Source organism: Uloborus diversus, chromosome 6 (assembly GCF_026930045.1).
Source record: "Uloborus diversus isolate 005 chromosome 6, Udiv.v.3.1, whole genome shotgun sequence".
Lineage (NCBI taxonomy): Eukaryota > Metazoa > Arthropoda > Arachnida > Araneae > Uloboridae > Uloborus > Uloborus diversus.
Genome location: NC_072736.1, coordinates 104,494,017 through 104,782,374, shown reverse-complemented (window position 1 = coordinate 104,782,374; position 288,358 = coordinate 104,494,017). Strand labels below are relative to the sequence as shown.

Below are 288,358 nucleotides of genomic sequence, written 5' to 3'. Positions count from 1 at the left end.
AGCGGTACCCGCACGGCTTTGCTAGCAGTAAAAAAAATAAAAGGTCATTTGATTCGCCTGTATTTACACACAATGGATGATGAATTTTCCGCTAATTTGCAATGTTAATTTGCTCGGTCATTTTATGATTCCTTCCTTCCTTCCTCAGTTGCAAGATAGCTCTGAGTGGGCCCTGGCCTTCTTAACATTTTTTTTGTGTTACGGTTGCACGTTATGATAATTTGATCGGTAAAATGTTCTTAAAATTGAAATAGAAAAAGAATAAAGTCGAATTTTCAAAAAAACGCTTCGAGGTGCACACCCACATGCTACATAGTAATTCTGTGCCAAATTTCGAGAAAATAGGACGAACGGTTTAGGCGCTATGCGCGTCACAGAGAGACATCCGGACAGACATCCCGACAGATATCCAGACAAACCTTGAGCTTTATTATTAGTAAAGAAGACAAATAGTTTAATAATTATTACAATATCAACGTGAAAATTGATAAGAAAATAAGGACTTTCTTGTATTCGCCAATATTAGTGTAAAACTTTTACTGTTTTACCTGCATTATAAAAGAACTTTTCCAGTTTCATTAAATTTAAATTTGTACTTCATGTTTTAAAACCTTTTTTCAGTATTTTACCTGTAAACTGAATAAAAGGGAGGTTAAAATGCAGACATAATCAAAGTCACTGCCCCAAATGGATCGAGGACTTAACTATTAATGCTAGCGTATAATAAAACAATTTTGTTAAACATGCTTACATTTTAAACATTATGAAAATTACACGTTTTAATACAAAGAAAAAGTACCTGTTATTACGAAAACTGTAATAATTTTTTTTGAGGACCGTTTTACGTATTGCACTGACCCTCACAACTACAATGAAGTGTAAAATTCAGACCTGATCTGACGCATCGGCAGCGTATAGACATCTCTTTGCACTTGCATGATATAAGTTCCTGTAATTTTTCAATTGTTATTTCGGGGTGTGCATACCAAAGAGGTTTAAACTCTTCACCAATTTTTTTCCATCCCCACTGACATGGATCCAAGAGCTGAAAATGTTCCTGAAGACATTTTGTTCATAGTTAACACTGCAATATTGCTAACTTTAGGTGATGCAGAAGAACGTTGCTAGATGGTGGAATACATTCAACTGCACTCTCAGAAATGGACTTTCAAATTTGACGAAATTTTCTTCGTTTTTGACGAAACCACTTCCAGGGATATGCTCCGAGCGAACATTTCGTCAAATTGAAGAAACTGCTTTCGTTAGTGGTTTGAGGATGCGAATTTCGTCAAATGTAACGAAATATTTCCTTATTCTAGTTTCGTCAAATTAACAATCATTTTCGTAGTTTTGAGAGCATTAGTTTCGTCAAATTAATTTCGTCATATATGAGGACGTTAATTTCGTAAATTTTTAAGAAAAATTTATTTCCTTTTTTTTTCTTAGAGCACATTAGGTTTTTTTTTTTTTTTTTTTTTTCATTTTTGAGAATACAGTCGAACCTCGTTAATTCGAACACGCTTAAAACAAATGACTGCTGAAATGAACTTTTTTCCAATCCTTGTCTTATTGTGTATTGTTTTTTGGATAAAGCGAACCACGTTTTATAATAATTGATTTTAATGGTCCCTTTAAGCTCGTTATAACGAGGTTCGACTGTATTTTATAAGATTTGTGCGCGTGTGATCAAATTCTAGCTTCAGAATTTTACCACCGCAGTTTCCCACTTTATTGCGTATAGACACTTTCACAGGCCCGTCATTTACGGGGTCAGGGGGTCAATTGACCCCCCCTCCCGTCTTGATTTTTGAACATTCATGTTTTTACACATGGTTGGCCGTTGTTTTAGTTGGTTTTCTGTAAAATTTTTATTGAGTACAGACTCTGTCATATTTGGAAAAAAATTGAAACAACGGGCCTGCAGCTCCCCCCCCCATAAAAAAGACAAGTAATTGTTAAAAAAAGAGGCACATAAAATATGTCAAGCAAATTTTTATTCATGTAAAAATGCAAACAAACAACTTCTTAAAAAAGGTAAAACAAATCATTGCAGATTAAACTCTCCATGGTATTTAATTAACCCCACCCCCCCTAATGGCGGTTTTCCTTCAAAACATCTAATTTTTGTCGGATATTTTCCAAATTTGGCACAGAGGTTCGTTATTGGAGGCTCGGGAATTCACACAAGGTCGTTTATGTCCCTCTATGTGGGGGGCGGGGGGGGACAGACAACCCCGCATTGCGGGTTCTCCGTATTAAAAAAAGTTTTTGTCCGATCTTTTTTAAATTTACCACAGAGGTTATTAGATGCTCAAGAATCAAGCAGGGTAGTTTTCATCACTTTATAAGGGGAGGGGAAGGGGGGGGGGGTCAATGAAAAATCCAATTTTTGTCTAATTTTTCCAAAGTTGGACACATAGGCTCTTTGATGCACGGGGATTCACGCAGGGTAGTTTTCGGCCTTCTATGGGGGGGGGGAGGCAACCCCCTATGGTAGTTTTCCTACAAAAAAAATACAGTTTCTGTTGGATCTTTCCGAATTTGGCAGAGTTTCGTTATTTGATGCTCAGGAATTCTCATAGGGTGGTTTTCTTTCCGCTATGGGGAGCAACCCCCATATGGGGGGGTTCTTATAAAAACCAGTTTTTATCATATCTTTTCCAAATTTGGAACAGATGTCCTCTGATGCTCGGGAATTCACACATGGTAGTTTTGCAATTCTCCATGGTGGGGGAGGGGGGCAACCCCGCATTGGGGGTTCTCCTTATATAAAAAAAGTTTTTGTCCGATCTTTTCTAAATTTGCCATAGAGGTTCTTTGATGCTCAGGAATTCACGGAGGTTAGCTTTCGTCAATGTATGGGTGGGGTGGGGGCAACACCGATAAAGGTTTTCCTTGAAAAAAAATCATTTTTTGTCGGATCTTTCCAAAATTTCGCATAGAGGTTCGTTCATTGATGCTTAGGAATTCTCATAGGGTAGTTTTCGCCCCGCTATGGGGGGACAACCACCAAATGAGGGGTTTTCTTACAAAAAACCAGTTTTATCATGTCTTTTCTAAAAATGTCACAAATGTCCTTTGACGCTCGGGAATTCCCGTTTTCGTCCCGCTAGGGAGTGGGAAACCACGTGTGTGGGGAGGGGGGAGGGTCTTGAAAGAACCCAGCTTTTGTCTGAACTGTTCCAAATTTGGTACATTTATCTTTTGATGTTTGGGAATTCTCATAACGTAGTTTTCGTCTATGTGTGGCAAACCCCATAGGAGTTTTCCTTATAAAAATCCAGTTTTCTTCGGATCTTTTCCAGATTTGGCCCAGATGTCCTTTGATGCTGGAAATCCACATAGGATAGTTTCCCATGGGGTAGTGTATTCATATGGGGTACTACCCCATGTGATTAAAGAACCTATGTGCCAAATTAGAAAAAGATCTGACAAAAGCCTGGATTTTTGTAAGGAAAACTCCCCTAATTGGGGAGGGGGGGTGCCCCTTAAGCGGAAAGAATATTGCAAACTGTTTGAACTACATCGCTACATCGCGATGTAAGGATGGCGATGCATCACGATGTAGAAATTCCTACATCGCCCTGCCCCTACTGGGAATATAAAAGTGCTACTTTCTCAGCAGACATTGGGTTCTGGAAAAATAAATCATGTGCCACTTTTATACACAGTTAGATCGATATATGCTCGGGAGAAAATTGCTGAGAAGTTTCTTCTTCATTGCATCGCATAAAAAAATTCCAGAAAAAAAAAAAAAGATCTTTATCCAACTTTTACCACAAATTTCAAAGAAAAAGTACAATAAAATGGACAGCTTTAAGTTAGTACATATTTGTTCTAAAATTAGATACAGAAAATAAAATTAGATAATCTAAAGAAAAAGCTTACCTTTTTCTTTTTCCAATTAATTATTTGTTTTATTAATTTTGCTTGTATGTACAACGTTTATTTGGCCAAATTTATGTTTAATACAGGACCTTTATTATTGCATGCATTTCATACTTCATACTTTGAAAACAATTCTCTGCCAAAATTGCAAATGGTATTTGAAAATATAAATCTTAAAAAAATGCAGATGTGAAATAAATCTCTTGGTAAAATTAATTTAGTGTAATGTTTGTTAAATAATTATAAAAATATACCTTTGCTTTTTACCCCTAAGTTTTGATTTTTATTTCCAAATATGTGTAACATGAAATCAATGTATAATATACGAGCATTTAGAATATTGTTATAATTATGAAAAGGTCTTCGTCTGTCCTTGTTCTGATTATCTCCGTGATGTTGGATGCATCCTAAAAAAGTTTTAAAAAGAGAATATATACATAATAAGTAAAGGTTTAAGTCCATGGGTGTATGCCCTCATGCACATGGATCTTTGTTCTATTTCGAGGAAAGTTTTACGATTAAATTCAACAGTTTATTTCTGAAATAAAACATGTTTTCACGATTTCTTTCAAAATCCGAGTTTTTTTTTTTCTTAAGTTAAAAAGCCACGATTCGCTTGTGACTTTGAAAAGCATCTGATTTAATTTTCATATTTTTCAAAATATATGATTATTTCGATGCTGACAGCTTTTTTTCAAGCAGATTGCAAGAATGAGTTATATTTTTACAGCGGATGAACAAAATTTTTATTTAGGCAGTAGACTCTCAGTTTCTGAAATTAATTTCTGAATAATATTCTAGAATTATAGAGTTTCTTCAATTTATCGAGAATCAGCATCATTTAGCCATTAAATGAGTTAATTCTTTTGCACATCAAGTCGTGAATTTTCATTTTTTTGAGCTATAAAAAAATCAAAGGTGCGAAAATTGTTGATGTATGATTTTTTTTAAATTTTTTTTTTATTTTAACCGATAGCCAAAATACACCGTTTTTTTCCGTTTTTCGTGTTGTTTTCTTCACGAATGTTTTCTGAAGTACTCCCCCCCCTACCCAAATTAGTTCCAATAAAGTACTTATGAATAAAGTAGTACTGAAACTGGTGATTATGATTTTATTTGCACTTTTTTCAGAGATTTTATTGTGCTATGTTATCAATAAACAACATTTACTTACCAAGCTTTACCTCCTTAAACCACTATCAAATTAGAGTCAAAAACCCAGGGCTCCAACAATCGAAGCCACGCTCCATTTCATAAGTTAACTAGTAATTACATAAAGCTTTCTTCTAGCTGATGGATAGGGATTTAGTAGAAAAAAAACTGATTTTTCTGCTATACTAGGTGTAGAGTACTTACAAAATGGGGCGTAGCTTAAGGGCGTGTGTACTTTGGATTTTTTTAACTCAGCTGGTAATGATTTTAAGAGGGAATGCTTGCCAAGTAAAGTTGTTAATTGATAGTATAGTACCTTGAAATCTTTAAAAAATATTCGAACAAAATCATAAAATCATCAGAATCAATCACTAGTACAAAAAATATTCAAACGTAGCTCTACTTACTAGTTTGGGACGGAGACGAAGGGAGTATGTATCACCTTTTAACTAAGCATAATTGATTTTTAAGATATGCAATTTTCACGCAGTAAATAAAAAAACGCCAAGGGAGAAGAGTTGCCAAAGATAGGGGAAACCCAATAACAAAGTGCACTTCCTTGTTTGTGTCTCGGAGAACTAATTGACTGATATCAATGGATTTTTTTCAAAGGTATATAATGAAAATAGGGACTAGTGTGGTGAGCAAAGCTTGTTACATGTATAAAGCTTATCATATATTTTCATTATCCTTTTAATTTTTCATATATTTTCATTATCCTTTTAATTTTTCATATATTTTCATTATCCTTTCAATTTTTCAATTGAAGTTCGGTTGAACTTTCAGACATTTTACTTTATATCCAGCAAAATCACAACTCCAACTAAAAGATTTGGATTTATTGGAAGTTCATCTATAAAATGCTTCTTAGTCTGATTTAATGTAGACCGGGATTTCTCACTTTTTGTTGACAATATCTTGAGGCGGCAAATATGGCAATAAAATTAATGCTGCATTTATTTTAGCTGTAGAAACTATGTATAATGGAAAAATTCATAATTATGACAAATCATGTAACACAAATTGACATAGAAAAACTTATAAATTTAGTGCATGAAGTGGGAAAATAAACAACAAAAAATGCTTATTATTGTTATTACAATTTTCAAACATGCTATACTATCTTTTCTTTTTTTCTTTTTAAATCGAGGTTAAACATTAAAACTTCACTTCAATAATTTATTTTAATTTGTGGAAAAATTGAAAAAATATTGAAAATATTCTGCTGAAATATCAAGCAAAAAGATAGAGTTCTTTATGGAAATTAATATTTTCTCTATCTTAAAATGATTTTATCAAATTGATATTTACTTTGCTTCATGTTTTATGCAAGTAAAAAAAAAGGCTGCACAAATAATGAACATAAGCACTTATTGCTAGAAACATCTGCCGCTGGGAAAGAGATTATATAAACAACGTGGGGTAAGCTGATAAGCATATTGGGGGATTGGTATATAGTATTTGTTTAAGAAAATAAAAATGCAGAATGAAACAAATTTGAACTATTAAACTAAAAAATACACTTCGTTTAACAGAATAATTTTTGTAAAATTCATGGAGAAGAATGAAAACACATAACCATGTAATATATTCCATGTTGAAATTAAAAGCTTTGGAAACAAATGTCAACGAACCAACATTTTCTTTTACAAAAAAAAAAAAAAAAACAACTCTAGCTAAGCCTAACGTGGAGGTGACTCAAAGTTAACACACACGAATTCTAAACCTAATCGAACCGTTCGTTTTCAATTTTAATGTGTTTTAAATACAACTATAAACACAACACTAAACAAAAATGTAACAATACATAAAAGAATGCACATTGCACATACAAATTTCAATAAATATTAACCTTTTTTATGAATCCTTTAGAATAATTGAGGTAAGATAACTTAACGAGCAAGTACAAGATTGAAACGAAAACTCCCAGAATGCACTGCAATGTGACGAAATCGGGACGAAATAATTTCGTGAAAAATTTGAGATTTCTGGTTTCGTCAAATATCACGTGATTCGGTGACGAAGAGATCGTGGAAAATAAGGAAATAGTGCTCGAGGATTGCCGAATCGTCAAAATTGAGCGTTTCATTTTTGACAGTGTGGTCTGTTTTGCTGGATGAAGAAAATTCTCCTAGCCGCATTTACGGTTTCCACTGAGCTTGATGAATGATACTTCAGGACGACGAAGCGCTGAATAAGTAGGAAATGCTTATTGTCTTCTTCGATGTTTTCGAGTACTTTAGCATAGTACAAAAAAAAACTTTGTCAACATCACTAAACGCCATCCACATTTCCCATGCTGTACCTAGTTTTACCAATGCTGGCAAAACTAGACACTCAGGTAAAGGTATGGAAAAAAGGCAGAAGATCTGGTACACCTTGTGGAACTTTACGGTGCAAAACGTGGATGGAAAGATACCGCAGATATTCTCCACTTCCATACTCCACCCATAGATCTTGCAGTTTCGGAACGCGGAATATAGCAATCACTACATTATCCCTGTCAGCAGTGTTCACGGTGATCTTAGCATGACCATAGTATTCTATTGCATGCTGCATATAAAGGAATAGCATCGCATCGGCTTCTTCGTGGGATACAGGAGACATGATTTCAAAATTGTTCTTGACTGAAGCAATTACAGTGTCTTTATAGGTGCATACACCCTGCTTCCCATCTGGTAGATCCATTTTCAAGAGATTTTCTGCCAAAAGATCGAAAAGCTTCTCTTTATTTTTATCTTTCGCAAGAAATTTAGTAAATGACTTTGGTATCAAAACATTGGATTTAATACTTATTCTTGGTTCAGATCCTCTCGATTGTCTTGTGTCACTTTTCAAATTTCCTTTTGAATACCGGTCAAAAACTAAATCTACTCTATGAACGCTTTTTAGTCTCATTAATATGTACGGCTTCACAATCTGATTGCAGTATTGTTGGACAATTTGAGTAGACTGAGGAAAAAGCATGTGAATCAGTGCAGTCCCATCAATGAACAATTTAGTTCCGGAATAGCCGTCAAAACCAGTCCAGTAGATTGGACAATACAAGCAACTACTTCGGACTTTTTTCTTGGTTTTCTAAATTTGCCAAGGTTGGATATAGAAGGTGGACACGAGCTGTTTTAATGGGAAAAAATTCTTTTACATCCATTTGAGTTGCTTGGCCGGCAACATATAGCTTAGCAAAAAGAGTGCTGCCCTCCTCAAATCAACAATGTTTTTCTTGTCTTTGAAGTGAACAGAAATATTTTCTGCTCATCAAGAGGAGATTGTTTCTTTTAAAAACATCATGTATGGATAATTTTCTTAACACTACCGATCTGCTACAAATGTATTGAATTGGCTTGCGCTGACATCACATAAATGGCACTTTCTTCCGAGAGAATAATTTTGTTGCTGTTTACTGCAGTTAAATCGTCATCTTCGAAAGGATTCCTGTGTTCTTCAATTGTTTAAACTAGGCTGGAAACATGAATTTCATATTGAATACAAAAGCTTCTAGTATCTTTATGTATCTAGTATCTAGCTTTTCAGTAGTGACGTCAGACTTCAGGCTCTGATTTTCTTCAAACTCCCCAATCATGCGCACAACTTCCGGTCCAGCAACGATCCATTGTATTGATGAAGCCGCATATGACTTAAACGGGACAGATTAGTTGATGATTTTGTATTGATGTTGTATTGATGAAGCTGCAATATGACTTAAACGGGATACATTAGTTGATGATTTTTAAATTAATTTGTTGTTTTGCTCATGCGAATGGTCGTCTGCCATCCTGGAAAATTTCCTCTCAGTTTTGGAGCCAGATATATTTCCCTTATGAAACTCCTGAAAAATATCTGGATGCATCTCTGGTAACTGCTTCCAATTGAACAGAAATACTGAAGGTCATTGGGCATAATTTGTATGATCAAGAGCAAACATCTATGGACATATGTTCTCAAGAGTGACAGTAAAACCTGAGAAATTTTCGTGACGAATAGTGCGCACCAGATTTAAAAGTATACATTCTAGCTCTATGGTGATCTTCCAGTACTTAAACTGAGGCGATTCTTCTGATCTTCGCTTTACCCAGTCTGTAAATGTTTCTTCTATATCTTTTCGATTTTGATACGCTTTCTCTAACAGAACTTGGAGAGTGGTTACTGCAAAATCGTGAGCGTATCGATTTCTCTTCTTATGGGGAACTTTCAGTGTTCCTTCTACTCTTCTAGATGTTGTTACATGAGTAGCCATGTACCTACTGCAGATGAAACAGCCATTTCTATGTGGAGACCACCTAACATGACCAACTTTTTATTTTCGCCATACTCATTCGGCATAGCCCACTGAATAGATTTTAGCAGGGCGCGTAGATGGGACCTAGATTACAAACACTTAATTCATTAAATATTTTATTGTTTCAAAAGCCCATTAAAGAAAGGATTGCAAGCTATGTTAGTATTTTGAGGTCACATGGAACAAATAAAGGAGAAAAATTTATTCTAGAGAATATTTCGAGTTTTTAATACTTTTTGCTTATTGAAAATGACGTAAAGGAATGAATGCAAGCTATATGATAATTTTAATGCTAGATGGAACGAACAATCGAAGTTATCGATTTCAAAACGTAATAGAATTATATGACTCACCTTTATTTGGTATTATTTGCTACAGCATTAACCAGTCAAATATTCAGTTATTGAAAATTATATCTGAATAATAAACATATCACTAAGGAATTAATTATTGCTGAGAACAGCAGAACTGGAAAGAAACGAGCTAGGCGGACTGCAATCCAAAGTTACAGCTTGTTGGATAGAAAAAATCGAGTAGTCGTTCTGATTCTTGCAGCAGTCGTTCACACTTGCAAGAGAAGTGAATTATTATGGGACAATACATATGTGTATTTAATCCGGTAAGGAATTTTTAATTAAAAGTTTCACTGCGGGTTAGAACAGTGCGGCGGAACAGTTGGAACAATTCAATGAGAATCCTCCCCCCCCCCTCTCGCTCCATGTAGTTACGTTATTGCAGTGAAATTTTTACAATTATTTACTAAAGGGGGGGGGGACAAATACATATTCTTCTAGTTTATTTTAGAGCTTTTATTTAGTGCACCTATTTTTTGCGGAAGAATGATTTCTAATGGCGTTTTAAGCAGTTAAACAAAACTTTTCTCTTTTTCACGACAGCCATTTTGATGATGGAAATTTTAATAGCTCTAAAACTACTTGTCTTCGAAGGAAAAATCAGTCTCTGTTAAATAGCTCTTTTGGAGCTCTTTCAGATGATATACATTAATACTACAATATAAAGATCTGTAATGTAGTTCTAAGCAGTTAAACGTACGTCGTACTTACCTTTCCAGGCAGCCATTTTGATGACGTTAATTGTAATAACTCTCAAACTATTTGTGATAGGAAAGAAATTCAGTCACTATTAAATAGCTCTTTTAAAGCGCTTTTAAATGATATACTTTAATATCACAATATTAAGATCCATAATAGAGTTCTAAGCAGTTAAACGAACGTACTTTTCTTAAAAAGGCGGCCATTTGGATGACGTCATCACAGGGGGTTCATGACCTCTGATCAAATGCCTAACGGCGGATTTTTGTTCTTAGATATGTACATAAGCATTATGCAAAATTTCAGACTGGTATCCGGAAGTGAAATGTTTTGGGTATTTTTGTCACAAACTCCACGGAGTATTCTGTTATGCATGCAGTACTATTGTTTTTCATGATCTCTATATGTTTTCGGCAGATTAAACAGTTTTCTACTCCGATTACCAGTTGACTGCCATCTATTTCGGCAACAACTATTTTCTCCGAGAAAAACTCAAAAGAAATCAAAAACCTGGTGGGATGTTCTCATACTTGCTTGTCACTGAATTCAGAAAATCAAGAGTTTAAACTTTTCGAGATATCCTTAAGTTACTGTCGATTGCTTTCCCTTTTATGATGTCACTTATGTCCCAACACTTCCGTGATTTTACTACCGTCGTAAGTTGAAATTTTACCTCCATCAAAGTAGTATAACTTTGTCCTGGAGTAGTATAACTCCAGGCCAAAAGTAGTATAACTTTTATATTTGTACATTTCAAAAACAATTGATTCGTTTAGTGAACTAAAATTCAATAGATGAGTTTGTTTGTAAGGAAATTCAATATTTGATATTGCATTTCCTTACATTTGAATTATAACAGCAAATCAAATACCAAACAGTAAACTATATTAACTGTAAGCGAAATGTTAAGTAATTGTTCCTAGAAGTGGATAAATTAAAAAAATTATTAGACATTTGAAAATACAGAAAGACAGTATAAATCATAATCAGTAGAACTAAACCGATGCTTCCCAATTAACGAATTTTCAATTTTAGATGAAACTATATTAACACTATTTCATCAAACATAACTTTAACTATACTTCATTAAAAATACAAAGTAAGACAAAAAAAAAAAAAAAAAAATCGTCACTCACTGGAACCAACAGAAGGCTTGAAAAAATTTCAAAAGAGGTTTTCAAGGTTTCTTTTCTAGCTTAAAAAGCAAAGTGATACGTATTTTTTGCAATTTAACATTTTTGAGAAAACTTAGCAAAGACAGCTTTCGTTAGGTTTAAATTTTACTTTAAACAAAAATTTACTAAGCATTCGCAACTCCAACAAACTATAGGGGGCACTGCAGCCACCGTCTGATGATGGCGGATGGAAAAAGGTAAAACAAACGCATGCCGTAGGGTAGAAAATACTAATAAGCTAGTAATTTTTGTTTGTATGCATGATTTTTTTTTTTTTTTTTTTTGCTTCATTCTTTTTAAATTAATTTTTTAAGTCTTGTGGATATCCTGCCCCACATAGAAAGAAATGCGATTTAAAGAAGCATTTCTGAACGTTACAAATTAATACAAATTACGTAGTTCGTAGTTTTAAGCAGCCATTTCCACGATGTTGAATTCGATATTTATCGATTCTTGCTGGGACTACATTTTTCATAACATTTATTACTAGATAATTTATTTATATGACAATATTATTGTTTATCAAAAGAGGAAGATGATATTTCTTTGGCTAGCACTAATTGTTTTACCTTTGTAGTTGAATTATTTCTCAAATCGCTGAATCGGTTAATTTTATTTTTCTCCGTGTTCTGTGTTTCTAATTTCTGAATTCAACGAGTTAATTCTGTCATACTATGCAAATCATCAATAACATTCTCACGGAAGAATGCTGGTAGTTTTCTTTTTTTTTTATTAATCTTCCATTATTTCTTTTAACTTTTCGAATTCTGTAATCTTTCTACCATTTTATTCCACTCATGATAAAAAATAAAAATGGTTTAACTGACTGCCGAAATCTCGCCAAGGGATCTTTGCTAACACAATACTAAAACTATAATCCTCAACAAATTTTTGGTGAAACTCTTCAGCTGAGAATGTAAGCAATAAAGTAAAGTTTCCGCTCTATTTTGGTGTTGAAAATTCTCTGGTTTTGTTTTTGCTAGTTCAAATTTCTTTCTCCGTTAAACGCGTTTCATTTCGTTCTACGATAATATATACAATAAAAAAAATTTTAATAACTGTCCATTCCAACTAAATGCTGCAGTAAAATTAGGTTAATTAAATTAATAATTTTTAAACTAGGCGGAGATGGCAGCTCAAATTCCTCTGCTAATATTATTAAATCCTTCTTTCGAGCTTATGACAAAAAAAAAAACATGTTCTTACAAATTCACACAAAACATTTTTTTTTGCCTAGTATTACGTTGTCCTGTTTAAAAAAAAAAGCTTTGAACAGACGAGCATATTTGTTTTTAATTTCATGCAAAGTGAAGTTTGTTAATCCAGAGTTTTCTTGTGTTTAAGCTTTCGCCATTTACGACAATCAGCTCACGTTTTTGAGGAAAACAATGAAAATCAACATTATTTTGAGAAACTCGAGAATACCATTACGGGACGAAACAATTTCTGTTGCTGAAATCAATCTAAGACACATCGAATGCGTTAATAAATACTCATAACAAATTGGCTATGTTTACTAACAGACGTACGTGGAACGCAATGTTTCACCTTTTTCTTTAATTTTATAAATCACAGCAAGGTAGCGTATTCGAGCGCTGGAGGTGCGAATAATTTCATAAAAAGTATGAAAATAAAACAGACGACTTTTATTGAACAGTGAAAATATTTAATTTAAATCATTTTTAATAAGGCAGAAAAGCTTGCATCGTTACAAGATAAAGTTTTAAAAGATGTTTGAAAAAAAAAAGAAACAAAGTGGCTGAAATCCGTGCAAAAGAAAAATCGTTAATTTCTTTTGAAAAATGAATTTTCTTTATTTTTAACTTTTCATTTTACTCTTGAGCTCGATAATTTAGAAACGCTTGTCTTGCTTTAAATAAACATCGGATCCGCGTTTTCTAAAATCAGTTCTAATAGCTCTCTTAATCCCTGTAGGAACTTCGTACAAATGTCGTCTAATGCGGAAAATTCCAAGCTTTCGAATGTTAAAACTTAAAACTGTGCGTAAAACATTTCTCAGCCATATTATCAAATTTAGGGGGGAAATGAGATTAAAAGTTGAATAACAAAAGAACAAAGTCGAATTTTCAAAAAAAAAAAAAAAAAAAACGGTTCGAGTTCCCTACTCCTGTGCATTAACGCATGACTGACAGACATACATCCGGTAAAATTTTTTAGAAGTGATTATAATAAAAAGTTAAATGTAAAGATATAATTTCTTCAAAAAACTAAACATCATTCTGAAATGGAAAAAGTTTGTTAATTTTTGTTTTTTTTCATAGTAATGCTGTGTATTCATTGCTTAAAAGCTATTAAGAAAGATATTTTTTCCAAAAGCGAATTAAAAAAAATATTGGATTTTAAATAGAGATAAAAGAATGCTTTCATTGCTGAAGACAAAAGCTTCAAGCGACAAAAATGTTTATCTTTGTTTGATCTGCAGTTTCTACGCGTCAGCGCCTTCTTATGAGAATAAAACCGCGGTTTATTTTAAAGACAAGGGAATTTTCTTGATCCAAGGCGTTCCCATGGAAACATTTCGTGAAACAACACAATTGGTGTGAAGAAGAAATTTAAGTTCAGTATGATGCATTGAGTATATAGGGATGGAAGTATGGTTATCCTGTTTAAAGCAATAATTTATTCGTAAAGTAGAACTGGCAAATTTCTGTGTAAAAAGGAGTATAAAATCAATCCTCGCTTTGTAAAGTTTCTCAGAAACTACTCGTTCAAGAAATGATGCTTCTATTTGAGTACTTGGGTACACCAAGTGAAAATTAGGAAATTTTCCAGTTCCGGAGCACCAATTGGTTCCTGAGTAGTGATCCATTTAATGTGAAAGATATTTTTTTTCTCTATAAAAGCAATAATGGAACGGCGTTCGTACGCCAAATTACCCCTGGAGTACACACACTCATTATTTTGAGTTTGGTTGGCCTCTTCACACAATGCGTTTTTGTTGCGATTTTTATATTAAATCCGCAAGTTTGAGATTACGCGCGTTTTTTAATGCGAAGGATATTGGTCAACTAGGAAGAGGAGGGTCATGGCGCAGACTGAGCGATTGAAATTTTTAGCGCGAGAGAGTGTTTTTAGATGTATTTTTACTTCATTTTATAAAAAGGGAAGTATTGTATTCACAAAACAATTTTCACTCAAAAATCGACCGTAATTTCCATTTTGCTCACCCCCGAATGAATGTTGAGTTTTTTTTTCGACTCGAACACAAGTGGATAAGTGCCTAAGAACAAACAGACATGCGAAATATCCATTTTGACGATTCCCGAGTTAGTTGCAACGAGTTTTCTCGTGACGCCTGTATGTACGTATGTATGTATGTGCATATGTATGTCGCATAACTCATGAACGGTATGTCCTAGAAAGTTGAAATTTGGTACGTAGACTCCTAGTGGGGTCTAGTTGTGCACCTCCCCTTTTGGTTGCATTCGGGTATTTTTAAGGGATTCTTTTGCCCCTCTTTGGTGGGAAATCATTGTTAATTTCGATGTAAACTCAAGTGATGTTACAATTTGGCGGAAACTTGACGATATATCCAGTCGACCCAGTCCGACGATTGACGCCAGTCTTTTGGTCGTCAAGTTTTGTCGCCAACTTGGTGACAAATTTGGCAATTTTTTTTTAAATCTGGTTTTAATTTGGTCACTGTGGGTGATATTTAGAGAGTTAACTATTGAATCACATTAAAATTACCAATAATGGGAAAATGACATTACATTGGAGAAAAAGGAAGCCATGTGAGGTACAAATCAGCTCGTTTTCCTTCTGTGTATCGGAACATTATCTCCTGAGGATCTTCAACGCATTTGGAGAGAGAGAGTCATCGCTCTTAACGGGCTGGGAACTCCTGTCAAAAATAATCTCTGAGAGCATTGAATTCACACCAGCGTCAAAACAACTTCAACGCAATGGTTATTCCTGTAACTTGCTAACGCAAGAAAATCACAAAGCTCTTTTATGCTATACTTTAATTACTCAGTACAGTGGTCGCCGCTTATTTGAATCACTTTTGTTCTAAATAGTTTTCATTTCATAAAGCAGCTGATTCAAAAAAGCGGCTAATTCAATAAAACTAGATTTTATTCTGTTTTTGACAGTTTGATCCATTAAAGCGGTTGATTCAATTAACCACTGATTAAATTAGCTGGCGTTCACTGTATATTTCACTAACGAGCGATTGCTAATCGAATACGGTGAGCTAGAATCATCAATGGTTTGTAGCGATGGTTTTAACTCTGCGCTATAGCTTGACCGAGCAGCTTTAAAATTCAATTCACGTTGCATGTGAACTAATTCCAGACATTCTAGACTTAACACAATATTACAATTGAGACGTGAAACTTTGTAGCGCAAATCCTGCATTTGAGGTAACATTTAGCCAACTAGATTAACTTCGCACAACTTCCTAAAACGGGCATAAAAATGACTATTAAAAAAGCTTAATTAATGTTATTAATTGGGCATAGGCATTTTCAAAATAATCAAAGCATAATAATTAAATATAATTTTATTGATATATATAAATACATAACTACATTATTATGGAAAAATCAGTGCAGGACTTTTCTTTTTGGTTATCATTTTAGCTTTGCAATTTTTATTTTAGAAAATAAGTTTGTGACATGGAAAACAACTAAGAATTCTACAGTTGTTGTGTGGACTCTGCTCTTGAATGCAAGCTTCAAGTTTTGAAAATCAATCGTCCTGTATTGTAATATTCAATGCCAGGCAATATGTTTTAACAAGACTTTGTAACGCTACAAAAGAAAAATAAGGATTTTTTAAATACTTAAAGCTTTCACTTTTCTGCTTTAAAGTCGTAATACTTTTATTAAAATTATCTGCATTACATCCCATCATTGACATTTCACATTTTTGAAACCTTAAAATCAGGTGAATAATTTAATTTAAAACGTTAAGTCCACTTTTCGTTATTTTAAATGTTACGTTGATCGTCTGACTCAGTAGTTACTTTCCGAAAAATATGTTATTGATTCTTTAAAAAAAGTGATTATTTCTGCAAAATAAAAGTTTAAAATTTCTCTACAGACAGTGACTCAAATATATTAATTCCGTTAAAAAAATAAAAATTGCAGTAAGCACATGGATAAACAAATTAAAAAAATTCCTAGGCAATTCCAATAAAATATCGGAGGTACTGCAGTCACTCACTAGTGGCAATTGAAAGAGGTGAAACAAACACTTGCCGTACCGTAGAACCTGCTTTTTAACGTACTGAACGGCAGTAATATTTCTTCGTGTTTGTGGGTTTCTTCTTTTTTATTCCTCTGAAAAAGTTTTAAAAGTTTTGTGCATATACTGTACTATCTGGAAAGAATTGAGAAAATGTAGAACAGAATGCTCTACCTTTTTAATTAGTTTCTTAAATCACCACAAGGCAGCGTACTCATGCCCCAGAATTTGGATTTCATACTTTATGTGCTAAAAGTAAATAGAAAATGAGAGGGTTCAATTATTTCTTGAACCAACAAAATGCCTACATAGTTTGAAAAAAAGCAAAATTGTAAAACGATTTTGCTACCTAAAAGGATTGCACACAATCGCAAAACAATTCAATTGTCGAATCAATAACTAAACCTGCAGCACATAATGTAATATACGATTGATTCACGAGAATGTAGACTCAATTAAAAGTTCTAATTTTTTAAGATTGACTGCTGTAAAAAGATGAGTGGGAGATAAAAGCGCTAATGCTGAAAAATCATTGCCAGTTATTTTTAATCTTTCTTTCAGCTAGTACATTAATGCGTGCAGACGTTCGTGAAATATTTTTATTCAATTATTATTCGCAATTCAAATAAATTATACGACGTGCTGCAATTTCATGCGCTAATTACTGCTGAAAAAAGTAAAAAGTAAAACAAACAAATCCAGTAACTTATAATCTGTTTTTAAGTTTAGTGAATGAGAGTAATTTTTCCTCGTTTTTATTTATTTATTTCATTCTTTAGAAATTACAATAGCATCCCAAACTGTATTAAAACCTGCCTTTCACCTCAAAGAAGGAATGGATTATTTTACCTCTTTGACTAATTCCTTAAAATTGTTTTTTGTTTAAACTGTGTTAGAGTAAGTGGACAATTCTTATGTGTAAATTTTTTTAATGATGTTTTATACTTACTGGACTGGCAATGATCAATGGTCAGAACAATAAGAAAAATAATGTTAAATTTTGTTTTAAATTAAATATCGGTGTAGTCGGGTGAAGTTCTGCGTCAGACTATTTTTAACTGAAAATCTTTATTACTAATCATAAAGCTCAAAGTCTCTCTGTCAGGATGTCTGGATCGCTGTGGCGCGCATAGCGCCTAGACCGTTCGGCTGATTTTCCTGAAACTTGGCACAAAGTTAGTTTGTAGCATGGGGGTGTGCATCTCTAAGAGATTTTTCAAAAATTCGATTTTGTTCTTTATTTTTCAATTTTAAGAACATTTTCCGGAGCAAAATTATCATAAGATGGACGAGTAAATTACGAAATTATCATGACGTGGAATGGGAGAGCGAATGAACGTAGCCAATTGGCGAAAAATTCATCATCCATTATTTGTAAATATACATGCGAACCAAATGACCTTTTAATTTTCTACTACGGGCAAAGCCGTGCGGGTACCGCTAGTATTAAAATAAATAAAAATCGTTAAAGATGGTTTTAGTGCTGGCGTGATCAACACTATATTATATAATAAGACCATACTTCTGATACACACGCTTTTACGTCACCTTCAACTAGCATTTTATTCAGTATTCTGGGAGAGAAATTTTATTTCTCGAAAAATTCAATACGTTGTCAAATATTGTCAAAAGTAATAATGTGCCTTCACGCTCGAATATGATCTCAAGCTGAAAATTCTGCTCCTAAACATGACTGGATTATCTTGTCACATCAGATTTAAAGCCAAATTCTCTTCTAATGCGATAAGCAGTTTCATTTTGCGACTCTTTTATGACAAATATTGCCTTTTTTCAGGAACTGTATTTTGATCCAACGAAAAAAAAAACTGAAATAAGTATAACAAGTCCGTTTTTTGATTATATCAAGAAACATTTTTACAAAAAATAAAAGTTTCTTTTTGACTGACGGAAGTAGATACACGATAAGAATTGCAATTATTAACCAGAAATTCTATGATATTTTAAATTCAATAGATTATATAATACACTACTGACAAGTAATCTTATGCATGAAGTTCTTTTTTTGCGGGGGGGGGGATTACCTGGGCATTGAAGTTGTAATAAACTTTCTCGTCAGTATAATAGTAAGTAAATAGCTCCCCAGTATAAAGATGAAAATCACAATTTCACAGCCACGCTAAGACAGAATTGAAATTAATACTAAACAGCTCAGTTGCAGTATCTATATTGCCATGTGCAGGCAAATGGCAGTATCTGCAGAACTGAGTTTTTCGAGATATTTGAAGAAACGATTTTTGAACTCAATACTAACTATTGGGAAATGTTGGAATTAGACATCTTTTTCGCTCCTTTTTTTCAGCGGAAACCAAATAAGCGAACTTATACAGTCAAGATAACGTACAATATATGACAAAAATGTAAAAAAATGAAAAATTTGCAGTTACTGCCATTTACCTACACTTAGCAGTATAAACTGCAGTTCGCCCTTATTTTGGCCTCATCTCCATGGGGTAGCCGAAACGAGCTGCCTGCAAGTAACCACGTATAAGCCCTGATTATATCTTCTGACTGGTAGTTAAAATTATTTCAGCAAACCAAGAAAGGTCCGCAAACTTGGTACGGTTCCTCATCGAGGAAGTGTTGATAAAAGCTGTTAATTACAACCCCCTTCTGTAGTTGAGAGAGAACTGGAAACAATCCCGAGCAACTCAGTTTTGCTGCATACTGCAGTTTCGCCCCTATTTTAGACTTATCAGTCTGGGATAGACCTAACAAGCTCAAGCAAATTACAGAATTACTTACATTAAGCCCTGAATATATTTTCCCATTAGTAGATACAAATATTTTAGCAAACCAGATAGAGGTCCGCAAACTTGGTACGGCTCTTTATGAAGTTCTGATAAAAAACACAGTACAGAGCTAACATTACAGCCCCATTGCCAGAGCTGAGTCAGAATTGGAAGTAATCTCGAACAAACTCAGTTACAGCATCCAGAGACTGCAGTTTCTTATCAGGCTCTAGATACTGTAACTTAAGTGTTTGGTATTGAGTTTTTTCCAGAGATAATTCTCTATGATTTCTAGATATTTTGTCTGAGTGGAAAAATGTCTTGTTGCCTAATATTTCAAAAAACCTATTTTATGGGAAATCATTTTATAAACACTATTCTTCATGCGCTATATAATTTAGAAGTAAAATTTTAGTTTCCTCCTACTTTTTTTGTGCATTTTCAATGTGAATTGGCACTAATATTATCTAATTCTTTTAATATCATTTTTTTTATTAGTTATAGGCAACAATCATAAAATCACTGCTGATTTTCAGACTTTAGTATTATGATATATACGGTAAGTCTAAATGATCATAGTGAATTCACTTGGATATAATTATTTAGTGGAAAATAATTTATCGATAAGATTAATACAGAATGTTGAAGGAATCTCAAAATTTCTACAGAAAGCACAAGTGCAGTGAAGCGGAAGTCTACGCATGCGTGAGTTGAAACGATGTATCCTGCTCTTCTCCACTAAGATCTCCGAACTTGACACCCTACGTCTTTTTCTATAGGGTTATGTGCCTCCAATATCTAAAACAATTGAAGAACTCAAAACACGCTTTTGCAATGCGCTTGCATCGTTGACGGAACAAATGCTTCAAAACGTATGGCGTCACACGGAGTACCGCCTTATATGTTGTCATGTTGGGTATAAAATTCAAAAATATTTAAAAAGAAGAAAACCAATCGAGATGAAATATTTCCGACTAATTCAAAATATTTCGCTGTTTATTTTAAAATACAACGTAAAATAGAATGCTGAAATAACATCGATATGATGTATAATAAATGAAGAAATTTTCTAGTCTAGCTGAATTTCGGAAAATATGAAACAGAAGAGCAAAGCAAACATTTCATTTTTCATGCATGGTGTTTGAAAAAATAGATACATTTTCTATTCTTTATTCTTTTCCATTCGTTTTGTTCTTATTATTGTCCGTAAAAATATTTGGGACACTGCCTTTCTGACTATGAATGTTTCAAGCCTTTATTTTATCCTTCTAACTTACCTATGGGCGGCAACTCACAGAGCCTTCCCAAAATGTTGTTAAGTTATATAAATGCATTTATAGAAGGCTTAGTAACAATTTCATATTTTATGAGCATCGATACTCTTCTCACTTTCTAACGTACACTGCGATAAATAATATAAGTTATAAACATCGAAATACATTTCTGTATGCAATGTTTATTTCGACAAATATTGACTGAGACTACAAATAAAAACTTACGTTAAAAATTCTGTTTTAAGGCAGTGTTGTTTGAATATTGTCAAAAATAAATTGCCGTGAAACGATAAGTTAAATTATGATAAGTGGGTTTATCTCCAGTTTCGACGACATTTCAAATCCCTGCCCTCTTTAGTGTATCAAAAGGTACGATTGTTACTAAAAAACAGAGAGGATGGGGGGCGTATCATGTCAGTGAAACTGAGGAGACGCCGATAAGTGCTAAAAATTGCTTAAGAAATTTATCATAGAGTATAAACAAGAATCTTTCCTTGTGTTAACAATTTTTTTCTGTGTTTTTTTTTTCCTTTTAAGCCTGTAAAAATTACTTTAAGCCTCCTTTTTACTAGAATCTGTAACACCTGCTTTCTTTCTTTGAATACATATTTGGAAATTTATTTTAATTAAGTCCCAGCAGTTCAATAAAAGAATAAAAATGAATAAAAACGATACCATCTTAAATTTTAGACAAAATAATGTGAGCCATCTTTGAGTTTTGAGGGCTCCTCCACTTAATATATAAATTTTTACAATGTGTACAAACGTGCTAGCTAAACATTTTCTTCATTAATACCATTCTTTTTCACTTGCACTCTCCTCCTTCCAATTCCACTAAAAATATAAAATTAACATTTATTCATCAACTGTCAAATTTAGCACATATTTAATGTTACCTTTTGCGCCATATGCAAGGAATGCAGAAACAAAGCACAATCAGTGTTTTCCATTTATACACGGATAACGCTATAATCACTAATCACATTAACGTCAAAAGTAGTTCAGTAAAATTAAGTTAAATGTACTCAGTAAATGAATAAATCCACAAAATAATTCGAGGTAATCAATTTAAAACTGCTGAAGGATTGATTGCAGAGCTTAACCGTCAGATTTCGATCAACTTTGAAATACAACAGAGACCAAAGCGGTTTTAATGAAACATTATAGAATATTTTGTCATTTCTGCTAATGAATGCATTAATGGTTTTGTTATATAGCTTAAACTTAATGCAACAGTAAAAGCCATTTTTCAAAATATTGTACATAGATTTTTTTTTTTTTTTTGAGAAGGGTTTGTTTTCCTGCATATTTTGGTTTTCTGCTTTCAATATAAGTTGTTAATCTTGCCAAACTTGGTGTGTTTTATGTTAATACTCATTCAATATGACCTTAGCTTTTAAAGCTTTGCTTGTCGGTATGTTTTACCATCTTTTCCTGATTTTAAATATAAAATCTATGGACTTTGTGAAAATTTGGTGAGACAATTCTAAGCCGGCTTCTTTTTTAGCGCCTAATGTTGGCCAGTAATTTTGCCGTCAAATTTTCCGAAAAATAGTCGATGTTTCCTAGTTTGGCGACATTTTCCCCCTTTAGCGTCGACCAATGCAGAGCTGCTTACGTATATCTGTGGTTGTATATAGCTGAGAGGTTTTCAACTGGCGACCCGTGAAGCTTTCTGGAAATAATTTGTAAAACTAAATTTGATGTTCAAATCCAAGAATGATATAGAGTTCAAGAAAATCCATGATTCGTGTCAATTTTGTTTCCCGGGTGTGAAATGTGCAGAGTTAAGCTGCAGGGTTATAATAATCAACCAATGTCGTTTATTTCATTTAATTCTAGCTAACTATTAATGCCTGTGTTTGATTTTATTCCATTTTTTAGTCAAGAACAATGGCAAACCATCTCAAATGCTACGAAGTAATAAACAAAATAAAAAGAGAAAATCATCCCTTATAACAATATCTCTAAAATCTTCAACGGCACAGTCAATGACATGGGTTCCTTTCGGGGGCACTCGTGTTTTTGATACCGAAGGGCTAACACTTACCGATACGTTTTGACGAAATAAAATTTAACTATTTTACCTTTTCCTAAGTGAGCTAAATAAACTATTTTTGTTAAATTGTCTGTCTTATTAAATCTTGCTCAAAACATGTTAATCAAAATCTTCCAGATTACGGGTATAAGCTACGGAAGATTTGTTTCATTCCGTTAGCTCCTTAATTAAGCTTGCCACTTGCATTAGTCAATCAAGTACAATCTAATATTGTATTGATTATTTACTTTTTAAATACTATGTGCGTTGATAAGTTCTAATAGTTGTTACGAAAATGTCTTATGTTTATTCTCTAAATACGAGGGCTGTTCAGAAAGTAGAGAGACCGAATTTATTATGCAAGAACATACATACATGTGAAGGTTTTGAGTCAATCTCCTTCGAGATATGCTCCATTGACAGTAACACACTTGGCCCAACGATGTTTCCAGTCCTCGAAACATTTCTGGCACTCAGACTTTGGGATGGCCTGAAGCTGCTGCGTCGAATTCTGTTTTGTGGTTTTAATGTCCTGAAATCGGTGTCCTTGATCTTAGGAAGGTGAAAGAATTCTAAAGGTGACATGTCCGTTGAATAGGGAGGACGTGCTACTTGGGTTGTTCCGTGTTTTGTTAGAAACTGCTGCACAAGATTGCTGGTTATCGCTGGGGCTCCGGCATGGTGAAGCATTCACCGATAGGAAGCCACAACACAGGTCGTTTTCCGCGAACAGCCTCTATTAAGGTAGGTTTCAGTGCCCGTTTTATCTAGCTTAAAGCATAAATTGATACAGATTCGCTGCTCTGAATTTTCACACATTTTTTGTTTTCGACGAACACACGCAAATACTCCACACGAAAGAAGTCAGCGTGATTGAATGGCGCGCTGTACATACCTACCGATTTTTGTGAGACGAGGTGAAATATGTACGTGCATGATGCGCACCACTAAGAGTTTTCTGGAATAAACAGAATACATTCAGTCTCGACATTTTCTGAACAGCCCTCGTATATTGAAAACCCGCTCATTATTCTAAGGGGCTGTCTACAAATTACCGCTCGCTTTGAGGGGAGTTGTGAAATTTTGACTGGCTTGTGACAAGAGGGAAAGAGGAAGTAACAAGAAATGTGATATCACGCATTTTTTGCAACAATATGTTTATGAAAAATAGCGTGAATTGTGCCGAAAAGGAGGAAAGTAAGGTAAAGTGAGACACTTTGTGACATTGGGGTGAGGGGGTCAAAAAAGTTTTTAAAAAGTGTGATATCATTTATGGACATCTCCTAAAAAAGTAAATATTATTTTATCCTAAAAAGGATGAATTTCTGAACTTTGAAACTGATTTTTTTTCCTTTTTAATAGAATCTTTATAAAAGGTAAGGTAAAATATGTTTAGGAGAAAATCAATTTTGGTTCAATGTGATATATGCACTGACACTGAAATTTCCTCCGCCATTGAAAATTGTTTATTCCCTCTACCCTAAAAGTAGCGCAGTCTTGATGAAAAACCGTCACTGGATAATCACTAAAAAGATATATTGGACCACTGAGAGTTTGACATGAAAAAAGAAGGGTGGGAAGTGAGAAAGAAAACTCCTTTTATTTACGTCCAAAGTGGCAGTTTCATGCTTTTAATCGAATTTCTTACCATCTTAACATTCTCATACTATGCTTTTCTGAGAATTAAAAACTTAAGAACCCAATTTTGAGTAGCATTGAAAAAAGTAAGTTAATTGAACAATTAAATGAAAATCAAGAATGTTTTTTGAAAAATTAACAAAAACGGGGAAAAAATGAATGATAAGAGGACGAAAAAAGTTATTAAAGCAGTAATAATAATTGACTGACGGCAAAATACGAGAAGGGGGTATTTGTTTACGCAATTCGACGTTTGTGCTGTTTTTTCCCTTGAATGTTTTATTTACTCTTTTTTAACATCTTCAACAGAGCACTAGAGTTACACGCAGCATTTATAAGTGATAGTTTTGTTTTAAATTTCTGAACAGTTCAAAACAAACTTAACTTTTGCTCTCTAGCGTAATAAATAGGGACACAAACTCTTATTTAAAACTTTATCATGAAGAACTTTAGACGCTAAATGTATGTCCATAGTCAATTTTTTTTAATGATAAGAAGACGAAAAAATTCAATAAAGTCGTAATAATAATTGAAAGTCGGGTAAATATGAGAAGGGTGCACTTGTTTTTTGGAATTCGAAGTGCTGTGATTTTTTTTTTTTTTTTTTTTTTTGTATTTCATGTATTTACTTATTTTTAACATTTTCAACAGTTAACTAAAGTTATACACATCATTCATAAGTGATGATTATGTTTTAAATTTCTGAACAGAGAATGTCACCTTTCAAGAAAAAATTACCTCTGAAAATCAAAGAATATGGAAATAGAAGCAGTTTTCAAATGCATTTCGTAACTCATTTCGTAATATTTTATCGTAAGTAAAAAATTATTTTTGTTATTATTAAATAATAAAGCTATTTTTATTAATATTTTAAACATTGAGACCTACAAATATACGATGCAGTATTTATTTGTTTAATATTAAACTTATATGTATTTTAAATGCTTTGCAAAGTTTGTCAAGTGCATGCTGGGCATAAAAGGATGGGGCAAAGTGAAAGAGTTCATTTCATTTACTTATTCTATCTCTTATCAAATAACTTACACATTAATTTATTAATAATTTCATTAACATTCCTTCATTTAATAATTCCCTTATTTATTCATTCATTCACTTATTTATTCCCTAATTTATGGACTGATTTATTTTTTCCTTATTTATTCACTTATTTATTCGTTTATTGTTTCATTTTATTTTCATTTATACATTCATTTTTTGATTTACTCATTTATTTAATCAAAAATGACGTTAGTAATCGGATAGAAAATATTTCCTTTATAAAATATTTTATTTTTAACTTTACCCCATGAAAAAAAAAAGTGAAAAGTTTCAATTTTTTTTTTCTCTTCTTTTCTTTTTTTTTTGTTGCACAAATTTAGTGTCAAAATCAAAAAATGCTTCAATGAAAGTTTTATTATAAAATATATTGTTATTTTTTTGCGTACCGTAATTTTCAGAACTGTGTTTGAAATATGTCTGTTGTAACGAATTGCAACGTTCAGGCTAAGGTGATATTTTATCACACAGGAAGCTTGAAATTTTTGGAGCTTAAAGTACTTTCGATTGTTAATATGTTCTAATATTTTTCTGAGTGAGTTGATTAATTTTTGTGTAGCACGCATGTCAAAATTTTGACAAACTAGAACAAATTACTAGAACGAGTTAACAGTTAGCATACCTTAAGTTCCCGAAATTTCAGGCTTCAAGTTTTATAACATTTTTAACAACCACAGCCTAAACATGACAATTCGTTTCATGAAACTGATCTGCAATTTTGGAAGCCTTTTTGGGGGGAGAACATAGAGTCTCAGAATTTAGACCTTGGAAGCAGAAAATTTATATAAATTAGTTTCAAAGGCATCTGTGCACCCTTAAAACATGAAATCCAAAACGGAGATGGTCGAGCAGGAACCACCAAGTCACTAAATATGGAATGACTGAAATAAAAAAAATCATGATATTTTGGATTTCACTGATGTTTTGTCAATTTTAACCCTAAACGATTAGTTTTTTAATCATACCTTCCTTGAACGCTTTCGAAGTGGATTAAATTTGCTACAAAGTGAATCTAGAACTGTAGTTTTGAACATGGTACTTTCCGAGATAACGCCTTTAAAAAAATTTTTCAAACCTCGCATGTTTCATAAAAAAAACGATACATTCGCTACCATGCAGGTCTCATCGTGCTAACTTGGTGATAAAAATTATTTTGGAGGAAGGAATCATAAAAATGGGATGGTCAGCGTCTTCTCCGAGCACGAACATAACAGAGAATGTTTTGAGAGTCTAGGCAGACGAGTTTCTAGACGCTTACCTCCTCCACAAACTCTCCAAGAACTAGATAGAGCTCTTCAGAACCTATTGTAGTCCCTTACGCGACAGCAGTTGGAGATGACTTCATGTTAAATAACGACAATAGCGTGCAATACGGTGATAACTTGGCAAATGAATTTCAGTTGGAGGAAGGAATCATATGAATGGAATGGCCAGCGTATTCTCCAGGCATGAACCCAATAGAATGTTTGAGACATTCTAAGCAGACGAGTTGCTGAACGCCTACCCCCCCCCCCTGAACTCTCCATGAAATGGAGAAAGCGGTCAAGGGAAGAGGGACATAATGCCTCAGCCTCTCATAGTGAGCCCCAAGTAATCCATGCCGCAAAGATGTTCATCTTTGCTGGCCGCCCAGGGAACCATACATTCGATTCAAAACGATTTTCTGTTAAGGAAAAACCTCTTTTTTGTTTTTTTCTCACATGCACCAACTGGTTTGTTTCTCTCCCCTTTCGTGCTTAAAAAATCATTAAAACGCATTATATTTTGGCCAAACAAATGTCATTATTAATATCAAATACATTAAATATATATGTTAAATATATCATACATATTAAGTCCGTCAAAAATGCATCAATCCTCCAAATAATTCTGAAGGTAAAAAATTTACCCATAGTCTCAATACCCTTTAACTGTTTTAGCAGTGTGTGTTGTAAAATACACAACTTTTTTAAGCTATTTGTTTGGGAAACTTGAATATTAATCAGAGTTTAAGAATTTCATCTTTAACAATTACACAAATGAAAAAATGAATGTCAATAGCAAATACCAAAGAGTCTCCTCGTATGTTTAAGCCAAGAAAAAAAAAATAAATAAAAGAACCCATTTTCAGCCCTAACTAAAACTTGGAGGGGAAAAAAGTTTAAAAATGACACCGTATTCAATTTAAAAGGGATAATGGAATAGGAAGAAAGCTTTGAAATGGCTAATAATTTCATTACCCCTTCCGCGTGTTTTTCTATTAGTCTTGACAAAAGGAAATTGTTTCTAATGGCGGACAGCTTTATTTACAGTGTTCGGAACAAAAGAAATGTCATAGCACGACATTTTTTAATGAAAGTGTTTTTTACATAGCCATAAAGGTTTTGCCGTCTTTCTGAAAAATGCCTTTAACTTTGTCACAATAAAGGAAGTTAATGGCAAGATGCTTTATTTCATCGCTGTTTTGTTTGTGTTCATTCAAAGTAAGAAGATAATTGGCTGTTTTTTAAATTTCCTGTTAGAAGATTTAATTTGTTTTAATTAGAAAAAGGATAATACCCCTTTTTTAATCATGCGTAAGATATTGTTTGATTACTGTATCCTAAAAAGGTCTGCACGTCCGGAATGTTTTACTTTTTTAGTTCTTCCGAAGCGAAAAAAAAAAGTAAGCAAAGGAAAAAATTAATAAAAATTATAGCTTTAGTTTAGTATTATCTAGCGTTCCTTATTTACCTTAACTTAAAAGGTATTTCTCGAAAAAGTTTAGCATTTCTTTTAGCACCAATTAACAGTATATATATATCCAGTTTACACTCTTCTTATTGTTAGTAAGTCGTCACTTTGTAGTAAAAGTTTCATTAGTTTTATGGGGGGGGGGGGAGGGGCTAGCCTACCAAACTGACAAGAGGCACCCACCTTGGCACTCGGTGGCAATGCGAATTTTCTAGTGTAGTGTAAGGAAGCGGGGAGGTGTTACCACTGTAAAAATATTACTGAGAGATTTTGTGTATAAATCACATTCCCTCCCCCGTCTTTCAACTGTAACCTTGCGTCCAGTACAAGCAGAAAATAGGTAAGAATTGCGCAGTTAAAACTTTTTAGATCTTTCTTTAGATAAATTTTCGGCAGAAAAGGAAGCATGGTATTTTCAGATTTTTCTAATAATGTACGGCAGTGGTGTAAGCACCCCCTATCCCACATTCAGGGTGCGGGTTCAAAATATTAAAAATACTTATATTATCCAAAATCAATAGCCATTTTTCATATCTTTAAATTTTTATTACAGTAATAAAAAAAGTATTGCAGAGGTTGAAGTAATTGCGGGATTGGGGAGGGGGAGGGAGGGGGAGGTTGAGGGGACATTTGACATAGGTGACAACACCGATAGAGGATTTCAAAAAGAGTAAGGCTTTATTTATTTTTAATTTTGATGATATTAAAATAAAAGTACAAAATACATCATTCACTCATCGCCAGAAAATAAAATTTTAGGATCTTATTTTCGGAACATTTACATGAGCTATCGCTCAAAACTGTCCTTTTACTGGCACCTCCAAAGGTTGTCTAAAAAAGTTGATTGTTTTTGGAACTACAATTTCCACATTTTTACTGAATCCCTTATCTCACCTTCGCCTAACATGACCATACTTCTAAAAATTGCGTTTTTTTTTTTTTTTTTTTTTACTTTCGAAAACAAAAATATGGTGTTTACCTGGTCCGTTTCAAAGATAGCCAAAGCAATTGCATTTTTGAGGTTTTAGCTGCAGAAAAATTTTTAGGGCATGGCTAGAGATCTTTTTCTGTTCCTAACATAACGGATGGATTTAATGGCGTTTTTAAAGCTACAAAACTGCAAAATTAATAGGGGTGCTTTCTTGAATCTATTCTTTCTCTAAATGTAAGCAAAGATAGCCAACAATTCCACTTTCTAGACATACATTTCGAAACATTTTCGGTGGTCCGTCGAAGGAGCTCTTATTCCTTTAACATCGACAAAATTCGTCTAATATTGCTTTTTTTCACAACTATAATTTCAGCCCCTTGACCCCCCTATTTCTGCTCAAAACTGCATTTACAACTTGGATCATATTACTAATGTATGGTGCATTTGAAATTGCTGTATTTGTAACATAACATGTATCAGTAATATTTTTGATTTGTTTCACTTACAAAAGGTTTGTTTGAACATTGATGACTTTACAATTGAGATCAAATGCAAAGATCGGCAAAAATTGCATTTACTCCATCCAAAAAAATGCCCGGCGCTGGCATTGCATCAGCCACAATTTTCAACTTTGTTGACATTTGAAGGGGGGGGGGTGCTAAAACGGGTTTATATATGTTTGAAAAAAATTGAGCCCAAAAGGTAGGAAAGCTTTAAGAAAATCCCACGTACGCTATTACTGAACATTTATAAAAATGCAGAAATAAACTCATTAAAATCCACTATTTGCTTCTCTTCTTCTCAATTTGCTGACGCCAATGGATCACTGGTAAAAATGTTGTCACCAGTTTCTGCTCTAGTGTATTTTTACGTCTACCTTTCATTGCTCTAATCTAACCGAAATGAGCTAATTCAAACTTATTATCAAAGCATTTTTGTAAAGCAAACTTTACACAAAATTAGATGCTGTTTGTTATGTAACAAAATTTGCTCAGAAAAATATGTAGAAAATAACAATATTTTCATGAATGCGAAAACACTCGTGTCAAGATGTCACTTTACTAGTGTAATATTATTTCATTTTGGGAAGTGCTGAAGTCCCCTCCCCTGGATCCACAAGTAACTGCACTATTCAATTATTGGTAAAATTTTTTTTTTTCCGAATAAAAGTTCTGTTACATTTTATCTTAAGCTAAAAAATGTTTGTAATCACTTTGGTATTGAGAAAAAAGCTTAAAAACCGCCATATGTTTATTACTTTACCGTGTTGGTTAATTACTAAAAGGGGTAGCATTTTAAGATTACCGGTAGTTGACCACTTCTTAATCCCAGCTTCCCAGCAAAAATGGTTAGTTATTCAATCAATTTTTACTTCCTTTTACAAACGAGCTGATGTGTGCATCACATGACTTCCTTTTACTCCAATTTAATGTCATTTTCCCATTACTGGCAATTTTAATGTGATTCAACTGTTTACTCTCTAAACATCACCAACAGTTGCCAAATTTAAACAGATCAAAAAAAAAAAAAAAAAAAAAAAAGACAAATTTGTCGCCAAACTGGCGACAAAACTTGGCGACCAAAAGACTGGCGATATATCGTCAAGTGTCCTCCAAATTATAACACCACTTGAGTTTACATCGAAATTAACAATGATTTCCCCCCAAAAAGGGGCAAAAGACCCCTTTAGAAACACCCGAATGCAACCAAAAGATGAGGTGCACAACTAGACTCCACTAGGAGTCTACTTACAAAATTTCAACTTTCTAGGACTTGCCGACATACATACACACATACATACGTACATACAGACCTCACGAGGAAATTCGTTGTAATCAACTCGGGAGTCGTCATTATGGATATTTCGCGAGTCGAAAAAAAAAAACTCAATATTCATTCGGGGGTGAGTAAAATGGAAGTTAAGGTCGACCACACGTGGATGAGCGCCTAAGAGCATATAGACACACGAAATATCCATTTTGACGATTCCTGAGTTAATTACAACGAGTTTTCTCGTGACGTCTGTATGTCGCATAACTCAAGAACGGTATGTCCTAGAAAGTTGAAATTTGGTACGTAGCCTCCTAGTGGAGTCTAGTTGTGTACCTCCCCTTTTGGTTGCATTCGGTTGTTTCTAAACGCAAAGTTTTGTCGCAAGCCGACAAATTTGGCGATTTTTTTTTTATCTGGTTTTAATTTGGCCACTGTCGGTGATATTTAGAGAGCAAACTATTGAATCACATTAAAAATGCCAATAATTGGGAAATGACATAAATTGGAGTAAAAGGAAGTCATGTGATGCACACATCAGCTCGTTTAAATTTAGTTTCAAGAAAAAGCTTGATCAGCATATCTCAGCAAACGAACTTGTAGGTTTTTATTTAACCCCAAGAAATACGATTAAACATTTCATATTACAACAATTCTCACTGGTAATAAAATTGACTTTAAAAAAAAAAAAAATTAGTTGCTTTGTAAGTGTACCGCCCTAATCTTCAATTAAAACTTAAATTGCAACTAAAAATCACAAGAGAGCATTTCACGGTAGGATAGAAGTTAGTAAATAGCAATCAGATAAAGACTATATACTTATTTATTTTTGTTTTGTTCCTTTTTGAGCTCCAGTGGTCAATTAATGGCGGATTGCCCTGTTTCCTTTGTCTTTCTTTACAGCGGTACAAGTTAAAGGTTAAAGAGAAATCGTTTCCTTGAATTTTTGTGTGAACAATAAATGATGATTAGAGCAGCTAATAAAACACAAGTATATTTTCTCTAAAATATTTTTACTGAAATTCAAACTTATATTTAAACAATACCCTCTAGACTATTCAAGGTCAATTAACGAATTGAAACTTAACTCTATAAACAAAACGACGCTCCTGCAGTTTTGCAGACACAAAATCCCCCCTCCCTTCCCGTTTTTCAGTTTCATATTTTCAGCTTTGAATTTCGGCGAAACTGGGTGAAACCAACAAAACAATCTAGATAAATAATGAAGATTTGCTCTATACCGAACCCCCAGTTGCGTAGTGAATTACCTATATTATTTTATTAACAATCATATCATGCAAAAACTCATCGATTGCATGCTTTGTTTGTCAGACACATTTTACCCAACTACTTTAGCGATAAACAGTAGAACAGTGAAATCCTGAGTTCTACTAGAATAAAATGAATTAACATATTTTAAGTTGTATTTATTTATTATCAGCAGTTTCGTCGAATGTTTTGTTTGTTTGACACCTTTTACCCAACTTCTAACAATGAACAGAAGAACAGTGAAATAGAGTTCTGTTAGCATAAAATGAGTTAGTATAATATTGTGTTGTATTTTTAATACCCCAAAGGGTTATCCTTTATTGTTAATTTATTGTCAGCAGTTATTTTTATTTTATTTATTTATTTATTTTTTTTGAGTATTTAGACAAGTAATAAGTTTGAAAGACGCTAAAACATTTGTTTCGAACGAGCATTCTTTGAAACAAAAAATATGAAATTAACCCGCTTGATTTGGTTTGGGCAAAGTCAATTTCCAAGCTCTACATTCCCTCGCCAAGATTTCCATTATAACAACCACAAGTAGGTGCAACAATTGAAACTTTTGCTTTTACTTAAGAAAGACAATAGGCAGCAAGGAAAGTACCAAACTCAAAATTTGCGAAAAACGTACTAGATATTGATTTAATATATGAATTCAATACTCTTTCTTTCCATGGTGGAGTAAAACGATATAAACTATAGTGACACATCATTATAATTTCATTATTTCGAAGAAATATTTTTGAGCTTTAAGTATGCATTATTGAATTAGACAACGACAACCAACCAGTAAATATATATTATAAATTTTTTTGAGCTTATTGTAAAATTTGATACTAAATCGCGTGAAACTACTATTGCATAAAATGTTGGTTTTCTCAAATGCTGTTTTTTCGTGTTGTGTCCCTTTCCATAACGAGGTGCAATATTTTATACTCTTCGATGAGTTTGATTCCCGGCCTCCTGGAAAAGACTAACACATGCACAACAATGCATTAAATGGCAACATTTGAACTTAAAAAGCTCATAAAAAGGATGAGTTCTTACAAATGACACTGAAATTGTTTCAGGGTATTATACTTAAGTCCAGTGTCTCAATGATTTTAAAAAGACATGTCCTGAGACTCCATTCTTCTGTAACGCTAAGTCTTCGATAGAAAAATGTTTCTAACATTTTGGTGATAATAACGAACAAAGTTAAAGAGTTATCCCTCCCCCCACACCCCCAAATTTTGAGCACTTTTGTCACACATATTTTACAGGCAAGGGGTTAAGAATTAACCTTTTAGTCCTATTAAAATGGCTCAATTTTTTTTTATATACATACTATACAATTCATGCATAAACACTTCAAGATATTACGCTCAGCCTCCGCAATGTTTTTAATCATAATAAAGGATTTGAAACTGAACTGTTTGTATTTCGCATATATCTTTAAGCTCTTTTGTTCCAATGAATAAGAGATCTTGCTTTAAAATAAAAATGCATTTACTAGTAGTTATTTCTGTGTCATTTGCTTAATAATCTCCTCAAAATGGTAAGAAACAACGGTTTTAAAAGCTTACCTTATTAGTGACAGTCCAAGTCGGTTGAAAATGTCAATGTCTGGACACAACTGCACACTTCTATGAAAATAACACATATTCAAGCCATTTTCCTTTAAAGTCGGTTGTAAATGTCGAGGTCTCGACACAACTGCACACTGCTATGAAAAGAAAAAAAAACATTTTCAAACCATTTTCATTTAAAGACGGTTTAAAATGTCAAGGTCTGAACACAACTATACACTTCTATGAATGTAACACATTTTCAGAAAGTTATTTTCACATTACTTGAAACTAGTTTTCTATTAGTTTTGCGAGCTTAGAAAAATCTTTTCACAAAAAGTTTTTTTTTTTTTAATCAAGTAGTTTAATTTGTTATGATCATCTTCACAATACACTAACAATCACGTCAAAAAGCTAATACCCTGCTTATTACTTAGTCTAAGCTCATTGCAATTTCATAAAATACTTCCATTGCTTCACCCATACGCATAAACTTTTTTTAATTAAACGTAGAATCATGAACAACTTCGTTTTTGCGATCAAAATAAGAACATTTGACTGCGCAGTGGGAAGGTGTAGGAAATCCGCTACGCATCCGTTTCAAATCCGCAACCTGAGTTTTGTGCTTGTGATCTTTCGTTGTGCTAACTTCCAAAGCTTTTTTGCTAATGTATCTTTTGAAAATCTTTTTGTGGATAAAATAAATGGAGAAAAAATAATATATGAAACTTGGGAAAACTGAGAATTTGTTTTTGTTTTGTGGTTCGAGTTTTCAAGATATAGTTCCCTTTCTTTGTAAATGAACATTTCTGCTAATTAACGGCAAGTAAGATTTACATTATATATTACATAAAATGTACATAATCGTAGTTTAAACATTTTAGCAGCAATTTTAAAAAGCAAGTTATAATTATTATATCAAAATTATGTGATAACATATAAACGAAGTGGACTTGTGTATTAGTCAATATTTTGAAATCGAGCATATTGACATAAAATTTCAAAGAACTTTTTTGCTATAAAAATCTTAAAATAAACATTACCCATTCTAATGTTCACTTTTTAATGCATTTTAAAACATGTCACAAAGTATTTCACAAAACCAAATGCTATTTTACAATGCTCCTAATTTCGTGTGTTATGAATAGTTTATCTGGACATATCAAGGTAAAATGTCATTCCTGTGTGTAAAAAACAGTTTTGTAGATGCAATCTTAGAAAACGTTTTAAGGAATTTCACATGCAGAGGGATTTAGTGGTATTTTAAAATTTCATTAGGTGCTCAAAATGATATTTTTAAAAACGACTGTCGTAAATTAAAACCGAAATCAAATTTAAATGCATGGTTTTAAATATCTCATGTAGCACTTTAGAGACTGTTTACATATTCAGCATTTGAAAAAAACGGAACCCGTTGTGTAAACTTCATATTTTCTTTCGCTTTGTTTATTAAAAAAAAAGAAAGGTAGAAAAAAAAGAAATCTCGAACAAAATTCAAATGAAACAGTTTCCTTTTGCTTGTAGATTCATGATCTAACTAGCATTATTTTAAGCGGAAAATAGTAAATGGTTTATCTTTTATCTTTTTTGAAACGTTTTAAAATTAAAACAATTCGTGTGTTTTGTCTTTCGGTAAAATTATATTTCTAATTCAAAATGTTGACACAAAACACAATTATAGTAAAAAATGTTAACATTTCTCAATTCTCAATAAAAATTGCCTCCGTAATTTATCCCAACAATACTGATAACATTTTGTATGCACCGGTTTTTAATCTATCCTACAAAGCATGTTTGTCATTAAGCAGCGTAATGCACGTTTAGACATATTTTTAAATTTTGAGTTTGACAAAGACCTTTATTTTATTTTTAAAAAACGTAAAAGAGCCTCAAAGTGTTCATATTTAATTTTAAAAAGGTTTTGTTTTTTTCATCAAAGCATTGGTTGCCGCTGATAAGATTTCAAGCTTTTGTCTCGTTAAGTACTAAATAAAAAGTATAAAGTAATGTAAATGAAGTAAATGAAAAGCATTTGCGTGCGATAAAATATTTTTGAAGCTTATGTCTGTATGTCACTGTATTTGAGAAATACTTTACAAGTTTATAATTAAACCTAAACAAGCTAATTTCGTATCTAATTTCAATCAAATCAAAAGCGGCTCAAACTTGCTAGAAGATACACTTGTTGCACGCTGAGATTTGTATGACTTGTTTCACCATTTAGGTATCGTATTGACGTCTTTCAAACATGTGCATTTCTTATTTAAGAAGCATTCATTTTTTCGTTTCTTTTCGAGATAGTTATAGCGAAACTAATAGAATGAATTGAAATGAAATGCCGCGTTCAAATTAATGCAATCAATTGCTGTTAATCGAAAAGTGATTGAAGCAGAGCATTTTGTACAGTTCCTAAATCCTTTGAAACTGTAGGAAAATTAGTCCGATGTGTTTTTATTCAAACGATCTCTTTCAATTGAATCATTTCTTTCATTGAATTCATTCGTTGAATCTGACTCCAGCTTAGTTGTTTTATTAACAACGTATTATAAAGTAAATAAAATCATGTACGCTGTGCATTGGTGTATACCAGCGTTTCATAATTTCCACGATAAATGGAACCCTTTTCAATGTCCCCTTTTTTCGTTGAACCCTTGGATTTTCCTTAATAGTATAGTTTGAATTGTATAGCTTTCAGAATGTTTGAATACAACATTCTTAAGATGGTTCACACGCATTAAAAACGGAAACTACTTTAAAATAGTATTATTTATCGTCATCAAAAAGTAACTTCAAAAATGTACACAAACCTTCATAAAGTATCTTCGAACAACTCGTTTCAAACGAAGTTTTACAGTTCACAATTTTAATGAGATGAATGGTATTTATTTTATCATCGCGGATGCTAATTCGACTTTACAGATAAAATTTGAATTTTGATGTCAGGAATATCATCAAGTTTGTTATTCATTATAGACACATACGTGGAGAGGAGAACCCCGTTATGTATACTATGTGGTTGAAAATGCTAAAAATGCCAACACAACCTTTCGTAAGAGATGGGAATCTTTGTCGTTTGAAATGCATCAGAATTCCAGCAACAGTTTCATTTTTATTTCTTTTATAAGAATGAATTTGGTATCTTTCTAATAAAAGTTTAATTTTCTAGTACTGAAATAGTCAAAGGACAGTATTGCCGTATGCACGTAAAGGGCAGTAACTGCACATTTTTCTTTCCTTTTTTTTTTTTTTTTTTTTTTTTGCATTTTTGTCATCTATGCAACGTTAGCTTTATTGTATAAGCTTGCTTATTTGGTTTCCGCGAAAAAAAATGTCTAAATACAACATTTCCCTATCAGTAGGGAATCCAACACACATTTCTTCAAGTATCTCGAAAACTCATTTCTGTAGTAGATACTACCGTTTACCTGCCCACGGCAAAATAGTCATTGACAATAAATTGGTTTTTAATCCCCAATTCATTTTGATACTTTCCTTGCTATTCAAACGGAAAATACTGTTAAAAGCTCCATTAAAATCTTATTTTTACCGATTTTCAAATGACTAATTTGAACTAAAAGAAAGGATGCAAGTTTCGCGAAGCCCTTGAAAGATCGCCATGGAACCCTGGTGTTAATCGGAGAACAATTTAAGAAACGCTGGTGCATACAGTATGTTTATAAAGTACTGCAGTGATACTGAAAATTCCTTAAAGAAATTTTTTTAGGTTTACACTTTTTTTCCCTTATTTGCTTTTTTTCCTTCACAAGGTTAATAAACTTCTACGTCTCCCACTGTTCATAGTTCTGAGAAGATTTAGCCGCTTTCCAACTTCATACCAGGCAGTAGAGCAGCCAGAATTTACCTTCTAGAAGAAGATGGGAGGGTCATAGCAGTCTTTACAAGGACATAAACTCTAACATCAGAATTCACAATAAGCGTCAAAAAAAAAAAAAAAAAAAATGGGGAGGTTGATCCTAAAAAAACAATTTCGCGGGGAAAATGCAAGTTTTTTTTTCTTTCACAGATGCCACTTTCAGTTTTCAACGTCAGCTCCACCTATAAGTAATATTGTATCAAGTGGGGGGAGGGGAAGCATTGCTGAAATAAGGATAAAAAATTAAAATAATGTATGAATAAATCTTAAGCAGTTTTTTTAATGCATTTTCTTTGTCAGTGCATGTGACTTTATAAACACCCTATATATATTCTAGGTCTCATAACTTCGTTATCTTTCCGCTAGTAATCTCTTCATTATATTAGCATTTAAAATGTCAGAACTGCAATACATTTTAAAAATAGTTTACACCACGTACAAATGCAAGCCTATTTCTTAGAGGGAAATGGAGAGAAATTGCCCCAACCATTGGCTTTGAGAAGTTTTTGTATTTACACGTAGTATTGAAGCATAGAAGCGTATTCATTAGACAACAGGAAAAAATGCAAACATGTTCCCGTATTGCATGGCTTTTATATGTGTGGTACTTAAAAACAAAAGATGATTCAAATAACGACAATTGCGCAATGAGCTGTAGTGTGGAACAGCCACTTTTATTTTAACTCAAACGTCCACCAATTTTTAACTTCAATACATTTTTGCATCTGTAAATGTCGCCCCAGCATTTTCTTTCAGGCTACGCTACTGACAAGGGGTCACAAAAACCCAGTACTGTCTTATTTTTAACTAAATCGAGAATATCTAAAAAATAAAGATAGGTGAATATACGCTACTTGAATTTCAACGGCGCATAGATTTTTTTTTAAGGTAAAACAAATGATTTTTTGTTGTCGTATGTCTTTCATGTGGCCCACACAGCAATTCTCGATAACTGTTTTATTTTAGCATTAGTAGCTAGAAATAGTTAAAAATGTTTTCTTCCTTGGCCTATATTTTTTCTACTTTTTATATACAAACACGTTTAATGTTCGTTTTTAAATGACCTGGCATAATGTATTTTACCATAATCATACACCTAAATAAACATCAAAGCATTTCTTATTAAAAAGCATCGTAAAAATGTTTATTAACATACGAAATATTATTCAGTTTCACGTGACATAATGTCACCCTCATCTGTCGAAATTAAGGGAAGTCAGTAAGTACCCCTATACTGTCAATGTTAATTTGCACAGGTTCAAGTACCTTTTTCTGAAAATTTATTACAGATACAATTATGAATTTTTTTCTGTATCTTAAATTGACTTTCCTCTACACTGAAGTAAAATTTTACAGAAAGAAAACGTAGTTTTTTTACTTCCTTTTACAAAAAAGGAAGTATTGTATTCGCGAAAAAATTTTCATTCAAAAATCGCCCTTAATTTCCATTTTGCTCACCCCCAAATGAATGTTGAGTTTTTTTTTCGATTCGACCACATGCGGAAAAGTGCCTAAGAATGTATAGACACGCGAAATATCCATTTTGACCATCACCGAGGTAATTACAACGACTTTTCTCGTGACGTCTGTATGTATGTGCGTATATGTGTATGTGCGTATGTGCGTATGTATCTCGCATAACTCAAAAATGGTATGTCCTAGAAAGTTGAAATTTGGTACATAGACTCTTAGTGGGGTCTAGTTGTGCACCTCCCCTTTTGGTTGCTTTCGGATGTTCCTAAGGGGGTCTTTTGCACCTTTTTGGGGGGAAATCATTGTTAATTTCGATGTAAACTCAAGTGGCGTTATAATTTGTCGGACACTTGGCGATATATCGCCAGTCTTTTGGTCGCCAAGTTTTGTCGCCAACTTGGCGACAAATTTGGCGGAGTTTTTTTTTTTTTTTTTTGGTTTCAATTTGGCCATTGTTGGTGATATTTAGAGAATAAATATTGAATCACATTAGAATATCGAATAATGGGGAAATGACATTAAATTGGAGTAAAAGGAAGTCATGTGATTCACACATCAGCTCGTTTAAAAGAAAGTTCTGATGTGTAAGTCACTGTATTTTTTTTTTCAAAAAATGCCATTTTGCTACACGAAATCAGCTCTATAAAAATATTTTTGTAATATGAGAAAAATTTTACTTCAGTATATGCAATTAGATGTATGGAAATGTTTTCAAAAATTTCAAATCGTAACACAATTTAGTTTCTAAGAAAAAGGAAAATTTTGTTTCAGAAATACCATTTCGAGATAATGCAATTTAAAGGGGAAAATCATACCTCATCAAAACAGCTTTACATTTTTTAAAGCCTATTTTAACTTACTTCTAATGTGAGCACTATCAAGAAGTTTGTATCATTAAAAAGGTATGGAAATGGAGTTTCAAAATATATCAAAATGAAGAAATTGAATTTTTAAACGGATTTAGGGTACGACTTACCTTAAAAGACTAATTTAGCATTAACATTGCTATAAAATGTTCTTGAGCGCGAATAAGCAGCGTAATACATACTAAAGTTTAAAGCAAGCTAATGGGGTCGAGTGAAATTCAAATAATATTTTATCAATTCTTTTTGCACTGCTACAAAGCGTGCTTGAGCCAGTCGTTTCAGTATTTCCCCTGGTAAGCATATATTTTTTATATTTTATCGTTACCTAAATGTACGTTTGTACAATGCAATGTTTACTGTGTGAAAACTTCAAGGACTATTTTAGTTCCGGTAAAAAGAAAGCCTGATGTTGTTTTTATAGATAAATCTGTGAATTTGTCACTTCTCTGGCGTCACTCTTCTGGCAGCCGGAAAGCCAATAGTGTAGGTCCTTGAAGGCATTTTTTCCCTGGTGCCAATAAACTTCAAAACAGTTCAAACATCATATGGCTTTCATCTTCGCAAATGCAAAAATAACGTCAACTTGTGAAATGTTAACCTAAATCAGACTATTACGTCAAACTGTTCGTCAACTTGTGAATGTTAAACTAAACAAAAAATGTTCTTTGGAAACACAAAAAAGTAATTTACCGCATATTTACCCAGATACATTAATTGCACCGGTTCCAGATACCTGAAGTGCTGGAAGCATCGTCACACCAAATGTACAAAAAACTGGTACCTCTATTTTCAGAAAATGAAATACCTTCGTTAATCCTCACATAAATTAGAGCCGATGATCGAGTAACCCGCGTGTTTCAACAATGAAACTCGCGCCCAGGGATGATAATTTGATAATATGTTTTGGTAATGTTTATTATGCAGGGAAAGGTTTTATTGTGACGAGGCTGAACTCGATCCGGTAACTTAATTGTTTTACTGGTAAGACTGTGTCATTTCAGGGGAATGAGAAACGAAAAAAGCATCAACAATGAACGCTTCCTACCTACCCTAATTTAGGGTTTATACACTAGAGTTAGGGTTTACCATTTCAGCTATCAAAATATCACCAAACAGGAAATGGCTTCGTTCAAACGTAGTGGCAATTTTCACCCGTCATACCATGATGGGCGATTTTCTAATAATCGAAGTAGCAAATTGCCGGAAAAAAATACGATATATAGAAACTTCGATCTATAGAAACACTCTTATTTTATCCTAAAAATCTCCTAAAACATTAAAATTAAAGCTCATCCCTATCACAATTTTCGTGTATGAAACCTAATTTCTAATTTATACGAGCATCGGATTAAATGAAAGTTATTAATTAAAAAAATAATGGAAATTACATTTTTTTCACCTTCATACATCTTCATCCTTTGGCAATTCAACTTGATCCGCAACAATAGGAGATTTTCGTTTTGACGATGTAATCGTGAGAAAAGTAAGAAATCAATCTGCTTAACTTGAATGATTTTTACTGCAGTTAAAAAGACTAGAAGTGATAATCAACAGACAAAAGGGCTAACTTGAAACTTATTTTACAATGTTACTGGATACAACTAAAATATTTGAAATAAACTGGAGGGAGTTTAAGAACTCTAGAACGAAACAACGACCTATCTACACACCCCTCAACCCCAGATTCCTTATGAGTTTTGTAGCAACCTATAGTGAACATAACTTTCTCCCCTAACATTTATTTTTCATGAGACAAACAATCTGAAGTGGAAAAACAAAATCTACGAATGTCTCGAAAAACTTCGATATGTAGAGATTTTTTCGATATATAGAAACAATTTTTCTATGTAATGAACATAGAAATTTGTTAGAATTTCGATACATAGAAAATTTCGATATGTGGAAGTTCGATGTATGGAGGTTCGACTGTATTTTTATAATAATAAAAAGGTTGATCTTGAGGTTAAACACCCAAATAATAGTAGGACTTTTAGACATGTATTCCCGAAATACTTATGATAAACTGCTTTTTCAATTCCATTTTCTTTTGTAACTCGTAAGTACAAACAGTTTGTATTGATATTTTTGTATTCAGTTTTAAATTTGCTATAATGATTTAAATCAATTATGGAGACATATTATATAATAAATGAGAGCAATAAAGATATAACAAGTATTGGATAATTAAACAAAATATGAAACGCACAAATTTGCAAGTTTCAAAAAATTTGAATATTTTACGAGTATTTTAATTGAGGTAGTGAGAAACAAAGGGATGCACAAGTGGCAAAGTTAAAAATTTGGAAATAGCCAGTACAAAATTGTAGGTGAACCCCTCCTCTGTCTTGGAACAAGAGATTGTACTAGTAGCCCTGGCTGCTGTATAGCATGATTTAGAAAAAAAAGTCAATGAAAGCCTACCTAAGACGTAATCTTTATACGCGTTTTACTCAAAACTTGAAAATGTCCACTTACATCCCTTTGCTTCTCACTGCCTCAATTATCTTTCACATTTCAGATCAAAGATATTAATTTATTTATTACGATAAAAAAAAAAGACAGGAAATTTTAGTTTTTGATATTTCTGAGTAAATTTTTGAAAGAGGGAACCCTCTCTCATTATCTTTGTGCATTGATTGCTCCATTTAAACCCGTTTTGTGCGACAAATGCTCTATTTAAACGGGTTTTATAAAACATCACATTTAATCTATTTTAAAGATTTAAGCATTAATTTTTGTAAGTTTATAAATTGCTGATGAAATTTATCTTCTGCGCCAAAATAAATTTCTTCGCGTTTTAAACATTTCTTTTGATGATAGATTATTTTATTTCCTTTCGCCACTTTTACATTCAGCTCTGAAATGTGCGCAAGCACAAAAGCTTGCTATAGAACTTGGTTTGTGGCGAAACGCATAGATTGGAGATCTGCGTAGTAGTTTAACAATGAATATGAAACTAGCGGTAACTCCCAGTTAACCAGAGGTTTTGAGTCGAACCACAAGGTCATTAGGTCAGGGTTACTGGTGAATGAAGGGGTAAGTGACTTCCTGCCAACGTTGGATTCAGGATCTGGTTTTGGAAGGGGTCATTATCAAAATATTACTACCCAAATTGGAAAGGGGGGGGGGGATGTTTGGTCCAAAAAAGAGCGGTTTGGGTTCTTCCCCAGCAGCTGCATTAAACTATTGTCCTTGAAAAAGCAGTTTTATGCTATCTTTGCCTGAGTTTTGTATGTGTTGGGGCGGGAAGGAGTGCATGACAACAGAAACCTGCCCCAGGTTCTGCACATGGTTTTCGCCGAACAGATTGATGGCTATTATAATCCTTCCGATCTCTTTACTTCCTTTTACAAAAAAGGAAGTATTGTATTCGCAAAAAAATTTTCACTCAAAATTCGGCCTTAATTTCCATTTTGCTCACCCCCAAATTAATGTTGAGTTTTTTTTTTTTTTCAACCCGACCACACGTGGATAAGTGCCTAAGAACATATAGACACTCGAAATATCCATTTTGACATTCCTCGAGTTAATTACAACGACTTTTCTCGTGACGTCCGTATGTACATATGTGTGTATGTATGTCGCATAACTCAAGAACGGTATGTTCTAGAAAGTTGAAATTTGGTAAGTGGACTCCTAGTGTGGTTTAGTTGTGCACTTCCCTTTTTGGTTGCATTCAGATGTTCCAAAGGGGATGTTTCACACCTTTTGGGGGGAAATCATTGTTAATTTCGACGCAAACTCAAGTGGTGTTATAATTTGGCGGACACTTGGCGATATATCGGCAGTCTTTTGGTCGCCAAGTTTTGTCACCAACTTGGCAACAAATTTGGCGATTTTTTTTAAATTTTAAATCTGGTTCCAAATTGGCCATTGTTGGCGTTATTTAGAGATTTAACTATTGAATCACATTAATTTTTCCAATAATGTAGAAGGAACATTCAATTGGTGTAAAAGGAAGTCATGTGATGCACACATCAGCTCGTTTTAAAGTATTTTAACGCCTGTAGTGTTATTTAATAAGTGTATGTGTTATATTTAATTTTAACACTTTCTGCACCCGATGCTTTAAAACTTTCTTCTTCTGAGTTCATAAATAATAAAAGCTTTTTCTAATCTGAAAATGCCTGCAACAGCAATAAGCTTACAAGTACTCTCTACTAACAATATAAAATACTAGTTACCAAAGTTAATGTGGGTAAGATTTTTAAAAATAGTAAAATTTTTATATAAAGGAGTTTGTTTTTCGTCTGTCAAAATAAACTACGATTTTCTAATCAAAGTTTGATTTTTTAGAAGCTTAAATTGTTCGACAGAATCCCGATGATAAATTGTTTCTTCTATGGTTGTAATCTTTTAGCGCGAAAATCAATTTCTCCACTCCTCTTACAGTAGAGACTCAAACTGATAGTTTATACTCAGTATTTTAAAAGTTTTATCTTTCTTATAATACAATTATTAATTTAAATGCAAATATTTTCTCCTTATGCTTCCCTCGCGTCCGATGGGAAAGCTTTCGTAATATAAAAACTTGTCTCTGCTTCAATTTTGGTTGACATTTGGTAGTTTTTTTCTTCTTCTTTTTTTTTTTTTTAACTTTAGGATAAAAATATGGAATAATATTCATGACTTGTGGCTATTTACATTAAATTACTTTTTGTAGAAAACGAATGCAAATACTACGAGCTGGATGAAATTTCCTGTGCGATATTTTAATGCTAGCGGTAAAAATGTTTGCTTTGGAAATAAAACTTGAATAAATATTTGCATTATATCTCGGAAAGGATGAAACATTTTTAAAAAATGAACGAATTTTTAAAAATGTATATTTATTTTTAGCTATTTTTTATCCTTTTTTTTCGAAAAAAGATATGAAAAAGAGAAAACATCAGAGTACTAGATTGTTAAAATTTGTGGACGTGTTTTTCCCTGCAAATATGAAAATGTTTGAGATGAAAGAAAGATAAAACGTTCCTTTTTTTTAAATTGTCTGAAAGTTTTTTAAAAAACATAATAGTGGGTATAAAGTTCGTAAAAAGAATCCTTATCAACCTGCTTCGAGGCTAAATACTTAGCGGCCTAGCAAATAAAGTTTTGTTAAATAATGAAATAAAATTAATCAAGAAAATTATGTGTGTATTTTGAATTATTATTGAAACTAAAGTATGTACTGATTTAACTACCTACTTTGTCTGAAATCTAACATTATATTAAAATTTTGTCTCTTTATCCGCTCTCTCAATAGAACTGCACTCGAAATAGAAAGATACTGTACATTGTACAAAATTTATTTCTTCATTTGTTTACTGAGTTAAAAAAGTTTTAGTGGTATATTTAATAAACGCTGGCACGCCCTTTTTTCACATCTGTTCATTGAAATATGTGTCTATCATTCATTTACGAAACATTATCCAACCAAACTAGAATGATACTTTACTTTTCAGACACAGTTTTCATGCTTGTATAACGCCAATATCAAAGTTTGGCAGTTAGCAATAGCAAGCGAGTATTTCTAGAACAACTCATTTTCAACTGATTTCCAACTTACTCTAATCCTATTTTGAAACGTTTACGGAGCTTTTTAACTGTTTCTCTAAGTAAACTTAAAAGATAGGACTAAACTGGAATTTACATATTGTTAAGTTTAGTTACGAACCACGATGTCGTTACGTGAGTTAAATTGAACTTTCACCGTTGTCGTGCACCGTTGAATGACGTCACAGAAGGTTTGCGTTTAGCGATCGTTATACCTGCACTCACACAAGTACTCATGTTTCGAGGTAAAATGTAATTTAGATTAAAAAGTTGTCCCAGCAGGGAAAATCGTTGGTTATTCATTTCTTTCTTGAGTTTTTTAATAGTTTCACAAATATATTTAATAAATTGCACTCTCATTTACTTTTTTTTAAAAAATATGTTCAAAACAATTTGTGTCTATCATTGATCTTTGCAAAACGGTACACTTATTTAATTCAACTAAGAAATACATACTTTTCTAGTCCTTCAATAAATGCAAGAAACATTCGTACTTGGTTTAAGCTCAAATGTCTATGCTGTTTACAGTTATGGAATTTTGTTTGCAGTTGCGGAATATTGTTTATAGAAACCGAAACTTGTTTTCGTCATGTATAATAAAAGAAATAACGAATTAACGTAGAAATACATTCATTTAAAAAGAACAGGAAAACAAACTTCTTTCAAGATTTAATATAGATCTTGTCAGTTTATTACTTTCTCCGATGTTTCTTTTTGCTAGTTTGAAGCATTTGTGTGTGTGTGTGTGTTTTTAATCTTATAAATTATTATTGCGTCTAAGAAAAAATATTACGTCTTTATCGTTTAAAAATCTTGTATAAGTTTAAAAGAAAAGAGTTAGTCTAGTATAGTAGGATAGATTTATACATGACTAGCATAAATTCTGACATATAAAATTTTTAATTTAAAATGATACATACTATTTAATACGTTATAATATTTAATATATAATAAAAATGCTAAGAGCTTTGTTTTTAAATCTATTTCATGTTTCTCATAAACATGACTAACATAAATTCTGACATATTATATCAATTTGAATATAAAATTATACATACTATTTAATACGTTATAAAAACGTTATGAGCTTGGTTTTTAAATCTATTTTATGTTTCTCATAAATTTGTTACAAATTTAAAAAAAAAGTTTTAGTCATTTTAATTGTTTGATTAAATGATTGAAAGATAAATTTAGCAACGAATTACTTTACCATCATAGCACAGCATAAACACAACAATGAGCCAAGTGACAGACTTCTCGGAACCAAAAAAAAAAAAAAACTGAATGGAAAATTATTCATTAATCCTGGTAGATCTGAAAAACTTCAAACTGCCTCTATCTTCTAAATAGAGATTTGCATATATCTTTTATGTCGTCCATATCAACAGTATCGAAAGCATTATTTTCCATTAAACCAGTAATTAAGGTCCGATTCATTTTGCAGACATTTATAAAAACTCATTTAGTTCTGAAGATGCTCTGTAATGCTTAAAGATTTTTACCTTCTGCGTCGAGCCCATGGGCACAGCATTTTCTTTTTCATACCTCATTAAGACCAGTTCTATCTATGTCTCAAAAATTTATGATTTTTATTGGTTTTTACCTAAAATTTTCTTACAAAAATTTACTTGCTCAAAATGTTCCGCAAAGTCAGGCTAATGTAACAGTTCGTTTAGAATTTTCTTTGAGTTAAAAAACTTTATATTTTGGATGAGAAGATGAAAAAAAATATATCCTAATCTAACTGCAATTTTGATGCTTCAACTTGCACATTACAATAAGCCAAAAATAAAATAAATAATAAATAAAACCATCAAGCAACTCCTTTCTTTCACTTCAAATCAAAACCTTATCTACTTTGCCATTGTTAAAAATATCGATCACTTTGAATGACAAAGAGATGACAATCAAGTAAACTATGTACAATCCCCACCTTAGTTCCGCTCCTCCCCGCGCTTCATCAAAGATGGAATCCCCGCTCATCACTAAATCTCTCGCCCTACAAATTCAATTAAGCGAAGGGTTTACTTATAATGCCACAGCCTCCAATCCATTATTCTCACACATGCTTCAAGGAGAGGATTTGCCCCTACGCGAATAAAGCTAATTGACTCTGCAGTGGTACTACATCTTTCTTCCAAGGAAATTTCCCGCAATATTTCACTTTTGGCTAAGGAAATAAAATGTAATATCGTATGTAAATAAAAAGGATTGAAACTATAGTGAATATGCTGTGAAACAAGTGGAATTTGTTTTGCAATTTTGGTTACAAATTGGTGCTTTAGATCGCTGAATTTTTTCAACTGTATATTTCTGTGCCTCAAAACCAATATAACGTAAGTCACATGATCGCTACTTTACAGGACAGAGGGAAACCATTTGGCTGGTGCATACAAAGGAAGAGACTTGCCCCCTTCTATTACTGGTAAATAACACAAAGGATTTCTTTCTTTTTTTTTAGAATTATGTTTATATGGCTCGATGCGGAATTGGATTCTACACAGAATGCATTAGTATACTGTAAATCGCAATTTTTGTGCTCACATTAGTCTGACTCTGGGTTACAGATATTGCAAAATGGATAATCGTTCAGAATCTTATACGCACGATTCATCAACTATTTACCTAATAAAATTAATAGTTAATGAACAGTCTGTATAAGATTATGAACATTACTCCTTTTGCCAAATCTGTACCTCAGAGCGTAAACCCAAAAAAGGCAATTTTTCAGGTTATTACTGCTTTATATTTAGAATCGTATTCCCCATCGAGTCATCATGACGTAATTCTATTAAAAAATACTGTGTGGGTGTATGGTTGTTTACCAACATAAAAGAGCGTGAGCCCTATCTTTTGTATGGAGCAGAAGAAAGTTTTTTCTATCTCCCGTAAAGTAGCCATAATGTGATTTACTTTAGTCTGGCTCTGAGGTATAGAAATGTACAGTTAAAGAAATATGTTTTTGTCAACTCCAATTTAAGGGGTTTAAGGACCCTTAACCTTCCAAATTTTTGAATTTCTGGAAAAAATATATGTTATGCATAATTTAATTCTGAACAATTTGATAACTTATTTATTACCATTCGCAAAAAACTTTTCAAGCTATCGTAAAAATGCGTAAATTTCCCACAGAGATTTATATTGACAGCAGCTGTTTAAGCCTCGTATTCTCTGGTGCCGGTTTCTCGTTTTGCGTGCATGATATTTTAGAAAGTTTGTTATGTACTTCCGTAAAACTTTTCATGCATGTTTGTCTGATTTATCTTTATCATCTAAACCTAAATTTTAACTAAAATGAAATTTAATATTAAAAAAACATATATTTTCACCCAAAATTTTGGAAAATTTTGATATTAACTTATAAAATTTCAAAAAAATATATATATATAATCCATTATGAAATTCACGCTACATTTTGATTTTGAACTGTATTTCGTTTGGTTCAATAAAACGTAAGTACTACTTTAGTAACGTTCCGGTTATAGCTGCAGACATACATTATAACCACTCTACGATATTTTTACAGCCAATCTTTAAAAACATTCAACTGTGCAATTTGTTTTGAATTAAACTAAATAGGTTTTTTTTGTTTAATTAGCCATCAATTTAAATACTTATTTTTTCCGTCTAATGTAAGAAGGGAACAGGACATCGATTCCATAAGGGAATATATTTTTTCTTGTATTAATTTATAGTTTGTAACTGTATGGAAAAATTGACTGTTACAAATGACGCAGTGAGAAGCAAAGGGATGTAAGAATAAAACTAAAAATTTTGAAGATAACCAATACAAATGGTACGTGAACCTCTGCTCAGTTTTAGAGAAAGAGATAGTACTAGCAGTCTTAGTAAGTGCTGCTGTAAAGCAAGATTGAGAAAAAGAAAAGCTTTTCATTGAAAGTCAACCTAGGTCCCGAACTTTAAATGCGTTTTACTCAAAACTAGAAATTGTTCACTTACCCCCCTTTGCTTCTCACTGTCTCAAATGTACATTTTAAGTAATTTAAATCCTCAGCAAATCGAGAGTTCAATCTATTTGCGTGGAAGTGACATTTTTACTCAAATAATTACCCTCATAAAAGGGAATTTCAAACTTCGACTTTAAATTGTAATACAATAAAATGTAACGAACCATTATGTGTCATTATATCGAGCATAAAGCTTCATAGAAAAAACAATGTACTTCAAAAATAATGATTTGCACCGAGTGGCAGGTGTGACCGCACGGTCCAACTCGTGACATGCACACACCACTATTTTTTAAACACAAGCTGAAAAATAATGCTTCATAAAATGATACTTAATGGCCCCCTGTGTATATATTTGCACTTATACTATATTTAAGTGCAATTATGCTAATGAAATGTGTTATCTGTGCGAATAGATTTAGCAAAATATAAGTTGTTGTTGCTTGAAAACTTGGCTGGCTCGGTTCTGAACGAACTTCTTCCTTTTCCACTTGAACTGAAGCATAAACATTAATCTCTCTGTGCAACTATCTGCACTAAAAGTAGTAGTCTTTCCTCTGAATATTTCGTAGCTAACGTACTTTGGGGTGAGACTTATGTAATCCCACGGAAAACAAATGACGTTTCTTTGATCTGGTGCTTAACGTTCAGGTTATTGATGATCATTAAGAAACAAGTTGCCGCAGTAGATTTTCCTCACACACCTAAATCAGATGATGCCAAATGGTACTTGATTTGTTTTATCTTTTTTATTGCGTAAATCAGCAAGTCTTAACAAGTGATCTTACGCAGCTTGTGATACAAAAATAACCGAACTTTTTAGTGAAGGAATTTAATAAGCTGGGTAATATGTTTTAAAGTTAATATTTAATCGAAATAGGATCTATTTAACTCAGTATTACGTTTCGAACGGTCAATCAATTTATCCATTGACGTTTTAGAAACGTTCTATATCACTCGTGGCACGGCTCCTTGATGGGCTGGAAGATCATCGTTAAAAATTCCTTAATCTCAGGTTTCAGTTTCGGAAACAGAGCATAGTTACACGTGATAGACCATACAAATACGGAGGGTGATCGAGGACACAAATAAACTTTCTGCTCCTGCAAACTGGAACGAAAGCAGCTTTTTACGATGACGTTCGAGCCATTCAAGCAACTGTGACACAGGTGCTAAATTACATTCCTAAAACTAAATTTGGAAAATCTCTAAATAAACTGGTTGGCCATTCAAAACGTTGTATTTAGTTTAATAGATCAAAATTTGAAAAAAAATATTTGCTTAAAAACATATAACCACGCTTCTTTTATTATATCACGAAAAAATTCGGTTATTTTTAGATTACAGTGTAGGAACACTCGAATCCTTACTAAGGTATCTTTGATTTCAAAAAAAATTTTTGCTGAATAGTCCCACATGACTTGTACTTATTCTTTGAGGGAGCACGAAGCAGGGGAATTCAGTGCTAAAATTAAAAATTTGAAGAAAACTTGTACAAATGGTAAAGGAAGCTCTCATCTGTATTAGGATGAGAGATATTACTAGCTACCCTAATGCAGGATTGCCAACTGCTCCGCATTTTGTGTAATTGCTCCGCAAAAAATGCGAAACTCCGCTGCTCCGCAAAAAAGTTCTTTGCTCCGAACTTCCCGGCCGAAAGTTTTCAAGTTTAAATTTTGCTATTTTGTCATAACAAACATATAAATATGGGAAATTAAAGACTCTTATACTCAAAGACTGAAGTAACGTTTGAAGCTATTTTACTAATTTAAAAATAAATATTTTTCTACTCGTGCTTAAATAATTTATTAAAGCTAGAAAATAATTTTATAGTTGTTTTAGTTATTTGTATTGATTTTTATACAAAATACCGAACTGCTAATCCAAATTTTAAATTGCTCCTCAAAATTACCACAGATGCTCCTCAAATTGTTTCTCCAAGGTTGGCAACCCTGCAATGAATATTCACTTACTGCTATACAGCATGATTTCGAAAAATATTTCAGTGATAGACTACCTTGAACCTGAACTTTAAACCTGACAGTTCACTGATGATATTAAAATTTGTATCTATCTCAGTTTCTCAAATTTAAGGTTTCATTACAGTTCAGTAAAGTTGAACCTTTAATGACCATTTTATTATGACCACTTTTTTATTAGCCCCCTTTTTTAAAAAAAATATTTATGCATACAATTTTAGGAGAGGCAAAATGAAGAACAAAATTACAAACACATTTCTCCCAACATACTATTTTAAATACGAATAAGTAAAAAAAAACATATAGCGAATCACATTTTCAACAGTACAAAGAGAGGTTTTTCTTTTAAAAAAGTAGTGGTTTGTAAAAATATAAATATTAATTAAATTTAAAAAAGAAATTAAATTGCAAAATTAAAAATTGAAACACAAAAATATATAATTTGTATTCAAAACATTATTGTTAACAGCTATTTCTTTTGGGTAAAAGAAAATACAATGCACTGGATCACCTTTCTGTTTCCATTGCGAATAATCTTTACTAATATTATAAAGAGAGAGGGCAGATTTTTGTGTGTTTATATGTTCGAGGTAATCTCCGGAACCACTGCACCTATTTGAAAAATTCTTTCACTACATGAAAGGAGCTTTCTTACTGAGTAACATAGGCTATAATTCGGAAAAATCCGATAGATAGTTCTTTTTTTATTCCAATTTAGGCCCAAAATTTCACGTAAATTGCCTATTATTGGCTATTAAAGGGGTGAAAAATTACTTGCACATATTAATATTTTATATCGTTGAAAAGGGTAGAATTTTCCGCGTTCTAAGAAATTTGTTTCAATGCTCTAACTTCATTACGACGGGAGCAATTTGCATTTTAATCTCGAACTTTTTTAGGCTTAGCTGAAATTTTGGCAATACTTTCTTCATTAAATCTATCAATAAAAAGTGAAGGAATTGTCCCAGAGTTTTCTTTTTGACACCGTTGTAAAAAGCGACATCTTTTACTCCAGAAATATCTCGACCTTCGATCGAAAAAGTAACCTATCTCCAAAGGAAAAAAAAGCTACAAGCCGTTAAAAATAAAGTTTGAATAAATCTAATCTCCATTAAAATTACTGATGTTTTGTTTCGAATTGCCATGGTTACGTCTTTTAGCTTCGCTTCATTTTAATATCTTAAAGGTCCACAAACTTGGCCCCACGGAATTTAAGCAATGGGGAAATGTTTTCGCCAATTCTGCATATTTTACGATCTACGTTATGATAATTCCCGCAGACAATGTAGAAATTGCGGGAAGAGTTTGAAAACTAAGAGTCTTAGCAATTCTCCCAATTAATAAAAAAAAAAAGACCAAGGGCCAAAGTTCTTTGGCCATGGCTTGCTGATAGTGGCAGAAGCAAACAAAATGGGGTTGTTTACCTCAGTCAAAAGAAGTACTTTTAGTCACTGATTTTTTTTTTAACAGAACGGTTCAAACACTTGATAGTTTATCGATTTTTTTTAACTTTTCAATTTACAAAGTTTGAACAGAACAACGTCTGTCGGGTCCTCTAATTAAAGATAAGGAAACAAACATTAGAAAGAAAAGAATAAAGGCGGATAAGTTTGCCTGAATGAATAACTTCCATTAAAGTTAAAATCATTTGCAACTCTCTCTTTTAGGTAAATATAATGCACGCTGAAACTGAGACATTAGTTTAAGGCAAAATGGAAATTTCAAAAACTAAAAAGAGACAGAAAGAGTTACGCTTTCAATAAATTATGATTTTATTTTTTATCCTTCAACTATCTTCATTTAACCAAAAAAAGAAAGAAGAATTAGCAAAATTAACTATCCAGAATCGATCTCGGCAATGCTTACTAATTTGAACCAAAGTGTCTCGATTGACCTAAGCACTATGCTGCTGTGCACAGGTAAAACGCAGTAACGGCAAAATTTTCATTTTCCATTTTCTGGCATTTTTGTTATCTGTTGTACGTTAGCTTAAAATAAGAGCTTGCTTATTTGGTTTCCGCTGAAAACAAAAGGCGCGAAAAAAGCGTCTAATGGGGTTTTCTTCAGTCAAAAGTAGTACTTTTTGTCATTGAAATTGATAGAATAAGCAAAAAAATAAATAACGTGGACCCAGAAAATACTTTTATCCTCCCAACAGTTATTTTCAAATTAATTTTTTTAAATGTCGATTTTGAAAACTAGGCGTGGTCTTTATGACGTCACGAATGATGCAATTTGGCGCATCTTTCTACCACGGTTCCACGTTATGATAATCAAGAAGCGAATTAAATATTGCGATCTACGCTTGCTATCAACCATATCGTTACCAATACACGTGAGTAAAGATGCGAATTAAATATTTTGCTCTGTGAATGGCAACACTGAATGGCATTTCATCATTTGTGATGTCATCGGACAGATGCATAAACAATGAAAGAGCACCGATTTAAGTATTTTTTTTAAATATTAAACTTAAACAAATTATTTGAAAAATGATCAGATCCTATGTTTTTAAGCATGCGCTTTCAGAAAAAAATACTTTTAAAATTTTGGAAACAACCCCATTCCAACATTTCTCTATTGTTAGTATTGAATCCGACACACATTTCTTCAAATATCCCGGAAACTCATTTCTGCACACACTGCCGTTTATCTGCCCACGGCAGTATGTGGACCCAAATTTGTTTTTATGCGATGGATTGGGACCGCATAAAAAAAAAGTAACGTAGAAAATAACCCAAAAAGTTATTTTTAAACGAAATCAAAATAAACAAGTGATGATAATTTTGCCGACTCCTGAAAAATTTCCCGAATAAGAACATTTTTCGGAGGTCACAGTGACTTCCCATCGGGATGCCTCTGTCGTCACTTGAAGATACTACCTCGCACTCGTTTCATAAATAATTTTCATTTCCGCACACACAAGAAAAAAAATCGCAAAAAAAAAAAAAAAAAAGACCGCACAAAAACAGATTTAGGACTTCTTTTTTGGACCTGTACATGTACATTCAGCATATAAGTATCACTTAGAATAGAAATGCCTGCCTGAATTGAGACATTTTTTCACTTCGATTTAGAGTAAAATAAAAGTTTAAATAAATTAAAATAAAGAAAGAAAAATATGTGATTTTAGTCTCTTCAACCTTGCGCTTTCCAACTGCACCATGACGTAAACGAAGCTTAATTAAAGACTTACGAAAAGGGATTGCCGCTCTTTCAATGGAATGACGTGAAATGAAGGAACGAGAGAATATCAGAGAGAAGTACATAATTACCTTTGCTCGAACACACAATTTCAATATTCAGAAAGGGAGTGGAGAAGGTGAAGGATTCATTAAGCAAATTCAATATGCAGAAATTTAATTGGAGAGCCTCCAAAAGATCAAGTTCAGTAGAAGACGTTGCTGCAACCTATTGTGTTTTATCTTACTCTGCATGATTGTAGTCGGCATCAGAAAAATAAAAACCGGTTTTAATATTTATTATTATATTTATCCAAAAAGGAAACTAAATTTCATAATACTTTAGCTAAAATTTGTAATACGATATCTTCAAATATAGAGTCAAATTTGCTTGTAACGAGCTCGAAGGGACCACGATTTGTGCTAATTATAACCAAGTGCTCGTAAAAAACGGGTTCGTAAAAAACATAAAAATTTAAACACAATTGCTTTGTATAATTTTTATTTATGTACAGTACTTCAGTCTCATTGTCTCTTGCTTTACTGTTTCTCGAGAAATGCACATAGCTCGAAAAGCATCCTCATTTGCAGGAGTGCCCACCTTGGGGAGAGGGAGGGGGATCATAGCCCAGACTACGCCATTGACATTTTTAGGGGGTTTGTTTTGGCGGGTATTTTTCTCTTTTTTTTTGGGGGGGGGGGAGTTCTTGATCTGGAATGCCTTTGCGATATTTAAGGCGGTGCGCCCTTGCTCTTAGGGGAGGGGCACCCCTGTCATTTGCACCCCTGACTTTCAAAGTAGTTTGAAGCTTTTCTGCACATCTAAAGTCAATGTTGAACGTGGTTCAGCTTGACATTCTTCATATTTGTAGTTATCGTTGTCACTTTCAGCATTTTTTTCATCTGCTTTAGTTTGACTTAAAGCTACAATAGCCTCGGAAGTATCTTGAAGTGATAACGTTGGCAGCGACTAATCAACAAATATTTTTCAAATGCTTCTCTATTTTACAAATTAAAGAAAAGTGCAGTCATGACTTGTTCTCAGCATTTTTGACTAATCACTAACTTTCGGTTGACTTCGGAATGTTGAAATAATTTTCTAACAAAGAATACAAAGAAATTTTAGGAATCACAAAATATTGCTCGCTTTAGGCGGGGTTTGCTTCTTAAAAGCGAGTTATGCTCCGGTAGAATTAAGATTTTGCCAAACCAAATCGTTATTATTTCCTCGTTAAATCCGGGTTCTCGCAAAATCACAGCTTGTTATAAGTGAGTTCGACTGCACCAATTGATTTAATATGTATAGAGGTAGAGCAAACACTTGTACATTAGTAGAACACATTCGAATGATAGAAACAATTGCATATTAGATAAAAGCATTTTGCAACCAAATTTTTTTTTTAAATCTGTATTCGTCCCAAAGATGTTTGTTATAGAGTTCGCATTATAATGTAGTCGTTTTTTCCCCTTAATCTTTAGCCATTACTGAATTTCTTCTTACCGTGCGCATTTTTATTAATTGCTTTTTATTTTGGATGGTGGGGGGAGGGAGGGTTTAGGATATATCGATTTTATTCTCATATTGGTCGAACATTACAACTACCTACATCACTGACTGCTTACATCATTTCTTTTGTGATGACTGATTTATCTTAAATCTACTTAAGGTCAAGTGAATTAAGGTTCGCTTAACTGCTTGTTTCAACTTCGTAAACCATTCTTCTTTTTTTATTGCACAGCAGCTGTTTTTTTTTTTTTTTTTTTGGTTCTTAACTCTTTTTTATACTTTTATTTATACTGCTTTACTGCCGCGTGCAGGTACACGGCAGTATCTGCAGAAATGAGTTTTCGAGATATTTGGTGAAATGTGTGGTGGGATTGTGAATACTAACAAAATAGGAAAATGCTTTAATTAGACACTTTTTGCACCTTTTTCTCAGCGGAAACCAAATAAGCGAGCTTGTACAATAAAGATAACGTGCAATAGATGACAAAAATGCAAAAAAAAAAAAAAAAAAAATGAAAAATGAAAAATTTGCAGTTACTGTCCTTTACCTGCACACGGCAGCATATGCTTCGACTTATTTTACTCATTTCTTAGTACAAAATTGCTTTGACAGCTTTTTTTAAATGTGATTTGTTAATGGTTTTTTCATCTGATGTATAGAATGAGTTAAAGAGCTGAAAACATAAACTGATTTTTTTTTTTTCAAAACTATTACTTTAAAAAATATAAAAATATTTTACCGGCCACGAAACGAATTCAAGTATATATTTTTACTTTTGCTTAATTGCGTTTCTTAGTTTTGAAGTTATCACACAAAATACTTTTATAGCTAAGCTTTTTCCCATTGCTGCGAATAAAAGTTCTCAGCAGACTATTTAATAGAAATTCTAGTGGCAGCACCCTCAAGGATACATCAACAAATCGAGAATCGAATCTTCTGGGACAGCAAATCTTCAATCTTGAGAGTGTTGTTCGTTCACGTTTCATTCGTTCTCGTGATACATCGTACATCGAGAATGTGAAGACAGATGCGAAGTTGTTCTTTATGATTCCAGACACGATGTTGAAATTCTTTGCTGTTTTTCCATGTCATTCCTGTGGAATAAAGCATGCATTTTCCCATTCTTTTTGGCACTCAAAGGAAAGATGCTTTCGGAAAGTAAATGTTCCGTGTCTTAACAAGAAAAGAAAGGGGATAGAAATGCCAGACATTTTCTTGGAATCAGAATACAGGATTAGTTTTGTAAGGTTTTATTTGCAGTTTAATATTGCTGTTTTGATCTAAGTTGTTTCGCTTTAATTGAAAACACTTTTGCTCAAAAATGATGATCAATGAGTTAGACCATTTTTCATAAAATAAAAAAATAAACATTTAAATTAAAACTTAATAGTTATGAAAACAACTGTGAACACGGTAAAAAACCTATGTATTGCTTTACAAAGAAAACTAAAGAAGCGCTAAAAATAATTTAGATGCTTATTGCGAACGCATTTTAAGAGGGACTCTGGTAAAGACAATTGACTTTTGAGAAGAAAATCCTGATCCAAGGTATCTCAAAATCCTAAATTTTGCTCTAAATAACGTAAGATACATTGATTCAAATCATTGCAGCAGTGAATCATAATTGGTATTTAATTTAAACTTAGGTACTGTTTCAAGTTTTCGAAATGACATTAAATAATGAATTCAAACGTGAAGCAATCCCACCAGCCCCTTTTTTTGGTCACGAGATTGGTGTCCATTTTCTTATTAATGTATACTTTGACAGCAGTTTCAACTTCATCTCCTTTTTACTAATTAACGTTTGGAAATTGACAGCAAGTATGAAAATGAAAATTTAAATCACGTATGAGGCAGTGAACGCGTTTTATATAAGCTCTTTTTAATTTCAACATTTAACGTTTAGGCTGATATTTTTAATATTATTTCAGTAATGACAATCTTCGAATGATTTTCTATTGTAAAAACAAAATGCAATGAATCGTGCTCCTTTCTTTGGATTAAATATTGGTAATGAGCAAATCCAATGAATCATGTTCAATTCATTCAATATAGCCTCCAGCTGTCTGTTGCCCACTTTAAGTTGCAGACATAGACTAATAATAAGAATAGACCGAGCTATGGCAACCCTTTTACTGCTCATAAACCAAACCATGTGACTGGTGGATATCCTAGCAACAGCGGGATTTAAGATACCGATTAGTACATTTTTGCGTTAACGCAAAACGTTACGCCATTACGTTCAACCCAACGCTGACGTAGCAGTTCCAAATGAAATAAAAGTTACTGAAAACTGTGATCAAAAACTAATTACTAATGTCAAAATAATGCATGACTAAAAGAAAAACAGTTCAATCTCTGCACCTGGAAAAAAATTATAATGAAAACACATTACGTCTTAAAATACATGTCGAGTGCCAGATTATAGATAATGTTGCCATCTAGCAACCATGCTGCCAACGTTTTCGCCAAGCCTCCCACCAGTCACATGATGTATCCATGAACCAATTTTTTCATCAGCAAGTCTGTTAAAGCTCGGTCTACTCTTATTATTAGTCTATGGTTGTAGATGAGAAAGTATTAAATAGACCAATAATTTAATGTGGCAGCAAGTATGAAAATGAAAATTTAAATCACGTATGAGGCAGTGAACGCGTTTTAAGTTCCGGTCTTAGGCTTTCATTGAAATGTTTTTTCTAAATCATGCTGTGTAACAGCACCTACCAGGGCTACTAGTACTATGTCCTGCCTCAAGACAAAGGAAAGGTTCACCTACCATGTGTATTGATTATCTCCAAATTTTGAATTTCGCCACTTACATCCCTTTGCTTCTAACTTCCTTTCTTCATTTCAAATCATCCAAATTCAAATAATAATTCCTATGCTTTTAAAAACGCTTAGATAGTATTTTCTTCTTAATTAAAATCCTTATTCAGATATATCTACATCTAATGAACGCGAATTATGTAACGATTAGATGATAAAATAAGAAATTGGCAAATGTTTTAATATGAAAAAAATATGAAAGTGAAAATTTAAATCATATATGATACGAACTCCCTTTCTACATTTCAAGTAATCTGAATTCAATTAATAGCTTGAATGCTTTTAAAAACTTCAGATAGTATCTTTCTCCTAAATAAAATCCTTGCTCACGTATATCTATACCTAATGTGGGCTCATTATGTAGTGATTAAATGATAAAGTAAGAAACTGACAAATGTTTAATTATGGAAGAAAGTATAAGGAATGAAAATGAAAATCATATAGTATCTGAGCTTCGCTTCCACATTTCAAATAATTCAAATGCAAATAATATCTCCTCTGCTTTTAAAAACATTTATCAGGCATCTGCTTAGTACTGAAAATTTTTAGTCATACTAACTACATCTAATACACACTAATCATTGAGTGCAGAAACCATGTAATATTGTCAGTAGGCCGGCTAAAAAATGCATTAAACTGATTTCCATTACTCAACTACTCCTCTGTACCTGTGCTTTCACGTTAAAAAAAAACTGCTATTAAACGGCACTTGATTTGCGTCTCAGAAATGCAAAATACTTCATTTAACTAATCTTTATTTAAGTGTATTTATTTAACTAATATTCATTTAGTGCATTCATTTAAATTATCTTCATTTAGTGCATTCATTTAACTGATCTTCATTTCGTTTATTCATTTATCTGATCTTCATTTTGTGCAGTCATTTAACTAATCTTCATTTTGCGTATTTATTTAACTAATCTTCAATTAGTGTATTCATCCAACTAACCTTCTTCAGCATCATATTTTCTTCTTTAAAGGCTTTTCAGCCTTTTTTTACATTTAGTGACAACACCATGACAACCATCAACAAAAAAATCTTAATAAATCATGGTTTTGATAAAGTGAACGAAAAACTTTATCTGATTTTACATTCTGCTTCATGTGAATTTATGTATTTTTATGAATGTATTTCGAAATAATAAAAAAAACTATTATAGGGAAAAAAATAAAATTAATTCCTAGTCTAGTAAAAAGGAAGTGTAGTGTCAATAAATTTAAATAAGTAATAATAAACTTTTCGAGACAGTTTTCAGAAAATTCATTGCCCTTTTTTGTAGATTATTGTATGAAATATATACATTTTATAAAACTATCAGTAATGGAGCATAACTTTTGTAAGAGACTGCTTTCTATGGCATATTACGTGTTTTAACAACAGCATTGCTAACAAATTTCAGTTTGTACTGTGTGCAAAGATCGGGTATGCTTAAGAACTGACCGTTGAGGCCATTACGTGAGCATTTTGTTAAATACAGTACGTTCCCGATTATCCGTGGAATAAGGTGGTGCAATAATCGCAGATAAGCAAATTAGCAGATAATCAGAAAATTAAGTAAAACGATGCTAGTGTTTGCAAGTAATACTTAAAACGATCAATAACACTCAAAAACATTTAAGCTGTTGCTAAAAAAACATTGTATGTAAAAACTACGAAAGGATTGCTCAATATTACAAACGGATTAGACACATATGCGTGCCAATCCTGCAAACAGATTAACTGCAACATATGAATTTAGGTTACAACGAACAGGCAAAGGGGAGGGGAGAGGAATTTTCAAAACTGGTCTGGTCACTTGTTTACGCACGCAAGTAGTGCTGATCAAAAAATCAGTTAAGTATGGTAGGCTTAACACCAGTAAGTAGTGAAGATGTAAAGCAGTACGTAGTGTCGATTTAAAAATCAGGTTTCAATAAGTTCTTTTTCGGTGACCTTAAAAAGATTTACCGTCATTTGAAGTTAGAGGGAAGAAAACAATAGGAATATCTAAACATAAATGTTGCTCTTGCTGAGTGAAAATGTTTGCATTTATCAACATTCAGTTAATCATTACAAAAAAAAAAAAATCGAAAGTGTGAAAGGTTGCGGATAATCCGCCCTTTGGATATGCCGTCCATAGATAATCTAAAGTTTACTGTACACATTGATAATCTATAATGATGCTGATCAAGCTTTAACTGTGGAGTAATCTGAATATAAGTACTAGCAGTTCCGAAGGTTGGACGGCGATATGGAGCTGAGTGCAAGTAGCCCAATGTAAGAAATATGGCAGCGGAATGTGAGGAAAAGTAAAATGGTGAAATATTTACCCTACTTTTAGGACTATCTATCTGGAAATATTTTTACAATGTAACCCATGTAGGCTACTCTGCCGTGCTAAGCACAAAAATCGTATCTGCACTTTTTCTCAAAATTGAGTTACGTGATTATTTGCCACATTTTGCCTAAATATAATGTTTTATGGTCATTGGTGAATGGAAAATATATTTTTTTTTTTTAAATCTGAAAAATTGCATCTGAATCAAATACATGCTAGAGCAAAATTTTAAACAGCCTCAGATCCAGATACGACGTTTGCGCTTAGCACGGCCAGTACTCTCGTCTGGGAAAATTTTTCTCTGAAGATCAAAGCATATGATAATGCGCGAAATTTTCAAAAATAGATACTCATACGAGGCAGTGAGAAGCAAAGGGATGTAAGTGCCAAAATTTTTAAAAAATGGAAATAATCAGTGCAAATGGTAGGAGAACCTCTCCTATGTTTTAGGACAAGAGATGGTACTAGCAGTACTGGTAGGTGCTGATATACTGCATGATTTAGAAAAGAAACTCATTGAAAGCCTAACTAGGATCTGAACTTTAAACACATTTTACTCGAAAGTTTTTATAAAGTTTACTTACATCCCTTTGCTTCTCACTGCCTCATATTATAATATTTTGTTGCTAATCAAAATCATTTTTGTTAGTATGAAATGATGAAGTTCTTGTTATTAACGTTGTTAATATCAATTGAGACCTACTAGTATACAGTGCAGTATTTAATTAATATTGAGCTTATTTTTATTTTGAATGTTTTGTCCAGTTGTTCAAGTGTATGCTCGGCAAGTGATGTATTGTTTATTTCATTTACTTATTCAGTTATTTATTAAATCCCTTAGGTATTCAGTCAACAATTAAATGATGTTGCTCCTTCATTATAAAGTATACTTGTTTAATAATTTATTCACCAATTTTGCAAGTGATATATAGTTTATTTCATTTACTTATTCTGTTATTTATTAAATCCCTTATGTATTCATTCAACAATTAAATGAGTTTGCTCCTTCATTATAAAGTATACATATTTAATCATTTATTTACAACTTTTTTCATTTATTCACAATTTCATTCGATAGTTTAGTTGTGCTCACATATTAATGAATCAATTTACTTATTTATTCGATTATTGTTTCCCTATCTATTCATATATTTATTCAAAATACCCGAACGGCTTTGCCCGTGGTATAAAATTAAAAGGTCATTTGGTTCGCTTGTATGTTTACAAATAATGGATGATGAATTTCTCGCCAATTTACCATGTTGATTTGCTCGCCCGTGTTATAATAGTTTGCTCGTCCACGTTGTGGTAATTTGATCCTCCACGTTATGGTAATTTGCTCGGCCTTGTTATGACAACTTGATCTGTAAAATGCTCTTAAAATTGGAATAGAAAAAGAAAAAAATCGAATTTTTGAGAAAAATCACTTTGAGGTGCACACTCGCATTATACAAACTAATTATTTGCCAAATTTCATGAAAATCGTCCGAACGGTCTAGGCGCTATGCGCCTCACAGAGATACTGAAATCTAGACATCCAAAGATCTAGATTTTATTATTAGTAAAGATAAATATTTCAGTTTCTAATTCATTTGACAAAAACTATTTTTCAGAATCAGATAGAAATTTAAATGATTCATTAACCAACGTTTTGAAGCACAAAAATTGCAAATTACTGCAGACATGTGTTTCGGTGTTACAAGGAACACCTTTTCCAATGCAAAGAAGTATGAGCTTTTGGGTATCGGAAAAGTTGTTCCTTGTAACACTGAAACACGTGTCTGCACTAATTTGAAATTTTTGTGCATCCGAATGTTTAATTGTGATTCATTTAATTTCCAAGCACAAAGGTATTCGTTATTCAGATAGAAAGTATTTCAGTAGAAAACTTTTATTTTTCATTATGCCCCATGGGAAAAAAATTAAAAGGTTCCACCTTTTGTTGAGTGTGCAAATAGCTGCCAAAAATATAAAGCAATGTTCCAAATAAAGTTTTATTACAAAGAGATTCTTTAAAAAGTTACAATTTCGATGAATTGATTCACAAAAACATGCATTTTTTTCGATGCTGACTACTGATCGTAGTTGGAAACATAAATTATCGTCAGCTACATTTTAAATTTTTAGTATCTTTCACCTATTGAGTTTTTTTTGAAAACGCGACTTCATTCCAAAATAGCGGTAAAAAGTAAATTCGCGCGTCTGTCAACATAAAATAACGTGTGACATCAATGCTGCGATCCCTCCAAGCATGGCTTGCCATTTTACGGGCTTCGTTCAGAAGTTGAGTTTCATCCACAAAGCCGTTTAACGTTCTGAAAAAAAAATAAATAAATAAAAACATAAGAGGCAGATCAATGGAAAAATAGTAAATAATTGCAGATTATATGATCAAAAACTGTTCAAAAAAAAAAATTAAAAAAAACTTGGACGAATTTAATTAAAATTTTTTTTCACCATAACGAACTGCGATTCGCAACTCCAGAGCTCGAATACGCTACCTTGCGGCGATTAACAATACTAAAGAAAAAGGAAAAACATTCCATTCTACGTGTTTTCTTTGGGGTAAATTACAGGCTTCAGAGAGTTTATGGTGTAATGTAATTTCAAAAGAAGAAAAAAGAAAGCTTCCCACAATCACGATGAAAAATTACTGCCATTCACTAAGCGTCAAAGCAAGTTATAAGTTACGGCATTTGTTTGTTTCACCTTTTTCATCAGCCATTAGACAGTGGCTGCAGCGCCCCCTATAGTTTATTGGAGTTGAGAATAGGATCATAATTATTGGGTTTCTTGTTTCTACAAAGTGACTTGAATTTGGGCTGAGAAATATGCAGCCGTCATATCATGACTGGTGATTTTCTAAAATAGGTAATACCAGGCATATCCATGGAAAAGGAAACTGTAATTAGGATGCAATAATGAAGATAAATATTTTGTGTCCGAGATCAATCAGTACACTTATTATAAAGATTCTTTACAGCCTAATTTGTTATGTATTTTTTGTTTCTTGTCAATCTTAAATGATGGGAAGACGTAATCTGGAAATTTTGTTTTCAGATGAAGTTTGGCTATTTAAATTATTTTATATTCCCCGATTAAACGTAATTAGCGAAACCCCCCTCCCCTCGCCTCCTTTTTTTTACATGCAATGTTTGCTTTAGTTAAGCCTGAAAAATTGGAACAAAATCAAATCACAGATGGTTTGTAACTATGACAACAAAAATTTTCCTCTCTAAATAAATATTTAAAACAATCCTTGTGATGAATAAAAATATGGAAACGTGAACCCTTGTTTTGGTTATCTGAAAAATCAGAGCAACATCAACTTCGGTCAAGTGAGGATAATAAGAAACTCGTGATTGCTCAAAAACAACCTCAACTAGTATATGTTAAAATTGGGCTTTTGTTAAAATAAATATTTTAACATATTCAGGTAGGTATTCATTCAATAATACAATTTTTCTTGGTAGCTGTTAATTACATTTAACGATAGATTGACCAGTTACCAGGAGAAGGCGATTGACTCCACTTTGGTCACGTGGTGTTCGACTTTTTTTTATTTTTTTACTGTTGCCGGAAGGTTTACTGTAAAAATGTTGTGTAACCTTACTCCATAAAATCGGTGACAGCATTTCTGCTTCCATCGTACTGGAGTAACTTAACTGACATAACTGGTGTAAAAGTACACATCGCTTGTGGAAGGTTACACCTTGGTAATGTAACTATAGCGTAACGTCTCGCTCATTTTTGCGTAAGGTTACACCAGAATATTCTGTATGCTTACCGACAAATTGCATGAAATCTTAAACATTAACAAAATTAAGCTTTCATCTGATTTTCTTGAACGGGTACTCTTTTTTAAAGGTAAGTACTGTCCAACCACGGATTGTATGGAAAGGCAAACATCCGGTTTACAGGCGGAAATAGACATATCTATTAGTATTTAGGGGTTTCAGTGTTTGCAGATGTATGTTAGCCTCTAAATTAAACAGATTCTCATTCAAATGAGCGGAACACGTTTTTTTACTTCCCCCCTCACTCAGGTAGACTCGTCTTAATTGGACCTTTGCCAATTCCATACAATGCGTGGTTGGACAGTAGACTTATACTTCAAGTTAACTATTCGACGGTTAAAATTATCCAGATATAATAAATGATCAAGTAATAACTTGTTTCGATACGTTTCAAATTGAAAGTATTAAGATAATATAGTAGATTATAATACTTGAAATTTCTTTATAACAGCAGTAAAAAAATGCTAAAAAAACCTAGTATTTTGTCTTCTTTCCGGCTTTTGCAATCAATCGTTCGTTTATTTAATTCCATACGTATCAAGTTCATTCTCTTTCACAATCAATATACACCAACTATTTATTTATTTTAATATACAAACAAGACTTATTGCACTAAGAGGGAATTTACATCCAGGACACCTGAGTGGTGTCCGAACCTACAACGCGAGTCTAATAGACAGGTCGCAAAGCAAGAGTTTTTACAGCACGGCCACAAAGATCGGTTTTCGTTTCGCTAATAACAGTTGACCTGCTCGGCGCCGATGCCGATCTTTACTCATGCGATCTTTGATCATTTAATTTTACTGACTGCTGATAGGTCTTTGCACAAACCAACTTTGTGCAAGGTTCCTCCAATAATTTGAGTTTCTTAAAAATGACTAAGAGCTGCCAATACTTCCGCATAGCGGAAGAATAGCAGACACTTGAAGTGATATAGGAGACACTAAGACTTTTACGCTCATTTAAATGTTCGCCAAAATCAAGGTTGCAAGTTTACAAGCAAGGTAATGTGTTTACCGGTTGACTAAAATGAACTTTGCGTTTGGAAAGGCGGAGCCAAGTGTTTTCGTTGTGAGCGCACAATAATTGGAACTAAATGGAAATTTCACAATTGTAATTGTCGAAAACTTCAAAAAACTAAGTCTAGAGTAAGCTACAAAAAAAAAAAAAAAAGAAGAAGAAGCAACTGCGATGAATCCTTGGCCTTTGTAATATTCTAAATATACCACATGTTAATGATTGTCAGGGTAGTTTAAAAAAATAGTTTTTTTAAATTCCGAAATCGTGTTACTTCTCAAAAGTTGTAGTTTGGTATCCTCAATTGGGGAAAAATGAAAAAAAGTCTAAGTTGACATCTTCAGTTCACACATGAGGCTGAAAGTTTGAAAAAATATGCTAAAAATTGAATTTATATATATATATATATATATATATATATATATATATATATATATATATATATATATATATATATATTAGGGTGGTCCTTATTTTTGAAGTTGTAGATATTTTATACGACGCCCCCTCAATTTGTTCCAGTATACAAATAAATGATCCATGCAAAATTTTAAGTCAATCCATGAATATTAACACGTGCCCCTAGGGCCCCCTTTTTTGAGTTTTGAAGAAAAATTGCGGATTTTCTCAATTTTTATGTAAAAATATTCCTCGGTTTCATATTTAAAGTAATTTTGAATATCAATAGATGTTGCTACTTCCAGACCAACCATTCTCTCACTTTCATTCTGTAAAATTTTACATATTACATAGGGTACAAGTACACCAATGGCCTTGGGACAGGCATACCGCTATTCGCGCTCGTTTCAATCCAAGCGGCAGGGGAGCGTTTCTTTCCACCAAGATGGACACAAGGGATTCTAAAGGTCATTTATGAATGATTTTTGACCACAACAAATTGCCTCCTCCAGGCTTTGGGTGTGTTGATTTAGAAAATTTTCTGTGTATGTAATAGGTGTGGCAAATAGGGTCACTAGGTTTCCATGCTATAAATATAAGTAATGACAATTATATTTTAATTCGCTGTTCTTTAGTTATATACTTAAATGTTTATACATTCTTATAATTTAAATTTTGAAAAATCCTCGATTACCCTACCTAAAAAATAAACTCTATTTTCCATATCTAAATCTATACTTTAAACTGTCTTCCATTTCAGTACATAGTCCTTTATTATCATCAAATTACTCTTGCATTTCACAAGATTTAGAAACCGAAATGGGTATCTATCCTAACCGGTTCAAACCTTTTTTTTCTATATCTGGTCTACCACAACGCAAAAAAGCTTGACAACTATTGAGATCTGCTCGCATTTCATCAATGTTAGACAAATGCCATATTAGGAACAAAGACGCTGCTCATTTATTAACAGCCTATGTAGATGCAGTAAATTTAAATCCAAATAACCTTATGATCAATCGTACATCCCTTAAGAGAGCAAGAAAAAATCTTCGAGAGGTAAAATCAGATTTCATGAATTTAAATTTAGGTTTTTTATTTATTCCCTGGGATACAAAGCTACATCCAGATGTAACTGGAAAAAAACGCCCGATAGGCTTACCATGATAGCTTCAGGTTCCAACGTTGAACAGCTACTCAGAATTTCTGAGATATTTCTTCAGTTGTATATGATATCTTAGATGATTGCTCTTTATTGCTAACTGTTCAAGCTGTTGTGTTTTATACAGCGGCTTACAATACCGGCCGTATAAATTGTGCATGTATTTTTTTAGAGCAAAAGCTGAACGGTGATAGATTGCATTTGTATTACTATTATCATGCACTTGAAATCGTACTGCAGAGTGTCTTTAAAGAAGTTCATGCCTTTCTTAGTTCTAGACGCGATATTCCATTATTTAAGCGCTTCAAAATTCAAAAATTACGCATACCACTTAAATTCTAAAAGAAGAATTTGATGACATATTATTGTTCATAGAAAGCGGAATTAAGAAATATTACAGAGAATTCTCATAACATGTAATAGTATTTCTTGGTTGAAGTCCTCGCTCCTACAGGGATATGTTTTCGGCAACCTGGAGCTTATCTGTGAGCCAGATGGGTTGCTAAAGGAATTTATTGTTTGAATATTTATATATTTAGGAAACAATTTGAATTGACCTTACATGAAGAGATGGCCCGTAAATGCTGTTTTACAGTTAAATGTTGTATGAAGATATAGTTTTTCGCAGTAACCCTTTCTAGGCCTTTTAAACTAATATAAAGTCTAGTGTCTAAAAAACCTGCAGCGTACAAAATGATAACAAACATGCAGCAGAAGCAGTGATTGAAAAATTCATAAATCACTTATGGTACTTAGGCGATGAACTAGTTGCTTTGTCCGTATTGAATGAAGGAATTAACACTTCGAAGATAGGAAAAGACAACTTCAAAAAAATGCTTGCTGAATAGGAAGACGTGTCTGATGACTATAAAAAATTTCAAATAACAGTAGATGATTTGGAATACTTTCTTAGTAAAGATCTTCTTCTTTATAGAATCAATTACAAGTGAATAAAACTGTTTGATAAGTTACAAACACCAAAAGATGTTTTCTATTTGATTCTGATTCATTGCAAAATGAAGGAAGCTATTGAAAGGGAAGAGACATCGTTAAAATGCTGAAAGTTGTGAATGATACAACTGAAAGAGGAGCACAATTAATCGAAGAATTTCACAATCAATTTACCGAGTATGAGTCACAAAAACAATTTAGTATTTTACAGACACTCCAAGACTATCATAAAAAAATGCACGCGATTGAGATACATTAAAAAAAGCGTACGATTAAGGTAAAGTTTCTAAAGCAATATTTCATTCTTATTCAATGTAAAATCTTTAGACGATATAAAGTAATTAAAAAAAATAATTTTAGTGCTACCTCGCTGTAAAAATAATTTGCAAACATAGGAGAAACGATTTACGGGGTCTGAAGTAAAAACTCGAAGATTTGTGGGAAAATTATCAAATGTGTTAAAGTTCAACGTCCTAGGGGCACGTGTTATCATTGACCGATCGAGTTCAAATTTTGCACCGATTACTTTTTATTATAGTGTCACAAAACTAGGGGGCGTCACTTGTTGAATTCCGAAAAAAAAAATTTTCCATATAAATAAGAACCACCCTAATATATATATATATATATATATATATATATATATATATATATATATATATATATATATATATATATATATATATATATATATATATATATATATATATATATATATATTACATTTTTTTATAAGGTTACAGCCATAAAATGGCAGAATATAGCCTAGTTTGAACCTAAAAAAATATTTTCAAGCTTTTACGTAAGATCTTTCGTTTGCGCATACGATTTAAATTGGGCTAAAATCTCCTGAAATTTGAAGCTCAGTTTATGGCGTATGCGCGAACTAAAGATCTTGTAAAAAGCTATAAAATAAATTTTAGGTTCAAACTACGCTATATACTCACAATTTATGGCTGTTGCATTATGAAAAAATGTAAAAAAAAAACTACTTTTATTATTTTCTGAAAATTTCAATCTTAAACACATTTTTTCAAACTTTCAGCCTTAAGCCCGATCCGAAGATGTCAACTTAGAATTTTTTTTTTTTTTTAATTTGTCCCCAACTGATGATACCAAACTACAACTTTTGAGAAGCAACGCGATTCCGAAATAAAGTAATCGATTTTCTCGAACCACCCTAATGATTAGTTCAGTGATTTGCAGTTCTGATTTTTATTCCTTACTTTACTACGTATCGGCCTCCTGGATCTCTGGTGATGGTCATACTCGGATCCAACGGGAGTGGAGGAGTGCCACTCCCGTTTTCTGGGATCAGGAATGCCACGGTAAACACCGCCTGGCAGCTAGGTCCGTGGCAGGGATCAATTCTAGTACGCATAGTCGTCGACATGTTCATTTTCAGTCCTGTAACAGATTTTGAAATAAAATTGTATTATGCTTGATTTCTCTTAAATTTCATACTATCTCATTCATGCACAAATGAAGCAGTGAGAAGCAAACAGAGGCGGCGAGTGAGACTGAAAAGGACGGAGGGGGGGGGGTATACAAAGTAACAAACATGCAAAGTAACACAATTATATTCTGAAAAACTTGACATTTCCGCTTTTTTTTTAAAAATAATTTCTAGTTTTGGTTCTTGAATTAGAAAATAAAAGAAATTAATGAACCAAAAAACTGGGATAGAGGGGTAGGGCCCAAAAAAAAAAAAAAAAAAACACCACTAAAAATGAAAAAAAGAGAGAGAGAGAGAGAGAAAAGTACAAAATGTTGCTAGAGCTGGTTTAAACAGCTGATTGATGTAAAGCCAGCAACTTAACTCACCTTTTTATCAAGATTTTGATAAATTTTGTTTACAATAACTTTTTTTAATAATTTCTATTTTTGGTTCTTAAATTAGAAATAAAAATAAAATAATGAACTAAAAAAGTAGAAGGGGGAGGGGGCAAAAAAATGATAACTAAAAGGACTAAATGGACGTTTCGGGCGGCCATACGTTCTTCGATACATGTGCACGTGCGATTAATTTAGGCTGATATTTAAATGAAACTTTTTTCGTGAAATCTATTCCCAGACGTTTAAAAGTTGTTGTGGATGTCAAATGATATTCTACTGAAAATTAAGTTAGTAAAAAGTTAGATTATTAATATACAGAATTTTATTTTTAAGTGTACGAAGATTTTTGTGAGATATATTCTCAGGCCTTTTTTGATTTCTTAAAAATCAAGTTTTATTATGTTACTAGCTGCGTTGCCCGTCTTTGCAAGATCCACCTTGAAAATAAAAATTGTGTCAAGTGACGTATATTCAACAATTAAGCTTAAATAAATAATTAAAAAAACATCATGCAAAATTTCCCTTCCAAACAATGACGACGAATTTTAAAATACTTTAAACAAATTAAATCGAAAAAGATGGATTTAAAAAGTGTAACCAATATAAAATAAGTTTAAGGAATTAAAATGCGAAAGAAAATCGATAATAATTAGAATGGAAATGAGATTTTTTTAACCTGATTTAAAAAGGCTTGTAACTTTTTTTCCTTTCGAGATAGAAGCTTAGTTTTTCAATCAAAGGTCATAATGGATCTGGAGTAAAAAATAGCGCTTTATCCAATGCTGTCAAAATTAAAACTGTGGAACAACTCCTTCACTTTTTATTGATAGATTAAATAAAGAAAGTAATGCCTAAATTTTAGCTAAGCATTAAAAAAATCGCTCTAAAAACGCAAATAACTCTCAGCGTGATTATGTTAGAGCATTGAAACAAATTGCGTAGAACACGGAAATTTCTACCCTTTTCAACGATATGTAATACTAATAAGTGCAAGTAATTTTTCACCCCCATATTTGGGAATTTATGTGAAAATTGGATTTAAATTGGAATACAAAAAGAACTATTCGTCAAACTTTTTCGAACCGGTCTGCAAACCTTTCCGGTGCTAAAATAAAGATACTGAGAAAATTTCAGTGAAATCCGTCGGGTAGTTCTCGAATTTTGCGCGCTGAAAAAAACAGACGCTTTTTGGAGACTTTATTTTATACTATGTAGGGTCTGGTGGGGTGAAGTGGTCATAAAATCCTAGGTTTTCAACTTAGCAGGATAATAAATACAATAAATTCTTTAAACACTTCAACTTTTTTTGTTGTTATTTTACATCGCAATATTAAAGAACACGGTACATTGAATTTCAGGAAAAAAAATATCGATTTAAGTAGTTTTATAACACTTTCATTTCCCTTTGTATTCATGACCACTTTACCCCATGGGGTGGGGGAAAGTGGTCATAGCATGGGGAAAAGTGGTCATAGTTAAAAATAGGTGCAAAACCGTTACAAAAACCCTAACTTTTGTATATTTCGGTTATTTTTATAGTTACAAGTATATGTACGAGTAAATGCGGGTATACATGAGTATACTATACGCGTCGCGTAGACATGAGTAAACATGTTCATATATGAATAGATACATGTATACATCAGATACATGCATGCACGTGCCGACTTAAGTATATATGTGTATACACGAGTATATAAGCATGTAAACGTGATTACCTACAGGAGTGTATACATGTCTACACGAGTATATACGAGTCACGTGTATATGCAAGTATATACGTATATAAACGAGCATCATATGCGTGTTTGCACTTTTATCTCGAGTACATATACGTGCATACCTGAGTATATACGTGTATAGTCGACGTGTATACGCATATATAAGTGTACATATATACTTATACGGGTATACACGAGTTAATTCGTGGATATATCCAGCGCGTGTTTGGCACGTGTCTACTCACGTATATATATATATATATATATGGAAGCACGAGTATATACGTATGTTTACGTGTAAACACGGTTATATACCTGTTAGACGTGTATACGTGCATTTACGTGTACACACCAGTACATGTATCCATGTATATCCCACGAGTATATCCGCTAATATACATGTATGCTTACAGAAAGAATCCAAAATCTTGGGCAAAATCTAAGTGGTGTGAAAGGGGAAGATAAGAAGCAAAAAATCCCAAGGAACTTATGGTCGCTGAGGAAACTACATGCACACAAGGTCAGAAATTGATGTTAGAAAAACAGGTCACAAATTTGTTACACAAAGATGATTTTACCCGACATTTTAGTTTTTAAGAAATATTTAGTGCAGTTATTAAACGTTACGGCCTTCAGTAGCTCTAATACAACCATCGCAACAAAGGCGCAGCGACTGATGAAAGTTTTTCAAAAGTCTCGTAATTGCAACAAAGTGATTGCGATGCATGTATAAGAGCTGCCGGCCGCAAATTTTATCAATCACTTTAAAATTTTCTCAAAACCTAAAATGTTGTGTAAAAATAGTCTTTGTGTAATAAATTTGTCACCCGTTTTGCATTTATCAGTTTCTGGCTTTGCGTGCATGTAGCGCGTCAGCGCTGAGTTTGTGTCCATATGTTTCTTACGATTCTTGCTTCTTATCCTTCCGTCTAACACCTTTTAATAATTTGCCCAAGAGTTTAGACTTAACCTGTATACATGTATATCACATTATTGTAAGTAAGTGTCAACTCGAGTACGTTCACGTATATACGTGTCTCCTTAAGTATATAAGTGTTCGTATATACACGAGCATAAGCGGGTACGTACGTGAACAGTCAAATGTATATCTGTATAGATAAAAAATACTTGCATACACCCAAATGCGTGTTTATTGGTGCATTTATGTGAATACGTATATATACTTGCATACACGAATATATGCGTATGCATACGCATGTACTCGTATATTTAACCCTGTGTATTGTAAAAACAATACATATTAAGTAAAATTAATACTTAATTTATATCTGCCTTATACTCAAAGATTAAGTGACTTTAGAAGAACAATATTCATTTAAGCCTAATATTATGACCACTTTACCCCATCTTACTTAAATTGTTCTAAAAAATTATTCAAGATAGATTCAGCTAACTGCTAATGAGTAAGAGTTCTTGAGACATGTTCTTGAGACATGTCCTGCGCAGTCAATCTGTTCATAATTCTAACAAACAAAATTTCCCAAGGAAGTTTAAAATGGTGTTTAGATTTTAAAAATTTTCATATTTACATAAAATATTTTTTTTTACGAAATAAAATTCTACCAGTTGTAAAATTTGTATTCAAAATGTAGTTTCTAAATGCACTACCCCTAAAATAAAATTTTCACATTCATTCGAACATTAATTTCCAATCTATAGCCATTTATTTGAATTATGACCACTTTACCCCATTGACCACTTTCCCCCACCAGACCCTACAGATTAAAAAGTTCCTTGTAGCTTTGTTAAAAACAGATACTTTGATTAATTACATATTCCGAAATATTAGTTTTAACTACGGCCATTTTCATTGAAAATGGTAAATGTAGGAACATTTTTGGGAGTCAATGTGTGTAGGTATGTATGTTCCCTATATAAGTCCCCAGTTTAGTCGACTCGATACAAAATTTGGCAGGGAGGTACTTGAGCACCCGGGAAGGAATGTAGAAGGTGGGGAAGAGGTATTCAAACGCTAAAGAAGTGCCTAACCGTTCGAATTTTTATTTTAGGATCCGACAATGCCATTAATAGGCTCTTTCTGTCCGAAATAACTATCCGATTGCCTTAATTTCAGTCTCATTCTAAAACCCGCAAAAAATACCCCTGAAGTAGATTTACTTTGTTCGGATTTCAAAAACACGAAGGCCGTAAAATTTTGAAGAGAAAAGTTACTAGCATTTTTGAGTAAGGAACATCAATTTTTAATCGAAAATTTATCGTCTGCCATGAGCTCCGTTTTAATTAATGTGAATAAAATCATTGAGGAGTTGCCATTTTTTCTCCAGTGAAAACAAATAAAGTTCCTTTTTTTGCTTTCAGGTTTTTCCTCTAATAAAAAAATTTAAAAATTTCACGTCTTGATAATTTTTTACCATATATATATATATATATATATATATATATATATATATATATATATATATATATATATATATATATATATATATATATATATATATATATATATATATGTGTGTGTGTGTGTGTGTGTGTGTGTGCTGCCAGTAAAAGAAAATCAAGAATTTTAGTTGTTTTAATCTAGGGTTGCGTTTTCTTTAATCGGGACTTCAGACTCGGCCGTTAGCGGTATTAAAAAGTTATTGTGGCTAATCTGTGTTTTGAGGAACTGACGTCGCTACTCAAACTAGAACTTTTAGACAATATTAAACTATTTAAAAAGGATTTCTTTGATACTATTTTTCTAAATCACATGTGGTTTTAAAATAGAACACACATGTTATTTCAAAAAAAAAAAAAATCATTCTGAAAAGGGTGTTTCGAGCTGTTTTACCTTTCTAGGTAGATATTTTTAGAGCTGACGTTATTTAAAGCCCTGGCTATAGGGCGGTAACTTACTGAACATAACCCCTATGTTGTCGGGGATTTTTGGGGACTAATGTCCAACACGTAATGGGTATTTTTAAGGACTGTGGTCATTATTATGAAGGGAAATTGTGCAGCTTTTTTCTGTCATTTAAGCCCATTTTTTTCAACACGCGTCACTTGACATAACTTTTATTTTCGAGGTAGACCGCGCTAAACCGGGAGACTCAGCTAGTTCTTTAATGAATTCGTAACATCTTGGACAATACTCTTAATGTTGTTTTAGGGCACTAGATTTTTATCACAGCCACAGACTTCGAGATTTTTACAGCGCTCTATCACCCCCCTCCACCCCCCCCCCAAAAAGGGAAAATGATGAACCTCTCCAGCAAAGATTAATTTCACAGCAAGTGATCTTCTTACTAAAATTGATTTTGACTTGTTTTTTGCCAAATAAGAACTGTTAATAATCAAATTCAAACCGATTCGACACGTTCTCATTTTTGAGACAGCCTACTCAGAAGTGAGTTGTTTATTTCTGAGACACCCTTGTTTTCAAAACTGACTCGATGTGTTCTCATTTTTGAGACAGCCTACTCAGAAGTCAGTTGTTTACTTCTGAGACACCCTTGTTTTCAAAACTGACTCGACGTGTTCTCATTTTTGAGACAGCCTACTCAGAAGTGAGTTGTTTATTTCTGAGACACCCTTGTTTTCAAAACTGACTCGACGTGTTCTCATTTTTGAGACACTACTTTATTTAAAAGTATTCGATCTGCTCTCATAAATAAACACATGTTGTATTCCAAAAATCAATAATCCAACGTCATAAAGCACAAAAATTGCAGAAAATTGCAGACACGTGTTTCGATGTTACAAGGAACACCTTTTTCAATGCAAAGAGGTTTGAGCTTCTGGATGAAAAGTCATCCGAGAAAAGGTTAGCTTTTCTCGGATGACTTTTCATCCAGAAGCTCACACCTCTTTGCATTGAAAAAGGTGTTCCTTGTAACATCGAAACACGCGTCTGCAATTTTCTGCAATTTTTGTGCTTTATGACGTTGGATTATTGATTTTTTGAATCTTCAGCACAAAGGTATTTATTCGTTACATGTTGTATTGTTCTTAAAAACAATGATATCTCAAAAATGCGAACATTTTGAATCATTTTTCAGACGGGAATTCATTTCAAAAGTAAGAACTCTTACTTTTCAATTCCAAAGCAAATTGTTTCGAAACCATTTTTATTAAGTGATGTGCTTTTGTCTCAATTCTAAGAAACCTGTTCCAACAGTGTAATAATCAAATTTAAAAGTGTTTCGCTTTAATTTTCAATACCTGTATATTATTATCATTTTAAATATTACCTTCGATGTTTTCTCCTTGGAAGTATTTGTAGAGATGTGGGTAGATCTCTTTCTGAGCATTTTCTCGCGTAGCTGAAGAGACAGACATAGTAATCCAGGTGGAAGCATTATAATGCCGTTCCTCGTACTCCTAATAACAAAAGTTTAGAGCAAATTTAGAAACATTCATAATTGATGAATTAAAACAAATATGTTAATCTTTTATAATTGTTTGCTTCACACAATTAAAAAGTTTTAAAAAAATGCTGCTTTATTTATTTTATTTATTTACTTATTTATTTAAAAAAAACTATTGTCCTCAGTAAAAGGTTGCAAATGAGAGAGAAATGTGTTGCATTACACTGCCGTTGGCAGGTAAATGGTAGTATATGCAGAATTGAGTTTTTGACATATTTGATAAAATGTGTGTTGGATTCAACACTAACAATATGGAAATGTTAGAATTAGATGTTTTTTCGCTCCTTTTTTCTGGCGGAAACCAAATAAGCAAGCGTGTACAATAATGCTAACGTACAATTGATGGCAAAAATTTTGAAAATAAATAAATAAATAAAAATGAAAAACTTTCAGATATTGCTCTTTGCCTGCCCGCAGCAGTATAGTAGCATGACACATTATTTCATTTCGGTACATAATTGCCCTGAAAGTGTTTTGTTTTTGGAAAGAATCTAGTAAAAATGTTTCGTAGTTCTGTAAACAAATAAAAATTTAAATTTGATTAGAATTTAATTACGCTTCATATAATCACTTACTTTTTTTTTCATGGCAAGAATTTTTCTCATTTTTGCTTTTCACAAAATGAAAAGTTTTGGGAAATTCTTTAAAGTTTATGTCAATAATTCATTGAAAAATTCAGTAAGATATTTTTTAAGTTTTAAGAAACAAAAAATTTGTATTTAATTTTGAAAGAGTTTCAAAAGAAGTACCTTTTTTTCATGCTATTACTGCTTGAAAACTCAAATTACTTGAACTATTAAAAGAAATATATAGGGACAAAAATAAATGACAAAAATGCAGCGACACTTAAAGGCAAGATAATACTTACAGCTGATAAAATATAAAGTGATAAAAAATACTATTTTCACAAGAAATACTTTTGTTATAGTGAAAAAAAAAACTACAGGAGTCAAAAAAAAAAAAAAAAAAAAACTTAAGTCTTTGCAAAGACTAAATTTTTACTAAAAAATTCATAAAAATATTATAAATCAACTTTTACACTTTCAACTTTAAGACTTTTATGTGTGATGTCGTTTCATTACTGATATTTTCTTGGGATAATTTACTTATAGATAAAACAAAAATTTTGAATGAAAATTCAGATGAATGCTAAATTCAATGGTTTTGATTACAAATTAATTTATTTCATTTGGCTTTGAGCTTTGCTGCCAAAGTATATTTCTAATTTACTGATATGAATGAAGTCAATATTGTTCTTGCTTCAAAACTCAGAGCATTAAACTGTTTAAAAACTTTAATTTGAGTTTCTACCGTTATTAATTTCTAATAATTTTATGCCTATTTGAAATGATTTCAACTTAAAGTGTTAAAGATACTTTGTTGGTTTGCAAAATAATTTGAATGTACAATTTATTAGGTATTCTTCAGCTATTGCCAGGATGCATCAAAGTTTGCTCTGGCTATATTTGAAGATAGAAATGTAACTGAAATATGGGTAAATTAAATGATTTTTAATACTTTAACTTCAAACACGTTTAATCGATATAACTAATTTATAATATTCATATTAATTTGATAATATGCTAACTTTTGAACGAGGTATCTAGAATACAAATATTTAATTCACCGAAGTTACTGTTTCTAAGCAGGGAAATATTTAAATGTTTATTTTTATACCAAATTAACTCGGGGGTCTTCAAAATGGATATTTCGGGTGTCTGTAGGTTCCTAGGTAATATATCCACGTGTGGTGAGTCGAAAAAAAACTCAACATTCATTCGGGGGTGAGAAAAATGGAAATTAAGGCTGATTTTTGAGTGGATTTTTTCGCGAATACAATACTTCATTTTACAAACGAGCTGATGTGTGCATCACATGACTTCGCTTTACTCCAATTAATTTTCATTTCTCCATTATTGGCAATTTTTATGTGATTCAATTGTTTACTCTCTAATTATCACCAACAGTGCCCAAATTAAAATCAAATTTAAAAAAAAATCGCCAAATTTTTCGCTAAGTTGGCGAGAAAACTTGACGACCAAAAGATTGGTGGTATATCGCCAAGTGTCCGACAAATTATAACGCAACTTGAGTTTACATCGAAATTAACAATGACTTTTCCCCAAAAAGGGTCAAAAGAACCCCTCAGGAACATCCGAATGCAACCAAATGAGAAGGTGCACAACTAGACCCCACTAGGAGTCTATGTACCGAATTATGCTTTAACCTTAAAAATGGAATTTAAGGCTTAATTTAAAAATGGAAATTAAGGCTGATTTTTGAGTGGATTTTTTCGCGAATACAATACTTCATTTTACAAACGAGCTGATGTGTGCATCACATGACTTCGCTTTACTCCAATTAATTTTCATTTCTCCATTATTGGCAATTTTTATGTGATTCAATTGTTTACTCTCTAATTATCACCAACAGTGCCCAAATTAAAATCAAATTTTAAAAAAAATCGCCAAATTTTTCGCTAAGTTGGCGAGAAAACTTGACGACCAAAAGATTGGTGGTATATCGCCAAGTGTCCGACAAATTATAACGCAACTTGAGTTTACATCGAAATTAACAATGACTTTTCCCCAAAAAGGGTCAAAAGAACCCCTCAGGAACATCCGAATGCAACCAAATGAGAAGGTGCACAACTAGACCCCACTAGGAGTCTATGTACCGAATTATGCTTTAACCTTCTATTAATTTTTTGTCTTGTTTTTAGCGATACTATTTAAAACGGCCTCCTCAAATACATCAATGTTTTTATGAATGTCAAATGTTAGCTAGCAACGGTTCTGATCTTTTGATGAGAATTTAGAAAGAGCTTCAGAAAACCGGTGTGGTAGACTTCCTCTCTCTGAGTTTTCCTGAAAAGGATTTGTGCAGTGCTGAAAGTGCTGAGAGGTCATAATACCATGTAGCGCTTAATTGAAACAGTTTTAACTCTATTATACCCGTAGCGGTGCTCATCGTTAAATAATACTTGCATATTTAAGAATTTGAAAATAATTTGTGACTGCTCCTCGATCATTAAAAGTAGTAAGATATTTTGTTGAAACCTATCCCGTTTGGAAAAGTTCAAATACGGTTTTCTACATTGATGTGTATGGAGGAAAGAAATGTGTTTAAGTTCTGGGAGGGTTTTAACCCCAAAACGCCTCCCGTTGCTGTGCCACTGTAAAGAAAGCTCGCCATGCATTGTGAAGCATATGCCAAATCTTTCTGTGTTGGAAATGAATCACATACGCCTGTGCATTTCCGGTCCAGTCAGTCTGCTTGTATATAACAGTCAGTATACTGCAAGTAGTCATTCTTTTCTTTTGGTGCTGACACATGTCAAATTGGTATTAATGCTCACGTGAGAAAAATCCGTGGTATCTATCGTGACAATGGATCGCGTCTTAAAATTACGTGGCACTTTTTGTGGTAATTCTTTAAAAACTAATGATGGCGAGCTTGCAAAGAAAAGCACAAACAGTTCGTGAGACTTTAGACATTATGATAGAATTGCAAAGTTAATTTACGTAACAGTAATGTTGTAAATTACATACATGCATATTTTGCTTCCCATTTTATATTCAATGTTATGAAAAATAACGGTTAATACGAAAAAATTCATGAATTTTTAGCATTTCGTATAAACCGAGTTCAACTGTATATAGTTTGCTTTACTTTTGAGCTCCCAATTGAGTTAGTTATTCAGAACTTTTCGGCATTAAATATCAAAACCAGTGTTCTTGAACGTCTCTAGAATTCTTTAAAAATGTTTTTTTTACATAATCATTAATTTTATGTCATATCTTCCCCCTCTAAATTCTGTTCGAAAAACAGTTACTTGGGACATCAGTAAAGAGCTTTTCAGACAAAATTCTTTTATCGCTAGCCAATCCATGCAGTTTTGCAGTCAAAAAGAAGTTGCTTCAATTGCTACGCCTGATAAACCTCAATACTACTGCATTGCACGTGCTTTCGTAAACAGTAGGGTGTCCGAAGATTGAGCAAATATGCGTGAGATTTTATCGCTCCTTAACGGAATCCTTGAGAACTTTAATCATCAAGCTCTCAAAATTCTATTATAATGGTTAGCCTTTTTTTTCGGTTAAAAATAAAAATATGAGAAGTTAATTTTAACAAATTATTTCATTTTTTGTATGCTTTATCACTAGAATTACGGGAGGGGTCACTTTGACCCCAAACAAACGTTTTTTTGCTAACTGCTCCTCTGCATTTTCATAAAATGCGTAATCCTTTCTTGACTTTTCCTAAATAATCGTTCTGTTTAATAATATAAAGCTTTCAAGAACGATTTTTTTTTAAACCCGAACTAAAGGATTATATCTAAATGTGTGAGCAGGTGTCATTTTGAAAATTTTGAGAAAAAAGAAATGCAAAAACAAGTTAGTGATGCTGAAACATACCAGAACCTAAAAAATGCCTTCAGAACATAGCAAGAACTTAAAGCATTTATAATGTTTTCGGACATGAAAGCAAAAATTAGTAGCTAGTTTCTAATATGCAAATGAAACAGCGCTGGGTGTTTAAAAAGTTTTAAAACTTTTTTTAGGTAATTCAGTTTACATCCCTAAAATATCTGCATCCTTTAAATAAACTGCATCTTTTGTAGATATGTTTATTTTGAACTAATTTTTGCATGCATCAACATTATGCTGGGAAATATGCAGATTTCATTTCAAGGGTCGTCAAAATGACCCCTGCCATATTTCTAGGTACACGAACATCGCCATAATTCTAGTCTTATACTGTTTACGGAGTATATTAGGAAATAATAAGTAAAGTGAAATGGAACCAAAGATGTCTTCAATAGACTAGAATAAAATGTGATCCATGAGTCTTAAATCAGTATGAATGTTTTACAAGTTTTCTTATTATTAAGAAGACGAGCAAAAAGATATGCATATATTTTCGAACAAATATTATCTGAAACATAAATATTGTTTATTTGCATAAAGACAAGTTCATAAAGAAATTTAATTCAAGAATTATAAAACGATCAACGTACGCGATTTTTGCTCACAACCTGGTACTTGGGATATTCCATTCTTCTGAAGTGGGAGCTTGCGTCGGCAAACTGCAACAAATAGAAATAAGGTAAATGGAAGGATTTTGGACATGAGTATGAAAGTACACAGCTAATAACGCATTTCTATTGCTGGTATAGTCTGAGAGCAAACAAATATCCCTCCGTTAATCATTCGAGAAAACAAGTCCATTACTTAGAACAGGTAGCAAAGGAAGAGAGGACGCGTGCCGTATCTAGAAATGACTTCTGAAAGAAGAAATACCAAGACCCACCTACTTACTTGGAATATGATCTGTCTAATGAGACATCTACCTTGATCGTACAAAGCTAAAATGTTGCACATCTTTGACTGATTTCTGAAATTACAAGGTGACGTTTCAATCTCTAGAACCAATGCCACATTGCGAAGTCTGTTCTTTAATTTTCATTCGCGTATTCCCTCTTCATGAAGATGTAAACTTTTGAAATAAGGCGGAGTCAAGAGTCAGTTAAAGACAGCTGAACTGTATCACTTAATGTTTGCAAGCAGCAAAAGCCTCCAACTATACGACTCCTATTCCACAACCCTTTCTGCAAGCAGGTGCGAACTGGGTCCCCCAACAGAGCACCAACCTTGACTACCATAAGGTGCAGGAAAAATAAAATCCCGAAAGGTCACTGATTTGAGAGGTCAAAAAAAAAGGGGGGGGGGAGAGAAAAAATAGCGCACAGGTTTAAAGGTGCAAAAAAAAAAAAAAACGATGGTGCATAAGTTTGAGATCGTAAAAAAATATGAAATTCCACGCAGGTGCGTAGATTTGAGGGTGCAAGAATAAGCAGTTGCACAAGTTCTAGAGCGCAAAAAAGAAACCAGAAAAAAAAAACAACGAAGGCGTATAGAATTGAGAGCACACATTCGGGAGGGTGCATCGGCCGACGGTGAGTCCGCCTTGGTCTAACAAACATCAACAAAAATGGCAAATTTAGTCTTTAAACTTGTTGTTTCTTACAAAAATTTAATTGCCTTTTTTCTAATTCATATAAACAAGTACATACAAACCTGTTTTGTGCGATTTTTTTTTGTGCGGTAAATGATAATTATTTGTAAAATGAGCGAAAATTATTTATAAAACGAGTGCGAGGTAGTATCTTCAAGTGACGACAGGGGCATTCTGATGGGAAGTCACTATGACCTCCCAAAAATTTTGTTATTCGAGAATTATCATCACTTGGTTTATTCTGATTTCGTTTAAAGATAACTTTTTGGGTTATTTTCTAAGTGACTTTTTTTATGCGGCTCCTATCCACCGCATTAAAAAAAAATTTTTTGAACTGTGTTGCGAAAACAACTTTTTATAGCTACTGGTGAAGTTTCGAACAATTTTTTTGAATGCGATTTTTTTATACGGTCCCTATCCACCGCATAAAAACAGGTTCGGATTTATCATATATGCAATATACCAGGCTGCCCGGTTATCATATCCAGAGACTAACGTTTCGTTCTTATTTGAACTCATCAGTCTGGATTTGTGAATAACCGAGCTAGGGAGGCAGATGTCATCTCATTGAAGCTGAGAGTGCTAACAAACTGGTAGATAAAGTGAATTTATCTCACCAGCGAGTGTCCGAGTATGGTGCAAAAAAAAAAATGTGTTTTCCAGGTTGATTTTTTCTAAAATGAATCTATCATTTAAAAAATAAAATCCCTATTTTCATTAATAAGGTTTCAGTTCAAAATGAGCTTAACTTTTTTTTCCATATTTTTTCCCATATTAATCATAGTTTTTCTGACAGCAGAGCCGAATTGGCGTTAGTTCTTTAACAAAAAATAAACTAAAAGATACAAACTTATCATTACAGACATTGTAATGACGGTAAATTGACAGTAAAACTTGTTTTACATTCAAACAGTTATGATTGTTGTTCAGTAGTTTAAATTAGTAGAAAATTAAAATTTACAATATTATTTCATTGTTACATTGAACATCTTTAGCTTTTATACATAAAAATATTTGGATTAGTTAAAATTACTAATAATTAAATTAGCCATATGATTCCAATAAATAAAGCACAATTTTTTGCCATTTTACAAAATATTCGCAAAAATATATTTTTCTGAGTACAAACTCGGCGAGTTTTATCCACCTTGCGCAACAATGTGAAAATTCTACCGACAATTCGTCAAAATCAGAAGCAACTGTCAGATTTGTAAAGAAACCTGGCGACAAATACGTTTGGTCACTGATAGAGGATGATGTAATAATTAAAAGTTCTCAAATTTCAAAAGTGCTCCCAGGACCTATCACAGAATCACAGGGAAAAATGACTTTAACAGAGCTAGGCATGTGTAACCCACCACCCCCTCCCTCCATATGTTTATATTAAGGATTTGAGAAATGAAGTTTAACTAGATACTTCCAAACTTTTCTTTTCTTTAATGTTCCCACATATAATTTTACTTCTTATGGTGCACCAATTTCTCTATTGCATATTTATTACTACATAGGTAGTCATGCCTCCCAAATCTTCAAAAAACTATGAAGGTGTAACTTAAACTGTAAAGTAATTGTTTTAATTTATGGGGGGGGGGGGCAATTGCACTCAACACTTTTTTTTTATATCCATGCTTTTGTTTGCATGTGTAATTTGCATACCAGAGACGTTATGTACGTAACACTAATTCGTTACGTTCGGAATAAAAACATAAATTAATAAATAAATAATTTCTATCAGAAATTTTACAAACAATATCCATAAAAACTTGATGGTTTTAGAAGGCTTCAAAGGTGTGGAACAAGCATTTAAAAGTTTTTTTTTTATTGTATAAATATTTCAGAGGAATATTGACAATTGTATAACACTGTAGAATGTTAGCTGTTTTCTGAGTTAAATCCGTAAGAGGCAATTATTTTTTTTTAAACTTATTAAATGTAATCAAGGAATCTACCCGAATTTAATAAAGCCTAAATAAAATAAAATAAAAACATACAGCAGAAAGAAATGCAGGTTTTCATGAAACCAAATTGTAATATATGTGTTTAAAGTGTGTGATTGTTCTGGCCGAAAGAGTGGAACTTCCCCCAAGTTATTTTACATTGCCCCACATTCCCCTACTATCGATTAATCGCCAAACAAGTTCCAAGTTTATAAAAAGAGAAAAATGCTTGAATCATCATTTTATGAAAGTTAACTACAACACTAACAAAAGTTATTAAATGTTTGCAAACAGGCTTTAATGATTTTAATTATTATAAATGATGTTGTTCATAATGTTTATCATCAAAAGCAGTTATCATATGCAAATTTAATAACTTCAAATTCCCATAGTATTATTGTATTTTTACTGGATCCTATTTTATATTAGAATAAAAATGTCAGTGTAAAAAACAATAAAAAATAAAAATATAGGTAGAGTAATACATGGGCATAAAAATACTGTCTATAACGAAATTGTTCTGGGTCGTCAGCTTAAATAATCAAACTGTCTATAGCGATAACCTGTCTGTAACAATATTTTTTTAGGTCCCAACAGTTCCGTTGTAGACAGATTTTACTGTGCATAGTGATGTAAAAAATATTATCCGTTACAAATGAATTGGAGAGAAAAGGAATTTATGTATCATTAAAACTAAAAACAATTATTAATGTAACATACCCTAAAAGATTTTTTTGTTCAAAAAAATGTACGGGTTGAATATTTTACAAGCATCTTTTAATTAATTGAAAAATTTTCTGCTTGATATAAAAACGTAACTTTAGGTGATGTTGAGAAACCTAATTGTGTACTTGCAAAGGAATTCTCTCTTTTGCAGTTGCATATTTTTTTTACTAAAAGCGATTTTATTTTTAGGGTGATGGTAGGACCAACTGAGAAAAACGCATAATTTAACCTCATTCGATAATTTGTTAATCAGTTACTGTGTCATATATAACAATATTAAAGCAACTATCTATTTTTAACCAACTTCAAAAAGGAGGCGGTTATCAGTTCATACCGTATGTATGTTTTTTTTTTGTTTGTCCACTCACAGCGTCTCACCTAGTGAACCGATTTTGATGACTCTTTTTTTAATGGACAGGGGATGGCTCAACTTAGGTCCCATTACTTTGTTTGACCATATTTGTCCTTTAGAAAAAAAGTTATGGGCAAAAAACCATAAATTTCATGCAATTTCCCTATTAAATGATTAAATTTAAAACCCATTGTTATAAAAGTTTGGTGCCATGTGACAGTAACATTAATAGTAATTGTAATGATAATTTTGAATGAAGGCTTCTCTGAAGCAAGCATCAAGTTTCGATAATAATCGGGAATCTGGCGCTGTCGTCTCATTTTTGGCGTAAATATTTTTATTTTGGTAACCTTGCTGATTTATAGTAACAGTATGTGAATTATCGAAATCCTCAATTCTTCAGTGCTATTGCTCCATAGGGGGGGGGGGGGGGGAACCTAACCTGGAAGCGAGGTGATGCAGTGATTAGGATATATGCTTTAGACTTCACAATGCTACCATTAGGTTTGCCTCAACTACAGTAGTATTTTTTTCGTTATCATCTATGCCAATAACAAATGATGGGGGCTAAGTAAGAAAATACAGAATTGCATCATGAGCAACTTAAATGCTGTGAAATGTAAATTAGTTAGAAAAAACGTAATACTTAAATGGTTATAACTTAAATTAACTACACATTAATTCCAAAGAGGAACAAAGATAAGTTTTTAGTGCCAATCGCTTAAAGTGTAACGCGTGTTTATAGTTTTTTTTTTTTTTTTTTTTTTTTTTTTTATGGAGCATTTTTATGAAAAAAATAAGGTGAAGTTTCGTGATGGTAACTTCTTACTATTTCTGAAATACCTACATTTGCACTAAAAGAATGAAATAAAAAAAATTTTGAAAAAAAAATAGAACCGGCTTCAAATTTGCTCTAAAAAGTGAAAAATAATTTTATTCTTTAAACACCATCCATAATGCTTTTAAACATAATTTTTGAAGTTGGTGCAAAAACGATATACAAAACCATTCACAGCCATAACTCAACTACAAGTATAAATTTAACCAGGCCCAGTTTCTTCACTATCATATAAAGTATGCATTTATGACAACATATTTGAATAACGATATAAATGTTTCGTTCGTAACTTTGGATGCTTTTCTGAAAAAAATATGAACGAAGCATGGTTACATTGGATTTTACGTTCTGTTTTTGCGCCAACTTCAAAAATTATGTTTAAAATCATTATCGTGGTGTTTAAAGAATAAAATTATTTTTCACTTTTTAGAGCAAATTTGAAGTCGGTTCTATTTTTTTTTTTTTTCAAAATTTTTTTCATTGCATATTGTATTTTTGAATTTTCGCATAATATTTTGCATATATTTGTGCATCTCATATGCGCAATGTAAAGTGCCATAAGTTTAGAGTATATCCATTTAACTCCTTCTTTTAATTTAATACACCATCCCTTTATACATATTCAACAATGTTAAATTTAACAAATTGTGGGATGACGTAAGTGATAATATCCATTTCACTCTGGGATACTTGGAAATTTGAATATATATATATATATATATATATATATATATATATATATATATATATATATATATATATATATATATATATATATATATATATATATATATATATGGGTCATTCTCCTGCAATAGGGAATTTTCCAATCCTGAATTTTAAATTTTTGAACTTTTCAGGAAGGATGCTATTTAGAATTTTTTAGAAAGACCAAATATGTATCTTGGTAAAACTACAATAGTTCATGAAACATGTACATTTATTTTGCAGATAATGATGCTTTAGTTATTAAAAAGGAAAAATAGTGTTATTACTATCCAATGTTAAAAAACCATGTAAAAATTGCAAAAAATATATTTTTTAGTGGTTTTAAGGTTTATAATTAAGTACTAGCAATAGCCTGACAGAAAATGAAAACAAACGCATCATTTTAAGTCTTTCAATAAATTGAAAATAATTTTGAGATTATTTTAAAAAAAAATACTGAATGCATTACATCATTCATCAAAATTATGCATCTACAATATTAAAAACAATTCAATGTACTGAATTTGAAGGTAAAAATGTATATTATTAAAAAAACAAAGCAAATAATTTTATTCTATCCGCAGTCTGTCATTACCATCCAAATCTTTATGCTTTGTGCTGGATGGTAATGACATTTCACTTTATTTTACCTGGATTGAACTGAACTGTAGCTACCATTCTTAAAATTTTGCACATTTTGATCAAAGGTTCATCTAATGTAAGCAAATAAAAAACAAAAATACATAATAATGTATAAAATAACTGTCGATGGTAATGACAGCAAAAAAAAAATTTTCTACTTAATTTGATACCTACACACATCTAAGCAAAACGCATGAAGATTTCCACCCAGTAAATTTTTGCTTTTATAACAAACTTAAAGTGGCTGCTACTAAAACTGAATATGTTTGGGTAAATAGATCCACCAAGTAGTTATGAAAGAGTGTATGTAAAATCTGTTGGATGGTAATGATGCAAAATATCAGGGACAAATTAAACTGTTTCGCAAAAATTTTAAAATTGCAATCAAACAAAAAAAAAAACTTTGTTTTGAATTTGATTATGTGAGGCAATTATGAAAATTTTTTTTTCAAGATATTTTTTAGTTTTATTTGCAGTATAGTTAGATCACAAAAGACAAACATTGTCGAAAGACAGTGGATGGTAATGATTTTTTAGTTCATCTTTTTAGTCCCAACAAAAATAGGTATTTTTTTTATCACTGTTAAATCCATGTTATTTTGTTTGGTAGAAGGTAACAAATAAATAGTATTAAAAAAATAACTTAAAAAGACTTATGTGGCTGCAGCGAACATGGAACGGAAAATTCTAAATTTCTAGAGAACGACCCGTATATGTTGGACGAAATATCTCTACACAAGGTTAAAATCCCTTTTAACAATGTTAAAACAGTTCTAAATGACTGAAAAGGTAGGAAACCTTTGATACAATGAGCACTGATTTTTTTTGAAGAGCATTTTTAAGGCTTTGACACATTAAAAAGTAAAAAACAAAAATAATTACGTGAATTGCAATCAGCAAACCAAAAATGATGGATGGCACACCAAATAGGAACATTTTCTAGAAGAATGAAAATAAACAATTAGTCATGTACCTTTTACGTGTTGAAAAACATCAAAAGTTTTACTTTTTATTTTGATAGATACATGTAACTGTAAAGTAAGAAATAACAACGTCAAAAAACACAAATGCTGCAGACACGTGTTTCGACGCTGAAAGGAACGTCTTTTTCAATGCAAAAAAAAAATGAGGTTATGGATGAATCATGGAGACATCCAATGAAAGTAACAAAACCGTTCCTTGTAACGCTGAAACATGTGTCTGAAGTTATCTGCAATTTGTGCTTTTTGACGTTGTCATCTTTTATTTTACTTTTGAGTACGAAGGTATTTATTCCTCTTACATACAACTGTATTTACACATCAAGAGTTGAAAATTTCTAATGCAAGTAAAAACGCGCGATTCTACTATAGGTAGTATCAATAACTATTTAATGGATTACAAGCATACACCACAAGCTGAGGACATGTGCTTCCATTTTGGTTATTGGCTCTTCCAGACTGATGAATCTAAAAAAAAGACAAAACTGTTGTCTCTGGTTGTAACAACTGAGCTGTTGGTATGTTTGTATTGCTGCTTTCACCCTGGTATAAGTGCGATAACTTACAGCTGCATTAATTATCAAACAATTGAAAAGTTGTTTCATTATTGAGTTATGAAATTCTATCTTAAAAACCCTTTTAAAATTTTATGAATAGTAATAAATAATGTGAATTGTGAATTACTGTCAGCTCCGTTCAATCGGGTTACGGATAAACGAATACTCGCATATACGAATAAAGTCTTCCGTAACCGAATGTTTCCTCATAGACGTAATGTTAAAGATCCCCGCTTAGCTTGCGTTTGACGAGCTCTACCGGTAGTAACCGGTCGATCGATCACGTGACAGCTAATGACGTCAACCAATGCTAAAGCAATGGAGATGACGTCATTGTCATGTGATCAACCCTCCGGTGAGCTACTGATCGCTTTTTAAAAACAACCGTAGTCGAACAATTTCCCCAATTTTTTAATTAATATTAATCAGCATTCGAGAATATTTTTTTTCTGTGAAAAATTTTGAATAAATTAGAAATAAACTAAAGACAAACCATTGTTGACGCAAAAATATAAAATAATATTTTTCGACAACAACGGAAGAGAAAAACAACATTTGTATTACATCAAATCATTTCCACCATAGACTAATAATAAGAGTAGACTGAGCTTTCCCAGACCTGCTGGTGAAAAAATTGGTTCATGGATACATCATGTGACTGGTGGAAGGCTTGGCGAAAACTGTGGCAGCATGGTTGCTAGATGGCAACATTATCTATACTGCCGTGCTAAGCACATATGTGGTATCTGCACATATTATAAAAATTGAGTTATTGTCACCAGGTGGTCGTTAGTAATTTGATTTACCTAAATCTCAAGTTTTTTGGCGATTTGTAAACGCGAATTATTAAAAAAAGCTTTAAGAAAAAAGTCGTAACTGCAAATTTGCTTAGTTTGCTAAGGCAATTTGAACGTAAGTGACCAATACTAAGCCTTTTATGTGGTATCTGCGCAGTTACCACTTTTTTCCTTAGTAATTTGTAGATACGACTTTTATACCTTAGTAAAGCAGCAAATTTAATAATGTAGCAGTTAATTGTAACACAGAATATCAAAATTAGTTTACCGTTGAATAGTTGATACAGGGTGATAATAAAAACTAATACAAATTTGCATAATTGTTAAAGTAAATATTCAGCTTTTTCTATTTAAATGGTTATTTAAAATGCAAATTCTAAAAATGAAATGCATGTAAAATATTCATTTCTAATTCTTTCATGCAAAAAAAAACGCATTTCGTTCTACGGCCAGTAATATTTTTATTTAAGTATCGTCTGCTGCCAAAATTATCTTCATGCTCGGAAAAAATGAATCTAGAAAATAAAACAATATAAAAAAAAAACACATTCTTTGAATATAAAAAACAGAAAATTGTTATGGATTACAGTTTTAACTGTCCGGAGTTTTGAAAGTGGTATCTTTCAGAAGGTAGATTCTGTTAGAATTGTATTAACAAAATAAAGCAAAACAGCTAAATCCAAAGAAAGCAGATGTTTTCAGTATTATTTAATGACACTTTGAGCACGTTTTTCTAAGCTACTTTTGTCGTATCTGTGCAGATACCCCTAAAAATGCTTAGTAATTGTCACTTACGGTGAAAATAGCTTAGTATATGAAAAGGTTTTGAAAAGAAAATTTGTCGTAACTACATTTATTTATTTTAAATTAAGATTTTTACAAAAATACTCTCTTACGGTTTTTAGATAAGTTATTTACGAAACAACTACCGCAAGTTTAGCATTTAATTAAGTCATAAATCAAAGAAACGAGTTGTAAAACTTTAATCATCAATTTCTCATTTTGAGCTCTACTGCAGATACCACATCTGTGCTTAGCACGGCAGTATAGTTTGGCACTCGACATGTATTTTAAGTAATGTGTTTTCATTATAATTTTTTTCGAGGTGCAGAGCATGAACTGTTTTTCTTTTAGTTATGAATTATTATGACATTAGTAATTAGTTTTTGATCACAGTTTTCAGTAACTCTTATTTCATTTGGAACTGCTATGTCAGCGTTGGCGTGAACGTAATGGAGGAAACGTTTTGCGTTAACGCAAAAATGTACTAATCGGAATCTTAAATTGAAATTGTAGGTAAAAATCTTACCGTTTGCCGATTCTATTTGGGCGCTTGCATCTTTAATTGCTTAGAGAGTTATTGAAATTGACTAAAGAAAATGCACAATACTATCTAAACGAAAAACTCACTATATTAACAAAATATTTACAACTTCGAATAACAAACTTACAAATCGGACTCCATAAATATTCCGCGTTCCATCAATTCTATTCATTTTATTTCTCGCAGGCGTTGATCGTCTGCTACGATCAACGACCGCTGTTGCTAAGATATCCACTAGTCACATGGTTTGGTTCATGAGCAGCAAAGGGTTGCCATAGCTCGGTCTATTCTTATTATTAGTCTGTGATTTCCACTAATCTACCTAATTTCTTCTATTGTTGCCATTACAAAAAAAAAAAAACATAGCGCAGTCGAAAATTACAATCCGTTAAATAAAACAAATAAATATGCACACTTCAGACGATAATAAATTGTTAAATGTGTAAAACACGGCAGACGAGGAGGGGGAAATAGGGCATAGAAAAATATTCGCAAAAGAAATTGAGCAAACAATCTACTATTGTGGAATTTTTCAAAAAAAAAAAGTTTGCTCGAAAAAAGGTGTTAACACAAAGATTTCATAATTCAAATCATTTTAAGTTACGTTTTTATAATTTTCATTTGTACTCATAACATATATACACTAATTCTTAAACTATTTGTTAGCTTATTTCAAAAACTGTTTACCAACTGACACTTATTATTTCTTTTATTTAGAATTGATTAATTATTATTACGTTTTAAAACAAATGTCGTCCATTTAGAAATGTTAAGAAAATTTCCGCGCTTAATCAAATACCTCGTCTATCGAATATTGTTTCTTGGAACAGAAGATATTCAGTTAATCGGTGCTGGCAGCAATATGAATTAGAGTTAAATGAATTAATTCTTTCGTAAGGCCCTTCGAAATCAGCTCTCTACCTTGCTCCTTTTTTTCTAGAGGACAAAATACGTTTATTACTCTCAGTTATATTCCACGCATTAAAGTTTTTTACCTTTCACTCTCTGGTTGCCAGTTTATTTTTTCATAATCCATGAGATGAATTTCGTTAAAATGATTTTAAGTATTTCAAAATCTAATGCGTTGAAATATTGTACTCAAAGTTGCTTTTTTCATCTTTATAATTAGAAGTATAGGTCGTTACAACTAACTTAAATATTTTTCCCAATTCAATTCCATTCATTTTGTTTCAATCAGGGTCTTTTTTTATAAATATGCATTTCACATTTAAAATAAAAGAAAAAGAAATCACAAACAGAAATATATTTCACCCTATCTATTTGAAAATCCGTGATTGAGTAGGTGGGAGTAAAGGTTGTAACAATAGCCTGACTAGCTCCCACCACTCAGAAAAGAACTTAATTTAGGGCCAGTTTACAACATAAGATAATAAGAACAAAAATAAATGCATAATCATACAAAGAACAGACAAACACAACACAAGTAATAATGAACTACGAAAACGAACTTGAGTTTTCGTTTCCACTACTATGTTTTTTTTTTAATAATAAAGTCCTTTCTCATTTAGAAATAGCTATTTTAACTAATGAAAATACAACATTTCTCGCCAAAAGACATACTTTAAATCAGCAAAATTAATACTGATATCAACGAAAATATTTTTCTTCGAAAAAAGTTATCTTATTAATAATTAATTTTAAATAAATATTTCAATTGGTAATATATTTTTAATAAGTAGGGATAAATTATATTCAGCATTAAAATAATTTTATGTACTTTTATGCTAAGCGTAAACACCCAATAAAATACGAAGTAGTATAAATATGGAATAAGCACTTACCTCAAAATAATTCTTTCTCGCCTTATTCTTCTAAGTCAATCTTTCAGTTCAGCACTTAACTCCAACGCCACAAATATCGAAATAATGTCCAAGACGGTTCAAAACGAAGAATGAGAACTTTCAAGATCAGATCGTCTTTATATACCCTGCCGAAAATTAAATAAAAAACTCATGACGTGTTTTCTAAGGTCAATATAACCACTGTTTAAATTGAAATTCCTCTGTTGGGTAAACAACCGACTACAGGTATATTCTAAACAAAGGAGTTAATTTATTTTTCCTGCACCCGATGGGGCGTGTTTCAATTATTGAAATCCGTCTAAATTCGAATCATCGGACTCGAAGATAGTCATTTGTGGTGGCAAGTTTACAAATATTTACGTATTATTTTCCTTATATCTGGAAACTTTAATTTAATGATTTTTTTTTTCTTTTTCATTTGTTATTAAAGTGAAAATAATTTACTATTGTCTAAGGGCCAATGCTTCTTTGATAGAGGTGACCGTGACATTGTGCGTACAATAACCTTTGCGTTATTATATACACTTAAAATAAAATGTAAGAGCTTTTAAAGTTTTTCATTTATGGCGATCGTATTAAGCAAGAATGATCACAAGAAGGCTTTATCGTGCAGTTTGTGTCATTGAAAATTCTCAGGCTTATTTAGGAGGTTTTTTTTTTTTTTGAGAATCCACTTCCACTGCGTGACCGGATAATAAGTCCTTAGACGTATATAAACCAGAGCTGTGGAGTGAGGGGAAAAATCACCGACTCCGGAAATTTTAGAACCTTCTACTCCAACTCCTTTATCCCAAAATCAGTCCGACTCTGACTCCGACAGCACTGGCAGAATTGCGAACTTTGAGGGAAAATGACTGACTCCGACTCTTGAAATTTTAACCTTTTTACTTCCGACTCCAAATCCTTTACAGAACCAGCTGATATGTGCATCACATTACTTCCTTTTACTCCAATTTAATGTCATTTCTCCATTATTGGCAATTTTAATATGATTCAATAGTCTACGCTCTAAATATCACCAACAGTTGCCAAATTAAAACTAGATTTTTTTTTTATAAAAAATCGCCAAATTTGTCGCCAAGTTGGCGAAAAAACTTGGTGACCAAAAGACTGGCGATATATCGTCAAGTGTCCGACAAATTATAGCACCACTTGAGTTTACATCGAAATTAACAATGATTTCCCCCAAAAAAGGGGCAAAATGCATCCAAACGATTTGTGGAAAAGAAGCCAGAGTCCAAGTCGGGAGTCGAAGGCGATACAATTCTAGAAGTCGGATTCTTTCAGTTTCCCTCCGAGTCTGTATTTCGGGCCTTGAAGCTATGAGTCGGACTGATTTTGGAGCAGTCAAAATGAATTCATGAGGGAAAAATTCGAAGTCCAAAGTTGGTTATTTTCCCACCGACTCGACAGACCTGGGAAAAACATTTGCGGTTTGAAGTTATTTCATTTTGATTCGGTCTCATTTATCTCTAACTTGTGTCGATGCTAAGGGTTCGAGATGGATTATTTCTATTTTTTATTAAAAAAACTTATTTTCTTTACGTGTTCTTCATCAGGAGTTTTTTTACAACAAACTTTGTTTGTAGCACATCTGCCTTTAGTGCGAGATTTATATTTGCCTTATTTTTTCCCGCAGGTCTAATTATTCATTTATTTTTTTTTTAACTGTTTCAAATTCAACAATTTGTTTTCAAAGTAAAGAGTAAAAACTGGCGATGAGGTGACCTCATCGAGATCTTTCGAGCAAAAAAAAAAGATTAAATCAATCAAAATAATCTAAGTCATAATCATATTTAAAAATCGAACTCAAAATTATGACTATTGACTCAAAATTTATCAGGAGTGGACAAACAGATAGACAGCGAGATGTACACAAATTTTCTCCGTCTCAAAACCCTACTTTTCAACTTTTAATTTTTTCATAGTTACTTCAAAATATAATTTACATTGTATTATTTTTGACCAGTGAACCGACATGAGCTTTTAAACAATATCGCGGACCGGTGGTATTTCTTTTTTTTTTTTTTCTTTTTTTTCAAAAAAAAAAAAAAAATGCATTTGCGGATAGATAAAAACATATGTGATTTTTTTAAAGGATCATTGAGGGGTTTCTCCTTTTTTTACTTTTTTTACTTTCTTTTCTCTTTTTTAAAAATTTTATTATTGTTTTCTTTGGGGGAAAAAAACTTTCGACTCGAGGACCGTTAAATGCTTGAGAAAAAAAAATTGCAAACTGACGAGGTTTTTTATCCCTTTTTTTAACAAAATGACAATACTAATTAATAAAATAGTAAAAATATAAATAAAACTTTACTTGGTGCTAAAGAAATGTAATAAAAATATTTAAATGTTAAAAAAAATAAGACAAGTATTTATAGTAAAAGTAATACAAAGTCATAAACATAGTTGAAAATTCAAAGAAAAGTACGCAAATTAATCACGAAATTCACACAAAAGATTTCATGGGATATTATTGTTGTTAATAAGTATTATTTATTATTATTATTATTATTATTATTATTGAATGAATGAAAATTGTTTTACGTGGACGATCCAAAATTTGCGAAGCCGACGGACCACAGGTTGAGAACCGCTGTTGAACATACAAAAGCAACAGATGGACTGTTTTGTTATATGCTCTGAACTAGACGGTATCTTTCCCACCTCGTAAAGCTAGTCAAGAAAACTGGATGTATTTCAAAAAAGAAAGGTAAAAACATTTTAAGAAAGTGCTCACTTGGATATTTCAATTGCTGCGCGAAAAAAAGGGGGAGGGGGGAGAGCGGAGTCGGATAATGTTTTTTACAGAATGAGAAATATAATAGTCAAAATAGACCAGAAGAAGATGCTTATTATAGTTATTATTCCTAGTTTGGGCACACGTTGTGGAAAATAATCCGTTTCAACCTGTAATCTTGGTAGAATGCACAAATTCAGAGAGTTTCCTCTAAAGACAAACAAGAATATCGCGCACCTGGAAATTCAATTACGGCGCGAAAAAAAAAAAATATAAAATGGATTACATTTTCTAGCTGAATGAGCAAAACAATAGCATTGAAAGAAAAACAAACTTTGTCGCTGATGGTCAAAAACCTTTAAAATAAACTGTTTACAACTTCTGTTGAAAAAACAATTACTGAGCTAGGTATCGCATTTTAACCTTCAAATCTTAAAGCAATTTGTTTACGTGAAAGGTAAATGACACAAGAAATTCCTTCACCTGAGGCACTGAACAATAACTTGAATGGAGGAAAATCTTCGAAAAATAGGGATTTTATGTCGAAATCTAACCATCATAATTAATAGTTTTTAATTAATATTACAGCTAATTGTTATCGGAGGATTATGTTAAATAGCCAAATATAAAGACGGAAAAATTACAAATCCATCGATACCTGGTTCGATGGTCAGTTTCGGGCGTTCGGGAGAAATAACTCGAACATACGTAGAGACTGGTACATAGGTACACGCCTATAGTTTTTAATTATATAAGTTTATATATGCGTTTGTAGTAACATAACTATTAATCTAGGAATATTGTTCGTTAAGCTAGTTGGTTATATTAACTTTAGAAACTGATTCTTAAAATTGTAAATATGAATCACACAAAAATTTTCAGCTTCGGTAATATCTGTGCCTCAGATCCGGACTAACGCAAGTCCAAAAATTAGGATTTTACGCTCATTTGTTGTAGAATCTTATTCTACATCGAGCCATGTGAAAGCAATTCTAAAAAACAATCTTTGGTGATTATTTATCAGTGTTAAAAGAGAGCGCGTCTTATACTTTGCATGCGCCAAATAAACGTTTTCCCTCTATTCTGTAAAGTAGCGATTATGTGACTTACGTTAGTATTGCTCTGAGGTAATTATTCGTTAAAAACTTTAAGTAGGACTCTTTTTTTTTTCTGTTTAAACTATTAAAACCTTCGCGCTTCTATCTGTGTTTGTAACCCTATCTATTCCGGGCTGAGACTGTCGATCAGGTCAATACCGGTAACCCGTTAGATACAGAACTTCCAAAAGAAGCCATTCCAATCTATTTCACCTTTTAATCCGTTAATAATTCGGTGCCCCTCTCACAGGAAAATTCACTCATTTTCAATGTAATAGCTACAGAAAAAGAAATAAATTTACCCAATTTTGGTGCCCCCAAAATTGTGGTGCTCTGATACACGAACTTGCAGGACTATGGGTTAGTCAGGCCCTGATAGTACTAGTTTGTGAGTCGAAGAGACAAAGATTCGAACTGCTAAACTACCGCGTGCAGGTAAAAGGACATTAACTGCAATTTTATCTTTTTTTTTTTTTTTTTTTTTTGAGCAATCACGATTGCTTATTGTTCTCACTGGACAGTTTTGAATTCCTATGATTTTATTTCCCTCCCGCCTCCCTCTGCTGCACCACCGTTGGCCGGCCGCCTAACGATGCTGCTCCTCTAGCGAAAGCCGTCTCCAGGTTGCGTCACTTACTTACCTACACTTACACATACACCTATGCACACGCACACACACACACCTACACATATACACACACGCATACATACAGGCACCACCACATACATACATACACACGCACAAACACATACACACACCTGCACATATATACACACGCATACATACAGGCACCAACACATACATACACACGCACAAACACATACACACACCTACACATACAGACAACTACCCACACATACACATACCCCCTCACACAGCTACCCCCCCCCCACACATACCCCCCAACCACAAAAAAAATAACCCCCCTCCCCACACACAAACACGCCTACATACACCCACACACTCGTGATTGCGAAAAACATAATTTGAATTCAAGATGTCAAAGTTCAAATTATTATTTATTTATTTATTTATTTATTTATTTATTTATTTATTGTATGTTTACTTCCTTGTGCAAGCTTGCTTATTTGGTTCCTGATGAAAAAAATACTCGAAGAAAAAAGCTTATTTCAACATTTTCCTATTAGTATTGAACACTAGCGCAGCAAGAAATACCTTCTGAGAGGGGGGGATTTTTTAATCAAAAGTGTCTTCTGCAGGGGTTTTTTCGATAAAAAAATACCTTTTGAAGGGTTTTTTTGTTTTTTTTGTTTGCCGACAATGATCGGTGGATGTGGTACATTCAAGGTACCGCGCTGAGTACCCGTTAGTACTTCATGGTCCAGCTTAGAGTTTACCCCTTAATGTGTCAACCTGAGGCACCGTGATGTCTGATATGGCTTTTGAATCGACCTTGTATTGGTACATTCCAGACCGAAAACAAGCAATGTAACAAAATATGTCTTTTCTCTGTCTGTAAATTTTCAGCCAATTTTTGAATTCATTTTATGTTTTCTTTGTTCACGTTAAATTAGTTATATAATCATTTTCTTTTATCCCTTTTTTGCCGATACATATTCATAAATCTTTATTTTTATTTCTTCTGAGAAACTTTCAAGTTAAATAGGTCTAGATAAAGGTTAATGGCACTGTTTATTAAAGTTATAATTAAAAAGAAGTAAATCGAGAAAAACAGCATCATTATTGCGATTCCCTCTTTTCCCTAAATGTTCAGTGAAATTGACAGAAAATAAGTTACAAAATGTAAAATTGAAATTACCCACTACGAAAAACTTTCAATTAATAAAGTATAATCAAAAATGAAATGCATCATGAATTCTAATTAAAGTTCGTGATTTTTTTGATCGTTTTTAATTACCTTTATTACTCACAGAGATTTATTAAAAAAACGCATTTTTTTTCATGCATTTCAGGAAAATTGAGATTCATTAACTCTAATTTTAGAAACGCTTCTTTTAGAAACAAAAAAATAATTAAAAGAATTATAGAAAATTACTTCCCGATTCAGTTTACTTTATCATTCAGATTTTTCAGTTAACATTGGAAATAAATTCTTTATTTCGTGTAATCATTCCTTAAGACTTAAATCACAGCCAGAGTCACTCAGCGCAATGCGATTTTTATTCCCTTCAAAGAAAGGGCAATGAAAAGTTAATTACTCTTTCATCCAATTACCTTGTTTGCATTTCAGTTTATTTAAATTCCCGTGTAGGCTTTTCAGCAGATCCCTTTGACTTGCATTGCTTTAATAGATTCTCTTTCGCAGCAGCTCGAATGTAACAGGAATGAAAGGATTACGAGACGAATGAAGTCTGGCGCATTAGAATGAACGAGTTTGGGTTTTCAATTGAGCTGGCGTGTAGTTTGCGGAACACAGGTTTTCAATTGAACCGAAGCGTAATATTTTTTTCTAAAGGATGTTTGTGACAAATATGTTGGAATTTTGAGCTACAGTAGTACCATGTTAAGAGACAATTTTGATAATCATATTAGCTTTTTAAATTTTTAGTAAAATTAATTCAAATTTTATGTTTAAAATGCGTCGAGTGTGCGCTTAAAAACATGCAGATATGTTATTAACCCTTTCATTTGAAGTTATGACATAATTAACCAACATTTTTTATATTTAGTACACAGTGTACTGTGGTTAAGAGTATCTTATAGACAAAATTTCAAGTTTTTGGGCAAACAATTATGATAGTTATGATACGTTCAATATCCCGGACTCGATATTTCAGATAAAAAAGCATGAAATATCAAAAAAACTTCATTGTACAAGACTTTCCAAACAATAATAAAATATAACATAAGCGTTTGAAATGATTAATAAAATTATATATATATTTTTAAAAATCAGAAACAAAACCTCGTCTTTGCGACGAAAATCCATGGTTGGAAAAATGAGCCACTCTGTCTCCCAATCCCTGTATGCTAGTGTTGTCAATCCCAAAACCAAATATTCTTTCACAAATAATCTTAACCAGAGTGTAAAGAGTCAGCTACAAAAAATATCAAGTAATTTACTAAATTGTTAAATGCGTCACTACTGTTTAAAGCTTCTGTCCGGTATACCGGACGGCAGGTCTGAAGGGGTTAAAGTTACTAGAAAAAACTCAATAGGTAGATCACGTGTATGGGGGGGGAGGAAGCATTTAAGCGTGCAACTGTCTCTTAAAGTAGAATGAATTAGATGATAGTTAACTCCGAATCAAGAGGAGTTTTTTGTTATTTTCTTGACTAATCATGGTGAAACCTAAATTTAATGAACACATTTCAGTTTTTGCAATAAGGAACTCCTGTAGCTTACCTTCAAATATCAAGAAATATCTTACCATAATCGAAACTGTAATTTTATGTTCTTCACTTAAAAAACAGTTTACTAAATTGTTTTTTTATTGAGCTATCACGAAGTGCATATTCTTTTCACTTGACAGTTGAATGACGTCCGCATCTGTCCCCGTCTGTCCGTGCTCTTTGATTGTAATTTTTTTATACTTATAATGCAGGTGTCCATATCCCTTAGAATTGAATGTTACTACTTAGAAATACTTCTAATATGTATATCCTTAAAGGCTTTCTGGGTGTTCCCCCCCCCTCGTTTTTTTTTTTTTTTTAATAGTGACTTTCATAATTGCGCGTATTTGAAGGGCAGTTAAAAATTCTCTCATTAATCTTAGCTTCAATATATCTTCGAAATTTCCCTCTGGGGCATTTTAAAATTGTCTTTGTTCACAGCTTTTACAAAGTTCTTCATTATTCCCAGCAGAATGAGCATGGGTGGAAACAGAAATGCGTGGATCTACTATAGGCTGATTATAGGCATTTCTCTTCCCAGAATTTAAACTTCTAAAAAGTCCATTTCTGTTTTCACGTAGTGAGATTTTCTATCCCACCCTGGGGTCGAAGTTTAAAAAACAGTCCCATGTGGGATGTTTCTTTGTGGCAGGAAAAAGAGCTTTAGTGAGAATCCACTATCTTAGTTGGCTATGTATCTTGAAAACTAGAGCTAATCTCAAATTTTTATGGTGATTTTCGTATTTAGCGAGGCAAAATACTTCGGAAATAAATATTTTTGAGCCGGATGCATTTTTGCTATTGACTAGTGTAATAGGCCATTTACCTATATGGAGCCACCAACCTCTATCAGTATCCTAACTGAAGTTTAAAAATAATAAATACCTTTGTGCAAAAAAGTAACAATAGTAAGCTAATTGAAATTTTAAATGTGTAAACACCTTTGTGCAACAAAGTAACTAGAGTAAACTAATTGAAGCTTAAAATTAATAAATACCTTTTTGCAACAAAGTAACAATAGTAAACAACATATTATCAAGCACAATGTTGCAAGGGATTAGTTACGTTGTTTACTATTTTTAACTAAAGTTTTTAAAACATGAAAAAATCATGTTACAGTATTTAGAATGTTTTACTTTTTTATAGTTATTTTTTATTGTGTTATTGATGAACATAGTGGATCATTCCTGAAGAACAAATTAATTTTGTGTGTAATGTTTAACTATTCAATTTGTACTTTGATTATATTTTCTACTAATTAAAAAATTTTATAAAATAATACCGGTAGCTTACCAAATTGTTCATTACTAATACATTTATGGCTCGTTACTGGTACGAGGGCAAATCAAAAAATCTTTGCACCTATTTTTTATTCGCCAAAAACAAGTACATACATATATTTGCAAATATACGCAGTGTACTACGTACCTAACATTAAAGTTTTCCACGACCTTAAAGTTTTACTCCTCCATGTATTTGATTCAGATGCAGTTATTTTTAGATTGTTTTCTAAAATATTTCAAATTGACAAATGACCATAAAACATTGTATTTAGGAGAAGTACAGGTTCGTGAAAAAGAACCACCTAGTGAATGTAATTCAATTTTGATAAAAAAGGGCGGATGCGACTTTTGTGATTAGCAAGGCAGTAAAATTGCACGTTTGATCATCGAATTTTCTGACAATGATTTCAAAATAAAGTTTGATTGAAAATTCTAATTACTTAAATTATAAAGGAAAATATGTATGGGTCATGGAAAGACGAGGAACCCGAGCCAACTGCCCTGCTGCTGGTCCTGTAAGAATAATACTCTGAATCATATTATTGCGAAGCGATTTTACTTGTAGCGTAACTTTATTGCATTGATTTGGCGAATTAATTAAGTTTCGCAATTAAGTTATTGAAATAACGACTTTAATTTTAACCAATGAGTGGTGAAGCCTGTAGGGTTAAGGAAATTAAGGAATTCATGTGGATGATGTCCAGTGTCCTCTCTATGTTTTGCGTACCAATTGATTTATAATTTTTTTCATTACCGGTTATTCTTTCTAATATGTTTCTTTGATATGATCCAGAAAAGAATTTCTTTCTGAAGCTTTACTGCCGTGTACAGGCAAAGTGCAGTAACTGCAAGTTTTTCCACTTTTCATTTCTTTTTTTTTTTTTTTTTTTTGCATTTTTGTCATATATTGTACGCTATCTTTATTGTACAAGCTCGCTTATTTGGTTTCCGATGAAAAAGGCACGAAAAAGCCGTCTAATTCCAACGTATCCCTATTGTTAGTATTGAATCCAAAACGCGTTTCTTCAAATGTCTTGAAAACTCATTTCTGCAGATACTACCGTTTACCTGCACAGCATAGTCATCCGACTACACTCACTCTGGCAATTCGAATTTTAAAATTTTCGACTTCCGACAGCCATTTTTTTCCCCCAAAATCAATCCGACTTCGTCTTTGACTCCGCAGCCTTGGTAGAAGTACAGATTCGGAGGGAAAACGATCGACTCCGACTCTTGGAATTTCAAAGCTTTCGACTCCCGACCCCCACCAAGACTGAATAAGAGTCATAGTCGGAGACGGATTGATTTCGGGGAAAAAGAATGGATGTCCGACTGGTTTTCCCTAAAACCAGTCCGACTCCTGGAATTTTAAAGTCTTCGACTCCCCCGACTCATTTTCCTTAAAACTAGTCCGTCTCCGATTCTGTTTCCGTGGCTTTGGCAGAGATACAGAGTCGGAGAGAAAAATGAGAGAATCCGACTCTCTTCAACGACTCTCCGACAATTTGAATTTTTACGCTTTCGGCTCTTTTAGTCCAAGATTATTTTAGTTTCAACTCCATGACTCCGACTCCAATGCCTTAGTTTTTATTGTGAAATACTGCTTGTTGAAATAATTTATTTTTATTTTTATTAAAACAAATTATTTATTACTTTATTTTTGAAATAAGTAATTTTAATACTTTATTTTAAGCGAAAGAAAAAGCCGATTTTTCCCCTTTTTATGAACACGATTCATTTAAAAGGATATTTTATTATTTATTTGTTTCGTAAAGTATATTTATTTATATTTTTTTAACTTTTGGCAACGGGTAAAATAAACTTCGATGCTCTTTATTTTTTCCAGGAGAACTACAAACGATTTTTTTGTGATAAAATGTATTTATTTTAATGAGCTTATTATTGTGTTTTTTTTAAACGATTAAAGAAATTATTTATGGGGAAAAATATGTCTGCATTGTTAAAGTTTCTATTTCTTTATTTCTTCGTTTATTTCTTTTTACATATCTGTTTCATCAGATGAGAGAGGCATACTTTGTTTTTAGAAATATGTTTAAAGTGTTAGAAAGGTGTGTTTACATAATTTGTAGCCTCAGCTAGTTAAGAGAATACTAATCAGATGCTAGAAAGTCAGTGAAAGTAGGCTCGTTTAGTTCTGGACGGAACTTCTTGTTATTAAAATACAATTTTAAATGTAAAATTTATGATAGCTTGTGCTCTCGTCCATATACATTTTGTGACTTGTACCTTATCCTATTGAGACTTTTTATCAACGCAAAACGTTTGCTTTTTCTTCTCATGCATTGCCTTTTTTGTTGATAGAAAAATCTTTCATTGCTTCTTATTGAATAAATTAAAAACCGCATTTTCGCTTCTAAAAACAGTCAGAGACATAATACTTGTCCTCAACGTGAGTCAGGTCAAAATTTCACGCTCCAGTGGTTTCCTATTTTTTCGATTCGTAAACTCTTTTTTTTTTTTTAACTCTTTGGAGATATTTTCAGAACAATGACCTCTTGTCGTGTGACAAAGATAAAGTACAAGCAAAACACTACTTGTTTTGAAAAACAGCTATTCAAATGCGTGTTGGATATCAACTCATTAAATGTACATTTAAACTGAATTTATTTACATTCAATATATTGTCTTAAAGGGAAATGTTTGTTTTATTATCCACCATTTTTTGTTGACAGGAATGTTTTCAAGAATTCTAACTGAATATACAATTTAGCTGCATTTTATTTATTCAAAAGATTATGAGTTTTAGAATCATTAGAGCTTGCTCTAACTGTGCTTGATATTGCCGTTGTATATTTCCGTTCCAAAAAAAAATAGTGATGGTGCATTCAAGTGGAAATATCTGCAATGCATAGGAATAGAGTTTTGTCTCTCACTTTTTTCACTCGGCCAGGTCAATGCAGATGAAGTCCCAAAAGTTGAGCTTTATTTCTTTAGAAGATTGGGGGTTTTAGAATTATTAGAATTGAATCAAAAAGAAACTGATTGATATCGACTTTGAAAATTTCAGTGGCGAAAGTTTAGTGACGGCGTATTTAAATGGAAATAATCTGTAACGCAATTTAGATGAACAGTTTTTTCCCCTCGCGTTTTCTACACGGACATGTCAGTGAAGTTGAAGACGAAGTCACAAAAATTGAATTTAATTTCATTAAAAGATTGAGAGTTTTAGAATCATTAGATTTAATTAGAATGGGAACTATGCTTGACATCAACGTTGAAAATTTTCGTGTCGAAACTTTAGTGATGGCGCATTCAAGTGAAAATAATTTGCGGTGCTATTCAGATGAACAGGTTTTTTTTTCCTGTCACGTTTTTTTTCATTGGGCCAATTCAGTGCAGAAAAAAATAAGAATATTAGAATCATTAGAGTAAATTCAAAGCGGAACTATAATTCATATCGACGCTGAAAATGTAAGTGTCAAAAATTTAGTGAAGGCTCATTTAAGTATAAATATCTGTAATTCAATGCAAATCAACAGTCCTGTAACAATTTTTTGTCTGTTACCTTTTTTCATTCGACCAGGTCAATGCAGATGAAGTCGTAAAAGTTGAGTTTTATTTCTTTAGAACATTAAGACTTTCAGAATTATTAGAGTTAATTCAAAAAGAAACTATGCTTGATATCGACGTTGAAAATTTCAGAGGCGAAAACTTAGTGATGGCGTATTTAAAATAAAATAATCAATAATGCAATTTAGATGAACAGGTTTTTTTTTTTTTTTTTTTTTTTTTTTTTTGACGCGTTTTCTACACGACAAGCTCGATGAATTTTGAAGATGAAGTCACAAAAGTTGAATTTAATTGCTTTAGAAGATTGAGAGTTTTAGAATCATTAGGTTTAATTATAATGGGAACTATGCTTGACATCAACGTTGAAAATTTTAGCGTCGAAACTTTAGTAATGGCGTATTTAAGTGGAAACAATTTATGGTGTTATTCAGATGAACAGGTTTTTTGTTTGTCACGTTTTTTTCACTCGGCCAGGTCAATGCAGATGAAGTCGTAAAAGTTGAGTTTTATTTCTTTAGAAGAATGAGAGTTTTTGAATTATTAGAATTATAATTAAAAAAGAAACTATGATTGATATTGACGTTGAAAATATCAGTGGCGAAAATTTAGTGATGGCATATTTAAATGGAAATAATCTGTAATGCAATTTAGATAAAGAGGGTTTTTTTCAGTCGCGTTTTCTACATGGCCAGGTCAATGAATTTGAAGATGAGGTCACAAAAGTTGAATTAAATTTTTTTAGAAGATTAAGAGTTTTAAACTCACTACGGTTAATTAAAATTGGAACTAGACTTGGCATCGACATTGAAAGTTTGTGTCGAAAATTTAGTTCTGGTGAATTTAAGTGGAATTGATCTTTAATGCAATGCTAATGAACAGGTGTTTTTTTTTCTTCTTCTTTTCTGTCACGTTTTTTTCACTGAGCCAGATCAATGCAGATAAAATCGCACAAGTTGATTTTTATTTTACAGCTTAATAAATTTAGAATCATTAGAGGTTAAGTCAAAACTTGCTTAATGTTAAAGTTGAAAAGTTCTATGTTGAAAATCTACGACGGTTTATTTAAATGGAAAATAATCTGTAATGCAATGCTGATGAACAGGTTTTTTTCCGTGATGTTTCTTCACTAGGTCAGGGTAATGCAGATGAAGTTGCATAAGTTGAGTTTTATATTTTTCAGAAGCTTAAGTGTTCTAGAATCATTAGAGTTAAATGAAAACTTGATATCATAGTTGAAAATTTCAGTGTTGAAAATTTAGTGATGGTGTATTTAAGTGGAAATAATCTGCAATGCAATGCAGATGAGCAGTTTTGTTTTCTGTCATGTTTTATACTGGGCCAGGTCAATGCAGATTATCATCTTTTTTTCCCTGTCAGCAACCTAAAAGTGTTTGAATGTGATACTTCCCAGCGTGAGAGAAGGAATAATTTACGCAAAACTAAAATCAACTAACGATTGAAACAGACAAGTCCAACAAATTTTGTAAGTGCTGTTTTCATCAATATCGTCAAAAACGGAGTCTTACAAGCGAAAATCATTAAAATAGTGTGCTTGCTCCATGCAAGAGCAACCCTTTTGGTTCAAAACAGTTTTAAATGAATTGATCTTAATTTGAACTTAAATTTGTAACATTTCAATGCACAGACGCGCACAGATTTTGATAACATAGATTTTGGTTGAAATTTTTTTTAAGACTAAGCCAATGTTAGGCATCAGCAACATTTTTAAAGTTACATCTTTTTATTATTTTTATTTTATTTTATTATTTTTTTTAATGTAAACACTTTTTTTACAAAGAATCAAGTTATTAAACTTTAGTTTAAAGCAGTTGAATTAAAAAACGAATCAAGATTTATTTATTTATTTTATTATAATAATAATTATTATTTTTTATTATTTTTTTTTTGGTTAAAAATTGCAATGGATTTTTTTTTTTTTAAACTTTTAACATAACAGTAAATGGCACTACGCATTGCCAAAGTTAGTCATTAAATTAAACCATTTTGCTTGAACATGACAACAAATAAAAGGTCATTAAATTAAACGAAATTAATCATTAAATTAAAACATTTTGCTTGAACATGACAACAAACAGAAGGAGGAAAAAAGTGCATGGAACATATATTTCTATTCATTGATGCGTGATCCTACTTTTAACTTTTCTCTTTCGTAAAGTATTCTTTTTTGAGACAAAAGAATGAAATTGTTTCCTCTTACTAGTTAATGAATTGTGGAGGAATTTCTTTCGGCGGAAATATCTGCACCGGAAATTGACCCTGCTTAAAATCCCTTGAATTGCTTCGAGAATGGATAGTGAATCACCAACCTATTTTTAACCGTATGCGTACTCAAAACTTATTCTTGCTTTAAAGTAATTAAAAATGAATATTTAATAGAGTAAACAGAAAGATCATCTTTATAGGGCTGAAAAAAAGTTTCAGGAATTAATAATGAATGAGACTATCAAGCAATGTTGATGACATTTGGGTATATTTTGTCGTTCCAAACGGGGGGGGGGGGAGTCGAGAAATCGATTCTTGTTACTCATCAAGTGGACCGGCTTCCGAAGATCAGTGTTTCAAAATTAATCGTCTTTAGTACTTACTTTTTGTTCATAGTTGTTTCAGAATTTTTTTTTTGAGCATACAAAATCTAAAACAATTTCGAAATGAAACGTATCTCACGGAGGAATGTATTTCAAATTTAAATATCCACAAATATCTTGTTTTTACTAAAAAACTAAATAAAATTCGGCATTTTTTAGAAGAAAAACTCTGAATATTGACAGATTGTTTGATACATTTAGGGTATGGAAAGAGAAAATACTGCAAATGTAATTCAAGAAGCAACTCTACAAAATAAATAAAATAAGGATCAGGAAAATAAGTATTATTGGGGAACTTCTACTAAACCCATAAATGAAAAATTCTGAAATAACCGTGGGAAAGTGTAATGTCCTATATGAAAATAAAGGTATTTATAAGCTGTGTGAATATTAAAATGTTTAGTTCCTCTCTCACTGTTGGCTTTCCGTTCCTCCCACTACAGGACTTTTTTTAATTACTTCCAATATGAAGCATGCTACATTTAGGCTCAATTTAACTGTTAGTATCCAAATACTATTTTTTAGATTTATTTAGACATTTATAAACTTTTTACTTCAGGATGAAATAATTGATAAAATCGTTAGAAAACAAAGAACTTCTATTTACGTCTGAGGGGAAAAATACAAGGTTTTATGTTTTGACCACAAATAATACTGTACTTCACGTAGCAATTGTAATCATCCATCAGTTCATAGGTCCAAATCTATTGGAAACATCTAGAAACAAATCCTAATCTTTTATTTAGACATAAATGAAGTTTTCCCATGTCTCCCAACTCTCCCCTACAGTCCTACATACGTAGTTTATTACAATAGGGAAGTTGCAACCTATTAAATGTTCATATTTTGGCTATTGGATATTGTTAATTGACACTCGAAACTAAACAATTCACCATCGCCGAATTTTAAAACACCGTGGTTGATTTTTAATGAATTTTTAAAAATCCACGCGCAAAAGTGCGCTCTTCTGAAACGTCACGAGCCTACGTCACAGGGCGCGAATGGGCAGCCTTCCGCCGAAGATCCCTTGTTTTCGCTAGGGACATTTTGAGCGCGCTGATATTTTTATTTTTTAGAAATTCAATAATCGTTTTGAACACACTATGGTGACCGGATTTGTTAAAGCACAATCTAAATAATCTTCCTCATGTAACATCAATGATGATATTCGAATAATTCCGAGAGGATGAGAGGTTTAATGTTCCAGAAACGCGAGGTGTTAAATGCGAGGTGATAAGCCTTTTACGTTTCGTCTTCGAAGTCGAATGCGTGACCTTCGGCTTCTCCCCTATCGGAAGAGCGCGTGACATCACTTCCTATGCCATTTGACGTCACAAGCGCTTGAACTTTAAAAATTAATTTAAAAAAAACTTATCTTATCGCAAAACTTTTTTCACCTATGATGTTCATACATGTTACTCTATCATATAAAAATAAATTGAAAAATCGAAAACTTTCCTATAGGAGATGAAAAGCTATTACGGCAAATATGACTAGTTTGAACTACCTGGCAATATGCTTCTTGCTTTCTTTGAATCAGGCTGTAAGCGAGTTCTAGACTTGATGAAAAAGATAAACTTCTTGAAGAAAGAAAATTCTTTTAAGGTTGTCCGGGACGCATTTTGAAAAAAAAAAAAAAAAAAAAACAATTTAGAGCTTTTTGTTGGAGTTTTTTGCACTGATTCGCCATCTATTTAATAAGCAAAACCATAACATAATTATTAAAAAAAATCATTTAAGTTTAATTATTTTTTTTAAAATGGGGTTGCTTTAAATCGCTAAAACTCAAAATATTCTTGGCCAGTTTTACAAAAATTTTCAAAAAATTATGCACAAATATCTAAGTTTTAATTTTTATTCAGCGATTTAAAAAATATTAATTCAACAAAAAATAAAAAAATTTGAAGAAAAATTTCGAAAAATTCAGAGAGACTTTTTTTTGTAGTAATGGTTTTTTTCAAATTCGCCGAAAAAATTATTGTAAACTCCTTGAAAAAGATAGGGTCTGGTGGGGTAAAGGGGTCATAAAATCGTAGGTTTTCAACTTAGGTGGATAATAAATACAATAAATTCTATAAAAACTCCAATTTTTTTTGTTGTTGTTTTACATTGCATTATTAAAGAACACGATACATAGAATTTCAGGAAAAAAGTTATTGATTTAAGTAGTTTTATAACACTTTCATTTCCCTATGTATTTATGACCACTTTACCCCATGGGGTGGGGGAAAATGGTCATAGCATGGGGTAAAGTGGTCATAGTTAAAATAGATGCAAAACCGTTACAAATAACAGTAATATTTGTATACTTCGGTTATTTTTACAGTTAAAAGTATATGCACGAGTAGATGCGGGTATACATAAGCATGTATACGTTATTACCTATAGTATACGTGTCTACACGAGTATATACGTGTCACGTGTATATGCAATATATACGCGTATAAACGAACATCGTGCGTGTATGCACTTGTATCTCGAGTATATACATGCATACCTGAGCATATGTGTTTATAGTAGACATATATACGCATATATAGGTATACATACCTACATACATATACGAGTATACACGAGTTATTTCGTAGATACATCCAGTGCGTGTTTGTACATGTCTACTCACGTACATACATGAACGACGAGTATATACGTATGTTTACGTGTAAACACGATTATGTACTAGTATCGACATATATACGTACATTTACGTGTACATCAGTACATATATTTATACACGGGTATATCACCCGTGTACATGTATGCTTACAAAGTGAATCCAAGCTCTGGGGCAAAAATCAAAGGGGTGTGAGAGGGGAGGATACGACGCAAAGAATCATAATGAACTTATAGTCGCTGACGCGCTACATGCACGCTAAGCCAGAAATTGATGTATGCAAAAAATGCCACAAATTTGTTACACAAAGATGATTTTACCTGACTGGCTGGTGGCGTGATGGTTAGGCGCTGGCCTTGTATGTCTGTGGACCCGGGTTCTAACCTGGGGATGCCGATCGGTGGATTTTCGAGATGCAGAAAATCATCAGCGCCCATGTCGTATACGGCATGTAAAAGATCCCTAGGGTATTCGTTTGGCTTAAAATTCCCTAGTCATAATTAAATTCCTAGTGCAATTTCGCATCAAAGAGAGCCCAGGTGCCTCCACCTGGTGGAAACTGAGCGTCAAATAAACTGCTGTGTCAAGCATCAGCGCCTTAATGGTGACACATGAAAGACTGATGTATTGTAGGGGAGTGCAGTAGGTCTGGTTATGGCCAAGACGCCTCTTCAGGAGAGTCTCTTATAAAGGCCCATTGGAAACAATAAAAAAAAAGATGGTTTTAACCAACATTTTAGTTTTTAAGAAATATTTAGAGCAGATGTTAAAGTTACGGCCTGTAGTAGCTCTAATACACGCATTGCAACAAAAGCACAGCGACTGATGAAAGTTTTCAAAAGCCTCATTATTGCAACATAGAGTGCTTTGTGATTGCGACGCATGTATTACAGCAGCCGGCCAGATTTCATCAATCACTTTAACACTTTCTTAAGGCAAAAATGTTGTGTAAAATTGTTTTTGTCTAACAAATTTATGACCTGTTTTGCATACCCCAGTTTTTGGCTTTGCGTGCATGTAGTGCGTCAGCGTTGTGCTTGTGACCATATGTTTCTTATGATTCTTGCTTCTTCTACTCCTCTCTTACAGCTTTTAAGATTTTGCCCAAGAGTTTAAACTCACCCTGTATACATGTATATCATATGCTTGTGTGTAAGTGTCTACTCGAGCTTCGAGTAAGTACGCGTATATACTTGTCTACCTGAGCATATAAGTGTTCGTATATATACGAGTATAAGCGGGTATGTAGTCGAATGTATATCTTTATAGACAAAAAATAGTTGCAGATACCTATATACTACGCGTTCATTGGTGCATTTATGTGAATACGTATATATACGTGCGTACACGAGTATATGCGTATGCATACGTGTATATTTAACCCTGTTTCCTGTAAAAACAATACATATTAAGTGAAATTAATATTTCATTTATGTTTGCCTCATACTTAAAGATTGAGTGACGTTAGAAGGACAATATTCGTTAAGCCTAATATTATGACCACTTTACCCCATCTTACTTAAACTGTTCTAAAAAATTAACCAAAATAGTTTCAGCTAACTGCTAATGAGTAAGAGTTCTTGAGATATGTAGGAAGCTTCCTGTGCAGTCAAGCTGTTCATAATTCTAACAAACAAAATTTCCCAAGAAAGTTAAAAGAGGTGTTTAGATTTTGAATTTTTTCATATTCGCACAAAATAATTTATTTTACCAAAAAAAAATTTGGCCAGTTTTGAAATTTTGTATTAAAAATGTAGTTTCTAACTCCCCTATCCTAAAATAAAATTTTCACATTCATTCGAACATTTATTTCCAAGCTATAGCCATTTATTTGACGTATGACCACTTTACCCCATTGAACACTTTCCCCCACCAGACCCTATGCACCAAATTTCATTACTTCACCTTAATCAATTTTGACTCATAAGAGTTGGAATGCAAAAAATCGGGAAAAATTGCATCATGGAGAAAAACGTGTTTGAAGTTTTAAAGTTAAATATATATTATATTAGTAAAATATCATGCAACGCAAATATTTATATCTGTCGTTTTTATTAAGATAGAAACGAGATTCAAAAGTCCTTTTAAGCAGAAAGAGACAGAGAAATTTTTTAATGAAAAAAAAAATTGACGAGTTTTGTGATCTGGATCCTCTTAAAGAAGTTTAAGACGAGATTTAGTCTAGTTTGTATTCATAAAGGTGTGGCTATTCCTATTTGCTGGGTTAAAAAAAAAAGCGTTAAAGTTATTAATCGGTTAACTTCGGACTAAAAATATGTTATCACTAATGCTATGTCTGAGTAATAGGTTTGTTATGGTTTATTTAAAATGTATACGTTTACATATTAGGCATAAAAAGTCGCAGGTAAAAATCAGAATTTCAAGTGGAGCTTTAAGTCTCGGTGATAAAATAAGAAGTTGAATTAACTGGCTGAAAAAAAATAAAAAAGAAAGAAACAATATGTATTAGTTTAGTACCCCGTTACTCTAAATTTTTATGAAAACATTGCTAACTTATTATTATTATTTATTTTTTTATTTTTAATGCATGTGTAAATTTAGGGCGAAAATACAGAAAAGTTTTCTTTTTTTTTACTTAAAATAACTCATCTGATTAATATTATAAAAGAAAAAGTTAAAACTACGATTTTGACTCATGGTAATGAAAATAATATATTAACCTTCTATTTTTCTAAAGTAGTTCTATCAGTTAGTTAGGGTCTTCATTTAAAGCATACGGTATTTCAAAAGCAATGATCAAACTTTTAATGCATATTTTGTAGAAAATATTAGCTAGCCCTTCAGATCATTTTTATATATCACATGAAAAATAATAAACATCTTTTTTGAGCAATCACGATTGCTTATTGTTCTCATTTGACTGTTTTTGGTGTCATGGCTTTTTTCAACTTGAACCAGGGACACCAGCACCACCGCCCACCGTCCTCTGCTGGGGGCGCGGCGCGGCTGCTCCGGTTGTGAGCTATCCGATCTCTTGGTCGGAGGCCTCCATGTCCTACACACACGCACGTTCACACACATACACACACACACGCCTTCACGCACATACACTCACACACGCCTACGTGCATACACACAGGTCTACGCGCACACACAACTATGCACACGTAGGGGGAGAGGCAGGCTTGGGGGGACAGGAGCCATTTCTAGAAACAATAACTCCAATGAGTAGGATCCTGTTTCAGTTCGTGATTGCGAAAAACATAATTTGGATTCAAAATTTCAGAATTCAAACTAATAATAATTTTTTTTTTAATTTTTTATAAATTTTTTAAAGAGCGAACTCAAAAGTGCTGAACTTGATCATTTTTGTTCTTGCAGCATATGTCTACACGGTAGTTATTTTCATCTGCTATCTTGTAGCGGGCAAGTGATAATCCTTTTTTGCCAAATAGCTCTTGCCTTTGGATTGTTTCTGTTTATGCCATTGCTTCGCGGCCCAGTGCTCTTTGCGGAAGCAGATTAAATACCAGAGTATTCTTGCCTTCAGATTTACTGACTCATGCTACGAAAAGCGTAATTTTGTTATTCAGTCGCCATCTGTACAGGAACTGAAACGACTGAGGAATAATCAGCATCACCCCTGCTTGACGGTAACTGTGTAAAATTCGAGATTTCCCTTTTTTTACCAGCATCTAATCCGATAAAAATCTAATAAAATCTAAATATACATGAATATTTTTGTAATCTTGTGATTCTTTTTATAAAAAAACCTTATATTTTTGCAATAAAGATATCACATATTTTTTCCGTTATGACTTTCAAAATAACCATTATAATAGTAAATCCAAAATTTGAATAATATTACAAAACTTTGTCACAAAATGAAAACGTTTGCCTTAATTCCTTGGCTTAAACTTATTTTATTTTGCTTGCATTGTCGGCAATCTGATCAAACATGGAGGGAAAAAGAAAAATCAATTTTTATAAATGAAAAAAGAAAAAGAACGTTATTAAATTTCTATGATTAAAACTTTCTCAACAATAAAAAAAAACTCATCCTCACAAAACTAATAAATGAAAACTCGAATTAATTTTCTTTTTTCGTTTGAAAATAAAATCACTTCAAAACACCTTAACAATTAAATTTCTCGTTTTTTCTTTTTCTTTTTTTTTTTTTTGAAAAACACTCATTAAGAAACCAATTTTCTTCTCGTCAGGTTCTATAATTAGTTATGGAACACGTTCAGTATGAACATTCTTACGGCATTAAATGAAGAACTTTGTGATCAATAAAATGGTTCAAAAATTCTCTATAAATTACTTGACAAGTAATTGTTTCTTACTACAACATGTGCATTTATTACTAAATTAGAAGGCCAAATCTATTACGGAGAAAGTATCATTCTTGAAAAAAACAAGCTGTAACTTTTCTAAAAAAAAAGTGATGTCATAATGTATCTTTATCATTGAATAATTTAAGCTATGTCCACCTGTATCTGTTTAAATTGTTCTGACAAAATTTTATATTCTTTTTAATAAACGCTGTTAATTTTTTCTCAACAAGAAAAAGTAAAAATAAAAACCAAGTTTAGTGATTTTAATTCAATAGTTTTTATGCGTTCTTTGGAGAAGGAATGAAGTTGAACGGTCCCTTTGCAAAAATAGTGACATTTTCAATCCCTTAAATAATATGGGGGAAAAAAGAAAGAAAGAAAGGAAATAAATGACGCAATATGCCAGCGGTACAGCAGTGTTACGAGAACTCGTTCCTTTGATAACCTACTCGACGACTCTAGAAAATTCGATTACATTCTGACAAGACGAAAAAGAATCCGCGAAAGAAACCTGTTACGCGTGAATTCGCAATACCCGCATTTTTACGAACTTAAGCACTTCTCGATCTATATTGCCACATAAGGCTGTACTTTCGGGACTCTGCTGTAAATCACTTTTAGCTATTTCTAAGCTAATGAAGTACATAATCAAGAAATATAGATCCATTACATAATAGAATTCGTAAAACATTGACCTAAAACTGTTCCCGCGTTTTGTGGCATTGTATTGGGTATAATCCAGGATGAATAGGAGGACGGGAAGAATGAGATTAGAGCTGCATCTATTCCGAAATTAAGTCTGAAAAGTAGTTCTATCTTATCCAGTAGCTGTATCAGCCAGGACCGGATCTGCGTACGCGCAGACCTAGCAGTGTGTGTGCGGGGGGGGGGGGGGGGCAAGTCCTTCAGGAGCCCAAAGGTCCAAGAAATTGAAAAAAAAAAAAAAGCAAGAAACTAGCTCTACGACTTATTAACGTTGCAAATATGCATTAATGGCCTGTGGCGAAGGGCCCTACAGACTTAATTGCAGGGTAGCCCACAATTTATAGATCGGGGCCAGGTATCAGCTTTAAACCCTTGCTGATTAAACTTTTTTTTTTTCAATTTGTATTTTCGCCTAGTTGCAGAACTATCCCACTACTATCGCTGAGCCTTTCTTCCCAACCGTCCAATGTCATGTTACTAACATAAGTAGTTATAACTCTCGTTTTGCTATCAACACGTGTTTTTTTTTTTTTTTATCGCGTACATTTTTTGAGCATATTTAAAAACACACAAATTTAGTCGTCATAGATGCTTCTGTCAACGACACGTTCAACTTAAAAATTTCAGTTTTATCGCAAGAACCGTAGACTACAATAATAAGCTTCATTTTTAGCCTACTTTCCTTTAACAGACATAGATAAAAAAAGCCATGCGAAAAGGCTAAATGCATCGTAAAAATATCTCGGAAAACGAAAAAAGGTCTATAAAATAGTTTTTAAAATATTGATAAATTGAAAAATTAGACTGTAGGGTTTTGAGATGGGAACTTTTTTTTTTTTTGTCTGTTCTCCCCTCATAACAATTTATTAATTATTTTTGAAAGTAAATATTTGAAATACTACTTCTTTTCATTGCTTATGAAATTAATTTGCATCGTTTATCCTAGTTAGTTGTCTTATTCCTGACCTATTTCATGTTTTTATTGTCCCCCGAGCAGTTTCAGAACTTTTCCGTACTCAAAACAGTAGGTTCGTTTATTGGGGGTGGGGGGGGGGGACTTTCTTCATCATGACCCCCCCCCCCTAAATTGTTATTCTGTATCCGCCCCTGCTGATTGTACAGCACAAAAGAATTTTAACGTTGCGGGTATAAACCTCTTTTTTTTTTTCGTTAAAACAACACTGGAATCTTCTTTTTCTTTTATGTTCTTAAACGCCGAAGAATTTTCTTTAAAGAAAAGTCAGTAAAACATCCCTTCATTGCTTAAAATATTTATGCTTATTCGTTTGGCTTTTTAATTTACTTACCTAAAAATAACACTCACTTTTTTTTAAATCTTATCAACTCAACTCTGTTTATCTAGAAAAATAAATGGTAGTGAAACAACGATAAAATGCACGCTTGGTTGAATTAAGCAAATTTAGAAACGGAGTTTATTTCTTTAAATTATCATTAAACTGTCTGAATGATTTATCGCGAGTCTTTTTCTTACTTCATTACTCCCACAAAAAGAGTCAAGAATGTAAGAAAAGAGTAAATAAGAAATTTAAGATCTCATTTTAGAAAATGCCGTCAGCAATGTATTACACGATAAATTTCTAATCATAATATTTTCTGAAGTACCAGAAAAATAAATTGAGTAAATGCGCATATTATCTGCTTAACTTCACGCAAGCTCTATTTTTGTTGGTAGTGTAGAGAAAAGGGAAAACCCGTTTTGAAATGAGATTGTTATGTAAACGGTTTTTATTTGCTGGAGAGAAAAATATTTCTTTTAATGACGCTTCTGCGTTACGTTCAGTTTGGTACTCATATTTTATTTGCTAGAGTGAAAAATATTTTATTTTACTTTTCAGATAACTTACTTAATTATCTCAAAACCATCTCAACGTTTTTTAAAAATTTAATCAAATATATGTATTTCTAAGAAGCGTATGTGTGTGTTTGACTAACTATGTTCTTGTCATTATTAAAAATTTAAATTAAAAGAACATGAGTTAATAATCAGGGATGAGATTCTTGTAACTTTTCTTATTTTTTCATTTCTTTAAGCTTTTAATCATTTGACATTTCTTAACGTGTCTTTTTTTTTTCTGTTTCTCATAAAAAGACGAGTTATGATACTAATGATTTGAGTCAAAATTTTTTTCAATTGGAGTGAAGAATGACTTTGGGTTCCTCTTCTCTTTGTCTATTAAGCGTACCAAGTGCTCAAAACGGAATGAAAATATATTATGCAGTAAAGTTCCAATTCTTCGAACTCTGATGATCCAAATTACTAAATATTCAACTCGCTTTAATTATTTCAGAAAAAAAAAAGAGGCGGAAACGTACTGCGATTTGCAAAATAATGATCTTGCCTTCGCTAGGGTAGGCCTATTTCGAACATTATTGGGATGATGAGTCCCTGTCTCATACGGAAGTCTACTAATTGGCTTCCAATTTCTAATTTTGCTGCATTTTAAGTACGCTAAAAATATGAAAATGTTGTCTTTTATTCAACTAATTAAAAAGTTATTTTTCTTTAAAAATTGTTTTGGTCTCGTTTTAAACATTTATATACAGAATTTAAATAAAATCGACCCAATTATCCAACCAATTACCCACTCCCATTATCCGAATTATCGTTTATCTGATCAGGGTCAGTCCCAATCAATTCAGATAATTGTACTGTACACTACAAGAGCACTAAATCTGTCCTCCAACATAAGGAGTGAAAGTGAGAGCAGGTAACTGCGAATTTTTCATTGTTTTTTTTTTTTTTTTGCATTGTCATCTATTGTACTTTTTTTCTTTATTGTACAAGCTTGCTCACTTGGTTTCCGCTTTAAAAAAAAACGCTTAGTTCAAACAATGCCTGTTGTTAGTATTGAACCCAAAAATTCGATTCTTTAAATATCTTGAAAACTCCTTTCTGTAGATACTGCTATTTACCTGTCCGCGGCAGTATAAGTGAGTTTACATGCCGCTGATGATACCAGTAGCCGGAATTTTCTACTGTATTGTAATTTATATTAGTCTTTTAATTCTACTTTTTTCTCCTAGTACTTTTCTCTATCGGAAATGTAGGATGACAGTAGAGTAAATGATTTAAAATTTCTTTGATGCTAGTTAAACGTAAATTTTTAATTTAAATAAACATGAATCATAATTATTTTTTTTCAAAGTTTTAGAGGTTTTGCGTCGGTATTACTTCATCTGTTTTACATTTCTTGCACCTCTTCACTAATTTTCCACTATTTTGGTGCACTTTAGCCTATTAGACTCTTGCGCCAAAAAACCAATCGAAATTTAAATAAAAAAATACTCTCCTTAAATACAAAATTTGCTCATAAAGTTAAAATTTCATCTAAGTTTTTTTTTCGTATGTTTTTACAAAACCTTTTTTTATTTCAAGCTTTTTTTTTTCTTTTTTAGACCGACTGACACCACTCTCCTGCGAATCATGACTAATGTCGAAAAGCAAGAAACAAGACAATTTTTAGCAAAGTGTACTTTCATTTTCACTAATTTTTAAAAGGAATCTTCTGTGGGAAGTTGGTTACACGCTTATAAAATGATAAATTTCGTAAATAATAAAGATAAATAATTTTTAAAAAATATATTGTTTGATTACGTGCCTTTAAACTATTACGGCTAAGACGTTGCTCCAGCTAGAACAACACTATATAGACAGCCCTCAGGGTGACGTGATAACAAAGTTTGTCCGTACATACCATTTTTTAACTATCTGAAATATTATGCTTTTTTTATTTTTAAAAAGCATTTTGAAATCTACTTTTTGCAACATAAGATAGACCATTTGTTTTAAATGATTTTTCTAAAAAAGATTGAAAAGTCAGACTGAAAAAGAACAGGTTTCGGTTTATGAAGCCGAATCAACATAAAATCTCAGAATGTCGCCAATGAAACTTTTTTATCTCTCTTCATCTTTTCATTTAAGGATAATCGAAATTTGAAACCAAGCACAGGAAGCTGTAGTACATGCATCGAAGAGGAGACACACCTGAATTTTTAAATCACAATCTCGAAGGAAACGAACAATCTTCTTATTGTCCGTAAAATACGGTAAATATACCTGAATAGCATAAATTTTGAATTTTACTGTTTCTTTTCGTGGATAAAATATGGATTTGAAAGACATATTTCTTACTTGAAAAGTTTGAGGTTTGCCTGTTTTGAACAATTAAATTTAAACATCGTAAAAAAATATCATTTTAAGTACATTTTTGTACAAAATTTTATCTAACCTGTCTCTCTGAAATAAAATATTTAACCTTTATCTAAAGTAGACTCACAATTTGCTTTAAAACATAGATTAAAAATTAAAACTTTTTAACCACTAGTAATTTATTTGAGTAAAAAATAAATAATTCTTCTTGCTATTATTTCAATTCGAATTCCTTCAACACCAATATCAGGTGGAAATAAATTTTTGATGAAGTTTCTAGCTTCTAAGAACGGTTAGACGCACTCAGATCATTTTAAATAATTGCCACGAAAAATTAAAAACTAAACATTATAAATCATCAGAGACGAGTTGGCGGAGCCCCACCATTAGAGATCAAAGATAATTTTCATCACCCTTCGCGTTTGTATGTCTTTAAAGCTACTGAACAACTGCTAGAAATAATCAATTAATTTTTGTGTGATAGTTAATACTTCAATTCTGCACTAATTACCCTATTAGTCACTATAACGTATTGTGAATAATGGAGTTCAATTGATTATCTGACAGGTGACAGCTTTATGATTCGTCATTACACGAAATCATTACGTAGAGGGTTGTATTCTACGTTTTAAGAAGTTACTTTCGAAAAATGCAATTTATCAGTTATAAAACACGTTAAATGTGTGATAATATTCTTTAACACTTCCAAAATGAATCTGAGAGATTTTTTTCATCATGTTCTGCCCAAAAATAAGTGCATTTTATTTAAAAAAAATTCAGTAATCATAAGAATTTGGTGTTCATTTAGAGTTGAGTTACATTAACTCAATTCTGCAGTCAAAATTATTTCAAATATTGGTTATTTATTTGTTAACTTTTATGTACAACGCTTTGACTTATATTAACGTAATAATTTTAATCTTAAAACTAGTTTACAGTACTTGTCTTGTTATATTTTTACTGGAAAACTATAGACATCGATTGGAAGCACTGTAAGATTAAAACAAAATAAATGATCATTGTAAATAAGCAGAAATGAGTAAGAGAATTAGAAAAAGAGACTTCTAAAACACCCCAATGGAATTATGGCGAAATAGTTAAATGGATCATTTTCGCCGATTATATAACAATCAACTTTATGTAGATCTAATGAAATATTAACCACTCTCTAACAATGTTTAAAGGTAGATCAATAAAATAATAATAATAATAAAATAAATAAACAAATAAAACAACTTCCATATTAGTTTCATTTGACAAAATTTACAAAACATTTTTAAAAAAATGATAACTTCAAACCGTATTGCGTAAAAACATGCTGACCATTTCTCGCTGAAGCGATTTTAAATAAATAATGTGCTTAAAGAAAGACATATGACAAGACAAAGTATGTAATACAATTTTCTATGTTTTATTACTTTTGATATGCAAGTCATGAATGATCGATAGATATGCTTTATTTCACAGTACATGGAAGAGAAATTGAAACTAAAATGCTTTTAGAGCCTTACATAATTTATTGTTACATTTTATACTGGAAGACAACAGTTTGGGCCATTCTGCAACATTGTATAAGTTGTACAACAGGTCGATGATTGGTTTTCTGAAAGGGGCTTTTTAAAACTAACTTTTGCTAGGAAAATATATTTTTTTGCTTAGTTTCAAGATAACTTTTTATTATTTTAATTGGAACTCTTTTGTTAAAGATTCGCCTTTGGCGCATTTTAAATATTGGCTACTATTTTTCATCTTATTCATTGCCGTTATGTTTTGTCAAAGTTACAAACAAACTACTTGTTCCTGATACTATTTGTAGTTCTGTCTTTCATATTTGAATTTTTAAATATATAAACCATTAAACAAGATTAAATTTTTCACTGGAATGACAAATAAACCACCAAATAATAAAACTTAGCCGTTGAATTGTACAAAAATCCGTACAATGACTAACACAACATCAAAAGCTCCATTAAATTTATTAATCATCCTACTAAATGTATCGAGTCATTAATTAACGTTAAAAGATTCACTTGAATGTAAAATCAGAAAATGATGTCAGTTGTAGCAGTGACATGCGTAGTATTTTTCATTTTTTTCAAGATAGAAAGTTGATAAATCGCCAAGCTAAGAGACGTACATATAACGGAAAAGTAGAAGTTAATTTATAAAAGATGGGCAAATAAATAATCGAGGAATAGATTTTATTATGCACAAAAATTTTAAATGTAGTTTTAAAAACTCATTTACTTTCTTAAAAATGAAAATTACGCTTTCTTAGAATGAGTGTTCAAGGACTCTGCTTTAAGCTAATCTAAAAATAACTGAGTTTTATTGGAGCAAGTGTTTTACAGAAAATTCGTTGAACTAAGTGTTTCAAACTATTTTTAAGTAACAGACATCCTAACTTAAAAACAAGGGTGTCTCAAACTGAAATTTTTGCTAAGGAGAAAATTCGGATTTTCCAAACGATAGAATAAGCGCATTCACTTGCAACTTCGTCTAATAAGGAGAGACATTAGGTATTATTGAAAAAATATATATAAACAAAAAAAAAGAGAAAGATAAAATTATTCTTTGAACTTTGCAATTGTCCCCAAATTTAGCAAATCGCGGGACAAATTCGACTGGAAGAGGAAATTTTTCGGAGGTGGACTCCCGTAACATTCCATCGAGAAAAATAAAGATTTCAATTTTCAAGTTAACTATTTTGCAAGAGAGAAACCTAGAGCAAATTTTGAATCAACGCAAACAAAATCTTACATGGCGAGCTTTTGTTTGTTCGCATATTTCAACAAATATAAAAGTATAATAAAAATACGGTTTTCTTATCACTAAAAAATAAGTTTTTGAAATTTGAATAACGAGTGATACATCTATAATAATGTATCAGTCGTTCAGAGAGGTAAAAACTTTTATAGGTTTTGCACTGTCAATTTGACCGTTTTGCATTGAATAATATTTTTTCCGTTTGTTTTTACCTTTTTTTTTATTTATTTCTTGACTTTGCGCAACTTTTTCATTTCCTAGCGTATCAGATTAACTGAATGTTTACGCCAAGTCTTTACACGTCCACGCATAGCTAGTAGAAAATCACTATAGTTTCAAAACCTTCAGCTAAAATTTACTTTCTTGCAATATAAGTTAAAAAAAAAGAATCTGGATTGCAAATTTCACATGCACAATGTACTTTTTCCCTTTATACGTCATAAATTCTTTGTCGGTATGGGTTCATTATTACTCCGTGGATTTATTTTCAGAATACATTCGGTAGGTCTACATCCGCATTGTGGCAGTACCTTATGCGACAACCATTCCTTAGATATAAAATAGAGAGGCTATGCATCATGTCCTCTAGATGATATGGAATTTCCACAGTATCTAAGGAATTGAGTCAAATTCAAAAATGTTTAAAATAATTTGAAAATACTAACGTTAAAATGATTTGAAATTTTAAAACATCCATATCTGTAAAAGATTTATTTTAGATACTGATTTTTATTTTAGTCATAAATTGGCAACTGTTACATATAACTGTGTGGGCAGTGTTGTAGGGTATGGCCATGTTCGAAGATATCGTTATTTGCAGAATAAGTGTCAGACAAAATGCTTTTCGATTAACTGATAAATCGAGAAACAATACTTAGGATAAACATTCCACTTTCATCGTAGATTTTCTATATGAAAACAAAATGATGGTACGAAATAGATCCATTACACATTTTGAAATGTGTACTGTGCATAAATTACTTAAAATAGATACTCTATACGCAATTATTCAAATGCGATGTGCGTTTTCTGTTAAGCCCATGAAATGCGTCTGTTATATTTTCATTCAAAAACCTAAAATTTTCAAAAATATGAACTTATCTATTAAGTATAGTCGTACGCTACTTATTTGATATGATATTTTACAAATTTCAAGCGATTAAATAACATTTTATCAGAAGACCTGTGTTTTGTTTTACATATTCTATCCATAACCGCAAGACAACGAACAACTCCACTTGAGTTGCCTCCGTATTCATCAGACGATTCGACTTTCGATCAGACAGCCAAATTGTCGGTCAGAGCCCTCTTCAACCAATGAGAAGGCTTCAATCTGTGGTGTGTTTGACCGAGAGGTGAGTAGTCATGTGAGCACGGGTGCTAGTACCATCCTTGTCAATCGACTTTTTGTGAATTCGACTTCTACCGATTGTCAAGGATGAAATGTCTAGACTTATTCATCTGGATCCGCATTCTGTACGCGATACATTTCAACATGCAAAAAGAATTCGTTTCAATAATTCATGAACTCACAGTATCATTGCTTGTACAAATTCTCATCTGCAGTACATATACAGATTGTGAAAGAAGTACAGATAGTTTCTTCTTCACGTGGTACCATTGCTAGTTTTATATTATTCGTATATGATACGATTTCGACGTAAGCAATCAGACTTTAACCTTTCTTCAAGGGATGACAGGTGGGGATCGTTCCAGACCATCTTCCTCCGTCAAGGCACTGCAAAACAGTTCTCCCTTGGATTTTGTAGCCATCTTTGCAACCAAAAACAATAGTTTCAGAAATTTCGTAATAAAATTTCACGTTTGATATAGTTGCACCTTTGGTGGAACCAGGATAAGGACACAGTGGAACTTCTGAAAATACATATAAAACTTATAAGTTTGTTAAAGATCCCAAGTGTTCAACAACATTGGAATCAGAAGCGGTTCTTTTAAATAGAGGGTGAACATACATAACAATCATGCTTTAAAATAATCTACAGTCGGAACAATTTCACAGAAGTTTTTTGTAGAAAATAATGGCATGATGAACGAAGTAATAAAAAATAGTTCAAAATGTCCCCAACTAATGCCGTATTATTAAGCGTTTGCAAGCTACTGGCTTCTCATTAAGATTGCACCACATTTTCCATCACCTTCACGAGATGTAGCTCCTTTACACATCATTATTCGTGTTGAAGACGTCCAGAAAAACCACTTTTCAGATGAATGTTTCACAAACCGCCAATTTTGCCATTTGTGGTTTCCCTGATCCCTGGACCTCAGTCAATGTCCCTCTTTGTTTTTTTTTTGGGGGGGGGGGCATTTGGAGCATCTTGTAAGACAGGTGCTACAACAAGAACTTTGCCAGATCGCAAATACATCATTTTACAGAGTATGTTTTGATCAACTGTAAAAGACGCATTCTTACGATCATTAGATATTACGATCATTGAATGAGAAGGCTCTCATGTTAAACGTGTTTCGTGGTGATAAATTTCTTAAGCGATCATAAATATGCGCTAAATTTGTATTTCATGCGATTCATTAAAAAGCTTCTTCTACTAGTAAAATTGTGAACTACATTCAACTCTCGTTAGCTCGAAGTCCCAAGGGACCGGTTAAAACGCTCACGTTATTGATAGTTCGAGTTATGGGAAGTTTCCACAACAGTCTCAAGAGTTTGGGACCCGATGAAAACTTCGATATAAAGGAATATTAGAATTATAGGTTTCGAGTTATCGATATTCAACTGTATTTTGTTAATTCACTCAAAAACAATATGTACAGCATAATATTTAATTAATTTCTGAGCAATGGTCTAATCTAGTATACACGTAATAAGATCGTTTGATTAGGATCACATGGTAAAAGAGCCAGACGACATTTTTTGCAACAGTTAGCTATTAGAAAACCAATTAACTATTAAAATGTTTTCCTTTGCACGCATTCAACAAAATAACGTTTTTATAACAAAAATTCTTGGTCACTCGCATTACTTACATCCCGAATTTCGCGAATTTTACTGTTGCTGAGTATTGAACTGAATTTATAGCAATTTTTGTTACAAAATTGCCTTCCAAAGTTTTCGTTTTTGCTGACTATTGACCTGTAGTTAGAGCTACGAGCTGCAATTTTCGTTACAAATTTATGCCTCCAAAAATTGACGATCTTGCATACTTTTGACTTGTGTTTATAGTAACTGACTGAAAATTTTGCTACAAATGTATGTCTTTCAATATGGGCTGTGGAGTTGGAGGGAAAAATGACAGATTCCGGCTCCGAATCCAGAAGTTTTAGAACCTTCGACTCCGACTCCTTTATCCCAAAATCTGTACGACTGTGACTCCGACTCCTTACGCACTGTCAGAGTTGCAGACTTTGAGGGAAACTAACAAACTCCGACTCTCGGAACTTTAAACTTTTGACTCCCGACTCCGACTTTTTCACTTTCACTCCGACTTCACAGCCCTGCTTTCAAAAGTACTCTGTACAAAATCAGCAATCAGAAATGTAAAATTTAAACATCTATTGTTCTTCTGCAGGCTTCTGTTTTGAATCATATAGTATCTGGAGGCATGCTTGGAACAGCATTCTGAGCTTTTATCCGCTTTGTAATATTTTCCGGAAAACAAGCACCGTTTCACGAAGGTATGTAAGCGTTGAAACTTAAAATTATCTTTTGAAATAAAATGGTACAAAGTAAATACATGTGTACAATGAAATCCTTTCTTACTCTGACAAATTGGTGCTCTTGCTGACCATTGGCCAGAGGGTAAGCACGTTGCTTGCTCGTATCCTTTTAATTTGCGGCCTGGTTCACAAGAAAACACAACTTTTACATTCATCTTCGTCACTGAAGTGCTGAGTATCAAACCACCTATTTCTGGTATTGGTTGGCAGTGAACAGCTGAAAATAAAGACATTAAAAGTGGCAAATGCTCTGTCTATGTTACAAAAGGATATCACAATAGATAGACACAGAAGTAAAATGATTTCTCAGCCCGAAATCTGTGGCTGATTCAAGTCGAAGTTTTTGGCCCATACAATTTGCTACATTTGAAGACTTTTGTACTAAATATTGAAACCGATGATTTTGAGATTTTATCTTAATATTTTTTAGAATTTTCAGCCTGTTTATGCTGAGAATTAACAACATTTGCGAACCAAGCAATCCCAAATTTCTGCTTTAAATCAATAGCAAATTTGTTTCAAAAACCCACTGTTCGCAGTTTTATTCCATTCCACATTTTGTACTATCTCTTGCTAATGAATCGTGAATTCATTAGAAAGTGATCTGATTTTTTCTCGTATACTTATGGTATGGTTCGTACATATTGGGGCTTGGCTTAAAAGTAAGTGAAGTCTGTGTTTCTGAAATTAGTTTGCTACTGATTTATGAAGAGTGGTGAGTTTATGATGTTAACTGATAGCATAGCAACCTGAAAACTAAAAAACGTTCAGAAAAAATCGAAAAATTGTCAATATCAATAACAGGTAAAAAAATATTCAGTTGTAGCAACCAATTTGGGACGGAAGTAGAAGGGAATTGAATTTCTGATTTTCGTCTCCTGCGTATAAATTAACTGATCATGAAAAACAAAGTTTTTCTTTTGTAAAATTTTTAAATTGGTTTAATGTTAAGTCATAAAACAAAAAAAGCAGTAGAAATTTCGGGAATTATGAATGTCCGTTCTTTCATTGGGTTTTACTTTGCATATAATTGATTTTAAAATTAAAACTGTGCTTGATACAAAGTTTAATTAATTTTGCTTTCTATGCTTCTTAAAAGTAACAAATCACCGTTTTATTTTAGTCGTATTTTTTTAATATAGAAAAGTCATTTAAAAGGAAATATCAAACAGTTTGGTGGTACGAAAAAAGGCAAATAAAGTAAACATTATGGAAACGCTTACAATAAAAAGGCACTGATTAGTGTTATTACATTAAATAGCGATTTTCAGTAGCAACCGTTCACATTACGCTCTTTTCAGCCGACCAATACTTTCTCTGTACTATTCCGCTTTTTGTCTGGTAAGGAGAAGGTAAAAAAATATTTGCTTGGTCCTTCCTTTTTTGGAGAATTTTCTCATCGTGGTTTAACAATCCTCCCAAGTAAGGTACCTTTAATATTTCATCATAGTATTAAATTTGACATGCCGTACCTTGTTGAAATAAATTACCTCTCAATGGTACAGAAACATGAACCAATTAAAATAAGTATTCTATCAACATTTTCCATTTTTAAGCTTACTTTAAGCTTCCTCCCATTTTACAATGCATACTTTTCAAGTTCCCCATTTTTAAAAGTATACCTGCTTACATTTTTTAGAGTCAAAAACAAAGATTCCTTCACAACAAATTCGTTGAAAAATGTGACTGAACAAATCTTTGCGTCCTTGGGAAATTAAGAAGCAAGTTTTGTTTTACAATAGTTGTTGCCTTTTTTCGGCCGAATCTGAGCGTATATTGGCCTTCTTAGTTGCAACCAGATTAAAAATAGGCAGCTTTAAACAAAGGAACACTTAAACTTAAACCCAAAGCCTTAACCGCTCTTTAACCCAAAGTATCCTGCTTTGACTCATTTTACCATAATAACGCACTTCCCGTACCAATAATATTTTAATGCAGCAAAGAAAATCTATGATGAACAATCTTCTTTTGAATTTTGATTTTTTTCACTTAAACAGTATTTTTAAAAAGAAAATGGTATTAATCGTACCTGAAACAACTATTTCAACTGCATGTTGATGTCCCATTGGAGTAACACACGTAAACAAACCAGAATCTTCAGTTTTTGCATGATATATTGATAACCTGTATTCCAATTGCGAATCCCTGCCAGGCTCACTTGTCCAGCCTAAATACATTTAAAAAGTCTTAGGTAAAAAAAGCACGAAACTTATTAATGCACTTCATAACAGCTATTAAAATATTTTTACGCGTTTGCTTTCAATATTAGAATTCCTGAACTATATTTAAAAAATAAATAAATAAAAGTAAAATTGCTATTCGACTTCGTCTGATAATAGAATGAAAAATTATGAAATAAATAAATAACTAAGTAAATAAATGAGTTTTTTTCCTAAATTGGCAACTTGCGAACTCAATCACTTTGAATCAAAAAACAACAAAGTTAATAAAGCACAAGTTTGAAAAAAAGGGAAATACGTGTTTTGGATTTACTGCACATCTTTATGTCAGGTATTAAATATAACAAACCTGAAACACATCCATTCATATTTGTGTTTTGTAATTTAGGTTTTTAGCTGAAACTACGGTCCGAAGTCTCACACACCAACTAATATTTTCCCTGTTAGCTGGCTTTAAAAAAGATGGCAGTCTTTAGATGGAAGTTAATTGCGAGAGCATCTTTGCGTTCTAAGTAGACTTGAACTAAACTCGTACTACTAAAATATTACGAAAATGAAAGCTGTGGAAATGCATTACTTTCCTTTAAAAAAAATCAGTGGTTTTAGAGCAAATTCTTAGTCACTTAGTCATGATCGTAGTATTGATTAGCGTCAAAATACTCGCAGTCCATCGTTATTTATGTTATTATTTTATTAAGTAAGGGGAGTGGATGAAAGTTAAAGATTCTGAGCTGAGTCTCAAATGCTAAAAGGTTGAGAAACGCTGCATCAAACAGTTCTACTTAATAGCTTTGAAATTCGTCATCAAATAAATTAAATTATGCACTTTTTCCACACAAGTTACTTATGTTGTTGGCTGGGTGGCGTAGTGGTTAGGTGTTCGGCCTCTTATGCCGTCGCCCGCGGAATTAAACTCACGATCCAGGGATCGGTCAATGCAAAAAAGTGTCAGCGTCTATGTTGCTTGATTATGCAACATGCTAAACGTCCCTTGTGTGCCTACTTTGCTTTGGCAGTTCTTAAAGAAATTTATTTTTAATGCAATTTCGTATCCTGATCAAATGCCTCCGTCTATTGAGAAATCTGGACATGGTGGCGACAGGAGTTGTGAAAAAAAATTCCCTGACTTCTCCCTAATTTTTCTGACTAAGTTCAGCAAATCTCCCTGATTTACGTTACCAGTTATAAAGGCTATCTTCTGTGGCGGCGTATGATCTGCAGGTCATAAAGTTGACTGAAAGAAGAAAAAAACCTTCATATAGTCCGCGGATAATACGATAGAAAATAAACGAAATTTAATCAATATTCAATTTTAGCAACTTGATAAAAGGTGTGAAAAGTAATAATTTTGAAATTATGATCAAATTTAATTTTAGAAAATCACTTTAAAATAATCTCTGATATTTCTCTAGTTTTTCTCTGATCGATAAAGTTCTCTGACTTTTCACTGACATCCCTGATTTCCAGGTTCTGCAGCCACCCTACTAGCGTTAAAAATCTCAAAAAGACCAAAAAAGTAGTTTTGATGTTGCTTAAAAAGATTTGATAGCAACTTGGGAGATTGCACTAGGGCTGGAAGACATTGTACCACACACAGCCTAATGGAAATAAAAAATAAATAAACAAAGTGTTTTCAAAAAAATTGCGAAATATTTTCAAATTAAATTATTTAAAGAAACAAAATCACTTAGGAAAAACATTCTTGATTCCGCCACGCATCTGTAAGCTTTCCTTTGTTCCATTAGTGGATCCAATTTGCTTTTGCAATCTAATCGTTTCATACGCATATACATTGGCTCTTTAAATACAGAACTTAGGAAATTTAGGAAACAACTGTGTGAAGTTAATATGCAAATTCGTGCCATATTTGTGCCACTTCTACTTTACGAATAAAGTAACTGTGTTTAAAGTTTGTATTCTCGCAGATAAAAGAGGTAAAGATCGAATACACGTCGCATAAATAAAAAGAATAACAAACAAAATGATACTTCATGCAAGAAACTTAGCATATTAAATTTCTACAAATGAAAATGCCAATATAAATTTGCACCCGGAAAACAAATATTTGCATATCTTCTCTTACCTTCGGGATATTTTCTGTTTTTATGGCTCACTTCCCAATGCGGTGTTCCGTATTTTCGGATCCAGAGACACTCCAAATGCAAAACAGTTCCAGGATATACAATGAGCTTGCCGTCGTTGCTCTGGGCAATCTGGCCGATTTGATTCCGAAAAAGAATTGTTGGTGCTTTTTCTACTGTTTGGAAACATCAAAAAGGAAAGAGAAAAAGGACAGGCTGCGTCAGTTCTGAACTTTGGATAGACGAAAGAAAAATATTTGCGTATATGTAATGAATAATTGTCTTATTGCCCAAACGGATTATGCAAAACACTGTATTACAAAAAGTCAACAAGAAAAAAAAAGGTCCAAAGCTGTTTAAAGGGTGGTAGTTTTTTTTCTCCATCCCCCCAACCCCCCTCCGCTAACATAAGATGTCATTTAAAAGTTTTTCACTTGATATATCTTTTTTAGTGTACATAAAATAGTTGTTTTTTTTTTTTTTTTCAAAGTTTTACTGAAGTAACTTATGTTTCTTCTTAGTTTAATAGAGTAATTCATCATGGAGAAGTTTACTTTAATCCAAAGTCATTTCCTTGATAAAGAATTATGTATTCATTAAATCTTCATAAACTTTTTGAAATACATCTAAATTTCTATTGAACATTATCTTCACTATACGTTAGAAATTTTAAAAAAATAACATATTATTTTATGGAAAACCTGCAGATCATGAACTTTATTTTGTTGAACGTTTCAATATAAATTAACCTTGCGTGTTTGTTAAAGTAATCCTCTTAGTATTTTAGACTTAATTCTTCTCATTTATGGGGCTCATTTCTGCTTATACAAAAAACTGCAGTACTACTATAAAACCACCAAAAAACAGGGATTCCATCAACTTTTCTAGTAGCGATACAGCTTCTTTCAAGTAGTACTGACAGCGTCAGTAATGGGAAAAAAAGTATCGTTACTAGAAACGCTTATGGAAGTAGAGTTTTCTAGCGATTTTCTCGCAGTAAGGTAGACCGGGTCGCATTTACGCGGATTTTTTTTTCAATGAATTTTCTAATTTTTATGTTTTAACTTAGAAAATTTTAGACATCACTTTTTTTTCGAATTAGTCAATGGATGCAAAATTGGTATATTCAGTTGTTGCTGTTCAGTTGTTTAAGTTTTTAACCGTTAAAAGAAATATTTTTGAGTCCAAGTCGGTTGCATAAACTTGCTCCGGACGCGGGGCACGTTTACGCGTATTTATTTTGACACCTAACGTGATTCTGTTATTGTTTTGAACATAATGTGTTACCATCGCTAAAATATAGCAAATTTAATACAGACTGAATAGTGTACAGAGTAAAAGCTGAACGGGCATGAAGACAAAGATACAAATTTGTAACGCAATTAAAAATTAAATGGCGGTTTTCAAAATTAAATAGCCTGAACATACTTAAAAGGTTTGAGGCAGTTCGGAGCGAAAAAAGCGTCAGGGCACATATACAAGTAAGACACTGTAAGACCGTGCGTAAAGGTGATGCGACGTCAACGCGTAAACTTGCCCCGTCGCCAAGTTTGAATTTATTTTTAAGGTGAAAACAATTTAATAACATTTCAGTTCATACAAATACATTTTAAAAAAAAAAGATAGAATTCAGCTAATTTGAATATTTTTTTTAAAATTTTTTAAATAAAGTATTAGTTATTTACAATAAACTTCAAAACGTTCAACACAAAATTTGTTGATGTTCGACTGAAGCTCAAAAACTTGTGAGAATATTTGCTTGGGAGCAGCATCAATCTGTTATGACTTTTGGGTCTCCAGTTATAATTCGTTTTGAAAAAAAAAAAAAAAAAACACTGCGTAATCGTGCGCCATGCGTAAACGTACCCCGGTCTACACTACTACAGATTTTTTTTTTTTTTTTTTTACAGTGTAGCTACTCAGCAATGTTATTTTGTAACATCACAGTTTTTAGTCATACGTTTTTTCTTTACTTCATTATATGTACATGTACGTTTAAGTACATATCTATTTACTTCTAGTAAGCTATACAAATCATATTTGTATAAATAAATCTGCTGAAAAAAATTGGCAAAATTGGCTATGTTTCGCTAATACATTTGACTTAAAATGCTCGTTTTCTTTACCAGCAAAATCAGTAGTCATTTTTTTCTTTTACCAATATCATGATATTATTATAAATTTAAAGATTTATTGCATTACGTATACATAAAAACAATAAATATATTTTGACAAAACATTTGAAAATGTCTCTTCTTCCAAAAATCAATTCTAGTTGGGGTAAATCTAACCTCGCAGCATTACGACGCTTGCAGGTTAGGTTTGCCTCAACTTTTGGTAATAACAATTTAGCCTTTTAGACATGTATTGCCCAACCTACGGCCTGCGGCCCACATCCAGCTAACGAAGCTAAACTATGTGGCCCGTAGCTTTGTCCAATGTTACAAATCAAAAGCACGATTCGTGACAATGTCACAAATTTAGAGCCATATATTCAATAATTGGTCTGAAAATCACGTATTTCTTTAATAACCATCAAAGTAATGATAACAACAATCATTGGTTTGTTGTTTTCTTTCCCTTTTCGGGTATTTTCACATTTTCTTTAGAAAAGAATGAAATGTTTAGAACTTTTATTAGTGTTTTGGCTCGTGAGAATGTTTTTAATCTCAGGTGCGGCACTCGGGCAGATCAAGGTTGGGCACCCCTGTTTGAGACAGAGCTCAAAGTCTTCACGTATAAAAATGAACTCTGAAGACAATATGACTCCCTCACCTCATTGGTTAAAATTAAACCTTGTTGATTAATAATAACAACTAAGGTAAACACACTAATAGTGGCCAGTGCTTCAGTAGTGGCCATTTCAAGATTTAAAACGCCACAGTAACCGCAGTGAAGTATATTTTTTAAACTATGAGTTTACAATATTAAGTGCCTCTCTTGAAACTCAATGAGCTAATTTAGCCCAACCCTTTTTCAATCGTCCCAATTTCTAAAAATGCCAGGATTTCAATTTGTTCAATTTTTTATCCATTTTTTTCAAACCTCAAATTTGATCCATTAGTGGCCATTCCAAGGTCTGAAAATTTCAGTAGTGACCATCTGATAGTCTCACATCCGAAGAATTTACATTACTTTAAATTCAAATAACTGATTAATAAAACTGATTCAATGAGATATTTAAATTAAATACCAACAAAAAGTCACATTATTATTGTCCCTTTTTTTCATCAAAGTATACAAGTAAATTTGAATTGGCCACTAATGGTGTTTTTACCTTACAGTGATTGAAAAATGTTTCCTTACGGGCGTAATCGTATTCTTGTGATAATCCCAGGCAAACTGGATCAGAGCCTGTCCATTGTCCAGCCACACAACGCCTTCGAGTGCTGCCTTCAAATAAGAACTTGCCAATGTCAGTGCATCTGTAAATGATCTCCGTCCCCGGGGGAAACTTAGATATGTCCACATTTAACTTTTTGTCCTTTACAAAAGCAACTACGTCTGGATTTGGTCTCCGGAAGATGCAAGATTTATTTCGGTTGTGATCGGACGCTGGAGAATGAATCTTTGTATCTACAAAAAGAAAGTTTTTTTTTTCTAGACATGTAGTCATGAATATTAGTGTTTTGATACTCTCTTACATTAAAAAAATATAAAAAGATATTTTTACTGTATTGCTACTAATAGATTGCTCATTGCGATTTTTATAGCACGAAAATGCTCCTTCATATTTTTAGAGCAGTGAAACTAATTTTAGTGTGTGACATGTTCAAAAACTGAAGACTATAGTAGTGATCGGACGATTCTACAAGAAAAACTAACTTTCTAAGGATGAAATGGTAGATGGAAGAAAAAAAAAACAGGCGTGCAATATTTTGATTTTTAATATTTAGAATCTATGATATTTTGTACTTTTAAAAAATGAACAAGTTCAAAAGCAGTATTTTAAAACTTCCCATTGCGTTTTCTAATATGCTATTTTTTAAACACATTTCTTGAAATTGCGCTTGAAATTTTTTAAAAATATTTTCAAATTTTAAAATGCGCTTCTTGATATTTTAAAAGTATTCCAGGTTACTTAGGCAATAAATGTCTTTCAGTGCGTTTTGCGAAGATATTTTTTATAGAAAGATGATTTTCACTTATATTAATCGATAAAATGAAAAAAGTTTCCCATATCTATACAAATCATACTATAAAAAAAAACATTCATTCAAAAATAAAAGTTACTAAAAATTTCTAATGTCGTTTATAACTGAAGACTGAAAACGAAAATTGTAAATTTCTGTCCAATTGCCATAAACTTTATGACTTTTAAGTGGTTAAGCGTTACATTATTCCAAATATGTTATGATTTTTAAAATCTTTTAAAATAAAGTAATTAGGTAGTATGATTTTTTTTTTTTTTTACATTTCCAATGCTTAGTGGATGACTATTACAAAATACCTGTGTTCAAAGCAAATTATAGTCTAGATTAGTATTCCTCAGTTCGAGGTAAGCAGTTAACGACTATAAAATATATTTACTTACATTCATCATGCTAGATTTTAATCAGGACAAAATTTTGAATTATATCGTGAGATACCACATTGGAACAAAAGAATTGCAATACATTTTCTTAAACCAACTGTTGAACCGGTATTGAAAAAGAGAAAAAAAAAAAAAAAACTAGCAGGTATTGCTGTGAAGTATAATCTGTTGTTTAAAGAAACTTGCTTCCGCTGAAACTGGTTTTCGGGTTTAGCTTACCTGAAGAAAAAGTATAAAAACAATCTTATGTTGAAGATGGTTTTCCGCTGTATTTGCACAAGCTGAAGCCAAACATTGATAAACTAAGTGAAAAAAAAAGTTCGATACCCCAGCGTTCCGAGCAATTACTTTCTTACCTTTTCAGCTTTATAACTGAATAATAAAAACTTTGTAATTGAAATGCCCATCATATCACAAACGTCCAATCATACGTGGGTTAAAAATAATTAGAAAAAAATTGAGAACTCCTGATCTAGCACTATTATGCTGAACATGAGAATAATTTCGCTTACACATTCGGATCGTTCCAAATTAAACATTTACTGTAACTGAAGAATTGTGGCTCAATGAGTATAACCAAAGACCACTTTTTTTTAATCTCAATTGTAAATTTTAGCGGTAAGAAACTGAGAAAACTGAGAGTAAGTTCACTGTAGTTTCGAGGATTTGTTTGAAGTTTTTTATAACATTTTGATTTTTTAACAAAAACAATTTCGAGTTCCTATTTATAATATAATATACATCTTTAAATAATAGGTCAGAAAAGTTGATTTTTTTTTTTAAGCTCTATGATTTGAATACGATGGTCATTGTTACAATAATTACAGATTACAATAGATGTTTTACTAACCACAGTTATGAGGTCTTCCAACCCAAACTCCATCCTGACAAACTATTTTCCAAGTTGTCTTCTTTCCACTGTATGCAGAGAGACACTTAAAAAGAACTTCTGTTTCATTAGGAAAGTAGCGATTTGCCCCACCACTACCACTCGGCAGATTGTCTCTCTTTAAACTGGCAGTAGATTGCATTCCTTTTGAGTTAGGTGGTTCAATGAAAGTACTTCCTCTGTACAGTAAAGTATTATGGAGCCTTTCTGGTAAGGTGCAAAGGTCAGAGGAGGTTGATGTTGACGTCTCAGACAATGTTGAGTCGATTTGAGTCATGACAAGTTGAGCAGTTGACGATCCTGAAAAATAAACGCATTTTGCATAATGCTTTCCGCATTGTTTTAGGAAAGGTAACACTAGCTGGTAATTTTGGGATATAAGTATTTGTCATTAAACATTAAAAGTAAAAGTTTATCCTTTTGAAATTAAAAAAGGAAAAAAAAATTAAATGAAACATTTTGCGCGAGCATTATGTTTTACTTCTCTAACTCTTAAAAAAAGTAATCTATAAAACGTTTGCTTTTTTACGTAAGGATTTTTAACCTAACTAAGCTCTTAAAATCCAACCATATCTATCTATGTCGGTCAAAGGTAGCTTCCTATTGGGTGTCATGTGACCTAATGTTGGTCATGTGACAGTGATGGCGAAAAATCGCCAAAAAATGATGCCAACATGACAACATGTCTTAAATTTCTCACCTTGCCCATAGAATCCATATATTGTTCACGTCTTTCCTGTGTGAGGGGCCGTAGGTTCTCAAGGTGGCAAACCTAGCCGCCGCAGAAGGGTAGTGTAATACGAAAATCAAATATAGATGTACATAATGTGGACTCTGGACTAATCTCCATAAGTTTTCGAAATTCCTCTATATAGGAGAAATTAAATCTCACCAAATTCGCTTTTTCTCGAAGCTACTGCCAGACACTTGGGGATATTCGGCTGCAATTTCCCTTCTAAACATTGCACTGGATCGGAGACTGCTTTAGCGTAATCATTATCACAGCTGTATCGTATGGTTGAACCGTGGGATATGGTTAGTCCAGGTCTGTAACCATCTAAATAAGTTCCATGGGATATAGGTAGAAGCTCACATGGTCCTAAAAATAATAAGTATGAAATTAACAATTGTTTTAAATATAATATTAATTGCACAAATATTAATTGATTAGTTGATACGACAAACAGTTTTCGAAATTCGCATTTCTTTTTAACGCGTCATCCGGTATATATATATATATATATATATATATATATATATATATATATATATATATATATATATATATATATATATATATATATATATATATATATATATATATATATATATATATATATACAGGGGTGGACTGGCCAGGTCGGCTAGTCGGGGATCCCCGACAGGGCCAACTGCTTAGGGGGGAAAACTTAAATAGCTGACCCTTTTTTATCAAACAAATTTTCCTAAGAAAAATTACTTAAGTTCTTGCATTTCAAATTGAAGTCGATATTGTGCATAAAGTATAACGGAACAAAATCTATAGAACTGAGATTGATGATATACATCAGTGGTGCCCAACCTTTTTTGGTTTAACCTTGGGCCACAACTCATATTAAGAGGATATCGCGGGCCAGAACAAATATAAAATTTAATTATTTTTCTAAATACGTAGAATAGGAAAACAAGGAAAATTAAAGATAATTAATTATAAACTAAAATTTGCTTCCAGTATTACTGCATGCCTATTTTATTGGTACGAACTTTGGATTTGTTTTTTAGAGACCAATATATGGACTTTTTGGCTCTTAATTTTGCAACTATCATTCATGTAACCCAATGAAGATGATCAGTAGGTTTGAAATGTTTCAGAATATATTTTGCGTTTCATAACATTGAGCACAACAACGGGTCACATAGATCAGTTTCACGGGTCCCATGTGGGACGCTGGCCGTAGGATGGGCACCATTACTATACATAATATTTCAGTCGTAGACCAGCTATCTTTATACATCCATTCCGTGGTGAAATAAATTTAAGGCTATTAAAAAGGCTAATAGCCAAGAAGACAACAATATAAGCACTTGGGATAAGTTGAAAAACTTTTGAGAGGAATCGAAAATTTGCGCTCTGCAGCCTCGAAAATTATTGACTGCCCATTTAGAATTGGGGCAACAAATATAAGGAGACAATATCCTGGATTGCTGGCCCAGTTAGAAAAAGACATCGGGAACATTCACTATGTTCTCAGCTGATCGTAACAGATTCAACTAAATACTGTAAGTTGGCAAGAGATTTCATTGGTCTATTGTAAATTACGGCTGAAAATACTTTCATCTCAGAATCGCATACGGGAAAGCAAGTTTAGATTACGGTAAACTGAATCTGAAACACGGCAAAAATTTGGCTCAGAAGGAAGAGCTCCTGAATCTCTCATCACTCATCCCCTATATTTTTCTGAAACCTCGATGTCGAGAAATTTCCTAGAAAAGCCCCAGAACCCTCCCCCATTACGTCACCAAACATAGCGTAGAAGTGCATTTTTAGGACTTCAATTTCGAAACATTTCCTAGGGAGAGTACACGCATTTAACTTAAGACAGTGAGTACTTCAACGTACACACACTCGTAACGTTTCACTATACAGAGAAAAACTGCATTTTTAAATCTTCAATGACAAAAAAAGCTCTAAGGACATCCTGACACTTCTATACATCCTCAAACATAGCCTAAATAAGGTTTTAAATCGCAAAAAAGCACCCTGAACCCTTTAATGAGCTAAAAGATTTGAAACCGACTTAAATTTGAGAAAGATTTTACGATTAAAGTTTCGAAAAGCCCGAACCTCGCACCCCTTATGTCTCCTATTGTTTCCAAACGAAGCCTTAAGTCACGTTTTTAGAACTTTAAATTAGAAAGTGTCTCCTGGCTCGACTTTTGGTATCGTCAAGGCTTTTTACTAAAGTCACCAACAACAGTCTACAATTAAGGGCCTTGAGGCAAAAACCAGGGAAGTCCAAATTTTTCATTTTTTTTTTTTAAATTAATTTTTGTGTGTAGAAATCATAGATGTTACGATTGGTGCAGCAACGGGATAGAAATTTAACATGAAACCTCTGCTTTGTATTAAATAATGTGGGAACGATAATAGAGTTTCTATTCTACAATTGTTGTTATTTGTTGGTCATGCCAAAATTGAATGAGTCTGAACTTACCTGGTTCTTGCATCAAGGCCCTCAATTCTGTTTTTCCGATTTAAGTATTTTTCAGACTTAAATATCGAAAAATTTCCAGACAAAGTCTTCGAACCTTCATCATTCCATTACAGTCACTTAATATAGCTTTGAATTATGCTTAATAGAAATTTCCTTGAGATAGCTCCGTAACCCTTTTATCTGCACCTTTTATCTATATATAGCCTAAAATTCATTTCAGTTTCAGAAAAAAATGCCGAGAGGGAACTAGTGTTTCCCCCAAACCGAAAAAGGAGCATTGCGCTTTCAGATAAAAGGGCCCTTTTTGATAAAAGTTTTGTCATACAAAAAAAGGTGCTTTTTTTAAAAACTTTTTGGTATACTAGGTGCAGACAAAGCCCAAGTGTTTTCGATGGCATTTAGTTTTAAAATATTGAAAAGCTTTTTTTATGTTTGATTTTTAAAAAAAATATGCTAAAAACATTCTGTTATATATTCTGATCAGATTCTTGTGGATAAATGATTGAAACGAGGGATTGACGTTTCATCGACAGGCTTGTGTGTATCTTAACCTTTCGAAAAATTTTTTGATTTTGTGAAATTTTGATCAAACTTTTAAGGGGCAAGGAGGGTTGATTAAGTAAAGGGTCAAAGGTTAGTCTAAAAGCGGAAATGCACGGCGCCCTCCTAAAAAATCTTGGAGCAAACGCTAGGGAAACCTGTCTCCTTTCCTTTTAAAGTTTCCCAACATATTATAATATTACGTTTTTAAAATTTCAATGTCGAAAAATTCCGGAAGAGAGTCGCTGGATTCCCTATAGTAACTAAATGTAATTTAAAATTGTGTCGAGTAGACTTCAGCTTTGAAATGCTTCCAAATGAGATCACTGAGCCTCCTTTTCTCTCTAAAGTGACCAAAGATAGTTTTGCGTTTTTTAATGTTCAACGTCGAAACGTTTTCGTTGAGAGCCCCGATGCTTCCCTGTTCCATTATTTTTACCAAGGGTAGCCAAAAATTGTATTTTTAAAACTTCATATTTCGGAGAATTTCTTGAAAGATCCCCGGCCCTGACATTCTATTGTAAACAAAGGTCGACTAAAATAGACTTTAATTTTGAAAAAAAAGAACGTGGGGGAACCCCTTTTGTTCCCGCTCCTCTAAAATTACCGAAAATTGTAAAATTGCAGTTTTTTACATCTATTTTGCAAATATCGCTTGAAAGGGTACCCCCCTTCTTTCGATTCTTTTCTCCTTAAGCCTATATAGATCAACCAATTTCGAAAATTTTCCGGGAGAATTTACCCGATTCCTCCTTTTTCTCAGGTCCTTCCTATGTTGTCAATATAAAAGCCTAAAGATGTCTTTTAACACTTGTAACCATTAGTATCCTTCTTTCAAGGCACATAAAAAATGTGTCAAATTTAGCTTCATTTTACGTTTTACATTTTTCTTTTCTTAGAAATTAAAAACTAGATTTAAAAGCTTAAAGGAGAAAAGGAACTAACGACTAGTGGTAGTTTAATGTCTTTGCTCGACCTCGGAAGAATGAGATCTGGCACTGTTTAATTTAACTTTTTTTCATTCACAGAGGTGGGCCAAAATATTCTTTTGCCGACTGGGCCAAACTCAGCCAGTCCGCCCCTGTATATATATATATATATATATATATATATATATATATATATATATATATATATATATATATATATATATATATATATATATATATATATATATAAAATATACACATTTTTTAAAAAACAAAACAGTATTCAGTGTATAGTAGAAACATATGCTACGCCTTAATTTAAACACAAAATGTGTAAATTTCTAAATATGTTTCAAAAATCACAACAAAGTGGTGAAAAATACATGGCTGCCAAAATATGTTTTTAAGAAAAGATAAAAGAGAAGATGGAGTTGGGATTTAAAAAGGATTATAAAGAAAATTTGCTCAAATAATTAAACGTTTAGACGTAAGAAAGGGAAAAAAGCAAAACTTTATATAAAGATGTATTGTATTTCAAGAAATGAAAATATAAAATATTGCTATCGAAAAATTAAACTCTCAAATGTCTTTGGAACAAAAAAGGTTAAATAGTTTTCATACAACATTTTTAAAATAAAAAAATATGGATGTTACCCAAAAAGGAGGAAGAAAAGTGGTCTCTTAACGTAATTCTTTCCTTAATGGCAGAAAACATTGCTAAATAAATTGCATTTTACTTTGAAAATCTTTAACTTTTAAAAATTGAGGCAGGTGAGTTTCTAATAACCGCCTCTGAACTATAAAATTAAAAATAAGGATCTCAGCGAAAAAAAAAAATAAGGAATTTATCAAGTCTAAAAGGTGAAAAACAAAAAAAGGACTTATTATAAATTCGATACAAGCTATACAAAACCTTATTTCGGCGTTTCCCGCACTACTCTTTTAGTTGAGCTTTTCGTGTAGTTAGGTCATTAATAAAGGGTCCAATTACAAGTCAGACTCTGTTAGTATATTTCTTCAGTGTTATATTAAAAGGATTAAGCTATAATCGGAAAAAATATCGTGATTACGGATTTCTGTTCGGAAATAAAAAATCACTACTTTTGCCCACTTCTGTTTTGCAATAAATTGCTCGACTAAAACGCGATTATATGCGGTATTTATTTTAGTTAAAATTCATTAAAGTTGAACTGTCTTTGCGGCTTTTTCGACTCACACTTAGGGGGTCATTTTGGTGTCAAATAAAAAAATATTAAAAAATAGTCAAATTTTCAGCTCTTTATCTCAAACGCCTTCGAGATTTCAAAAAAAGAACCCTGTTTTTTCAATTTTAATTTTTGTTCCTTAGTAAATTCAAAATTAATAAGTGGGTTTTTTTTCCCTTATTTTCTTTATCTTTACTAATAATAAAGCTGAAAGTTTCTCTGTCTGGATATCTGGATCTCTCTCGGCCTAGGTGAATAGATATCTGTGACACGCATAGCGGTAAACCGTTCGGCCAATTTTCATGAAATTCAGCAAAAAATTAGTTTGTAGCATGGAAATATGCACCTCGAAGCAATTTTTTGTAAATTCGATTTTGTTTCTTTTTCTATGATTTTATTTTTACCACCATTGGTGGATTTTATACCTCTGCACCGAGTGAATCACCATACAATAGACGAGCAAATTATCATTACATGGACGAGCAAATTATCATGACATGGGCGAGCAAATTAACACTGCATATTAGCGAGAAATTCATCATCCATTATTTGTAAATATGCAGATTAACCAAATGATGTTTCCACTACGGTCAAAGCCGTGCGGCTACCGATAGTTAGCAATAAAATACATGAAAAAACATTCTGGTCATGATTGTAAACGAAAAGCTGATTTTTGGCAACAGAAATAAAAATTAAATATTCTTTTTCAGTGTTTTTCTGAAAAGTGTCACTCACCGAATTTTGTCAGAAAATGTCTCTTAAACCATTCTAGATTCAAGTTTTTTCGTTTTTTTTTCACATTTTTTAAAGTGATGGAACACTACAAAAAAAGTTTAATAACTATTTTTTTTTAGTTTTGTGTTTAAACAAATTTGAATAATTTTTAGACCAATACCAAGAAAACCGTAAAAAACTAAGCAGATCCTGCATAAAGTTATTACTGTTGTGACCTCAGAAAAAATCTTTAAACCACCTGAACGCAGTAGCACAAGATGGACTTTCATTATCAAAAGCTGATTGTATCCGTTGAACTCATTCTTTTTGATCTGATCCAAAAAACTTTATGCGGGATCTTAGCTTCTTATGGTTTTCTTTATGCTTTCATATTCAAATTTGTTTAAACACAAAATTATGAAAAAAAAAAAAAACTTTTTAATTTCTTTCGTAATTCGAAAAAAATCCTGAATGTAAAAGAGTATAAAACACATTTTGTTTGACAAAATTTGGTGAGTGACTCTTTTCAAAAAAGCATTGAAAAACTGATTATTATTATTATTTTTTTACTTCGCCAAAATTAAGCTTTTCGTTAAAAAGTTTTGACCATTTTTCATTTTCATGTATTTAATTCCTAAGAATAAGGAAAAAATCGCCTTTCATTAATTTTGAATTTTACTACGGAAAAAAATTAAAATCGGGAAAACAGGTTAAAAAAAAAAAAAACTTCGGAAGTTGTTTGAGATAAAGAGCTGAAAATTTGGCTTTTTTTTCTTATTATTCGACACCAAAATGACCCCCTAAGTGCGAGTCGAAAAAACCGCAAGGGCAGATTCGACAGATAGCTTTTTTTTTTTTTTTTTTGCTTCAAATTATTACTGTCCTAGCTCTGTACCTCATTTCAACCGTTTTTGAAGACTAAAATATGTATCTAGGGTTAACGGTAGCCAAAAGAGACGTGCTGCAGGTTAAAGAGGGACACGAGGTATATAGATATATTTTCCTATCTTGGAACTTTTAAAGCCAATGTTTCCCTCCTGACGTTTTAGGAAACAAATTCTCCATCTGCAATCCACCTTTTCCTTCTATCCCTCTTCTTTTTTTACTTTTTATTTTCAAAACCACAAAGTCTACAGAGGGTCATTCCCAGTTATGGCATAAAGGCATCTGGAGATCACCGTACTCTTGTCTGTAGGCTTAGTTCTTTCTGCTAATCTATTTTTAATTTTACAGGTGTGGTTGAACTTTTTCTTACCTGTTGTGCGAGAAGGGAAAAAGGAGATTTCCAAAATTTTTCTTGTTTGCAGGCGTGCTGTGTGAGGTTTATTTAAAACACGATTGAGCAAAAGTATTCAGAGAAATACGCCTCTTACATGGCTTTATTGACCAATTTCAATGCTTTCCTTAACTTTTAATGAGACAAAAACAAAAAGTTGATTGTTGAACCAAGGTCTTCAAATGTTTTTCTGCCTCCCCCCTTTTCCAGTTTTTGTGTATGGATATTTCTCGTTGTGATGCTGGAAACGTAATAAAAAAAACATTAAATTCTGCATTTCGTTTCAATGGAGTTTTCAAAATATATGAATCTATTGATTGCTTAATCACTCATTTTTACTTCCTTTTACAAAAAAGGAAGTATGGTATTCGCGAAAAAAATTTCACTCAAAAATCGACCTTAATTTCCATTTTGCTCACCCCCGAATGAATGTTGAGTTTTTTTTTTCGACTCGACCACACGTGGATATGTGCCTAGGAACGTACAGACACACGAAATATCCATTTTGACGATCCCCGAGTTAATTACACCGAGTTTTCTAATGGCATCTGTATGTACGTACGTGTGTATGTGCGTATGTATGTCGCATAACTCAAGAACGAAATGTCCTAGAAAGTTGAAATTTGGTATGTAGACTCCTAGTGAGGTTTAGTTGTGCACTTTCCTTTTTGGTTGCAGTCGGATGCTCCAAAGGAGGTCTTTTGCCCCTTTGGGGGGAAGTCATTGTTAATTTCGATGTAAACTCAAGTGGTGTTATAATTTAGAAGGACACTTGGTGATATATCGATAGTCTTTTGGTCGCCAAGTTTTGCCGCCAACTTGGCGACAAATTTGGCGTTTTTTTTGTATTTTTTTTAATCTGGTTTCAATTTGGCCACTGTTGGTGATATTTAGAGAGTAAACTATTGAATCACATTAAAACTGCCAATAATGAGAAAATGACATTAAATTGGAGTAAAAGGAAGTGATGTGATGCACACACACATCAGCTCGTTTTTATTGCAATGCTGAAAACGTTATGAGAGAAATACACGCAGCAGTAAGTGACCGCCCTTACACCGGAACTAAGGCAGAACCACATGCAATATACCGGCAGTATATGCAGCGGCGTACTTAGCATGAGTGACACCGAGGGCGGTTATTTGTGTTGACACCCCGCCTCCGCCCCCTGCAAAGGCAAAAAACAGAAAAAAAGCATTAAGATTCTATGTAAACAAAAAAAAAACGTGAAATTCATACAATTTTCCGAAACAACTACATTTGTGTTACAACGAAATAAAAGTGGGCGAATGTACAAAAAACACACGAAAACTTTGAACGCTTTTTATTAAACGTGCCCTTGGTGAAAATGTGCAGGCCTCCAAGAGGTCTAAAAAGTAAGTGAGTGAATGAAATGTATGGACTCTTAATTATTTCAAACGCGCATATCAAACACTGGGAAATTTAACGGGTTCAGTTTTTTGGTATAAGAGGAAGTCACTACTAAGTCTAAGTATTGACAATATGAACCTAATACTGAGTATAGTATTCACTCTACGGTGTGGGGTGGGGAAGAAGGGGCTCCGGGGTGCCCCCCTCCTCCGGAATATTTTCAAATTTGTAGTTTTAAAAATGTATTTTAGCTTCATTTTTTTTAAAAACTCGCAATTACATTTTGGGGACAACCCCCAGACACCGTGGGCGGGACCCCCGCCCCCTGTAGCAATTCCACTAGTATATGCAACCCAGAAGCTGCAGTTTCGTCCTTGTTACTGACTCATCAGTTGAGGCATGGCACAAAGGCATATGGCAAAAGAATATGAGGTAAGAATTTAGTCCGTTACAAGCATGAAACTGCAGTCTTTGAATGGCATAATTGAATTATAGGTTTATTGCATGTTTACGCATACAGCTTATATTTAATTTTAATGAAGTTTTCAAAGTGTAAAAAAATGAATCTAATGATGAATTATTTTAATTGCTCTTTATTTTAATTTAAACGCGTTGAAACATGGCACCACGGAGATATAATATTGTAATTTGAAACAGTGAAAGAATCAGGATTTGAGTTTTTTAACATATTTTTACTTTTGCCACCTCAACACTGCAAATGCAAGGCTTGTATACACAATACATATGCATCGGCTATTTTTCATTTTATTCATTGCTTCGCACATATGTTTGGTGATTTAAGTTGACTAAAATGAGATAATCTTTAAATAATTGCTTGAACTTATGTTCAATACTTGCTTAACAGACATTAATGCCCTTCCAGTTCAAGGCATTTGCTGTAATTGCAGCGATAGTAAAAATTCAAGTATCCTAATAAAACGAGCTGATGTGCTTCACATGACTTCTTTTTACTCCAATTTAATGTCATTTCCCCATTACTGGCAGTTTTAATGTGATTCAATAGTTTACTCTCTAAATATCACCAACAGTAGCCAAATTGAAACCAATGTCGCCAAATTTGTCACCAAGTTGCCAGAAAAACTTGGCGACCAAAAGACTGGCGATATATCGCCAAGTGTCCGCCAAATTATAACACCACTTGAGTTTACATTGAAAGTAACAATGATTTCCCCCCAAAAAGGGGCAAAATACCCCTTTAGAAACACCCGAATGCAACCAAAAGAGGAGGTGCACAACTAAACTCCACTAGAAGTCAGTTATAGACCTATAGCTCTCACAAGCTGCCTATGTAAACTAAGGGAGCGGATGGTCAACGCGAGACTCATATACATTCTGGAGTCACACCATCTACTATCTTCCCATCAAAGTGGATTCAGGCGCGGCAGATGCACAGTCGACAACCTGCTGCTTCTTGAAACATCAATAAGGGATGCATTTCTTAAACGAAAACATCTTGTGAGCGTATTTTTTGACATTGAAAGGCATATGACCGTACCTGGAGGTATGGGATCCTCAAAACCCTGCACGAGTATGGGTTGCAAGGTAACCTACCAATCTTTCTTTCTAATTTTCTAAGAGATCGAACTTTTCGCGTACGTGTCAAGCTTGTTTTGTCGTATACCTTCATCCAAGAAGAAGGAGTCCCCCATGGAAGTGTGCTAAGCGTAACTCTTTTTATAATCGCAATCAATAGCTTAATTGATCAACTGCCTCCTGCTGTAAAGGGTACCATGTTCGTTAATGATTTTCAAATTTCTTTTTCTTCATCGAGCATGAGTATCATTGAAAGACAACTTCAAATAGCCATCAATTGAGTATCACAATGGGCGGAAGAAAATGACTTCTCTTTCTCTGTTCAAAAAACCTTCTGTATTCATTTTTGTCGTAAAAGAGGTCTCCATCCTGATCCAAATCTTAACCTTAATAATCAACCAACAGCTGTAAGGGATCAGGGAAAATTCCTGGGTCTCATACTTGATAAAAAACTCAAATTTGTACCGCACATACAAGAGCTGAGAAAAAAATGCTTATTGAAACTAAATATCCTGAAAGTCTTAGCAAACACATCTTGGGGTGCTGATACAGAGTCTCTGTTGAGAATTTACAGGGCTCTTATACACTCAAAACTTGATTATGGATGTCAAATTTATGGCTCTGCAGCGAAGAGCAATCTGAAAGCCCTAGATCCAATACATAATCAGGCACTGCGCATTTGCACAGGAGCCTTCCGAACCTCACCTATAAATAGCCTTCATATATGAACAATCTCTAAACAATAGACGTCTCCAACTTTCTTTAAATTTTTACTTTAAAACAAATTCTTTCACTAATCATCCAATACATCTACATATTTTTAATCCATTTAATGTTGTTTCATTTCTTTATGGTCCTTCGATGACCCCAACATTCGGGATTCGAATGCGCCGGGTACTATCAGACTTACAGCTACCAGATTTCAAAACTGTCAACACAATAAAACTAATCGAACCATGGTGCGAAGTAAAACCTTCTATAATTAATGATTTCTCAGAATTCCCCAAACAAACTACTACCGATTCAGTTTATCAACAAATCTTTCATGAGATCAAAAGCAAATATTCTGGTTATAAAGACATTTTTACTGACGGATCAAAAGCAAACGATCACGTCGGCTTTTCCACAATAATTGATGGTCAGGTCACTGCAGAAAAACTAAACCCATCGTATTCAGTATTTACCGCTGAAATAAAAGCTATATTTGCATCTCTTCAATCCATAGCTCAATCCAACCACAAAAAGTGGGTGATATATACTGACTCAAAGAGTTCAGTGGAAGCCATCACTCACTGCAACAATAATAGCCACCCCATAGTCATTCAGTCATATAATTTGTACAAAAATCTTATGCAAAATCATTTTCGTGTTCTCTTTTGTTGGATCCCTGGTCATGTGGGCATTACAGGCAATGAGGCTGCCGATGCAGCTGCCAAAAATGCAAACACCATGCTCGATGATAGTGTTCCTTTTTATGACATTAAAAACGCAATTTCTGAATGCCTTAACACACATTGACAGCAGACATGGAATATTGAAAAACTAAATAAATTACATTTGATACAACCGTCGGCTAAAAGTTTCAAATCAATACAACTTTCCAGGAGAGAACAAGTTTTATTAAGTCGTCTTCGCATCGGTCATACTATGTTCACCCATAAATACCTATTATGCCGTGAACCAGCTCCAACTTGTATAAAATGTAATGTCAACCAGACAGTGTTGCATATTTTATGCAACTGCCCAAACTTTAATCAAATGCGTTTTAAATATTTTAATGATTTTAATCCATCTTTGAAAGACTTGCTGGGGGACCCACCCCATCGCAATTTGTACTTCTTCCTCCAGGAGATTGGATTCTCCTTTTTAATTTAGTGTTCGTCCCACCATTATGCGATTTCGTCCTTTCCTTATTATTCAAGATATTGTTTCATCTATTTTTTCTTACATGTTTTTAACGTTTATATGTTTTTAAGGCTGTCCTTTTTTAATACTAGTACTTGAAGGTTTATGCTTTTCACTACAAAATATACTTACTTTTACTTTTTTGACTTATTCTTAAATGAAAAATAAATAATGTATAACAAAAAACCGTTTGGCGCAGTATAGCCCTCAAGGGCTCCTGCGGAAAAAAAATCAAACCAACCACCCAACCAACCAACTACGTACCAAATCTCAACTTTCTAGGACTTACTGTTTTTGAGATATGCGACATACATACATACGTACATACAGACATTACGAGAAAATTCGTTGTAATTAACTCGGGAATCGTCATAATGGATATTTCGCGTGTCTGTACGTTCTTAGGCACTTATCCACGTGTGGTCGAGTCGAAAAAAAAACTCAATATTCATTCGGGGGTGAGTAAAATGGAAATTAAGGTCGATTTTCGAGTGAAAATTTTGTCGCGATTACAATTAAAAAAAATAAAAAAAGAAGGAAGAAAATAAGAGTCTTAAACTGCGCTTAAAAAAACGTAAATCAAAACGAAAATAAAAAGGAATAAATGAGTCAATAACTATAAGTGAAAGAAGATGAGAGTCCCCGTGATGCTACTTAAAAAATTGTAAATTAATCTGTAGAGAGAAGTTAAAGTTAAAATAGCAAGATACATTTAATTAAGTTATTTAGTTATAAAATATACAAAAGGCTATAGGAAGAAGGCACCAAATTAATACAAATTCGTAATTTCGAAATTGTAATAGCGCTGAAAAGTTGCGAATTGTACAGACAATTAAGGGAACATAAAAAGGAACAAGTACCAAAATCGGTCAACATCTTCCAGTCGTGCATAGGTTCCTAAAGTTGAACAAAATAATAATAAATAAGTTTCAAAAACAATGAGCTTTGTTCTACCTCATTATCGATTCGCGTGGAAAGATACTACGGCTATCATATTTTAATACAAATAATTTACTGAACACGAAAAATGAGTGAAAATAACTTTTTCCCAATTTTCGCAAATTTTGGGGCTTATACGTGAAAGGAGGATGTCAACTGATCTAAACCAAATTAAAACAGATTGTTAAAATGTGGCAGTTAATTCGTAGCAGAATTTTTCGGCCATAAAGTTATTGCTCATTTATTAATAAGCGATTTAATTTTGACAGCAAAATGTATTTTAAGGGTCTTTTTACTGAAATTTATTGCTTAACGGCTTTCTCTGGGAGGGAATCATGCAATAAATCTTGACGTTGAGTTCCATTTTGTCTTGTTTTATATTTTGTTAAATGCTTATTTTGATGTTTAAGCTGTCTGCTCTCCATTTTCATTGATTTTACTGGGTATCTTTACATCTAGAAGCTCTCACCTTTGAATTGAAAAAGGGGTTCCTTGAAACTCCGAAACACATGTATTCTGCAATCTTGTTTATTTGTGATAAACGACGTTGGATATTTCCTGTTAAAGTCTAGCACAGTTTGGTAACACGTTTTGACATTTTTTCCCGTTCTGTTTAATAACGCACATTATGCTTTTAGCTTAAATCAAAATCAAAAAGGAAACTTACCAGGGAGGCATCTGGGCATTTTATTCACAGCCCATTCTCCGTACCAACATCTCAGAGTCTCAGGGCCTAAGGGTTGAAATCCTTCTTCGCAACTAAAGCTCACTACTTCACTGTGATCCACAAAACTCTTTGAAGTTACTTCTTCGTTAAAATGATGGTAAATTCCATGGGAAGTGTACGGAATTCGGCAGGGTGCTGCGGAAATTTTTCTACTTGAGAATACTGAAAGCATTGTCATTCACTAAAATAAAAGTTGAGTGATATGGTAGAAATGAACAAATTGTGATGAACCTTAGCCAAAGGAATTAGCTATCGTGGATCGAAGAAATTAGTTATTGGGAGGATTTTTTTCTTCTTTATTTTTTATTTATTTATTTTTTCCTTTTTTTTCCATCATAATTACTATTTTATCTATAAATTCTTGAAAGAGAAAAAAAAAACGAATTATTCAGACCTATTGATAAAGTATGTTAAATAATCAAAAATTATGCACATTGTAAAGTGCCAATATCAATGTTTCTTCTGGGGTCATCTTCGTGTAAAAAAAGCATCCAATCAAAGTTTCTAAAGGAGACCCATTTTTTTCTCGTGATTAGAAATTAGCTTAAAATTAAGGCTTTTGTATCAATTTTTTAACATATATCACTTGTATTTTCAATTTACTTACTTCATCTAATTCAATCAGTCAAATTCTGTGTTTTAAAAATAAATAAAACCATTTTTTACAGTAAATATAGTGCCAGCATTAACATTTTGAATTTAACACCTTATTCCTGATTCTTAAAATCTGAAATTTAAATTTTGCACTTATTTCTCTGTTTATTTCAAAGATATAGCCTTTTATTTGATGTATCACCACGTGATCTCACCTGACCCAACTATTTTTATTTATTTAATGTTCACTTTTAATTTTTTTATATGTTGAAGAAAAAAAATTATTGAAAACTTAAATGTATTGCTGGATTTTGCTGCTAAAACTTGTTATAATCAACAACTTAGCGACAATATAAGATTTGGCATTTATTTTGTTGCAAGATAGTCGACTGTTTGATATCGACAAAGTCACATACTAACTGCAGCATAAATTTCATTATTTTTTCTCTATTTTTTCAACACACATTTGTTGAAACCAAACATTTTTCATTGGGAACCATTATTTCGAACATAAAATTATTGATTTGTTTTGCAGATTCCAAGTTTATACAAAAGAAAAAAAAATAATAAGATCAAGGATGTCAAAGAACACAATTAAAAAATATTGCAATAATGTAAGGAATATCAGGTCCGAGGTTTTTTTTTTTTCTTTTTTCCTAAAGCTCCCATTGTTATACATCAATGGAGAGAACTTCTTAACACCGAAGCACGACCTTTGCATGTCATGGCAGAAAATAAATTATTTTTGCCAAAACATTTGGACGAAAATTCTTTGAATTGTAATTGAGCAGAATATCCATTAGTACTCAACAATATTGACAAATGTAGTCGGCAATTGTTGTTTTTAACCTCATACAATTACATTCTAGAAGATGGCCTTTTCCTCGAAAGTTTCTATTACGCCTATCTGCTACGCTGTGATGTTTTCAGTATATATTCTTTTCGCAAACAAGTTCCTCTACTTATATACCAAAAGTATCATTTAAATATGATATAGATAGGTAAACTTTCTTAACTGTCTTTTTCACTCATTAAACCATATAGTGATATAAGTAGTTATTTTGTAATGAAATTTTGACCCAAAACAAATATTTGATAAAAAGATATATAACTTTACAATCAATGAACTTGTCTACTGATAACATTAAAAAAAGCAAGAAAGAAGTACCTTTGGTCACCTGTGCAACGATCCTACAGTGGGTAGCCAAGTTATTAATGGAAACTACTCAAATTCTCGTATTTTCAAGTTTACATTCATTTTTTAAGAAATAAGAACCGAACCGCATTTTTTTTTATTTTGCATAGCTGCTGGTATCCTTATTATTGTTTTTAGAAGTGGCAACAATACAAATTTACAAATGTATGAGGTTGTTCCAGTTTTAGTCCTTAGTGAAAAAAGACTGCTGTTGTGGTGTGGTTATATAAAGAATTCTAGAATTATTTCTTCGAAAGTTTTGGTGTCTGCTACAGTTAATACGCAAGTAACGCTTATTAGTAAAGCAATATTGCTACATTTTGCAATTAAATTTCAATATTTGGTTTGTGTTATTGTTTTTTAAGAATGGGCAATGCTTTAGACATTTCCAGAAAGCTATTGCACATTTATCAGGTTTTTCTAAATCAGTTGTTGCACTCATCAAAAGCTTAAAATTGACCAAAACAAGTTACTGAACGCAGATTGAATAGACAAATATAACAGCAAACGCATCAATGCTCCTTGTACTGGTCGTAGAAGCAGGGATATGTACTTTTTTTGGATATTTAACACTCTCTAATAAACATTCTTGATGGAATTCTTCCCCCAGGTGGTGTCGCACGCCGTAACGTACACAGGTAAAATAAATTTTTTTCGACCAAAATGCTAAAATTCAAGTTGTCGGAGAAGCAAGCCTATAAAACATTTAACTAATCAAAATAATAACATATTTTGTTAATAGCACTACTTACAAATAGTGCTTCCACGTTTTCAGTCCCCAACAGTCATTATTTTAGATGTTTTGCCCACTGTAGAAGCTTTTTCTCAGCCTCGGTGTGGCGTGTTTTTTTTTTTTTTTTTTAATTCTTCGACCAATTGCCTCCGCACAGTCCTGGTGGAAACTTTAATGCTCTGTTCACTCATAAGTAAGACGGACTACATTCCTTTTGTGATTTTTGAAGGAAATATCACTATCTGTGGCCGGTACGAGCATTGATGATGTGTTTTCTGCCACATTTTCCGAAGTGATCCATTTTCAGTGGCATATTTTGGGCAATTTTAATTTTTATATATCCAACTTTTGACCTAAAAACACATGTTATATTTGCAATACCACTCTGGGTATGTGTGGAAGGAAGTAGAAATGCTTGTATTTCCCTACACATTCTAGGAGACATGTTTGAAGCCTTGTCCATTCTTGAAAAAACAGTTTTGACAGTATCAAGCAACAATATAAATCAAATGTTGAAATTTAATCGCAAACTGAAGTAAAATTGCTTTTTTAATAAGTGCTACAGCAGAGACCAAAACTTTCGACATGACAACAGCGGTTTTTTTCTCATTAGAGACTAAAACTGGAATAACCTCAAATATTTGTAAAATAAAGCAAACTGGTAGTGTTGCCACTTCTATAAAACAATGATAATTATACCAGCAGCAATTCAGAATTTTTTAAAAAATTGTGGTTCGTAGTTTATTTGTTCAAAAAGTGAGCCTAAACCTCAGAATTTGAGAAGTGTCCCTAATAATTTAACCACCCACTGTATGTTTTGACGAATATCTGCATCGTTGGAGCACTGAATGGAATTTTTCTTATAAAACAAATACTAGTTGTTAAACTTTCAGCCAACACTTGTAGTTGTTGCCTTGTATTCCGACGAGTATTTAACAAATAATAAACATTTCCACGTCACATCAAAAATTCAAAAAAAATATTGATTGCTATTTTAAAATTTGTGGCAAATATTTTTAGTCCCAAATTGAAGTTTGAATTCATGAACGACGTGTGAAATGTAAGTTTTGCTTTTATATTTTTTTCTGTAGCTATCTATGTGTTTTCTTAGGAAAAAAATAGAAAACCGTGACTACAATGTTAATGATATTTAACAAATAGTCCCTCTAAATCTAAATTATTGAAAAATAGGTGATAAAATGAAAATTAGTTTTTTGATGAATTATTTAATAACTGTTTTTAAAAGCTTTTTCATTTAAAGTACATAAGGCGCAAAAAAAAAAAAAAATCATTTGTTACCTAGAATTTTTATTGCTTACTTTTCAAGAATGATCGAACTATGGGTGATTCAACCACTCCACTCGGAAACATTGGGCTAAGCATTTCGTTACATTTATAAATTTATACAAAATAATATTGGGCGAAAAATAAAATGATAAAATGCTAATGTAGCAGAATTATTTTACTTGAGTGATATAATGAAGCAAAAAAAAACGTTTTTCCGATAATCTTTTTAAGTGCTGTTTTTATAATGAAGTTTACCTGTCACGTGCCAGACACATTTTTCGTCATCAATATTAGACTTCTTAGTTTAAGCAAAATACTCCCCGAATCGGTTCTTGCTTTTTTGAAAATATATCATGTGCTTTGCTTTCCTGCTGATTATTTTATCGTGTTAGTTTCAAAAAGGAACAAATAATTGGCCACTCCACAGAACAATGAACATTTTGTCTTTCACGTGACAGGTCTATATTTTATTGTAAAAATAATACAGTGAAATCCTGATTGCAACGAATACTACGAAATATCCGTTTGAACTGAATACATTATTGGACCGGATTAATTAAATTTCTAATGCATTGCTTGATGTCCGTCACAACAACAATCCCGTAACAGCAAACAAAAGTTGCTTTCCTTTGGGGTTTGTTGTAACGAGATTTCACTGTATGCAAATAAACATTCTTTTTTTGCCTAAGAAATCACTCAAACATGTGTGATTACTCAGGCAGGAAAAAATTGCCTATTACATGTTTTGAAATGTAATACAGTGAAACCTGTGTATAACGATACTGTTTATAACGATTACCTGTCGATTACGATATTTTTTTAGGTCCCAACAGTATCGTTGTAGACAGGTTTTACTGTATAGAGCTGTAACACTCAGGACGTACTGTTTGCTTTCGTGGAATGGCCACTTTGTTGACTTGTAAAAGATATTTCAAGAAGCTCTCGTGTGAAAAATAATTTTCAACTTCAAATATAAAGTTCTGTTTTTAGTCAGTGTAACGAGCTACAGGTTGGGATTTCTCGAAAAAACTACAATTTGGGAATAAACCAAGTACACATAATACCAAATTCGGCAATGCTGACAGTGACACGTACGCAATTTACGTACTCGTGACACATTCTGGCTTCTTAGGCCTCCATCTTCCTGCAGCACATCTGGCCGTTTTGTTACCAATGTTTAGGGAATATCCCCATCCGCACGTGACGCGAATGACAGCACCCCTCGATGCCATCAAGTTGGGTCCTCGGCCTTTCTTAACAACAGTGACGTCCATCCAGGGTGTAGACTCAACAGGTTTGCATATACCTGTTGAAAAAGAAATAGTAAATCCCACGTCATTACAGAAGTTTTACTCCAAGTGTACTTAAAACTTTTTTCATAGTAATACACTTGTTTATATTATAAAAGTAGATAACTTTTCAAGACTTACGTAGTATGGTAAAGTTCGCAAAAAATCTTAAGAATATCAGCTCATTCTAGTGTGTAAAAGTCTGTAGTAAAATTGCCAATATGAAACTACGAAATCTTATGTATGCATAAGTATGCAATAAAAAGTCCGGTACGTAGCTTAAATTGTCTGTATGCAAAAGTATGTGGTACAACTGTCTGTATGTAATTACGTTAATTCCAGTGTGAAAAAGTGCTTATATACTGAAAGTGACGACAGCATGATAGTGTGATAGTTCTGCTACGTAAAATACACAATAAGAATAACAGTATGTAAAAGTATGCACTGAAACTGAAAATATGTAAAAGAAATGATGGTTCATATTACATCTTTCCGCCAACGGGTCAGGATATATATTTTTTTAAATCTATATCTTCAAAACAATTCTCAAAGATCATCAGAACCTTAACCGGAATCTTATGAATATATTAGGATTTGATTAGTAACCCTTCCTTTTTGCCGAGATTAAAAAATAAATAAATAATTGGGTAGAAGACGGCAACTGCATCTGTCATTTATTATAAGCTTCAAAAATGGCAGAATTTTTGCAAACACATAAAAATAATATTTGTAACCAAATAATGAAAAGAATAGGTTTTGGTTTGGAGAATAGTTATCTGTCCTTTAAATTCATTTACTTGCGTATAGGGACATCGAAAACTAATAAATAGTGAAGTAATTAAGTTTTAACATAAACGAGCATTGTTGCGTTTATTTATGGCAACAATTTTCTACTTAGCTTTGAAATTATGTGAAACTTAGTATATTTCATTTATTTTGATGCATTTGATGGCAACGCGGAAGTTTTAATTTGATCCTCCCCCGTGTTCGAATGAAATCAGCTGGAATTGCTTTTCACTATTAGTTAGCCCCTGTTAGTGAGTTTTCACGTTTCTTTTTTTTACATGGAACTAATGTCTGCCAACCGAAGTTAGGTAGGTGTGGAAAACGCCCAAGAACTGAACTGAACTGAGTAGTTAAGTTTAAATAAATTAGCCGGACTCGCGCACCTCGTAGCAGTTTTTATTGCAGTATGTAATATTCAAAATTCTTGAGATTTTATTTTCGAGAGAGTTCGTTGCCGATATCTTCATTATGTTGTGTTTATTAATTAACAAGTTTTTATTTGCAACTAACATTGTAGTTTATTGTGCTGTAATTAAATTTTTCTAAGTTAAAAAGTTCAAGTGTTTGTGTCACAATTTCTACACGAAGGAATATCTGAAGACTTCAGTACAAATGATTTCATTGCCCCGCGACTTTTGGAAGCGTTGAAGAAGTTAAATAGATGGTAAGAGTTTTTAAATTTAGAAACTTACTTTGACGCGCAACATGGCATCCCTGCCGGGACTGCAGTGAAGTTATTTGATTTGTATTTAAAAGTTAAGAACTTTGTTGAAATGTCTAAAACAAATGAAGATATTCAACCTAAAATGTCAAAAATTGTAGAAAATTTATGTAAAAAGCGAGCTGTAATGCGAGCTGCTGTAACAAAAGCAGTAAATAAGCTAGAAACAGAATTGGCAAAGAGTGAGGTGGATGCAAACATCGTGGAAGAACTTGTAGAAATATTAACTTTAAAATTTGAAATGCTAAGCGCTGTAGATAGCGAACTAGAAGCTAATTTTGAACCGAACGAACTCGAAAAAGAAATTGAAACTTCGGAAGAATATCGCGAGAAAGTGACTGTTTGGAAGTTTCGAGCTACTAAACGAATTAATGAAATGCGTCAGAATTCGTTGGAAGTCAGTCGCATCAGCGAAAATCAAAATAGAAGCTTTGAAACAAGCAGCAACAGTACTATACGAGTTAAACTTCCGAAATTGACTATCGCGAAGTTTTACGGAGATGTGAGCCAATGGTTAACATTCTGGAACAGTTTTGAATCTGCGATACATAAAAATGAACTTTTGAATAATGTTGACAAATTCAACTACCTAAAGGCATATTTAGGTGGAACTGCCATGAACACAGTTGAAGGATTTCCAATTACAGCTGAAAATTATGATAACGCGATAAGAGCATTGAAGGACCGATATGCTGAAACTGACTTATTAATTAGTGCTCATATGAATAATATCATCAATATGCAACCTCTTAGAGACTCTAATGATGTTCGTGCATTTCGAAGATTTTATGACAACTGTACAACGCAAATACGGTGTTTAGAAGCATTAGGTTTGTCATCGGAAAATTACACTAGTGTATTATGCCCCCTGCTATTAAAAATCCTTCCTGCGGATTTAGTTTTAGAATATAGCAAATTAGAAAGTAATACCCATTCAAATCTGACAAACTTACTTGATTTTCTGTCAAAATCTTTGATGTCGCGAGAAAGAGCAATGCATATTATGTCAGTTAACATAAATCAAATTTCCCCCAACGAGACTTTCGCGCCACATAGGCAAAACACTGTCGAAAACCGTGTTAGAAATGATTCAAGGAAGAATAGGAAACAAATCGCTACCGCGTCTGAACTGATTTCTACCGATGAGATAGAAAATCCCAGAAAAATTAAATGCGTATTTTGCGATTCATTTACCCATTTCAGTTCTGAATGTGAATCTGCCAGTAATTTATCGCTAGAAGAACGGAAAAATATCCTGATGAAAAAGGGAGCGTGTTTCAAGTGTTTAGAAATTAGGAAGCATATTTCTCGGTTTTGTAAAGCAAACGTAAATTGTAAGCATTGTAAGGGAAAACATTCTTCTTTAATGTGTTTTACTAAATATAAGCAGAAACTTAACGTAGATAAGAATGTCCCTCCTGAAAATTCCGTCCTCTCAAACCAATCTTCGTCGAATGAAGTTTATTTGCAAACTTTAATTGTGCGTATTCGAAATCAAGGTTTAGAACATTTACTGCGTGTAATTGTCGATTCAGGGTCACAAAAAAGTTACATTTCGGAATTTGCTGCAAATAAAATGGGGTTAAAGAGTTCGGGAACTGAAATTGTTAAGCATGGGCTTTTTGGAGGGATAGAAACTACAGAACAGCATAATCGTTATTCTGTGCTCTTGAGTAGTCTTGATCGGAAGCATAGTTTTCAAATTGAAGTAATGGATCAGAAGAAAATTTGCGCTTTTATTCCGAAGGCTAAGACAGGTCAGTGTATTAAAATTTTGAAGCGGGCTGGTATATTTTTGAGTGATATATCGTCAATGAGTAAAACATGTTTGTATGAAGAAAATAATAATGAAATACACATGTTGTTAGGAGCGGATATAGCGGATAAATTATACGCGAATGGAATCAGACATTTTTCGAACGGTTTAGTTGCTGTTAAAACTAAGTTGGGATGGACACTCATGGGAAAAGACTCAAATAAAGCTAACGTAGATAATTCACTGTTACTGTTATCTCTTCATGTTAATGACGCTAAAATAAATGATTTGTGGAATTTAGATTCTTTGGGAATTCTTGATCCAAGTGAGAAAATAAATAAAAAAGAAGCCCAAGAATTGGCGTTAAAGCATTTTAGAGATACAATAGGAAGGCAAGAGGATGGGAGATATATTGTTTCTTTACCGTGGGTAAAAGATCCTCATTTGCTAAATGATCATAAAAGTTTGGCAGAAAAACGTTTGAAAAATACGGTAAAAAATCTTAAATATACAAGAAACTTAGGGGACTACGAAAATGTCTTTTGTGAATGGGAAACAGAGGGAATAATAGAAAAAATTCCAATTTCAGAAAATAAAACTGAAACTGCTTCTCATTATCTCCCACACAGAGCAGTAGTTAAGGAAAGTTCGACTACTAGAATTCGTCCAGTTTTTGACGGATCCGCTCATTTACCAGGAGGTTTATCTCTTAATGATTGCATCGAGAAAGGGCCTAATTTGATAGAATTGATCCCTACCATCTTGAACCGTTTCAGGATTGGAAAGTTTGGGGTGGTTGCTGATATTCGTCGAGCTTTTTTACAGATAGCTTTGCAATCAGCCGATAGGGATTTTTTGCGTTTTTTGTGGTGGGCAGAGGGCAATCCAGAAAAGACACTAATTTATCGCCACGCTCGTGTCGTTTTTGGCGTAAGTTGCAGCCCTTTTCTTCTGGCCGGTACACTTGCTTACCATCTCGATCAAGCCCCAGATGAACTTAAAGAAACTGCGCAAAAACTTAGAGATTCTCTTTATGTGGATAATTGTGTGGCTAGCGTAGACAGCGTAGCAGAATTAGAAAATTTCCGTGAACATTCTTGTAGGCTTTTATCATCCGCAAAATTTGATCTTAGAGGTTGGCAGAGTAATGCATTAATTCCTGAAATCGCTAACTTGGAAAAAAGTGAACCGGTGTCGGTTTTAGGACTTTTGTGGAACACCGCTGAAGACACGCTGTCGTGCGATGTCAGAAAAATAACAATAGATGGACCAATCACAAAAAGAACTATTTTGTCCGTTACACATCAAATTTTCGATCCGATTGGTTTTACTTGCCCAATAACTTTGATACCCAAAATAATTTTACAAGAATGTTGGAAAATCAAAGCTTCGTGGGATTCTCGGCTTCCCGATGAATTAGTGAAGCGTTTCGAAAAGTGGAAAAATGAGATTGCAAAATTGTACAGTCTAAAAATATCCCGACGTTTATCCAAATTGCCATTTACTCTTAAAGACATAACTTTACACATTTTTTGTGATGCTTGCAAGACATCTTATGCTACGTGCATATATTTTAGAGTGGAACAGGTTGGATCCCCAGTAACTTGTCATTTGATTGCCGCTAGAGCTAGAGTTGCTCCTTTAAAAAAGATTACGATTCCTCGTCTTGAACTTTTAGCTTGTTCGATTGGAGCTAGATTAGCAAACACCATCATATGCGACTTACGTCTCGAAGCCGTAAAAACTGTCTTTTGGTCAGATTCTATGAATGTGCTATTTTGGATAAAAAAGGAAGGCCCGTGGGCAACATTCGTAGAAAATCGTGTTCAAGAAATCAGAAGACTGACAAAAATTGAACAGTGGAGATTCGTACCAGGAGTAATGAACGTAGCTGACATTCCGTCCCGAGGATGTACCTTAGGAAAGCTATTGCGTACGGAATGGCTGTGCGGACCGGACTGGTTGAAGAGATCTGCCGAATATTGGCCGAAAGACGAATTTCTGCCTGACATGGAAGTAGTGAACGCAGAAAAGAAGAAAGTTATAATCACAGCTACTAACTCCGAAGATAAGGGAAAATACTACTACAGATATTCTTCTTACGTTAAACTACTACGAATCACCGCGTGGATTTACAGATTTGTAGAAAATTGTAAAAAATCCAAAAAAGATAGACGATTTGGTGTTCTTGACAGTAAAGAGCTTCAAAAGGCTGAACATGTAATTTTAAAGCAAATTCAATCAGAAGCTTTTGGAAGAAATCCTGACGCAAGATTAAGATCGATCAATACAATCGTAGGCGACGATGCCTTGATTCGAGTGAAAACGAAGATATTTTTTAGAGATGATGACATGCATTTTCGGCTTCCAGTTGTACTTCCCTCCGAACACCCGGTTGTCCTTAGTCTCATTCGGTGGAAACATAAAGAGTTAGGACATTGTGGCGTACAACTGCTTATGTCAGCGCTTCGAGAAAAGTACTGGATTTTGAAGAGCCGGAAAACCATTAAGAAGGCAATCAAGTCCTGTATTGTGTGTCGAAGATTCAACTCTAAACCGCCCGAAGTTCAGGAAAGTGTTTTACCGGAAAATCGTGTAAAAGATGCATCAGTTTTCGAAATTCTAGGAATAGATCTAGCAGGACCCTTGATCCTCAAAGATAACTCAAAAGTTTGGATTTTGATTTTCACCTGTGCTGTTTTTAGAGCTGTTCATGTTGAGATGTTGACTTCAGTGTCTACAGATAACTTTCTTTTGGGGTTGAGGAGATTCATCGCGAGAAGAGGCAGACCGTCAATTATCTATTCCGATAACGGTAAGAACTTCGTTGGCGCAAAAAATCAATTAAACAAGATTGATTGGAAAAAGATTCAAGATGAAACTACTGCTTCTTCTATTGCTTGGATTTTTATCCCCCCTTCTGCTCCCTGGTGGGGAGGATTTTGGGAAAGGTTAATAGGAGTTTTGAAGAGAATTCTAAGAAAAGTTTTGGGTCGAACATCATTGAATTATGAAGAGATGTTAACAGTCCTCTGCGACTGTGAGAGTATCGTAAATTCGCGACCGTTGACTTACGTAAGTGATGACGTTCAAGATCTTACCCCGATTACCCCTTCTATGTTTTTGCAAGAGATTAGAGAAATCGGTGTTCCAGACTTAGATGCGCTGGATCATCAGAAATTAAATAAACGTCACGCGTATACACAGAAAATACGAAAAGATCTCCGTTCGAGATTTCGAGTGGAATATCTCGGGCAGTTGCGACAACCTGGGACTACTAGAAATAATTCTCCAGTTCTAAAAGTTGGTGATTTAGTTATCGTGTGGACAGATAACTGTAAAAGAATTGACTGGCCACTCGGAAGAGTTCTAGAAGTGTTCACAAGTAAGGATGCATGTGTGCGAGTTGCTAAAGTCAAGACAAAAACGGGTGTCTTCATTCGTCCTGTTAAAAAGTTGTGTTCTCTGGAGTTGGGAGCGGTGTCTTCTTGTGAGCTTCAAAAGTTAAAACCCCCTCCTGTGACTGTTCTTGAGGATTTGTGTTGCACCACCACCACCAGTTCATCACCTAGCCTGACAGCATTGAAGTTGAGTTCCGGAGTCCCGAGCCCTGAACTCAAGGTGGGGAGTGTGGAAAACGCCCAAGAACTGAACTGAACTGAGTAGTTAAGTTTAAATAAATTAGCCGGACTCGCGCACCTCGTAGCAGTTTTTATTGCAGTATGTAATATTCAAAATTCTTGAGATTTTATTTTCGAGAGAGTTCGTTGCCGATATCTTCATTATGTTGTGTTTATTAATTAACAAGTTTTTATTTGCAACTAACATTGTAGTTTATTGTGCTGTAATTAAATTTTTCTAAGTTAAAAAGTTCAAGTGTTTGTGTCACAATTTCTACACGAAGGAATATCTGAAGACTTCAGTACAAATGATTTCATTGCCCCGCGACTTTTGGAAGCGTTGAAGAAGTTAAATAGATGGTAAGAGTTTTTAAATTTAGAAACTTACTTTGACGCGCAACAGTAGGATAGCAATAAAACCGAATTTTGTGCCCAACTGAACAAATATGAAACAAGTTAAAACTAGGAACTCTGTGGGGAGGGATTCCAATTGCCTTTTTTTCTTTTGTACTTGCCCAGTAATATCGCATTTGAAATGTAAAAAAGCATCCCACATCGTTACCATCCACTTTTGCGTGGTGGAGGGATTAAAAGAAAAAAAAATGGAGGGAGGGAGGAAAATACGTGATCACACATACAAGCACCTATCAGTTGCAAAAAGAAAACATCAAACAATCAGTTCTCACCTTTGTTCTTCCTTTTACTCCTTTTCTTCCATTTGTTTCTCGTCATATCCAGTCTTCTCTGTTTTCTGATGGCAACTTCTCTCTTTTCCCGCACAGAACGATCCCATCTCACTTGGGGATGCGAGCCACGAATGCATTTTGGCTTCTCCTGGGGACTCCATCTTCCATCAACGCAAGTGGCCCCCGGGGGTCCTTCCACCAGGGTAAAGTGTCTTTCGCACTCGTACATGATTTGCCGATTGTTGGTGATCTTCTTCACGTAGGGTCTATAATCATACATTCCCATGTGCCCAACAAGAAGAATGCGGCCATTTTCGAGTAATCCTGGATATGGGCAATAAGCTGGGAAAAAAGTTTTATCATTATTAATTTATATTATGAATATTACCATTCATCATTAAGCACGGGTTACTTTGAAATTAATTTTTCATCATTCATATTAACATTATTACGGCGGACTAAATATCATTAATTTGAACATCACTAATAAGAATGATGTTTTTTTTTTGTTCTCGACATTATCATCATCTTTTTTACTCCGTCGGTTTTTATCATTCATAGCAATCGCTAATACTATTACTATTATATAAACTAATGACTACATGTAACACGAAAAAGAAAACCTAACTTCATAAGGAACGTTTAGTAACGGTTAAATGTACAGATTTTTTTTTTTTTTTTTTTGTATTCTAAATGATTGTACTAAAAATAATCTTTAAAAAAAAACCCTGTCTTATGCTTGGGCAGGTAAGTGGAAATATCAACAAAAATGAGCAGTAGAGATTTTTGAAGAAACGTATTTTTTATTTCCCCGAAACACCGTCAAGATATTTGAAATTATTCCCATGCTTCATTTTCAGCGGAAACCGAATAAGCATGTTTGTACAATCAAACTGGAATAAATATGACACAAATGTAGAAAAGAAATAGAAAAGTAGATACTACTATTTACTTGCCTAGCGTTCTGTGAACATTTAACACTTGATTCTAAACATTTCAAAACAATACATTAATATTAACTGTACCATTCAAAATACATCATTACCAATTGCCGCCCAAAACACGTTAAAATAAAGTTCGTAACCAAATAATGGATTTAGCCAAGTAAGTAAACTAAAAAAATTCTGTAAACTGAAAAATGAAAAAAAAAAAAAAAACACACACACACTTATGTGGAAGTAGGCCTTGCCAGAACTGACTATTCATTTTACAATTTTGTGCAAAATTCGTCCTAAAAAAATAACCTTCTTCTATTCTTAACTACAATGCGGAATAATTTTTTTGATAGCCTGTTTGCTTATACAGAAGAATATAATACATTAAACAAGATAATATTATTAATAGTAAAACAGATTTTACTAATAGGTACAACATAACTCTAATCACTACAACACCCACAGTTTCCAAACTTCCCTCTACTGCATACCAAAAAATTCATTTTTGCGTGTGACTCGTTTTTACAGGACTTATTTTAACATTTACTTTTTTTAATTTCTGAATTCGCACTATGACAACTTCGACTAAGTATTTATATCCGTTAATTGAAAACTTCAAAAGAACTGTCAATACGTGGTAATAATAAGCTCACTTACTTTCATTGCAAACAGGCGTATCTGCAGTCCACCTACCGAATTTACATTCAGTAACGTTAGGTCCAATTAGTTTGTAGCCATCTTTGCACCGGAATAAGGCTTTCATTCCATGGTCTGTCTTGGGTGCGATTACCATACCAGATCTTGGTCTCTTGGGCAATGTTTTACATCTGGCTGGGAAATTAAAATACATAAATTAGTAAATAAACTGCTCAAAACAATTAAAGGATATTGTAAGTTTTTGTACGAAAAAAGGTATTAGCAAATATTTTTTTGCATAGAATCGAAGAAGATAGTTACAAATGCAAATTCTTCTTCATTTCAAGCGTAGCAGTATGCAAATTTTGAGTTTGACGTCGAAGACGACGTTTCAGTGGCGGCGAATGAGATTTCGCGCTTAACTTATTGTAAGACAAAGCAGAAAATAGTAATCGACATTCAGTAAACTCGTTGTTTCGATGAATGCGATGCCTCAACGAACTCATTTAACGGAATCAGAAGCTTCTAAAGTGGTTGTCAGGCTAGAGGGAAGCCAAACACAAGCCAAGGCAGCAGAAGCTATTAGAGTTTTGCAAAGTATGATTTCTACGAGATGGAAACGGTTTTTGGAGACTAGAAATGCTGGCCGAAGATCAGGTCGCAGACGGTCAACAACGCTCAACGAAGACCGTTATTTAGCTTTAACGGCTCCGAGGCACCAAAGTATGAATGCCTTAACACTACAACGACACCTTCGCTCGGGTACTGGCACCACAATTTTGACACAAACTGTCCGAAATCGCCTTCACGCTGTAAGTCTGTATGCTCGTCGACCAATGGTCTGTGTCACATTAGCTGCGAGACACCGTCGCGATACAGGGAGTGGGTAACAGAGCATGTGAATTGGAGAAGAAATGAATGGAGCAATATTTTTTTCTCTGACGAGTCAAGTTCTTGTCTTTACCCATTTAATGGCTTATTTTCATCTGGAGGGATCTTGGCATTAGAAACAATCCAGCGTTCGCGCCCGCATGTCATTCCAAATGGAACTCTGACCGGTCGTCAAAGTAGGGCTTAGATCCTCACACCTATTGTAGTGCCTGCAGCAATTGGAGGTGACTTCATGTTAATGGACGAAAATTGCAGACCACATCGTTCTTACTTGATGAATGATTTTCTTTTGGCGGAAGGAATCATACGAATGAAATGGCCAGCGTGTTCTCCAGATATGATCCCATTAGAGCATGTTTGGGACATTCTAGGCAACGAGTTTTCGGACGCCTACCACCTCCCCAAACTCTCCAAGAACCGGAAAGAGCGCTTCAGGAGGAGTGGGGCAGAATACCCAGCCGCTCCTTAATAGCCTCAAGAATTCCATGCCTTAGAGGGGTTTTACATTGCTGGTCGTCCGGGATTACATACCCCCTATTGAAAGCGATTTTCTTTTAAGAAAACCCCAATTTTTTTATCGCTTTTTTTCATATTCACGAAGTGCGTTTTTTTCCCTTTTGTACCCAAAAGTTCAAAAAACGTATTTTTTCCTGCCATACAAATGTAATTTTTGTCTCAAGTAGTTTACTAACCAGGGGTGCCCACAGGGGGGGATTATGGCGCAAGTTGCGCCATCAAAATTTTTGGGGGGGATTTTTTCCAAAAGTTTTAATTTTCTTTAGAACATGAAATTTTTGATTTTTGGAAGGAAAAAATATTTAATCTTATTCAACAAAAAATAGATGCATAAGTAATACTTTTTTCACGTACTTTTACCAAAATTTAATACCCGTGTCTCTTTTCAATAAAGGGAACATCAGAGACGGGATGGAGTTTGTGCCCGTTTCAAAGCTTGATCAGACGATTTGCTTCCTATTTAATTTATTATAAATCTTCTGAAGTAGAACAATTCTGCATGATGAATATGTGTGACAGTGATGAGAGGGAGAGAGAGATCAAAAATGACTAAAATAAAAAGTTTTCTCCTCTCCTTAGTTTATTGTTTGTAATAATTCTGACCACTATGCACTTGTCTTTCATTGATTCATTTGCACCTTGACAATCGTTAAGAACTAGTTTTGAAATTTGCGAATAACATATTTTTAATCCCTCTAATCGACAATTACTAGAGTTTTTTCATAAACTAGCTTAAGTTTGTGTAGACTTTTTCATTTCACTTTACTATCATCTTCTCTACCATTTTTAAACGGATTGGTTCAATTTTTCATTAGATGATTTTTATTAAAACTTTCAGTGATGTTGGTTTTCGCCGATGGAAGCATAGAAGGTATCTGATATGCATAGAAGAATATTTGAGTCGTTAAAATTCTCGAGTTCTGATTTTCCATGTGTGCTGAATAGCTGAATCCATTTTTAAGGATTTACGAAGGATATCTGCCACAGGGTATCTGTGTGCTATCCATCCTTTTTGACTATGTAACTTCAATTTTGGAAAACTTTCAGGAGAACGCCCTTCACTGTAACGCCCGAATAACACCATCTTTATCATCAAGAGTCATCTAAATCTGCGTTTCTAGAACTGCAATTTTGAAAAATTAAGAAAGAGCCCCTGAATCCCCCATCTCTTCTTAACATAATCTAAGAGAATCCTAAAATTGCGTTTTGGAGTATATATTTCGAAAAACTGCCGGTTGAATGGCACTGAAACTCACCTTCCACTAACATTATCAAAATCAGGGCCGACGCCAAAGGGGGGGGGGGTCCCCCCGTTTTTAATAAGGGGAGCCAAAAATTTCCTTTTAGAGATGTAATAAACGAAAAAAAAGGAAAAACTCTTCGTTGTTTTAAAAAATAAAATAGTAAATACAAATGAACAACTGAAATAATAGTGACAAAAAGCATTTTTGTAGTAAAATTTAAATGGAAAAAGTAATGTTAAAATATCATTTAGGAACATATATGATTCTCTTTTAATCAGATTGTCAAAGTAAGGGCTGCGGAAATGTGAGTTTCGAACATTTTTAACGCAAAAAATAGTATTCAGTGCACTATTCACTAGGCCACAGAGTGGGTATGTCTGCTTAAGCGGAAACTATAGACCTGGCTCAAACTCAAGTATTGTGCATGAGTAAAATTAGCATAATAGGAGGGAGAACCGGCGAAAAAACTAACATGGTGCACGGCTTTTCTCTCGGCTGCCCTAGTTATACAAAACCATGCTTCATGGTTCTTCAGTTTAAAAAAAATAGATAAATAAATAGGATGGCTTCATAGGGGCCGCCGAAACATTCCCCATATGTAATTTTTTTGATGAAAAATATTGTTCTGAAAATCGTTGCTTAGTGGAGAAAAATGCCTGGGTCGCAGAAATATATTTGAAACAGAGAGAGAGAGGGAAAAAAAAAACAGTTTAATGCTAAGAGAGATTAAAAATATTGTGATGAATGATCACACCAGGAGTTCTAAATGTTTGAACGTAAAAATCGTGGGTAATTCAAAGCTTAATCAAGAGATGCAGGAGGAACATTTAAAATAAAATGAAGTGGAATTAATAAGACTTAAGGTATCGCACAAAATTACCACATCCGTTCAAAATGTTAAAAGTTCTTTTTCTGGGGCCGCAGACGCTTGTGTTTCAAGAAAACAAAAATATTAGGCTGGAAATTGACAATTTTACGGTGGGAAATCCAAGCAAATAATCGTGTTTGGCAAACTAAAATAGGAAGAAAGTATTACCACACTATGTTTACCAATAATTAAAACTTAAAATGAAGACAGGGAAGTAGCCAAACAGAGGTGGACAACTCTAATTCCTTCTTTTTACGTCCCAAAAGCTGGTCAGGAATTGAGTTTTTAAAACATAGGCCTTGAAAAAATTTCGGGAAAACGCTCTAAAACCCATTGCCTTCTCAATTAATCAATCATCATCATTCACGGCCGAATAAATTTCGTCTTTTGGACTTTAATTTAAAAAAAAAACTCCCTGAGGTCTTTCGAACCTGACCTCCTCCTAATATTACTAAAGATCCTCAAAAGTTTTATTGTCAAGGCTTCAGAAAATTTTTCGAGGGAGACCTCCCAAACTCCCCACTCCTCTAACAGTATTTAAAATCGCCTACGATTGCGTTAATTGAATTTCAATTTTGAAAATTTTTCAGGGGAGGACTTCGAATCTCTCCACCCATTAACATTAGCTTATCAAAAATCTTCTAAACCAGCGTTTTCTACAGATCGGAAATTTTTCGAGAGAATGCTCCCCTCCCCTCTCTCTCTCTCTCTCGCCAACATCTACGAAAAACGTCTTAAATTTCGTTTTCAGTGCTTCAATTTCGAAACATTTCTGTGCGTGAGCCCCTTCAATACTCCCCCCCCCCAGTCCTCCTTCAGTGAAGTAAGTGAAGTAAGTTCGGTAAAGCTTAAATTACGTTTTCGGAGCTTTAGTTTCAAGAAACTGGCGGTGCACTTCATTTTAGCAAAAAAGTCAACAACCACATTTTAAAGCTTTCATTTTCAAAAACTTTTGGAGGGATGGCGTTCGCATCTCTATTCTCCTTAATATCACTATAAATCGTCTAAAACTGCATTTTTTGAACTGCAATTTTCAAATCCCCCCCCCCCCCCCCCCCCACCTTTACCTGTCGCAATCAGAAATAATTCACAATTACGTGCTTGGAGTTTGAAGAAGTTTTAAAATTTATCAGGGGATGACTTCGAGTCTCTTCCTCCTGTAACATCACCATAGATCCTCTAAATCCGAGTTTTTCAACAAAAAATCTTAAAAAATTGCCGGGGGAGAATTCCCGGACCGCCTCTCATAATCAAATATAACGTACGATTGTGTTTTGGGAACCAAAATTTCTGTAAAAATTATTGGATATATTGAACCTCCTCTCTACTTACTTCCTCTCCAACTTAAAATATATTCTAAAGCTGCGTTTTTATATCTTCAATTTCGAAAAAATTCCAGGAGGTAGCACTTCGACACCCCCTATTTCTGATTGAATATTCTCCTTACAATTAAATTTATATTGCTTGTATTAAGGTCCAGTAAAATGACTATCCCTGCTAAACCAGAAGCTAAATCTCTCTCTCTCTCTCTCTGCATATTGGAACATGCGTTTTAAACAATTAAGGGGCAGCCAAATGTGTACCCCCCCCCCTCCCAGTTTTTTGACCTAGCGACGGCCCTGATCAAGATCTATCAAAACTGCGCTTTTACGTAAAGCTACAGGTTCGAAAATTTAAGTGGAGCGCCACTTTCGTCAACATTTTTAAAGATCGTCTTAAATTTCAATTTAGGGCTTCAATTTCGAGAAAATTCCGGGAGAGCTTCCAAAAACTCTTTTTCTTAACGTCACAAAGGTCGGCTACAATTGTAATATTAGAGGATCAATTTCAGAAAACTGCCTGTCCCCTAACCATAGATAGTCTAAAATATGGTTTTAAAGACTTTTATCACGAAACTTTTCCGGGGGCGAGCCCCCGAATCTCTTTTTTCCCTAACATTACCACAGATAGTCAAAAACTGCGTCTTTAGAACTACAATTTTGAAAACTTATCGGAGGAGAGCCCCCGAACCTGCCTTTCTCCCTAACACAACGGTAGACTATTTACAATTGCATTTTTGAAGTTTCAATATTGAAAAATTACCGGAAAGAGGCCATCAAACCTTTTATCCCCCAAACATCACCAGAGATCGTCTAAAACTGGTTTTAAAAATACATTTTCTAAAATATTTCGGGGGAGACCCCCCCCCGTACTCTCTAGCTAACTGACTATTATATTTCTGTTTCAAGGTTCATATTGCATACATCTAGTAATCACTCCATCCCTAAACAGAAAGTTGAATCCATTCTCCCTGTAATTATTCATACCTTTGAAAAAAAAAAGGTGCAGCAAAACTCAGGGGTCTCCAAAACTTGTTTACTCAAGGTCCACGTTGCAAATTTTGGGAAGGCGAGGCGGAACAATCCAACAATATTTAAGTTCAAATGGTATTTGTTAGCGCTCCCCCCCCCCCCCCCGGGAATTCGACTAGAAATTAGATATTTTCAAAATTTATGTTTAACCCGATTCGAAAGCGAGAAAAATTTTGGGGGGGAATTTGCGCCATTGAGCTTGGGGGGGATGGGCACCCCTGTTACTAACGCCTGTCGATAATGTATCAATCATCCAAAAAGTTCTCCAAGCCCTAAATCAACCCAAAACCTCAATGTCCTTTAATTGTTTTGAGCAGTGTAAATAAATGTTTTTGTATACTACTTAGTTCAAGAGGATAGTACTAAGATAGTATTATTGAGGGTTTTTTGTTTTTTTTTCAAATTACTTGCAGTCTGATTTTGTTTGTGAGAGCTTTATAGAAGGGTGTGTTTTTGACAAAAATTATAATTAGTATATTATGTTATTTGTGTTAATTGTAACTAATTGTAACATTTTTCCCCAGTAGTTCATTACTGTAAAGAAAATTTCATCACGCAGAGTTCCATTAATATTTTTTATTTTTGCTCCAGCTCCGATGAGATGTTCTCCCTTCTTTTTTCGCCTTGTACGTAATAAGTACTAAGTTTTTCCGAACATTCTCCATAATATAGAAGTGTTTAATATAACCTATAGAGTTAAATCTTTACCTAACTTAATTAAATAAGAATAATTCATTGCAGGATATCTGTGTAAGTTGCTTAGACATTTTCTATGAAAAAATTTGTGATTTTGGGATCCAACTAAAAAATATTCGGTAAATTTAGGAGTCAATTTTGGAATTTTTGGAAATCCCCTTTAACTGGTGTAATGTATTTTTTACGAACGACTAATTTATTATATTTCCTCAGAAATGTTTAGTTTACGTTATGCGTAGCATTTTTGAATGAGACAATCTAATTTTTGGTGTTTGTATATTTTTATTTATTTTTTATGCATCAATTGTTCTTTTTTTCAAGAATTGCACTCAAATTTAATCCTTGGCATTATTGTGCTGAGATGTTTGCAAAAAATATAGGCAGTTATTTCAAAAAATTAATATATTGTGGAATAACTTAAACATGTTATTATCGTAATTTATCAGAGGTCTACTGAATATTTTCTGCAAATTATTTATTTACTAGAAAATCGCCCGTCAAGGCATGGCGGGTGAAAAATGCTTCTACATTTAAACAAAGTCATTGCCTGTTTGTTGATATTTTGATAGATGAAATTGTATCCCTAACTCCAGTGAATTGACCATAAAACTCCAGTAGATTCACAACTCCAACGAACTATAGGGGGCACTGCAGTCACTGTCTAATGGCCGACTTAAAAACTAAAACAAACGCATGTGGTAACGAAGAAAAACTAAAAGTGTTGTGATTTTTGTTCGTATGTATGATTTTTTTCGCTTTATTCATTTGAAAAGATTTTTCAAAGTCTTTTGATTATTCTGACCCATATAGAAAGAGATTAGAAACCAAAAAGTATTACGAAAGTAAGCAATTAATGCAGAACACACAGTAAGTTGTTCTGAAGCAGCCATTTTCACGATGTTGAATTTGGAATTCATAAATTTTTGGTTCGCTTCAAACGGCATTTTCATTTTGTACCGTTTTTTCTATACATTAGTACATATTAAGTTCAGTTTCGTGACATTTCCAGCATTTGTTGACATTTTTGTCACATAGTGCACATACGTGGCAGACTGTCAAGAGTAACGTTTAACACTAGATAATTTATTTCTATGACTATATGATTGGATATCCAAAGAAATCATGCATTTAATTCATTCGTCATCGAAATGATTTACCTGATATGCGAAATCTTGTCAAGATACATTATTCTTTCACACAATTTTAAAACCATAACCCTATAAACAGATTTTTGGCGAACTTTTATTTTTTATTGTTCAAATTCTTAACGTTCTTTCTGGATTTTTCAATCTGTTCTGCGATAAATATTTTCAAGAAAATTTATTTGCATACTGTCTATTTCAGTAGGATTCTGTAGTAACAAAGGTTATTTAAATCATTTATGGGTCATTTTCCCTAAACAGCGCAATTTGGACAGGGCAAGGAATGGCATTCACTGTGCCAGGGGAATGACACTTAGAGGAAATAATGCGTTTTACTGACGATATTATAATTTATGTGGGAAAAGGAAACACTACTTTTATGAAATTGAAAAAGATCCAATGTCGTGGTGTACAAAAAGTAGTTGTTGTGGTTATTTGTTTCCTTTACATTTTACAGGGGAAGGACGACAGGGGAATGACAAAAATTAAAGTTAACTTATATATTGTCATAACTGCAAACAACAAATATCAATGTCACTTAAAGTAAGGGGGGGGGGGAAACTCTATACAAACAAGAGTCAATCATTCATTGAGCGATTATTACAAAATTAAATGAATTATCAAAGACAGGGTAATGACAGAGTCATTAAAAATACTTATCAAGATTTAACTTGATATCACCCGAATGATACTCGACACCGTATATTTATTCAAAAAGAACTAATTAAGATTATTTCTATGACGAGACCAGAATTCAAAGATTAAATTATGAGTTAATACAACTATTACCAGGTGTGAGAAACATTCATTCCATTCCTCGACAGGGGAATGACAAAAAATCAAAGGACATTTTTTACTATTTTTTTTTTAAATAATGCAAACCTTGAAGAATTTTTTTTTCTATTTTACAACATTGCATAACACTTCTTAAGAGGTTAAACAACATTTTCTGTACAAATATGCATGGCTTCCTGAATCTTTAGAGCTGATTTTGCTTTAAGGTGGAGGTAGGGACACACAGGGGAATGACATTTATCATGTCAAAAAATTATTTAAATGTATAATAATAATAGAGTGTGTGTTTTAACTTATTTTACAAACATAAAAACATGTTGTTAAAGCATTCTAGCGTCAGTTTTATTTCTATACTAGTTAGTTTGTTATTTCTGGTGCAAGGACAAGAATTTAGCAGTTTAGAGAAAATGACCCTTATGTGGAATTAGGTTAAGGAAAAGTGTCCAGTCAATGTTGTTAAGTTCGTTTTTTTTTTCATCGAATTAAAAAACTGATATTTATTCAAATTCACTCAGAACAAAATAAATAAAATGTGTACTCACAGTTTATATATGGTGGTAGTTTTCTTTTCAGTTGATTGACCATTATTTCTTTTTACTTATCGAATTCTGTAATCTTACTACCATTTTATTCCACTCATGATAAAAATTAAAAATGGTTTAACTAAAAACGCGAAATCTCGCCAAGGCTACTTTGCTCGCACAATACTAAAACTATAACCCTAAACAAATTTGGCGAAACCTTTCAGCTGAGAATAAAAGGAATGAAGTAAATTCTTTCTCGGTGAAACATTTTTCATTTTGTTCTACAATAATATATTCAAGAAAATATTTTGCATACCGTCCATTCCAACTAAATGCTGCTGTAAAATATGATTAGTTAAATTAATTTAAGATTAAAAAAAACTCATATTCTTACAAATTCATACAAAACAAAAAAAATTTTTACCTGGTATAACGTTATCCAATTTTGTTAATCCAGAGTTTTCTTGTTTACGCTTCCACCATTTAATACTTTTTTGAAAGAAATAAGGAAAACTAACATTATTTTGAGAAGCTCGAGAATACTACTAAGGGACGAATTAATTTCTGTAGCTGAAAGCAAACTAAGACACATCGATTGCGTTAATAAATACTCAGAACAAACTGCCTGTGTTTACGTCAACAGACACACGTGGAACACAACGTGGCAATGTTTTAGTTTCATTTGCAGTTTTGTAAATCACCGCAAGGTAGCGTATTCGAGCGCTGGAGTTCCGAATAGCGTTAATTGTTGACCAATTTTTCATTTCTTCATTCTTCTTAAATTATCGTCTTACCAGTAAAACAATTAAGTTACCGGGTCCAGTTAAGCCTTGCCAAAATAAAGCATTTCAATGCATTTCAAACATCACCAAAAAATATTATACAATTATCATGCTATGGCGCGAGTTTAATCGTTGACGACGTCAGAGCATCTCTAGATCAGTGAATTCGCTGTTATATATTTGATGATTCACAATTTTTTTAACAAATGACAAAGCTCTCTATACCCCAAGATATAAAAGCGCTGAGCATACAGACTATCTGCAGGTATATTTTCCTAAAATGTGTAATAATCTAGGCACGTCAATAGTTAGAACAAAACGTGCCAATAAACGTATCGATGTTTTCCTCTTTTCTCAGATGGATAACTATAAGGAAGGTGGTTTTTTTTTTCTTATTCATTGGATGTACTGTGAATGAAACGTCAAGAGAAAATTATTTGTCTAGCATAAATTACATCAAAACATTCGTGTTTCGAAATTGTGATAATAGTTAATCCTAGCACGTGAAAGGCGTAACTATTATATTTAAGCATATAAAAACCCGTGGCAAAAGCACTTCAGTAAGAAATTTCAAATCGCGCATTTTTTATGTGTGATTTTAACTTTGTCGTTTTGTATTTTTTATAAGTTTTAATTCAATGAAAATAAAACACGATTTTCCTATAGTCAGTGTTAGATCCAGTGGGGGATGCAAGGGGAAAGGCATGACATGCCCCCCCCCCCTCACCTAAACCGTCTACAACAGTATCGGTGCACGTTATGGCCAAACACTTTATGATAAAAATGAAAACGGTTTCAGTTGTCATTTCGATTTATTAATTACTTTGAGAGTAATATATTTGAAACACTACTTCTTTTCATTGCGTATGAAATTAATCGTAAGATTGTTAATCTATTAGGTGACTTATTCCTGGCAGATGGTTCTTTTTATTGACACCCGAGCAGTTTCAAAAAATTTTTCATATTTAAAAACGTAGGTTCGTTCATAAGGTCATTCTTCAGCAATGACCCCTCTAAAATAGTAGAATGTATCCGCCCCTGTTTAGAATCCAGATTATACACACTGAAAGCCATTAAAATATGCATGAAAATATGCCCTAAAAATCCCTAAAACATGAGCTGAAAATTTTAAAAATATTCGATAGCTATATTTCTTTCAGAGTTGAAAAGTTGTCACTAACAGATGTTATTGGGTAATATTTGAAGTTTCCAATAGTAGTCAAATCTTTTATAAGATTTCAAATCCTCTCGAGTACTTTTACTGTAAAGCATATTTATACGGGAGCATTCGATGCATTCCAAAGATTGGCATTATAAGTTCCAACTTAAAAATCTCAGTCACTCAGCCCCGATTAACATTTTCTAAGCAAAATCTTGAACTTAGTTTCACTCGTTGACATCCATGAAATATCCTTTCATATTACTTGATTTTCTTTTTTCATTGGCTACCTCAAGGTAGCCAATTAAAAAAGTGCTTATTTCTTTTAATGTGACGCAGTGCTTGTTTCCATGAAATGAATTTACATGTTTCTTAATTTTTGCACCATTAGAAAGACAAAAAATTTTATCTTGATTTTACTAAAGATAAAAAAATCTAAAAACTAGTGAATAGTGCTGTAGCTTACAACTTTACCATTTGTAGTTTTTATACAGAAACATATACTAATTATAATTTTTGTCAAATTTTCTCATTCATTGTCTTAATATTTGGAGTTATTTAACATTTTCGCATTTTTTGAAACAATGTTGAAACAAATGTAACTACCACGCATTTAACTCGATAAAATTGCAACCTATAATTGTCATTAAAAATGTTTTTAGTAATTCAGAATTTAAATTATTTTTTCTGCTCTAAAAAAGAACAATAATTTCTAACTTCTATACAAAATAAATCTGAATGGGGTAATTAGAGTTACGGCGATAATTTTCTTAAATCCTTCTTCATTATTATTTTCCAGTATTTTAAATTTTATTTGTTTACTGATATTTTGCTTCAATATTAGTTTTTGTGACTGAACATAAGTATTATTGCAATTTTTCTAAACAGAAAACTAGAAGAAAGATTACGTTTTGGCAGATCCATTTTCCAATAAGTTGTTGACGGAAATACGGTAACTTTTACTTGCACTTAAACTCTTTGGTCCAAATGTTGTAGAAAAAAAAATTTTTTTGTTTAATCCTTAGCTTAATACTAAATAATGTTCTTATGATCTTTTGCTAATATTATGTATTTTACCACCTCAATAAAAGTTATTTTTTCTGTACAGCAGGCCCTTAAACTTTTGATTCTCAACCAGATATAAAAAATACGTATGTAAAACTATGAGCAATTTTCAAAAGAAAAACAGATATTATTTAAGTTTTGCTAGGTGACGACATTTACGTTGATACAATTGAAAATACATCCAGTAAAGTATTATTTTCTAAGATTGCTTTAAATAAATAAAAGAATTATGTGTTTGACCTCGTTAACGAAGCATTTTGGTAGAAAACATTGCTGAAACCGAATAACTTTCAGAACTTAAAAGTTTAAGAAAATATCTGAAACATACTGTTAAATTTCTGGTTTTCAAAAATCAGATCAGTGGATTCTGGAAAAAGTCGTTTGTGAAAGAATAATTTAGGCTTTCTTATCTTCCTCATTTTAAAGCAGCTGTTTGACCGATTGAAATCAGGAATACACGAAATCGGAAGAACAAAGAACTATGGATTGATCATTCATCAGTTCGCTTTCACGCAGGCTATCAGTTGCGATTAAATGATTAGTAGCTTTGGCTTTTTATTGGGTCGATCCAATTAAATATCTTCAGAAATCAAAAACAAAAAATCCTCTGCCGGAATACAAAAGTAAATTATATTGTTTAATTTCCTAAATAAATGATACATTAAATGTACTCAAAGTTGCTGATATTGTTTCAGTAAATAACAACTGAGAATGAAGTGATTGGTAAACTTTGATTTTTAGTCTCAAATGCAGTGTTCTTAGTAACTTCCAGAATATTTCCTAAAACCTACTTAATCTTAACTCTAACTTTGCATAACCTTATCTAACAACTTTTCATAATCTTATGCTCGAGTTTCACTTGTTATTTACCTGATTTTTTTATTTCGATTGCCTCTGCCATAAGAGACCCATTTTTTATGACACCAAACGTCCAACCTTAAAAACAGACGATTTGAAACCATTGTTCTAGAACGATTGAATGAATGCAAAAATAACAGTTCTCTCAAACCGTTGAGCTATTGAACTTACCATACGCCAAATTAGAATCATGTAAATTTTCAAAAGTTTTCGTTATGCATGGCGAAAAATTTTTAAAAAAATACCTGGTATGCAAGTAGGAATATGTGTCCAAGATCCATTGTTACATGTCGCTGGAGTTGTGTTGTATCGAAGCTCATACTGCGCTATGCAGTCGACAGTGATATGCTTTCCATGCCCTACTTTTGCATCTGGAGAATAATTCGTCACCCTTCCATGGTCGATGGCGGGAACCGAACATGGGGCTATAAAGAAAATTCTAAAATGGGTAAAAAGAAAGTTTCCTTTCCACCTTTAAGTTAAAAAAAGTTTAATAAACGAAATGCATACTTTATGAACCATAATGATTACAAGAAAAAATTCACTAATTCAATATTTCCATCAAAGTTAAAAAAAATCGACTTATTTTTAATGAACTATCTGGAAGAATTCTTCATATAAACTTTGTTTAAACAAGGGCGTGCACAGAAATTTTTGGACCCGTTACAATTGACTTTTACGAAGCCCCGCCCATATTGTTTACCCCTATGTCCCTACATACATTTCATCCCCCATTTTAAAAATCTCGTGGCCCCTTCAGGCTCGGGCTTGAGCCAACAGGCGTCCCTTCTCCCCCCACCCCTCGTACACTCCTCTGTCTCCAAATACACACTCAAAGAGCTCAAAAATTTTTTCACTCTCCACTTTGAATAAATGTAAACGTAGCACAAAAAATGTTTTTAGACCTCAAGAATCGTTTATTCAATTTATCTGATGCCACAACGTTATCCAAATCTATGTATTAATCTATCCATCTATTTATACCGATCCATGTATTTATTTATATCCATCTATTTATATTTATATTTAATATCACACTCTTATTTATATCTATATCGTCTGTCTTTTAATCTGCGCTATGTGGTGTACAAATAGAAACCCTCTCCATGAAACATTTCTCTTGGAGCAGCTGTGTGCCGCTATTGTCAACCGTGATCGATGTATAATTATTATCTTTTTTCCTTTTAATGGAACTTAATCGAAACTTCCGTACTTGTAATTCCTGCATCGGTGGTCAAACTACGCGGAGAATTCCCATTGGAGGAAATGGAAAGCCTTCGTGTCATCACTCACCCATGCACTTAGGCACAGAATGGCTCCACGTCCCGTCGTGTTGGCATGTCGTGGAAGCAGATTCCCCGACAAAGGTCATGTTCTCCAGGCAGCTGAAATAAATCACAGAAGAGAAACGTGTGCTGGACCCCTTCACATAGCCATTGTGTAGGATGCCGGGGCTGCCACATTTGATTTCTGAAAACAGAGTCAGGAGACATGGAAGGGTGTTAAATATTTTGTTGGAGTTGTTGATCTCGGAGATAGCATACAAAGCATGTCTGATTAAAGAAATTTTCTTGTGTGAAAGAAACATGAAATAATATTGTATAAAAAACGAAATTATGATTATGGAGTAAGGAAATGTTAAACAATTCGCCGCTAAAAAGACGATTGAACGCACTTTACTTTTAAGCATTTTGCAGAAAACCGATTTAAAGATTTCCTGTTTACTGTATCACTTGGGAACCGCCACCAGTGTGAGGGACTGTAACTTTTTGAATATTTATTGTAGAGATACTTCCATTGTCATATTATAAAATCGACTTTAGACATTTCTGTGGTCATTTTTCGATTTTTTTTTTTTTTTTTTTGAGATTCGCCCATTCGTCTTTTTAGCGACGAATTGTCTCGCTTAACGTAGACCGGGGCGCGTTTACGCGTTGGGTACGTTTAAGCAGCGCCATTTTTTCAAAACGAGTTATAAATGAAGAGCCATCAGTCATACCGGATTGATGCTACTCCCTAGCAAATATTCTCACAAGTTTTTGAGCATCAGTCGAGCTTCGGTTTAGCATGCGGATAGAAAAATAGGTTTTCTACCCAGCCGAGTAAATTTTGTGTTGAACGTTTTGAAGCTTATTGTGAATAAATAATACTTTGTGGAAAACAAATAAATATATTAAAAATAGCAGATTTGTATTTTTTTTTTTTTTTTTTTTAGAATTGTATTTATATGCAAAGAACATTTATTAAATTATCGCATGCTAAAAATAAATCCAAACTTGCCGACGGGGCACGTTTACGCATTTTCATCGGGGCACATTTACGCACGTTTTTACTGTGTCTTACAACTCTGTCTTACTTCTAAATAGGGCCTCTGACGCTTTTTTCACCCTGTACTGTCTGAAACCTTTAGTATTTTCAGATTATTTAGTTTTGAAAATCTCCATTGATTTTTAATTATGTTACAAATTCGTATCTTATAGCTTACAATCATATAGTGCTGTCTTCATGCCTGTTCAGCTTTAACTTTATCCTCTATTCAGCCTGTAATATATTTTCTTTATTTTAAGGATGGTGAGACATTACGTTCGAAACACTAACACAACCACGTTAGTTGTTAAAATAATGAAAATTCTTATCGATAATTCAAGTATTTTTCCCACTAGGCCTTCCACATCTTCACATATGAACTACCCCTACTGAGACCGTTTGAAATAGTAGAACGAAAGCTTAGAAACCAGGAAAGGATTGTGAGCATCCTCTTTTTTCTCCCTAACTGATACTCCTATTAAAGAAGCCCTCAGACAAGAGCAGTTGAAAGCTACAAAGAAAAAAAAAACAAAATGGGCAGAACGAAAATAAAAGAGAAATTACTTTAAAATTTATAAGTTTTTATTGAAGCAGAAATAGAAGACATCAAAGAAAAAAGTCTGAAACCAAAACCTGCGACAGGGAAAAAGTTAGTTCAATCTGTAAAAAGGAAAATAATGAACGATTCTGTTTACGAAGTAGAAAATTGTGCTTGCATTAATTGTTTGAAAGCACACAACCAATCGAAAAAAGGACAAGACAGGGTTCAATGTCTTGGATGTCAAGACGCAGAGTATGCAAAAAGAAATACTTGATTTTTGTTAGAAAATATAACAGTGCTGAAGATAGGCGAATTTTAACTATTAAAAAAAGGTGTACTTTTTTTTAAACTGCTGCCTTTATAAATTGTCTACATAAAGATAATTTTTAAAATATTAATAGTTCAGTTTTATTTGAAGTTGTAGCAATAAAATATGTAGCAATGAAATAAAGTGGGAAAATGTAATTTGCTGGTAAATTTGAAACATGAAAGAACGAATACCCCTTTCATTAAACTTGTGTATAACTCCGTTCAACTATTTTTATAATCAAAAAGAAGAGAAAGAAAACAAAATCATGTAACCAAACAACTTGCCTGACACTTTGGGGCAATAAAAAGCGAAAACTAATTGAAACTATATTAACATGTAAAAAGAAAAGGTAAAGTATTTTTTTTCATCAAAAATACGTTATTCAATATTAAATACATACTTATTTCCAAATCCAACATTTTTGATATACTCAGAATCTTTTTATAAAGTCAATCAAATTCCAAGCAATATCTATACTTTTTATGGATAGCGTAGGCGTGCTCCACAAGGGGAGACATAGTGCAGATTTTGCTATTAAAATTGTAAGCAATGTGTCTGCTGAGGGTGGTTGATGTTAACTTTTTTAAAGAGCTCTTGTTCTGGGGTGTCGTCGTGGTGTTTTAGTGGGGTGCACCATTGCTCTTAGGGAGATGAACACCCCTAGATAACGGCAAAAAGGGATAAAAGGTGTTTTTTTTAAATGGATTTTATGATGTTAATTTATTGTAATCATTCATACTATTTTAATATATTTTCTCTCTCTCCCCCCCCCCCCCTTTAACATTATTCTGTAGAAGTCAACTCTAAATGCATGTGAGCATAAATGCAGTACACAATTAACTATTGCTTTGCAGCGGCGTACACGCAACTAAACCCAATAATTAGGTAAATAGTTTCAAAGTGATTGAAATGCTCTTCATTGATTCTGACACTACCTCGGTTAACTAAATTCCAAAGATCATATGTTGTGAGCTATTCAGAACTCATTAATGGGTACATGAATAACTTCATCCAGTTATTTTGTGCAAACTAGTTGAATGAAATGATTCGCTGCGCTGATCTGTTATGTACAGAGAACATTTGAAACAATATATATTCCTCAATAACTTTTGATAAATTGAGTACTAACCGCATGCAGGTGAGGGTTCAGAACGGAGGGCTATGATGTTCATGACCTCCCTTTAAGTGAAGAAAGATAGGGTAAAGTTGAGTTTAGGGATTCATATTCCGAAACTTTCGCCTCAGGCCCATTATTTGTTGCAAAAAATGACACTTATGACCATTTCTCTTACGGAAGTACCGCCCCCCCCCCCAAAAAAAAAAAAAAACGGAAGCTGGAACCGCCCTTTTACGTATCCGGTACTACTTTGCCGAAGTTTAAAAAAAGGGTTGAAGTGGATGGTTTTCACTTTGTAAAATATATGTGCAAACTTTTGGAAGACATACCATTTTTTGGAAAATATCATTACTGGATGATGGAAAGTTTTATTCGAATTTAACATATTTACGGTTCACTGCTTCCGAGCTCACGCGTATACATTTACCTTAATTGTGTATTTGGGATGTGTCGTTTATGAAGGAACGGGTCTAAAAGATTGATTCTATCAAATAAACGATGCAGTACGATCTTCTAAAAAATGAACGACCTTTCTTTTGAACGATGATAGTGTTTTATATATATATATATATATATATATATATATATATATATATATATATATATATATATATATATATATATATATATATATATATATAGTTATCTCTGTCTCTTTTAATTTCTCAATATAAATTTCAAAAATATTTTTTGACATTTTTATTTTATGCCTCAAAAATCATTTTTTGCTTTATTTTTTTAGTTCAAAATTTTGATCAGACGGTATTCGGCGATTTTTTTTTTAAATAAACTTCTTTTTTAAGATCAAATTGCTATTTTTTACGTCGTGTCAGTTTTATGTATTTTTTATGAAATAAAAGCTAACTATTCAATTTTATACCTTCAGGAATGAAACCTGCGACTTTTTCAATAACAGATCTTACCACTCAGTGGAAAAAAAAACCTACAAAATTAACTATAACTATTTTATCCCTCCAAACTTAAATAAAATATTTCTGGATTGAATTTTTATTAGTTAAAATTTTAATAAACTTTCTAAGTGCTAGGTAGTTTTCTCGCTTTATATTAAACTACCTAATTGTGAGATTTCTAGGCATTAGCTTAATCGCTTTTCTTTAACGGAGAATAACGAAACCTATGAAACATTTTCCATGTACGGTAACTAGGTCTCATAGAGATATCACTCCATTTTTTTTTTTTTTTTTTCAAATGAACGAAGTCGCTCAAATGAATGAGTTGAGATGTACGAGTCAAAAACATGAACGATCCTCCGACGAACGATAATTAAAAAAGGTAGACGTTGTCCATCTCTATTTTACATGTGTCTGAAGAAAGTAAAAAGATGTGCAACGAACAAGTTCACATACAGACATGAAGAATTGCATTATTTATCATCTGTATTACTCTTTTACTAATAATAAAGCTGAAAGTCTGTCCGGATCTCTCTCTGTCAGGATCTCTGTGACGCGCATAACGTCTAGACCGTTCGGCCGATTTTCATGAAATTTGGCACAGAACTAGTTTGTAGCAGGGGGTGTGCACCTCGAAGCGATTTTTCAAAAATTCGATTTTGTTCTTTTAAAGAACATTTTAAGAACAATTTTAAGAACATTTTACCGAGCAAATAATCACAACGTGGATGAAGAAATTACGAAATTATCATAACGTGGAATCGTAACATGGGCAAGCAAATGAATATAGCAAATTGGCGAGAAATTCATCATCCATTATTTGTAAATATACAGGCGAACCAAATGAGCTTTTAATTTTCCACTACGGATAAAGTCGTGCGGGTACCACACTAGTTTATAATATAAACGTTGATTTAACAACTCCTAATTTTAATCTCGCTCTATGCTTATCTTACTCCTTCGAATAAACATTAATTCCTGAAAGTCCTCTCTTCATTTACATAAAATTTACGTTTTTGTGTTTCAAATAAAATATAACAGTAGAACCTCGTTTCTCTGACACTCGTTCATTTAGACCTCCTGATATTCCGGATCAACTTTGTAGCTTCTCTTAATATTCTACGTTCATATAGATAATTTTAAATTATGATTACATGAGCGCAAATATACTAAACATTCGCTTTTTATTTTGGTCTACCAATGATAAAGCGTTTGCGTCACCATGCTTTATTCAAACATCACGAGTGATCGAAACAGAAGATAGGGGAACAATTCCCTGTTAAAAAAATGATGTGGACAAAAATTAATACTTTTAAACGTATTTTCTACAATTTTATGTAATTTTGTTACAAAACATGTACTTTTTATAGTGACGAAAAGGAAGTTTTCACATTTATAGATTTATTTTGCTCACAGCCCTTACTGCCCAGATTTTTGATTTTTCTGGATTTCCTTTGGTCAAAGATATTCCGCATTATCATATGGTTGTACTGTAAATGCTTCTCAGGATTGTGTCATAGAACTGCAACAATAGATCGGCATGAAAATACAATAGAAAGGAAAAATATTTTATCATAATGCTTAGGGTAGATCGGGCACATTTACGAGGATTTTTTTTAATGAATTTTCTAATTTTTATGTTTGAACCTAGAAAATTTTAGACATTGTAGTTTTATAAAGCAGTTAATGAAGTCAAAATTTGTATATTCAGTTATTGCTCAGCTTGTGTTTTAAACCGCATTTTTTTTTTTTTTTTTTTTTTTTGAGTATACAAGTCGGTTGCGTAAACTTGCCCCAAACGCGGGACAAATTTACGCATCGTGTGGGGCACGTTTACGCATAATAAAAATGATACCTAGGAGTAAGTGATATAGATATTTAACCAAATTTAAATGTTGCATTTCTCTGAAAACATTTTGAAAATAAGAAAATCACAAAAAATTAATTAAAGAACATTTTATAGGCTTATTGCTAAGGAAAACATTGTATTTCCCTTTTTTCATTTTATCTCTCCACCTTCAATTCAAACTGAATTGATAATGAATTGTAAATTTCTTTATGTAGCAATTCACCCACAAAACCTTTTAAAATGGGCAAAATGCGAAAACTTCAAAAGATTCAAAGAGACGTTTGAGAATTTTTTGTAGATTTATCAAAAATGCGTGTTTATATAAGCACATACTTCTAATAAATCTTAAGTGAAATTACTCGAAAATAAAAATAAAAGCTAAAATCAAAATATCCAACATAAATAAATAAAAATACATTCTCAAAATATTTAACGAATATAAAGTTATTTCATTTAGTAAATTGCTGGAAGCGTGAAAGTTAAAAGCACTGGTTTTATTAGAGTAGCATCGCAACTACAACCATTGTAATATATATTTTTTGAAACAAATTAATTATCTTAACCCACTTCGTGATGAAAATGCACGATCGCAGAAATAGGATTTCATTGAAAAGTTTTTCTAAATCATGCTGTATAACAGCACCTACCAGGGCCACTGTTACTATCTCTTGCCCAAGTTAGAGGAAAGGTTCACCTATCATTTGTACTGGTTATCTCCAAATTTTTAATTTTGCCACTTGCATCCCTTTGGTTCTCACTGCATCAATTTTCAACCCTCTCTTAACAATAAAATAGCAATGAATTAAAATTTTAAGAGTCAGTGTAATTTTAAAAGTTACAACATTAAAGTTAATTTTAATCTTTCGACTGCGATCAAAGGATCGTCCGTTTACCTTCGCAATAAGGCTCTTCTCCTTCCCATTGCTTGTTCGTCTCGCATATTCTTGTTGTTGGTCCCACCAATCTGTACCCAAAAAGGCACTCATACCGGGCTACAGATTTGTATGTCATAGCCGAATATACCACGCGGCCATTGTTAACATCCTTGGGCTGCAAACACTGTACGGCTGAAAGAAAAAGAAACGAAAAAAATAAAACGTTAAATTTTAAGACAGCATGAAAATAACTTATCGGGAAATACTTCATTTTTGTGAAGCTGTGTGCTTTTACTAAAATACAACTGATTTATTGCTATTTTTAAATTGTTTTGGTAACGAGAAATAAAGTGGTTATACTTTTCGCTTATAATACTACTTGTTATGAAAACTTATATATGAACAGGCTGTAATTATCAGCGAATGTTATCTATAAAGTATTTATTTCGAGTATTTAGCAAGAAATCTACACGTTATTTATCTAGGGATCATAGAAGTAGAACATTTTTGAAACAAAAAGGACGATTTTCCTGCATGTTCTTTAATAGACAGAAAACAATTATTTTCGCTATTTAAACAAAGCAGAGCACGTTTTTAAATGAACAGTTCGAGTTTTCTTCATATGATTTTTTTTTTAAGTGTGATTATGGCGGATTTAGTTTGGAAATTGAAGTTAATGATGGCGTTTCTTATTTTTTAATTTTAATTAAGAGTTTTAGTTTTTTGCTACTATACATGGTGTTTCTGAACTCTTGAGCAAATCTTTAAGGGGTGATAGTACATATCAGGACAAGAAATTTACTGGCAAAAATAAGGGACCCAAGTGTCTCCCGAAGGAAGTAGGCACCATTAAAGTTTAGGGTCCAAAATTTCAAATGATCATAAAAAACGGAAAAATTGGTCGATTCTTTTGCGGCTTTCGCTAAAATTATTCTTTCTGCCAGTATTTTCTTGAAAATAAAGTTTGAAGATGTAGTTTAAAAAATACCGATAGAGGACGCTTTAGACTTTGAAGTAACGAACAACTATATTTACCGCTATTTTTGAACTTCATTAGATTTTTTCTTCTGCTTGGACTTAAACTCAAATTTTCAGCTCAAAATTAGATTGGGAATGATTAAGTCGCGCAAACTGAACAGTGTTCAGAAATTGAAATACACTCTGTCACAAAAAAGAAAAAAGAAATACATGAACCCTGAAAGAAAAGAGCGATCTTCACGAAACTTAAAATTGATGTAACCTATGACAGGATAAGGAAATTATTACAAAATCAGAAGAAAATATTGTTTATTAATAAGTTATAACACAACAAAGGTTTAAAACAGTAAGTTGTATAGCCTCCTCTGGCAGCTATACAAGACAAAACACGGCGTGATATGGAGTGAAATAGGTTACTTATGAGTGACCACTGGGACTAAATCGGGATTCATCGTCGAAGATAACATGCCCCCCCGCCTGTAGCAACCCAGCTAACCTAGTGCAGCGAAAATCCAATCCATAGCAATGGACGCCGGTTCGAGATACCAGCGTCTTTCAGTCTACTCAGGATTGTTTTTCTTGATACCATCACTTTCTTGGAAGGTGTTAAGCGACATGGAATTAAAGTTAGAGAGCTTAGTGGCCGTTCTTATGATATGCAACCTTCGCGGTCATTTCTGTTTCTAGAATTCATTAACCGACCGCAATGGACTGATTTATTTATTTTTACCTTCGCTAAGCTACTACCATATCACTTCTACCGAGGTGGCGGCAGATACGCGCGTGCAACCAACCTGCTTCTCTATTGTACTTTCCTTTAAAAAGTCCAACAATTGTTCGTATACCTCTAAAAAGTCGTCCTAGTCACAATAGTCTCTTTACAACTTGACAGTTTCGTTTGAAGTGCCCTTTAACACAAGCTTTCACACTTTCAATCCTACCTATCTGCGCATCTTGTATGCGCTTAGCGTGCTTACCCTCTCGTCACTGGCGACGAAATTTAAATAACCTCTTACCATACTGCATTCCTGCCGAGTTTGTTGGTTTCAGCTCAATTTATTGTGGAATATATTTTTTTGTGACAAAGTATATTTCAACCTTTGAAGACAGTTCAGTTTTCGCTACTTAACCACTCCCAACAATTCAGATTTTGAGCTCAAAATTTAAGTTAAGGTCCAAGCATTAGAAAACATTTAATGAAATTCAAAAATAGTGGTAAAAATAGTTGTTCGTTACTTCGAAGTCTAAAGCACCCTCTTTCGACATTTTTTAAACTGCATCTTCAAAATTTCTCTTCAGGAAAATACTGATAAGAAGAATAATTTTAGCGAAAATTGCAAACGAACTGACCTATTTTTCCGTTTTTTATGATCCTTTGAAATTTTGGGCTCTAAACTTTAATGGCGCTTATCTCCTTTGAAAGACGTTTGGGACCCTTATTTTTGCCATTATATTGTTTGTCGAGACATGTACTCGCCCCCCTTAAAGTTTTGCTCCAGAATTCAGAAACACCCTGTACTTAATACTATAAAGGCACTCATTCTAGATTTCCGTAATTTTCGCGTAAATCAAAATATCGGTGATTTTACGAGCAGAAAGTTTCGTAAGTTTTGAATGAACATAGTCGAAAGTTGAAGAAATAAGTATTTCGCGAGTCTAAATTTTAGTGATTACCACAGACTCGCGAAAATTAAAGCCTCTCGAAAATAAGTGCTTTTACAGTAGTCAATGAAAAATATTTGAACCATCACTAGGAAAATTTTAGCATCTTGACTTTGTTCATATTAAATGTAACATTTCTTACATATGTAAATTACATCGTCCCTGGTTAACATAATGCTCATCTAAAAATGTGTAGCTAAAAATTTAATTCGTTTGAAAAGATATGGAGTGATCCTACAATAAACTGGAAACGTGCATTCCATCAACCAGATCGTTAGCGAGTTAGTTCTTTAGCATTTGCCAGCTGTAACCTCAAACATAATAAGATTTCATTCCAACATTACAATAAAGATCAGTTTTGTTCTTAAAGAACTTTATTGTCCTCAAAGAATAATATCGTTTTCAAACACAAAACTCTGTCAATTGCACCAACTTCTGTGTTTTAACAAATTTTGTGTGTAAAGGGTCCAAAAAGTGTAACAATGAATAAAAATATGACCAATGATAAAAAATTAACCGAAAATGTATTAAAAGGAACTAGAGAATAAAATTTAAAAAAGCGCTAAATGAGTAGGAGAAGATAAAAATCAAAAAAGAAAAATAAAAGAAAAATTCCCTTTAAATATATGCAGCAAAATGAAAGACTTTTCACAAGCTTCGCAGAAGGTAAAATTTCTCCAAGTCTTTAAATTTTGAGCTTTTGTTAAAATTTTGGGACTTTTTAATCTCTCGAAAACAGAGCCACGATTGCAAAAATTTTAAATTCAAAAGGTGTCTCATGTGATCTTGCGATTGCTACTTATTTCAACTTTATTCAACTGTTTTTATTATTACACTACAGTTCAACTCGCTTATAACGAACCCGGATTTAGCGAGGAAATCAGAAATACTTCGATGGTACAGTGTTAAATCTATAGGAGCAAAATTTGCTTTTTACGAGCAAACCTCGCTTAAAGCGAGCTTTATTGTTTTGATTTGTAAAATTGCCATTGACTTCCAGCTTAGCTTATCCTTTTTTGGTATGGTAAATTTTCTTTTCCATTCTAAAGTCAACCAGGATATTGATAAATCATAAATCCTGAGAAAAAGCGATGGCAGCACTTTTTTGAATTTGTGGTGTAAAGAAAAATATATAAAAATTACATACATATGTGTGTATTCCTCAAAAACAATGACATAAGAGACATTCAGACAGTTCAAAGGAAAGTAACCAACTTATTCGGGACTAAACAGTGATTAAAAAGAAGAAAAAAAGCAACTATGTTGATTTTTTTATGATTTTTTTTAACGAACTCGCTTTTTACGAGCATTTGGTTATAACGAGCAAATATCGCGGTCCCTTTGCGCTTGTTATAAGCAAGTTCGACTGTAAGGGAGAGTGTTGTACCTTGGGACACTGTTAATTTCTAAGAATCTGTTTCTATCAGCCATGGTTTTTTAATCTCTCCTTCACCACTAAATGGTACCATTGTAAAAATCAGCATCAAATGAGCAAAAATGGCCATTTTACGAGTGAAAGAAAATTTCATGACTCAAAAGTTAATATTTCTTCCTTTTTATTTCGTTTGCTGTCTTTGTATTTGTAAATATAATCAACTGAATTTTATTTTGTTATGAAAGAGAAGTACTATAAATAATTTGTTTGTGAGAAAAAAATGAATGTGCATCTAGATTACCATTGTTTTGGTTTTTCTTAAACCACTTGGCGGTTGTACTTTGGGAAAGCCAAACATTTTGTACCTTAGGCCACGTTCCAAGGTACAACATATGCATGGTTCTTAATAATTAAGATATGTTTAGGAAGATGCTTCTAAGTTTATGATGTCTTTTAAACACATTTAATGAAAGATTCATTATTGAATATTCATGATTTAATTCACTACTATGAATTTTTCTGGTGCAAAATTGGTTTAAATATGTGACTGCTTCCTCAATCATGAAGACTTTCCCACAGTACAATAGGATGTTGTACCTTGAGACAGCTTGGACTTTTTTACTTTAAATGGCTGGAAACATTTTATTTTCAAACTGTCTCAATTTTAAAAAGTATATTGCATAAAAGTTTGTTGAGGTATTTTAATGTGACTTTTAGATTTTAAATTTGATTCAAATAATTGACTTAAAAAATTAAAAAGCGAAAAGTGTCCCAAGGTACAACACTTTCCCCTTAATGTGTGGTGTTCTGGAAACATAATAATTAGCTTATAAAACGACTGCTTGAAGTGAACCGAAAACTGATACATACGTCGGCATGAAGGCAAAACTCCGCTCCACTCTCCTTTCGACTGGCAATAACGGTTGGCCCGCCCCACCAATTCGTATCCGGGGTCACAGTGGTATGTGACGCGACTGGTGAAGGTGAAGATGTCCCCCTCGCGGCGGCCGTTCTCTATTTCACCCGGATGGTCGCAGGAACGTGCTGTGGGGAGAGAAGGGCTAATTAGAGGATGGATGGAATGGGGGTGGGAAAACACAAAATAGAATAGATCGCAGATTGAATATCAACTCAAAAGCTTTTTGTGCAAGTTTTAGCAATGGGGCCGTTTCCAAAATTTTAAAAGTATTTTTTTTTTTTTTTCTGAAAGACCATGCTTAAAAACATAGGATATGACCATTTTTTAAAACATTTGATAACGTTTAATATGCTTTAAAAAAATTACTTTAGCCGGTGCGCTTTCATTATTTACGCTTCTGCCAATGACATCACAAATGATGAAATGCCATTCACTGTTGCCATTCGCAGAGGAAAATATTTAATTCGCAACTTTACTCACGTCTACTGGCAACGATATGGTTGATAGCAAGCGTAATATTAAATTCGCTTCTTAATTAACATAACGTGGAAACGCGGTAGAAAGATGCGGCAAAGTGCATCACTTGTGACGTGATAAAGACAACGGCTTGTTTGAAAGATCGAACATTCTGAAAAGTAGATTAAAAAATAACTGTTGGGGAAAAGGAAAGTATTTCCTGTGTCCATGTTATTATCATTATTTATTTATTTATTTATTTATTTTATTATTATTGTTATTATTAGTTTTTTTTTTTTTTTTTTTGCTAATTCTATCAATTTCAGCGACTAAAAGTGGTACTTTTGACGAAAGGAAACAATTCCATTCTCTTGTGAGTAACCAGCGTAGATAAAACTCGATTTGCCAACCGTTGCGTTGATTGCTTAATTTTATATACAGGGTGTCCTAAAAGTCCTCAACGTATTTCAAAAAAAAAAAGCACGAAATTGTCGTATGATAATGCGGATTGAGCCAGTTAACTTCACAGAATTAAGATTTTTTTACGACATTGTGAAAAAAAAAGATAAAAAGAAAAATTAATTATTGTGTACTTAATAAGAGTGTAATTGTTCAGTAATTTACATTGACGGCTGTGTCGTCACAGAATCAAAAAGATATTGTTACTGTGACGATAAAGCTGTCAATGTAAATTACTTATAATTTGATTTTTCTCTTTTTTCATTTCTTCTTTTCTTTTTCTTTCTTTTTTTACAATGTCATAAAAATTTTTTGAAATGACAAAAAATCTATAAAGTATTAGGGCGCAAACTGCAAATTCTTACGACAATTTGTTACATTTCTATATATTTTTTTTTTTTTTTTTAAATGTGTCAAAGACTTTTCGGACTCCCTGTATATATTTTAGAAAGAAGAATTTTTCATGTAGATAACCTTGTATGCTTAATAATTTTTACAAAAGCTCTTTAAAAAGAAAAAACCGTGAAGGTACAATTAATGCTAGAAAGACTGAAAAAATTACCGTATACTTTTAACTTTCAGTTAAAGACTGAAGGGGCCAATGTGGTCCGTACCTAATTTTTGAGTGAATTCCTTTAAAACAAATTTCTGAAACAGTCCTATTGGCCCAATCATCTTCCCTTATGACTAAATAAAAACTCAGTGTATGATACTGTTCCGTAATGTTGTCTCTACAGTCCGAAGTGTAAAGTGTTAGTTATGTTTTGAGGAGCAATCTCTACACAGAGTGAAACTAATACCTTTGTTATAACCGTTGTTATTTCATATTTTACGATGTTATTTCAGCTATCTCTACGGTTTCGCGCATCGGCATTCGGCAATATTTAGCATTTGCACTTTCATCTCACAGTAAAAAAAGGAAAGTAGAAGTGAAAGTATAATGAGTAGTAGTTTTTGTAGTTTCAGTAAGTAGGAGAAAGAAAATTTTTATCTGTCTTTGTTGTAAAAATAGCTGTGTCGCCCGGCTTTGCACGGTCTACCTCGAAAATTAAAGTTGTATCAAGTGACGTGTGTTCAACAATCAAGCTTGAGAAAACAATATCAGTAAAACTTTGCGACAGATTCCAAAAAAATACCATAAAGGAAACATTTTAAATCTCCCGATTACATCAGGAAAAGCCTCAAAACAAAACCCAGAATTTTTATTTCTTCTACTTCGGGAAAAAAATGGCGACACATCTTTCTTCTCAATGATTTTCTTCACGCTACAAATTTCAATAAAAGCATTGTTACGAAAAGTTGAGATGAAGCACTGTATAGTAATTTGAATGGGAAATACCTTCGAAAAATAGGGATTTTATGTCGAAAACAAAGTGTCATAATTAATCGTTTTTGATTAATATCTCCACTTATTATTATCGGAAGTTTATGTTAAATTGCCAAACATAAAGATGGGAAAATTACAAATCTTTCGATATCTGGTTCGATGGTCAGTTTATCGGCGTTCGGGAGAAGTAACCCGGACATAGATGTATATAGATAGGTACATACGCGCAGATTTTAATTATGTAGGATACCTCAGGGGTCACTGTGACCCCTCTCGTCATAAGATCCAATATTTACACTACTATGAGGTTAATGACTAACTGATTAAAATTAACGTTCACATAGGGTCATATCGTTCAGATAATTATTATTCTATTTATTAAATAACAATCTATGAGAGGAGCCACAGAGGGCTCTTCGTCTTTCTAGTGTAAGCCGGAAAGCTCTTTTTAGTTCTAGTTTTAGAAATCTTCTATTTTAAGCAAATCTCCCTCTTTGGATACAACCAGCTTAAATAAAGCCCAATATGCCATAAAAACTGATTTTTTAATATGTTAGTTGTTTATTTTAATATACATATTTGAGGAAGAAGAATTTTTGATGCAAATTCATATAAATTCTGCGCTTAACGATTTTTACACAAAATCTTTTGAAAATAACAAAAGGTACAAATTAGATGGAATGTGTCTTCAAGTTTAAGATTTTGCTAGAAGCTCAATTTTTAGGAAGAAAAAATCCCTTCATATCGCATGTAATTTATGCTTACCATTTTCTTCGGGTTCGTGCCATAAATAAACACACAATTTTATTTTATTATGTTTATATAGAAGTCATATTATACGCATTTTATTTTTCAATCTATAACATTAAAAAAAATGGTTTTTATTTTGTAACTAGAAAGTCGCTCGCCAAGATACGACGGGTGAAAATTGGTTCTGCATTTTAACGAAGCAGTTGCCGGTTTGGTGATATTTTGATAGTTGAATTTTTAATCCTAACTCCAGTGAATTAACCCTAAACTCCAGTAGATAGCGTTCATAGTTGACCACTTTTTCGTTTCGTCATTCCCCTGAAATGACACAGTCCTACCAGTAAAACAGATAAGTTACCGGGTCGAGTTCAGCTTTGTCACAATAAAGCCTTTCCATGCATGTTAAACATTACCAAAACACATTATCAAATTATCATGATGCCGTTGCGCGAGTTTCATTGTTGAAACACGTGCGTTACTCGATCACCGGCTATTATACAGGGTGGTTATAATTTAAGTTACCCTGTTCAGATTCCTCTAGTGACCGTTCTACACATCGGATTTCGATGAAAATTGGAATATAGATTATATAGACCATGGGGAGTAGAATTATGCAATAAAAAAATAGTTCGAAAATCTACCACCAGGGTAGAAAAGGGCACGTGAATCAAATAAGACGGAGACTGTGTCACAAAATCGATTTTATTTACAGAGTTTGTTCAATGTGTATTCCATCTGCGTCAATCACGTGTTCGAAACGTGTTATAGCGTGAGCCACAGTTGCACGAATGGTTTCTCTATCATTAGCATGAACATGGCGCCTTATGCTGTCCTTTAATTCAGGCACCGTCCGTATGCTTCCACCTTAGACCAGATCTTTCAGGAAGCCTCACAAACAGAAGTCACACGGATTTAGGTTCGGCGATCGCTGGGGTCAGGCTGTAGGAAAATGCCTAGAAATTGTCCTGTGATCACCGAAATGCATACGAAGCAGTGCCTTTACTGGACGAGCAATGTAAAGGGCTGCACCATCTTGCATTAAGACAGTTGAGTCGAAACATGATCGTTGTTGCAAAGCAGGAAAGACTTGCTGCTCAAGAAGTGCGCAATATCGGGGACCTGTGACGGAACACCTTTTAGGACCTTGGGGCGTGGTCTCCTCGAAGAAATGGGGACCGAGGATGAAATCACTGGTGAAATCACACCATACGGTAATGTAATCGGGATGCAGTGACTGTTCATACACAACATTGTTGTAGCCGGATGTGTTTCCGCGTGTAGAGCGCCCCCTATCGTCGATTTTTTAACTATTTTTTTTTATTGCATAATCCTGCTCCCCATGTTCTATATAATATATATTCCAAGTTTCATCGAAATCCGATGCGTAGAACGGTCACTAGAGGGGTCTAAACAGGGTAACTTTAATTATAACCACCCTGTATATATAATACATGAGGATTCAAGAAGGAAATAAACGTATTCCTGTTTGTACTCTATAATATGCTGATATTTATGATTTCAGGTAATGTGATACTGATATTATGAAACAAGTACTAAAATCAAACATAATAATAAGAAATGTCATACGTCCAAATTATTAAATTTGAAAACTGATGAAGAGTTAACAATTCTTACTGATGAGTGGGTTGAAAAACAAAAATATTAATCACGTAAACACGCGTCTTCCTTTATGAAATATGCATTCGACAATTTTCTCAACTAATTTACGGAAAATGTCTTCTATGATTACTGAATAATTTATCTACAAAGAAATGGTACGTATAACATAGTTAAGTGATTGCATATTCTTCTATGGATTCGAAAAACGAAGCTAACATTGTAAAGTAAACAATATCATTTCGTAGCTGAATTTTTTATCCGTCCAATGTTGAAACGAAATAATTTTATTCATAGTTAATGCTAGATTGTATTTATTTTCACTACCAATAAGATGTAAAAAATACAGTTTCCAACAAATGGTTTTTGAGCGTTGGTGTTCGGGGAAGATATTTTTGTCTCTGCCTTCATAAAATCGAGATTGTTGATTATACTTTAAAAATCAATTTGCAGTCCTTTGAATCGAATGCAGTCTTTTTCTGCTTATGGGCAGAAAAATAAGTTATATTCAACAGGTAATCACGCTTTACCCATTTTTCTTAAAAATGCAATAGTTGGTGAAAAATATGGTTATTGATTCATACTTGTTTTCAGATGTTTTTGACACTATTTGAATGATTGATTTTAATATTTATGTGCCAAAACTTTTGTGCATTCTACCAAATATACAAAGATTTTATGGTCTGTCGAGACATCTTTCTGTTTAAGAAAATGACTTTATTTATTACTAGTGGTACCCGCACGGCATTGCCCGTAGTAGAAAATTAAAAGGTCTTTTGGTTCGCTTGTATATTTACAAATAGTGGATGATGCATTTCTCTCCAATTAGCTCTGTTAATTTGCTCGCCCATGTTATGGTAGTTTTCTTATCCACGTTATAATAATTTGCTCGGTAAAATGTTCTTAAAATTTGAATAGAAAAAGAACAAAATCGAATTTTCGAAAATCGCTTTGAGGTGTACACAAACACATGCTACACCATGCTACAAACTAATGTTGTGACAAATTTCACTAAAAATCGGCTGAACGATCTAGGCGCCATGCACGTCACAGAGATCCAGACAGAGAGACTTTCAGCTTTATTATTAGTAAAGATTAGCTTAACCACAAGTTACGTCATGTTTTGAAAGGCGCTTATCTTTACAATAATTTGTTTGAAAAATTAAGACTATTACGTCTTTTAAGCGAAAAAAATGTTTAAGAAAGAAATATTTATTTTTTACTAGGGCTCGACCGATGGGATTTTTTGGCCGATGGGCCGATGCCGATTGTTGGCCGATTGTTCAAAGATGGCCGATGGCCGATGGCCGATTGTTTTCCTCCAAATGGCCGATTGCCGATGGCCGATGGCCGATGATGTTGGCCGATGGCAAAAAAAAGTAAAAAAAATGAATTTGAATTCTGATATTTTAAATTCAAACCATGTTTTTCGCAAACACAAGTTGCGACAGTACCCTACTCATTGGAGTTATTGTTTCTAGAAACTGCTCCTGTCCCCACAAACCTGCCCCTTTTCTCGGGCGGTTACGTGTGGATAGTTGTGTGTGACTGTGTAAGCTTGTGTGTGCATAGACCTGTGCATACACGTAGGCGTGTGTGTCTCTCTCTGTGTGTAGGCGCTTGTGCATGTGTAGTCTTGTGTGTGCATACACTTGTGTATGAACATAGGCTTGTGTGTGTGTGTGTATGAGCGTGTGTAGGACATGGACGCCACTGACCAGGAGAAGCGGATTTCGGGAGACATTGCTCAGGAGCGGAAGAGCCGCGCGCGCCTGCAGAGGACAGTGGGCGGGAGTGCTGCAAAGGGAGGTGAGGGGGGGGGGATAAAATCAGCGTAACGTCAAGGACAGTCAAATGAAATCAATGAGCAATCGTGATTGCTCAAATAATCTAACAAATAACTTGATAAGATTGTCAGGGATTTAAAGGATCATTGATTCAATTCACTTTACTTTCTTTCTACGAATAAAGAATTGTAATCACAAAAAAAGAAAAATCGGATTTCGACCTAAATTTCCTTTTTACGATCACCCAATTTAAACTTCACAAGTTTTCTCGGCACATCTGTACATGCATATATACCTAAGAACATATAGATGACCGAAATATCCATTTTGAACTCCTTCTTAGTTAATTATCGCAAATTCTCTTGTGATGTCTTCATGCGCGTAAACTTGCGTCACTCAAAAAAGTTATGAAATAGTAAGTTGAAAACTCATACGTACGTAGTATGATCTAAAAGTTCGATGACAAGTTGTATAAAACTTTACCGTGAATAGTTCACATTACCGAAGTACATCTATCTACAAAATAGTCATTTTGAACGACTATGCACTTCTGCCAACGTTCGTATAGCTTTTAGAAGGACTCCTGGAAGACATTTATCGCAACCTCCTGTAAGGCCTCTTGCGCTGCGCTTTAACTTCATCGTGGGAAAGAAGGCGAATTTCATGTTGAGGATGCACGGTTCGATTGGTCAATACTCTTATATGACAAACAAATAACGTAACGTTTCGTCGGACTTAGCTCCGTGTGACTTTTACCTGTTCCCAGCAAAAAAAAAAACATTTGCATGGACGCCGCTTTCTACTGTCAGGAGAAAATAAAGCTGCATCACAGAAGGTAGCGAAAAATGGCTTCCAGAAGTGTTTCCAAAAGTTATATGAACACTGGCAGAAGTACATAGTCCCTCAAAGTGACCTTTTGAAGGTGGATGTGCTTCGGTAATGTGAGCTATTCTGGGTAAGGTTTTATACAACTTGTCCCCTGAACTTTTGGATCGTAGGGGAAGCTGCTGTACCCACGGATGGTTGTACCTACGGACGTTGGTCGGGAAATTCCGGGTATTGTCGAGAGAGATCCTAATTGACGTGTGTGTCACAGCCCTCTCCAGTACCCCAGGAAGTTTCAACGCCATCAAACGAGCATTTAAGATTTTATCACAATTTTTTTCGGTTTTAGTAGGACCTAAGTAAAAAAAAAACATGAGAAATTTTTTTTTTCGTCCGTCGTGAATTGTATTATTCATTTTTGTTGTAGGTATCATGATTCCCTACATTTTGAACGTTTTGTTTCTGATATTTAATATTGTAAAACTGTGGTCCTGTCGATGTTAAGTAACCTCTACCTATTGTAGGATCTACAGACCGTCAATTCCACCTGTTTTCATTTGAAGTCGACTTTTCTAGATTTTGTTGGTTTAATCTAAACTGAGGTTTTTTTTTTTTTGTAATGGGTTAATTTTGGTTAAAGGTTTAAATTTGCAGGTTAAAGTTTAGAGAGCCATACTGTCATAAATCTAGTTATTTTTTGTTTACACAGATATTAATTATTCATAACATCAGTAACTCTCTTAAGACTAATATTTTTTTAAAGAGTTCACTAATGTTAAAGATTAAGGAAAATTAAAAAAATTGGAAAATCCTTCTATTAATTTTCAAAGTTTAATTTCTGTTGGATATTTTATTTACTGTTATTTTAAATGGATGTTTGAAGTATTTCAATATAAAATGGCTTTTGAAAATGTATTGAGTACAATTGAGTTCCTCAGACCTTTTTATATATTATTTTTTATATGTCCATGGGTACAAAGGCACCTGTCCGCGGGGTGAACGGGGTGTTGTACCCACGGACAAAAAAAGATGGTTTTTAAGAAATCTTTCTTGAAGTTGAAAGCTTTGAGATTTTCACTTGACAAAAATTGCCAAATTAGATGATAAGTTATAGATTCTGCCAAAAAAAAAAAAAAAAACCTGATTGATTATCCGTTCCTAGAGACCAACAAAAATTGAAAAGTAAATTTTGTCCGTGGGTACAGCAGCTTCCCCTACTACGTACAATCTGTATAGAATGTAGTTATGCTTCGCCTTTTTTGACTGCTGTTTGATGGAAGACAAAGAACAAGAGCCAAAAAAGAAAAAAAAAAAGAACAAAAACAAAGAGACTGTTTAGTAACCAATTAATTTGTTTTTTTTTTTTTTTTTAATTGAACATATAACTAGGATTCCAGTAATATTGAAATAACGTATGGATTTAGGAACGCTAAACATAGTTAAAAAACATTAAATTATGTTGTTAAATCATTCAAAAAAAAATTAAGAATAAAACTATGAAAACGTCAACAAATTACGCAATTAAAGTGGAAAGATTGCATGTAGACATTTTTCAGCCATCAAATTAAACAAAAAAGGTAACAGATAAATTACAATATTTAATCATAATAGGAATAGTTTTATACTTATTTACAATTTATGAATAGAAAAGTTTTCATTTTTCATAAAAGCTGTAACATATATATAAAAGCTATATTCTACTTGATTTGATGTTTGCACACGTAATATTGAACAATTTGATTGTTTAATCTTTTTTTGAAGCACTACAAACAAGTTTAAATTACATTTTTCAATTTAACAATAATTTTCTGAAATTAAAAAAAAAGCATAATAGAAAATCCTTATAACTTTTCTATAACATATTATTAAAAATATGATGAAAACGAAAATAACTTATTCATTGATTTTATATAAATACATAAAAATAGTTACTTACAACAGAAAAATATCGATCGCTATTAATGATGCAAAAAAGATGGCGCATTACGAAATATAGGTGAAACAAGTATAAGAAATACGCAAAATGACATTTCTTGACCAAAATAAATAATCGCTAAATATTTAAGAAATGCTTGAAACGACGAGGGTGGGTTAGGGGGGGGGGGTCACCCTCTGATTTTGGAGCAACTCACAACATTAAACTTTGGCCCCAACTTCGGCCTCATTTTTTTTAGTACAGAACCGCTACCACCAACGCCTCGGAAGAGTTTCTGAATCTACTTCAGCACTTCCGAAGAAAAAATTCAAAAGTCCCTTTGATTTCCGAATTATGTCACCATTCAAAACGTCTTTAAAATTAGTTTCTTACATTAATGCTCTAAATTCTTCCTAAACAAAAGATAAAGTTTGAAAAAAAATCTCTAATTTTATGAATGATGTTAGTTTTAAACAACTAAGAAGTACAACTAGAGTTTAATTTCAGAAATTGAGGGAGTGGGAGGAGAGGCACGCAAGTGTTCTAGGAAATACAAAAAATAGTCGTAAAAAATAGAGTTCAAAATAATCATAAACATTGAGCAGTAAAACGCTTTTAAGAATTGCACCCGAGTTTGTTTTGACGTGTAGTGGCGGATTTAAAATATAAGTAATGTTGCAATTAGCGAAAGGCCATTACTCTGATTCATATTACAAATATCGAAAAATTAAACTACCGTTGGTTCAACCGAAATGTAACAAAATGACACAAAAACCGGGTTCGCTATCTCATATTTGTTTCCATGGTCTCCAATTCGGGTATATATCAACAAATGATCGTCAGTCTGAGACGCTATATTAGTTTTGCATTGAAATAAGTAATTAATAGCCACCAAAAAATGAGTAAACTGGCTTGGCTTTTCAGAACACGCACACCCCACATGCGAAAATCTAGCCTTCTACAGCTTACCATTTTTGAGTTATGACTTATGAGAGATACATACGTACATCCAGCCGCAAGAAACAACGCAATAATTAACTTGTTTGGTACCTGAATGCAGTAAAAAACTCTTTCAGGGGTGACTAAAATAGAAATTCATACTGAAATTTAAGTTAACAATTTTATATGTAAACAACTAACTCCCTTTACTTTGTATTAAAAAGTAAAACAACAAAAGTCCTTTTTTTTTTTTTTTTTCAAAAACATCGGCCAATTCCATCGGCTTTTCGATGTTTTTTAAGGCCGATGGGCCGATGTTTCCGGCAAGTTAACATCGGCCGCCGATGCCGATGGCTAAATTGTTGAACCATCGGCGCCGATGCATCGGCCAGGCCGATGCATCGGTCGAGTCCTATTTTTTACTACCTTAATTTTTCTTTATTGTTTCCCCGATCAAGAAAGAAAGAGTGAATTTAATTTGTACGCAGCTCTAAAAACAGCTGCACATTTTACACAGACTTACAATTACCGTATGTTCTATTACGAGGTTCAATAGCGCGAGATTCTTTATAAGCATTTTTGCGCTAATTACCGCATGATTACAAAAAAAAAAAAAAACCTAATAGGTCATTAGACATTTCTTTTTCCGAAATATAAAATGAAGCTTTGATTTTAGAGTTTTTATAAATATATTTACGTACTTCCCCGCATCTGCCGGCATGTTGCTAAATTCAGGGGTTTATAATGTTTTCAATAACCCATGTTTTTTTTTTTTTTTTTTTTTTTTCCAGCATGCCGGAGGAAGTGAGATTGAGAAAATATTTTAAATTTAGTATAATAAATTTATGTTTAACTTTTTAAATTGTGTGCATTCTATAAATATAATTTATTAATATTGATAAACGATATAAGTTTGTTAAAATATTATAAAGATTTATAAGTTTACTACGAAAAAAATCTTAAACAAATTTTTCAGTCTTTAAAAAAAATCTTTAAAAATTAATCCCCTGATTCACTTTCTATATCTTCAGTTGAAATACGTATCACAACACCATAATCAGCAACGATAATGTTATTTACCGCAATTCCCTTTAATCGACTACATAAACTTTCGCCATTTCCTTCAGTTTAGAGATCACACTTTACAAAATATTCCACAGCTAGTTCATTCGTAACTTTTTGCGAGGCAGGTTTTACCTGTTGTGTGATTGCAGAATACGATGCAGATCAACGAACCCCGGATTTGGCAAACTATCTTTCTCCGTTTACTAAACACAATCGGTTTCTCTTATCTATTTTCTCCCTGTCGAGATTTGCTTTGCAACTGTCGAGGAAATTTTTCACTTTCATTCTTCTGCCCGAAAATACGGGGCTTTCTGCATTCTGATAATTCGTTTACCTCACTTTTTACCGGCATGCCGGCTGATGCTGGGTTATACGATAAGAAACAAGTGGAAGTGATTTTCAAAACATTTATTTTAAGAATCCTCATAGTAGCCAAAATCACTGATCGATTAAAACTCTGGCGTCACCAACAATGAAACTCGCGACAAAATAAACGTACTTATGTTCGTCAATCCATTACCTTAATACGACACCATATTTATCGTTATTAATAATAAAGCTGAAAGTCTCTCTGTCCGGATCTCTCTCTGTCTGTCAGTATCTCTGTGACGCGCATAGCGCCTAGACCGTTCGACCGATTTTCATTAAATTTGGCACAGAATTAGTTTGTAGCATGGAAGTGCGCCCCTCGAAGCGTTTTTTCGAAAATTCGATATGGTTGTTTTTCTATTCCAATTTTCAGAACACAATTTGCATAAGATGGGCGAGTAAATTACGAAATTATCATAACGTGGAACCGTAACATGGGCACAAGCCAATTGGCGAGAAAATTCACCATACATTATTTGTAAATATACAGGCGAACCAAAAGACCTTATAATTTTCTATTATGGGCAAAGTCATGCGGGTACCACTAGTAAGTTATAAATGAGAATCGCAGGGGCATTATTTCATAAATAGAGTTTGGAAATTTCCTTTTAAAAAAGTAGTATCCCTGATAACGATTAGATGCGTCCATTTTGCCTCTAAACTGAATATTTGCCTTGCCATCCCATCAGTGGTCAGATTGCATAAATAGATTCCTATTCTGCACTATGCCATAGCAACGTAATGTTGTTTAATTTTTTTTTAAAATCTTTACATTTGTTGACCAATTGTATAAGAGCGAGAGTCCCAACCTACATATGCAGTAAACAAACACTTTTACGCTTTCCTGAAAAGCAGTGAAAATGAAACTTACGTTAGTCTGGCTTTGAAGTCTAGCAAGGTTTATTAGAACACGTAAAATTTGAAGGGTAATCACTCTGATAAAAAGGCAATTCGCCCCCGATCAAACCATGACAGATTATCATCTAGTTGATAATATAATAACTTATGTTTCCCAATTAAAGAAATTAAAATAAGTATTTTTAACAAATATTTGTTTCCAGTTTTGCATCTAAAAGCCAAATAAATAAATAAGATAGTTTTTATATTCTATAAAATAATTCTAGATCGCTTATTTTGATAGAATATTGCGCCAAAAAAGAATTAAATTCAATTCTAATTATTGAATTTGATTTAAATTGTTACCTAGATGAAGCTTATAATGATGAACATGATTTTTTTTTTAAACGTAAAAGTAAAAAGGAGAAATTTTCAATACAGTTCTTCGACTTTTTTGAAGAAATACTTCGTCTCTTCTGGCATGTTTTATAACGGAACACAAAATAGTTATTGTACATATCATAATTGAAGCAATAATAAGGTAGCAATATTAGAATCAAGATGGCTATGCAACACTGATGAACAAAATTATAAACTCATTATTTGGTCAAAATTATGAATAATGATTTTTTAATGCTTCATAAAGCGCATTAATGGGGAGCAAACGGGAGATTTAAGAGTTTTACACGTGAAACGTTTTATTTTTACTACATATTTCACATTTGTCAATAATATTGGTAAAACAATCAACTAAAAGTCACTTTGTTGACATTAATTCCAGTTTTGGTTTTAAAAGATTTTATTCAAACAAACTTTATATTTTGGCCTAGGTTGTATATAGTGATAAAATAAATAAGTTCGAAAGTTTAACTACTTTACTTGTTTTATTTTATTCATTAGTTATATTGAATTTGAGACTGCTTTCTCAATTGTTTATCGTCATTTAAAAAATGAAAAATAAATGGAGTTAGGCTATGAGAGAATGAAACAAAATCTAAAAAATTTAAATTAATATCTTTGTCTAGCACTGCATTATGTATCTTAACTAAAATTGAGTTGTTTTTTATTTATTTTTTTATTTTTCATTTTGCTTCTTCTTGAATTTTTTTACGTAGCAACAATTGTTTCAAACTCACGTTTAAGGAAAATCTATCACATTTCTTTCTTCTATGCTTTTGTATAGTTGCGTTTGAACTTGAATTAGCTTCCAATAAAAATGTAAAATTTCAAAAAATGAAATATTTTTGTAATTTGGATTTCACATTGGAAAATAAAAACTAGACAGAATTTAAGTGCACGAAACCATTTGATCATTCCTATTTCATTCAAGTTTTACATTCCCATATTTAATTTAAAGCAACCTATGGAAGCTTAAAAAAAGGTTTCATAACCAACAACGGAACACAACTTCAAAACATGCAGTTTTATTGTAATGACTTCGAAGTATGTGCATTATAAAGCAAGTTTTTATATTTCACTGTTTTGTACCACACAAATTGATCAATAACATCGCAGTAAAAAATCCAGTTTCGACCAAAATAAGATTTTTAAACATTTCGTTTTGGAATACTTGTTATAGTTCAGGCTTAAACCATAAGAAATACCAATTGACCATTACTTTTGTTATAGAAGTCATATATATTTGGAATGAGACTATTCCATGTTTTATTAAAGATACATTAACACAAAAAATTGGAACAAGATACAAAAAAGCATAACTCAGTTACTGTACTTCTCAAAAAACTCCATAAATAGTTATGTACTCTAGCATTGAGGGAAGTTTTAAAAATCATATTAACATTGCAGCAAACCAAAAAGTTATTTAAAAAAATGATATTCGCAGTAAGAGAGGGCGGATACAGAAGTGCATTTGGGAGGGGGCATTTTGGAAAATATAAAGTTTTGGGTACGAAATTTTTTTGGAGCGGTTTGGGTGTTAATGGAAAGCTTAAAATCGGGGAGGAATAAAGCACTAAGTAGTCTAAAAGTTTTAGCAGTAAATTCCATCCTCTTTTACGCAATCAATTAAAATATGATCACATACAATGATCAAGAGTGGATAATATTGTCAACGGTTTAGATAGGGGAAGGGTCATTACCCCCATGACCCTACCCTGCATTGATTCGCAGTATCTATGCATGCGATCGGTACTACGTTACAACAAAGAAAAAATGCTTTAAAGTTAATAACAAATTTTGAACTTACGAATGCATCGAAGATCCAATCCATACCATTGCGTTGTACCGTTGAAAAATAAACATTTAGCTTTAGAATATCCGTGTGGATCGTACCCTTGATAGCAGTTGTAATGCACAACCTCATCAACGTCGAACTCTAAGGCAGTTTCGGAAGCATTATGACGAGCATGAGGAACTTGAGGTGGTATTCCACACATAGCTGGAAAATATGGGAGAGACACACCGTTGTAGTCGGTCACATAAAATATTCATGTAGAAGACGTTGTATGCTACGCAGAAGTAACCTATTTTCTGATTAAATTTTACCACTCTAAAGCTTGGGGAATAATAAAATGTAACGGTAAAGAGGTTATGCACTTAGTGAAAACAAATATGAGTAAGATACGTTGTTGTAGTCAATCACGTAAAATATTCATGTGAAAGAAAGTGTATGTTACACAGAAGTAACCTATTTTCTGAATTAATTTTATCACTTTAAAGTTTGGAGAATAATGTAATGTAACTGTAAAGAGGTTATGCACTTAGTGAAAACAAATATGAGTAAGATACGTTATTGTAGTCAATCACGTAAAATATTCATGTGAAAGAAAGTGTATGTTTCACAGAAGTAACCTATTTTCTGAATTAATTTTATCACTTTAAAGTTTGGAGAATAATGTAATGTAACTGTAAAGAGGTTATGCACTTAGTGAAAACAAATATGAGTAAGATACGTTATTGTAGTCAATCACGTAAAATATTCATGTGAAAGAAAGTGTATGTTACACAGAAGTAACCTATTTTCTGAATTAATTTTATCACTTTAAAGTTTGGAGAATAATGTAATGTAACTGTAAAGAGGTTATGCACTTAGTGAAAACAAATATGAGTAAGATACGTTATTGTAGTCAATCACGTAAAATATTCATGTGAAAGAAAGTGTATGTTACACAGAAGTAACCTATTTTCTGAATTAATTTTATCACTTTAAAGTTTGGAGAATAATGTAATGTAACTGTAAAGAGGTTATGCACTTAGTGAAAACAAATATGAGTAAGATACGTTATTGTAGTCAATCACGTAAAACATTCATGTGAAAGAAAATGTATATTTCACAGAAATAACCTATTTTCTGAATTAATTTTATCACTTTAAAGTTTGTGAATAATGTAATGTAACTGTAAAGAATGTATGCAATTCATGAATAATCAAATTTAAAGACTTTACATTATTGTAGCCAAAAATACAAAATATTCTTGCGAAGAACAAAATATGCTGAGCAGAAATGGACTTGTGCCTGCTAAAATTTTTATAACTTAAGTCAATACAAAAATATTTTTCCGAGCATTTTTGCAATAAAAATATGCTACTTATTTACCGTACTTACTTACCATCTATTTATCGCTTGTTTGAGTATTACAACCAAGACTCTGTTGTCCATTATTTTCGTTTTTGCTTAATATAAGAACTAACAAGACTTAAAATCCGCAAATTTGCCTATGATTTATTTTTGCAGTCAGTATCAGAACTATCAAGAGTTAAAATCTTTAAATGTATTTATGATTTTCGTAACCTGTCAGTGTAAAAGCTATAAAGACTTAAAATCTATAAATTTGTAAATTATTTCTACTTCCACGCAGCATAACAGCAGTTTAGACTTAAAAACCATAAAATTATCAATGAGTTTCTTTTTTTGTTAGTGTATGACGTACGTGAAGTTCTAAGGTCATAGTCTGATTTTCTTTTGTGGACTCGATGAAACAAAAAATATTCTAACTGAAAAAAAGGCTCTTTAAAACTTGTAGATGAAACACTAGAATTATATGTAATACAGAGGCATAATAAAACTCGAAAACAGAGGGATTAATTTTGGTGACAAAAGTAAAGCCATATTTTAGAAGAACATTGCAAAAAAGCCATTAAAGAATTTTGAACTATTACCAATTATTTCTAATCTTTATTTTTTACCTCAGAGTCAGAATTACTAAAGTCACATAATAACTACTTTGCACGAAAGAGGGAAAACGTGTGTCTTGCGCATGCAAAGGTTGGGACAAGCGCTCTTTTCTCACTGGTAAAAACTAAAATGGATAATTTTTTTCAGAATTACGTTCACATAGATCGAGAAAAGAAGTTTACATACAATGCACTAATAAACGAAAGATCGCAATTTTTGGACTAACGCCAGTCTGGCTCTGAGATACAAATAAATAATCCCCTCAAAGCAACAGTAGGATATCTTACTGTTATTACAGGGATTAGATGTCTTACGGTCTGGGGCGACGATATGTCCTTTTTGTTTTGTAAAAGCTTGGGATACAAGTTTTAAAGTATTTGAGCACGTAAGTAAGATTTTTTAGGTAATAACGTGGAAAACCTTTTTGTCGGCATTCTGGACTATGATCACTCCAAGTGCCATCTCCTTGACAAACTCGTTCCTTTGGACCAGACATCCAGTATGAATCCTCACAGAAATACATTACCCGAGCTCCAAAATGGTCTCCTTGAAGTTTATGGTGGCCATTCTCCATGGTTCCCAGCTCAGCGCAATGTAGATCTGAAACAAAATATTAATAAAAAATATACTCTAAGCTTCTTGCAATGATGAAGAATGGTATAATTTCAATTTGTTTCCGATAAATTAAAGTTCTACATAATATAAGCCAGGTGTTCCGCTATGTTTCTTAAATTTGTAGTTTAACACGAATTTCAGTTTACCATTTCAGATTTTTTTTTATTCGTTTGAAATATCATTAAATTTTAATTTTGAGCTATTCTGGTTTTGCCTAAGTTTGACAAGCAGGTAAGCAATTTGTTTTTACTAACTTGGAGGAAAATTTTGAAAAAGCGCAAAGTGTTTCACTTTGTGATAATTTAACGAAAAATTGCAATAAACTAACAAACATTTCACATATTATGTTAAAGTAGACAAAATTAAAATGTAAAACAAGGTAAATTAATGAATTTAATGTATCTATACATATAATAAAATAAGATGTTTGTGTGTGTGTGTGTGGCGCACATCCCGGGAAAACGGTAAGGCCTAGAAAGATGAAATTTGGTATACAGGTGTAGTTTTTGCTGAAGTTGTGCACCTCGGGCTTCGATTTTCGATATTTTAATTAGAAAAAAAGTTATTTAATCTTTTATGTGATTTTTAGCACTTTTTAGTACTTTTAACCTCACAGACCCCGAACCAATCTCGCCACACGAATATTTTTTGTACTATAGGGTCGGAAATTTAATTTTAAATATGATGAACAAAAAAATTTTAAAAATAGAGCAATTTTTGTATCTTTTATAAATTTTTGAAAAAACCTTTATTTTGCATTTTTTTCTGTGTTTTATATTTTTCTAATATCTTCCTGCGAGAAGTATCAAAGCCTCATTTCTAAAATTTAAGTTGGTAATAGTAAAAACATTTCGCCCTCTTCAGAAGAAAAAATTTCTTAAAAATACGCAATAGTTTTTTTTTACAATTTTTTTAATGCTGAACACATCATGCCTTTCCACGCATCAGTCGAAAAAAGCGTTCTTCAATCGTCTATGGCTCTGACGTCACTACTTGGATTTCGATTCGGTATTTACGACGGAATTTTAATCGCAAACAATGTTAATCTTTTTTTTTTTTTACTATATAGCTTACTTCTAATTTTATGACGTGATGACCACGTGTTTTTCCGGCAGCGCTTGCTTTTTTTCTTTCTTTCTTTTTTTTTTTTTTTTTTTGTTTTATTTAGGGATCGCATTTATTTCTTTTTTCATTCTCCCCCCCCCCCCCAAGCTGGACGTTTTGTTGTACCTATATTACGTTACATTTCATAGTTGTGCGCATTTAAGTCACTAAAAACAGCGATATTTTTTTTTTCTTTGTCACTTACTTTACCTTGTTACTTTTGGCACAGTACGGGGAATTTTGGAGATAACTTTTTTTGTGCTCTACTTAAAATAAAAAAGCGGTTTTTTGAGTGATCTTTTTTATTAGGAAAAGATGAGCTGGGAGGTTAAAATAAATAGAGATGGATAAGAAATATTAGAGATAGATGTAAAGGTAGATAGCCGCCGAAGGCGTCAATCTTGGCGTAAAAATGTGAATGGCACAAAAAAAGATAGAGATGGATTGATTAATACTGCTGCCATATTTATTTAAACAGCCGCCAAAGGCGGCAAACTTGCATTAAAATGGTAAATGACAAGTTAGCCAAACAGCCGCCGTAGGTGGCTGCTTGCATAGAAAGGTGAATGGCGTAATAGAAGGCGAACCAGCTGGTCGCCGCAGGCGGCTAGTTTTCTATAAAAATTTATTAATCTAAGATTAATAAGCCACCGACTTAGTTGCGCAACAAAAAAGGAGTGTTCAAATTCTTATGCTACGTAAGAAAGCTGACACAGCTGCAAATTTAAAAACACTAATAATATATACATACATAAAGTTTTAAAAAATAATTAAGTGAAACATATGTATTAGTTTTATCAGAGTTTCTTAAAAATAGCTATACTACTTATCATATATAGCTCTATTTGAATCGAATGTAGTAGAGATTGCCAATCCTCGCTACATTTAAATGATTGCTATTATCTTTTTTCATCAAACATTTGACACATTTACGTGGACATTAGTGGACTATAACCTGTTATTAAAAAGCAATATCGATTTTAAAAAAATGAAAAGTAAAAGAAAAGTAAATAGTAACACGAAAAGATATAGTTTATTCAATCATCGTATTTTTTGTTTCATCGTTTACTAACATTTAATCATATTTTATTTTGTGAACATGTTTTGGCAACATGTAGAGCTATTATTGTTTTTGAAAAATAAAAGAGCGAGAGAGTGTGTTATATAGAGTAAAGAAATTTACATAGAGAGGCCCCGTCTATGATAAAAAAGATGAAATTGAAGCCGGAATTATGGAATACTGCGGTGAAATTATGGGTGGGGTTATGATAACAACCAAATAAAGTAGCTGACGGATTGGTTTACATTATAATTCATGTAGTAATGCAATTTCAAAAACGTGCCTCATAAACTTGCAACATTATCTAAGTTTAAATTAACAACCAATTGAGACTCGGTAATGGAAAGTTTTGAATCAAAATGTATCTCAAGATATTTAGCAAGAAGCTAAGGATCTTGGGATACAGCGGTGCAGCTTCCGGCTTCATTTTCTTAGTATAGCGGGGCCTCTCTATGCATTTTCTTTCCTCTATGGTGTGTTATGAGTTTTTGTAGGTTTTCTTTTTTTTTTTAAGGTGACATAATGAATTATTATAGTGAGTTTTCCTAATGAGTATTGTTATAATGAAGTTATTAATTAATGTTTTTTTCATTGTGCGAATGTTATTGAGAGTTTCTCGTGAGCATTATAACAAGACTTTAAAGTTTTTGATCAATGTTGGAAGATAAGTACTAACACTGTAATGAGTGTTTAACTATATGCTATGTTAAATGTTTAATCATGTTTATATGTTCACCATCTCTATTTATTGAAATAGCAGAGCAATCACACCAAAAGAATTTCAGCCCGAATCCTAAATATATGAAACAAAAATTTTCATTTCAATAAAATTATTTTTCTTAACCTCAGTTTTAGAATACCTGTCTAATTTTAGGTAAATATTCTACACATAAGCTTTAAAAATAAGATGAATGCAAGAATTTTTTATACTTATGCTCATTATTCAAAGCAGAGAGTGAATATGAATTAGTTAGACCAAAGTTTTTATTTCGAAGTATTGTTCTAAGGAATTCACCAAGTGTAACCTACATCAACAAACTATTCATCTCAAAAATATACATTTTAAAACATGCTTTTACAACATATGATCATAAAAGCAACGACCTAGAATAAGTTAAGTAAATATAACTTTCCAACAAAAGTTAAACTTTAATCACTTGCACATTATTCATTTTTATAGAATTTCTCTTAAACCGCATAAAACTTTCATTTTAATATAAAGAGGTTTAGAGACCGAAAGCTTTGAAAATGTTTATACTGTGCTTCAGGACTTGTTTTTCAACGAATTTAGTCGTTGGAAACGGCATTTAATTGTGCCATAAAAGTAATTAAGAAGAGCTTAGAATGAACCTTACCAAGTTATAGAAAAGGAAACTGTTCTATGTTTCCTCCGAGAACAGTTTCATTGCATGTAAAAACTCATTAAATGCTCTTCTATTCTTAAGGAAATAACGTAAGCAAAGAGTTTTAATATTGTTACAATAAAACAGGAAACGCTAACGGATGAGTTGTAAAGTTTTGAAGAAAGTAGGGTCGTTAAGGTTCATTTTTGATTAAGCTCTAAAAATAGCAGTTCCTAAAAATAGCGAGTCTTAATGTTATTGCTAATGGGAAAGAAAAACACAAGGTCAAGAATGGTTTATTAATTACTTCATTAAATTACTCTTTATCTAAAATTAGTAACTATGACTCTGTTTCAAGTAAAGACTTTCAATATCAATAATTGAAAAAAGTTAAATTACATAACAACACTTACATCAAGGTCAGTATAATGTTCATTTCGAAATTGAGTTATGTATAATAAAAGCTGCCAATCTTCATTCAAAATGTTTTACTTATAAAGCTCTAGCAATTTTCTGCCGAAAACTAAATTCTAAACCTCAGTTTTTAATATAGTTATCGGGGGCTCCGCCTGTGCTCGCTTCGCTCGTCAAGCCCCAATCTTCCCCTATGGTGGCTCAATGCCGAAAGCAGTTGGTGACAATGGATGATTTTAATGATTTTTCCCTTGGATGTCTATACAATTTCTGGATAACATGTAGACTGTTTTTATTAATTTGTATCTCTGGCCATTTCAGGTTTAGGGGGGTTGAGGCAGGTCACAATGGTGTGTTCTGTATCTAACGGTACCAGTATTGACCTATAGAAGTGTGTACGTAGACATTGACAGTCTGGAGGAGATAGGGTTACAGACACACACCCAGGCAAATATGCACTTGTTTTAATTGTGTAGCTTACTCGGTGAATAAATTATAAATTAAGCAATTGCTACATGTGAAAATCTTATTCAGTTTTTTCTTCATTTTATTATTTTACATGCCGATACTTATATTGGTCTTACCTGGTCTTATGCAGGACCAGCCACATAGTCCATCACAGAGGCACCGCTTTCTTGAACTGATACAGTCGTCATCAGAACCACACTTTCGAAGACACTGTCTACCCTTGGAAGCTGCTTCTTCACGATTTCTTGGGCAACCTTCTGGATCAACAGGCACTATGTTTTCTCCATCGTATTCCGGAATAAAAGGCTCTAAAAATATGAAACGAAAAATAAAGGTAATGCATATTTTTTAAAAATAAGCTTTAAGAAAGTCAGTTATACAGGCTAAAGATCTCTAATGCTTTAATAACAGACGCTTTATTCTAAACAAATATGTTTAGGAAATTTTTTATAATTTTTTTTGAGTCATAGGCGTGCACATGTGCACAAATATTTCGACCAATTTTACGGAAGTGCATATGGGGTAGAACAAACACTGAATGAAAACTTAAGCACAATTTAATTTTCAAACATTTGTAGCAGCGTCTAAAAGTGTACCATTTTGCACAGGACAGTAAAAACATATTGGCTTATACATGTACTTTGTTTTTTTAATTTTAAAGTTACTTTTACAGTTTCGAATCATTTTTTTGGTGGGAGTGGGGAGGGGGAGAGGAGAAAAAAGCATCCCAACCCTATGAATGAAGCCGCCTCTCTCCTCCCCCCCCCTCCCCGTCCAGTGGACAAACACAGCATTTTATGGTCATTTCCTTACTGTAAATGTGAAGAGAAAAGTTACTACTGCCATAAATCCCTGAAAGATATTTTAAAACGTCATCTATTAAACAAAATCACGAGATATTCTATCACTGTGGGGTTGTATTATTAACTTGTCGGTCTATTCTATGTGAAATTCCGCATTTCGCCAAATTACATTATCTAGTTGGTTTAAAGTGGTAATTGCAAATAAAGTATTTCTGTAGTAAAATCAGTACAAAAAAAAATGCTTCTACCACAAGATTCTGGTTTGACTAGTAGTGAAGAAGTAGAAGACTTGCAAAAAGCTCATGCAGAGAAGAAAAATTGCACAGCTAAAAAAACATTGAAAAAATTGTATTTCACATAGGCATAAACGAAATTCATTTAGGCGGTATAATTCTCAATCAACTCCGTATTCCTTAGCGATTGTAAAATTGTTAGAAACTATATTTTATTTGTATGAATGCTTTGAAAAATTACATTTTATTCCTCATTACATAGTAATTTACTGTCTATTTTCTAATTACCATTTAAACAACTTCATCATAATAGCTCATAAGCGTTGTGTAGTTTGTTTATCACATAAAAGTTCAATTTGTTAGAGGGTAACCATCCCGTAACAATATTTCTTCAAGCAAACTTTTTTGCTGTTATACATGCTATCCTAAAGTATTAAAATGAACTCAAACAATTATTAAAGCATACTTTTAGTGAATTCAATTAAATTTAAAAAATTATTAGGTAATTTTAATATGTTAAATTAATCATTTTAATTTTTTTATTACTTTTTTTTAAGCTTTAAAAGTTTAAAAAGTGACCAAATCAGTTTCAGATCTCTCTAAGTGACAGAAAAGGATTAAGAGCTTTAGATCATAGTTTAATCGAGCAAATGGCTGGGTGAATATGTGAAGCATAAAATAGTTTCAAAGATCTGAAACTTTTCTGCTATTTTCATTTCAGCATTTTTTCAGAAAAAACAAGACTTTCTTAAATTTATATAAAAGACGTTAGCGAAACACCGGGAAAAAAATTCTATTCAAAGAATATACATATAGTTTCTTTGAGTTGTAATTTTTAAATCGTTATGCAAAAAATATTTAATCTCATTTCTTATTTCTTACCTTAAAAGTATCCTACTAGGAAAATATTTTTGTTAGGAATCCAGTTAAGCTTTTTATGAGTGCATCATGAATAAGTTTAGTCTTCAAACTTATGATCAATTTTTTGCTTTTCTGTTGCTATGAAACATAATTTAAAAACCTTTTGATAGAAATATCCTACATTATAGAAGTTCCTATCTCTCTTTATCTCTTTTCGAGGTATCTTTAATGTTTTTTCCCCTATGAAACGATTCGTAAATTACGTTTTTTCGTATTATGCTAAAGGGTTAATCTTAGTCAACAAAAATCTTCACTACTTTCATTTTTTGGGATCGTCCCTTTTGGCTACATTGCAGCTTTGAAATAGCGATTTAACAATTTGTTATTTGTTTCCGATTTAAGTTACATTTCAGCATGAAAAAAAATTCATGAGAGCAGGCCTAATAGTCAATATTTAAGGGTCGGGAAATTTGAAAGTGATATTTTTCATTGACGATTTTTTTTCAAGGATAGCTTTACTGAAACTAAAATAGCGTTTCATAGACTGTAGCAAATAAATGTTTACAGTTCTAAATCTCAAGCTAATGTATGTCATGAGTTACAGTTGGGATTCTCAACCGCTTGTCTGTGGAAAACTTTCACTAATCCTAGATTTTTGCTTGTACACCTAAAAAGATTTACTCGATTATATATATATATATATATATATATATATATATATATATATATATATATATATATATATATATATATATATATATATATATATATATATATATATATATATATATATATATATATATATATATATATATATATATATATATATATATATATACAGTCGACTCCCGCTACAACGCGATCCGACTTACGCGAAATGGCTATAACGCGATTTTTTCCTCGATAAAGAATTTTATTCCTAACGCGAATTCTTCTCCCGCAACATGAAACTTTTCCGAAGGGAATCGCAGTTATTTCGTGAATGGATCTTCATCCCTTTGGCATCACTGAGAGCGGAAGTTCCCACACCGTACAAGTCTGCACATCGCTTATACAAATAACTACTTCTCTTTTTCCGTTTATTTTTTTCATTCTATATGGGAACGTTGATGAAATATAATGACATCTAAGAGCGCTGTTTCATTTAAAGTTTGTGAAGATAGATGGAAAAAGAGAAAGTTTCAACAACTATAGTGCATTTGTTTTTCTTACTACATAATGTACGTACCGTAGTGGTTTATTTTACGTCTTCCTTTCCCATTGATCATTGATTTTGTGCTTGTGCATCATAGCAGTTTTTTATGTTAAGAAAGCGTTTTTCTTAAATACAATAAATAAAAATTCAATTTTTCATTTTAGAAACAGTAATGTGTATAGTTAAGAAATGGCTTTTAACAGTTTGAGGTGGTGCTTACAAGTGTCTTTAATCGTATGGGTATGTTTATAAAAGTTTTTACACATACCCTTTTCCACAACACGAAATTTCAACTTACGCGAAGGGTCTTGGAATGCATCCCTCGCGTAAGTCGGGACTCGACTGTATATATATAGATTGAGGGTGTTCCGTTTTAACCTGCAAGACCTTTGTTTTCGCAACCGTTAGTCCTAGATGTGTACTTCCAATTGCAAAAATGTTCAAAATCAGATGCAGTTAAAGATATTGAAAGTTCGAAGTAGAAATAAAAATAAGTCAAAAAATACAAAATTTAACTTTTTATACGGGCCCGAAGTTCCCTAGCTTATTTTTAGGGAAATAATTTCCGTTGAAAAATAATTCCAGCACAAAAAGTTCTAAACTAGTACGACCAATATTCACTGAGATATGAAACGCAACGTTTTGTGACTTAGATCACTTTTCACTCACCATCAACAACACCTTTTGGGGGCACATATAGCAGTTAACAAGTGATTAAAATGATATGTGTGAATAGAGTGTGGTTTTTCAAATTGTTCGAGGCTTTGTAGTGTGCTTTTGCGTATCATGGCATATGATTTGCATTTATTTTTCAAAAGCAATGAAAAATTATAAATACTTTGATTGTCTACTTCGACAATTTGCCATTCTTCTGAAAGGGCGATAAGTTTCAATCTCATCTTCTGCATGGACCCTCAAAACTTTGAAATGAAATATTTCCCAGAGTTTTGGACTCCCAATTTTTGTGTCAGTAATAGTTTTCAATGTAAATCATTTATCTAAATATTAGTTAGGGGACCTAGGACCCGTATAAAAAGTCAAATTTTGTATTTTTGACTCACTTTTAAATTTGCTTCAAACTTTCAATATCTGACTCTGCATCTGATTTTGAACATTTTTGCCATTGTAAGTATACATCTAAGACTAACGGTTGCAAAAAAAAAAAAAAAAAAAAAAAAAAATATATATATATATATATATATATATATATATATATATATATATATATATATATATATATATATATATATAATGGTGTAAATTTCTATAAGTTTTTTTTAACGTTAATCTCATACTTCCAAGACATGGACTGCACTGTTTTGTTTTAGAATCACTGGAATGATCTCATATTTGTTTCTAGTTCTATTTCGCGTTTTTTCTTTTTTTTAAGAATAAACTCGACTGGATTTTGTGAATTATATTTTTTTACATCGTATACTTTTCAAAAGACTTATTTACCAATAGATAACAAGTGGTGAAATAATTGCATATTTTTATGTTTAAATACCATTGTAAGCAATTGTTCGTGATAACGTTGCTATTTGGGTATACCCGACGAAAAATCAGAAATTCGGTCCCGAACTTGACAGATATATAATTAATTTCAAAATGTGTAAAACGGAATTTTTTCCTCTAAGAACTCTCACATGTATTTGTGTACTACTTTTGACACTAAAATATGGAGTTGTCACGTGTAGGAGAAATTTCTGATTTTCTGTGGACGAGCCCACTATTTACTTTACTTTTTTTTAAAAGAGAAAAGGTATTTGTTTAATAAATATTGCATGAACAGATTCGAATGACATATTGCTAGACTCAAGAACTCTAAAGCGGATGTCCAAATGAGTGTCCCACACGTGACAGGTTAACTCCATTTAAAAAATACCAATCAAAAAAGAAATTAGAAAAATATTTTTTGCTTAACAAATTATACGAGTCAAATACTTCCCCTTGAGCAACAAACTTCTACTTTTCAGCTCTTATTAAAATGCATGTAAATAAAATAAGAAGGAAACTTTGTGTAAATTTCCCCACACGCGACTATGAAATTACCCATTTTTTTGAGTTACAGTAGAACGATTTAACGATACTCAATTTAATGATTTCCTAAATTTAAGGACCTTATTTTACTGGTCCGAGTTAGACAATATTGAATGTCTATGCTCCTTGATTTAATAACATCCTTGATTCAACGATAACTTTTTTTAGTCCCTTGACGATAGTTACACAGGTTACACTGTAGTAATTTTTTAATGCGAAATAAATTGTTTATGTAAGGATTTAAATGAAAATACCGGATTGCGAATTTTTTATCAGAAATGTTACCGGTCCTTGGACCAAAAACTTTTAAGAACAGCCGATATTCATCAAATTACAAAAAGTAACGAGCTGAAGTGTGCATCACATGATTTCCTTTCACTCCAATTTTAACGTCACTTTTCCCACTATTGGCAATTTTAATGTGATTCAATACTTTACTCTCACCACCAGTGGCCAAATTAAAACCAGATTTCGAAAAAAAAAATGACCAAATTTGTCGCCAACTTGGTGACAAAACTTGGCGCCAAAAGACTGGCGACATATCGCCAAGTTTCCGCGAAATGATAACACCACTTCAGTATACATCGAAATTAACAACGATTTCCCCGCAAAAAAGGGCAAAAGACCCCTTTAAAAACACCTGAATGCAACCAAAAGCGGAGGTGCACAACTAGACCCCATTAGGCGACATACATACGCACGTACGCGCATACACACACACATACTACATACGGTCGTCACGAGAAAAGTCGTTCTAAAAACCTCGGGGAATGTCAAAATGTAAATTTCGGGTGTTTATACGTTCTTAGGCACTTATCCGCGTGCGGTCGGGTTGAAAAAAAAGTCAACATTAATCCGGGGGTGAGCAAAATGGTAGTTAAGGCCGAACTTAGAGTGAAATTTTTTTCGCGAATACAATACTTCCTGTTTTGTAAATGGAAGTAAAAATAAATAAATATCTGTGACTTCTTCAGAAAAAAAAAGTGTAAGTATGCATTTCATTTCTCCGTCGACTTGAATGCAGGACAAAAAACTATTACTCCACTCTCATCTTATCTCTGCACTCGCACATGAAATCCAAAACCAACCCTTTCTCGGCGTGAAAAATGCACAAACTCTTCAATCTTGGGCTCACCTTGTGTCGTTCCATTCGTTTTTTTGATGTATTGTGCATCAAGATGGTGCAGACAGGTACGAAGTTGTTCCCTACGCTACACGACAGAACGCTCAATATCCCTGCTTCGTTCAAATGTCATTCATGAAGAATGAAGGGAGAGCTCTTCGATTCCCATTTTGTTCACGAAGAGTACCAAATAGATTTTTTTTTGAAGAAAAGAAAGATGCTTCTTGTCCTATAAAATTGCGTTGCAGTGAAAAATCGCGTGCAAACCTTGTCGAAGACTTTTTCTGTATATATTTTTTTGTGAAAAAATGTTGTTGAAGAGGGTTTTTTTTTTTTTTTGTTACGCGCGCGAAGACTATTGTATTCTTACACAAACACACGCACACACGCACATATATACACACACACACACACACATACTGCCGTGGGCAGGTAAAGGGCAGTAACACTCAGTATTTAATCTAATGATTAATCTTCATACAAGTATGCAGATAGATAATTTGTACAACAGAAAAAAATAATGAAAAATGACTAGAAACATATTACACAATGATAATGCTTGCACGTGCTTCCAAAATAAAATTACTGCGGTTTGAATTCCTTATATTGTTTTCTTATTTAGTTTTTTTTTTTTTTTTTAAACATTTTTGAACGAATTCCTACGACGGCACAAACAACAGAGTGGAAGTAAATACTTATGTTAAAAGCCGTTATTAAAAAAATATCAATGATAAAAACGATGATTTTAAAGTTAGTAGCGTTTTGAAATATAAAACAGAACAAGTACAGATAGAGCAAAGAAATTTATTGCACAAAAATCTACCAGCCTTGCGCTATTTTTCGACGTTGCTCCCTTGATTTTCTAAGCATTTATTATAGCGTGGTACAGGTTTTTGTACGCCTGTTCGTAAATATTTGCCACTTGTGAAGGCAACAATGTTCTCTGAGCTCATCATTGATGATGTGCCATCAACTGCTAAGAAAGACTTTTGATGCCAAAATAAATGCAGGCGGCTGCGAGAAAGGTCGGGGCCTTAGATCATTGAAACATATGTATGGTGAGTGGCCGTGGTTGTTGAAACAGGAATCTTCACGGGAGAAAACGAAGGGAGGCCACGTGACTCGGTCCTTCCGCGGAAGAGAAATTTCACTCAGCTGTATTAACTGTCGTAGGGATTTGAATAGCCTTCGATTTTAATTTTTCACTTTCTGCCTGAAATGTTTTGGCACATTTTCCTTTCAGGCCGATTGTTTCCAATATTGGTACGGCTTCGTACAAACTTGCAAAATATTTAGTCTCTGTGTTTTCTCCTCTTAGGAGTCACAATTTATTTATTATTAAAAATTCTGTTGAGTTTGTTAAAAAAATTCATAATTTCGTTCCAAATAATTCTTATATAGCTTCTTTTGATGTTAACTCTTTATTTACGAACGTTCCCGTCGAGGGTTCATTGTTATGCCTTCGTAGAAGACTTTCTGAATTTCATTTCACCAATACGAAAATTGAGGATTTAATTTTCCTTACCCGTACTTGTCTTAAGCAATGTTCTTTTGTTTTTAATTGGAAATTTTATATTATGTTAGATGGTCTGGCCATGGGAAACCCACTTAGCCCCATTCTTAGTGATATTTACATGCATTATTTTGAGGTTAAGCTGTTCCAAAAACTGCAGTTTCAATTTTATGTTCGGTATGTTGATGATTGTTTTGTTCTAATGAACTAGAATCAGTTTGAGAGTGATGAGGTTTTATCTATTTTAGACTCCATTGATCCTCACATTCAGTTTTCTTGTGAGAAAGAACGGAATAATTGCATTTCATTTCTTGATGTACTTGTTTCTCGTACTGAAATTGGTTTTGAAACTACTGTTTATCGCAAACCTTTTGCTGTTTCTTTACCTCCTCATAGACTATCGTCTCATCCTCCAAATCAAAAATATTCTGCTTTCAATTCTTTTGTTTATCGCGCAATTAATATTTGTTCTTCGTCGGAACTTCTCAAAGTGGAACTTAATTATCTTAAAGCTGTGGCAATTGATAGAGACTATCCGCCAACTTTGATTGATTCCATTTATAAAAAACTTTCAAATAAATCCCAAACTAATGTTCTTAACCGCACCTTCATCAGAAAGAATTTGGTTGTTTTGCCATTCTTTCCATCTGTAAGCTATCAGGTTGCTAAGATTCTAAAACGTTTCCAACTCCAGCTGGTGTTCTCTCCTATTAATAAACTTTCATTCTCTTCTCTTAAAGATTCTATTCACCCTCTTAACTGTTGTGGAATTTATAGAATTAATTGTAGTTGTAAACTTGCCTATATTGGACAGACTCGGCGTGCTTTAAAAATTCGCTTGAAAGAGCATCAAAATTATGTGAAAAAACAACAATTAAATAAGTCTAGTATTGCTCAACATTGTTGGGATTCGAATCACTCTTTTGATTTTAACTCTTATCAGATTCAAAAAATCAGTAATCCAACGTCATTAAGCACAAAAATTGCAAAAAATTGCAGACACGTGTTTCGGTGTTACAAGGAACACCTTTTTCAATGCAAAGAGGTGTGAGCTTCTGGATGAAAAGTAAAATGGTGTTCCTTGTAACACCGAAACACGTGTCTGCAATTTTTTGCAACTTTTGTGCTTAATGACGTTGGATTACTGATTTTTTGAATCTTCAGCACAAAGGTATTTATTTGTTATCTTATCAGATTATGCAAAAATGCCCCAATTCATCAGATCTTGACTTTTGGGAATCCTTTCATATTTTGAGGAACAGTTCTAACTTAGTTAACGATCTTAGTGCAGTTCCATATTTTTCCAACATTTGGCTCCCATATCTTTAATACTGTCCTTTCCCTATCCCCCCCTTTTTTTCCCATTCATTTTTATCTATCTTCCTTTGTTTATTTTTACCCTTTTGTCTTGTTGACATCCCCCCCCAATTTTCTGTTGTTCATTTTTTTCCTTTTTTCGAATATTTTTGTTTCTGTTTATTTTATTTCATGGTTTTCCATTCAGCTTTCCCTTTCTTGCGGTTCACAGTTACTGACATTTTCTTTTCTTTTTGTTTAAGCTTCGGCTTAATCTTTGTCCAATTAAATTTCTTTCTTTCTGGGTTTCGTACCTAAGAGAAAGCTCTTGGCCTTTGCTTGCATTCCTATTGGTTCCTGATTGGTTTATAACTTTGTCATTGGTGTTTGGCTAATCCCCTCTTTTTATCTTTTAAGCTGCATGCTTGTCTGCTCTTGGCTTTTGTTGGATGTATCTTCATCCATAAGCTCATTATTTTTTGCATTGAAAACGGCGTTCCCTGTAACGCCGAAACACGTGTCTGCTGTCATTGGTACATTTGTGCATCTTCTAACGTTGTTTCTCTTACTTTACTGTTCAGCACAAAGGTATTTATTTTTCTTACGTTGCTACTTATTCATTCACTTTCATTTGATGGGAGAGAAACTAAGTTTTTCATGTAATAATTTGTTTTTTTCGGATTTTTTGAAAAAAAAGTAATTTTAACTAATAGTATGCTTTTAAAGCACTTTAAATTAAATTCATTCTATTTCGAATAGAACTTAGATTTTATGCATTTTGCTAGATTTTGTGCATATGTTTCCCAACTTCTAGGTTAGAGTAATTTATAAATAATTCATTCTATATTCATGATAACCAAACAACAGCGCTTGATAAATGATGTACAAAGAGTCTTATGCGGGGAATGTTACTATTGCTAGAATGTTTTTTCTTGTGAATAAAAGCATTATACGAGATATATACACATGCGTTCATACATACACATATACAGACGTCACGAGAAAACTCGTGATAACTAAATCGGGGATCGTCAAAATGATCATTTCGACTGTCCTTAAATATATTTGCACATGCGGATGCTCGCGGCTACAATACTTCCCTTACTATGTAAACTGTTGTAAAAAAAATAGTTTTGATCTAATGTTCTTTAAAAAAAAAAATAAAGTTTAGACAGTAAATTTACTTGGTTGATAGACATATGTAGATATTTTAACTTACAATTGTATAGATGTAGCTTTGAAAGCACGCATTTCGTTCATTTTTCCTGATTTTTCAGTAAAACATTCTGACTGAATAAGAATGCTTTATGCGTAAGAGAACCAATAAGAAGTATTCAAGAAAAATTGAATATTATATTAAATTTCATGCAACAGCAAAGCAAGTTTGTGTGGCAAGAAAACAAACTTGAATACTGAAGCACAGAAACTAAAAGCTACTGAAGCGTAATTTAGGGCATTTCGATTTCCTTCTCGAATGTTTCAAGGAAAAGAATACTCTCCTTGGAAAAATTTAAGATTTTTCTTTTCGTAGTTTTCGTTCTGTTTCTGTAAAATCAATGAGGCAAAGCCAATACGTAAAATATGAACAAGATTTCCAAAACATATCGATGGGACGAAAGTTGAAAGTTCCGTAACGTTATTTCTTTTGATTCCACTGAGAACCATAAAGATTTTTTTAGCAATAAAAATGGAAAAGAATTGTTAAAAGTTTGTATGTATATATATATATATATATATATATATATGTATGTATGTATGTATGTTCCGCCTACATGCGTGCACGTAGTAAGTGTAAAATAACGAAATAACAACACATTGAAAAATTTGAACAAGATATGCAAGAACTTGAAGATGTAATACAAATGCAAAATCGACAGATTAAACACAACTGCATTTAAACAGAAAATATTAACTGGGTGGCACTGCGTCGACGGATAGCGGGAGTAGTGGTTGTACTTAAAATTTGCAGGTTTCTTAAGAGGTCGGCAGCGCACGAGTTAACATTGAAAGTTTAATTATTTAGAAAGTCTAAAAAAGACAATATTGCTGCCAACTTGTGCACCCCCCCCCCCCCACCCGCTCTGACCTGCAAATAAAAGAAAACAGATTACTCAACCACTTTCAAAAAGACAATTCCATCATTAAATGATATTTAAAAAGGGAAGAAGTTTTAATATTTTTTAACAACGTTAAATAAAATAAAATATCAGATAAGTTTAAAAAAACATTTAGGTTAAGGATAAAATAACTAAGACTAACAAAACGATTTTATGGAAAAATTGAATTTGATCGTTTATTCAACAGACCCTTCATATGTATGAAAGATTGTCATATACTTAAATTACTATTAAAATTAAATACCGCATTTTGAAGCACGTTAAAAATTTGTGTGTATTATTGTAGTCCCAATACTTCTACGGGATTTTTGCATAAGGTGAACTCAGGGGGAGGGGGATTTAGCAAATTTTAAAAGTTGCACTAATTATATTGTTTTCTTTATCTGCGATTAATGAAGAAATTTTGAAGGAAAAAAAAACCTTAAAAGAGAGCAGCCGGATAAAATGTTTTTAAGCTTAATAAAATGAGATTTCATTTGCGGAAATATCAGGAGGTATAGAGAGATTTCCTGTGCCAACCAGAGAAAAAGATTTGGTACACCAAGATCCATTCAGACAAAAAAAAAAAAAAATGAAAAAGGTTAGGAAATGATCTGAAGAAACAAACAAAAATTTGCTATTAAACTTGCAAGAGAGTTCACGAGATTGAAAGGATCAATGTTGAGCATTCTGAAAATAGACCCAGTGTGCAACAATCAAATATAAAAAGAAGGGTTCCTGGCTCTACTATGACAAAAAGGAAGCGGACAATGAAAGAAAAACTTTTTTGGCACGTTGGGAGTAAATTTATCTTTTTATCTATGAAACCATTCATTTACAATAAGGTTTCAACCTCCAAATTTAAATTTTAGCATTTAAAACTGATTTCTAAAAAAATGTATGCTCTCTCATATGATGAAATAGATTCGTAAAATTAACGAAAATTTTTCAATCAAATAAAGTATTGGCTCCCTTTAAACTATAAAGTTAATATATTTCTTCCAAAAAAAATGTTTTATCTCTTTCAGAAAATATGAATTTATAAAATAAAATTTTAAAAAAAGCATCAGAATAAATATATTTTGTCAAAAAAATTAATTATTAAATTAATTAATTAATTTTTTTGACAAAATATATTTATTCTGATGCTTTTTTTTTAAATTTTATTAATTTATTAATTAATTAATTCAGTGGAGAATTCGTTTAATTAATTAATTAACTAAAGCGTTTCTAGCTCTTTATTTCGGGTAAAAATAAAACACCTCGAATGTTATATTTCCCCCGTTGCCAAAAAGGAAAATAAGTAAATAAGTAAATAAATATACCATAGAAAATAAATAAATAAAAGTATTATAACGAGAACTAATACCTTTGTGCTTGAAAAATAAATGAACGAATAACCAACGTTTTGCAATTTTTGTGCTTCAAAGCGTTGTTAATTCATACATTTAAATAAAAGTCTTCTCAAACAATAATTTATCGTTTACGCAGCTCTTTCTTTATGATCAAAAATATACTACCCTGAATTGACTTTTTTTCCCGTTGCCAAAAAAAGAAGTGAATTAAAACTTTAGATTAAAAATAAAAAATAATTTATATCGACAATCCTTATTTCACAATAAAAACCAGAGCAGTGGAGTTGGGGTCGGACTCATTTTGGGATAAAGAAGTCGGAGTCGGGAAGTTGGCGGCTTTGAAACTCCAAGGTTGGCAATCGGTCATTTTCCCTCCGAGTCAACAATTCTGCCATGTTTTCGAATACATAGTTGGAGTCGGAAAGTCGGAATTGAACTAATTTTGGAGTACACAGAAGTCGGAGTCGAAGATTCTAAAATTATAGGAGTCGGAGTCGGGAGTTGATCTTTTTTCCTTCGATTCCACGGCCGTGGTAAATACATGTGTGCTTTGGATTCGTTTGATTTGATTCAGTCATATTTGTCCAAGATATGCGTCAACGTCAAGTCTACGCGCCATAATACTTCAATTTTTATTCGCAACTTTTTTCCTGTTTTCTTGAAGCCCAAAACGAAGAAGATATTAAAAATCTGCTCTTTTTTTTAAATTCTTTATTTATTTATTTTATTTTTTTTAATTTTTTGTTTCCCTAAAATAATTTTTATTGTTGTTGATTTCTTAGATAAAACTCTTTTAAAATCTTCCACAAGCATTAATGTTCATAATTTTTGAATTTTTCAAAAAATACCGTTTAAATACCAAAGTTAAAGAATAATTTTTGAACATTTTCGTGGTCAAGTGTTTTTTCTAACAAAGTTTGTTTTGAAGCAAATTCCGTCTTCAAGTTCAAAATCTGTATTTGTTTTAAATTCTGCCGTAAACGTGAATGTTATTATTATTATTTTTTAACTCTCAACTTTTAACGCTCATTTTTTGAGCGTCAAGAGCTTTTTTCATTAAAGTTTGTTGGAAGAAAATGCGTCATAAATTCAGAATCAACATTTGCCTTAAATCTCCCCGCGAGCTTTGATGTTGCATTTTTTGAACGGTTCAGTTTGGAAGCTCTTTTATGAACATGTTCTTCATCAAAAAGTTTCCATTAAATAATGTTTCAAGCAAATCCATCCTTTAGTTTGAGCTTTGCATTTGTCTTAAATTTACTCATAAATACTTATGTTAAGTATCTTTGAACTTTTCAAAATTTAACCAAAAAATGCTCAAATTGAGAAATGAATGGGAAAGAAGTGTACTCACCGAGTCTTTTCAACAAAAAGAAAGGATTTTCGAATCGGAGTTTTAATGTGTAATTACTCTAACCAATGAAATAAAGGTAATCCCACGCAGAACTAAATTTAGCAGTGCACTTCCAACAATCAAGTAACTGACCGAGATGTGTCGTATTTCAAGTGAAATGATAGCAGATTCACTCGTATGTTATCCACCTAAATTTCGAACAGAAAATGCAACGTCAAGAAAGCAAAGAGAATGACGACAAGCCGGCACCTAACTTGGTTAAGAACAGCAATGATTGCATACAAAGGCTCGATACATAACTGATTTGTTACGTTTTGCTTTCATCAGACGAGGGTACTCATTATTTTCTACGATGAAGTAATGGGGATAATAAGGGGATAGATTGTTTGTATCATAATAAGGACACGTAGTCTTTGGCATTTTCTTACGTTCATATGTTGGGTGAAGTATATAAAAAATATGCACTCACGTAACATAATACAGATACACATAAAATATTAAACAATGCAATCCGTCAACAACGGGCTAGAAAAATAGCATTCGCACTCCATCAAAGCATTTCACCTCTGTCTAAATTTCTATTACCGTTGCTCTTCTGAAAAACACAGTATATAGTTCCGACGATAATTGAATTAAATATTAAAAATTAATATAAAATTTGGAAGACGATTATAAATTTATAAATAATAAATGTATAGCACGGCAGATGATAAGTTTACGAATAGCAGTTACATAACTAGTATATAGGAGGAGGGAAAACTAGGAGATTACTTTTATATTTACAAGGAGATTATTTATACTGTCGGGGGCAGGTAAAAGGCAGTAACTGCAACTTTTTCATTTTTCTTTTTTATTTGAGCAATCATGATTGCTTATATCTTTTATTTGAGCGTCCTTGATGTCCGGTTCCTTTTTCAGAATGGACCAGAGGCCTCTGCAGCACCACCGTCCACCGAAGGACGGAGCTGCTCCTCTGGCCCTAGCCTCCACTAGCAGCAGTGTCTACCGGAATCCCCTCCTCCTAGGCGGTGGCGTCTATGTCCTACATGCACACACGTCTACACACAAACAAATCCTTACACACATACACATACGTAACCGCCCAGGACGAGGGGCAGGCTTGGGACGTTTGTGAGCCGTTTCTAGAAACAATAGCCTTCAAAGAATAGGGTCCTGTCGCAACTCGTGATTGCGAAAAAACATAATTCGATTTCAAAGTGTCAGAATTCAAATTAGATATATATATATACACACACATATATGTATATATTAATATCTTTTTTTATTGCATTTTTGTCATATATTATACGTTAGCTTCATTGTACAAGCTTGATTATTTGCTTTCCGCTGATAAAAACACACGAAAAAAACGTCTAATTCCAACATTTTCCCATCATTAGTATTGAATCCAAACCGCGTTTCTTCAAATATCTCGAAAACTCATTTCTGCAGATACTGCCGTTTACCTGACCACGGCAGACTACACTTTAGTTTGTGTTTAATAGAGAAATTGAAACTTCGCTCTGTACTAAACGAACCTAATTTATTAGTATATTATTCCCGATTTCTATTTGTAAACTTTATCGTGTGCTCGCAGCACCTTACACCTCTTTTTATTCAAACAAGCTTGTCCTACAACAACAAATGACTCAGAATTCCCACAATTACATCCCAAGTAAACCTATAGTTTAATAAGCATGCAAAATTATTTTTAATTGCGAATATTTTTCCCGTTATCCGTATTATTCGCTACATCCCCTGCTTGACAGGCTCCGGATACAACAGCTGCTGGGTTCTCTGTCCATTTAAAGTGACTCTAGTTCTCAGAGTGAGTAAACTTTGTAGTTGCATCAAATATTAGAAAAGTGGAGAAAGTATTGGAAGCTTAAAACAACCATTTTATATGGTAACAGTTGTGAAACTAATACTTTTAGTATAATCCCTGGAAATCCAAAGAAGAACTATTTATCTGTCTGAAAATGTATAAAACTCAAACTGTAATGTAAAATCATATTTTATCAACAAAAGATAAAATATATTTAACATCAAATAACTACATTGCCTCATTTATCTAGTCAGGTTTTAGTAATTTTACAATTCAAAAATAATAATAAAATAACAAAATAAAGGGCAACTTAATGAATTTCTTTTACAGCTGAATGGACCTTCATTTGCTAAGATTCTAAATTTAACGAGCGCATATATTGTCCTTGAATAGAAATATTTGAAAAAACACTGCACAACTGTAACGAAGTCTTTACATATTGGGTCATTCTTGGTGTTGTGAACCAAGAGAAACCGCTAAAGTATTTTAAAATAAAACTAATGTATACAGATTTTGACAAAACTGGCAGTTATGATTTATACCACAAAATGATTTTGTCTAGCGTAAAAAATGGTCTGAATTGATGTATTGGGTTTGAAAGTCAAAATAGGACATCTTTTAAGTTTCAACTCGCAAAGGAGCAGAAAATAACAATCGAAGATCCATTTATGCAGCTGAAAAATTCGCGAGAAAAACGATTCAAAAAGTGATTTTTATTCCACTGAAAAATCTTTTACATTTTTTCCTGAATATTTTCTCCCATAAACTTTCAGTAACGGCATACTTCTAAAATATTTATAACTTGTGTTAGCCTTTGCTCATGCTTTCAGTTTTACTTTAAAGAATTTTTGTAAGGCTGCTTTTTATGGATTTGCTTGATAAATGAAAAATACTTTACTATGCACGCAAGACAAGGCCTATTTTTCAGAAACGATTGCAGTTGTCAAACTCCGCGCTAAATCAACATAAGTAGACATTAGTTATATTTTTTTTTCTTTTTCTTTTTTGTTTTTATAAAGTCAGAAAGATATACCATGGATCACATGATCTTATGTATGCTCTGTCAGTTCCTAATTTTATTCTTTAACACCACTACAACAATGTTCTTATCAATTTTTAAAACCTTAAATAAATATGTCAAGACTTCTTGTTAAGGTGAGATGATTTTATTTTATTTTATTTTTCAGTAATTTGGTTGCTTGCTCAATATGCGACGCTTTGAGATATGATAGAATACGAGGGGGGAAAAGAAAAATTATAATGTAACGTCAACACTTTAAGGAAACTACGCGTATAAGTGAAATAGAAACTAATTCGAACTCTTTTTTTTTTCTACACGAAATAAAGATGTATCAAAGATTATCTATTATAACTTTTACAAAGCTATGTTCGCTCTTTTTTTTAACTCTTAACCCTTAATACTACATTTGCATTTAAATGACTTCAAACAGGTTCCTGAGTTTATCTTGTTGCGTATTATTTTGTTAACTGGTTTTCTTTTTTTTTTTTTATCATTTAGTTTTATGCGTAATATGATACGTTTTGAAATTGTGAACGAAAAAAGTGTTCAAAATTTCACAGAAAATAAAGGGTGTCCCAAAATTAACGCAAGATTTGAATTTGCCACAATTTTTGCTGTAAATTGTTGGCAGCCACGGAAAAAGAACAATTTGACAGCTGGGAGTTTAGGGTTAGTAAAAATGCAGTGTTATGCTATTATACAGCCAGCGAAACAATTCAATCACTGCATGAGGAATTTCCTGTTCGTGTAATCTCTCGTTTCGGTGGTACGAATTGTACCCTAGATCGTGTGATTTTACATCATTAGACTTCTTCCTATGGGGTTATTTGAAGTCAAACGTCTATGTCAGCCATCCCACAACCACCCGCGCATTACCGAATTGCGATATCGAGCGCCAATAACAGTAAACCGCTTGACCCGCCCAAACTTTCATTATTTTTCAAATAATTGTTCGATAATGAAAACGCATTATAGAATCGAAAACGCTCCATTTGTAATAACCCTAGACCCTCAGCTGCCAAATTGTTCTTTTTTCAAGATTGCCCCCAATTTATTGCAAAAATGGCGGCAAATTCAAATCTTGCGTTAATTTTGGGACACCCTTTATAATGCCTGTTTGTCTTCTGAAAAGATGTCGGTTTAAATTGCAAATAAAGAATAGTGGTGGTTACATATTTGAAAAAAAGCAATATTAGTAAAAAGTCATGCTATATTTAATCAGCCAGAAGTGTGAGCCTTAAGTGTTTAAAAACTAATTTTTTGGTTAAACGACATTATAAACAATATTATTAAAGTAAAAAACTTTCGATCTTATTTATATTAGTAAAGTTTAAATTATTATTTGTTGAAAATCTTCAAACTATATTATCACTAAATACAGCTTATTCATAATTGTTAAAATTTCTTCAAACAAAAAAAAAGTATGAGAATAAAAAGACTTAAATTCACTCTTGACATTTATGAAAAGTAGACTCAAAACGGTTGAAATCAATTTTATCTCATTATGTAATTTGTCTCACATGCTTATAAAATTTTACATTGGGTTTAAACATTCTTGAAGAAACAATGTTATTATTAAAATAGTTTGAATTTGATTAAAAAAATGTCTGCTTCTTTTAAAGAATGAGTTTGATATTGTTTTTAGCTTACTTTCGAGTCAAAGATTTAGGAATTTTTTTTTAATTATTTAAAAGATTCACAAAATGACTCCTCATTACCCACACAGTATAACATGAGACTGACAGATCTAAGTAGTAAACACTACGCATATATATTAGCAACATTGTAAAAACAAAAACAATTAATAAGATGTCAGAAGGGAAAACATACAATTTACAAATTTTAGTAACGAACAAAGTTAGGAATATATTTTTTTACGGTTGTTGAAGCAATCACCAACCATGACAAAACAGGAGACATCAGCACAAAGTATGAGAATGCAACATAATAGAAACACAAACGTTCATATACTTACATATCGTCGCCTCAGAGCAACACTAAGGCATCTAATCCCGGAAATAACACAAAGATATCTTACTGCTGCTCTGAGGCGACGATATTAGTAGAAGAAAATATAGGGCACACAAGCTGCAGTTTTTATCCTTTTTATATTTTTTTTTTCAAATTTCAAGTCTTTAGAGAAAACTTAATGATTCGCATTTATTTAAACAGGTTTTCTGAATAAACTAACTTTAATACTAAAAATTACGCAGTGCAGTTTCTTCTACTCCTTACAAAATATTTATTTGAACGAAAATCGTCGAGTATTTGGTAACATTTTGAAAAGACAATCATAAAAAGAACACAACATTTGCTCGTGAGATGTTAAGAAAACATCTTAACAGCCAACAAAAATGTAACAAAATCTATGCACTGCATAAAACTGACGTCAAACCTTTTAAAAGCATTTAGATGATATACTTTTTCTCGTATTTTAAAGCACATCAGCGTCTCTGATTCGATGACGTCCAGGAAATTTAATAATGCACCTAGTTCATCATTGCTTTTAAGACTCCCCTCATTTTCGTCTTCCACGCTGATTGGATTATGCTCCTGTCAGTCTCTGGGTAAGTGGTAAAAGCATTGTCAGTTTCAAGAAAGAGAAAAAATGTTGCGCCTTTTTCCTTAGATTTGGTGGAACGAAAAAGTTAAACCTGGCGTTCAATATGTGAGGTAGAAGATTATCAGATGTTTAGAAACGAAGTTTCGATTAATTTTCGATCCGAAAATTCTTTACATGCTATACTCAATACTTTTTCTTTTCTGTCCATACATTTACTTCTCAAGTTTAGTGTATTCAACTATTTTTAAGCCTAGTTACTGCGTGCATAAGTTAAACTCGGCGTTCAGTATCTGGCGAAGAAAATTCTCAGATGTTTAGGATGAAAGTTGCGTTTGATTTTCGATCAAAAAATTCTTTACATGCTATGCAGAATACTTTTTCTTTCCTCTTCATATATTTACTTCTCAAGTTTAGCGTGTTCCACTATTTTTAAGCCCATTTACAACTTACGTTATATAAACCACTGTGATAATGTACGTTTTACTTCTGATTGTTGATGAAATCGAGATATACAGGGCGAGTCTAAACTCTTGGGAAAAACTTTAAGGAATGGTGTAAGAGGAAATAAAAAGTAAGAGTCATGTGAAGCTTATAGTCGCAAATGCAATACTAATGCGTTACTTGCACACAAAGCCAGAAAGTAATGGAGGCAAAATAGGTCACAAATTTATTACACAAAGACAACTTCCCAGCATTTTAGGTTTTAAGAAATGTTTAGAGAGGTTGTTGAAAGTTACAGTAATAGACACGTTGCGAATAGCAACACAAACGCTGCAATCAATGAAAGTTTCTCAAAATAGCTCGTTATTGCGACAGGGAATTCGTTGTTATTGCGACGCATATGCTAAAACTACGGGCTGACACTTTTCACAAGCGCTTTAAATCTTTCTTAAAAGCTAAAATTTTGTGTAAAATCGTTGTAGTGTAATGACTTTTTGACCTGTTTTGCATTCACCAGTTTCTGGTTTCGTGTGCATGTAACGCGTCGGCATTAGGTTTGCTATCAGATGTTTCTATATCTTACTTATCCTTCCAGTACCACATCTTGAAGTTTTTCTCGAGAGTTTAGACTCACCCTGTATATTTTTTAACTCGGTTCTATCAGTTTTGCTATGCTGACATCTTGAGATATAAAATTTGTTTACTTCAAACATCAAGAAGCTGAATGACTTCTTCAAACACAAACTAAAGTTGAACATTTAAAAAACCCGCAAAAAGTCGCAAATGTAGAATCATGAGGGAAATTTGAAAATCCTTTTGAAGGTCTTATGCTATTAAAAATCAGTTACAAGTATTCTATATGTTAACAAATTGAAACTGCCAACAGATAAACATTTTAATTCAATGCGTTTTCTTTCCTAGTCGATCTACAGTGAATTCGTTTACGATCGCGTGAATAAAGGCGCATGAACAAAGGTCCTCACCAGCCTCGCAGCGTTATTCCGTAGTCGAAATGAGACTTTTTACGAGTTCCTTGGGCAATTGGTTCCACTCGCTCAACAACTATTCTCAGGCAACGATCTGTCAGCAAAAGGGCGTTGAGAGTTGCTATGCCCTAACGAGAGCGTCCCAGACATGCTCTATAGAGTTGAAATCTGTATGTCTGCTCGGCCAATCCATTCGGCGAATAGTCTTCCCTTCCAGAAATTTGCGAATCAGAAGAGCGCCATGTGGTCTCGCGTTATCGTTCATTAAAATGAATTCAGGGTCAACAGCATCCCTTAAGAGGCGAATATAGGGGTCATAGATCTCCTACTTATACCTCACAGCTGCTATAGAGCGTTTTTCAAAGAAATGGAGGTCAGTGTGGTCATCCAACATGTTACCTGCTCAGATCATGAAACCTCCACTGCCATTGTGGATGATTTCGCGGACCATGTTTCTCACCATATGAACATACGACAAGAATCACCAGTTAAGCTGAACCGAGACCCGTCAATGAAGAGAACAGTTGACTATTTTTCCATACTCTAATCTCTATGCCCTATGCATCATGCTGAACCGGCACTCCTGTGCGTAACAGTGAGCGGAAGTCCAAGCAACAGGTCTTTTTGCAAACAATCGCCTGTCATGAGATCTTCTGAAACAGTCGACCTAGAAACTCGGGTTCCTGTGGTCACATACAAGTCGCGAAAGTGCTGAGAAGCTGTAGCATCTCTGTTACGCCTCACTAAAATGGACAAAGGCCGATCTCCGTTACTCGCCGTGCTTAACGTACGACCTTTCCCAGGGTTTTTTTCAATGGATCCTTTATCCGGGAGCTGTTTTCATAAGTTCCGCTAGAGGCTGTTAAATTGAATTCTAACATCTCAGTTTAAGACTCGCCTGCTGCCTTCCCACAATTCGCTAATACATTCCATCATGTAAACGTTGCGTTGGTGGTTACCCATTTTTACTGTTAAAATCGGAAAATACTAATTCAATGTATAAAAACACTCAGAAATGAGAAAAGGTATTTTTTGCTTTGATTCCAGTGGCTTACAAGTTAAAGTAACACATAAAGCAGTGGGAAGCAAAGGGATGTAAGTGCCAAAACTAAAAACTGGATGCACCCAGTACAAATGTTTGGTGCACCTTTCTTCTGTTTTGGGGTAAGAGACAGTAGCTCTGGTAGGTACTGCTATACGTCATGATTTTGGAGAAAAAAATTCAGTGAAAGCCTACCTAAGAACGGAATTTTCGGCGCGTTTTACTCAAAACTTGAAAATGTCCACCACCCCCTCAATGATTTCTAATGATAATCTTCAAACAAGAAGGAATTACTTCAAAACATACTTGACTCACTACAAATGTTTTCAACAACAATGCTTTACATTTTGTCATATAAATTAAGGCAAACAAATTATTACAGAAACCAGCGATTTCAACTTGAGATTTTATTCTATTCAATATAAAATGACATTGCTTTATATGCTCTCCCAGGGACTTTCTGCGGAAAAGAAATTGCGTTTCAAAGAATGTTCTAGAAGCAGAATATGACTTCACTATAAAAATTCTCTGGAAATAATGCACAATAGACACAAATTGAAAGTTATAAAAAATACCTAAAACGATTTGCACCAATCTGCCTCTAATGACATTCACTTCGCTGTGATGTTCTATAAGTGAAAACTTTATTTCAGCGCCACGGAAAATAAATCCAAGGTCGTTAACTTTCGTTACACTGTTTCAAGAACCCAAAAAATGCATTTTATTTTCGTATATGACACAGTAAGAAGCAAAGGGATGTGTCAAAATTAAAAATTTAGATAATACCAATTCAAAAGGAGAACCTTTCCTCTGTTTCGGGGTAATTGGGGATTGTGGGGAAAAGTGGAATAGTTAAGACAAACTACCTTTTTCAAAGGGCACAAATTAGAATTTTTTATTGGAAGCTGCATTGAAACATTATTTTTATTTTTGGAAATAAATTTGTACCTTCAAAAAAAAAAAAAGGAATTTTTTCTTTTTCTTTTTATAGGGCGAAGTGAAATACAAATTATTTTTTATTTGAAATATTTTCTATTTGATTATTAAATGTAATTTTGATAGGATGAAGGAGTAAATAAAACAATGAATGAAAAAATTAATACGTAATGAAACAATAAACGAATAAATAAATTGATTAATTTATTAAAATATGACGAAAAGTAGATAAATTAGTAAAATAGTGAATAAGTAAGGAATAAGTTATTGAATGAATAGTGTCAATCAATGAGTTATTTAACGAAGGAATTCAAAAGAATTAATAATTATTACGTAAGGATTTATAAATAAATTTATTAGTTAACGAAATGAACTATTTCACTATGCCCCATCTTCTTTGCCACGCATGCACTTAAAATTATTGCACTAGACATTTGAAATAAAAGTAAGCTTAATGTCAAATGAATAAATACTGCACCGAATATTAGAAGATCTCAATGAACATTTTAAATGTTAATAATAAGAATTTTATCATTTTATAATTACAAAAATGTTTTTGACTTATTACAAGATTTTAGAATATGTACACTTATTTTTGAAAATTACTTTTAATATCATGTGCTATAATCTCAAGAAGTAATTCTTCCTAACAGGAGTAGACTGCAAGTGCTACGACATAGATACAATATTACTAGACAGGTGGTGCTAAAGAGAAAGTAAATACTTCACCATTTCACTTTGCCCCAAATCCCCTATTAGTTGCCCGGTTAGGAGCTGCTATACAGAAAAATTTATAAAGAATGTTACAGTGATATTCCACCTAAGAAATGAACTTTAAGCACATTTTAATCAAAACTTTGAACGTCCTCTTAGAGGTATTTGCGTTTCTCTGCTTCATATGTAAAAAGGATTAATTAATTTTATCATAATTTTATCATTGAGTTATTTAGTCTTCGTTACGTAAATTTAATTTTCATGTAATAAAAATTAAAAAAAAATTTTAATTTTCATTACATATAAATTTTAGTAACATTTAAAGTAAATATTTCACTTTTCCACTTTGCCCCGGCTATTTCACTTCGTTCCGAATTTCCTACTTGTAGCCCGGTTAGTTTCTGCTATTCAGTGTGATTCAAAAAAAAAGCGTTTCAATGATAACCTACCAAGGATACGGACTTTAAACGCATTTTACTCAAAACTTTGAAACGTCCATTCTTTGCTTCTCACCGCCTGATATGTCAAAAGGTTTAATGATACTTCAGTTGAACATACTTATAGAGTTACTATGTCATCGCTAGGTAGATTTAATTTGCAAAAAATGAAAATATGAAAATTTTAACTTATATATATACAGTCTAGTCACATTAATGTGACCATCTGTCAAAAGCCAGAATAACCACCTTTCGCAGAGCGGACTGCTGCGAGACGTGCAGGAAGAGAGTCACTTAGGTCCCTCAAGGTGTTCTCTGGGATGTTGAGCTATGCTGACTCTAATGTTGTGGCCAGCTGCGCTAGATTACGCGGTTGAGGATCCATGGCGCGACAAATCGATCGAGATGGTCCCACAGATGCTCGATTGGGTTTAAGTCAGGTGAGTTTGCTGGCCAGGGGAGGACGGTAAACTCATCCTGGTGCTCTTCGAACCACGCACGTACACTGGCAGCTGTATGGCACCTCGCATTGTCCTGCTGGAAGATGCCATCATCCTGAGGAAAAACAATGCGCATGTAGGGGTGGACATGGTCCGCAAGGACAGATGCGTACTTGTATTGATCCATCGTGCCTTCCACAATGATCAGTGAACCCAGAGAATGCCGGGAAAACATTCTCTAGACCATAATTATCCCGCCTCCAGCTTGGACCGTTCCGGCAATAGTTGCAGGGTGGTTCCTTTCAGAGGTTTCACGCCTTATACGCCAACGTTCATCTGTCCGATGGAGCATAAAACGCGATTCATCTGAAAACGCTACCTGTCGCCACTCAGTGGACGTCCAGCTGCTGTACTGGCGTTCAAATTCTAGCCTTCGTCGTCGATGAACAGCAGTCAGCATAGGTGCACGAACCAGGCTTCTGCTTCGGAGGCCCAGACGCAGCAATGTTCGCTGAATAGTAGTTTGGGAGACACTTTTGGTAGCCCCTTGGTTCATTTTGGTGATCAGTTGCTCAACGGTAGCCCGTCTATCTGCCCGAATGCATCTCCGCAACCGTCGTTCGCCTCTGTCATCTATGGCCCGTGGTGCACCGCATTTGCCACGTCGCTGATTTTGGAAAGTCGCATTTTGCCATGCACGGTACACTTTTACCACGATGGGACGCGAACAGTTCACAAACTCAGCTGTTTCGGAAATGCTTCCGGCCTTGGCACGAAAGCCAATGATCATGCCCTTTTGGACGTCGGATAAATCGCTTCGTTTCTGTATTACGCCAACGATTGAAATGTTTTCCGAAGCCCTCACACACCCTTTATATACGCTCAACTGCACTGTGCTGCCACCTGCCTTCTGTGATTGGTTTTTTAACTCTGACGTGAAAAGTACGTGATGGTCACATTAATGTGACTGGGCTGTATATATATATATATATATATATATATATATATATATATATATATATATATATATATATATATATATATATATATATATATATAATGTTGCTTGTATAAATAAGTTTCATTACTTTACTACGATCTTAATCTCTCATTCTCCGAGACTTCCGGTCTATTCTCCGAGTGAGTGGACACGCATGATAAACGACATATACCGTCAGAAAAATACTTTAAAGACATAAACTGTCGCATTAGGATATTTACTCTGAAAAGGAAAAATAATATGCAAATATATGACTTTAAAAGAGTAAAGAAAAACGCGGTAACCTCTAGCGTAATAAATCTAAGTTAAGTAAACGCTCTATTTAAATAACATACTTCTTTCGTCAACAGTGTTTAATTGGAGTTTTGGTAATCTATTTTTCTTTTTTTCTTTGTTCATTCTAGATGGCTGCTGAATTTGAAAATTTTTAATATTAACTTGTTGATCATTCCTTAAAATAAGTTTTAACCATAAGGATCTTCCGATATGAATAAATACGTAGGAGCAACGAAGTTACAGTAGTAAACAACGTTAATAAATTCCAAATTAGCAACTGATTGCAGACAAGTGTTTCGGAGTTTCAAGGAATTCCTTTCTCAAAGCAAAAAAAGTGTGAGCTCTTGTGTGTAAAGTCCATCTGAGAAAAGCTATACTCTGAAACATTTCTACGAAAATCCAAAACGTTTTTTGCTATTAACTTTATATTCAAAATATCACACTTCCTTGCAGTAAAAAAGAGGTTCCTTACAACACCGAAACACGTGTCTGCAATTAGTTGATTATTTCTGATTTTTATCAACGTTGTTTACTACTGTTACAAGAATTTTATTCATGTTTTCCCTTGTAAAAATAATTACTTTTTCTATTGTTGTTTTGTACGACATTTAAACTTAAAAAAACTAGTGAGTGATGAGAAAATCATCTATTTTGTACAAGGATATGTTTTGACTCAATTCTTGGCTAATTTTTAACGTACTAACGCTTGCACAATGTCACTTTTTACACGTATGCATTAACTTCAAAAACGTATACTTAAATTTACTGATAACTGAGATGAAAAAAGGATTTGAGTTTGAAAAAATGAGATTATGTTGACAACGAGCATCAGGTTAAAACAAAAAAAAAATCTTGCGGTATACTTTGATTTTCAGGCACACCTTTAATTTAAAACTTGTCCATTTACACTTGATCGCTTGAAGCAAACTACGTAGCTATGGTGTTTTTTAATACGTTAAAGACAATTGACTTTCACACGAAAAGTTATAAAACATATAATTTTATTTTATTTTACTCCTAGGTTGTTACATTTGTACAGTGTATTAATATATATATCATCTTAATAGAAGAATAAAGTAGTTACAAAATACATTTTGTACCTATTCCATTTTCTACGTGTTCCAATCGACAAGCAACCAGAACTTGCTGGTCCTTAAATCTATAAAACTTTTTCTTCTGAAATATTTTATTACTTTCCACTTTTCTGAAAGCCCTTGTAATGCTTACCATTTTATCACCCCGAAATGGATCTTTGAAATAGACAGTAGCAAAAGTAGAAAATAAAACTTGAAAACTTCAACAGTTGTTTCTCAAGCTGAGAAGTTTACTTATCTTTTTTCCTTACTCTTTTTCCTTTGCTTCTTTCAAAGTCTTCGAGGATCGTTTTTATGTGCCCATTACCTTCTGCGGACTCATATTTTTTGTTCTTTTTAGTTCTTTTCTTTACAGTTTCAAACTATTGTTCTTCGAACTTTGGAAATTGAAACTGTAAGATCATGAAACAAAGAGCATTATCCAAGTTTCTTAAAATAATACACTTTCCCTGCATGTCTAAATATATGAGGAAATAAGTGTTAATAATGTTTTGAGTCCAAGAGAGACGCAAAAGCTAATAATTACTAAACTATCACAAATTGTATGATGGGGCACTCTTTGGTTGCAGTTTTTGCCACTGTGTGGGGCAAAATACATGTATACAAATATTAATTGCAAGTGTGAACATCATGTAGTTGAATTTGTTAATTCGTAATACACAAACATTTAATGTATAGTTTCAATCCTAATCCGACTTATTTATTTATGGATTACATGACTACTCTAACTCTCTACTTCCCGCCATGACTCTGAGGTCACATCAAATTTTATCATTATATTTCCCATAGGAGAGTTATTCCTTTGTTGACCAGTGTGACTTGAGTAGTTTAATATGACTGCTTTGACACAAGTTAATATTTCAGTCACAGAGCTACAAACCTTTTCGAAAACACGAAGAACTTTAAGAACAAACATCCTCCCTAAATGTGTTAAGCACATTATTCTTTAACATTCTGCACATATACTTTTTTTCTACATGAATGCAAATGATTCGGTAATGCGAATTTTCTCAGCACAAACTATAAGAAAAACAGTAAATTCATAAGAAAAGTGAAATGAAACAGCACTCAATAAAATAACAAATACTACTAAGTATAGCAAAAATCAATACGTCTGTAAAGCCTGTAACTTTTATCTATATCCTTGCTATATCTGTCATAAATATCCTCACACACCGTAGGGCATATCCGATGGTGATCAGTATCAATTATATTGATGTTATTGACACAGAGGGCAATTTGGGGCAAAAATATCACGAGTATGTGTAAGTTAAGAATTGCATAATGCTAAAGGTAATTATTTTTAGTTATTTTGATACCGAACATGATTTCCATTCCCTTAGAATTTAATATCATCTTTACGCTCTTAAAAGGAACCTATAATTTTTATAGAGAATATAAAGACCGAAGAAAGAGAAGTGAAATATATTACAATTTTTTTACCTAAACTTCTTTAAATTATTTTACTTAAAAAAAAGACACTTTTGCGACCGTAATATTCATAACCATACATTATTTACTTTTTTTTAAATTTTGATTTGAGAAAAATGACTTTTTTTTTCTATTTCAGGCAGCATCAAAGTCTTTTAGCAAAAAATAAATTATTTATTAATTTATAATTATAACTATTTAAAATACAGATGAGTTTGTGTGTGTGCGTTCGTTTCTTTCTTTCGTTTTTTTTTTTTTTTTTTTTTTTACCTTTTTTTTTTTTTTTTTACTTTCGATGCGTAATAAATTGTGCTTATTTTAAAATCGTATAAATTTGTTGAAAAGGTGTTTTGGGATTAACTGTCTCAAATGTAGAAATACTTCGATATTTTGTCGGTTTTTGAAAAATTAGATTCAGTTAACTAATACTTATGCTTTTTAAACGCTATATCACGGTTAGAAAAAAGTTTCTACTATAGATATATTGAATCAAAACATGTTTGTAAATTTGATGTTCAGTTAAATAATTTCTAATGATTACAATAATTAAAACAAGAACATAAACAGAACAAGGACCAACTGAAAAAGAAAAATAACTCCTGCAAACTGAGAAACTAAAGCATGCATTTGATTTTTATAATTAAAAACAAAAAAATCAATTAACTTATCGCAAAATGTTTACAAGTCTGCTGCAGCATAAATTGAAAAAATCAAGTTTGGAAAAATGAAACTATGAAATCCTGTAAATTTAGTGCACATGATTCAAACTATCATCGCATTCACTATCATATAACAATAAAAAAACTAATTAACTGTTTTGCGTGAAACAAAGCATTGATATTTTAACGTTCTCTGTTTTACTAAAACGTTTGTTCCTGAACCAAAGCTTTGTTTAGAACTTTCTTTAAGTATTTTTAATGTGTTTTGAAATGAAAAAAAAACTTGTAATTTAAGATATTTTATATTCCTGTTTGATTCTTTTTCTTTTAACGAATTTTCAATTCGATCTATACAGGCTCATAATGTACAAACATTTACAACTCAACGTTCTTCCTTTCATCTTTTTAAAAAATAAAATTTTACTTTTACAGAGTTTGTATTTTTCATACAGTTTTGAGACTTTAGTCGATTTATTTTTTCTCTCTTACACTTTTTATTAAAACCAACTGTTTACATTTCAACCTTTGTTTACCTCTAAAATAACGCCTAACATCCAAGTATTATGGCATAAAGTATGACACATAAGCCTACAGGCTTCCTCCTAAGCAAAATATTTACCTTTTACTTTTCCTCTTTCTTCCTTTATTGTGTAGGACTTTCCGATGGTTTCATTTTTACGTCTATGTTTATTTGGATAAAATTATTTTCATGCTTTCAGTTAATACCTATTCGTTTTATATTTTTAATAAAAATGCATAGAATATCCAGTTTGGTAAAAGAAAATACGCTGTAACTTCTCATTTTTATGAAGTATATTGACTTAAATTTTATCGAAGTCTTAGCTTAACATTCAGAAAACACCGCCATTCAGTCTGCTTCATTTATTGACATAAAACATATCAAAATGGTATTTGCTTTTTTTGGGGGGGGGGGGAGAATTCATTTTTATTGCACGTTTTTTACGTATGAAACAAGCAGATGGAAAAAAAATCAGGGAAACAAAAACACTTTTAACGAGAAGCACAAGTTAGCGTTAAATGTATTAGTTCGGAAAATTCAAACTCGTTAATAAGCTCGACCAGAATGATAACAGTAAAAGAGGAACAAAATGATAGATGGTAGTAAAAAAATTATTTAAAATCGCTCCAAGCTGAAATTTCAATATAGTGTTTTTGTTTGTTCTCATAAAAATTTAAAGCTAATGACGTGGATCAAATGCAAATTTATTTGCTTCCGAACCGAAATAATCCAGGGTTTAATGTCAGCATTGCAGTCTCCGCTTTTGAAGATAAACTCTGCTGTGCTTCTACTGTATAACTCATTTTGGGTCCTGGCAAATGTTTTCTTCACTTTCGACCACTTTATAAACAGATGTGGAAAAACTTTTACTTAGAGTTTCCATCAAAACGCATTTTTTCATAAACGTGCCCTGCCCTGAGAAAATCACAAAATAAACTTCGTCTTATTCAGTACTGCTTTGTGAAGTACACGAATTATAAGCACCAATAACAGACAAGTACTGAAACACTGCATATTGTTTATGGTCTTACACTGATAAAGATAATTTATCAAAAGTAGGTATTGAGCATTCACAGTGAAGTGACACTTCGCACCGCCTTCTTGAACGCAGAAATAAATTTTGAGCGGAAGTGATCGGAGAACAGGTTCTCGTGCTTGAAAATGAGAATCTCAACTTTAGTACGAATTTAAATCTACGAAAACATTTTACTGCTCTCTACGTCACTTGCTTCGCTTGTCTTCTGTTACTTTCGTTAATTTTAGAAACTGGTTTTTTTTTCCGCAAAATAATAAGAACTTCTTCCGAAAACAGAAATGGAATCGTCGGATACCACGGAACGAACGCGGAGTCAAGTGCTTTCTCCAGGTAATCAGAAATTATTTAAAATTTCTATATTGTTATTTTTTTTCACTTTGACCATCATCTTATCACTTTTTTTCTTCATTTGTTCAGCTATGATTATACTTATGTAGGTGGCGCTATCATGGAAAGATGAAAATGGCGTCTATGGGGGAAAAACTCCCAGGTACGCCGTGAGAGAACCTTTGGTTTTTCACAATTATTGTTAATTCTAAGATCATAGTTTATATCCATAGAAGGAATATTGTGATTAAACCCTCACTCCCCCAGAGAGGCACAGTTCTAGATGCAATAGAGTTTGTTGCGAAGCTGAAAATTCTAACTTTTTCTCAGAACAACGTAAAAGGCACGCGTAGTTGGGTATTAATGTTGCACCAACGTAACGTCTTGAGATAAAGATAAAAATAAAAAAATAATTACGTTCAAATATAATTTTTTTTTAAAGATTTTTTTCCAGTACAAGATTTTATTAATTCCCTATATAAATTCTGATGGAAAAGTCCCTTAAATGCAAAATTTGTAGAGAAAAGGTGAACCTTACATTATGAATTATCACAAAGGCCTTTCAGTAATAGAAACTACTCCTCTACAGGCGATAGGAAAACGTTCGCCTTTTGCAATCAAAGGACGAGATGTGCGCTCTTTAGCATTAGTAAATAATTACAAATGATTTTTTTTCTTTTTTTCTAATTACGTTCTCCTTGCTCGATGCGGAATTGGATTCTACATACTTCACTTAATACATTAAATCACAATTTTTGAACTTAAGTTTAGTTTCGAGGTACAGAAATATTTATTAACCAAATATTCGTTTCGACTTCCCATAACATTCGTGCTCCTGTTCTTTTATGAATAATGTTTTATGATTTTTTATTTTCCTTTATACGCGTTTAGTAAAATTACTCAATTAAAAAGCGCAAACTTCAAATACCATTAACTAAAACCTTTGACAGAAAATACTTAAATTGTTCGGATGCATTTTTAAATTTTAACAAGGTATAATCACCAACTCTTCAACTGTTTCGAAGATGTTTAACAATTACGAATACACTAAAACACTTAAATCAATATCCTTGCTTAATATGATCTCTACAAAACGTCAGTGCTAATAGCAGTTTTACTAAAAGGAAATAGAGTGCACAATGGATAATTACTTCTCTAAATATATGGAAATGGATGTTAAGTATCTCATTTTTAAGTTTTCGTTTTAAAAATTCAAGCACTAAAACAGATTCTTGTATTTTAATATCGCTGCTGTTACTTTCTTCTGTATCTACTATATAAAAATATACATAATCTTCTACATAAAAAATATATATTGGATTTTTCGGATTCTTTTTTTTTTTAAGCGACGGAATATTCATAGTGTTTAAGAAGATTTGCGTCCATTTTGACAATTTTTGAAAATGTCTGTGTGTCTGTATGTGTGTGATTGATTATTTGTTGTGCCTGCAGCTTCAAACGTGCGCCGGGAAATCAACCTAAATTTGGAACCAAAAAGGTAGGAGCAATCACACGTATTCTCGTGACTTTTATAACTCTCATTAAGAATTAATGCAAATATTCAGACAAAAAATATTTCAATAAGGGCCCTACATTGTTTGCTGTAACTGCTACTAACATCGTGGTCTCTCTCTGAAGATTTTTGGTTGCATTCATTCAATTTTGCACTGTCAAAAAAGGGGGGAGGGGATTATGTAAGTTAGAAATTTACAATGAAAATGTAAATAAATCATATCAACAATCTTTAATTTATAGGAAAAAACAGGGCTTGGTTGCCGTAGTCTTGGAATCGAAGTCAAACTGATTTTGGGGTAAAGTAGATGGTGTTGGGCGTCGAAGGGTTTAAATTCCAAGACTCGGAGTCGGAGTTGGTCATTTTCGCGCTCTAGTAGAGTCCGAAACTCTACTAGTGCTTGCGAAGTCGTACTGCTTTTAAGAAAACGAGTCGGAATCGCAGTCGGTGGCTCGAAAATTCCTAATTCGGAGTCAGGGCAGGAGTCAGTCGTTTTCCCTCGGACTCCGCAGCCCTGGAAAAAGCAGGACTGCGCAGAAGGAGTCGGAGTCAGAAGTTGAAGATTTTGAAATTCCAACATTTGTACCTTTTCATTTTCCTTCCGATTCTGCATTACAGCCAAGGCTGCGGACTCGGAGTCAGAGTTGGCCTGATTTTGCGGCATAGAAGTCGAAGGCCCTAAAATTCTAGGATTCGGAGTAGGGCACTGATTAAGCAACTCTGATTGAAACATGTAAGCTTTAATTCCATTTCATTTTTAGCAGTAAGTTACCGCCTCTTTTTGCTTATAATCTACTTACTATTACTCTGATTTGCGTCAATGTTAAGACCACGAGATAAGGTATTTCGATTTTTATTTTGATTATTTGTTCTTATTTCTTGAAACCAAAAACTGAGAAAGTATTCAGAATCTGTACAACTGTTTCAATGTTTTAGTGCATGTTTTTTGTGTTGTCTTTAATGTTAAAAAAAAAAATGAACTGCTCAAAAATACCTTTAAAATACCTAAATTTAAAAAAAAAAACTTTTCTATACGTGTTTTTCATCGAGAGCTTTTTCTAGCAAAGTTTCTTCAAGCAAATCTGCCTTTAAGAGGGTCCGGGACACAAAATCGTCAAAAAATTATCATTTAAAAACCTTCTACTTTGTTTCTGCTTAAAATGACGTTTGAATCTTGTTTCTATATTAATTAAACCGAAAGATATAACTATTTTTGTTGCATGCTAATGTTAACTAATATTATATTTAAGTTTAAAATTTAAAACGCGTTTTTCTCCATGGTGCAATTTTCTCCGATTTTTAAATTCAAACTCTTATAAGTCAAGAACTGATAAAGATAAAATAATGAAATTTGGAGCATATCTTCTTCAAGCAGTTTACTTTTATTTTTATTTGACAAATTTGGAAAAAAAAAAGAAAAAAACGTTTACTTAAAAAAATATGATTTAAAAAAAATCTTCAAATTTTTCAAAATTTTTCTTCAAATATTTTCGATTTTTTATTGAATTCATGTTTTTTAAATCGCCGATAAAGCTCAGATATTTGGGCACAAGTTTTTGAAAAAAAAATTGAAAATTGACCAACTATATTTTGAGTTTTAGCGATTTAATGCAGCCCCGTGTTATTTAAAAACAAATGAAATTGAAATTAAATTTTTCTTTTAATGTGTATGTTATGATTTTGCTTATTAAATACATGGTGAATCAGTGCAAATATTTCAAAACTGTGAACTGTTTAATAACATTTTTTTCAAAATGTGTCCCGGACCCTCTTAAGTTTGGGATCTATATTTGCGTTAAGTTTCCTCGTAGACGCTAATGCTAAGTTATTTTGAACTGTTCAAACCTAATGGGAAAAATTTTCAATTCGAAAAAAAAAAAATGTTTCTATACATATTTTTCATCAAGAGCTTTTTCCAACAAAATTTATTAAAAGCAAATTTGCCTTTAAGTATAGTTAAGTAGTTAAGTCAGTTACGTGTTTAAGGAATTATATTTGTCTTAAATTTTCCCGTAGACGATAAAGTTACGTTTTTTTTTTTTTTCAACTGTTGAAAATTTAACAAAAAAAAATGTTCATATCAAAGAGGGAAATCTGGGAATATGGTGTCTACACAAATATCTTTCAAACAAACAAACAAAAAAAAAAACTTCCCCTTCTCAAAACCCTGCTTTACACTCTTAATTTTTTTTTGTTATTATTATATAATTATATTTATTTATTTATTTATTTGTTTGTTTGTTTGTTTATAGCGGTATTCTTAAGATGCATCAAACCTTGTCTCATGTTTTTTTTTCTGTCGTTTACGTGTAGAGGATATTAGGCTTAGTAGGGATGTAGAGGGTAGTAGGTTTTCATGTAGAGGAAAATGCTTTTTTGGGAAGCGTAGGTCGCAAGAGAAAATGAAGCATTAAACAAATGAAAATAGATGAGAAAAGCCAAAAATGTAAGGAAACATTTCCCATTCTCTTAAGGATTTAAATTCAAAAAAAAAATCTAATGACCTTACTACATAATCAGCAGTATTAAAGTGTTGTTTTAATAACAATTGCACTTATATCAGAAGCTGGACACAAAAAAATGGCACCTAAATTTGGTGATCATGGTGATAAATTACAAAACTTTCAATTATCATCCAATAACACAACAAAGGTTCGAAACGCATTGCTTATACACAGGACATGAGCATTCTATGGAGCGTCTATAACTATAGTGGATTAGAGATAGTAAATCACTACGAATGCCATAGCTATGGAATCTAAGTTCTAAATAGATTACTGTTTGTAAGAAAATATATATTATGAGGGAAAAAACAGTAAATGAAGGAAAATAACTTTGGAACGTTTGCACCTTAATACGTTTTGTAAACATTTTATAGTGAATAATTTGAATTGATGCCAGTTTCGCGATTCTCATTTGAACGAAAGAAGGAGAGGTGAGGAATCCTGTTTCCGCTATCGAAACCTGTTGATACGTAGACAGGTGTTTCAAACCGCTTTAAAAAGTAAGGTTGATCAAAACGAGTTTAAGTCAACCCGTTTCAAACCTGAAATTATTCCAACAACTATTAAAGAGTTAGTTAAAATAAATAACGCTTTTTTCGTTTGGTGTTCCCCCCGCCCAACACAAAAGCATGCAGCATGCACATTTTCAAAAAATTTTCATAATGGAATTCTTGACGCTATTTTTTTTTAATGTAAGATTACACACACAATTTAATACATTTCTGCTCTTGCAAAACCCTTTTTCATTGGTTTTATTTACGTGTAATATGTTTACAGATTTAAGTTCGCTAAACTAATTATAACAAAAGCATGCGGTATGTTTTTTAAGTGAAAAAGAATGAAATTTTCATTAAATTTATAACATTATTAAGATTAATTATGAACGAAAAGTAAAATAGCTAAAAGGCTTATACAATGCTTTCAAATCACAGCATAAACTGTCAACGAATTTTACTTTGTGTATATTTGTACTAATTTCAGAAATATATTAAATAAATAAGATCAAAGTATTCGATGCACATTAATGAATTTGTAAGGAGAATAAGCTAAGAACTGAAAAAAAAAAGAATAGTCTATTTTTAGAGAGGAAAAGAAATTCGCGTTGCACACTCCCGAGCTCATAAAATTAATGAAAATTGGTCATACTTTTAAACATCCCAGAAAAACATACACACAGTCAGTTGTAAACTGAAAAAAAATTCAAAACGTGTTTAAAGAGTCAAATATTCTTAATCTCTACATATTATAAAATGAAGTCTCCAAAAAGCGTCTATTTGTATGAACGCGCAAAACTCGAGAACTAATCGGTCGATTTTGCTGAAATTTTCAGAGTATCTTTCTTCAGCACCGGAAAAGTTTGCAGACCAGTTCAAAAAAAAAAATCAATGAATAGTCCTTTTTCTATTCCAATTTAGACCCAATTTTCACATAATATCTCGAATATGCGGGTGAAAAAGTACTTTCACATATTAATATTACATATCGTTGAAAAGGGTAGATTTTCTGCGTTCTACGCAATTTGTTTCAATCCTTTAACTTGGTTACGGTCGGCGTTATTACGGTCTGAGTTATTTACGTTTTTAGCTCAATTTTTCTTAGGCTTAGCTGAAATTTAGGTACTACTTTCTTCACCAAATATATCAATAAAAAGTGAAGGAGTTGTCCCACAGTTTTCTTTATGACACCATTCGCAACTTAAGAGCTCGAATACGCTACCTTGCGGTGATTAACAATACTAAAGAAAAAGGTAAAACATTCCGTTCCACGTGTTTTCTTTGAGGTAAATTACAGGCTTCAGACAGTTTGTGATGTAGTTTAATTTCAGAAGAGTAGAAAACAAAGCTTCAGACAAACATGATGAAAAATTACTGTAATTCACTAAGCGTCAAAGCAAGTTATAACATTTGTTTGTTTTGCCTTTTTCATCCGCCATTAGACAGTGGCTGCAGCGCCCTCTATAGTTTATTGGAGTTGCGAATTGGAAAAAGCGACATTTTTTACTCTAGATCTATGTTGACCTATGGTCGAAAAACTAAGCTTTTATCTCGAAAGGAAAATAAAATTACAAGACTTCTTGAATTAAGTTCCATAAATCTCATCTCTATTCAAGATGTTAACCATTTTATTTTCGCGTTTCCCCATTTAGACTTTGTGAATCCATTGTTGCTTTCCATCTCTCTCATTTTCATTCCTGAAACTTATTTTTTTTTTTTGTGATTCCATGGTTACGCTTTTTAAATCCATCCTTCTCATTTTACCTTTTAAGTAGGTGTTCTAATATCCGTCGTCATTGTTTGAAAGGGAAATTTTGCATGATGTTTTTTTTTTCTTTTAACCTGATTGTTGAATATACGTCACTTGACACAATTTTTATTTTCAAGGTAGACCGGGCATAGCCAGGACACGCAGCTAGTCATTGGTAAATTTAATAATTGATAAATTTACTGTCAAAAGCGGAAGATGTTAAGACTATAGTGTTATTTTTTGTATAAGCAAAAAGTTTTGCGCGAATAGGAATCGCGAAAATGGGAATACAGTGTAAAATTTTAGTTTTCATTGTAATAGACAGAACTAATTCGTAATCCTTTGATTGAAAAATATGCGTATTTAGATTTTTTCCTTCCATGGAAAAAAAAAACTTTTCTAATTCTTCCGCGAAGTTTAGTTATTAAGATTAGAAGTTTACTTATTCTGATAGTACTAATGATTTACTATTAAGTAAGCCTGTGCAAAGGTACACATTAGATTGATCTTCTTGCTTAGTCGTAGGGACTTTGAGCTGATACCAACGTTGAGCAAAGTTTGAATTTAAGTGAAAGTACTTCAAAAATATAAAAGTACTCGTACTTACAATTTGAAGTACAAAATAACTTACAATAGAAAATATTTCTAATAGATTATTATAAGATTCGCGCTGGATCAAAGTATTGCTCTTGTACCGACATGAACATCGTTTGAAATTATTTAGGACAAACCATGAATCGCCGCACTTTGCAATAAGACAATTTAATATATTTCTTATTAAAATTATTAAATTTTTATTATGAAATATATTACTTATTCTAGTTATACTAACTGTACGACAAGTCACGAACATCTTCGCCGCTGCTGTTTCTATATTCGGATGAATAAATTCTGTAAAACGTGTTTTACTGCCACTGCAGTGTCCATGAGGTGAAATGAAAGTTTAAACCAAGCTCAAAAATTATTTCGCGAAAATTCTAAAGTAGAAAAAAAAATTTAGTATAATGCAAAAACAAATTAGGCTCGTCAGTATAAGTTTTCGTGCATTTTTTTCAATTCCTCAATGTGTTTCATTTCCATTTGTAAGCAATATTTTACAAAAAAATATTTCTGAGCACACAGGAAGCTACTAGAAGCATTGGAAATTTGAAATGGAGAATTAATTGCTAACTGTACATAGGATTGAGAAATCAAAAGTTAAATTCTGATATACCTGATGTAGTGTGATTACTGGAGGCACATTATATTAATACTAAACACAACGCGCAACTATCTTTTGAGACTCTGCGAAGTTTTCCCACTACTTTATCAATTTGAGGTTACGATTCTCGTAACGATTTTTTTATGTAGGTTCTTGAAATAAAATTTAGTGAAATACTCGCCGGATGCCCTGTATAATGGTCAGAGTGTCAGACTGCGGATAGGGAGCTCCTGGGCTCGAGTCCTGGCACGCGGGCACGGACGTACTTTCTCTCACTTTGTTCCTTTATTTGTGTGAATGTGTTGTTAAGCTGTGAACGGTTGCCTACCTTATAAAAGGGCCTCTATGAATCGTGTGTACTGGGAAAGTCTGAATTTACACCAAGTTTCGGTACAGTTGAAAAAGTGAAGCAGCGTACCCTAATTTTTCAGCCTAGTTGGCAAAAAACAACAAGAGGGAAATACTATTTTTTAAATAAATTAACTGATAAAGAGGTACATAAAAAAGGGTATTTTTAACAATTAAATAAAACCAATATTTATAGAAGAAAAACATTCCATTCATAGTAAATGAATCCTTATACCTATTTCAAAAACATTAGGGTTGACCGGGGCACGTTCACGATGATTTTTTTCAATGAATTTTTTAAATGTTATGTTTTAACTTAGGAAATTTTAGACATTGCGGTTTTATGAAGCAGTTAATGGAGTCAAAATTGTATATTCGGTTGTTGCTCAGTTTGTGTTTTTAACCGCTAAAAAAATTTTTTTGACTCCAAGTCGGTTGCGTAATCGTGCCCCGGACCGGGGCACATTTACGCATATTTATTTTGACACCTAAAGTGGTTCTGTTAGTATTTTGAACATCATGTCTTATCATCGTTAAAATAAAGCAAATTTATTACTGACTGAATAGTGTAAGGAGTAAAAGCTGAACGGGCATGAAACAGCACTACATGACTGAAAGCTATAAGATATGAATTTGTGTTTTAATTTAAAATGAAATGGTGATTTTCAAAACTAAATAACCTGAAAATACTGAAAGGTTTTGAGACAGTTCGGAGTTAAAAAAGCGCCAGGGCACGTTTAGAAGTAAGACACAGTAAGAACATGCGTAAATGTGCTCACACCTCAACGCGTAAACTTGCCCGTCTAAAAGTTTGGATTGATTTTTAACGTGCAAAAATAGTGAATAACATTTCAGTTCATACAAACACAATTCTCAAAAAAGGATAAAATTCTGCTAATTTTTATATATTGGCTCCTTTTTAACTCAGTATTATTTATTCACAATAAGCTTGAAACGTTCAACTCAAAATTTACTCAACTTGGTAAAAAACATATTATTCTTTCTGCATGCTAGACTGAAGCTCGACTGACGCTCAAACACTTGTGAGGATATTTGCTAGAGAGCAGCATCAACCTGTTATGACTGTTGGCTCACCAGTTGTAAAAAGTATTGCTTTTTTTCAGCTAACATAATCCTGTATGAGTACATTCTTGAAATCTGCCGATGATATTGAGATACTTTATTGAACGTTGAAACATCTCATTGGGGACACCGTTTATTTTATCCTAAATTGGGTTGTTCGTTCAACTTTTTGTTAAGTTTTGAACAGATAAAAAACTTAACATTATATATATAGCGCCTACGAAGAAATAAAATTCAGTATAAAACCCAAACTTAAAGGCTGATTTGCTTCAAAAAAACTGTTGAAACAAGTTCTTGATGACCAACTCCCGACTCCCACTCCTAGAATTTTAGGGCCGTCGACTCCGACTCTAATTCCTATATCACAAAATTTGTTGGACTCCGATTCTTACTACGTAGCTTTGGCAAAAAAAAAAAAAAAAGGCACGGACGGAAAATGACTAACTCCGACATCGACTTCTTTAACACAAAAGAAATCCAACTCCGACTCCGCAAACATTGGCAGAGTTACGGACGGTGAGGTAAAATGACCGACTCCGAGTCTTTGAGTACAAAACCTTCGGATCCCGATTCTGACTTCTTTACCACAAAATCAGACCGACTCCGACTCCGCAGCCCATGTTTTTACTGTGAAATAGTTATTGTTGATATAATACAGGGTGTTTCAAAATGAATAGCGGGGTTTTAACATGTTATAATATTTATTCCACCAAACTTACAGCCACAAGTGATATATCAAATGAAAAAGAAACTCAAACAGTTTTACATAATAGCCTACAAGTGTTCAATGTGAGCACCATTTGTCACTCGGCACACGTCAAGACGATATGCGAGTTCTTCCCAAACTTTGATTAGTGTCTCATTAGTAATTGCTGCAACAGCTGTTTCAATCCTGTTCCTTAATTCGGGAAGGTCGGCTGGCAGTGGAGGCACATACACACGGTGCTTAATAAACTCCCAAAGATAGAAATCACATGGCGTTAGGTCGGGTGAATGGGGAAGCCATGGGAAACAAGCCCTGTCATTAGACCCCTTACGGTTAATCCAGCGGTTGGGTACAGTTAGATTAAGCCAATCGTGTACCTCATTATGCCAGTGAGGCAGCGCACCATCTTGCTGAAAGATGAAGTTTTCTGTAAAACACAAAACGCTTTCTGTTCTTTAGTCGTCATCTTTGCTACAAGCGCTTTCTAGCGGATTGCAACAGAAACATTCCACGCGCATGCGCACTGATGCCAACAAACAAAACTTTTTGAGTTTTTCTTTCATTCGATATATCATTTGTAGCTGTAGGTTTGGTGTAATAAATATTATTACATGTTAAAACTCCGCTATTCATTTTGAAACACCCTGTATAATGTGTTTTTATTTTCATGCTCAAGTTTTAGTTTATGTATTATGTTCTTGGCAGCGGCTAATGAAGCAAAATTCGGAGGTCTTAATGTTTTATCATAAAAAGCTGAGCGAATAACTTTTTTTTAATGAGGAAAATTATTTTTTTAATTGATATTTTGTTGTTTTTTATTTATTTTTAAAGTACCGGGTGGTTATAAAATAAGTATCTCTATTTGCAGCAGTCTGTAGCTGGAAGGAATCATTTGATAGCAACCAAAATTGGAAACACTTATTGATCTTGAAGGGGGAAGAAGGATGGTGTAATAAAAAAAATTAGTTGCAAACTTTGCCTACAGGTGGCGCTTTGAAATTTATAATGTATAAAACAACAGGAAAGAGTAAGCATGTAAAGTTGGGTGGTTTGTTTTATATTGTGAGAGCATATTACGCTTACGCATGGCAGTGTCGATTAAGGGGTTACAGTACCTCAAAAATGATGAAACAATCCAAAAAAGATTTTTGTTGCTTATTTCAAAACTAAAAACTATTCTGAACACAGGGAAAAAGTTTCATTGCTTTAGTTCAAATATTTAAAAAGTTATGAGTGGTTTTATTTTATGCTCGCTATGTGTTTTTATGCAAAAGAAAAACTTTAAATTGCTTTTCTCGATGATGCTTTTTTTGTGTTTTCATGTCATTAGAATCCCTAAGGATTTTTTTTCTATTAAAGATACAGCTTTAAAGTAATACTTTTTGCAATTGGGATAACATATTTGACAAAACTGTGCATTGGATAAGCATTTTATAAATTACTCAAATGTTAAAACCTTTAAAAACCATTTTAAAAAAAAACTTTGATTTTTTACATAATTAATCACAGAAAAATTTCTAATAAACTCATAAGCAAATGAATGCACAGATTTTTAGAGATGATTATAGTGATCGTTTAGCAAAAAACTTTTTTTTAAATTAGTGCAAAAATAAAAAAACCTTAGGGATTTCAAAAAATTGAAATTTTCCTCAATTTTTTTAGTTTTTTTTTTTTTTTAAGTAGGCAATATTTTTAAATTTTGAAAATAAATTATTGATTAATAAATAAGTATTCATGTTATCGCTTCAAAGAAATATAAAATTTACTTAAATTAAAAAAAAAATGTTTGAAAGGTACTGTGTTAAGTTCAGGTTCCACGACTTGACCATTGAGCTGGAGGACACATTACAAGTAGTCTGCAAAGTTTTCAATTCCGGAATGCAAGGCATCTGAAGTGATGTTTTGCAAATTTTGCGTAATGTTATCTTTTAGCTCACTGAGATATGTGACACCTCTACGGTACACATTAGCCTTTAAGAACCTCCGAAGCCAAAAATTACATGGAGTCAGATCAGGGGACTGAGCAGACCACGCAATTTGAAAATACCTGCTTATTACCCTATCATCTGCGAAATGTTGCCGTAGGAAATTTTTTACTGCTCGCTCAATACGGAGTTAGGCGCCATCTTGTAACAAAACATTTTCGGAAAGACACCGCCTTTGCTGCAGTTGACGAACACCATGTTCCCAAGATGTTCTTTAAAGTCCCAACGTGTGTGAATAGTTTTAAAATCAAAGCGCGATCTGGCAAACTAAGAGGCATCACGTGCCTCGTTACGGGAAGAAATAAATGACTGCTTCTTTAATTTTCTCATGATTACTACAGTGTTTGCATTGTCATGTCAACGATCTCTTTTAAAGGCTGCAGCGCTACCTATCAGTAATTGCAACAACCATTTTTTTATTATTGCACCATCCTTCTTCCCCCTTCAATATTAGTAAGTGTTCCAATTTTGGTTGCAATCGGATGATTCCTTCAAGCCATAGACTGCTCCAAATAGAGATACTTATTTTATAACAATCCTGTACATCTATTCATTTTATTATTTTCTTTTTTGGCAAAAGGGGGGAAAAAACAAACGATTTTTTAAAATAATGTGTTTTTTTAATGAGCTATTTTTTTCTTTTATTTTCTTTTTGAAAGCGATTAAAAGATTTTTTAAATTATATATATATAATATATTAGCTGCTTTGTTTAAAAGGTCTTACTATTTTATCAACTCGTTTATTTATGTTTTACGTATCTATTTCTTTAGATGAATATTTTGAGGCATACTTTGTTTCTATAAATCAGCATAAAATGATTAAAAAGCATATTTGACGTAATTTGCAGTAATTTAGAGAATATAGATTATATACTAGAAAGTCGACGCTGGTATACGGGAAAATAGGCTCGTTTATATTTGGACGGAACTCCTTGCTTGAATGTAAAAAGGTAACATTAAGTATTCTTTGCCCCCTCAGTTTTTCCATTCATTTATACTTAGTATTATGATTATTTTATTTCATTCTGACTCATTAATAGCAACACTATCCCTAAAACTATGGAGTTATGTATTTAGCAATACGTTTTAGTATCAAAATATTGATTGAAAAACTCGTGTAGGACTTCTAAAGTCTTACTTTAAAACGAAAAATAATCATTTTAAATTCTTTGTGAAATTAAATTTCTTTTTTATGCTAAAACTTTTTCTCATTGATAAACTTTAATAAATATAGACAAGACATAAGTAAAAATATTTGAACACAAAAAGTTAGGCTAAAGGAACCAAATCCCTTTAAATATATGTTAATCGAGCTTAAACAACAGGCCACGAGTTCAGGTCCAGGTAAAGAGCATCAGTGGCAACTATTTAAAAAAAAAAAAAAAATAGTGTGCTAGACTTCGTAAAGCAACTCAATGCATGGAATAAAAACATAAGCTCTCTTTTGTTTACAAGACAGCTGGACTCCCTTTTAGTTCATTACTGTCCGATATTTTAACGCGAAACCTTACTCGAATTTGCGCGTGCGTCAGGTCTCCTCTGATTTTATTAAAACAGGAGAGATAGCAAGAAGGAAATAACGAGCAAGCAAAAACTGAATGCATCGGGAAGTGCGCTTCCTTAAACCATCCCCCAATTTTCAATTGGAACCGTTCGCAGCTGCCAGTCGCGGAGTTCAAGAACAAACAGTAGAGTGATAAGGTTTGATGATTGATTTGATTTGTTGATTTTTGTAGAGCTCTTGAAAAGTAGCATTGTTATTTTTGCATTGCATATTGATCCCTAATATAGAATTACCATATTGGTTAGTTTTAATAGTTATTGCAGTCATAATGACTATAAACTATGTAAATACTGTTATAAAGATTTCTATATGCAAGTTCGTTTTTATATCTTGTAATGAAGGGCAATTTGCTTAGAGTTATGCGCGCAACAACCTTGTATTTTTCTTCTAATTTAATTTTACTCAAAATCAGTCTGCATATACGTACTTCTACTTGTACTCACTTATTTTTGTTCAACTCGTGTCAACCGAAGTCTCGTGGTAGATATCTACGTTGCTCAATTTTTTTAATTTGTGATACTCTTTTCTATGTGTATTAAAATAAATGCATAAAAATAAATTTGTTTCAAATTTTTATGCTTGTTGTTTGTTTTTAAAATGAATATGTATAAGTTGTTTCCTAAAAAACAAGATTTTATCCCAAAAATAAAATTAAAAAAAAATCAATACATATATATAGAATTTAAAGTAAAAATAAAATTTGAACGAGAAACGTTTTAAGTGATTTTTTTCTTTTCATTATTGAAAGGAGACTTTTTATACCGTCATATGAATATTAAAAAAACATATTTGCACAGATGTATCTAATTTATAACAGATGAATATCTTTTTTTTTTTTTACTTTTTATGTGTACAGTTTAAATTTTATACTTAGCTTTTCAACGCATAACATTTCGGCGAAAACGTTAAGAAATGCAGGAAAAAAAAAACTACTTCAATCTCAAAGGCAATATTTTTTTTTCTGAAAAAAGTTTCGTATGCTATTTGAAAATTTGAGAAAAACAGGCAGCTTAGAAAGAATTTTTGAAAAAATCTAAATGGAAACCCTACTTTCAAAAAACAGGAAAATAAGTAAAATGTAGGCAAAACGAAGTCTTGGTGAACTAAGCTGCAAAAAATCAAAACTCTTCTACGGTACTTGACGATTTTCTATTTCGGCTTCAATGTCACGATCGAAAATGCCTAATCGGATCATCTTCTGAAGCTAATAAAATATTAATTTACTTGCTGCTTTGCCCGGCTTTGCACGGTCTACCTCGAAAATAAAAGTTATGTCAAGTGACGCATGTTCAACAATCGGGCTTCAATTAGATTAGAGAACAAAAAATCCTATAAAATTTCCCCTTAAAATAATTATTCTTAAAGAAAGAAAACGGCAAGTCAAATTTCTCGAATAATTTAAACGCAACACTTCATAAATACAACTAAAATCCTTAAAAAAAAATTTAATCTCCAATTAATAATGAAAAGGGGAAATTTTCACCTTAAAACAATAACAAAATTTTATTTAGTCACAGCCGAGAAAAAATGAAGTGACAACCTTCTAAACGCTAATTTAAAATGAGATAGCGCAAACGATAGTTTTCCGATATGAAAATATAGTAGTTACATTAGGTTTAAAAGTGCTTTCAAATTTTTCCCGGTGATTTTACACCTTTTTTTTTTTTTTTTTTCGAAATTTGAAGGAAGTGGATGAACTCTAAGGGTATTTTCGCGGGCATTCAAATGGCGTTAAAATCGAACTGGTAGGATAATTATTCGGTTAGAAAGAGCCACTAAATGCCATTTTCGGGTCCAAAAATTAAAATTGAAACGATTCGGTTCTTTTTTGGCGTTCGAAAACCCCCACTACGTTCCTTCTCGGGTGCTTAAGTACCCCCCTGCCAAATTCGGTCCAGATCCAACGTAAACTGGATCTGTGTACGGAACATACATACACACACATATCTATATATACACGTATTCTTTGTTTTATTTATGTAGACTTTCTATTTTTTTCCCCTTAGAGTTCCATATTACCGACTTTTGTACATTCTACGAATTAAAAAAAGAACTAAGTCTCTAAATTTAACAACAATTTTGCAGCACTATTGGAAAAGTTAAACTTAGAAATTATTCAACTGTTAACAAAAAGCATACAATAGCTATCTATTAAGATTCTTAACTATTTAATGTTTAAATATTATACTTTGATTTTAATACGATACATTTCTAACATAGGAAATATTTTAACAATTTACTTTTACTTTTTACATTTCCTTTCATACACGGTTTTTGTGGAAAAAAAACTGTTTTTAGTAAGCATTAAACATTGGTATTTTTGTAAGTTCACATAGGAAAAAATAGGATGATAGTTTAAAATAGAAATTGCTCAAATGGAGGCATGAATGCATACATAATTTTCCTATAAAATTTTTAATAATTTAATTGACTACTCCAATATTGTTAATTTGATCTAATTTGATGTCCCAAATAGGACTCTTTGGAGTCTCATTCATTGTTAAAAAACATTTTTAAAAAATTTAACTGTGCTGATAATTTTTGTCTTTTTTAATTTTACAAACTTCTTTTACAACTATTGTCGCTATTTAGATCTTTTCAACATGTCATTTTATAATTTTCAGTCGAGATGTTTAATATTTTAAGTGTAAAATTTGTTTTTTTTGCTATTTATATATTATTCACCAATTTAACTGGACTTTTTTTCCTATAGTGTGCAATACTTTTTATACGTGTGTAAAACAAATAAATATCTTGGGGTGGTGATTGCACTCATTTTTTTCTGTTGCACCGGATATTACGTGATTCTTTTTCGTTTTTTTTTCTAGGTAACTTTAATGCTTTGAGTTTGGGCCTGACGAAAAAAGTCTCAATTGGGGATTTTTTTACGGGCTTTCTAATGGTACTTGGAAGCAATATTGTTATTTTTTCACATTTTGTGCTTTTTGTTTTTGCTGAAAATTGTAAGTATCAAGAAAAACATTAAATTTTGGAACAAAAAAAAGTTGAAAACGCTTCGAGGTGCATCAGAATCTGCTTTAAGTGCGAAAAATTTCGTATTTCTGGACCTTTTCATTTGAACCAACACAAAGTTTCCGTTTCATTTATGTAGACTCAAATTTTTTCTTCGGTGCTATTGACTTAAAATCTTCTTTCTGGTTTTCACGTGCATGAAAAATGTTTACGGCCATGTGCTTGCGATAGGGCATCTACGTTTAACTAAGATGATCTTGCTTGTAATTTATATTTGTCGTCACATGAAATATGTCTTGTACAAGTAAAATTGTTGCAGTAATCTTCGGGACGAAAACGTTAACTGGTATCTGTTTATTGTATTAATGTAAAAGCTCAACTTTTAACTTATTTACCCTGCATTAAATGTGTATACTTTAAAAAAAATGGTTGGTTAAATTGCCGGTATACTATCAAATTGGTGTCATGGATGGTTCCTACGCTAAAATAAACAAAAAATATGCAACTACGATGCATAAAAATTTAAAGAACCGAACACTATGATAATATTAATAATAAAAGATAATTATGAAACAAATTGTAGGAGGCGTTTGATGCTCTTTTACTTTTTTACAGATCCGTCTTAGTAGCTTATATTTTTAAAAGAAATTCATGGTGAAATTTTTAATTGTTTCTTCTGCAATGTCTTTGCGTGACTTTGCTCATCATACAAATCTAGAAATATCTAGCGTAATAAATGCGGCGTAATTAATCCACAGAAATGCAAGAAGTTGCTAAAATGTGTTTGTGGAATTCAAGGGACTTTTTTTTTTCATTAAAGAAAATGCGACCTTTGGATGTAAAATGATCGAATGAAAATTTTTACTATAGCGGTTATTATTTTAAGTAGTTTGATCAAAAAAAAGAATGGTTCTTCTGATCTGGAAGATCCGTATTGACTTTATGTTAAAGTTTCTACAAAGAGAAGTAAAATCTATTATTAATATATTAATAAATTACAAATTAAGCAGTTTTATTTACTCTTTTTTTTTCTTTCTTTTTTGTTGAATGTGTTGATCGCCGGTAGCAGTTGTGTAATTTATACTACTAAGTAAAAAACTATTGTAAATAAAGATAGCAGTTCGAAGTACTGAAAATGAATACCTTTCATAAAACGAAGTGTACTTTAACTGGCCTATTGTTATGCTTAGATAAACCAGCAGAAACAGCTGAAACTGTCGATAATACCTTTTCACGAAAAGTCTTGTCTCTCTCTCTCTCTCTCTCTCTTTTTTTGAGGGAAGGAAGCAGATGGATATGCTACAGTTTTGCACAAATAAAATGACGTCCGATTTAATGATTAGTGAGTGTTAAAGGTGTTTTGACAGTTTTTACATTTATCTGTGACACTAGGAGTTGAATTAGATCCTTGTAACTGTTTTACCATTGCAAATGTTTGTTATGGTAGGTATCCGCCATTTCCTTAACTTTTTTTTCCAAAACACTTTACTGCTCAAAGTATGATTTTTGATGCAACAAACGGTATCTAAAACTTACGTTATGCATGTAAAAAGTGGTCAAAGCCAGAAATTTGCGATAAAGTTTGAACCTTTTCTTTCAGAAACCAATGCTTGGCATAGTATTTCAGTTTTCTCTTGCAGTAGAGTTTAAAATGCGCAATTATATATACAGTGAAACCTGTGTAAGTTGACCACTCGCGGTGCAGTACTTTGGCGGTCAACTTAGACAGGTGGTCAACTTATAAAGGGCGGTAATGTTTTTTTTTTTTTTTTTTGTCATTTCTTGCACCATGTATTCATTTTTTGAGGAATTCACCCTTACTCTTTCTGTTCAGCTCCACTTTTATTTTTTAACATTATTGAAAGTGGAACAATAATTAAAAATGCTATTCTAATACTTTTGTTATTTTCAACTTGTTTTGAACTATATTAGACACTTTAGTTTTAGAAATTCCATATATGCCAGCTATTTTTCTCTGGCTTTCTCCATTTTCAATTACTTTTAATATTTCATACTTTTTTATTAATCTCAAGCTCCACTAACTTTCTTTTTGAAGCCTTTTTATGTAAAACTTATAGCACGAAGAGCAACAAGCTCGACTCTCCCAGTTCATAAAGGCAAAATTAAAATGTCCTATCTCTTAATCCCTTGCACCAGAAACATGTAACTTTACTCATTCCTCATTAGCTGGCCCAGATCTGCGTACCCGCAGTGCGAGGGGCCCGCGTACTTAATGGGGCTAACGGCCCTAGAAATTGATGAAAAAATAGGAAAAAAAAAACTAGCACTAAGGCTTATTCGTTTTTCAAATAGACACTGCTCGCCACTAGGGAGAGGCCCTACATATTTTGTTGCAGTGGGCCCAAAATGTATAGATCCGGGACTGCTCTTTTTAGCAGAATTCCTGTGTTGCCACAACATATTGCAACTGAAAGAAAGGACTTTGAACTTTTCTACTGACAACTATTTTCATTGAACAGAGTACAAAAAGCTGTCTCAAATAGAACAACAAATGAGAAATAAGTTTGGAGAATAAACAGCAGCATAAGCTTTATGCTGCTGTTAAGTTCGTAAAATGCTATAGTATGTTTCAAAGCTTTTTTTTTTTTTTTTTTTGAAAGCTATCCAAAAAAAAAAAAAAGATATTATTATTATTACTATTATAAATAAATAAATAATAAAATAAAGTAATATTCTGAAGAAAGTTTTAAAAAATAAACCAAGTGGTCAACTTACAAAGGGTTTTTTACAATACTCCAGACCAAATTTGGCGTACATTAGTGGTCAAGGTAGACAGGTGGTCAAGATAGAGAGGTGGTCAAGTTACAGAGGTTTTCCTTTATTATATGAGATAGGGCTAGTTCCGTTCCTGACAAAAGCGGTCAACATAGACAGGTGGTCAACTTACAAGGGTGGTCAACTTTACAGGTTTTACTGTACTTTACTTTTTTACAATAGAGTTTAAAACAAGCAAATGTGTGTGTGTGAAGGCAAAAAAAAAACTGCGTTAGTTTTGAATTACTAGTTTTTAAATTTAAAACTTGAAAGAAACTGAAAACTTTGTTTAATTGTAGGAAAAAGTAGCGAATTTAAGCCATGTTTATATGCATACATTTTTTACACATATTTTCTAAAAATATTTTATATCTATTCACGTTTCGTATTCTTGTTACTTTTGCATCTATTGGCTTCTTACTGATTTAATTACACTGCAATCAGCTAAAGTGGGGATTAAATTTGATTTTCAAAAATAAAAATAGGTAATCAAAGCAAATTAAATGGTATTTTCAATGAAAATGGATTGTTTTAAGTTTTCTTTCACTGTTCCTTCGAATTAAGTTAGTGAAGAATAAATGTCTCTTAAGCTATTTTTTTTTGTATCTGTCTAGTTATAATTAGAAGACTGGCAATTATTTTTCTTTCAAACACGTAATTGAAAAACAGGGACTTGCATTTAGTATGAACCTTATCAGTAATGAATATATTAGATGTGTTAGAGCAAGTTATTTACTTATGATTTTTTTTTTCTGCTTTCAGAAATTTGGAAAATAAGAATTTTTTTTGTTTTTAATATTTCGTCAGTATTTTTTCTATATTTATTTTTTATTTACTTTTGCTGATTATAATCTTAGTGCTTTAATTTTCGCTACTATAACTTCATTTGCATTATAATAAGCTTAATTAGTGGCACTTGCTAAGCTATATGTGTGCAAAATATTAAGGATGTTGGAAATTTTCGGTTTAAACTATATATGCAGAGTTTCCCAAAAAATAAAATAGTTGTGCTAAAATGAATTATTTCTAACTTGGAACTATTTTGAAGCATACAAATATTATCTGTGATTTGTTGTTATTGATTATACCACTCATATACCCGAGCCCGAGTAGCGATGCTTCTCGATTCACCGCTTTAGTTTATCGAGCACCAATTCAGTTGGAAACTGTTTAGGCACAGACGGTATACGATAGATGGCAGCACCCTCTATCAACATTTCGATTAACCATAACCTAACCAGAAGCCGAACAGCTCTTGGTTCAGCACCCCAAGAGGTATCGATTCACTTGGAGGACTTTGGGACCTCGAGCATATTTAACGTCCTTAGTCACCCTTAATGAAGACGGTGGATCTTCGCCCGGTCAGGATCTAGCCCAAGACACTCCGGTCACAAGCCCGATGCCTTACCGGTCAGGCCACCACGGTTTTCTGTGATTTGTAAAAGGACGTATGGTTGAGAGAAAATAAAAAAGACTGCTATTGTTTTAAAGGGGAAAAAATAAACAAAAATAAGTCTTGATTTCAATTATTTCTTTTGCTAATAGTGATATCTTAACGAACTCATTTGTCCAAATTTAAAGTCTAAAATATAAGTAGTCACTTTGGAGTTTGTCAAATACAAGCCTTAATTGCGAAATCCATAGAAATGTCATAAATTTCAGGATTAGTATTCGTTTATGGAGACTAAACGCATGCAAAATAGGAAGCCTAAGTGTTAGGCAGGGGCCGTGGTAGCCTGATCGGTAAGGCATTGGATTTGGGGCCGGAGGGTCTCGGGTTCGATCCTCGCTGGTCGAAGACCCACCGTCGTCGTTAAAGGGGACTGGGCGACGTTAAATATGCTCGTGCTCTCAATGTCCTCCAAGTGAAACGATACCTCTGGGGGTGCTAGCACCAGGTAGCTATTAGCTCTTGGACTAGTTCTAAATTCTCATTAACTGTTCGATCCGGTTATGGTGCTGCCATCTATCGGTATATAAAATAATGAAGGCAAGGCACTTAGTATGCAGTCTTCGACATAAATACAGTTGAAGTCAGTTGTGACTCTGAATAGGAATAGGAAGTGTTAGGCAAGCAAATCACGGAGTGATATTCAATATTTAAAGTCTTCTATTTAAAAAAAGTGTCAAATGCATGTCGTACTTTTCCGAGTTAATCATCGTTACAGTCGTTAAGGATAATTTAAATTTTTTTCGGTTTGCTGGACCAATTCAAATGTTTAAGCATATTTGATTTCTTAAAAAAAAAAAAAAAAAAAAAAAAGTCAAGTGCTTTATTCTCCTGGTGAAGGTATGAAACAAGTTTTCTACTCTTTATTCTACAAAATAAAAATATGCTATATTGTACACAGTAACGATTCAGTTCGAAACGATTCAATAAGCAGCCGATTCGGCTCCGACTGTTTCGGCCCTGGCTCATTAGTCACAGCCCTCAGCGCCGCATATTTGCATTTTGAGCTTTTTGAGTGAGATAAATATTTCTATAAGCATTAAGGGGGTGGTGATACGAGGGTTTGACCCCCTAGAAACTTATTAAAACCATTTTTATCTCGGTTGAAGAAAGAAATTATCCAGGAGGCACATCGCCATTTGCTTCCTTGACATTAAGCTTAAAACTTTACATCATACAATGCACGTATCCATTTAAAAAATATATGAACGGAGTACGAACACGGATACATTAGTACTAGTTGTTAAAAAAGTTTTATTTCTTACCTCATGAATTACATTTTTAATTTAGTTAGTTATCTGATAATTGTGAGCAATGCCTCTCAGAAAATGGGTTGCAGACGGCAAATCAAACTGAAGAATAGTTCTTTTTTTTTTTTTTTTTTTTTACTCTTGTGCCTGCATCAGTAACTTTTTTAGGCTTTGAGAGGTTTTTTTTACGGAGTAAACATGAATATATTTTAGTATTGCTCAATAATTGATTCATCATCAAGTGACATTTTCTTTTAAAAATGAGCATCCTTTCCTTCTTACACTTTGCGTAGATCACCTACCAACTTTAAGATAGTGGAGTAGGGTGTTGCATTTCCACAAAATTCTGTTTAGTTTAAATCTCTTTAACAAATAATACAAAATAGGGTTTTGTTCATGCATAAAGAAATCAAAACTTACGAAAAATAATTATGAACATTTTATTTAATGACTTAAAGAACCACCATTATCAAAACAAAAAGATTTTCATATCTCCGAAGCGGTTTTCGCCAAAACCGAAAGGCCATATCGAACAGAGTCTCCGTGCCGAAATGGTTGCGCCAAATAGTCTCATTTCACATTAGGGCCGCATGCCAAACACGTGTTCTGTTTTTTCTTTAACACAAGAAAGAAACCCTCGTTTTGAAACGGACTTATGTTCCGAAGCATTTTGAAATATTCTAAAAATGAAGTAGCCGGTTTGTCTACAAAAAGGCAACCCAATGCCATTTATTTCAAATATTGTTTTCTGTTCACATAGATTACCAGCTTGCGCTGAGCACTAAAAGCTTTAACGTTATCTCTTTCTTCGTTTTGCTCCATTCTCATGTATAAAACAGCCAATGATCGAGTAATGCCCCTAATATCATTAACAATGAAATTCGCGCGCCGGCATGATAATTTGATAGCATGTTGGTAACGTTTAAAATGCAGGGAAATGCTTTATTGTAACAAGACTGAACTAGGTTCGGTGACTTTACAGTTTTGCTGCTTAAGATTGTTTCACTTCATGGGGATGAAGAAACAGAAACAGTGGTCAACAGTGAACGCTATCTACTGGAGTTTAGGGTTAATTCAATGGAGTTAAGGTTAAAATTTCAACTGTCGAAATAGCACCAAACAGGCAATTGCTTCGTTTAAATGAAGATGCAATTTTCACCCGTCATATCTTGACGGGCGATTTTCTAGTAAATGAATAAAAACTATCAGCACATTTTTTTCCCTCTATTTTTTTTCTCTATAGTCTATAATTGAGGGTCTTTGCCATTTCTACAAAAAAAAAAAAGAAAAACACCTCATTGGCTCAAGCTACGAAAAAAAAAGGATCATCAAGTATATTTTAAAAGCATAAATTTTATAAAGCAATACTGTAATAAACTAATTCTACCGTTAATCTTCAAATTCGGTGGCATTCAGGCATTATTGAAACAAACGTCTTTGATATGCATTGACAGTATTTACTATCTAAGTGCTTTTTGTGAAAAAAAATTATCAGTTTTCGGTAGTAAGAAAAAAACATTTAATATAAATATTTTTTTGAAAAACGAATAATCATCTACAATTTTTTAAAATATATAAAATAATAATAAAAATAAGTTTCATTTTGAAATCACAGGATCGTATCCTTCTAATTTACTTTCGCTCCATCCTTTTTTTAATACCTACTTTTAGTTCTCTATGGAAAAAAAATTACAAACTGAAAAGAAAAATGCCAGGTTTTTTTTTTTCTTTTTAACGCCTTGATTGAAAACATTTTCCCGCCTTTTTGATGTAACTAACGCATCGAAAAGCTTTGAAGAATTTACTGTATGAATACACTTAACAAACTAATGCTTTTTTAAGTAATTGTTCTAAAAACAATTGTCGAAAAGCGTTACTCTCAAGTAATGCTTCGTGGTTACGAATGTGCACATTCTGTAGAAACGAAAAGTAGTTTTTAAACAGTGGAAACAAATATGCACTAAACATATTTGTGTAATCTTACTCCATAAAATCAGTGACAGCATAGATGAATCCACTTCTAGAGAATAACGTAACTCATATAACTGCTGTAAAGTTACACATCGCTTGTGGAAGGTTAAACCATTCATTTCATTTTAGCATTTATACAAGTTTAGTTTAAACATTAAAAACCAGAAATATGTCTTAAAAATCTTTTCAAAGGATTTTGATAGCTTTGTATTTTAAATAAAATTTAGCATGTTAGAAAATTGCAAGAAAAAAAAAAAAAACTACATTTGAATATTTTAATGTTTTAATAAACCAAAAAATGTCTAAAATTAAAAATATTTCAATTCAAAATATTTCACATCGCTTTTTTCCACACCATCTTTCACTTTATGCATGAAAAACTTGGAATTCAGTATGATTGTGAGCTTGACTGTTTTCGTATATTTCACTCCTCTAAAATGTCAAGCAGTGTTTTATCGCCTTGAAAACATTGTAGCTACAGTTAGTTATCAAAATAAAGGAAACACCTGTCAATAAAAGTGACATTTTTGAATGAGCTTCGTAAGTAATAAGGAATAAAACCAGATATCTGTTTTTTCAGTAAATAGCATTGTACATATTCTGGTAGTATATAGTGGCTTAATTGAAGTTCTGGATGTCTTGGATTTTTTTCAAGCGCCTGAAATGTCGGACCTCTTAAATTTTAAAAGAAGCCAAATTGTTGGAGTGCCTCTAGCTGGAGCAAATGTGATTGAAACATCTCAACTTTTTGGCGTTTCTCGAAGTACAGCATCTAAAGTCATGACAGTATACACACAGCGCGGTAAGACAAGCTCGGCAAAGCCAAATAGTAGACGAAAAGAGAAGCTCAGTAAAAGAAACCGGCGGGCATTGAAGCGGACTGTAATGTCTAAAAAGCGAACAATAGCTGCAAAAGTGACCACAGAACTCAATCACCGCCAGGATACACCAATGAAAGTGATTACAGTCAGAAGGTACCTTTATTAACAGAGCATTTACGACAGCGTAGCGATTCCCAACACACTTGTCACAGAGTGTTTCCATTATTTTGATAACTATCTGTATATCTCTGGTTTTCATGATTATTAACAATTTAACATTTGCACATGAAACAATACACACTGCTATTAATTCATTTTGAATATAATGTTCATTGTTGTTTTTTGACAGTCTTAAGAGTCATACTTATAATGACACTATTGTGTTTTGCCTGGTATCTTTATTTATAATATACAAAGAAATAATTGTGTACATTTAAAAGTCTACTTTTTGCTAAAACGTGTTTCATATTGCTGCCATACACCCTAGTTTAGTTTAAAAATTAAGTTATCATGCCAAATTACATAATCTTCATCCATTATAATAATAAGGTGGTTCCGGGTTCGAATCCCGACTCGGGAATGGATGTACTTTCTCTCTCCTGCCCTTGTCCTTGCTTTGTGTGGATGCGCTGTTATGGTATGAATGGTTGCCTACCCTATAAACGGGTCCTTATGGCATGTGTGTACTGTGGAAGTCGGATTTCGCACCAAATTACGGTACAGTTGGTAAAATAAAGCAGCGCACAGAAAAAGGATAGCCTAGCTGGCACAAGACAACAACAAGAACAACATTGTAATAATAAATTTATTAGCTGACATCCTTCTATTAGATTGTTTTCTCATCTTCGTCATATCTAACTCTAACAAAATTTGTTCATTTCGTTGTCGGACTGAACTCTAATTTTGGGGAGATGAGAAAATCTCAATTTGGCAAACCAAAGTCCAAATTTTACCAAATGATAAGATCAGAGCATGCGCACATACTACACCTGAATCACAACTGATAAAGAGGGACATTAGTTATCATTTAAAAACATAATTTAAAAAATTTAAAAATAAAACACAATTGCAGTGATGGATCAAAATTTGTGGCCTTCCATCAGAGAGCATCTGTTCGTAGTATGTTGCATCTATTCCATTTAGTTGTTAAAAGTTTTCTTTATTCATTGCAAAACCTTCCCAAAGAAATAAAGCAAAATTAAAATGCTGGTGCCTGTTATGGATATATTTTTTTAAATAAAAGCAAAAGTTTTGCAGGGGATTTCAATTTTTTTTCTCTTTTTTGAGGCGCGAAAATACTTTTTGACTTTAACTTTTAGGTGTAAAATTCATTTTAGAGCAGCGAAGAAAACAATGAAGACCATGAGAGCAATCAACTTCATAAGAACAAAAAACAATTTTCTAAGAATAAACTGAAGACTGGCAGGCAAGGAAGAAATGCTATTATTTTAATTTTTTAACCTTACAAATGTTTCAAACTTTGGATTCTAAAAAATAACAAAAAGCATTCAAACGTAATTTTTTTTTTTTCAATTCCAATTGCTTTCTTTTGCGATGCTCAAGTTTATCAAAAAATAAATATGTATTTATAAAAAAGTGCAAATACTTTTGACAAAACTTTTGAAGCGTATTTGCATGTTTCATTGCGTCGAAAATATCTCTGAATATTATAGTTTTTACTTGGTTTTTATTTCCTCGTCAAACCCTCCACAAATGGATAAATTTTCAAACCCGTCAGATTTCCCTATCCAGAACGGATAACAACAGATTTATTCCCCAAAAGAAAGTCAAACATTCCTTCCCGCATTACTGTCAAAAGAAATTTTCAGAAGTCTTATTAAATGTGAACCCTTGGGGAGTTTGAGGTTTATTTTTAGAAGTTCTATTAAAATTTCCATTATGCTCAGCTCTTAAGACTCGAAAATTGTCATTCATAATGAAGAAGAGTTTTCAAGGACGCAACTCTCTATTAAGACATATTCTAAAATTAAATAGGTACTTTAATCTTATCACAAAATACGCTATCAGGGAAGAAAATTTCCATTTAGCTCACTAAGGGAAACTTAAGTATTGAATTAAAATATTTGTTTTTCTTTACCCGCGTTTTCCATAGGAGAGGGTGGTCCAAAGCGGGTAGGTTTTCGAAGAACGCTCGAAAATTATAGTTTTCGATTTTTATCGCAACAATCTCGGTGTTGGTTTGTAGCAGGGTTCTTGAACTTCAAAATAGAAAGTGATTTTTGTATTATTTCAAACCCAATATTTATTTATTATTAAACTTGACAAACATTTGAAAAATCCGCTTTGCCCTACCAGGGAGCCCAATGCGGGAAAGCTTAACTAATGCTGATTTGGTAAATTTTCCAATCAAATATAAAGTTATAAATGATTTAAAAAATTGACTAACTGTCTGTCATTATAAAAAAAATAGATAAAGTTGTACTTATCCAATTTAAAGTCAGCACATTTGTTTATAAAACATCAAGAAATAACTAATAAATTAATTGACCAATAAATTGCCATTCTTAAAAATAACTTTTTAAAGTTATACTTATCCTATTGAAATAGAAAATCTAAGTCAGCACACGAGTCAAGAGATTAGAACTAAATATATGATTAAATCCTATGCCCGCTTTGTCCAACACGCTTTGTCCGAAGGCACGTTTTTTATTTCAATAATTATAACCTTAAATTTAAAAAAGAAACAAACGAAATGACTATCGTAGTTTGTAGGTGGATGGTGTCAGAATAACGTAATATTATTGACAATCAAAAAAATAAGCTGGGCTTCGATTAATCACAAAATACATTTTTTTTTTAAATGTATCTTTTTTTTTTAAACCCTGGTTGCGCCATGCCGCTTTACTTCTGCTTCGCTGGTACTGATTAAAATTAGGGGGTGTTCAGATAAACATGACATACCTATGCATCGCCGCTTACACACCATGGGGGTAGGGCATACGAAGGTCTACCCGCTTTGGGCTTCCTACCCACTTTGGGTCATCCTCCCGTATGTGCGTGTTAGTGTAATGATCTCTATATGTGTGTGCTTGTATACAATGTAGTTAATTGATTTTCAATTTTTTTCTTTAGATGGAAAACTTCCTAAAAGTTACAGGGTTTTTCTTTTTTTTAAATATTGATCAACTAAAAAGGGCAATGAAAGTTGCAAATTAAAATATTTACTGCTCCACAGACGCGTACAAAAGAATAATATTTTCAAAAATTGATTTAAAGAATTAATAATCCCAATTTCAAGTGAAATTTTTCATAAATTACCTAATTTATGCAGGAATTCCCCGCACGGTCCGAATACCAAAACAAAAGTCTGAATTTCTAAATGCAAGAAAATTTTTTAAAAGCATGTCGCATTACGTTTTTCTTTTTTTTTTGGGGGGGGGGGGTATTTAACGGCAGAAGAGTAGGTTTTGATATTCCTTTTTTCCTTCGTATTAACGTCTTTACTTACTGTTCTATTTCCCCTCTTTCTCCAAACACAATTTTTTGTAACTAGTTCCCACATTATTGAATTTTTTACCTTTTTTAACATTATGGCTCTCAAATCTTTTTTTTTCCAAGAAAATCTAGTTAAGATAATTTATAACAAGGTTTTTCATTCACAGACCATGGAACATCTTAACTGAATGTTCAATATTTTTTTAAGTTTTTATTAAAATTCTAATTATTATACTTCTGACAAAATGCACAACGAAGTTCGTTTCAATTAAAAAAAAAAAAAAAAAACTTGACATGTTAACTTCATATCGCTTAACTATCTAATGTTACGAACAATAGCTATTATATATTTTGATTAAGTAATGTAAAGCATAGTAGGGATGCGCCGATTAATCGGAAATTCCGAGAAATTTGTCATAATCGGTCAAATTTTGCCAATTAATCGGCGGATTTTTTTTTTATTTATTTATTTATTTTTTTTTTTTTTTTTGAGTATACTTTCAACAAGAAACTATAATGAATATATTTATTAACAATAAATAAAAAGAATTTTCTGCAAACATTACTATAACACGTAGTATGAAAGTGTACAGAGTGAAAATAAACAAATAGTTTAGAAAGTGCGTTAAACTGAATGATATATTGAAAAATAACCCTTCCAGCTGACATTCTATTGACACTGTTATGAATAACTCAATTCCAGGACTTTTAAATTGCATTGCGAAAAACATGAGTTAGAAAATAATCCTTCCCCTCTCTTCAACCACATATTGGAAATAAATAGAAGAAACTTTCAATCCGTATCCATATAAAGTCAACATAAATGCCCTCGTCCACATCTTTTTTCGTATCACCCGTCTTGCAGCAACCTTTTTTTTTATGTTATTAATGCTATTTCTATTCATCTTTTGAAAGACAAAAAAATAACAGAAATAAACAAATGTGTATATCATTCCAATGCAACCTCTTAACTTTCCTCAACCACAAAGAAAAATCTTCCCAGTGCGTTTGTTTTATTTCTGAACTAGTGATACTCGCACGGTTTTGCCGTAATAGAAAAATTAAAAGGTCTCTTGGTTTGCCTGTATATTTACAAGTAATGTATGATGAATTTTCTCGCCAGTTGGCTTGCACCCATGTTACGGTTGCACATTATGATAATTTCGTATCTCGCCAATTGGCTTGTGCCATGTTACGGTTCCACGTTATGATAATTTCGTAAATAATGTATGGTGAATTTTCTCGCCAATTGGCTTGTACCCATGTTACAGTTGCACGTTATGATAATTTCGTATCTCGCCAATTGGCTTGTGCCCATGTTACGGTTCCACGTTATGATAATTTCGTAATTTACTCGTCTATCTTATGATATTTTTGTTCTTAAAATTGAAATAGAAAAATAACCACGTCGAATTTTCGAAAAATCGTTTCGAGGTGCACACCCCCATGCTACAAACTAACTTTGTGCCAAATTTCGTGAAAATCGGCCGAACGGTATAGACGCTATGCGCGTCACAGACATTCAGACATCCAGACAGAGAGACTTTCTGCTTGATTATTAGTAAGAAGTAAATCAAGATAATTTCCGAAGTTTATGTTATGATACCCTAATCCCAACTTTTAATGACACAACATTTTTTTTTCCAGTTAGTTTGTTTCTTCTACCATACATGTGATTACATCATACACTTTTTCAACTTAATATTTACTTACTATTTTAATTATTAATGTTTGGTTCATCAAAAATTCATTATTATTAAATATCGTTTGGTCTTTTAAAAAATTATGCACACACTTTATTATTATTTATTTTACTAACTGATGATTGAAGTAATGTTGTTTCGTTTTCCTATTTTGATTACATATGCATATGTACATATAATGTTGCAACATTTTTCATGTCTCGTCACTTTTTCCCTTAGCATAGTGTTTTTAGATAACCTTACATTTTTTATAACAAATAAAAGTCGTGGATTAAATCGTTACTAACAATTAAAAAATGAATTTAAATTAAAAGTGCTTCTAAAATGATGCAACTTTATTAGCAATAATATGAAAATCGGTTCAAAGACATTGGATGGCATTTTAAAATTATTTTCGGAAAATTTGGAAAATGGAGAAAAAAAAAAGTCTCTCACAAAAAGACTTATTTTTACAGTCGAAATCATTAAAGAAAAAAAGATGGAGATGCTGGTACTATTAAAAACAATCATTATGATCAATTATCAGCTCTGCCGATTAATAGGCCAATTATCAGAAGCCGATCAATGGTTAATCGGCAGTTTGCTTATCAGCGCATCTCTAAAGCACATATATCATAAGATTTGGAGGGATATATTTTAACCATATAGAGAAAAATACTTTTGAAAAGAGATTTATTTTCCGAACATGATATGGCATACATTTATTCTAAAAAGGGGAAGGGTTAAAAGATTGGATGAATCAAATAGTATACATTTTGTTGCTGTATCAAAATAGTAATTTTGTCAAAAACGTAGTTAAACGCTGTCAAAATGTTAGTAAAACATTCCTATTTTACTAACCGTTTTTTCTCATGTGATGACTTTGTTCTATAATAGGAACAATAATGAAATTTTTACATAAAGAGTTTCTTCACATAGAAGATACAAACATTTTATTTTACAATCAGATTGGTCAACGACATTAATAGGAAATAGTGCCGTGCATCTTTGGAGAATTCATTTTTAAAATATTCAGCGATTTCGGCTTGAGAAGGTGAGAGGAAGTATCGGCATAAATGCGTGTTTCAGATATTTAAAGAAAATCGTATTGTATTCCATACTAACAATATTGAAGCGGTTGAATTTGACACTTTTTTTGCGCTATTTCTTTTTTTTTCAGCTGAAACCAAATAAGCATGCTTGTACAACTACTGCATATACTAAACCTACAACAGATGACAAAAATGCAAAAAAAAAATAATAATAATAATAATAATAATAATAATAATAATAATAATTAATTAATTAAAATTTTGCAGTTATTGGCCTTTGCCTTGCAAAAATATTCTCCGATGATAAATTTATGCTGAAATCTTGTATTTATTTCAACACATTATACGGAATGTATAATTTTCTCGCACAACAAAACCGTTCGTACTGAGAAGAAAAATAAACTGAAATATATTTTACTACCCAATATCTTAACCAGATATTGAATAATAAACTATCGACCAGAAACGTCTTACCTGTCACTACCTCTTCGGCACTTAACAGTTGCCACAAAGTAAAGACAAAAAGAACGATCTTCAATAAATCCTTGTGAGAAGCCATGTGATACACTCGGCTTTGCCTCAAAATACCAGTCCTCGACTATACGAGCTATCTAAACAGGCGCACAGCCCTCTCTCACACTGAGGGGGAAAGCCTTCGCCCTAGCATATATATCTTTATGCGTAGGAACAGCCCCATGCACCCCCTAGCGGACAGGGGCGCGGAAATACTGATAGCTTTGCGCTGTGGAATAAAATAATACAAAAAAAAAAGAAGATTAAAAGCTTCAAGGAATTATAGTGAAAACGGGGTTGGGGGGACGGAAATGTTGTTGATGCTCTCTTTATTTTTTCATAGAACGAAAGGAGGGGGTGGATTCGATTTGACGGCCGCAGTGTTTTCTGTGGGAATTTTTCTCTTTTATCAGTGAATGGAATTTGATGGTGTTGATAGGGGAGCGGCGAGAGGAAACAGAATCAGAGAAAACGTAGAGATGACTTCAAAGAAGCAGGCGAGAAAAGAAAGTGTATGCCACTCCAACTGTTGTGCGTAATATTAAGGTTGGGACCGCGAGAGAGAAACAGGAAGCAAAAAGACAGCGCAGTTTAAATTTCTTTCGAGAAAATGAAAAACAGTTTATTTATTGTTTTTACAATGGTTAATGTGTTTCCTTTGATATTGCGTTTTTTTAATATCGAAAGGCATAAATAAAACTAGTGTGTGTTTAACGAATTAGGTTTTTCTACGTATGATGCACAGGAAATATTATCGTTCAATTTCAGTTAATTTTGAATTAAAATGCGGTTGCACTGTTTTAGTATAGTTTTCTTTTTTAATAAAGTCCTACAGTGTGTCCAAACGCGTTTCGTTCATGGCACAATTTAAGAATTCATAGGAGAGCAACTAGTTGTCGTATGAATATGCAGTTTTTACCATAAAACGTCATAGATTTATGATTTTTTTCCGTTCATTTATGTCAAATTGTGTACCAGTGCTAACATTGAAGATACGATAAGCGGATTACCCAAGTAGACTAAAGGGGTCACAATATCTTCGAAACTTTTTTTTCAAATTTTTTTTCTTATCTTTGAAATTATAACATGCATAAGAATTTTGCAGGCAATAATTTAGTTCAAAAATTTTAAAATATTGCCCACTTAATTTTTTTTTTTTAGTTAAAAAAAAAATTAGGAATTTTTTTTTTTCAAATTAGTTAGGCTTTTTTTGTTTTTGCACATATTTAAAAATGTCTTTTGCTAAACGATCACAGTAACCATCTCAAAAAATCTGTGCATTCATTTGCTTACATAATAATTAGGAAATTTTCTGTGATTCATTATGTAAAAAATAGTTTTTTTTTAAATTCTGTTTTTGAGATATAACATGCTCGTAACATTTAAGTAATTTGCAAAATATTTATCCAAAGCACAGTTTTGTTAAATATATTGTCCTGACTGAAAAAAGTATTACTTTTGAGACGTATCTTCAATAGAAAAAAAATCCTTAGGGGTTCTAATGACATGAAAACACACACTCACACACACAAAAAAAAATGATAATCGAGAAAAAGCGATTCGAAGTTTTTCTTTTGCATAAGAACACATAGGCAGAATGACTAAAAAACAAAAATAACTTTTTAAATATTTGAACTAAAGCGATGAAATTTTTTCCCTGTGTTTGAAATAACTTTTTAGTTTTGAAATAAGCATTTTTTTTTTTTTTGATCGTTTGATCATTTTTGAGGCATTGTATCCCCTTAACTGTGTCCTCCTCCCATGCTGGATAGAACATGGAATGAACTTACGTACCGTCTATATGGGGTTTGAGCAACATACGGTGCACACATTTAGCTATATTGCTAAAAAGTATTACTTTCTGTTTAATAAAATGATTAAACACTTCACTAACGTTTGTTTATCTTACTGTGACGGTACAGCGCAATCCTTTAAGCAGAATTAGTTTCCTTAGTTAAGCAGGTAGTTTTATTTATTTATTTTATGATGTCATGAACAATTCCTGAACCTATGAAGTATTCTTGTGCAAACCGCATATTCATGCAACAATTTGTTGCTTTTCTATGATTTTTTATATATGTGATAGACTTTTTGGACACCATACTTTTCATTATCTTAAATCGGATTTTTTTTTTTTTTTTTTTACATTCAAGTGCATAGAAAAAAATAGAAATAAATCTCATTGTGTTCCTTCTTTCCTATTTTTTTTCTTCCAAAAAGAACGACATTGAATAGGGTTAATGTACTGTAAAAAGTACGCAAGAACCAAAACAGAAAAAAATATAATTAAAATAAAAGTAAAACATATCAAATAATGAAACTAATAATGAATTTTAAGAGAAAAACACTAAGTATCTGCTGTGGAAAAATGTGTGTCGGTGAGTATATGTCTCTTCCCTCTTTCTCTCTAATTTGCATTCAAAATTAAATTTCTAGCTGATGAAGATAAAGTGGTTATTCGTATGGTAATCAGAATTGGTACAAAGATACCAATTTTGTACTATGTGCGTTTTATTTCTTTCTTCATTTATTTATTTATTTTTTCAACTTTTCTAACAAATTGCTGGAAGTTATGTTTAATTTTTGTTTTGAAGCCAAAGTTCAGATAATCGTTGATTTTTTTTTTTAATTTAATCTCACTAATTTTACTAGCGTTTTTACCTGCATAAAGTGTCAAATTAACTTTAAATTATTAATTTCAACCAACATTAAATTGACTAATGATCTTTTTCAAACTATTTAAAATAAAAAATTTTGGACAGAAACAGAAATGTCTTTTGCCTGTAGACTGAATATTAACGCCGCAAGTAAGAGATTAATTAATTGAACCAATGTGTATAGTGCGGTAAGAAGGGAAAAAAAATGACGAAGTTCCGTTATTTGCTTTGATTCAATTTGTATGAATTTCATTACTGTGTAAAATCTGAGAAATTATTCAAACAATAACTAAAAATTTTACTCCATACTTTTGTATTTTTAACTGTAATTTCGATAAATAAGTTGTGGCGACAGCTTAAACTAATTTACGATACTCGAAATCTGATTTAATTTTGTGAGTTGGGTTTTTTCATATTAAGATAAGTGTGAAAATGATCTTCTGATTTGTTTTGTACTTTGATCGAATACTTACGAATTTTTACTTTCAGCCCACCAAAAATAAAATCCAATTAATGTGAGATATGAATGAATTATTCACTTAGGGAAGCTTTTACTTCTATTCTGTTCCATTCATTACATGATTTATTTGCTAACGTAGGAGGAATTTTCTTGCGTTAGCAAAAATGAAAATTTCTTTATGGTAAAAAAGTAATTTTTGGTTTATTAAACCCAACTACAACTAATTTTGCTCCAATAAAGATTTTGAAGTTTAGAGCATTTGTAATGAAAAACATGCATGAAACTAGTCTAAAGAATAAGTACATTAAAATTTTCTACATAAACCAAAAACAGTTAATAGTTTATTCAGTAAGTTACCGCCCTATAGCCTAAGGCAGAAATACATGAAATACACCGTCAGCTCAGTCAATTCCATCCGTGGACTGCATTTTCGTGCTTATTAGCACTCATCAGCCCGGCATAGGATTAACTGAGCTGGAGGTGGAAAACCTCTTAAGGAAGCCAAGAGTGCCAAACAAACTGGTAGCTAATATAGAATTAGCACTGACCAGACGAGTGACCGAAACAATGGTTCGGTTCAACTCGAATATTGCAGGCAAGGCAGGTATATTCAGTAAGTTACCGCCCTATAGCCTAAGGCAGAAATACATGAAATACACCGCCAGCTCAGTCAATTCCAGCCGAGGACTGCATTTTCGTGCTTATTAGCACTCATCAGCCCGGCATAGGATTAACTGAGCTGGAGGTGGAAAACCTCTTAAGGAAGCCAAGAGTGCCAAACAAACTTGTAGCTAATATAGAATTAGCACTGACCAGACGAGTGACCGAAACAATGGTTCGGTTCAACTCGAATATTGCAGGCAAGGCAGGTATATTCAGTAAGTTACCGCCCTATAGCCAGGGCTAAGGCAGAAATACATGAAATACAGCCCCAGCTCAGTCAATTCCAGCAGAGGACTGCCTATATTAGCTACCAGTTTGCTTGGCACTTTTGGCTTCCTTAAGAGGTTTTCCACCTCCAGCTCAGTTAATCCTATGCCGGGCTGATGAGTGCTAATAAGCACGAAACTGCGGTCCTCGGCTAGAATTGACTGAGCTGGTGGTGTATTTCGTGTATTTCTGCCTTAGCCCTGGCTATATGGCGGTAACTTACTGAATATACCTGCCTGCCTGCAATATTCGAGTTGAACCGAACCATTGTTTCGGTCACTCGTCTGGTCAGTGCTAATTATATATTAGCTACCAGTTTGTTTGGCACTCTTGGCTTCCTTAAGAGGTTTTCCACCTCCAGCTCAGTTAATCCTATGCCGGGCTGATGAGTGCTTATAAGCACGAAACTGCAGTCCTCGGCTGGAATTGACTCAGCTTGCGGTGTATTTCATGAGTTAATAGTTTGTTTTGTGTTTTTTTTAATTGTAAAATCAGTGCCGCAGAGTTTCAAACCCTCCTTTGAACAAACAAAATTTATAGCAGTGTAGCACTATCAAACATTTTTTTTTAAATAAAATGCAAACTTCTATGCGTGTCAACTGCCCTATTTACATATCTATTTATCCATCCATTTATATCTATCTATCCATTCAGCTATTTATCTTTAGATCTTTTCACTACCTCTCAAATTGCATCTAACTGTATACTTATCTATCTTTTAATCGATTTTTAACCATCTATTTACACATATTTATGTATTTATGTTTAAATCTATCTATGCTTACCTCTTAATGTCGATCTTTTAATTTATCTACTTATGCCTATCTACTAATGTCTATGTATTTATTTATCTATTTTAATACATCTATATATCAATCATATTTATGTATTTATATTCGTCGATCTATTTATATCCATGTATATATGTCTACCTCTGTAAAAATCTTCGAGAATATAACTTAATGACTAAATAGCTTAAAAACCCCTCTATAGAAAATTTCTTTCTGCGCTGCTGGAGTGTTGAGTTCAAAATGAAGTTACTTTTCTCTGCTATTTTACCCGACAAGGTAAAAAGAGATGAATCGTTAGCAGTATTACAATTTAAAATACCTACACCTCCCACGATTTTAGTACATGAACTATAAATAAAGTGTGTAATCGTTATAAAAATGCAGTATCTTTGCATCTTTCAGTGTTTTATTAGTTTTTTTATTACGAAGAAAATGTACTTTTTAGAGTTTTTCCTAAAAACGTAACAAATGTTTTATAACTTCAAGACACGCTTCGCTTTTAAAGTACAAGAAAGTGCTAAACAGAAGCGAAAAATCCTAAAACTTAGTTATATGTTTTCTTTTTCTTCTCTTTTCCATACACTCATTCAGTTGTTCCTTCAGCAGTAGATAATCTAATTTTTCAGTCAACAGCTAAAAGAACTATTGATTTTTACACCGCTAGAAAACATTTAAAGTTTAAGGTCTTCTGCTGGATCTTAATTCAGAATTCTCAAAGAAAACTTTTTTCCCTGAGAAATTCAGATTGATCCTCAGTATAAATATTTACGCAACATAACTAGGGATGTGAGTTTAACGGTTCAGTTGATTTTAGTACAGTGTTTTAAAAACAGTTTTTCTTAAAAGTTTTGATCCACCGAAGGAATAAATTATGACTTATTTTCATGCACATTTTTTCTGAGTTTAACATTATAAATCTTCACTATAATTGTGTTTGAAAATAAGTTAAAAGTTAGTCAATATAATTCTTGGAAAAGTTTACCTGATTTTGTCTTCATTCATGTTACAGTGTCTTTAAGAAAGCAAATTTGGAAATTCAGATTGTATTTTGTGTTCATACTCGCTGGTGTTTTAAATTATCTGCAGCTACTACTTTGTTAGTAATATCAGCTCCAGTGAGTGAACATCTGCCTCCTGCTTGGTTTCTGACTACTCTAGACTGAGCCTATAACAAGGACAAAACTGCAGTATTTGAATGTCATAACTGAGCTGTCGGTACCTTGCATATTAACATACCCCCATGATTGTGACAACTTGCTATATTGTACACCCTTCGTTTCATCAACTTGTCTTGTGTGATGCTGTTAACGTCCAAACGGGTGTTCATGTGCTCTTCACAAAGATATAGGTGCCATATACGCAGTAAAACCTGCTTGTGAATAAAACTTTTGAGCAACATCTAATTTGATAGACGAGCTGATGCGTATATCACATGACTTCCTTTTACGCCAATTTACTGATAATAGTACCTTGGAGCAAAGTAACGTGTTACACAGATTATCTTCCCCATTATGGGCAATTTTAAGGCATTTCAATGGTTAAAACTCTTGATACTGCCAATAGGAGACTAATTAAATTCAGATTTTTAAAAAAAACTCCAAATTTTTCGCCAAGTTGGCAACCAAAAGCCCTCTCGGACAAATTATAACACCACTTCAGTTTGCATCGAAATTAACAATTATTTCCCCCAAAAAAGGTGTAAAAGACCTCTTTTGGAACATCTGAATGCAACCAAAAGGGGATGTGCACAACTAGACCCCACTAGGAGTCTACTAACCGAATTTCAACTTTCTACGGCATACCGTTTTTGAGTTATGTGAGATACATACGCACATACATACTTACGCACATACGGACGTTACGAGAAAACTCGTTGTAACTAACTCGTCAAAATCATACTTCGAGTGTCCATATGTTCTTAGATGTATATGCTTGTGTGGTCGGGTCGGAAAAAAATAGACTCAACAATCATTCGGTGCTGAGCAAAATGAAAATTGAGACCGATTTTTGAGTAAATATTTTTTCGCGAATACAATATTTCCTTTATTACGCAAAAAGAAGTGAAAACGCATTACTTATCTGCATATGTGGCACATTTTTTGTGAAAAACAAAATGATGCTTCAAAGCATTAAATGAGTATAATCTAAAAGATCACATAAAAAGATACTTGTTTCCTACATATACTGTAAAATAATTATGAACTTATAAGAAAAAGAAAAAAACATTAAAAAAAATAATAACTAGACGCATTGAGAAAGTAGTGGAAATACGTAAGGAATTTAAGTACAAATATGCATTATGTTGGTTTATCATTTCTGAAGTAAGTCCAAGTGATGTAATTACGGCAATACTTTTCCACTTCAAATGTCACTGCCCTAATGATGTCTGCATTGCTCTATATATCACTGAGTTCTTACTACAAACATATTTTTCTTCAAAAATATAAACATTTTTAGAACATTAATTACAGCGTATTAGTGCACGAAAATGTTTTGGGGTATTAGGGAGTGTTATCACATTTATTTGTTCCTGTGGATGTTTTATTGCTATTTTCATGTGAGGTTTTCACATAAGCAGCTGATTGTAGTCCTAAATAATCAAGCTAAAATTTATGAAACTAGAAGGAAAAATCCATTTTCGTGTATATAACGGGGTCATTTCCGAAATTTTAAAAGTATTTTTTTCTGAAAGAACATGTTTAAAAACATGGGATTCTACCATTTTTTTAAATAATTTGACAAAGTTTAATATTTTTTAACAATTATTTTAAACGGCGCAATTTCTTTGTTTACGCTTCTGCATATGACATCACACCTGATGAAATGCCATTAACTGATACCATTAGCACAGAGCGCAACATTTAATTCGCGTCTTTACTCACATGTACTGGCAACGATATGGTTGAAAGCAAGCGTAGAGTTCGTTCGTTAGTTAGAGTTATATTTAGCTCGCTACTGAATTATCATAACCTCGAAACGCGGTTGACAGCAAGCGTAAGCATTCGGCGCGCCAGTGGAGATACGCCGAAGTACGTCATTTGTGACGTCATAAAGACCATGTCTTATTTTAAAAATCGGACATTTAAAAAAAATGATTAAAATTTGAGCGTTGGGAAAATGAAAGTGTGTGCACGCTCCATGTTATTTTTCCCCCTTATTCTATCAATTTCAGTGACTAAAAGTAGTACTTTTGACTGAAGGAAAAAACCCCATTGCTCCTGGTTATTTGACGGAATGCATATTTATATCCTATCAAAACAAAGGCTCGGCGCAGTATGGCCCTTAAGGGTTCTTGCGCTATTAAAACCAAACAAACCAACCAACCAAAACAAAGGCTCGCGACACGATAAATACACGGTACAGGATGACTGTTGATCATGGAATCTTTTTTTCATCTCTTTCCCTGTTTCCTACAAGGCCGTTTTTTTTTTTTTTTTCAATTTTAAACGTAAGAGGGGAGGGATGGTAAAAAGTTTAAAACGTAATTGTTGGATTAAATAGGGTGTAATAGGGAAAAAAAAGTATTATTTTAAGATGAAATTTTGATTCTACATTATTTAATTTTTAATATGTTTTTCATCTCAATTGCTTTTATTGCAACGTTGATTTATTGTATTTATATTAATATACAGTGCTGGCCAAATTATTAGACTAAGACTCTTTTAAAAGAAAATTCTTTATTGATTATATAACTATAGAAACATTAACGAACAGTGAAATAATTATCAAATATTTGATATGCATTCCCTTGTTCTTGATGAGTATTTTAAGTCTTTTTGGCATACTTTTCATAAGGTTTACACCGTTTCTTAATTTTTTAAAAAAGGAGGTATTTAAAAAGTAAAAGTAAAAAATTGTTTATACTCACTATTATATATACTCACATACACATACTCTATGTAAATACCTAATTACCTAAAACTAACTTTAAATATAACAGAACACACTAATAAAAAGAACTATTGAACTGTTTAAGCTGATTGAGGTTATGTTCCTGGTAGGCAGATAAACAAAGAACATAAACAAAGCAGACAGTGCTGCCACCTGCAAACATTAAATTATGCTAAAATAACGTAATAATCAGTGTACAGTATGTACTGTACTTTAACAGTAAATTAGTAAAAATTTTAGTACAAATTTTAGTACATTTTAGTACAAATAGTGTAAAAAAAACTGTTTAGTCTAATAATTTGGCCAGTACTGTAATTACATGAAATATATTCTTAAATTATTTTTCTTATCCCTATTATCTAACAGTTTTAACTAAACTATATGTAACACTAATTTCAGTATTGAAACTTTTTTTCAGAACAAAAAATTAACTTCCAATATTGTTATTTTCCAATGTTTTCACAAACTAATTACTCAAAGCTGTCAAAACATATGTACTCCTTTATTTCTATTCAGGAAGTGTTGTTGTTAAAGTTCACATTCCGTAGCGGTGTTTATAAAAAATGAAGGATCAGCTAATAGTAGGTGACAAGACAAGGGACATTGAACTTTGTTTTCAAATCCACTTACGTTGTAATAAGTTTCCGAAAATCTATTTCCGAGTTCAAAAGTAAATATTTTGTTTGTCAAACTATTGTTAATAAACTTTAGATTTTTTTTAAATAACGATTTTTTACGAAAAAAGTTTTTAAATAGTTCGTGAAAATTGCGATACCCGCCTCCATAATTTTACTTCTATGACTATTTATATAACATGCAACTTTTTTTTATAACATTTAGTGATTTTTTTTTTCATATAATATATTTTACTCGTAAAATTTAATGCGAAAAAATGCCGAATTGTTTATAAAAAGTCATGTTTGCTTGACTTGCGGTACCCACACCTGAAAGTTTGCTTCATTGTAAAAAACATTGTGTAACTTTACTCCATAAAATCGGTGGCAGCTTAGTTGCCTCCACTACTCTGGAGTAACTTAACTGATATAACCGGTGTAACGTTGCACATCACTTGTGAAAGGTTACACCATGGTAATGTAACTATAGCGTAACGTCTCGCTCATTTCTGGGTAAAGTTACACCCAGGTAAAGTTAGAATTTTATGTATGCTTACCGAGAAATTGCTAAGATTACACATTACTAAAAATTAAGCTTTCATCTGACTTTCTTGATCGATTTAACAAGTTCATCCATTTAAACAACCAATATACACCAAATATTTTACTATACAATATTTATTTAATTTAATGTACATAAAAGACATTGTTATTGCTCTAGAAGAGGAAATTTAATGAGTGGTGCCAGAACCTAAAACGCAACTCTCAGTGACTAGCAAAGCAATAGCTTCTACCGCTCGGCTAGCAAGGTCATTTTACGTTCCGCTAATAAGAGTTCAGCTGCTCTGCGCCGATTCTGATCTTGACGCATGCGCTTTGAACTCTACTGAAACCATAAGGCAAGGTTCCTCCAACAATTTGGGTTTTTTAAATAACGATGCTACTCACTTCAGAATTCGTGTAACGTTACACCAATTAATACTGGTAACCTTACACATTTTTCTGTAGTGTTCTATGATTATTCACACGAAATACGACTAAAAACGGTTTTTAAGATAACTAGTTTGCTTTTTTACTTATTAATGTCATATGTATGTGTTGCAAATATATTTAAAAAAATTTAAATTTTCTTTTAGCAAAAATTAACACATGGCAAGGGTCATTTTCACGAAATGGTGAAAATATTGTCCTAGACTTTGGACCGAATACGTTCTCGAGTCAGGGTTATTTCATACCAAATCAACTCAACTCCTCACCATCTTAGGTTTATTATTATTATTATTTATTTAACAGATGTCCCACTTTTGCTTACTATAGAACACCAAGAGATTACAGGAATACAAATTGCGCGCTAGGCTGCCATAATTTTCTTCTTCAACTTGTGTGGTTAATTTTATTGAGACAAATCTAAAAAGAAATACGTTGTCACAATTTTTTTCTACATATATCTTATGAAATCTTAGACCTGACGTATAATCACTCATATGTAATCGCTGCCACTGAATTATACCGAAGAAAACGTTAGATTTCTCAGGCCCCTTTAGAGGAACTGGCGCCAAAAGCTAATGAGCACCATTTACATGGGTGCACGTATGAATACGGTCAACAGTCGAACAGACAGACAAACATACAGAGCGACAATTTCCAAAAATGATCAAAGTGAACTCTACACCTCTAAACGCGGGTTGAAATTAAAAATTCAAAACTATTTGCGAGCCCTCTATTTTTTAGACTAGTGGTACCCGCACGGCTTTGCACGTAATAGAAAATTAAAGGCTCTTTTGGTTCGCCTGTATATTTACAAATAATGTATGGTGAATTTTTTCGCCAATTGGCTTGTGCCCATGCTACGGTTCCACGTTATGATAATTTCGTAACTTACTCGTCCATCTTATAAGAATTTTGTTCTTAAAATTGGAATAGAAAAAGAACCACATTGAATTTTCGAAATATCGCTTCGAGGTGCACACCCCCATGCTACAAACTAACTTTGTGATAAATTTCATGAAAATCGGAAGAATGGTCTTGGCGCTATGCGCGTCACAGAGATCCTGACAGACGGCCAAAGATCCGGACAGAGAGAGATCCTGACAGACAGAGAGTTTCACCTTTATTATTAGTAAAGATTTAAAAAAAAGTAAATAAAGTTTACGAAAATTAACGTCCCACAATTTTGTGTCACATCCTAGCCATTCATAGCAAGCACGCTGAAAATGTCTTAAATTACTAATTTCGAATATCTGTAATTATGTTAAACATTTAGGTTACAATTTTGAACTTATTAGTTTTTAAACATCTGTAATTTTTTTTATATAGATTAACAATCATCACCCTGCAATTTAAGCGATTAGAAATACAATATTTTAGAAATTTAGCAGTTTTCATATTGCACTTTAAAATTTTCAATTTTTTGAAGCATACTTCTTTCTTTAAATCAGTAAAAGCTTCAAATGTTTTTCTGAAAATTTTTTATATTAGTCTAATAACACTTATAATGCAATAAAGTTGGTACGTGCATATAATTTTTAGTCTTCTTAAATTTCTTTTAGAAACTCTTTGAAACTTGATGCGCAAATAATGTTTAAAAAAATCATTTTCTTTTTTGGATGAAAAAATTTAAGTTTTCTTTATTCTATACTTTTTTTTATTAATATAATTATGTCGGCTTTTACATTTATATAAAAGAAACTCGTTGAAAGAAGTGCAAATACATTTACGAAATTAAAACAGTACAGTAAAATAAAACTATAGAGGCAGGTAGAAAAATCCTATTAAACTCCAATGTAAATATTTCTACAACTTTTTTTCTTCATCCGAATCTCTAAAAATGTATTTTTATAGCCATCCTATAATGGAAAGCAAAAGTAAAGGATAATTGGATTTTCCTACCCTTTTGTTTTCATTCCGGTGCAATAAAATATTCGTTCTTTAAAGACATGAAAAAGTAACGCGATTACTCAGTACTGAAATACATTTTATTCATGAAACAAAAATAACCACGACGTAGTATTTACAAGATTTTTTGAAACTTTTTTCCTTAATTCAGGAAATTGGTTTACATCAAAGGAGCTTAGCACATTAAAGTAAATTGTTCCTTGTATTTGCTATTTCTTATTCTCTTTGAAATAAGATTATTCATTTCGTGTGGCTCTACATTCGTATCTTACTTTACATTTGGTCATTAGAACTTGTTCGTCGAATATACCAATGATATGCATTATTTTGTTCATTGTGCATCATAGATCTGAATTGTAAAAATTAGATTAAGCATTTAAAATATAAAAGTTAATGTATCAAACTTTAATAAAATATCACAGTTTGTTGTTATGTGAAGCTGAGTTTCAGTCAATTCGTCTTTCTCTGTTCTATCAAGAATTATTCATATAGGGGAAGATTGCCAATATTCGACCCCCTTAAAACAAGAACCCCGTATTGCTAAATGTGAAGGAAAAAAAAGTACAAAATTAGGGCATCTAGAGCCAAATTTAATTAGGAACCGCCATAGGTACTTCCATTTTCTGAAAATTTGACGATAATTTTTGAAAAACATATTTTTGACGAAATTGCAAAAGTCCAATTTAGGAATCTATGCGCCAATATTGAACCGTGCGCTTCCTAAATTGGACCGTAACAGTAAATGATATTAAAACTTGCATTTGATTTGTCCAGTCTTTTTACGGGATATGCTATACAATTTCCTTTGCTTTGGGCTAACTTGGCGCAGTGTTGATGGACCCACTTATGGCTTTTCATACACTATATGATGCTACACACTTCATCGCTATTGAAAATATTGCAGCACCAGTCGTTTTTTGCGGTTTTCTGCTCCTTCTTTTGTGGACTTTATGTGTCCTTTTTCTATGGCGATGACATTAGCACGTTTGCCGAAATAGGATTCTTTCTTCTGCCTTCCATTTTTTATGCAAAGGTAATATGTGTGCCACCTTAACAAAGTCATCAATAGAAACGATGATCATAACTTGATGAGAACTAACCACCGATTCCTCGAAACTAATGTTAATTTTATATGTACATTCCAAGTTAACTCAAAGCAAAGGAAATTGTATAGCAAATCCCGTAAAAAGACTGGACAAATCAAATGCAAGATTTTATATCATTTACTGTTACGGACCAATTTAGGAAGCGCACGGTTCAATATTGACGCATATATTCCTAACATGTAACATGTTTACTTTGGTAGTCTCTGGACTACAAACTTCTGACCTGGTTGCTGCAAAGTCGTTGTCATTAAACACAATTATACTAATAGTTCAAACTCCTGTTCTACAGAATCCATTCACAAAATATTGGTCACGCTTGCAGTTTGTTCCTAAGAGTCACCTAACAGTTCTCTTATTTGATATTGGGTAATGGACTTCATTCTACGTTCTCGCAGCCACGTATCACAGGTTCGATTGAAATATGTGGACAGAGGCTTGAAAAAGACCACGTCAAAGGGCTGTAAGCGATGCTTAGTGTGTGCTGGAAGAGGAAGCATTATTACACCGTTATCGTTAGCCAAGTTTATGGCGCAGCCACATATCATCATTCCTACAAACAGCTAAGGCTTTTTCCGTCGTTTTTCTCGCCAATGAGCCACATTTCCCCTTCTAGAAATCTTCTGAAACCAAGAATGATAGAAATTAACGTATCTTGTAATACAGTGGAGGTAAAAAAAATTGCATCACCCACGCCGCAAAGGAGAGGAATATCATCCGACTGCATTCAACACACAGTCAAGCATCCCGTATCCCAGATGATTTGGGGATGTATTTCTGATCAAGGTGTTGATGGGCTTCACTTTGTGCAAGGAACAGTAAACGCTAAGGTGTATATTGGCATTTTGGAGGAGAAAATTCTTCCTACTATCCGGGATTACTTTTACTTTAGTTCCAAACCTCATTTTCTAGGATGATTATGTTCCGTGCAATAGGGAGAAACTGGTAAGTAACAATTTATCCTGACTTAAATTGACATGGGGTTAAGTAATTTTTTTTCTCTAAACACACACGCAGGTTCAGAAATGGAAAAATGAGCACGGGGTCAGCACTTAGCCTTGGCCCCGAAACAGCCCCGATCTACATAAACAAATATCATTCCTGTTGGTAAATGTTTTTTTCATAAGTTTTGCAGAATTTTACATACATTCATCGTTAATCGGTCGACCAAAACTTCTCACATAATCCCATTGTTGTGAAAATGTGAGGGTGATGCATTTTTTTTACCAGCACTGTAAATAAAGAAATTAGCTTAAAAAAAGATTAACGAGCACAAATTTCAGTCAAATTAAAAACAAAATAAAAAGGAGTTTTATCTAACAAAACTAAAATTGAAACTTCTGGCTAAAAAGAAAAAAAAAACTTTCTTTTTTAAGGTTGAAGCTTCTAAGCAACTTACTTAATAAAAACCAGTGTGAATGCTTTAATAAGCCTTATAACTTATATTTTAAGTAATCCTAAATGTTCATTTAAATGTCACCGCTAAATTAATTTCCGTAAAAAATTAAAAAATTTGTTTGAATTTCATGTTGGACTACCGGTCTTCGTAATAAATAAAATAACCAATCTACAAGTAACGCGAACAAGCACAAATTTCAGTCGAATTGAAAAACTATATTTAACCAAGCTGAACTTGAATCTTATTGGATAAACACTTAATTTCATCCAATCGGTTGTTTACACCTTCTAGAAAGTGTGCTTGAAAAGAAAACAAAAGGTCAAAATGAATTTGCTTAATTAGTGTTAAAA

The 288,358-nt window shown here is 32.7% G+C and overlaps 1 protein-coding gene across 1 annotated transcript; it reads right to left on the bottom strand.

Moving 5' to 3' along the window:
- Positions 1-124,046: 124,046 nt before the first annotated feature.
- LOC129224904 (sushi, von Willebrand factor type A, EGF and pentraxin domain-containing protein 1-like) lies at positions 124,047-273,320 on the bottom strand. The gene is made up of 18 exons (XM_054859450.1): positions 273,230-273,320; positions 211,677-211,868; positions 206,977-207,156; positions 204,628-204,819; positions 190,027-190,200; positions 185,160-185,333; positions 178,525-178,701; positions 177,477-177,656; positions 164,362-164,535; positions 162,770-163,111; positions 155,020-155,217; positions 136,641-136,847; positions 135,710-136,048; positions 133,632-133,901; positions 130,328-130,501; positions 128,094-128,231; positions 126,108-126,281; positions 124,047-124,246 (listed from the first exon to the last, which is right to left on the bottom strand). The coding sequence occupies exons 1-18, from the start codon at positions 273,312-273,314 to the stop codon at positions 124,047-124,049; spliced, it is 3,570 nt and encodes a 1,189-aa protein (XP_054715425.1). The 5' UTR covers positions 273,315-273,320.
- Positions 273,321-288,358: the final 15,038 nt, after the last annotated feature.

Bases quoted from the DNA above. Each gene is read 5' to 3' on its own strand.
- LOC129224904 (XM_054859450.1), bottom strand. From the start codon at position 273,314: ATGGCTTCTCACAAGGATTTATTGAAGATCGTTCTTTTTGTCTTTACT. The intron at 190,201-204,627 runs GTAAGTTCAAAA...CTCTCCCCACAG, and splicing joins ATTGGATCTTCGATGCATTC to CACGTTCCTGCGACCATCCG. The intron at 128,232-130,327 runs GTAAGAGAAGAT...AAATGTATTTAG, and splicing joins AAACAGAAAATATCCCGAAG to GCTGGACAAGTGAGCCTGGC.